Genomic DNA, 283,978 nt, shown 5'->3' on the forward strand with positions numbered 1-283,978 from the left:
TAGCAAATACCCATCTCCCGCCTTCCCTTCTTCCCTCCCCCCTCTCATAACCACAAAAGAATGTTTTCTTCTTAGTTTAAACTATTTCTCAAGTTCTTATAATAGGGGTCTTATACAATATTTGTCCTTTTGCAACTGACTAATTTCACTCAGCATAATGCTTTCTAGGTTCCTCCATGTTATGAAATGTTTCACAGATTCCTCACTGTTCTTTATCGATGTGTAGTATTCCATTGTCTGAATATACCATAATTTTTTTATCCATTCATCTGTTGATGGGCACCACGATTGCTTCTATGTTTTTGCTATTGTAAACAGTGCTGCAATGAACACAGGTGTGCATATATCTATTCGTGTAAAGACTCTTATTTCTCTAAGATATATTCCGAGGAGTGGGATTGCTGGATCCTATGGTAGTTCTATTTCTAGCTTTTTAAGGAAGCGCCAAATCAATTTCCAAAGTGGTTGTACCATTTGACATTCCCACCAGCAGTGTATAAGTGTTCCTATCTCTCCACAGCCTCTCCAACATTTACTATTTTGTGTTTTTTGGATTAATGCCAGCCTTGTTGGAGTGAGATGAAATTTCATTGTAGTTTTGATCTGCATTCCTCTAATGGCTAATGGTCATGAACATTTCCTCGTGTATCTGTTAGCTACCTGAATGTCTTCTTTAGTGAAGTGTCTATTCATATCTTTTGCCCATTTTTTAATAGGGTTGTTTGTCTTTTTGTTGTTGAGTTTTTGCAGTATCATGTAGACTTTAGAGATCAGACCCTGATCGGAAATGTCATAGCTAAAAACTTTTTCCTAGTCTGTAGGTAGTCTTTTTACTCTTTTGGTGAAATCTTTGGATGAGCATAGGTGTTTGATTTTTAGGAGCTCCCAGTTATCTGATTTTTCTTCTGCATTCTTAATAATGTTTTGTATACTGTTTATGCCATGTATTAGGGCTCCTAGCATTGTCCCTATTTTTTCTTCCATGATCTTTATTGTCTTAGATTTTATATTTAGGTCTGTGATCCATTTTGAGCTCGTTTTTGTGCATGGAGTGAGGTATGGGTCTTGTTTCATTTTTTTTGCAGATGGATATCCAGTTATTGAAGACTGTCTTTTCCCCATTTAACTGTTTTGGGGCCTTTTTCAAATATCAGCTGCTCCTATATGGATGGATTTATGTCAGGATTCTCAATTCTGTTCCATTGGTCTATGTATGTGTTGCTGTACCACTACCAGGCTGTTTTGACTGATGTGGCAGTATAATAGTTTCTAAGATCAGGTAGAGTAAGGCCTCCCACTTTGTTCTTCTTTTACAGTAATGCCTTATTTATCCAGGGCCTCGTTCCCTTCCATATGAAATTGGTGATTTGTTTCTCCATCTCACTAAAGAATGTCCTTGAGATTTGAATCAGAATTCCATTAAATGTATAGACTGCTTTTGGTAGAATAGACGTTTTTATAATGTTAAGTCTTCCTATCCATGAGCAAGTATGTTTTTCCAGTTATGTAAGTTTCCTTTGGTTTCTTGCAGAAGTGTACTGTAGTTTTCTTTCTATAAGTCTTTTACATCTCTGGTAAGATTTATTCCTAAGTATTTTATCTTCTTGGGGGCTACTGTAAATGGAATTGATTTGGTGATTGCCTCTTTGATGTTCTTTTTCTTGGTGTAGAGGAATCCAACTGATTTTTGTATGTTTATCTTGTATCCCCATACCCTGCTGAACTCTTCTATTAGTTTCAGTAGTTTTCTGGAGGATTCCTTAGGGTTTTCTGTGTATAAGATCATGTCGTCTGCAAATAGAGATACTTTGACTTCTTCCTTGCCAGTCTGGATACCCTTTATTTCTTTATCTAACCTAATTGCTCTGACTAGGACTTCCAGCACAATGTTGAATAAGAGTGGTGACAAAGGGCATCCTTGTCTGGTTCCTGATCTCAGTGGGAATGCTTTCACGCTCCCTCCGTTAAGGGTAATGTTGGCTGTTGGCTTTGTATAAATGCCCTTTATTATGTTGAGGAATTTTCCTTCTATTCCTATTTTGCTGAAAGTTTTTATCATGAATGGGTGTTGAACTTTGTCAAATGCCTTTTCTGCATCAATTGATAAAATCATGTGATTCTTGTCTTTTGTTTTATTTACGTGGTGGATTATATTAATTGTTTTTCTAATGTTGAACCATCCCTGCATACCTGGTATGAATCCCGCTTGGTCATGGTGAATTATTTTTTTGATATGTTGTTGAATTCTATTGGCTAGAATTTTGTTGAGGTTTTTGCATCTGCTTTCATGACAGATATAGGTGTATAATTTTCTTTTTTTGTGATGTCTTTACCTAGTTTTGGTATCAGGGATATGGTGGCTTCATATGCTCCGTAAATACCTTTAGTAGTAGTGGCGTTAACTCTTCTCTGAAAGTTTGGTAGAACTCCGCAGTGAAGCCCTCCGCACCAGGGCTTTTTTCATTGGGCGTTTTTGGATTACCGTTTCAATCTCTTCTTTTGTTATGGGTCTATTTAGTTGTTCTTACTCTGTTTGTGTTAGTTTAGGTAGGTAGTGTGTTTCTAGGAATTCATCCATTTCTTCTAGGTTTTCAAATTGGTTTGAGTATAGTTTTTCATAGTAATCTGATAGGATTCTTTTAATTTCAGTTGAGTCTGTTGTAATATCACCCATCTCATTTCTTATTTGGGTTATTTGCTTCCTCTCCTGGTTTTCTTTTGTCAGTTTGGCCAGTGTTTTATTAATTTTGTTGAGTTTTTGAAAAAAACAGCTTTTGGTCTTGGTAATTCTTTCAATTGTTTTTCTGTTTTCTATTTCATTTAGTTCAGCTCTAATTTTTATTATTTGTTTTCTTCTGGTGCCTGTGGGTTTCTTTTGTCGCTCTCTTTCTATTTGTTCAAGTTGTAGGGATAATTCTTTGATTTTGAGCCCTTTCTTCTTTTTGGATATGTGCATTTATTGATATAAATTGGCCTCTGAGCACCGCTTTTGCTGTGTCCCAAAGGTTCTGATAGGAAGTGTTTTCATTCTCTTTGGATTCTATGAATTTCTTTATTCCATCCTTAATGTCTTCTTATAATCCAGTCTTTTTTGAGCAGGGTGTTGGTCAGTTTCCAAGTGTTTGATTTCTTTCCCCTGCTTTTCCTGTTATTGATTTCTACTTTTATGGCCCTATGGTCAGAAAAGATGCTTTGTAATATTTCAGTGTTTCAGATTCTGCTAAGGCTTGCTTTATGACCTAATATGTGGTCTATTCTAGAAAATGTTCCATGTGCACTAGAAAAAAAAGTACACTTGGTTGTTGTTGGGTAGAGTGTTTTGTATATGTCTACGAGGTCAAGTTGGTTGATTGTGGCATTTAGATCTTCCGTGTCTTTATTGAACTTCTTTCTGGGTGTCATGTCCTTCACCGAAAGTGGTGTGTTGAAGTCTCCTACTATTATTGTTGAACTGTCTATCTCACTTTTCAATGCTGATATAGTCTGTTTTATGTATCCTGCAGCCCTGTCATTGGGTACATAAATATTTAGTATGGTTATATCTTCTTGGTGTATTGTCCCTTTAATCATTATATAGTGTCCTTCCTCCTTATCTTTTATGATGGATTTAACTTTAAAGTCTATTTTGTCAGAAATTAATATTGCCACTCCTGCTCTTTTTTGATTGTTGTTTGCTTGATACATTTTTTTCCCCGTCCTTTGAGTTTTAGTTTGTGTTTCTAAGCCTAAGGTGTGTCTCTTGTAGGCAGCATATAGACGGATCTTGTTTTTTAATCCATTCTGCCACTCTCTGTCTCTTTACTGGTGCATTTAGTCCATTTACATTCAGGGTAATTATGGATAGGTATGAATTTAGTGCTATCGTTTTGATTTTTTTTAGTTTGTGTGTGTTGTTGACAGTTTCTTTTTCCCACTTAATTTTATGTACTTAGTATATTATCTTTATATATTGTCCTTTCCTCCTATTTGTTGTTGTTGATTTTGTTTCTGCTGAGTCTCTTTTTTTTTTCTTGTATTTTATTTTGGTGAGTAGGATAGTTTGTCTCCTTTGTGGTTACTTTATTTATCCCTATTTTTCTAAATTTAAACCTAACTTTTATTTTTTTGGATCGCCATATCTTCCTCTCCATATGAAAGGTATATGATTAAATTTCTTAGTCCTTCTGTATTATTTTAATGTTGTCTTCTTTTATATAAATAACATCCCTGTTACCCTGTTTTAAGCTTTTTTTGTTTGTTTGTTTTATAGTCTTGCTTTGTTTTTTTGGATTTCCCTGTCTGGGTTGACTTCTGTTTGCTCTGCCCAGTGTTTTAGTCTTGGGGTGATACCTGATGTTATTGATTTTCTGACCAAAGAACTCCCTTTAGTATTTCTCATAGTTTTGGTTTGGTTTTTACAAATTCCCTCAACTTGTGTTTATCTGGAAATGTCTTAATTTCACCTTCATATTTAAGAGACAGTTTTGATGGATATGTGATTCTTGGCAGCCAACTTTTTTCCTTCAGTTTTTTAAATATGTCATCCCATTGCCTTCTTGCCTGCATGGTTTCTGCCAAGGAGTCCGAGCTTATTCTTATTGGCTCTCCTTTGTAGGTGATTTTTTATTTATCCCTCACTGCTCTTATAATTCTCTCTTTATGTTTGGTTTTGGCTAGTTTGATTATAATATGTCTTGGTGACTTTCTTTTAAGATCTACCTTATGTGGAGTTCATGAATATCTTGGATAGATATCTTCTCATCTTTTACAATATCAGGGAAGTTTTCTGCCAACAAATCTTCAACAATTTTCTCTGTATTTTTTGTCATCCCTCCCTGTTCTGGTAGTCCAATCACTCATAGGTTATTTCTCTTGATAGAGTCCCGTATGATTCTTAAGGTTTCTTCCTTTTTTAAAATTCTTTTATCTGATTTTTCTTCAAATATATCAGTGCCAAGTGATTTATCTTCGGGTTCAGAAATTCTAGCTTCTACTTGCTCAATTCTGCTCCTCTGACTTTCTATTGAGCTGTCTAATTCTGTAATTTTATTGTTAATCTTCTGAATTTCTGATTGCTATCTGTCTATGGATTTTTCTAGCTTATTAAACTTTTCATTATGTTCCTAAATAATCTTTCTAATTTCTTCAATTCCTTTATCTGTGTGTTCCTTGGCTTGTTCTGTGTATTGCCTCATTTCCTTCCTGATGTCTTGAAGGGTTCTGTATGTTAAACTTTTGTATTCTGCATCTGGTAATTCCAGGAATGCACTTTCGTCTAGAAGATCCCTGGATTCTTTGTTTTGAGAGCCTGTTGAGGTGATCATGGTCTGTTTCTTTATGTGACTTGATATTGACTATTGTCTCTGAGCCATCTATAAGTTATTGTATTACTGTGCTTGCGTACTGTGTTATAGGTTCTTGTTTTTTTGTTTGTTTGTTTTGGTATACCCCTATGGGTTGCTTGAGTGAGCTAGCTTGATTATTTTCGCCTTTGGAGCTGTGACATCCTGTCCCCAGATGGCTAGAGCTGTTATCAGGTATATCAGTCTAGGAGTCCATTCAGTTTTCTTGTATGAATTCAGCTCAGGTTTCCAGGTAGCTGATCATCAAGAGTGTTGTACAGGCTCTGTCCTACAGGGGTGTTTGGCATATATGCCAGTATTTGATTGCAGCAGGGGGTCACACTCTGGACAAGGCAGGGGGCTGAGTACTGACCCCCAAGTGTCTTGAGGAAAATACATCTCTGTGCCCTAAAGCGTGCAGGTGGGTGAGTTCTGCAGGTGGACGGTGGGCACTCAGTGTTTTTGGTTGTAAGGACTGGGAGGTATCCATTATCTTCGGACCCCTGTTGTAGGTGGCTGGGTGACCTGAGTGGAGCTACCAGTCCTTAGGTCCCTGATGTGGGTAGGTGAGGACCTTGTTTAATAGGCAAAGCAATGTCAAACATCAAACGCCCACCCCTCCACCACAGAACTGAAATGGTTGGAGTGTGCCAATAAGGGCCTATTCTCCCGCAATAGGCCCACACAGGTCCATGCAGAAGGGAAAGGTGCTCAAAGTCCATGGACAGTTTATGCCTGGACAGGAGCCACTTCTGTCCTGAGCTCCCCTGGTTAGTGGAGCTAGCGAATCATCTTTTCCCCCAATTGCAAATTTTTTCCTTCCCCAAGGCCGGGAGGATGGCTCTAGGTGCTCAACAGGGCCTATCTCAGACTCAGGGATTCCGCTGCTGAAGCCGGCTTGGGGTTGGGGGGGCGCGGTAAAATATATGCAAGTACTTAGCTTTTGCTGAGAGCACCATTCTCCTCAGGTTCCGGAGGTGTGAGTAGGCTGTGCAGCTTGCTGTTTCTCCCTGAGGAAACTGTGACCTAACGTTAGTACCAGCCTGCCTCCGCCGCCGCTCCAGGAATGGTGCCTGAGGGCTCCCTGCGATTCAGGTCTGGTAACTCCTCTCCGATTCTGAATGGTCTCTTCCTCCCCCACCTCTCAGTTTGTTTTCTAAGCTTGCCTTTGAAGCTCAGGGCTCCCAGCTTATCACAAATATACTCATTTCACTTATTTTTCCAGGTCTTTTTTGTAAAGAGGGCTCTCCAGAAGCATCTGTATATTCTGCCATCTTGGCTCCGCCTCTGGCCTCTTTTTTTAATAGCATTATTTTTATTGAGACATGCTTCACATCACATAAAATTCAACATTTTAGAATGTACACTTTGGTGAGTTTTGGTATAGTAACTATGCTGTGCAACCATCACCACCACCCAGTTCCAGAACACTTTCATCGCTCCAAAAAGAAACTCCATGCCGAATGGCAGTTAGTTCAAACTCCTTTATCCCCGCGCATTCCATGGCACACACTAATCTACTTCTTGTCTTCATGGATTTGCCTATTCTGGATATTGCATGTAAATGGAATCATACAATATGCTGTCTTTGGTGTTTAGTGTCTTTCACTTGGCATAACATTTTCATGTATTATCTAACAGTACTTCATTCCTTTTTATGGCTGAATAATATTCCAATACATGGATATGCCACATTTTGTTTATCCATTTATCAGCTGATAGACAGTTATGTTATTTCTACTTTTTCGTTGCTGTGAATAATGCTGCTGTAAAACACTGCTCTTTAAAAGCTTTTGTGTGAACATTTATTTTCAGTTCTCTCAGGTATATATGTAGGAGTGGAATCAATGGGCCATATGGTAATTTTTGTTTCCCTGTTTTCCATAGCTGCTGCACCATTTTACCTTTCCACCAGCAATGTATGAAGGTTCCAATTTCTCCACTTCCTCGCAAATGCCTGTTATTGCCCGTTTTTTAAATTATAGCATTTGTAGTAGGTGTGAATGAGGCATTGGTGGTTCAGCAATAGAATTCTTGCCTTCTGTGTGGTAGGCCCAGGTTTGATTCCTGGCCAAGGTACCTCATGTGCGGCTACCACACAATTGTCAGTGGAGGCTTGCGTATTGCTGTGATTTAAACCAGTTGCAGCAAAGCTTCCAGACTAAGAGAAGTAGTAAGAAAGGCCTGGTGATTTAATTCCAAAAGTCAGCCAATGAAAACTCTAGATCACAGTGGTCCTTTTGGTTCCATTGTTCATGGTGTCTCCATGAGTGGAAGGCTGACTTGATGGCAGCTAACAACAGTGGATGTGAAGTGGCATCTCATTGTGGTTTTGATTTACATGTCCCTAATGGAGTGGTTGTGCAGCAGTTAAGAACTTAGGCTCGTAACCAAAAGGTCAGCGGTTCGAATCCACGAGTCATTCCTGGAAACACTATGGGACAGTTCTACTCTGTCCTATAAGGTCACTATGAGTTGGAATCAACTTGTCTGCAGCGAGTTTTTAGTGACTAATGATGCTGAGCATCTTTGCATGTGCTTGTTGGCCATTTGTATATCTTCTTTGGAGAAATGTCCATTCAAGTCCTTTGCCCATTTTTTAATTGGGTTGTTTGTCTTTTTATTTTTGAGTTGTAAGAGTTGTTTATATATTCCATATATATTAGTCTTATCAGATAAATGATTTGCAAATATTTTCTCCAATTCTATGGGTTTTCTTTTCACTTCCTGCATAGTGTAATTTGACATACAAAAGTTTTTAATTTTTATGAATTCCAATTTATCTTTTTTTTAATTGCTCCTGCTTTCAGTGTCATATTTTTAAAAAAATGCCTAATATGACATCATGCAGATTTCCACTTATGTTTCTTCTAAGAGTTTTATAGTTTTAGCTCCTACATTTAGGTCTTTCATCCACGTTAATTTTTATGTGATAGGAGTCCAAATTCATTCTTTTGCATATGGATATCCAGTTGTCCTGGCAAAATTTGTTGAAAAGACTATTCTTTTCCCCATTGAATTGTCTTGGCACTCCTTGTTGAAAATCAATTAACCCTAAAACTATAGATTTATTTCTGTACTCTCAATTCTATTCCATTTATCTATATGTCTGTCCTTATGCCAGTACCACCGTAGCTTTGTAGTAAGTTTCAAAATTAGAAAGTGTGAGTCCTACAACTTTGTTCATCTTTTTCAAGATTATTTTGGCTATTCTGTGTCCCTTACAGTTGAGACTGCATTAAATCTATAGATCAATTTGAATAGTATTGCCATCTTAACAATATTAAGTCTTCCAATCCATGAACACTGGATGTCTTTCCATTTATTTACATCTTCTTTAATTTCTTTCAACAATGTTTTGTAGATTTCAGTGTACAAGTCTTGCACTTCTTTGGTTATACTTATTCCTGTTTTATTATTTTTGATGCTATTGTAAATAGAATTGTTTTCTTAATTTCATTCTCAGATTGAGCATCTTGTCACATGTTAAACTTTCCCTTATCCTTGCCTTCCCCAAGGGAGAACAGATAACTCTCTACTTGGTGTCCTCTCTCTACCTGACATATAACTGTTTTATAATCCAAACTACTTGCTGTGGAGTTGATTCCAACTCATGATGACCTATGTATGTCACAGTAGAACTCTGCTCTGTATGGTTTTCAACAGCTAACTTTTTTGGAAGTAGATCTCCAGGACTTTCTTCTGACACAATGCTAGGTGGACTCAAACCTCCAAACTTTTGGGTAGCAGCCAAACACGTTAACTGTTTGCACCACCCCAGGGCTCCATACTATGATACCTACCATGATATATCAAAAAGCCCAAATCTGTGTAAAGTCAATTTCCCTTACTTGGGTGGATAGAGCTCATGGTATGTTTGCCTTTTTGACCCCAGGATGTATCACACAGCCTGTCACACAGTAGGATTCCAGTAAGTTTATTGAACAAATAAAGGAGGGAATATTTGCCACCGTTGAAGGTTTTTAATAAGACTGAGAAGACCAGTTAGGAATGTTAAGGAGAGGAAGGAGTAGGGAATGAGATTGAAGTGGACGTGGGGCCCAAAACTAGAGCTGGCACTTTATTCTTCATAAAAAGGGGAGTGTTAGCATAAGAGTGATTTTGCCATAACAGCATTGTAAGAAGATTGTTATGACAATGCTGGGAGATTTGGATTGTGGGGATGAAGGCCTAGACAATTTCCTTCAAGAACTTGCTGAAATACAATTGTGAAGACATGAGTCTGATGTACCAACCCAGTTTCATCGAGTTGATAATGAGTCATAGCAACCCTATAGGACAGAGTAGAACTGTCCCGTAGAGTTTCCAAGGATGTAGGTCACTATATAAGATGGGAAAGAAGGGAAGGATTTGAGATATATATATATATAAAAAAATTGCAGTTGAGTCAGTTCCAACTCATGGCAACCTTATGTGTGTCAGAGTAGAAAAGTGCTCCTTAGGATTTTCAATCATTGATTTTTTGGAATTGGATTAACAGGCATTTCTTCTGAGGTGCCTGTAGGTGGATTCAAGCTGCCAGACTTTCAATTAGCAGCCAAGAGCTTTAACCATTTGCACGACCCAGACACTCCCTTGAGAGCTGTTAAGAATTCAGAATTCTTGGGATTTCATGCCTGATTTAATCCAAGGATAAGGAAGAAATCGATAGTGATAATATTTCAATTTTGAGAGGCCAAGGACATGGGCAAAACATGCAAAGTCTAGAGGGGAAGCTGGTTTGAGTGGAAAGACAGGTTTCATATCTTCTTGATGATAGTTGCCTTTCCAGAAGAAGGCAGAGCTGAAGCCTGGGGCCAACAGGCCTCTGCTCAGAATCCAGGAAGTGTGTCTAACACCCAGAGTCTGGAGTGCAGAGCCATTGCCTAAATGATCTCAGAGAACAAAGGATTGTTTTCAAACCCTGAGAGCTAATGTAATGTGTTCTGCTGACTTGCTTGGTGCCTGTTATCCCTTCTTTACCTCTAATTTCTTCCGTTTGTAATGGCAATGTCTACCTTGTGCCTGTTTCACCACTGTACTTTGGAAGCAGATAATTTGTATTCTAGATTTCACAGTAGAAGAGGAAATTTGCTCCAGGGTGGAATTTGGACTTGCAGTTGATTTAAGACTTTTGGGATGATATGATGGGGTGAATGTGTTTTACATGTGGCAAGAACATGAATTTTGGGGGAGGGCAAAGGGTAGAATGTTATTGATTGAATTATATTCCCAAAAAATGTGTATCAACTTGGCTAGGCTGTGATTCCCAGTATTGTCCACCATTTTGTGATCTGATGTGATTATCCTATGTGTTGTAAACCCTAACCTCTATGATGTTAATGAGGCAAGATTAGAGGCAGTTATGTTGATGACGCAGGACTCAATCTACAGGATTAGTTTGTGCCTTGAGTCAGTCTCTTTTGAGATGTAAAAGAGAGAAGCAAGCAGAGAGGAGGAGGACTTCCTACCACCAAGAAAAAAGAGCCAGGAGCAGAGCCCATCCTTTGGAACTGGGGTCCCTGTGCCCAGAAGCTCCTAGATCAAAAAAAGACCAATGACTAGGACCTTCCCCAAGAGTCAACAGAGATAGAAAATGTCCTAGAGTTGGACCCCTGAATTCAGACTTCTAGCCTACTAAACAGTGAGATGATAAATTTCGGTTGTTAATGCACCCACTTGTGGTATTTCTATTATGGCAGCACTAGATAACTAATATGGTGATATTAGTGAGAGGTTCAACTTCACGAAAGGTACACCGTACAGTGGTCATTCTGGGAGGTAGCACCTCAGGCCTTAACGCTTTGTAAAACATATTTCTTTCCTTTTAATCATAGCCAGTGCATATGTCTTCCTTAATTTTCCAACTAATTAAAATAGTTCATGATTCAACATAACTTCCTCCAGTTTTGCAAATGGAGAGAAATAATTTCTTTATTACCCTAATATGTCTGTGAGTTCTGTCTAGCCTAATTGTATCAATTTCTTGAGCAAATCAAATTTTATTCTGTGTATACCATGGTTGTGTTGACTGGCTACATAATACACTTACTAATCTGCTGTAAGGATCCAAACCCATGCATTCATTTCAGAAGAGCGTGTAATTTCTTCAGCATAGGGCGCACATTTCATTTTATTCTTTACTCTGTCTTTGAATGAGCTTAATTTTTATCATAGCAAATGGAAAAAGTAGAAGAAGTTTGTCTCAGTTATCCAGTGCTGCCATAACAGAAATACCACAAGTGGATGGCTTTAACAAAGAGAAATTTATTTTCTCACGGTCTAGTAGGTTATAAGTCCAAATTCAGGGCATCGGCTCCAGGAGAAGGCTTTCTCTGTTGGCTCTGGGGGAAGGTCCTTGTCCTCAATCTTCCCCTGGTAGAGGACCTTCTCAGGAGCAGGGACCCCATGTCCAAAGGACGCTCTCTGCTCCTGGCGCTGCTTTTTTGGTGGTATGAGGTCTCCATCTCTCTGCTCACTTTCCTTTTGTCTCTTGAGAGACAAAAGGTGGTGCAGACCACATCCCAGGGAAACTCCCTTTATATTGGATCAGGGAGGGACCTGAGGAAGGGTGGTGTTACAATCCCACCCTAATCCTCTTAACATAAAATTACAATCACAAAATGGAGAACAACCACACAATACTGGCAATCATGGCCTAACCAAGTTGATACACACATTTTTGACGGAACATAATTCAATCCATGACAGGGTTCAAATCCTTATTTTTCTATCCAATAACCTGGGAATGTTATCTAACTTTTATAAAATTCTGTTTCTACAATACAAGGTTTTAGTAGGGATTATGTTAAATTATGTATATAAAGTCCCCGGCAAATACCATATTTTATGAAAATAACGTGTACCTTCTATGTTTGTTTGCCAATCTCTCCCTCCCCCTGCAAGATATTTTCATAAGCACCACTGTGTCAATTTTTTTACAAGTTGCTGTAAAAAAAAATTAGAATAATGCACTTACAAAAATACCTGGTGGGGGGGGAAGGGGAAGGGTGTGGTTGGCAAATAAATGTAAAAGATGTCTGTTATTTGCTTAAAAATACAATAGATACTCAATATATGTTAGTTTTTCTTTCCTTCCTTTGTTTTCAATATATGACGTGCTTTCCACACTTTTTTTTTTTTTTTTTTCCCACACTTAAATGTCAGACAAACTGGGTCAGGCAGAATGGCCTCTTATCTTGAAAGAGGGGATGGGAGAACAGGGTGGGGGCACAGGAACAGCCTCATTCCCCTGAATCTTCCCTGGCTCTCCTCCATGAAAAAGTCAGGGACATCTCCATTCTGAATTCCATCGGTAAAAGCATTTGGTAGTACTCCCACTGAAGAGAGATATGTTGTGTCCAACATAGCTTGCATTTTTTACTAATCTCTAATATATTCTACCTGCACTAAAAAAAAAAAATTTTTTTTTGAGCTTTTTAAACTCATTAAACCTCAAATCTAAAAATAAGTCCACAAAACTACTTTGTGACTAAAAACAAATATTTGCATTCTGGCTGTATGTTCAGCAATGTGGGGGGATTCAAAAAAGCACCGGATAAGATTTCTTTCCTTTAAAACACTCACAATCTGATAGGAAAGACAAATATTGTATAATACTGAAGAATTACAAAACTAATTCAATATTAAAATGTGATACAAACTTTAAAATGTCAGAGGTTTTATGACCAGACTGAAACCTTGAATGCTGAGGAGAATTAATGTGTCAGATTCGGTGGATGGATTTCTTAAGGGAAAATGCATCCCAGGCAAAGAAAGCAATGTGAGCAAATACATAGTACCTAGAAACAGGACTCTACATTCAACAGGATGAGGAGACTTAAAACTTCCTGACCTGAGGGAGGCATTTGTGTTTGGGGAAATAATAGGTGGGCGGAACCAAATTACCTTGATATTCCCATTCTTTTCTTTTCCAAACCCGAGATGTCTTTTTTTTTTTTGAAAGAGAAAGATGAGAATGCCTGGAAGAATAACTGTTGCTATGCACACATCGAAGGAAAGCCTACATACAATCAATGTCCAAGTTAATGGAAATTGGGGGCTCTTTATAGAATCAAGAGTTGTTTTGTTACCAGAATAAGGTTCTTGCCTCTCACTGGTCAAGAATGAGCAAGTAAGGCACGTAGCTTTCCACACAAGCAAAGCTTTATTGAAGGGGCTTGTAAACAGAGACAAGCAGGGCCTAGAGCAACGCATACTCTCATCTCACAGAACAAAAGACAGGCCCAAGTTTTTAAAAGTTCTTGGGCAGGAAAAGATTTATGTTTATTCATAGACACAGGCGGGGATATGTTAACTAAGGTGCTCCCGCAGCAGCTTTCCAAGATGGCTCCTGTCCTGGAGGCCTCTGGGATTCGTAGCAGGACTTATTATGGGGTGTTGCGCCTGCGCAGTCTCCAGCTCCCCAGGTTAGATTCCCTGGCTGGGGCTGTAACCCCTCACTGCCCTTGGTGGAAGGTCACACAGCGGTCACAGGCGGATGTTTTGTGCGTGTCCCTGGGCCTGGTCTTCTCCAACTGCTTGGGAAAGGCAACTTTTGTTTGCAGATTTGGGGTCCCCTCTGTTCCTTGTCTTCCTAAGTCTCAGGTTCCACACTCAACCCCCTATTACCTCCGTGATAGCATAGCATATACCTCTTTTACTTGTTTCTCCTCTAACCGCAGCAGTCTCCTTGCTATTTCTTGAACAGGCACCCTCTGATCTCAGGGCCTTTGCTCCCTGTCTTAGTTCGGGCTCTTAAAGTCACTCCATCTCTCTGGGCTGAGACAGGATAAGCTGTATTCCATCCTAGGCTATTTTAAAACCCTATTTTAATGTGTCTGGAGACAGAGTCTATAATCTCCTTGGTAACCTTCCAGTTCAAATGCAGCCTTCACATCAGAAAATCTTTTCTATAGCCTTTCAAGTATCCTTCATTGCAACCTGAGCTCATGTACATGTTTCTGTCCTAAGAGAGATCAGGAAGAGATGTTCATCATCAATTCCACTACCTACTCAAGACTGGGCTGCTGGCATTCAGTTGCCTCTTTAATATTTTTTTTTACCTTGACTAATATTACACCATCTAAAACTAGATCTACTGAAGGACTTCAGCAAGAAATATGAAATGATTCTTTCTGTGCTTAGTTAGAAAGCCATTTCTACTTTTGGTTATTTTAAAATACCCAAGTTTGTCAACTTGGCTCATAATAGACAAATTTAGATGGCTGAATTTCCTCTACTTTTCCCTGTAATCAATTCCTGCTCTCTCTGCCTCTTAGAACTCTGGTTTCTCTCCGTAACTTACGTTTAACCTAATGTCAGCATTCATATGGTCCAGGTAGCCATGTAGAGGGAGTTTTAGAGTAAAACAGTCTTAGACTCGAAATATGTACTTAAGTTTCCTTATCTATAAAAAACTTGTTGAACCTGTTGCAGTTATGTCGATTCTGACTCATAGTAACCCTATAAGGAAGATAATAATAGCACCTACCTCATAAATTTGCTGTGTGGAAATTATAAAAAGTATTCCCCACAGAGCCTGAGCCACAGTAAGTGCATAGCTATTATTAGCGACTTAAAGCTTCACCCCAACATGTATTAGCTGTGTCACTTTGTTTAGTCCCTGTTCGAACCCCTGCTGAGAATTTGCGTTTCTAACAAGTTCCCAGGAAGTTATACTTAAGAATCACCTGGGGATCTTGTTAAAATGTAGATTTTGATTCAGTGTACCTGGGATCAAAATGCAAATTATCAGCAATGAAGTCGTGTGACCTGTGTGACTTAAGCTTTCTGAGTCCGTTTCTTCACCTGATAATGAGAAACAAACTTTGTAATTTTCCTGAAATATAGATTTCTGGGGTCCATGGAGTTGGGGTGACCCACCCAGGCCATTGCCCTAAGATCTTCTTTCAAACCTGAGCCTTGAGAAAACTGGTTTCCTAAAAGTCACCTTTAAGACAAACAATAGCCTAGCTTAATTTGTAAAGAATCTTTGCCTTAGGCACTGTGCTCTTTTTAAGAGTTGTCTACCGTGCAATCAGTCTCAAGAAATGAAAACTCAAGAGTGGGACAAGAAGCTGTGTTTTAAGGTAGACTGTTACTATATAAACACTGCCTTTTCAGTGGAAACACTGGTTATGTAGTGGTTAAGAGCTACGGCTGCTAACCACAAAGATTTGCAGTTCGAATCCACCAGGCACTCTACTCTGCCCTATAGGGTCACTATGAGTCAGAATTGACTCCACGGCAAGGGGTTTGGTTTGTTTGGCCCTTTCAATAGCAACGTTGAGAATATGGGATATAAGACTCTTTGGAAGTTCTTTTCCCTTGGCAGCACTTTGACTCTCTAATAGGAAGTGTTGCCCAATTTGCAAATCATATATTAAACTTCAAATCAATCGATATTATTGGCTTAATATTATTTATTTTAACATGGGTATTATGACCTGTCTCACAGGTTAGTGCAGAAATTTAATAAAATAAACCATGTTAAACACCTGGCAGCTCAAAAACTAAGTACACGCGTCTTAGTTATCTCGTGCTGCTATAACAGAAATACTATTAGCGGATGGCTTTAACAAACAGAGTTTTATTCTCTCACACTCTAGGAGGCTAGAAGTCTGTATCCAGGGTACCAGCTCCAGGGAAAGCTCTCTCTCTCTGTTGGCTCTGGAGGAAGGTCCTTATCATCAATCTTTCCCTGATTTAGGAGCTTCTCAGCACAGGAACCTCAAGTCCAAAAGACGTACTTTGCTTCAGTGCTGCTTTCTTGGTGGTATGAGGACCCGCATCTCTCTGCTCCCTTCTTTCTTTTATATCTCAAAAGAGATTGACTTAAGACACAACCTAATCTTGTAGACTGAGTCCTGCCTCATCAACATAACTGCCTCTAATCCTGCCTCATTAACATCATAGAGGTTAGGGTTTACAACACATAGGAAAACCACTTCAGATGACAAAATGGTGGACAATCACATAATACCGAGAATCATGGCCTAGTTAATTGACACACATTTTGGGGGGACACAACTCAATCCATAACAATAGGCATTTGCATGTCTGTACAAAAAAAATTTTTTTCTTTTTTACAATTAGTTGAATTCTTTAACATGCCTGGAAGAGTTTCTGTAACTGTTGTTAATGGCACTGATGGTTTAGTGTCAATGACTAACACTTTTGTTTGGAAAAAAAAATCAAAAATAAAATTTTTCAGATATCTACAGATTATTGCTGCTGACCCTCTAATATTAAAATATTTCGTTGAGGTTGGCAAGAAGGAAATGAAAACAGAAAAGCAAGAGAAAAGAAAAATGTTGAAAAAATATTAAAGGAATGAAGGTTAAACAGCATCTTGACATACTTTCAAATACAAATTTATAAGGAAAAGATTTATGTACAACTAAAAAAAAAAAAAAAATTTTTTTTTTTTTTTTTATGAGCAAGTGGTGATTGTGGCCAGGGGAGGAAAGGGCTCAGGTGTGACTGCTGGGATTCCCCATAAGACATTTGCACGAGTGTGGGAGGGTCAAACTGCTCCACCCTGGAGCTGATGGACCCAAGCAGCCAGGCCCAACAACACCTCACACCTGAAGGGCTCGCCTTCAGCTAGATCCTGCGCAAGGTCAGAGCTGGACAGATCAGAGACTCCCTCTCTGGGATTTCCTATCACTCTGCCTCCCCAGTGTGCAGGGTTGTTAACTGTAAATGTGAAAGTTGCAGGCACAGGAGTAGAGGTAGCCCCAGAACAGAATATACTGATTCTGAGACAATTAGCACATTCTCCCTCCTGAGCCCCCAAGGGACTCCTGATTCGTGACAGTTGGATGAATTTGGAATTACTGACATTAATTCCACTAACAATTTTCATTAATTCCTAAAATCTGTAAGCATGATGTATATAAACTCTTTTTTTTTTCTTTTCAGTGTTGAAGATCTGCTCAAATTCAAATGAAGATAATCCTGAGGAATCTATAAAATAGTAAAAAAAAAATTAGTCGTGTGTCATAGTGGTTAAGATCTTGTCTGCTAACCAAAAATTATGCAGGTCAAATCCACCAACTGCTCCTTGGAAACCCTGTGGGACAGTTCTACTCAGTCCTATAGGGTCACTAGGAGTCGGAATCGACTCGATGGCAAGAGGTTTTTTTTTTTTTTTTTTTTAATAATATGTTGGAAAAAAAGCTCAGTGTGAAAGTATTTTTCCCTAAAATATTATGCTTCACAAAATTGAGGTCATTCATTATTCCACCAAAGCCTATGTTCAAAACTACCACCAAAATTGAGGCTGGGTAAGGGTCATCTCTTGACTGGTGAGGTGCTTTAAATTATTTATTTTTAAAAATATGTAATGCGTTTACATAAGATTCAAAATGTTTAAAAAGATATACAGTAAAAACTCTTCCCCCGTTCCTGTCCTATAGCCACCTTGTTGCTCTTCGCATAGCTGACTAAGGTGAATGGATTCTTGAGCATCCCCCATAGATAGTTCATGCATATTCAAGCAAATTCATATCTTTTTCTTTTTACTCCTTTTTTACCCAAATAGCAGCTGTTTTTCATATTGCTCTGCACTTCCTCTTTACTAGGTATATTTTGGAGAGCATTCCATAGTAATACAGGAAAAGCTTCCCTACTTTTTTTTTTTTTAAGAGCCCTGGTGGTACAGTGGTTAAGAGCTCAGCTGCTAACCAAAAAGGTCGGCAGTTCAAATTTACCAGCTGCTTCTTGGAAACCCTATGGGGCAGTCCTGTGTCTTTTAGGGTCGCTGTGAGTTGGAATCGACTCGAGAGCAACAGGTTGTTCTTTTTCATGACTGTATGCACCATAATTTATTTAACGAATCCCCCTTTTTTTTTATGCACCATAATTTATTTAATGAATCCCCATTGATAGAATTTAGGTTGTCCCCAATATTTCCTTATTAAAAACGATGGCATTATTCAGAGATGATTTTGTATATAGGTAAATATATCTGTTATGTAAATTCCTAGAAGTTAGTGCTGGGCCATAAAGTAGTTGCATTTGTAATTTTGATGAATATTAACAGGTATGGGATTCCTTATTTCTCCACATACTCACCAACATAACGCATTATCAAGCTTGTTGAACTTTGCCAAAGCTGAGAGGTAAAAAATGGTAATGCAGTGTCTTAGGCTGGGTCCTCTAGAGAAGCAAGACTAGTAAAGCACATAAATATAGAGAGAGAGAGAGAGGTTTATATCAAGGAAATGGCTCACACGGTTTTTAGGGGCTGTAACCTCCCAAGTCCGCTAGACTTGGGAGGTGAAAAAAAAAACAAAAATTTTTTTTGTTTTTTTTAACCTCTCAAGTCTGTGGGGCAGAAAAGAGGCTTCTCCTGATTCACTTAGCCACAGGGCCTGATAAACCCAAGATTGGCAGGCCAGAGAGCAGGGCTCTTGCTCACAGGCTGTGAAGATAGACAAATCTCAAGATCAGAAGGCAAGACCACAGGTAAGCGGCTAGGTCAAGTCCCAAGAACTGGAGGTCAGATGAACCAGAGCCAGCTGCAGGATCCAGAACAAGCAAAAGCCCTGGCAAGAAGAGCAGGAAGGACTAGGCGGCGGAAGGCAGATAGATGAAGGCTGAGGGGGCAATGAGCCACCACAGGCCCTGTCCCCGCTGGTACCACTCACAGCAGATCCCATCACGGGGACGATCACGTATCAGATCTCAACAGGGAAGTGGTTACAACATTATACAACTGCGAAAATACTGAGAATCATGGCCCAGCCAAGATGACACATAATCTTAACCATCACATGAGGAGTAATTTTAATTTGCATTTCACCTATTATGAATAAAGATAAGCATCTTTTCATATGTTTAAGAGCTGCTTATATTGTGTTTTTTACAAATGGCAAGTTATTAAGATTCAAACATAAAACCAAAAAAAAACCAGGATTATACCCAGACACAGTGCTGTAGAACAGTTTAAATGAAATTAATAAATGCCCTTTCTCCCCGGTATAAAGATGAGAATCTTTCTCTATATAAATGACACAGGTTCACTAGAATTAACAAAGAGTAATCTTAAAAAGAAGCTTGGTCAATCACATCTCAGGCCAGGCCAACATCAATTGTACTAAGACCAATGTGGTAGTTTTATTACATGTTTACCACGTACCAGGTGCAAGGCTGAACCCTTTATACATACTTTCTCAGGTAATTTTCTTAATAACCACTTAAGGTTAGTTCCATTCACAAATGAGATGCTAAAGTACAAGTAGGCCAGGTAGCTTGCCCAGGATCACACAGCTAATACCTTCACACACTTACTCTGTGAGTTTTAACTCCAGAGTCTCCTACTTAACCACAAACTAGTATTACTTTCTGGATGTAACTTTTCAGCATTCCAGTGTTCCATTTTAAATAATTCCAGTCCATGAGTAAATGAATTCAGCTTCTTGGGGCATATTTTGCAAATAATGCCCCCAAGTGAGCTGTTACAGATTCTAGGAAAATATAGGAACTTTAGGACCCTAAAGTAATACAAACAGGTGAAGACTGGCATGGCTTAATGAAACTTTAGTAATTTTATTGATGTCATGTTATCAATCCTTGAGAGTTAGGGTAAAAATATCTCCCCAAAGGAATGGCATAGAAATAAACAAAATAAAAGCAACACCAAGGAAATGTTCTCCTTCCATGGGCTCTTATTTTATATCAGCTCCATCTAATTCCAAGGGTTTCTTTTTAAATAAAGCATCTATAAATTATACAGACCTTTTAGCACTGCAGCGTTTCTCTCTCTCTTCTCATTACAGCACCTGGGAAGATTATTACCAGAGAAGAGCCACTGAGGACTTCACCCCTCCTCTAATACACTGGTCCTGGAGGTGGCTTCCTATCTTCATCTCGTGAGCTTTTCATCTGTTGATATTCAGTTTGTGTCTTGCCCCTTGGTCTTGTTCCATGTCTGGCAAAAATAGATCATGTGCCAACGTAACTCCTATTTCTAGACCTATTCATTCTATTAATTTAGAAAAGATGAAAATCTCTCCAAGTCAATAGCAGCGTGCAAGCATGGAGTGATTTACTGTGAAGCTCATAAAGCTACAGGGCCTTACATTTGTGATCAAAGTGGCTGAGCACTAAGACCTATCCCTAAAATTATTTGAGGCATTGGGGGTTGGGACCCTCTGCTGTATTATATGGAATAGAAATGTAAATTCTCAACCAGGTACTCACTCAAGTTTTTAAGCACACAGAGAAATACAACTGAGGGGAAAAAAAAAAAGACAGCTTAGAGTCCATCTCTTTGGGGGCAGTAAATTGCCTCACTTGAGGGGAAATGTGTACTATCTGTAACCAAAGTTTTTATATTTTCCAAGTAGTCAACAAGAAAAATATATTGGCTATTTTCTTCTCATAATTAGAAAATAATTTTTAAAAAATCAAGTGACTTTGGAAAGTAGTGTTTTGACTGGAAATTCTAAGACTAAAGACAAAAGGAACTTCATGTATGTATTGTACTCTAATTGATAAAGTTGTTTCTCATAGGGGTACAGATTGACAATTCTAAAACAACTGTAATAAGTATGGTGAGATTGAAGAAATAAGTAATGGGTGCCAGGTGATGGCATCCAGGTTTCTTACTTTTGGAGTGGGAATTACAGACAAGCAAGGGGGAAGCTAGAATGAGCCCTGTATTGCGGATTAGAATTGGAGACATCAGTATGAACTTATGTTAAGCCTGATGTAGATACAGTTGGATATAGTAATAATTATAAATACGTGGATAAACGCAAGTTACTATACATACATTTATTTCCTGGCTCTATCCACTGAGATCTGGACACAATGGCATCCCAGTAACAAGGATCACACTTACCTCCCAGATCATGGTTTCTAATACCTTTCTCCAATAAAAGGAATAAGGACTCCTTGGAGAAATGGCCAATTCTTAGGCTATTGTAGGGAATACACAAGGTGACTCTGCAGCATCTTATAGTACCAGAATGTAAGAAAGTGCTCAAAAACAAAATCATAGGGTATGCCAAAGGGAAGCAGGAGTCTACCTGCAATCGCTCTCAACAGCCAAATCTGGAAAAATCTGAACAACAAAATAAATAATGTAGTATTAGATTAAAACCCAAAGCATAAATAAACATCCACAAGCCCCTACTCATAAATGATTGAATAAATAAATAAATAGGTGAGAAGAGAAAATATTTTGAAAAATATAACTTGATTTCCAGAGATACACTTTTCAGCCAGAATATTTAATTGTATGACTTAGTTTCCTGTGTTGCCGACAGGTTTGAGAGGCAGTAATGAAAATATAACTATCCTGGGACAAGAACACATCCCTGAATACCCCATACAGAAGAATTCCAAATATTACATAGGCACTCCCTCCTCAAAGAAAATAGAATTTAAATTCCCACACCCTGAGTGTGGGCTGTGTCTAATGATTTGCTTCCAAAGGGTATGGAAAAGTTGAAAAAAAGTAACTTTACAGTGGAGGAATCCGATAAACACTACATTGCATTTATTACAGTTGTTGTTTTAGGTGCCTTTAAGTCGGTTCTGACTCAGCAACCCTATGCACAACAGAATGAAACACTGCTCGGTCCTGCACCAACTTCATGATCATTGTTATGCTTGAGCCCATTGTTGCAGCCGCTGTGTCACTTCATCTCATTGAGGGTATTCCTCTTTTTCGCTGATCCTATACTATACTAAGCATGATGTCCTTCTCCCATCCTGATAACATGTCCAAAGTATATGAGATGAAGTCTCATCATCCTTGCTTCTAATGAGCATTCTGACCGTACTTCTTCCAAGAAAGACTTGCTCATTCTTCTGGCGTCCATGGTATATTCAATATTCTTCGTCAACACCATAATACAAAGGCATCAATTTTCTTTGGTCTTCCTTATTCAGTGTCCAGCTGTCACATGCATGTGAGGCCATTGAAAATACCATGGCTTGGGTCAGATGTCCTCAAAGTGACATCTTTGCTTTTTAACACTTTTAAGAGGTCTTTTGCAGCAGATTTGCCCAATGCAATGCACCTTTTGATTTCTCGACTCCTGCTTCCATGAGTGTTGACTGTAGATTCAAGTAAAATGAAATCCTTGACAACTTCAATCTTCTCTCCGCTTATAATGATGTCATTTATTTGTCCAGTTGTGAGGATTTTTGATTTATGCTGAGGTGTAATCCATACTGAAGGCTGTGGTCTTTGATCTTCATCAGTAAGTGCTTCAAGTCCTCTTCAGTTTCAGCAAGCAAAGTTGTGTCATCTGTATAACACAGGTTGTTCATGAGTCTTCCTCCAATCCTGATACCGCCTTCTTCGTATAGTGCAGCTTCTTGGATTATTTACTCAGCATACAGACTGAGTAAGTATGGTGAAAGGATGCAACCCTGATGCACACCTTTCTTGACTTTAAAGCACGCAGTATCCCTTTATTCTGTTCAAACAACTTCCTCTTGGTCTATGTACAGGTTCCTCCTGAGCACGATTAAGTGTTCTGGAATTCTCATTCTTTGCAATATTACCCATAGTTTGTTATGATCCACACAGTCAAATGCCTTTGTGTAGTGAATAAAACACAGGTAAACATCTTTCAGGTGTTTCAGCCAGGATCCATCTGACATTACCAATGATATCCCTTGTTCTACGTCCTCCTCTGAATCCAGCTTGAATTTCTGGCAGTTCCCTGTTGATGCACTGCTGCAACCATTTTTCAATGATCTTCAGCAAAATTTTGCTTGTGTGTGCTATTAATGATATTGTTGGATAATTCCACCCTCTGTTGAATCACCTTTCTTTGGAATGGGCACAAATATGGATCTCTTTCAGTCAGTTGCCCAGGTAACATCTTCTAAGTTTCTTGGCATAGACAAGTGAGCACCTCCAGCGCTGCATCAATTTATTGAAACATCTCAAATTGGTATTCTGTCAATTTCTGGAGCCTTGTTTTTCGCCTATGCCTCCAGTGCAACTTGGACTTCTTCTCTCAGTACTATTGGTTCTTCATCATATACTACCTCCTGAAATGGCTGAATGTTGTCCAATTCTTTTTGGTACAGTGACTCTGTGTATTTCTTCCATCTTCTTTTGATGCTTCCTGTGTCATTTAATATTTTCTTCATGGAATCCCTCAATATTGCAACTTGAGGCTTGACTTTTTCTTCAGTTCTTCCAGCTTGAGAAATGCGGAGCATGTTCTTCCCTTTTGGTTTTCTATCTCCATGTCTTTTTGCACATTCATTGTAACACTTTACGTCTTCTAGAGCAGCCCTTTGAAATCTTCTGTTCAGCTTTTTTACTTCATCATTTCTTCCTTTTGCTTTAGCTACTCTACATTCAAGAGCAACTTTCAGAGTCTCTTCTGATTTTCATTTTGGTCTTTTCTTTCTTCCCTGTCTTTTTAATGACATTTTGCTTTCTTCATGTATGATGTCCTTGATGACATTCCATAACTCATCTGGTCTTAGGTCATTGGTGTTCAATGCATCAAATCTATTCTTGAGATAGTCTCTAAATTCAAGTGGGATATACTCAAGGTTGTACTTTGGCTCTCGTGGGCTTGTTCTAATTTTCGTCAACTTCAGCTTGCATATGAGCCTTGTTCTGACTGATGATACTGAGTTTTTCCATCATCTCTTTCCACAGATGTAGTCGATTTGAATTCTGTGCATTCCATCTGGTGAGGTCTATGTGTATAGTCACCGTTCATGTTGTTGAAAAAAGGTATTTGCAATGAAGAAGTCGTTTGTCTTGCAAAATTCTATCATGCAATCTCTGGTGTCATTTCTATTGCCAAGGACATATTTTCCAACTACGAATCCTTTTTTCCAACTTTTGCATGCCAATTGCCGGTAGTTATCAATGCATCTTGATTGCATGTTTGATCAATTTCAGACTGCAGAAGTTGGTAAAAATCTTCAATTTCTAGGGTAGCTATGAGTCAGAATCAACCCAATGGCAGTAGGTTTTTTTTTTTTTTTTTGGTTTCTTCTGCCTTAGTGGTTGGTGTGTAAATTTGAATAATAGTTGTATTAACTGGTCTTCCTTGTAAGCATAAGATATTATCCTATCACTGAGAGAGTTGTACTTCAGGATACATCTTGAAATGTTCTTTTTGATGATGAACACGACTCCATTCCTCTTCAATTTGTCATTCCCTTCATAGTAGACCTTATGATTGTCTGATTCAAAATGGCCAATACCAGTCCATTTCAGCTCACTAATGCCTAGGATACCGATCTTTTGCATTCCGTTTTATTTTTGACTACTTCCAATTTTCCTAGATTCATACTTTGTACATTCCACATTCTGATTATTAATGGCTATTTGCAGCTGTTTCTTCTCATTTTGAGTTATGCCACATCAACAAATGAAGGTCCCAAAAGCTTGACTCCATCCATATCATAAAGGTCAACTCTACTTTGAGGAGGCAGCACTTCCCCAGTTGTATTTAGTTGCCTTCCAACCTGAGGGGCTCATCTTCCAGCACTATATGGGACAATGTTCCACTGCTATTCATAGGGTTTTCACTAGCCAATTTTTTCAGAAGTAGACCGCCAAGTCCTTCTTCCTGGTGTCTCAGTCTGGAAGCTTTGCTGAAACCTGTGTAACAAAGGTGACTTTCCTGGTATTTGAAATACCAGTGGCAAAGATTCCAGTATCACAGCCCCATGCAAGCCACCACAGTACAACAAACTGATAGACATGTGGGGGTTATTACAATAGTAATAGTAATTAAATTCTTTGCCCCTTTCAGAGGGGTTTTAAATCATTTACTATCACTATATACTACTATTATTATACAGCAATAGTAAAAAGGAAACCCTGCTGGAGTAGTGGTTAAGAGCTAAGCCTGCTAATCAAAAGGTTGGCAGTTCAACTCCACCAGGCACTCCGTGGAAACCCTATGGGGCAGTTCTACCCTGTTTTACAGGGTCGCTGTTAGTCGGAATCAACTTGACAGCAATGGGTTTTTATTTATTTATTTATTGTAAAAAATCCCCCTGAACAAGGGCAAAACATTTTGGGCTAGATCCCAAGTCAGAAGCAACCTCCTACCTAGTTGATAAAACATTCTAGGTTTAATCTCTTTCAGCCAGCATTCCAAACATGCTGCAGGCCACAGGATGATTCATAGCTGAGTCAGGAAAGCCCTAATCCAGGCCCACATGCTTAACTGAGCTGGCAAGCTGAATTTACCCTGATGTGCTCATCTCCAAGAACAGGTACTTTTTCACTTCCTTGAGAAATATGAGCTTGACTGAGATATTTGGGTTTTTTTGGTGTGTCTGTACTGATAAAATGCTGGTTATTTGAAACAATTGCAGGATTTACTACGCAACAAAGAAAACAGGTTTGAAATGATATGTACATGGTAATGACTACACCAAGCACAAAGTCCTGTAGACTTCCTGTCCCAGGATGGTTATATATTCATTACTGTCCCTCAGACCTGGAGGCAATAAGGAAATTGAGTCACAAAATTAAATGTTCTGACCGGTAAGTGTAAGTCTGGAAATCAAGTTATGTTCTTGGAATTTGGGCTGCTTTTCTCTAACCCTTGTTCTTCTCCCACTCACAAACACCATTTTATCGAGTTAGTTTTCTGTATAGAAATTTTAGCAGCCCAATTCTCACCACAGGAAATAATCAAAAAAACCAAATCCAGTGCCATCAAGTCGATTCTGACTCATAGCAACCCTCTAGGACAGAGTAGGACTGCCCCGTAGAGTTTCCAAGGAGCACCTGGCGGATTCGAACTGCTGATGTTTTGGTTAGCAGCCATAGCACTTAACCACTACATCACCAGGGTTTCTACCACAGGAAATAGCTTGCTTCAAATGCTGAAGAAGGCTAGAATAATTTTTTATGTTTTATTTCTGTCTGGAATTTACCAAGACAAAGTGACTCATAGGAAGAAAGTTTTGTTACAGGTATTAGCTTCTTTTGAAACAGAAGTTTTCAAGCTAATTATTGTATTTTTCTATATATCCTAATCCACCTCTATATATCTTAATATGTACCCCTCCTACCCAAGAAATAGTCATCACAATTTTCCTTAGGCCAACAGGTGCTCAGGCCTCATCCTTATTTCCTTCCTCAGCATGTCTTTCACCCAATAATAGCAATCTTTTGTAGCATATCCAGAAATTATTTCGACTGCTGATATGCTGAGTAAACCACATTTCTTAACTATAGTGAAAAAGAAACCACAATTGGTCATCAATGTGACTCATCCCAGGCTTCTCCAACCACACCCAAACCACACCGTATTGGGTTAGATTTAACCTGGAAAGTCAAGCTGTCATGCAGAGCAAGATTTTATGTCCCAAAGTATGTCTAACACTCAAAGTAACAGTCTTTTGAGTGTTAACAATAACTTTGATCCTTCCTGCTACAGACACTTCACATTACGTATTCACTGAAGTTGGGTTTGTTTTTCCTGTATTTCTGTAGTTTTTCAGGCTCAGAATGTCATCATAGGAAGACAGCATGCCATTCCTAAGAGGCTCTCCAATTGCCTGTTGGTCTATTTTATGTCCTGCATTCCTTTTGTCAAGATAAAGTGTCTCTTGGGTTATCATACTCAAAGTCATTTGGGGCACTTACATAATCCTTATATCTTAAAAGCCAGTATACATGAGATCCAATAATTTCTGAAGAGGACAGAGTTAAGAGCAGGCACCAGGGATCATTTGGGGTATCTGCTCAGCCCATGTCCTTTCCTCCTTCTCTGGCAAATGCTCCTGATCCACAGGGGCAGGTCCCTTTTCGTGTTTTATCACTTTACTGCCTTCCTGCCAACCCACGATTGACTGGACTAAGGGTAGACCTGACTTGAACTGACCCAAACAGGCAGAGACATGTCCTAAGTGGCAAGAACTGCGACATATCAGCATAAAGTCCCTCTGAATGGCCTTGCTTCAGTGTGGGAACTGCTAGCCCACCAAGCCAGCCCATGGACAGACACCAAAGCTGGCTTGGCAGAGAGCAGAGACAAGAGACAGAGATAAGGCTGTCAAGTTTCTGCAGCCTCTCAGTTATGAGCTCCAGTCACTAGGCATTGCATTCAGGCTCTCTAATTCTGGGAGGTACCCAGAATCTAATTTCCCCTCCTTTTTGTTTTAACTAACACAAGTTGGTTTCTTATGTTACTTACAGCCCCCCAAATGTTTCAACAAATACAGAGCATAACCACAAAAATACATCAGGTATGCAGATGTTTTTTAAGTGCAATTTTCAGTCACTTATTGGGCTAGAACAGTGTTTTTCAATTTTTTTTTTAACCATCGCCAGTAAGAAATGTATTTTATATTGCAACCTAACCCAGTATGTAAAAATACATATAAATAATTAAGATATAATTTCATGAAACAACTCCAACCCTTGTTACCGATATTCAGGTAAAAACATAATAAATAAGTATGTAATATGTTTTATTAATATGTCAATACAAAATAGAAACAAATCCAAAACAAACATTAAAAAAATAAAAATTAGGAAAGATTGTATTTAATGCCATAGCGCTGGGTTAAACACAGAACACACGAAGATAGTGCTACTTGCCTAGCTGGTGCGCTGTTGAGCTTGTCTTTTTTTTTGGGTGGGGGGACTTTTTTCCTTTATTTTTAATTGGCTCAAGATTGAAAATCCTGGTTCACACAAATAGGTTCTTGGGAATGCCAACAATAGCAATACGTTCTGATATTTTCTTTTTGATTCTGTTCTATTTTATTCTACTCTGTTTTTTAATTGCTGTTGATGACTCACAACTTAATTTCAGAACTCACTAATTGGCTGTGACCCACAGTTTGAAAAACAGTGCACCAGAATATATTAAATTGCCTACTACTAATGAGAATTAGGAGCCCTGGTGGCACAGTGGTTAAGAGCTCAGCTGCTAACAGAAACTTGGCAGTTTGAATCCACCAGCTACTCCTTGAAAACCCTATGGGACAAGTCAGAATTGACTTGATAGCAATGGGTTTGGTATTTAATGAGAATTAAGAGAAAGTAAGTACATTGTAAATAACCAGAGCATCATCCCTGCTTGAGCTCAGGTACCACTCCTTTTTCAAGCTTTTAGAGGAGATTCCATTCCTCTCAATACTGCATATACTTTTAACAATTCATTTTTGAGAAAAGCATCCCCATTCGTCTGTGGGATACCATTCAAATTTGTTTCCTATTTAATTTTCAGAGAAGATAAAAAACAGTTGTCTTAAACCATCCCTTTACCTGGATCCCTCATTCTCCCAGACTTTCCTACTCTTCTCCAGAGGAAGCTGGCTCTTTAGTCAGGCCAGTCTCTGCACTGGGCCATGTGAAAGTCATGTTCCCTCCGCTTCCCTGAAGTTTTCCACTTTGCTATTCTTCCTGGACGGTGCAAACAGTTAATGTACTTGGCTGCTAAACAAAACTTTGGAGATTCAAATCTACCCAGAGTGCGTCAGAAGAAAGGTCTGCTGATCTACTTCTGAAAAATCCTCCACTAAAAACCCCACAGTTCTACTCTGACACACATAGGGGTGCCAGGAGTTGGAGTCAACTTGATGGCAAGTGATCTGGTTCTTCCTGGATGACTAACCTGCTTTCTGTTTATTTAACTAAATCCTGCACATTCTTCAAGGCCCACATGAGCCCACCCACCACACACACACAAAAAAAGCTGTTGCCGTCAAGTAGATTACAACTCATAGCGACCCTATAGGACAGAGTAGACTGCCCCAAGGAGTGGATGGTGGACTTGAACTGCCAACCTTCTGGTTAGCAGCCGTAGCTCGATGTAGCTCTTTACCAATGTGCCACCCGGGCTCACGTCCACCATATGGCCTTGCGAATCACTCTGCTGTACATTTATCACTTCCTTTTCTGAACTCTAAGACACTTTTAAACATTTCTAGTACATATTTACTGACATGGGAAAATGTTCAGGATCCTATGTTAGATGAAGAATACATTTACAAAATAGCATGTGCATTATAGAGCTACAGATAAAAATAAAGCTGTAGATACAGCTTAAAAGTGAATAACTGTATCTTGGAATCTGGGGTAATTCTATTTCCATCTTATTTTCACAGTCTATGTTTTCTTAATTATTTCTACAATAAGCACATAGCATGCAATAAAAATAATAGAATGAAAAGTCTAAACTCCTTGATTTGACTTTCAAAGATTTCCATAATTTGGGCCCTTCCAAAATACAGCACAAGCCGTATGGATTTGGTGTTGAATTGTCTTCCTCTCATTTACTTAGGTTAGCATCCCCTTCCAAATATATTGCAATATCTTTGAAAATTTAGAGCATAGTTTCTTATTTATGGAAATCCTGGTGGCATAGTTGTTAAGTTCTAAGACTGCCAACCAAAAGGTCAGCAGTTCAAATCCACCAGGCGCTCCCTGGAAACTCTATGGGGCAGTTCTACTCTGTCCTATAGGGTCACTATGAGTCGGAACCAACTCGATGGCAACAGGCTTTTGTTTGTTTGTTTTTCTTGCTTGTTTCTAATCTTCATCTTTCTGTTTCCCCAACTCTGATATAACAGCTGGTTATTAATTTATTAACTTATTTTTGATAGCATCTGAGTAAAGTCAAGTAAAAGCTTATGTGCTATGTGCATTTAGATAGGATTTGTGAAATATTTTACTCATTCAAACTCCTGAAAATGCTGTAGAGGTGTGCAAAATACTGCTTCTCGTATTAAAACATGATATCAGAGGAAAGATCACGATTTAAAAATTTTTTATTTTGATGGAAATATATACAGCAAAAGAAGATTTGTTTTTGAAACTGATAACAATATGGTAACTTCACAAACTATAAATATGAGTTTCTTTGCTTACATAGATGAGATCATCCTCTCTACAATTCAATTTTCTTAAGGAAAAGTTAGAGGAAGGCAAATGTAGGAGGTACAGAAAAGTGAAGGAAATCAAAAATGAAAATTTAAACAAGAAAACAATTTTAAAAAAAGAGAAATACCAAAGACGGGACAAAGAAAACAGGAAGAATAAAGATTAGACCAAAGCCACCCCTAGAAAATGCAGAATAAAACTAATGCATTTATTTGTTTGTTTGTTTAGGTTTGCCAGTCCTTCAAAGATAGCCATTTTGGTCCCCAAATCTTTTTTTTTATTCTTCTTGCCTAAATAAACCAAAATAAATTATTCCTTAGTTGTTGGGTCAAAAAATAAATAAATAAAAATATACAGGAAGAGATGGAAAAGCAAACAGTTTTAACATAATGAATCTATATTTTATTTCTTCCACTCAACCTTGATGCCATCCCACAATTTGTCTAGTCTTTGGTCATCAGTGTTCAATGTGTCAGATCTGTCCTTGAGATGGTCTCCAAATGCAAGTGGGATATACTCAAGGTCTTATTTTGGCTCTGGTAGACTTGTTTTAATTTTCTTCAGCTTCAACTTGAACTTGTATATGAACAATTGATGGTCTATTCCTCAGGTCTATTCCCTGGCCTTGTTCTGACTGATGATATTGAGCTTTTCCATCTTCTCTTTCCACAGATTGTAGTTGATTTGATTCCCATGTTTTCCATCCGGTGAGGCCCACATGAATTGTTGACATTTATGTTGTTGAAAAAAGGTGTTTGCAATGAATAAGTCATTGGTCTTGCACAATTCTATCCTGCAATCTCCTGCTTCACTTTTATCACCAAGGCTGTATTTTCCAACTACTAATCCTTCTTCATTTCCAACTTTTGCATTCCAATTGACAGTAATTATCCGTGCAAATGGATTGCATGTTTGATCAATTTCAGACTGCAGAAGTTGGTAAAAATCTTCAATTTCCTAATCTTTGGCATTAGTGGTTGGTGAGAAATTTGAATAATAGTTGCATTATCTAATCTACCTTGTAGACGTATGGATATTATCCTATCACTGACAGACTTGTACTTCAGGATACATCTCGAAATGTTCTTTTTGACCATAAACACTCCTCTTCAATTTGTCATTCCCAGCATAGTAGACTACATGATTATCTGATTCAAAAAGGCCAATACCAGTCCATTTCAGCTAACTAATGTCTAGCATATCCATCTTTATGAGTTCCACTTCATTTTTGATGACTTTCAACTCTCCTAGATTCACACTTCATACATTCCACGTTCTGATTATTAATGGATGTTTGCAGCTGTTTCTTTTCATTTTGAGTCATGCCATATCAGCAAGTGAAGGTCCCAAAAACTTTATTACATCGACATCATTTAGGTCGACTCTACTTTGAGGAGGCAGCTCTTCTCTAGTCGTATTTTGAATGTCTTCTAACCTGAGGGAGAGGCTCATCTTCTGGCACTATGTCAGACAATGTTTTGCTGCTATTCGTAAGGTTTTCACTGGCCAACTTTTTTCAGAAGTATATCACCAGATTCTTCTGGACATGTTATCAGGAAGGACCAGTCCATGGCAAAGGACATCATGCTGGGTAAGGTCAGTGAAAAAGAGTAAGACCCTCATCAAGATGGATTGACACAGTGGCTGGAACAATGGGCTCAAGCATAACAACGGTTATGAGGATGGCACAGGACTATTGCAAGTAGGATAGCTATGAGTCAGAGCTGACTCGACGGCACCTAACAAAACAACAACATATTTCATCTAAATTTATTTCTGCTCATTATAATCTAGGTTTTTACATGCATTTTATGAATCCTCACAGCAACTTTATGAGGTTTTATTAGTATCCCTATTTTTTACACAAGGAGTTATCTGTTTCAGAAGGTAGGTATCTGACCCACAGCCGGGAAGTGGCAGAACCAGGTTCCAAAGCTAGGTGTACTAAATACCCTTCATCTTCAAGTTATTGTTCTCCCAGAGAAACAAAAATTCCATTCTTCCCCTTTAACGAGCACTTTTTCTGGGTCCCCCAGAACTCTCTAAGTGGAAGAATATTTATTCCGGCCCCTATTTTTCCCTGCAGCCCACTGACACACCCATACCTACAGCCACTACCCATCCCCGAACCTTTCGTCATGACAACTGTTTGAGCACGGGGAACAGAGGCAGGCAGTTAACCACTGGAAAGAATTCTGTGTCGATAAACTTCTGTGTGGCCAAACCTCAATACCAGGTTGGGTTGACTCTGCCCTAAGTGGGTGGATCTCGACTGGTTGGCCTGGGAGCTACTCAGATCCGAAACATCCCTAGGAAGTCTGACCCTATCTGGAGATATAGGATGACTGTGGCACAGAGTACAGATCTCCCTGGAGCCTGCTAGGATATATCGCTGAACCAGGGATATTGATTTCATTGATTTCGGAGATAATGGCTGAAGTAAGGGCTAGCCTGAGAGGGATCCTTCTGGGTCATGGGTACTGGGACACAATGCTCCAGTGCTGGGCTGGAACCCAGTCGGCCTCTTAAATGGAGTAAGAAGGTGTGGCCTTGGCTGTTGCCTGGTTACCTCCTCCATACCTGTCGTCCTACAGGAAGGCAGGGTGGTTCCCATGTGGTGTATGTGTTCCTTCTCAAGTACGCATTAGTCAGTCTTTCACCTGTGACCACTATTTCTATCGCCAGCTTTTTTCGTGGAATATCTCAAGCATCACGTCTTATATTTTGTTTTTGTGTCATTTTAATATAGACAAGATGATTACATGCCCAAATAATGCAGGTCAAGTGTGAATCTTATAATGGACAAATGATGTATAATCCATTCCTTGAATGGGTTAGGCCAAATGCTAGGTGTCAGGAGGATCTACTACACAGGGTGTTTAAGTGGAGGCTTCACAAAGGAGTCACCCAAACACAGGTTTTCCTCACGTAGGTGTGCCAAGAGCTGATTATATCTGCAGCTAAATTTATAATTAGGTAATGCAGATTACTCAGTCAGCCTTTCTATTGTAAATCCCTCCTCCAGGATTTTAATTGAGTACTTTTGGTACTTAGGCTAAAATGATATTAAATCAATTATCTTTGCTTAAAAATATTCCTGCAACCCATTGATTCTACATTTTCCCCTGAAATATGTTGTTCTTATACCATAAATATTCTAGTTATAGACTCCATGTATCAAAGCATTTGTAATTGTCAAATAAAGTAAAGACAAGTATTAGAACCAGGGTTGGAAGAGACCTTAGGGGTGGTCTATGAGTCAGAAGACCTTAGCTGACCTAATGTGTAATTCTTGGGACCGTGCCTGACAGTGGTAGTCTGACCTCTGCCCCAGGTGGCAACTACAGGTAATTCTGTACTGGTGAAGGGCATGGGCTTTGGACGCAGTTAAATAGAGGACTGAATCACAGCTCTGATACTTAGCTGTAAGACATTAAGCAATTTGCTAAATCTCTCCAAGACTCTGTATCTTTATCTGTAAAATGAGCCTATTAATATCTACCTTGCAGGGCTATTATTTTTAAAATGTGTCGCTGGAAACTTCTGATTTAACATGCAGATTAGACACATGGTCTTTGTCTCCTCTCTCTCCTGAAACTCCACTAAAAGATGATGTCTTAAATGAATTTAAAACAGATTTGTTTTTGTTGCTGTTACCTGCTCTTCAGTCAACTATGACTCCTGGCAACTTAATGAACAAAATATTACCTGGTTCTGTGCCACTTCGTGATCATTGGTTGTGTGAGTTTGAAGTCCATTGTTGCCGCTCTTAGTGTCAATCCAGCTTATTGAGGCTTTCCCTCATTTCCATGGCCCTCTACTTTAGCAAACAGGATGTCCTTTTCTAGCAATTGGTCTTTCCTGATGTCTTGTCCAAAGTAAGCAAGCTGAAATCTGACCATCATTTCTTTTAAGAAGCATTCTGGTTGTATTTTTATATGACTGATTTGTTCATTCTTCTGACAGTCCACAGTGTTTTCAGTGTTCTTCACCAACACCATAATTTGAATGCATTGATTCTTCCTCTGTAATAAACTCACACAGATAAAGAAAATAGAACAGGAGACAATCACAGATGTCAGATATCAACACAGTTTTTAGAAAAGTGCGAATGGAACAGCAGAAATGGGCTTTAAAAGAATGGAAAAAGTGCCTACTGTCCTGAGTGCCCACAGAGAAGATACCGACAGAAGCAGACCAGTCTGAATGCCAGTTCAAAGGCTCAGGATTTGGAGGTGGGCATGGGCTGGAAAGGGAGATGGGTTAAAAATCTATATAAATAGCAGTTAGTTCTCCACACTCATTCCGCACAACAAGGTGATTGACCTCTTCCCAACCTCAAATGAGACAGGAGGTTTAAGAAGAAAAGGACAGGGGAGTGGAGATAAGAAAATTAGAGGATCAACCCGGAAGTTCCAGTAGAATTTCTAAAAGAGAGAACAGAGAAAGGAGAGGGGAGGAAAAAAAAAAAATAGTCAAGTAATAATACTTGAAACATCAGAAATGACTGATAGTTTCCACATACATTCCTGTAGGCATGTCCCTGCTGCTCTACCCTGACTCAGAATGTCTAAGAGGCCTGAGGGACATCCCCTACAGAGTGTTGCAGAGAATCCTGCCTTCTCATCCCACTCCATGAACTCCACGGGCTACTCTTACCAATCCTGACCAGGTAGTGCTTTGTTGTTGAGACACCCAAGGCCCAATGGATCTGTGTCTGATTTAGACAGTTGAAGTGAAGAGGCTTAAATCGAAAACACCATTTTCCTAAAACCATATTTACTTTTTTTAGTCCTATTTGGGTCTGTGTTTATTCATTAAAATTTTTTCAGAGTATTCTTAAAAAGAGATTACCTACCTGGGTGGTCATACAAGCTCAATTCTGAGAGTATAACAGAAGGAATAATTATGATATATTAGTAAATAAATACTTCTAGGTCAAGACCAGAAAATAAATTTCTGAACACAGTTCCAAACATCTACTTTGCTCTAGTTTCTTGAAAAAAAATTTTCTTTTTGTCCTGAGCCTTCTCTAGGTCCACCTTGAAAAGTATGGTGCACATCTGGGAAGCAGTAAGGATTGTTTTGAGTAATCTTTTCTTCTTCTCCCACTCACCCTCCAATATGTACACATACACACAAAAGACGATTAGGCAGAGAGGAGATAGGTAGACAGATTACATACGTATATTTTAGGCTGATGGGCAGAGAAAGTGGAGGGGAGAACTGTGCAAGTTGTCACGAAGTAACTCTGCAAAGAAGCTTTTGAGGAGAAAGCATGTCAGAGGAGAATTGTCTGGTTATTAACGTAGAATATCAAATTCTAAGTTACAATTTATGATTTTTAGATGCAAAGAAAAAATATTAATATATTCATTTCAAGAAGTAGTGTATTGGTCAGGATAGGATGGGCTATACTCTAAAAACCAACAATCCTGGAACCTTAGTGGCCCACCACATAAAAGAATATTTCTTTCTTGCACATAGTCCATGGAGATGCATGAGAGGCTTAAGGTCTGTCCAAGACAGCTGCTTCCTAGTGAGCCACACTCTTCATCATCTCGACTTGAGGCCTACAGTAGGGGAAGAGAGAGTATGTGGAAAACTCATAACTGCTCTTTTGTGCTTCGAGCTGGAAGTGACGCATATCACTTCCACTTCCAGACTACAGGGCCCCAGTGTAATTACAAAGGAGTCTGGGAAATGAGGGGGAGCACATGGATATTTGGTGAGCATTAAATGTCTCTACCACAGGCTGAAAGCATGGATTTGAGGCCTGGCTCCGCCACTTACTCATCATGCAAGTTTTTAAAACTCTCCATGACTCAGTTTCTTCAATTTTATAATAGGGCTAGTTTTTTTTTAGTGATAGCATCTAACTTAGGAGGTTGTTACAAGGATTATATGAGAATATATAAGTAAAATGCCTACAGCAGTGCCTGACACAAAGAAAGTCCTCAATAGCTGCTAGCTAATTGTCGAACAGTATCATTAATATTACACACTAGCAAATTTCTTTGGTGAGAATATACAAAGCAAAACATACACCAATTCAACAATTTCCACATGTACAATTTAGTGCAGGCTAGCAAAATTTTGCTGAAAAAAATTAAAAAATGGCTGCAGCATATATCCACAGGGAACTGCCAGAAGTTCAAGCCAGATTCAGAAGAGGACATGGAACAAGGGGTATCACTGCTGATGTCAGGTGGATCCTGGCCAAAAGCAGAGAATGCCAGAAAGATGCTTACCTGTGTTTTATTGACTACGCAAAGGCATTTGACTATGTGGAACATAACAAATTATGGATAACATTGTGAGTGGGAATTCCAGAACACTTAATTGTGCTCATGCAGAACCTGTTCATGGATCAAGAGGCAGTCTTCTGAACCGAAAAAGAGGTACTGTGTGGTTTAAAATTCGAAAAGATGTGTGGCAGGGTTTTATCTTTTCACTTTACTTATTCAATCTGTATGCTGAACAAATAATCTGAAAAACTGGATTATATGAACAAGAACATGGCATCAGGATTGGAGTAAGACTGCAGTACAATTAATTACTTTTGTGTGTGGCCTTTCTAACCATGGTCTTGTGACTCCCACCCAGGTGACTGGGTGAAGTTGTGCAAATAAGATAATTGTGGCCCATCAAGGGGATTGGTCAGTTTTGCCTTAAAAGAGAGTCAATTCCAGAGCAGAAAGGGGAGCCCTCCACCACCAAAAAAGGAGAGTCTCACAGCAGAGACCCACAGTAGAGACTCTCAGGAGTGAGAAAGCTGAGTGCCTTTGGTCAGAGACTGAGGGCCAGGGAGAAGCCTATAGCCTGACCCACGAATTTGGGACTTGCCAGCCTCCACAACTGTGTGAGCTATTTCCTTTATATGGTTTGTGAGTTCTGTGAGACATTACAGAGAATTAGGAAACCCAAAGACAGGACGGAGAGAAGTGAGGTAAGAGGGAGTAGTTGATGTTAGAGATGACAGAGTGGTACAGCAGCTTGGAAAAGTTAGCTATTGGGGATATCTTTAACCTCTGCTTCATAGGAACCGGCATTGTGCTGATCTTTATCAAAGAAATTATTCATTTAAAGACTCATTAACAACCTGTGATATGCAGATAACACAATTTTGCTTGCTGAAAATGAAAACAATTTGAAGCACTTACTGTTGAGGGTAAAAGACTACAGCCTTCAGTATGGATTACACCTCAACATAAAGAAAACGAAAATCCTTACAAGTGGACCAATAAACAACATCATGATAAATGGTGAGCAAATTGAAGTTGTCAAGGATTTAACTCTATTTGTATCAACAATCAATGCCCAGGGAAGTCGCAGTCAAGAAATCAAATAACCTATTAGAAAATAAAAAATATTCTTTTATTGCATTAGGCTGCAAAAGACCTCTTTAAAGTGTTAAACAAAACTGTCTCTTTGATGACTAAGGTGCACCTTTCCCAAGCCATGGTCTTTTCAATTGCCTTATATGCATCTGAAAGCTGGGCAATGAAAAAAGAAGACAGAAGAAGAATTGATGCATTGGATTTTTGGTGTTGGTGAAGAATATTGAGTATCCATGGACTGTGAGAAGAACGAACAAATCAGTCTTAGAAGAAATACAACCAGAATGCTCTTTAAAAGTGAGGATGGTGTGACTTTGTGTTGCTTACTTTGGACACATCAGGAAAGACCAACTGCTAGAAAAGGACATCATGTTTCATAAAGTAGAAAAAAAAAAAAAACCCTGTTGAGGGTCAGTGAAAATGAGGGAAACCTTCAATAAGACTGATTGACACAGTAGCCACAACAATGGGCTCAAACTTATCAAAGGTCACGGAGATGGCATAGGACTAGACAAAGTTTCATTCTGTTATATATAAGACCACCATGAATATATATATCCTCCCAGGTTCATGTTGCAAAAGTTCAGAGTAAGTGCTCTATAAATTATTACATTTATTACCAATTGCTGAGGGAACCCTCCCTTCAAAGATTTTCCCCTCTAAAGAAAAACAATATATGGATATACCAATTCAGGTGCTGAAACGTAAATACACAGAGAGGCAATTACTACGTAAATAGATTTGTGAGCACACCAGTGTAAACTTGACTCTATACAGCATTCGCGGGTGTTGCTGAGTGACCCCATACTTAACAGGTTAATCTGGAAAGACCAACGAGGAAGTGAGTCTTCAGACAAGTTCTAAAAGTGAATTTTGAAAGAGGAGGAGGCACACGGTTTAGCAAAGAGAGGAGGGAAAGTCATTCTACATAGAAGAAACAACTTGAATAAAAAGATTCAAAAGACCCAAAGCCTCCCGGGGCATAGATTAGGCTTCTCAGAGAGAAGCCAGATTCTAGCCTTCCTATGAATGTTTGAGACATACAACCTAAATTGAAAAGGTAGTTAATCTATCAAGGCTGAATGCCAAAATAAAAATTGAAATTCACAGGAATCTCTTCCTAGTATACCTAACCCAGTGCCCTCGAGTCCTAGTATACCTACTCCTCACTTACCGATTGTCTCGTTATCTGACATTTTGGATTTATGACAATAGCAAAAAAATCTACTGTCCAACTATTTTGTGCATTAACAATGTACTAACACTGAGGTGTAAGGTGAAAGAAACGCTGCCTATGATGGTGAAGGTTATGTGTCAACTCGGCTGGGCCATGATTCTCAGTGGTTTGGCAGTTACATAATGATGTAATTTGGTTATTATGTAATGGTGTAATCATACTTCATTTTGTGCTCTGATGTGGTCATTCTCCATTTTCCCATAACACTGATTTTCACATAATGACCTGGTCTTTGGAACCTAACCATATCAATAAACGAGGAATGGGTGTGTCGTGGATTGAATTGTGTCCCCCGAAAATATGTCAACTTGGTTAGGCCATGATTTCCAGTATTGTGTGGTTGTTCCCTGTTTTATAATTGCAATTCTATGTTAAAGAGGATTAGGGTGGGATTGTAACACCCTTACTAAGGTCACATCCCTGATCCAATGTAGAGAGTTTCCCTGGGATGTGGCCTGCACCACCTTTTGTCTTGTAAGAGGAAAGTGAAGCATGCAGAGAGACATGGGGACCTCATACCACCAAGAAAGCAGTGCCGGGAGCAGCGCACGTCCTTTGGATTCAGGGTTCCTGCACAGAGAAGCTCTTTGACCAGAGGAAGAGTGATGACAACAAACTTCTACCAGAGCCGACAGAGAAGAAAAAGCCTTCCCCTGGAGGTTGCACCCTGAATTTGGACTTCTAGCCCACTTGACTGTGAGAAAATAAATTTCCCTTTGTTAAAGCCAGCCACTTGTGGTATTTCTGTTATAGCAGCACTAGATGACTAAGACAGGGTGTATAGGTAAAGAGATTGGAGAAGGTCTGTGCTCAATTTGAAATGCAGTGTTTTATACTTTACATTCTCTCTGCTCATGTCCAAGTATTCCCATCCTAAGAAAAAGGAAACTGATTTAAATGTAAGAAGTAATAATGGACAGAACATCACAAAGCAATGCATGTTGGGAAATAACTCAAGGTTCATGGAAGTTTGTAAAGTAAAATAGTTTTGCAAAGAAGCTGCTTTGTAAGAAGGCTATGACAGAAAGCAAAACAAAACAGAGCCATCATAAACGTGGTTAATCAATGTGAGTAACTAGTTACCTCAATGGATAATCTTGCACAACAAATGTCTTTGAATTCTGGACTGGACCTAATTAACAAACATTTTCTAATATAACCAAAAGGGTACTGTTGACACTGCAGTTATGAAGAACTGAGCTGTAACTGAGGGTTCTTTTTTTATCTCCTTCACAATTCTGTGTATGTCACTAAGCTGCAAAAAACCATCCAGCAATTCCCTCCGCCTATTTTTTTTTTTTTTATTGACTACTAACCTAAAGCTTCAAACTCACCCAACTGTGCCTTGGTAGGAAAACTTGTCAATCTGCTTCTGTAAAGATCACAGCCAAAAACAACCCTACAGAGCAGTTCTACTCTGTAACACATGAGATCGCCGTGAGTCGGAATCAGCTAGATGGCAACAGGTTTGTTTTTTTTTTTTTTTAATTATTCTTCCCGTTACAAACATGCCAGTTGTCCCCAGGATAAAAGCCAAACCACTCATAAAAACAAATTAATATAAATCTCAAAATTACTGAAGAAGAAGATAGAGGGACAAGGGGGTAGTATGTTCATTACAGCTTTTCATTTGCTAGTTCACAACAGAGAAGTTGGGCATCCATTAATTTTCACCTTTATCTCCTATAATTTTGATAAGTAATTTCTAGAAATATAATTTGTTTCAATAAAATGAAGTTGGAAATTCAGAAAATTCTAAATGATAAAGTTTAGCCTATAAGTCACATATGCATCTGATATAAAATATTTATTTGTTTTTCTAGAATTACAGTTGATAAAGAAATACTGTGTATGGTTTTCAAAAACAATTTGAATAATACAAAAGGAGAAACAATGAAAGGCAAGTCTTCCTACTGCAGATGCCCAGTTCCCCAAGTTCCTCCCCAGAGTCAACCACTATTTAAATTTTTATATATCATTACAGAAATAGCAATACAAACATACATATGTGGTTATATAGAAAATTTATAAAATATATATTCCTTTTTATTTTTACATAATACTAAACCAAAACCCAAACCTGTTGCCACTGAGTCAATTTTGACTCATAGTGACCCTATAGGACAGAGTAGAACTGCCCCACAGGGTTTCCAAGGAGCGGCTGGTGGATTTGAACTGTCAACCTTTTGGTTAGCTGTTGAGCTTTTAACCACTGCACCACCAAGGCTGGAGTCCTATATATGCTGTTCTTCACCTTGCCTTGTGTAGTGAACAACCCATCTTCCAGAATAGTCCAATCAGCTCATGGAAGTCTACCTTTTAAACGGCTGCATAATATACCAAAACGTAGTTGTTTCATAGTATGTTTAGCTACTTCTCACTGGTGGCCACTAAGCTTGTTTTCAGTTTTTCACTATTACAAACAATGCTGTAATGGACAGTTTTGTACATGCCTTTTTTTTATTATTATTAACTTTTATTGAGCTTCAAGTGAACGTTTACAAATCAAGTCAGTCTATCACATATAAGTTTATATACATCTTACTCCATACTCCCACTTGCTCTCCCCCTAATGAGTCAGCCCTTCCAGTCTCTCCTTTTGTGACAATTTTGCCAGCTTCCAACTCTCTCTATCCTCCCATCCCCCCTCCAGACAGGAGATGCCAACACAGTCTCAAGTGTCCACCTGATATAATTAGCTCATTCTTCATCAGCATCTCTCTCCTACCCACTGTCCAGTCCCTTTCATGTCTGATGAGTTGTCTTCGGGGATGGTTCCTGTCCTGTGACAACAGAAGGTTTGGGGACCATGACTGCCGGGATTCCTCTAGTCACAGACAGACCATTAAGTACGGTCTTTTTATGAGAATTTGGGGTCTGCATCCCACTGATCTCCTGCTCCCTCAGGGGTTCTCTATTGTGCTCCCTGTCAGGGCAGTCATCGATTGTGGCCGGGCACCAACTAGTTCTTCTGGTCTCAGGATGATGTAGGTCTCTGGTTCATGTGGCCCTTTCTGTCTCTTGGGCTCTTAGTTGTCGTGTGATCTTGGTGTTCTTCATTCTCCTTTGCTCCAGGTGGGTTGAAACCAACTGATGCATCTTAGATGGCCGCTTGTTAGCATTTAAGACTCCAAACGCCGCATTTCAAAGTGGGATGCAGGATGTTTTCATAATAGAATAATTTTTCCAATTGACTTAGAAGTCCCCTTAAACCTGTACATGCCTTTTTGAATGTGCATACACAAATATATTTTGTTAGAGAAATCCCTAGAAATGGAATTACTTGCCAAAAGATACATACATTTACAACATTTCCAACACATATTTACAAATTGCCAATCAAAATTTTTGCACCAATTTATATTCACATCAGAAATGTGGGATAGTGCTCTACAATATTGTTAGTGAAGTGTACTATTAATCTTTTTTTTTTTATCGATTTGATAGAAAAAAATAGTATCTCATTGTGATTTAATTTGTATTTGTCTTATTTTTAATCACGTTAGAGCATCTTTTAATATGTTTTTAAGCCATTTATATTCCTTTTTGTGAAGGTGAACGCTCTGTGTGTGTCCTTTGCTATTGAGTTGTTGGTTTAGCATTGGTTTATAGTCATTTCTATTTTGTCTTTCAAACAGAACAAGTGGATACTGTGTGGTTTGAAGTCGGGAAAGGTGTGCGTCAGGGTTGCATTCTTTTACCATACTTTTTCAATCTGTATGCTGAGCAAATAATTCGAGAAGCTGGACTATATGAAGAAGAACGGGGCATCAGGACTGGAGGAAGACTCATTATCAACCTGCGTTATGCAGATGACACAACCTTTCTTGCTGAAAGTGAAGAGGACTTGAAGCACTTAGTGATGAAGATCAAAGATCTTCAGCATGGATTATACCTCAACATAAAGAAAACAAAAATCCTCACAACTGGACCAATAAGCAACACCATGGTAAAAGTAGAAAAGGTTGAAGTTGTCAAAGTTTTCATTTTACTTGGATCCACAATCAACACCCATAAAAGCAGCAGTCAAGAAATCAAAAGACGCATTGCGTTGGGCAAATCTGCTGCGAAAGACCTCTTTAAAGTGTTAAAAAAGCAAGGATGTCACCTTGAAGACTGAGGTACGCCTGACCCAAGCCGTGGTGTTTTCGATCACCTCACATGCATGTGAAAGCTGGACAATAAATAAGGGAGACTGAAGGGGATTTGATGCCTTTCAAATGGTGTTGGCAAAGAATATTGAATATACCATGGACTGCCAAAAGAAGGAACAAACCTGCTAGGACGAAGTACAGCCAGAATGCTCCTTAGAAGAAAGGATGGTGAGACTTTGTCTCACATACTTTGGAGATGATATTAGGAGGGATCAGTCCCTGGAGAAGGACATCATGCTTGGTAAAGCAGAGGGTCAGCTAAAAAGATGAAGACCCTCAACGAGATGGATTGGCACAGTGGCTACAACAATGAGCTCAAGCATAACAAGGATTGTGAGGGTGGTGCAAGACCGGGCAGCGTTTCGTTTTGTAGTACATAGTGTCGGTATGAGTTGGAACTGACTCAACAGCTCCTAACAACAACGACAACCATTTTGTCTTTATACCTTTTTTCTATGAGAAACTTTAAAATTTTAATATGGTCATATTTATTAGTCTTTTCCCTTAAGGCTTCTAAGTTTTGTGTCATATTTTAGAGAGACCTCTTCAATCAAAGATTGTAAAAAATATTTTCCTCTGGTATTAGTAAAGTTTGATATAATTTTATTATTTTCATTTGCTGACATTTCAAAATAAAAGGTAATTGTTTAAAAATAATTATACAAAACATATTTCATGTCATGAAAATCAGATGTCACATTGTCCTATACATATAATTTAGAATATATATCTTTCCAAAGTATTAAAATCCAAAAAATTTAAAGTTCAATATTACACGTTAAAGGAAAAGAAGATCCCGGTCAGTTGCAATAATCTTTGAAAATCTTACAAGTGGATATTACTTTTGAAGCAAATAACATAAGAGAAACGTTCATATTTAAAAATAATTTGTAGGCTGGACTTAGGGATTCTCTTACAAGGCACAGAATGTGGGAATGGATAAATAATAACTTTACAAAAGAGAAACCTGGCGAACACTGCCATTTAACGTGTACAATTCAATAGTTTTTAGTATATCCACAGATCTGTGAATCACCCTGTCCCCTTTGATTATCCTCTCCCTACCCTACCCTCCCTCCAGCCCCAAATAATCACTAATCTACTTTTCATCTTTCTGTTTGTTGTTGTTATTAGCTGCTGTCCAGTCAGCCTCCAACTCTGGGTGACCCTACACTCAACGGAACCAAATGCAGCCAGGTCCTGAGCAATCGTCATGATTGACTGTGGATTGGACATTGTGATCCACTTGGTTTTCAATGGCTGGTTTTTGGAAGAAGATCACCAGGCCTTTCTTCCTAATCCAGCTTAGTCTGGAAGCTCTGCTGAAGCCTCTCAGCATCATAGCAACATGCAAGATACCAGTGACAGCTGGGTGGTGACTGAGCGTGAGGTTCATTGGCGAGAAATTGAACCCAGGTTTCCAGAATAGAAGGAGAGAAACGGACTTGCTTATTTTGGATAGTTCATATACATGGAATCATATAACGTGATCTTTTGTGACTGTCTAGACTTATTATTTTTATGTTATCCAGGTATACACTGAAGAACACACAGCTAAAGTACCGTAGAAAAATTCACTTTTCAAGTTATCAATGCAGATATATTTTTTTAATGCTTAATTTTATTTTTTGGTGAAGATATACACAGCAAAACCCATTCCCACTCCACAGTTTCTAGACAATGATCAGTGACATTGGTTATATTCTTCACATTCTGTTAACATTCTTGTTATTTCTGTTCCAGTTCTTTCACTTCCATTTACTTAAACTCCCTGCCCCAACCTTCTCATCAATGCTTTAAAATAGCGGTTGACCTGTTTTATAGATAATTTTTTTTTAAACCCAATATTCAAGGGTGACAATCTTTACTCCTTAGGTTGAATTGTTAATTAGTTTAAAGGTAATTTCAGGGAGTAGTTTCAATTCAAGGTCTGAAGAGCAAGGAGACTCCTCCAGCCTCAATAGGTCCAGTATATCCGAATTTGTTAAAAATGTGAAGTTCTCTTCCATATTTTTCTCGCTTTTTATCAGGATTCATCTATCGTGTGCCTGATCAGAACGTTCAGTAGGGGCAGCTGAACACCATCTAGTTTTTCTGGTCTTAAGGTGGAGGAGGCAGTAGTTCATGGAGATAATTAGCCCTATAGTCCAATTCCTTCTCTGATTCTTGGGTTTCCTTCTTTCTGTTTTGTTCCAGATGAATAAAGATCAATGGTTGTATCTTAGATGGCTGCTTATAAGCTCTTAAGACTCCAGACACTACTCACCATACTAGGAGATAGAACATAAGCTTTAATAACTATATTATGCCAATTGACTGGCCTATTCCACGAGACCACAGCCCTTAATCACCCAAACCAAGAGAACTAATCCCATGAGGTCACTGTTTATGTCTAATTAGTATCAGCATCTGTAGCCTTCCCCCCTTCTTCGGATGTTGTTATTGTTGCAAAACCATACACAACCTAGCATTTGCCCATTTATCCCTTTCCCCTTTGTACAGCTTATTGACATCAATTACACCAGTTATGCTCTGCAAACTTCACCCACATTCAGTGCGGCCTTCCCCATTACTGTAAACGAAGTGACTACCACCTAGGGAGTACTTTTCCCTCTTCTCCCCCCTCCCCCTACACAATCACCCCTGGTAACCATTAATGAACATCAGTTTTTTTTTTTTTTATTAACTTTTATTGAGTTTCAAGTGAACATTTACAAATCAAGTCAGACTGTCACATATAAGTTTACATACACCTTACTCTGTTCTCCCAGTTGCTCTCCCCCTAATGAGTCAGCCCTTCCAGTCTCTCCTTTCGTGACAATTTTGCCAGCTTCCAACTCTCTCTATCCTCCCATCCCCCCTCCAGACAGGAGATGCCAACACAGTCTCAAGTGTCCACCTGATATAATTAGCTCACTCTTCATCAGCATCTCTCTCTTACCCACTGTCCAGTCCCTTTCATGTCTGCTGAGTTGTCTTCAGGAATGGTTCCTGTCCTGGGCCAACAGAAGGTTTGGGGACCATGACTGCTGGGATTCCTCTAGTCTCAGTCAGACCATTAAGTCTGGTCTTTTTGTGAGAATTTGGGGTCTGCATCCCACTGATCTCCTGCTCCCTCAGGGGTTCTCTGTTGTGCTCCCTGCCAGAGCAGTCATCGGTTGTAGCCGGGCACCAACTAGTTCTTCTGGTCTCAGGATGATGTAAGTCTCTGGTTCATGTGGCCCTTTCTGTCTCTTGGGCTCTTAGTTGTCGTGTGACCTTGGTGTTCTTCATTCTCCTTTGCTCCAGGTGGGTTGAGACCAATTGATGCATCTTAGATGGCCGCTTGTTAGCATTTAAGACCCCAGACGCCACATTTCAAAGTGGGATGCAGAATGTTTTCATAATAGAATTATTTTGCCAATTGACTTAGAAGTCCCCTTAAGCCATAGTCCCCAAACCTCTGCCCTTGCTCCGCTGACCTTCAAAGCATTCAGTTTATCCCGGAAACTTCTTTGCTTTTGGTCCAGTCCAGTTGAGCTGACCTTCCATGTATTGAGTATTGTCCTTCCCTTCACCTAAAGCAGTTCTTAGCTACTAATTAATCAGTAAAAAACCCTCTCCCACCCTCCTTCCCTCCCCCCCCCCGTAATCACAAAAGTATGTGTTTTTCTCAGTTTATACTATTTCTCAAGATCTTGTAACAGTGGTCTTATACAATATTTGTCCTTTTGCCTCTAATTTCGCTCAGCATAATGCCTTCCAGGTTCCTCCATGTTATGAAATGTTTCACAGATTTGTCACTGTTCTTTATCGATGCGTAGTATTCCATTGTGTGAATATACCACAATTTATTTACCCATTCATCCGTTGATGGACACCTTGGTTGCTTCCAGCTTTTTGCTATTGTAAACAGAGCTGCAATAAACATGGGTGTGCATATATCTGTTTGTGTGAAGGCTCTTGTTTCTCTAGGGTATATTCCGAGGAGTGGGATTTCTGGGTTGTATGGTAGTTCTATTTCTAACTGTTTAAGATAACGCCAGATAGATTTCCAAAGTGGTTGTACCATTTTACATTCCCACCAGCAGTGTATAAGAGTTCCAATCTCTCTGCAGGCTCTCCAACATTTATTATTTTGTGTTTTTTGGACTAATGCCAGCCTTTTTGTTGGAGTGAGATGGAATCTCATCGTAGTTTTAATTTGCATTTCTTTAATGACTAATGATCGAGAGCATTTTCTCACGTATCTGTTAGCTGCCTGAATATCTTCTTTAGTGAAGTGTGTGTTCATATCCTTTGCCCACTTCTTGATTGGGTTGTTTGTCTTTTTGTGGTTCAGTTTTGACAGAATCATATAGATTTTAGAGATCAGGCGCTGGTCGGAGATGTCATAGCTGAAAATTCTTTCCCAGTTTGTAGGTGGTCTTTTTACTCTTTTGGTGAAGTCTTTAGATGAGCATAGGTGTTTGATTTTTAGGAGCTCCCAGTTATCTGGTTTCTCTTCGTCATTTTTGGTAATGTTTTGTATTCTGTTTATGACTTGTATTAGGGCTCCTAAGGTTGTTGCTATTTTTTCTTCCATGATCTTTATCGCTTTAGTCTTTATGTTTAGGTGTTTGATCCACTTGGAGTTAGTTTTTGTGCATGGTGTGAGGTATGGGTCCTGTTTCATTTTTTTGCAAATGGATATCCAGTTATGCCAGCACCATTTGCTAAAAAGACTATCTTTTCCCCAATCAACTGACACTGGGCCTTTGTCAAATATCAGCTGCTCATATGTAGATGGATTTACATCTGGGTTCTCAATTCTGATCCACTGGTCTATGTGTCTGTTGTTGTACCAGTACCAGGCTGTTTTGACTACTGTGGCTGCATAATAGGTTCTGAAATCAGGTAGAGTGAGGCCTCCCACTTTCTCCTTCTTTTTCAGTAATGCTTTGCTTATCTGAGGCTTCTTTCCCTTCCATATGAAGTTGGTGATTTGTTTCTCTATCACATTAAAAAATGACATTGGAATTTGGATCGGAAGTGCATTGTATGTATAGATGGCTTTTGGTAGAATAGACATTTTTACTATGTTAAGTCTTCCTATCCATGAGCAAGGTATGTTTTTCCACTTAAGTATGTCCTTTTAAATTTCTTGTAGTAGTTTTCTTTGTATAGGTCTTTTACATCTTTGGTAAGATTTATTCCTAAGTATTTTATCTTCTTGGGGGCTACTGTGAATGGTATTGATTTGGTTATTTCCTCTTCGATGAACATCAGTTTTTGTATATTTACCTACTCATGTCATGTCATAAATAATGTGGTAGTTATTGGGTTTTTTTTTTTTTGCTGAGTAGATTCTGATCACAGTGACCCCAATGGACAGAGAACTAACTGTCCCATAAGGTTTTCTTGGATGCAATCTTCAAGAAAGCATATTGCCAGGTCTTTCTCCTATGGAGTCGCTGTGTGGGTTTGAACCACTAATCTTTTGGTGGGCAGCCAGGTGCTCAACCTTTGCACCAACAGGGCTCCTTGAATACATATATTAAGTCACTTGTTTTTAACTATAATCTCAACCCATCCTGAAGTGTCATGCATCCCACTGATATGCAAAGATTCCACTCTGTTGTCTATTATAAATGTGGCTTTGTATGTAGCAGAGAAAACATAAGAGTCTTGGTTAAAAAAAAACCCAGTGCCATCAGAGAAGAAATAAGAGTCTTGGTTAGGAGCACCAAATAGGGAACCAGGGCATCTCATTCAAATACTAATGCTGCCACTTACTTATCTGTGTGACCTTGGCCAAATTACTCTACCTCTCTGGATCTGAATTTCCTCACCTGGAACACAGGAACAATAGCAGCTTCTACCTCACAGAGATGTTATAAAGATATGCAAAGTTCTTAAAACAGAGCCTAGCACACAGGAAGTTCTATATGTGTTTATTTACTATCGCTATCAACTATGACAGGCATTCAATACAAATAGTGCCACAAAGCGTTTAAGCAGTTCTCCTTATGACCTTCTGATCTCATATGATCTGAGACCATTTCAACTAGAAGTGCCTTTCTAAATTTTATCATAACCCCATGCCTCCAAGAATGAAAAGTTGCAAACTTCAGGGAAATTAGCAAGGAAGGCAGAAGACAGCTGGATGGCTATTATAGCTTCCTGGCAAGCAGGGTGTTTTAGTTTGCTAGCGCTGCCATAACACAACTACCACAAGTGGGTGGCTTTAAAGAACAGAAATTTATTTTCTCACAGTTCAGGAGTCCAAATTCAGGACATTGGTTTCAGGAGAAGATCCTTGTCTGTTTTAGCTTCTGTAGCCCAAGTGTTCCTTGGCAATCCTCTTGTGGTGTCTGTCTTCCCCATTTGTGCCTGCATCTTTGTCTAACCTGCTGTTTTTGAAACTCAGAAGTGATTAGATTTCGGATACACCCTACACTGATATGGTCTCCTTAATATAATAAAGAAGACCTATTTCCAAACATGATTCTATCCACAGGTATTATGGTTAGGATTCTGTTATGGATTGAATTGCATCTCCCAAAAATTCTTGTCAACTTGGCTAGGCCGTGATTCCCAGTATTGTGTGGTTGTCCTCCATTTTGTGATCTGATGTAATTATGTACTGTAAATTCTAGCCTCTATGCCTGTGGTTATGGCCCCATTTGGGAGTGAGTTGTCTGTTATATTAATGAGGATTAGGATGGGATGCACCAACCTTGCTTGGGTCATACCTTTTATCTTACAAGAGATAAAAGGAGAGAGAAGAGGGATCTTCTACCACCAAGAAAGAAGAGCCTGGGACAGAGTATGTCCTTTGGACCTGGGGTTCCTGCGCTAAGAACTTCCTAGACTCGGGGGAAAATTGATGCCAACACATACGGAGATCTCCAAGGAATGCCAGGCCCACAGATGTTGAAAGGAGACGAGGACCTTCCCCCAGAGCCAACAAAGACAGAAGGCCTTCCCCTGGAGCTGGCACCCTGAATTTGGACTTCTAGCCTCCTAAACTGTGAGAGAATAAATTTCTGTTTGTTAAAGCCATCCACTTGTTGTATTTCTGTTATAGCAGCACTAGATAATTAACACAGGTTCCAATACATATATTAGAGGGGACACAATTCAATCCATAGCACAGGGGATATCTGATACCCTTTTGCCTGTTGACATATGTGGCAATATTTTTCTCAGTTTTAATATCACTAGAAAAAAACTAGAAAATGAAATTTTTATTTTCCCTTTATTTCTAACCACTCTTAGCAATCCACAGTTGTGAAGTTGTTGTTTCTATGTATCCAGATAGTAGTATTAACAGCATGGCTGCTCTGTGTGTGAAACAAATTATTCTTCAGTGACTCCTCTTGGAGGTAAACATTTGTAAAAGGGAGCGAAATCTAATTAAATGAGTAATATTTGCAAACGTAATGTTCTGTTATATAACAATTTGAGAGCATACTTTCACAATATTTATTCTCTCTTCAATTCTATTTGCAAAGTTTTATGGTGTTATATTGAGCCCTTGTGGTGCAGTGGTTAACAGCTTGGCTGCTAACCAAAAGGTTGGCACTTTGGATCCACCAGTTGCTCCTTGGAAGCCCTATGGGGCAGTTCTATTCTGTCCTATAGGATCTCTGTGAGTCAGAAACAACTCGATGGCAATGGGTTTGATTTTTTTGGTATGGTGTTACATAGTGTTGAGGAATTTAGTGGATGTGATAAGATACTCAGTCCCTCCCCCCAGCTCCTGGGAGTGGGCCAGCAGACTGCTCTCATCTGTCGGTCCCCTTTGCCGATTGCCACTGCTTAAGAGAACCACCTCCTCTAGAGTCACCCCCCACCCTGACTAACCACATCTAATGACTGGTTAAAGCAGATGTATAAGAATTCAGTTCTCCTCAACCAGTACAAATCTGAAGGTTTATCCTATTTCATAACTCCCCTCAAGGTTGTCTGAGGCTTCTATTGGGTCTGCATCCCAGGTCAAAATTCTCCCTTTGCCTAATTCCTTCCCTTTCAACAGGCTTGATCCCAAAGGCACTCACTAGTAAACATCTGACAAGGAGCTATGAACTCAGTCCTTGTTGGTCCACAGAGACAAGAAGCAGGAAATTTTGTCATTCTAAAGAACAAAGCCTGAAGGTATTTTGCAGGTGATCTACTATCAGCAGGAAAATGGGACATAAAAAAAGGGATGCAAAATAAAACCTCAGGGCCTAACTGTAGCTATATGTGTGACTAAAGTTCTTGTTTGGTAGCAGTGGTAACACATCTGGTTGCCATGAGTAGGAATCTACTCGACAGCAGCTAACAACAACAGCAGTGGTAGTGAAGAACTACTTCTTGGGCTATTCATTCTCTCTTCTCCTCTTCCTCTGTGCCTCCATCCTTCATTCTTTCCCATGCTCCCCACCCCCATCCACCATCAATACACAAACTTGGTATGATCTGAGAAGCACAGCAAAGCTCCTGTGGTCTACATAGTCTTCCACTGGCTAACATGTCTTTCTCTGCTCTAAGCACAGAATACTACCACGAAAGCCCTTCTTTTGGATAATTCAACAGTCAAGAATGAAACAAACTCCTATTAAGATATACGCATGCTACCTGGGAAGGAAGAGGCGCTCAGAGTTCTAGCTTTGCCTATTTACAAAGACTCTTTTTTTTTTTATTATCTCTGTCTCTATTTCTTTCTTTTACTCAGGAAAACATCACTGGAAAATGGAAAACATGGCTGAGAGAAGATGGTGGACAGGTCTGGTAATTTTCAGTGCATTTGCTCAGCAGATGATAGGTTGACGGATAGATTGATCACTCTAGAACATGGATCCTCAGCTCCAGCCAGGTGAGTGGGGTCCTCTTATCTCCTGAATTGCCCATACCACTTCTCCTTCTGTTTGCATCCCACCATTCTCCAGCCCACTCAAGCCCTCCTTTCCCTTCCTATAGTAAGCAAAATTCATGGAACCCCAATCTCCCTAAGCACATTTATACTTATTCACACACACTGTTTCTTTAAACATCACCCAAATCATCATGCCTTACAAATACTGTGTCACTCAGCTAAACTTTAAGTCCCTGAAAAACCAAGAAAACCAAACCCATTGCCAGCCAGTCAATTCCAGCTCATAGCGACCCTACAGAACAGAGTAGAACTACCACCTAAGGTTTCCAAGGAGGGGCTGGTAGATTCAAACTGTAGGTAGACCTTTTGGTTAGCAGAGGAGCTCTTAACCACTATGCCACCAGGGCCCCAAGTGCCTGTAAGGAGTGTGTATTTTTAATCTTTGCATCTTCCCTTTATGATTCCTTTCAAAGTGCTTTAGATTGAAGGCTCTCAAGAAATATATAACTACTTGGGAACTGTTCTTCCAGAATTTGAATAATGTATGTCAAGGATCTAAAACCTGGATCTAAGAGATCTAAACTCCCTCTCAAGGAAATGATTTCAATTTCAGGAGAAGATCCCTGCCTATCACCTCACCCTTATAGTTTATAAGTTTGTTTAAATGACTGTAGTGATTTTGGTCACAATCATAAAAGCATTTTTTTCACACTTGTTAAATTTTTCCCCATTTGGAGTGTAACTGGTACCATCAATCAATTTTTCCTGAAAGAATATCCATAGTCCCCATTTTTAAGTTTCACTTTCATGAATAAATTCCTGCACTGCAGCCCATTTATTGGAAATAGGAGATAAACACATAGTAAGTAGAACCTTTAAAAGGAAATGCATTTATACTACCCCTCCCTCCCTCATTAAGAATGCTGCTGGCCTGTCCCTACTTGAGGAAAGGGAAGTCAGGATCCCTAAAAAAGAGAGGGTAAGGGGGGGGGGGGAATGCAAGAATTCAGTTCTGCCAAGCTCCATAGCACAACAAATATTTCCTTATATTCTGGCCTCTCTCTCGTCAACTGTCAACTACACAGAGGGGTGACCCCGCGCCCCAAGTGGCAATGCCATTGCTGTAGAACAGGTTTCTCTGTCAGGTCCGATGAACCGGCAGCAACCGTACGGTGGGGATCTCTCCAGAGAAGTGTTTTCTAGTCGAACTTTCTAGCTAAATTTCACCTCCAACCCCAAACCAGGAAGTGCTGTTTAAGATGAGCCAAAGGCAAAAGCAGTCCACTCTCAGAAACAAAACTAACCAGACTACAGAAAGACTAGGAATTTCAGTTTGGGGTTGTGTTCTGGTTTGGATTGTAACCTACGATATTCTTCTCATAAAACAATAGTAAGCTTTTCTAGATTGCCAAAAAAAGGGAAAATGACAAAACATACACAGGCGCTCTCTCAGGCGCGCGCGCACACACACACACACACACACACACACACCACACACACTCGCAAACCTATTTGTTTTTGTTATCCACTTCTTTATCTAGACAGTCCAGGCTTGGGCCAGATTTGAGTTGGTAGATTCTTCTCTCAGATAACGTAAAGCAGAGCCGATTGCAGAAAAGGTGTCTAATTCTCGACGTTCTTATGGAGGAAGAGGGGCTAGGCGTAGAAGAGCCACGCCCGGGTCCCGCTCTCCCATTGCACAACAAGTCCAAGAAAGCGCCGGTCGATCTCCAGCCCCTCCTCTCTCTCCGACCCACGAGCAACCGAGCAGCCCGGGGGGCGGGGAGGGTCACTGGGTGAAGAGAAGGGGTGGAGGGTATTAAATTTCAGGCCACCAGTCCGGGACAGCTACAGCAGCCCGCAGCCACGAGCGGGCAGGAAGGGGAGGGCCCTGGGTGCTGAGAGTGAACCCCCGCCCGGGAGCGGGGCTGGGTCGGAAAAGCTGCCTCACGGGTGTGCGCTCCGGCCCCTCCGCTTCACTCCCTCCCTCCCGGGCCTCCCTTCCAGTCTGCGCTGCGCCCTGTCCGAGGCAGCGCCCGCTGCCGCCTCACCATGTCCCAGCCCGGCCAGAAGCCCACCGCCTCCCCGCGGCCCCGGCGCGCCGCGGCGGCCCACCACACCAAGGAGGTGAGTGGCGCTCCTCCCAGAGCCGCAGGGCTGGGTGCTAGGGAGACCCCGGCCCCAGAGTAACGGGCCGCCTCCCAGGGGCAGGGCCGGGCCTGCCGCACCTTGTGCTCTTTGCCCTCCCTCCCGGGAATGGAAGAGCTCAGGGCTCAGTGCCCACCGTGGGGCAGGTGGACGGAGGTGGCCTGGGATTCTCCGGCTTGGGCCAAGTGTCATGGGCGTGGCGCGGACCGGCTAGGGGGCCCGCTGTGAGAAAAGTTGGCTGGTGAGATTTGGGTGGAATGAGGATGTGAATGAAGGAGGAATAAACCTCTTTTGGGACCCCCAGAGTGGGTAGGGTGGTCTAATTGGACACCGGGATCTCGTCTTCCGTGTACAGTTCGGACTGCAAGGCGTGGCTGCCTGGAGAAATAACACAGCTTCCCGGACCAGCCCTGAGCCAAACCGGGCGGGGCGGGGGCGGGCTGGTGGGGGCGGGGCCCGAAGTAGGCTCCACCCCCGTGGCCGCCTACCTGGCAACTGCCGGAAAACCCGAGCTCAATGCCAGCCAAGACCCGGGCTGGTAGAGTGTGGTCCTCGCGCCGGCCGCAGTGCATCCAGCGCTCTTACCTGGTCCTTCCTCGCGCTGCTCGGAAGCGAACCGGTTCTCGCCATGGCATTCGCAAGCTGGTGGTACAAAAAGATGGTAAATAGCAGCGGTCGTGTCTGGGGCAAGACTGGGAACCGAGTGTGTTTGCTTTGCTTTAAGCTTTTGGATGTGTGGACGAGGTATTTTCCCGGGCTTGGCTGAGAAAGGGTGGGAGCCGGGTGCGACCTCCCTCGCAGACCTTTAGTTCAGGCTCCGGGAGTGGCAGGAGGCGCACCCTCCTGTGGTATGTGAGTGGGAGCGTGCCCCGGCGTGTGAGTTGGTGCACAACGAGGCAACACGTTCGTCGCGCGCTCACAAGTTGAATGGAACAGGAATTGGAGTTGCAGGAATTCCGTCACTGGACACGGACCCTTGCTGAGACAGAGAGAGAGGGAGATCCTCCGTACTTTATTACTTTGGATAAGGACAAAGATGTTCCATTTGTATAGTGCATTGAGTGGGTGTACTACTAAGTAGTAGTGATATCTAGTCAAGCTGGTACTTGTAATCTTTTGGAACCAGGAAGCATGATTTAACGTTAGATTGCTTTCCAAAATAATAATGATAATAACTGTGCTGACAGAGTCAAAAGATTTATGCCCTATTGATTTGTGGTGAGAATTAAAATTAATTGTGTACACCTCTCTCTCAGCGTGTGGTTTTGGAAAAAGCAAGGATGGTATGATCAGACACTCTTTGGACCTAGAAAACCTTCTGGAATCAGGAAACTGCCACTTATCAGTCAATGACCATTAATTGAGTATCTACCATGTGTCAGGCAGTGTTCAAGCATCCTAGTACACCTCAGAGAGCAAGACAGAGCCCCGTTCCCAAAGGGCAACGTTTTTGAACCTTTCTGCGTATCTGTAAAGTGGCGGTGAAAATACACAGCGTAAGGATGGGTGAGAACTAATTAGATTGTGTGAAAATGCCAGACACATACACTTTTAAAAACCCCTGATACTTCTTCCTAAATGTTTTCGGTGACTTTCCTCTGCATTGTTAGTCTAGCATCTTACTGATGTGCTGAGAGAAATGTTTCCTCTTGAGTTACTTATTATTGTCCTACGAGTCCTATCAAAATACACCATGTGAGTATCTACAAATATGGATGGTTAGTGACTCTGAGTTGACTTCAGACTTCTTCCAAACTCATGATTCTCTAAAGAAAATTATGCTGGGCTATTTGGATGAAAATAATTTAAATCTGTTGCTTTTAACCCTGTTAAATTTAAGCGTAGTTTGACGTTTTTGCTATAACCTCTCTTAGAATGCAGTTTTGGAACTATTATGAAAACTTTTTGCTTGTAGGACCCTTCTAGAATTAACAGCATGCCTCTGATCAAGTTTTGGCTTTTTCCAGACCAGCCATATCCAGCAGGAATATAGTGTGAAGCACATACGGGATTTTAAATTTCCTAGTAGCCACATTAACAAAAGGAAAAAGAAACAGGTGAAATTAATGCTAATATAGTTTATGTACCCCTTCACTTCCTAAGGAAACCCTGGTGGCGTAGTGGTTAAGTGCTATGGCTGCTAACCAAAGGGTTGGCGGTTCAAATCCACCAGGCGCTCCTTGGAAACTATGGGGCAGTTCTACTCTGTCCTATAGGGTCGCGATGAGTTGGAATCGACTTGACGGAACTGGGTTTGGTTTTTTTTGTTTTCACTTCCCAAATATTATTTCAACATGCAATCAAAGTACAAATTATTGCTAGTAGTTTAATTCTTTTTTTCTTATTAATACTTTAAAATCCAATGTGTACCTTACACATAGGGCGCATCTGAATTTGTACTTGCCTATTTGAAGTGCTCTAAAGCCGCAAATGGTTAATGGCTACAGTATTAGTACAGTTCTAGATCATCAGTTCTTAACTTTTTTATTTTTATTTTTTTTAAGGTGAGGGAGGTTTGTGATCACAGACCATTTTTAGAATCAAATGAAGATTTACGGACCATTTTCCCACATACACACAATTTCCCACATTCCCATATAGCTTTAGAGAATTCAGAGATTCCCTAGAAGTTTACCCAGAAATCTACAAGTCCCTGGGGATATATCTATATTTATATCTATATATATTAGCTTAAAGGTAGTTGTAAAGCTTTTCAAATAAGTTTTCATTAAAAGAAAATGATACACCTTGAAGAGTAGAACTTTAAAATCGTGCTAATAGGATTTCCATCCTAAAACCACCTTCAGGAAAAAAAATAATAAAGATGGCCTGCTTAGAATACATATATATATAAGATTTACCAGATATAGATAAATAGGATTTATCATATATATATCTGTAAATCCTATAATTAAAATACCTTTAGTAGAATCTTTTAAATACTGAAAAAGATTGTGAATGACCTACTTTAAAAATTCAGGCAGAATCAAATAATAAAATGATTTAAAGATGTACCTAAGATGTTTGTTTAAGGGAGTGCCATCTATAAAGCTAATAAGTGAAACATTTCAATGTATATTTCCACACTGGGTATCATTGATACTGCTGATCTTATTTTTTGAAGAATTATGTTGTCAGAGTTAAAAAACAGAACCTTTGAAATGCTAGATTTGAAGTACATCCGATAAACATCATAATGATGAAGCATGAATGAGTGTAAATTTGATTTAAGCCCATAATCACATTTCCAAGTCATAAGTTGATTCAATTAAGCCATGTTAATTAAAGGTGTTTCTTAGTCTAATTAGACCCATGGCCCCAGTGGCAGCATGATCAAGGCACCCAGTCATTTGGGAGGCCTGGTCATTGCAGCCAGCCTGGGAGGAGTGCTGCAAGCCTTCCCTGGCAGGACAGACCACTTGGCTACCATGAATTTTAGGAGTAAGGAATGCAAAATTAGAGGGTCTTCAGAAAAGGCACAGGCTTTTGGATGGTAGGGAGGGTCAAGGTTAGAATATAGCTTTCCTCTTTTAGTTGGCAACCCCTGAGTTTGTTTGCTCCCCGTTGCAGATGAGCTTTTTAAACAAAGAATAACATCTGATGATATTTTTACTCAGTTTTGACACTTCCCAGAAAGTTAATTTTATTCTACAAGTGATTTTTAAAGAATGATGCAGGTATTTGGGGGGGGAAACAGTGGGTGGTCATTTGAGATTCGTAGGTGATTGGTTGGGTAATTAGTTCTGCGTAAATTGTCTGGGTGGAACACAGGACTGTTCTAAACAGACCATCTATCTTTATCATTTTTTTCCCCTTGAGGTGTTTTTAAGATGGAAATCCTATTAATGTGATTCTAAAATTCTGCTGTCCAAGTTGTGCCATTTTCTTTTAATGAAAACTTATCTAAAAAGCTTTACAGCTACCATTAAAGAAAAAATATATATATATACGATGGAGGTGTCTTCCAGTTAATAAAAATGCAAAAATGTCTCTATCCAATGAATACTGTTTATATTCAAGTTGCCTGCTGGGATGGGCAAGTCAGTTAACCCAGGAGAAAAAAAGACCTATGGTTAGTTTCCGGAAAATGCATGGGATTCATTTTGACTCTAGATGATTCTGCGGGCTCATTAGTAAGAGTGAATTGGAAAAGGCCAAAGATATTCACATTTCTTTATTGTCCACCTACTACGTGTCAGTTTCCATGCAGAGTTTTTTAGACACAAAAGTTGTTCAGATGGTCCTTACCTGGTCTTCTCTTGCATTTTTCGTAGATAAAACCGAACTATATCCTTACAGCACTGTAATAGCAATGAAGCAGCTATGTGAATTCACAAATCTCCCTTGACTTAACAGAAGAACTCAAAAAACCTTGCTGCAGGTGGATCCCAGAAGCTACACTGTGGTGGTTACACAGTAAATGCTACCTCTGAAGACAGGACAAAGGCGTGTACTCTTACAGTGCACCTTGGCATGTTCTCAGAATCTTAAAGTGTTAGTAAAAAGCATACTTGGGGTTCAGTGAAGCATAGGAGTTTAAGAATTATAGTTCTGCCCCACCCTTAATATGTATCTTCTATTATATGAGAAGGAAACCCTGGTGGCGTAGTGGTTAAGTGCTACGGCCGCTAACCAAAGGGTTGGCAGTTCGAATCCACCAGGCGCTCCTTGGAAACTCTGTGGGGCAGTTTTACTCTGTCCTGTAGGGTCGCTATGAGTTGGAATCAACTCGACAGCATTGGGTTTGGTTTTTGGTTATTATAGGAGAATGCCAAAGATAGTTATTCATATACTTTTACATTTTGGTAATAATATTTGTAGAAGGGCAGAAAGGTATCATGTAGTGAAAGCCAGGCCTTCTATTTTCTTACATTTCTATAATCATCATTCTCCCTGTAGCATCTAGCACATAGTGGGTACTCACTGAGGATTTTTTTTTCCTTTGAATAAATAAACCTGCCTCTTGTATTAGCCTTCCTAATGAGTTTGAGGTTTTCAGTATTGAAACTGAGTAAATTGGTTAGAATATTGCCTTTGGGTGATACAGGGGAGACACATACTCTTGAAATAAGGGGATTATAAAATTTTTAAAACTTATTAGGAAAATTTTTACATGTACACAGAAGAAGAGAGAATAATATAATGAGCTCCCCATGTACCCGACACCAATAATGATCAACATTTTGCCTGTCTTGTTTAATTTTTCCAACCCCCACCCCCACCAACACATACGCACACACAAAGTATTTTAAAGCATGGGAATTATAAATTTTACTGTCATCCCTGTGACCAACTTGCTGTAGATTGTTTGGAAAATGAATAATCTATCCCCTTGTACTTTATTTCCTAGGCTGTAATATGGAGATGGAGCCCTGGTGGTGTAGTGGTTAAGAACTATGTCTGCTAACGGAAAGGTCAGCAGTGTGAATCCACCAGCCGCTCCTTGGAAACTCTATGGGGCAGTTCTGCTCTGTTCTTTAGGGTCACTATGAGTTGGAATTGACTCAATGGCAATGGGTTTGGTTTTCTGGAATATGGAAATGCAAGACTAATATAATGAAGTCATGAGATAAAGTACTGAACAAAAACTTATCAGATGGACCTGGTTCCTTTGTATTAAGGAAGGCGAAAAAAAGAATTCTTCTACCGTGATGTTTACAGCCTTGGAAAATGAAACCTTCAAACCTTCGTTTAATTCTCATATTCATTTTACTGTCTCATAATGTGCCAAAATCAGATCGATGTCAGAGAAGAAGGGAGTGAGATAACTTTGTGTTCTTAAGATGAATTAGGCAATGGGCCAGATTCTTCATTAACATTAGCTGGTTTCATAAATATGCTAATCTTTGAGGCAGGTACCATTGACCCAATTTTACTAGGAGAAAACTGAAAGGTTAAATTATTTACCAAGGTGTTATGGATTGAATTGTGTCCCCCCAAAAATACGTGATTCCCAGTATTGTGTGGTTGTCCTCCATTTTGTGATTGTAATTATATGTTGAGAGGATTCGGGTGGGATTGTAACACCACCCTTACTCAGGTCACCTCCCTGATCCAGTGTAAAGGGAGTTTCCCTGGGATATGGCCTGCACCACCTTTTATCTCTCAAGAGATAAAAGGAAAGTGAAGCAAGCAGAGAGTTGGGGACCTCATACCACCAAGAAAGAAGCACCGGGAGCAGAGCACATCTTTTAGACCTGGGATTCCTGCGCAGAAAAGCTCCTGGTCCAGGGGAAGACTGACAAGAAAGACCTTCCTCCACAGCCCACAAAGAAAGAAAGCCTTCCCCTGGAGCTGACGCCCAGAATTTGGACTTGTAACCTACTAGACTGTAAGAAAATAAATTTCTCTTTGTTAAAGCCATCCTCTTGTGGTATTTCTGTTATAGCATTACTGGATAACTTAGACACAAGGTCACAGAGCTTTACAGACCATTCTTTTTCTGCCTTATCAGGGTATATCAGTCAGAGTCAACCATAGGACTGAAACCATTTTGAGTATTTAAAACAAATGGACTGTAATGCAGGGAGTTGGTTACACAGGTAACTGAAGAGTCTGGGAAACCAGCAGGGGAGGTGAGGTAACCCAGAGATTGGAAATTGCAAGCAGGAGCCTTGGTGGGGCAGTGGTTAAGCGCTTGGTGGCTAACAGAAGGGTTGGTAGTTCCAACCCAGCAGCCACTCCTTGGGAGAAAGATATGGCAGTCTGCTTCCATAAAGATTTACAACCTTGGAAACCCTATGGGATAGTTCTACTCTGACCTATGTGGTGGCTATGAGTCAGAATCAGCTCAATGGCAATGGGTTTTTGAGGCTACCAACCCTAGGCTGGAGGGAAGGAGGGCGGAGCAGTGCTACCAGGGTCACCTGTGGAGGGAGGAACCACAGCTGGCCTATAGGAGACCCTACTGAAGAGCCCCGAGAGACAGAGAGTAGGGGGGAAATACTGCTCTTTCCTCTCCTCTACCCCCTCAATTCCAGCCTCCTGCCAGAACCTCCCATTGGCCAAACCCAGCCTGAGCCCATTCATCAAGGGATCCTGGGAAATCAAGCCAGTAAGACACCCCCTGCCCCTTCACCCACCAAATAGGGAAAGGGCAAGGAATCCTGAGAGCAGGCAGGGCCAGGGCCTGGACTCAGGGAGAGTGTTTTGAAACTGAACTAGCTTTACATCTTGGTCCTTCTGCTTATTCACTGAATACTTTTGAAATAAGTGTCCTGTTTTAGCAAGTACAATACATACAAGGATAGATTTTTGGGATTTCATAGGAAATATCAGTTTGGACATTAATCTTGTCTCTTAATCTTTCAAGCTGTTTTCTCAGTTTCTTTCTCTCCCAACTAGCTTACTGACCTGAAAGAGTAAAATAACTCAGGAAACATTTAGAGGTTTGTATAAATGAAATCATCCAATCAAGAATTATTTGTCACGCCCCCACCACAGGACTAGAAAAAAAAGACTAATTTACCATCTGGTTGGGAAAGCAAGATATACATTTATGAAGCAATTAGTTAGTTTTAGTAAACCAGAGAATATATAATAAAATGCTAATTTGTTTGCTTTGCTAAAAACAGAGAGACTTGTGCAGATATGAAGATATGCTGTGCCATTAATAGGCAAGGCTGAGAATTAGTCAGGAAATGCTGGTATGAACACAGGGCACTGTGCTCCTTCACTGAGCAATCAGTTTACCCAGGAGGTAAACTGATTGCTCAGAGCCGCCCCAGCCTGCCTGACCCGGGAGACTCCCATGGGGCCGACTCAGTGAGGTGGTTTCAAGAGCACAAATTTCCACTTGCTGTCATGGTGCCCACAGATTCTCCTCCAAAACCAGTGGTTCCCAATCCTGGCTGCATATTAGAATCAATAGGGATAAAAAAAAAGATCATGCCTAGGCCCCACCCCAGACAAACTAAATCTAAATTCCTGGGTGGGGTTCTGGCGTGTGCGTGTGTGCTTCCAAAAGCACCCCAGAGATTGCGGAGCTTCATGAAGGAGGGAACCCACTGCTAACCTGAGGGCTTTCTGACGTGCGTGAGCCCCTGGGACAAGGCTTTCTCAGCATCTGTGCTGGTGGAATGATAGAAGTGAGCTGCGTGCACTAGAAGAGTCCAGAGGGCACCAAGATAACCTTTTATTGCTTTATGATTTTACTACAGCTGTTTTTTTATCCCTGGATGTACAAATGTTGATCCCTCTGGCCTTGTCCCTGAGCTGGAAAAGGAAAATTTTTTGAATTGCTTTCAAATAACCTTTACTAGTTTTAAAAAATCAGCTTTATTGAGATAGAATTCACATACCATACAGTACACTCATTTCTCATTTAAAGTATACAATTCAATATTTCTTTAGTGTATTCACTGCACGTCACAACCATCACCGCAATCTAGTTTTAGAACATTTTCACCACTCCCCCTCCTCCCGAAACCTCCCACTTTTTCTGTTTTTTTAATAAAGCGAAAGGCATTTCAGAAGCACGCTAGCATTTGGAACTTTTTCACAGTTGGATTTGGACTTGCAAAAACCCAGTTTATCTGCCTTCTCTCTTGTACGTGTAGAAGTTTGTTTGATTTTATCTTATTTTGTGTGGCATATACCTTTGTGTGTGTATCTGGGTAACTGTAGGCAAGGTGCCCAAATGCTCCAAAGCCAAAGCCTAGCCCTAGCCTTAGGCCTTAGCTGGCTGAGACTGCAGGCTCCAAGCCTTCTTGCTCTAGCTTTGTTGATTTCCTGACAGCTTTATGGGTTTGCTGTGACAGAAGAATTTAGGTATATAGATGCTATCACCTAGAACTGGGACAAAGGAAAGCTATACTTGCCAAATATACAGTGATGCCAGGGGAAGTGGAGGGCAGTCTGGAAAATTATGACTTTCTGAGGGAAAACAGGAAAGCTTCTTGTTTTTTCTTTGCCCCTGAGCTCCTATAGTACTTACCTCCTCATGCCTAATCTTAGCTCCTATGTTATTTCCTGTCTTCTGTGGCCTTGTCTTCCCAGTGAAAATCTTTATTACCTGAGGGCTGGGATCCTGCCCTTCCTGTCTTTAGCCTCCTCCCCAGCTACTTGTGCAGGATGGATTTTATAAGTATTGTGCGTTTGATTAATTTTATAAAACAAGTCAAGTTTAGATTTTAAAAAAAAGCCCAAACCTATTGAGGTTGAGTCGACTCTGACTCATAGTGGCCCTATAGGACAGAGGAGAACTGCCCCACAGAGTTTCCAAGAAGGGCCTGGTGGATTTGAACTGCCAACCTTTTGGTTAGCAGATATAGCGCTTAACCACTACACCACCTGGGTTTCCAAGTTTAGATTAGGAAGTTTTTTTTCTGTGTGTGTGTTGTGTTTTCACTGGGTTGAGACTTTCTTGTTAAAAATCACAAGATCCCAGCTAGCTTTTCACTAGATCTAGAGTAGCCCAGTCTCTGGCCCACAGGTAATAATTCTAATTCTCACCTTTTGGGTTCTCAGTTTCTTTATCCATAAAACAAGATGACACTGTGTATTGCATTGAGTTACTGTGGGGATTAAGTGAGGTCACTTAGATGAAATGCATAGCACGGGGCCTAGCACAGAGTTCCTGGGTGGCACAAGGGTTAAGGGCTCAACTACTAATTGAAAGATTAGGGGTTCAAATCCACCCAGAGACACCTTGAAAGAAAGATGTGGCAATCAACTTCCAAAAGATCACGGCCATTGAAAACCCTGTGGAGCACAGTTTTGCTCTGACATATATGAGGTTTCCATGAATTGGAGTTGACTCAATGGCAACTGGTTTGGTTTTGTTGGTTTTGGGGCCTAGCACAGAACGGGTGCTTAAGAAGTGTTCATTTCTTTTCCCTCATACAGGAAAACCACCCCACTGGTTTATCAGTTAGTTTTGTGGTTCAGTTCTCTTCCCTTTTCCATGCTCCTCTCACCTCTCCCCACCTTACAAGTTCCCCACAAAGTAGTGGTAAACAAAGTTTTCTCTCCTCAGTTTTAGAAAGACTGCTTCAAGTTCCTAAATTGGACCAAATTTGACATGTATCATTCCCAAATATTTCATTCCACCAGCTCAGTTATGTGGAAAGTGCTCAATTATACCTGTAAATTTCAGTATCAGGCCCTTTGAATCTCCCTCAGTGAACGAATATAAATAATTTTACATCATTAATAGACAGCTGAATATTAGATAATATTCAATGGTTCATTTATAAAGTTGCTATTTACTGGATATTGAATGACGTTAGAGAATTCTTGTTAACCCTCTTAGGGTGATAATGGTGTTGGAATTATATGGGAAAATGTCCTTAATTTAAGGAGATGCATGGTAACATTCTAGAGGTGAAGATTCATGCAATTACTTTCAAATACAAGTTGTATAGACATAGAATTAGATAGATAGGTAACACAAATATGGCAAAATATGGTAACAAATGTTAATAGTTGTTGAATCTAAGTGGTAGGAATATGGACATTATATCCTTTCAGCTTTTTGGTGTTTGAATATTTTCATTAAAAAATCTGGGTTAAAAATAAAGTGGAAAAATATAACTCATGGAATTCTCAAAAAATATTGCCATTTGACTCTAAGTAATTTTTATGTCACTGTACTTTTGTATATTGTAAAAATTCCTATTGAGAGCAAATATTTCTTTTAAAGATTCACAAAATACTCGCTTCTAACAATACACAATTTTTAAATTGTCGTTATAACTTAACATTTTTAAAACATTCATTACATATACCCCTCCCACACAATTATATGGAGCCTACATAATATGACCCCCTGTACATATATGGGATGCTGGTATGGCACAGTGGTTAAGAGTTTGGCTGCTAACCAAAAGGTTGGAAGTTCGAATCCACCAGCCGATCCTGGAAAATCCTAGGGGGCAGTTCTCTGTTGTATGAGTCAGAATCGACTATACATCAGTAGATTTTTTTTTATCTATAGCAGCCCTGGTGGCACAGTAGTTAAGATAAGAGCATGTCTGCTAACCACAAAGTGTCAGCAGTTCAAATCCACCAGCTGCTCGTTGGAAGCTCTACGGAGCAGTTCTACTCTGTCTGTAGGGTCACCATGAGTCAGAAGTAACTCAATGGAAACAGGTTTATACATTCAGATACGTACATACATATATATATATATATATACACACACTTTAAAGTGGCTCCTTTTCTTTTAAAAGATTCATTAATTACTACTGATTGTCATCAACTATGTACAAACCCTTGACTAGAACATCTAGGTAAAATAATATCTTAAATCAAGCCTGTAGGGGGTTTCATTCACTAAGTTATTACAGCTTGGCTGCTTTTCTCTACATTCCACTCACTAATCCACGATTAAGGAGCCCCAGTCGCACAGTGGTTAAGCGCTTGGCTGCTAATCAAAAGGTCTGTGGTCCGAACCCACCAGCTGCTCCGTGGGAGAAAGATGTGGCAGCCTGCTTCCGTAAATATTACAGCCTTGGAAACCCTATGGGGCAGTTCTTCTCTGTCCTATAGGGTTTTTATGAGTTGGAATTGACTTGATGGCAATGGGTTTAGTTTTTTTTTTTTTTTTTTTAGCTTAATCCATGATAGTGTTTCTTTTTGGAATTATCCATTTGTGAAAGTGATTTCTTGCTAGTTTTTCATAAAAAGAACTATTAAGACCATTTTTTAACTAGCATGTCTGTTGATATGAGTGGCAGATAATAGATTTTAAGTCAGAAAACTTGGTTTCGACCTTTTTCCCATTTACTAGTTTTGTGCCTTTGTGTAAAACACAAAATGACTCTTATTCTTAGTTTTCTCATATATAAAATCACTTGAGCCTCTTTTTTGGGTATAAATAAGAATATGTATGAAAGCGCTTATAAATAGATATAAATTATTATAATTATTGTCACTTTTCTTAATTAAAAAATTTAACTGATCTACATATTCAGGTTGTGATTCTGCTCCAGGGAACAAAATGGTATTTTATATTTTGGTTTAACTGAGGGTGGTCAAGCTTGAACCCAGTGTCAAGTTCCTTTTTCTCACTTTCTTATACATCCCACAATGTACAAGAAATGAAATAATTGTTATTTTTTAATTAATTTTTAAAATAATTTATTTTGTGTTTTGTTGTTATTGAGAATATACACAGCAGGACATACACCAATTCAGCAGTTTCTACATGTACAACTCAGTGACATTGATTACATTTTTCGAATTGTGCAACCTTTCTCAGCCTCCTTTTCTGAGTTGTTCAACTTTTCTCAGCCTCTTTTTCTGAGTTGTGCTTCCGCCAGTAACATAAACTCACTGCTTCCTAAATTTCCCATCTAATCTTTCAAATTGCTGCTGTCTGTTTGATCCCATAGAGATAGATCTTAAAAGAACACAATGCTCAAGGCAGACATTCTTTACTAGTTAAGCTAAATCATTTGGTTTTAAGAGGACTTCAGGGAACATTTTTGGCTTAAAGTTTAAGGTTTAAAGATCATCTCAGAACAGTAATTTCAGGGGTGCATCTAGCCTCCATGGCTCCAGAAAGTCTGTATTCTATGAGAATTTTAAATTCTGTTCTGCATTTTCTCCCTTTCGATCAGGATTCATCTATAGACTCTTTGATCAAAATGTTCAGTAATGGTAGCCAGGCACCTTCCAGTTCTTCTGGTCTCATGGCAAATCAAATAATTATTTGTATCATCTTTTGAGGAACATGTAATTTTTTTTTTTTATTTCTAAAGAAAAATGCAGTAAACTTTATGGTGTATTTTGTTTTATTAGCATCAAAGGAAATGAGCATGTAAACCTCTTAAAGATTTTATGTACCATGTGAAAAGACTTCTGTTCATTTCCAGTGTTACAGTATGAAAAATAATTCTGTTTCTGGACACAATGAAATCCTAAAGCCAAATCCATAGAAGTTGCAGGTATGGCCTTTCCACTCCAGGTTGCATCTTTCCAAATTGGTGAATTCTCAGATGGAAGAATTCTAGGAGATTCCCAAGAGCCATTGGAAGTGATGGGTGACTTGGAAAGCTGATGGCAATTTGGGCTTTAAAATTCCATGAGGCATTTTGTAGGAGACAAGATGCCGCTTTGGCATTACCAGGAAGTCTGCACGTGGTTAATTACAGACTGACTTGCTAGATCCTAAATGAATGTCTGTAGCTTCCCTTGATTTTTGAAAGCCACCTGCGTTGATGTGGAATTACCAACATCCTCAGGAGGTAGATTAGAGGAGTCCATGTCTTTAAGTCTATGTATTTAGCCTTTTGCAGTTCAAGTGGCTGTTATATTATCTTGTATCATCTTCCTCTCGTAAACATGATCTTTTTTTTTTTTTTTTCTAATAGCGTGTCAGTGAAAAAACCAGTGGATCACCTTCTAAACCAGAAGAAAAGAAAGGAGCAGTTGAGGTAATATTAACAATGCTTGGTTTTCATTTTTTCTTGCTTTTAAATTGTGAATTCTATATTTAAACATTAAATTATGAGATGACAAAGAGCTCCTACTAGAGTATTGGCAAATTTGGTTTTAACTAAGATCTGATTAAAGAATATAAGTGGAAATCATCAAAAATAAATAAAAATGAAGAGCTCCTGGGAAAGGAACCTTTAGGAATAGTTTCTATCTAGAAACAGAACTCAGTTTTTTTGAGTGTTTTCCCTGTACAAAACGAAAAAACCCGTTTCCGTCAAGTTAATTCTGACTCGTAGCCACCCTATAGGACAGAGTAGAGTTGCCCCATAGAGTTTCTAAGGAGTGCCTGGTGGATTTGAACTTCTGAACTTTTGTTTAGCAGCTGTAGCACTTAACCACTACGCCATCAGGGTTTCCATTTTCCCTATAGGAGTCGGCGAATCTCAGTTGTTTCGTTGTTGAACATGGCGGATTTAGAAGGGGAAGTCGGATGCTTTAGTGGAAAAGAAAATCTTTTTTCAAGAAAGTGCACCGTGAATGGAGGGCAAAGATGGCTTAGTTTAACTAGTCATTCAGGTTCATCAACAAAAGCAAGAGAGAAGGAACTTTTTTTTTTTTTTTTTTTGATTGATTGAATGGAAATCCCAGTCAGAGCAAATCTCCTCACTTTGAGATAGGTTTTCTTTGAGCCTGTGCATTTTTCCTTTCACTGAATGGTGCACCATTGTGGGCACCGTCAACACAGGCCTATTCTCTAGGGAAGGGTCATGGAAGGTACTGTCCTTCGTAGGGGTACTGGACCTATTTCCCTTTGCTACTTTTTACATTTGAAGTCTCAATAGATATACTCATCTTTATTCAACAGAAATTCAGTTCAATAGAAAGTGTGTCTTTTCCAACATTTTAAGCTCATAGAGCTAGGTCCTAAAAGGTATGTGGAAATTTAAGAAAACTAAAGTGATCATTGTATTCTTCTCTGTATCTTCAACATTCAATAAGCGTCTTTGGATATTTAGTTCATCCACTTGCTGATTTTCCGCGTTTTCAAAATATTCAAAATATAAGGAGGCAGTTATGGCTAGAGCATGTGACATGTTCTGCACTAAGGTTCGCTTAACTTCTATCACAGTTTCTGTTACTAATCCCCATGAAAATATAATTTAGATTATTTCTTATCAGGGAAATTTATAGTGAATTTTTTCTACCCACAGAAGGCAAATGTTTTTTAAAAAAATTAAAAGTAAAAATAAATATATTAATATTTCATCCTGTTTCTTGGTTAAATTATTTAAAAAATGAATTTCCATGTGGAAAACCACCTTTTTCTTCCCTTTACTAGTATGACAGTATATATTGTATAATCAGTTCTTTTATCAGCCCAAACCTTTTAAATATAGTCATAGGTAAGTTATCTATAAAATTAATTACCTAGGCAAATGATGAACACTTCCTATTTGAACACTGTCCAAAAAAAACCCCAAACCCGTTGCCATTGAGTCGATTCTGACTCTTTGCAACCCATATAGGACAGAGTAGAACTGCCCCAGAGGGTTTCCAAGGAGCAGCTGGTAGATATGAACTGCCAGCCTTTTCGTTAGCAGCCAAACGCTTAACCACTGCCCACTAGGGCTCCTTGAACACTGAACACTGTAGTGTTCCTTTATTCTCCAGACCAGGAAATATTTTTCTTGGATGTTATCCTCTATTAGTATTAATCGAGATTAAACTACTTACACAGAAAGGAAAATTTATTTTCAAAGGAAAGATGTATGTTCTTTTCCAATACAGTCACATCAACAGTAGGCCAGCTCTTATAAAATCATTCTCGCTAATTATGTTATAACTTCAAAGCTTAACTATTACACCTTGATTGGACAGGCATTGGTTAGCCAGTAGCTACTAGCACAGACTTAGTTCTTCTTAAAATATCTAGACTACCGAGCACCTTATCTCCACAATTATAAACAGCTTGGAAAACACTGATAAGGAACCCTATTATAAATGCAGCCAGGGAAGAAGTCTGGACTTCTGTGTCAGTAAAGGCAGACTCTCAGTTTAAAGCTAAAAGGCTAAAGAAATCTTTCATCTCTTTATCAGCAATTCTGACATTGTTTCATAACATTGCTGGGAAGTTCAGATTTACAACTCCTGCCCTTGTGCCAGAGCCTACACGTTCGTATCTGTCCTAACCAGAGAAGCAAAGAGGGAGGGGTTGGACCTTTGTCTTGTTCCCAAGGCTTAAGTCAGCACAGAGATTTTACGTAGTCTGAGATTGAAGACAGATTGTATCTCATCAAGTCTGCCCGTATCTATTTGCTAGGATGGACAGACAGGAGAGTGGGGTGACTCAGTGGTCAAGATACATTTCCAAATGGTCTGTCCCCAAAAGGTCTCTAGTTCTTTACTGCACGTAAACCCTGAAATGTTGTATGCAAATAGGTTGTTGAAGAGATATTGTGAACCTGGAGACAAGTCAGGGAAACCATCCTATGTTAAGTATTATCTGAGCCTTCATGTTCACAGTTATAAAGTTATGTGCAACCAGGAGTTGTTGTCTGCCCTGCCTACCATCCATGGTCATTTGCCATCCCCTTGTCTTCCCCAGATTACCAGAGAAATACTTACCAAAGTTGATAGTTTTTCCCAAACATGTTCTTATGCGCTGCTTTGTTGAACAAGAAATAAGATTAAGAAGCTTCGTTTGGATTTTAGTAATCCATTTGCAAACCAACATTTAGCTCCAAAGGTTAAATACCTATGGCCCACAAGAATATGCAAATATACTTGTTAGGCTCTTAAGGACAAACCAAGGTCTTTGGGACAGAAGTCAGTTTAGAAATTTGCTTTCTATGCTTAGGGATACCGCTTGGTGTTTTTCCTTCTCCCTGTATTACTCTACTGTATTTTATTTGGAGGTACAAGAAAAAAGGCACAGAGAAGGAGGACTTTAGGAGGGTATAAACAAAAAAAAAACAGTAGGGTTAAGTAAGAACTGCCTTTGTACTGTCATATATAAAAATATTGGAGGACGAATGCAGCTGTGTGAATGTCAGAGCTCTTTCTCCCTGGCTGTCATGAATAGTTCTTACTTTTTTGGATCATGACCCCCTGTACAGCCACTATAGGATCGCTATGAGTCAGAATCGACTCGACGGCACTGCATTATACTAGGAGCTCTGGTGGCACAGTGATTAAGAGCTATGGCTGCTAACCAAAAGCTTGGCAGTTCGAATCCACCAGCCACTCCTTGGAAACCCTGTGGGGCAGTTCTACTCTGTCTTATAGGGTTGCTATGATTCAGAATCGACTCGACAGCAACAGGTTTCGTTTGATTTTTTTTTTTTTTAACACAGCCACTAAGTGACCCCAAGATATCTGCAGCAATTTTAATTGACTCTTGAAACTAAAATATCATTTGTCATGTTGCATTTGCTGTACGAATGCTTTAGGATGGAGTAGGGTCAGTGCCTATGAGAATTTGTTCGTTTTTTTGTTAGATCCATTGTTATGAATTTTTTAGTCCTTCTCAGATGTGGAGGAATTATAGAACCAAAAGTTGTTGCATGGACTAACAGGCCAAAGATAAAATGACAAGAGAGCAGTAGAAAGAAAAATGAAAACATTTACCATCAGCATCTTTAAATGCAGTGGTACAAAGAAGCCCTTCCAAACCTGCAATCAAATCTATTTCGAGTATTTGACTGGCACATCGGGCCACACTGGGGGAGTGTAAGCATTTTAGCAACATAGTTCAGTGAAGTCCTGAGGGATGGAATTTAAAGGACAAGACAGGCATGATCTCACAGGGCCGGTTTTGAAAACTTAAAATTAGAAAATGGATATATTTCTGTGGGTTAAGAAAGGGAATTCTAAATAGAAAAGAATAGAAATAGTACCTTAAACAAAAAAAAAAATGTTTAATACATTTTCCTTATCATAATAGCATTGGTAACATTCTTTCTCTTGGTGTTTACCTTTCCTCCTTCTAGAATGTATGAATTAAGTATTGAATCACACAACCGTTTATTAGTTCCTTCTTAAATTTTTTTTCTTTTAATGAAGTTAACCTTTTTTAATCAGAAAGGTAATACATTTTGTGAAAAGAAACAATATTACCTAGAGTCCCACCACTTAATTGAAATTGTTGTTAAGTGCTTTCAGGTTGGTTCGGACTCATAGCGACACTACATATGACAGAAGGAAACACTGCCCAGTCCTGCACCATCCTCACAATTGTTGCTGTCTTTGAGCCCATTGGTGCAGCCATGGTGTCAGTCCATCTTGTCAATGGTCTTCCTCTTTTTCACTTACCCTCTACCTGACTAAGTGTGATGTCCTTCTCCAGGCACTGGTCCCTCCTGATAACATGTCCAAAGTACATGAGACGACGTCTCGCCATCCTAGCTTCTAAGGAGCATTCTGGCTGTACTTCTTCCAAGACAGAATTGTTTCTTTTTCTGACAGCCCATGGTATACTCAGTATTCTTCACCAACACCGTAATTCAAAGGCACTAATTCTTCTTCAGTCTTCCTTTTCCATGCATATGAGGCGATTGAAAATACGGCTTGGGTCAGGAACACTTTAGTCCTTAAAATGACATCTTTGCTTTTCAACACTTTAAAGAAGTCTTTTGCAGCATATTTGCCTACTGCAGTACATCATTTTACTTCTTGACTGCTGCTTCCATTGGTGTTGACTGTAGATCTAAGCAAAATTACATCTTTGACAACTCCAATATTTTCTGTTTTCATGATGTTGCTTATTGGTCCAGTGGAGAGAATTTTTGTTTTCTTTATGATGAGACATAATCCATATTAAAGGGTGTAGTCGTTGATCTTCATCAGTTTAAGTGCTTCAAATCTTCTTCATTTTCAGCAAGCAAGGTTGTATCCTCTGCATATCACAAGTTGTTAATGAGTCTTCTACTCATTAACTTTCTCATTTTCCCAGTGCCGTCTACTGCTATAAAATTTTGTGTGCATTCTTAAATTACTGTGGTAATATCATGTATTCATAATGATCATACATACTGATTTTAGAAACTTTTTCATGATCACAGAGCTAATACATAGTCATTGAAGAAAATTTGAAAGTTACAGAAGACTTTTAAAGAAAAAAGCCATCATCAAGAACTAATTTAGGTGAAGGGATGGACAACACACAATACAGGAGAGGTCAGCACAACTGGACTATACCAAAAACAAAGAAGTTTCCTGAATAAACCAAATGCTTCAAAGGCCAGAGTAGCAGGGGTGGGGGTTTGCGGACCATGGTTTCAGGGAACATCTAGGTCAATTGGCAGAATAAAAACTATTAAGAAAACATTCTGCATCCCATTTTGGAGAGTGGTGTCTGGGGTCTTAAACGCTAGCAAGCGGCCATCTAGGATGCAACAATTGGTCTCAGCCCACCTGGACCAAAGGAGAATGAAGAACAGCAAGGACACAAGGTAATTATGAGCCCAAGAATCAGAATTAGCCACATAAATCAAAGACTATATCAGCCTGAGACCAGAAGAACTAGATGGTGCCCAGCTACAACCAATGACTGCCATGACAGGGAGCACAACAGAGAATCCCTGAAGGAGCAGGAGAACAGTGGGATGCAGAACCCAAATTCTCATAAAAAGACCAGACTTAATGGCCTAACTCAGAGGGACTCTGGAGGTCATGGCCCACAGACCTTTTGTTCGCCCAAGAAAGGAACCATTCTTGAAGCCAACTCTTCAGAAAGGGATTGGACTGGACTACAAGACAGAAAATGATACTGGTGAGGAGTGAGCTTCTTGGGTCAAGTAGACAAATGAGACTATCTGGGCAGCTCATGTCTGGAGGGGAGATGTGAAGGCCAAGGGGGACAGAAGCTGGCTGAAGGGACACGGAAACATAGGGTGAAGAGAAGGAATGTGCTGTCTCATTAAGGGGAGAGCAACTAGGAGTATATGTTGTTGTTGTTGGGTGCCGTCGAGTCGGTTCCAACTCATAGCGACCCTATGCACAACAGAACGAAACACTGCCCGGTCCTGCGCCATCCTTACAATCGTTGTTATGCTTGAGCTCATTGTTGCAGCCACTGTGTCAATCCACCTCGTTGAGAGTTTTCCTCTTTTCCACTGACCCTGTACCCTGCCAAGCATGATGTCCTTCTCCAGGGACTGATCCCTCCTGACAACATGTCCAAAGTATGTAAGAAGCAGTCTCGCCATCCTTGCCTCTAAGGAGCCTCCTGGCCGCACTTCTTCCAAGACAGATTTGTTTGTTCTTTTGGCAGTCCGTGGTATGTTCAATATTCTTTGCCAACACCAGAATTCAAAGGCATCAACTCTTCTTTGGTCTTCCTTATTCATTATCCAGCTTTCACATGCATATGATGTGATTGAAAATACCATGGCTTGGGTCAGGCGCACCTTAGTCTTCAGGGTGACATCTTTGCTCTTCAACACTTTGAAGAGGTCCTTTGCAGCAGATTTGCCCAATGCAGTGCATCTTTTGATTTCTTGACTGCTGCTTCCATGGCTTTTGATTGTGAATCCAAGTAAAATGAAATCCTTGACAACTTCAGTCTTTTCTCCGTTTATCATGGTGTTGCTCATTGGTCCAGTTGTGAGGATTTTTGTTTTCTTTATGTTGAGGTGTCATCCATACTGAAGGCTGTGGTCTTTGATCTTCATTAGTAAGTGCTTCAAGTCCTCTTCACTTTGAGCAAGGAAGGTTGTGTCATCTGCATAACGCAGGTTGTTAATGAGTCTTCCTCCAATCTTGATGCCCCGTTCTTCTTCATATAGTCCAGCTTCTCGTATTATTTGTTCAGCATACAGATGAAATAGGTATGGTGAAAGAATACAACCCTGATGCACACCTTTCCTGACTTTAAACCAATCAGTATCCCCTTGTTCTGTCCGAACAACTGCCCCTTGATCCATGTAAAGGTTCCTCATGAGCACAATTAAGTGTTCTGGAATTCCCATTCTTCGCAGTGTTATCCATAGTTTGTTATGATCCACACAGTCGAATGCCTTTGCATAGTCAATAAAACACAGGTAAACATCCTTCTGGTATTCTCTGCTTTCAGCCAGGATCCATCTGACATCAGCAATGATATCCCTGGTTCCACGTCCTCTTCTGAAACCGGCCTGAATTTCTGGCAGTTCTCTGTCGATATACTGCTGCAGCCGTTTTTGAATGATCTTCAGCAAAATTTTGCTTGCGTGTGATATTAACGATATCGTTCTATAATTTTGACATTTGGTTGGATCACCTTTCTTGGGAATAGGCGTAAATATGGATCTCTTCCAGTCAGTCGGCCAGGAAGCTGTCTTCCAAATTTCTTGGCATAGACGAGTGAGCATCTCCAGCGCTGCATCTGTTTGTTGAAACATCTCAATTGATATTCCATCAATTCCTGGAGCCTTGTTTTTCGCCAATGCCTTCAGAGCAGCTTGGACTTCTTCCTTCAGTACCATCGGTTCCTGATCATATGCCACCTCTTGGAATGGTTGAATATTGAGTAATTCTTTTTGGTATAATGACTCTGTGTATTCCTTCCATCTTCTTTTGCTGCTTCCTGCGTCGTTTAATATTTTCCCCATGGAATCCTTCAGTATTGCAACTCTAGGCTTGAGTTTTTTCTTCAGTTCTTTAAGCTTGAGAAATGCCGAGCATGTTCCTCCCTTTCGGTTTTCCATCTCCAGCTCTTTGCATATGTCATTATAATACTTTGTCTTCTCCAGAGGCCCTTTGAAATCGTCTGTTCAGTTCTTTTACTTCATCAATTCTTCCTTCTGCTTTAGCTGCTCAATGCTCAAGAGCAAGTTTCAGAGTCTCCTCTGACATCCATCTTGGTCTTTTCTTTCTTTCCTATCTTTTCAGTGACCTCTTGCTTTCTTCATGGATGATGTCCTTGATGTCATTCCACAGCTCGTCTGGTCTTCAGTCACTAGTGTTCAATGCATCAAATCTATTCTTGAGATGATCTCTAAATTCAGGTGGGATATACTTAAGGTCATATTTTGGCTCTCGTGGACTTGCTCTGATTTTCTTCCATTTCAGCTTGAACTTGCATATGAGCAGTTGATGGTCTGTTCCACAGTCGGCCCCTGGCTGATGATACTGAGCTTTTCCATCATCTCTTTCCACAGATGTAGTCAATTTGAGTTCTGTGTGTTCCATGTGCCGAGGTCCATGTGTATAGTCGCCGTTTATGTTGGTGAAAGAAGGTGTTGGCAATGAAGAAGTCATTGGTCTTGCAAAATTCTATCATTCAATCTCCGGCATTGTTTCTATCACCAAGGCCATATTTTCCAACTATCGATCCTTCTTAATTTCCAACTTTTGCATTCCATTCGCTAGTAATTATCAATGCATCTTGATTGCATGTTCGATCAATTTCAGACTGTAGCAGCTGATAAAAATCTTCTATTTCTTCATCTTTAGCCCTAGTGGTTGGTGCATAAATTAGAATAATAGTCGTATTAACTGGTCTTCCTTGTAGGCGTATGGATATTATCCTATCACTGACAGCGTTGTACTTCAGGATAGATCTTGAAACGTTCTCTTTGACCATGAATGCAACACCATTCTTCTTCAAGTTGTCATTCCCAGCGTAGTAGACTATATGATTGTCCCATTCAAATGACCAATACCAGTCCATTTCAGCTCACTAATGCCTAGGATATCGATGTTTATGCATTCCATTTCATTTTTGACAATTTCCAATTTTCCTAGATTCATACTTTCTACATTCCAGGTTTCGATTATTAATGGATGGTTGCAGCTGTTTCTTCTCATTTTGAGTCATGCCACATCAGAAATGAAGGTCCTGAAAGGTTTACTCCATCCACGTCATTAAGGTCGACTCTACTTTGAGGTGGCAGCTCTTCCCCAGTCATCTTTTGAGTGCCTTCCAACCTTGGGGGCTCATCTTCCAGCACTATTATCAGACAATGTTCCGCTGCTATTCCTAAGGTTTTCACTGGCTAATGCTTTTCAGAAGTAGACTGCCGGGTCCTTTTTCCTATTGTGTCTTAGTCTGGAAGCTCAGCTGAAACCTGTCCTCCATGGGCGACCCTGCTGGTATCTGAATACCGGTGGCATAGCTTCCAGCATCACAGCAACACACAGCCCCCCACAGTATGACAAACTGACAAATACGTGGGGGAGGAGTATATAGAAAGGTGTATATAAGGTTTTGTATGAGAAACTGACTTGATTTGTAAACTTTTCACTAAACCAAACCAAAAAAAAAAAAAAACCAAACCACTTTCACTAAAGCACAAGAAAAATTAAAAAAAAAAAAAATCCTTATGTAAAGAACAACAACAAAAGCCATCATGTAGAATCCTAGAATCCATAGAGATGAGTACTATTTATGTCTCAGTGTATTTCTCTATATCTTTTTTCTATGTATATATATTTTAATATATTTAGCGACTATTTCATATCCTGATTTTTAAGCATTACTGACAAAAGAATATCATTAACAGGGCCTAGACTGAAAATGATAAATAATGTGCTTTGTGATATATAAATCTTTTTCAATTAAAAATAAAAGTCATCAGTCATTGTTGCTTTTAAATACACAGGAAACCATTATTCATATAGTTTGGCATTTAATATAGCAATTAATCTGGTCATTATTTTGGTTTTTGTTTCTGAGGGAGAAATACATACTTCTTGTTTTAGTAGTCTTCTGGGATAGTGTTCCAACAAGCACGTGATTTAGCTGTTGTTAGCAAATGCTGGAAGAGTACAGTAGCAAATATTGTTTTAGAGGATTTGGACCGTGACAAGGGAATTGACTATGGCTCAACAAGTTCATGCCCTAGTGCCAAGAAAGAAGCAAAGCCGAAGAGGCACACCAAGGGCAGTCCTGGCTGGCTTACCTGGAGATCCTGATTCTGGTAGCCAACACAGAATCCAACTTGATGTCTGATTTGCAAAGTTAAACTGTCTAAGGGAAGTCCCAGAATTCTCTTGGACTGCAGTTTCTTCATTTTCGTAGTTCTCAATTTGGATTTATTTCTTCACTGACTGGAATATTTTTCTAAGATAATTTTTTTCATAGGGAGAATGTGAATGGTTATTTTCTGAGTCTGTGTATCTAAGCATGTTTTTCTGTTGACTTCACTCAAGGAAGCCAATTTGTACAAAATTCTATAGTTTTGAGTAACAGTTCTGTTCCTTCAAATCTCTGTACCTGTTGTTCCATGGTTTTCTGACTTTTTGTGCTGTAGAGAAGATATCCGGGACAGCCAAATTTTGACTTATTTTTAGGAGGCTTATCTTTCCTGCCTTGATACTTATTAAGATTTTTTGTTTGTTTGTTTTTCCAATAAAAATATTGCCCAGATATGCCTATTATGGAATTCCTGGAATTCCTGTTATGGAGTTAATTTTTTACTTATTATTCTTATTTCAGTTTTCTTATATTTTCCTTAAACATACATTTAATTGTGAGATTAAACATCCATTAATCTTCTGCCTTGCAGTTTTCTCTCTGACCTTTACCTTTGCATTCTGGGACAGATTCTGAAGTTTGTCCTCCATATTTTTATTTCTACCATCCAAGTTCTGCTCTTTGAAACGTTCAATACAGGTTTAATTTTTATTTGCTATTGAGGATCCAAACTTAAATTTTTTTTTCTTCTTATAGTGTATCATTTTATGAGATCTACTGCCTCTTTCACCTTTAAAATAATGATGCTATCTTCCTTTCTTTGCCTATTTTCTAGACCCCCCAGGTTTCTTTCTGTTTGCCCAAGCTCTGTTCACATCCAGAGCTTTTCAACAGTCATGAGCACATCGCCCTTAGCCCCACTCTGTCCACTTCTGTGCTGGCTGAATCTCCTCAGGTCTACAGCGGTTTGACAGGTGGATGTGTGCGTGGCTGGAAAAACCCCCCAGTGCCTAGTGGGCTTTCATTCAGTACAGAACACTATCTCTATGAGATGAAATGCATGGGGAAAATTCACTCCTCAGCATGTACTACTGACGGGCTTTTCTTATCTCTGCACCCGAGTCCACCTTCCTAGGATAACTACTGCGAGGATGCAGTGTGCTGCTGCCATGCTTTGCTCACAGACCATGCTCCCACACCTTGCCCCACTCCACTGAACCCACACCACCTCCTGCTTAATTTATTTGCCTTTATTTAGAAAGAGAGGCACTGATGGGGAGATAAAGATGGGCTGCCTCAAAAGGAAGACTTCCACCAAAGAGGTGTGACTGCCTGGTTTTCTAGATGGTTGCATTTCTGAATGAGGGATCTGAGCACTCAGGAGGGACAAAGGATCTTTCTACTGGATTTCAGGGGAGTTGGCTTACTCTGTTTCAGACCTTATGAAACAAGTGATTCAGCAATTGTGCTTTTCCATACAGTTTCTGAGTTTTGAGTACAGTGGAGTTTCTGCCTAGGTTCTGACAATTGATTGACTTTCTTTGTGGTTTAGTACAGTTCTACACTCTTCTGTGAAAAGATGAGAGACTAGGAACTGCTAGTGAGAATATTTTATACCTGGAATTCTTGGAATTGCCTCATAACGACAGTGTTTAGCTTCTTGAATCAAGTGCCCACTTTTCTAGTTCTCTTTGGCTAGAGCCAATGAAATGGTGTTTCATTTTAGGCTCTGTTCCATTTATTAATTGTGCAAAACGCCTTATGAGTTTCAGTAGAGAGGCTTGAGGTGTATGAGTTTGGAGGTAATTAACAATTATGTGGCAGTCTATGTCGCCTCTTTTCTAGGATTTTTCTGTGTGGTTTTTGATACATTTGCCTTCTTCTACATGTATCTCATCACGACATAATATAGGTTACTCCTTGCCTTCCTATGAGTGAAACTTGTTTCCATAGATGTTATAAAATTATTTTCTTATGTAGAACCTATCAGATAAACTCTCATGAGTGGTACATGAATTTAAGTGCAAAACTTACAATTAAAACACCAAATATCATGTAGACATCCAAACAGCCCATCTATTCTAAGACATATTAAGGTTGAATTATGAGAGAAATTCAGAAGTTTATAACATTCAGGACAAAAATTATCTGTCATTCTGATACCATATGGAGAGCATCTTCTTTCTCATCTGTTGTGGGTGCTTTGCAGAGCCACACCCATAACCCAGTTAATACATCACCAGTCTGTAGTCTCAATGGAGGCAGCATATTGTAGTTGCTGAATGAAGGCTTGAGTCAGGCTGCCTAGATTTGGGAAGAACTGCCGCTTCCTAGCTGTGTGTCATTAGGCAAGTTACTTAGCCTAATTAAGGGCAGTTTTCTCTTCTGTAAAATGGGCACAATAATGGTTCTTAAGTAAGAGTTGATGTGAAGATCAATGAAACCATCCATACGAAGTGTCTAGAAGAATGCTTGGAACATACAGAGTGCTCCATGTATAAATGTTAGCTATCGTTATTATTACTTCATTATTACCATGCTTAATATTAGTCTAATAAAGAAAGCTTGGTGGCAATAAAGGTGGAACCTCTTACCGATTTCTAACCATGGATGAGACAGGGCTCAAATTTTTAACTGTTTTAAATATTTCTTTTGAAACAGCTCGAAATCCCATTCTATTTTTCTTCTAACCCTCCCTGCCGAAATTCTTGGTTAATATTACTGAGGAAAAGAGTGTAGAAACAGAAGAGAGAAATTAAAAGCAGATATTAATAAAGCAGAAGAGAAATCGGTTAACAAGACAAAGAAGCAGTCAAAGGGGTATGGGACCTAGGATACTGCAGCATCATCAGTGGGAAGGCTGGAAGAGGCAACAGAGAGTCAGCGGGGTCTAAGCTGTTAATATTTCCAGACGGATGGGAACTGAGGTAAGGGGATTGACTGGGGATTAGAGTATCTTATGTCCCCTTTGGCGCTGTTTCTGTGGAGTGATAGGAGAGGGCATCCATTGTACCATGCTGATGGTTGAGGGGTGGTAAGTAAGTAGAGATTCTGCACAGATGGCTCTTCCAGTGTACATGGATTTGTGCAATGGCTAGCAAATAAAAGGAAAAAAAAAAGTCAAAATAAGCCTTTATACAGAAAAGATAAGTGAGGCCAAGACACATCATGGGTTACAGATTTCTTGGCTTGTTTGGTGCTATACTATGGCAGTTGTTTATAGTAAATGAAGTCGTTTATTACTTGAACAATATCAAATAGGAAAGGCATTATTTGGAGAGAACTCACAAGTGAATTCTAAAAATATGTTTATTTAAATCTTTAGGACTCCAGACTTCCTGGTTGGTTATTCATATTAATATCGGCATCACTAGGTTCTTTCTCTTGCAAACCAAGCCTCTGTCCCTAAGTGGTCTTAGAAGCAGAAAATTTGGACTTAGAAACAGCACTCTTAAATCTGAAATCTGCAAATAAAGTTTTAAAGGAAAAACATTTCTTTTAAAGGAAACTGAGAGCTAAAATCATCTCATTCACGTTGCAATTTTGGTTTCACTGAGTGCTTGGCATGAAAATTGCTTCTCTGAGTATAATTGTGTTGCTTTGTTTTCTGTTTGCTTTCTTAAAACAGGAAATAGACTCAGTAAAGTCTGAAATCATACATCGATTTCACCGAATAATGAGAGAGAAGGCTGAATGACTAATGAAGCCCTGAATGTATATAATGATGATTCTTAACTACTAGGTACAAAGAACAGAGGTGGCTGAAGTTTTTGTTAGATAAGATAGAGTGGTATCTGCTTCAATGCTAAATGTATAGTTCAGGGGACACCCAGTGGCTAAAAAGGGGTAATTCCTTGCTGGGTTATAAAAAAAATAGTATTCAAAAATTTATGGAATAAAATATTTCCAGCCTCAGCAAAGCTAACACACTGTTGTTTTGTCTTTTTGAAGCTGCATATGTTAGTTTTTTTGTTTTTAAGCAGAAAGAGAGTTGAGTTTGACTTCATATATTTGAAACTTTTATAAAAGATTGGAAAAGTTACAAATATGATTAAACCTTTTCTTTAATAAAAACATAAAGGACATTCAGAAATATGAATTAAGTGACTGAGATTCATGAATAAGAAAAACGATTCAGCCTTTTAACCCAGAAATTCCAGTTCTTTCTCCCAAATATTTAATCAGAGGTGTTCTCAGTGACCTGTGTTTAAGGATGTTCATCATAGCTTTGTTTTTAATAATAACAACTAGGGGGAAGACAAACGCACAGCCGTAAGGAATTGGATAAGTAAGTTGTGGCACAGACATAGCGCCTAAGGTTGTCATGCTTGAAGAACATTTAGCTGCAGGGGAAAATGTTTATGTTAGGTAAAAAAAGACAAGAAAGACCTAACAATTCTATTTATGTAACATACTTATACGTATTTTTGTATTTGGATAAAAATAGAAAAAATAATAAGGTTGTTGTCTTGAGTGTGAGGATTCTGAGTAATTTACATATTTTTCTTTCTACTTTTCTCTCTATTCTAAAAGTTTTTTTTTCTTGTTTTTTAAGCAAGGAGAAAAAAATAAACCACATAGATAAAATAAGGGAAGAGAGTGTTTGACAATGATCAGAACTGAATCTAGGTGTTTGTCTGCCTAGACTTTAAAAAGAGAAATGTTTTATACTTGAATCTTTTAGCTTTGGACTTCAGAGCCCCTATGAGGTACTTTCAGAGCAAGGATGTTGCTGCTTCTGTGTGTGTGTGTATGTGTGTCTGTGTTGTGTGTGCTTGTGTGTGTATGGACATACACACATTTAAGCAGAAGAGCATCTCTTAAATATGGACAGAAAATAAAGACTTTAGCACAAAGGCAGTTTGAAGGGCAAGGATTCTTAAAAGTTTTTGGTCCATGTCCCTTTGGAATCGGATAAAAACTGTGATATTTTCCTTGGAAAGTTGCTTACATATATGAATATAAAAAAAAAAAAGTGTTATGTAATTTAAAGAGGTGAGAGCCCTAGTGGCACAGTGGTTAAGAGCTCAGCTGTTAACCAAAAGGTCGGCAGTTTGAATCCACCAGCCATGCCCGGGAAACCCTATGGGGCAGTCATGTTCTGACCTATAGTGTCACTATAAGTCAGAATCAACTCAGTGGCAGTGAGAGCCTTGGTGGCACAGTGGTTAAGAGCTCAGCTGCTAACCACGAAGCCAGCAGTTCTAATCCACCAGCTGCTCCTTGGAATCTCTATGGGGCAGTTCTTACTGTATCCTACAGGGTCACTAAGAGTTGGAATCAACTCAGTGGCAATGGGTTTGGTTTTTGGTTTTTTAGAAATACACACCATCTCTAACCTTGAAGGGACTGGACCATCTTATCAAATACATGTATTTAGGAGGCACCATCTAATAATATTTTTCCCGGTAGTTTTGTTTTTAATGCCTGAAATTCTACCATTAGCAACTTCCTTAATTTTTAAGATGAGAATTGCCTTCCCCTGAGTCGTTTTCTAAGTTGCAGGTATTGCTAGGAGGGATAACATATTAATTATTAACATATTAGTGGAAGTAATTTGACAGGAGAGGAAGAGAATTATGTAAGCACTATTCTCCTGTAGATTTGTTAAAGGTAGTAGAGAACTAGTTATTATTTGCTAATAATAACTACTTATTATATAGGCATTACACACATGCATACATGCATGCAATGCATACACACACTTATAGTCACTCATTTAGTCCTTACAGCAACCCCATTCTCCCGGTGAGAAAATTAAGGCACAGCTTGGTTGAATCCAAAACCCAACCCAGTGCCATCGAGTTGATTCCAACTCACAACGACCCTGTAGGACAGAGTAGAACTGCCCCGTAGAGTTTCCAAGGAGCGCCTGGTGGATTTGAACTGCTGACCCTTGGGTTAGCAGCTGTAGCACTTAACCACTACGCCACCAGGGTTTCCACTTGGTTGAATAACCTGCCCCAAATCACACTTATTTGGTACTGGAGCCAGGAATTGAACTCACTCTCTGGAGTGTATGCTTTTAACTAATATCCTGTAATGATAATACCAGAAAATCAAACCATTTGCCATTGAGTCGATTCTGACTCATAGCGATGCTAGAGGACAGAGTAGAACTGCCCCATAGGGTTTCCAAGGAGTAGCTGGTGAATTAGAACTGCTGACTTCTTGATTAGCAGCTAAGCTCTTAAGCTCTCTACCTCCAGGGCTCCATAATGATAATAAAATAACCTATTTTAAGAATTCTACCTAAGACCAAGGAGACTCTTGGTGATGCAAACAGTTAATGCGCTTGGCTGCTAACTGAAAGGTTGGAGGTTTTAGCTCACCTGGAAGCATCGCAGAAGAAAGACCTGGTAGTCTCCTTCTGAAAAATCAACTATTGAAAACCCTGTGGAGGACAATTCTACTCTGAAAGACATGGGGTCACCATGAGTCAGAGTTGACTCAAGAGCAACTGTGTGTGTGTGTGTGTGTGTGTGTGTGTGTGTGTGTGTGTGTGTTTTAACCTAAGGCCAATTCCATAGACTTTCTTAGTACTCTTATCAAATTTTGTAACTCACTTCTCTACCTCTTCATTTCCCTCTTTCTTCCTTTTACTATACCTCTTTTTATTCAAGAAAACCATAAAGCAAGATTAAATCATTCTGATTTCCACAAATCTAAAACGGTCCCTCCTGATACAAGTTATCCCTGGAGAAAGACATGATGCTTTGTATAATAGAGCGTCAATGAAAAAGAGGAAGACACTCAATGAGATGAATTGACACAGTGGCTGCAACAATGGGCTCAAGGATAACAATGAGTGTGAGGATGGCAAAGGACTGGGCAGTGTTTCTTTTGTACATGGGGTCGCTGTGAGTGAGAATCGACACAACAGCACCTAACAACAACAATGAAATGTAGGAAATTGTTGGTATAACTAGTCCCTCTTTATAGATGGAAAATGAGACACAGAGGGAAGCTGAATCAAAGCAAAGTTTATGCCTGAGCAGGATAGAGTACACAAGTTCTCTGTAAATGGACTGGACTTAGTGTCCTCAGTTTGGGTCCAATAGAAGCAGAGACAGAGTGGAGGATTATACTTCTGTCCCTGTCAATCGTTAGGCCTGGGGCCCTGTGACATGCTCAACTGCAAGAAGGAAATGACTCAGCCAGACCTGAGAACAGACATATAAGATGAGGGACAGGTTGTTCCTGACAGTCGCTTTACTTTCTGCAGGACTTGAGTTAAATGAGAAGGTGCTCATAAATATTAGCAGGAATGTGATTGATTGGCATGGAAAACTCTGCTCAATGTGGATTTATGAAAATGAAGAAAAAGAATTTAACTCAAAATATGAACTTATCATGGCATCAGCACCCTCATTTAACCTCTTAATCTTTTATTCTGGAGACAAGAGTTTATCTGTATGTTATGTAGAATAATACATAAATGAACTTGTTTTGAGAGTTTCCACTTACTGTGGGTAGATGAATTCTGTTCTGTGTAAGAGTAGATTCAGCCTTCTCAACTAGCTGGTGAGTATGGAGATCTAGCCAGGTGGGAGATGTGTCCAGGACCAGGATAGGATGTCAAAGGACTGGTAAAGTGATAAAGAAGACACCTGCAAAAGAACATGCAGGTGACATGAAGTCAGAGAACTTTGAGAACTTTTCTTCTGAAGGCAAGAGAGGACTCATGGGAGCCAGACAGTGCCCAGAGAAGACAAGCAAGCAGGCCAGGGCCTAGAAGAAATGGACAGTCCCAAATATACCTGACTGTAGGGCCAGCCTGAACCCACATCAGTCCTCAGACTAATACCTAGATCTGATAGCCTGTTTCATTTCATACTGCATATGCCTATGTCATGATCAGGAACCGATGGTACTGAAGAAAGAAGTCCAAGCTGCTCTGAAGGCACTGGCGAAAAACAAGGCTCCAGGAATTGATGGAGTATCAATTGAGATGTTTCAACAAACAGATGTAAGCGCTGGAGGTGCTCACTCCCAAGAAATATGAAAGACAGCTTCCTGGCCAACTGACTGGAAGAGATCCATATTTATGCCTATTCCCAAGAAAGGTGATCCAACTGAATGTGGAAATTATAGAACAATATCGTTAATATCACACGCAAGCAAAATTTTGCTGAAGATCATTCAAAAACGGCTACAGTAGTATATTGACAGGGAACTGCCAGAAATTCAGGCCGGTTTCAGAAGAGGATGTGGAACCAGGGATATCATTGCTGATGTCAGATGGATCCTGGCTGAAAGCAGAGAATACCAGAAGGATGTTTACCTGTGTTTTATTGACTATGCAAAGGCATTCGACTGTGTGGATCATAACAAACTATGGATAACACTGCGAAGAATGGGAATTCCAGAACACTTAATTGTGCTCATGAGGAACCTTTACATGGATCAAGAGGCAGTTGTTCGGACAGAACAAGGGGATACTGATTGGTTTAAAGTCAGGAAAGGTGTGCGTCAGGGTTGTATTCTTTCACCATACCTATTTCATCTGTATGCTAAACAAATAATACGAGAAGCTGGACTATATGAAGAAGAACGGGGCATCAGGATTGGAGGAAGACTCATTAACAACCTGCGTTATGCAGATGACACAACCTTCCTTGCTCAAAGTGAAGAGGACTTGACGCACTTACTAATGAAGATCAAAGGCCACAGCCTTCAGTATGGATGACACCTCAACATAAAGAAAACAAAAATCCTCACAACTGGACCAATGAGCAACATCATGATAAACAGAGAAAAGATTGAAATCGTCAAGGATTTCATTTTACTTGGATTCACAATCAACAGCCATGGAAGCAGCAGTCAAGAAATCAAAAGACACATTGCATTGGGCAAATCTGCTGCAAAGGACCTCTTCAAAGTGTTGAAGAGCAAAGATGTCACCCTGAGGACTAAGGTGCATCTGACCCAAGCCACGGTATTTTCAGTCACATCATATGCATGTGAAAGCTGGACAATGAATAAGGAAGACCAAAGAAGAGTTGACGCCTTTGAATTCTGGTGTTGGCAAAGAATATTGAATATACCATGGACTGCCAAAAGAACAAACAAATCTGTCTTGGAAGAAGTGCGGCCAGGAGGCTCCTTAGAGGCAAGGATGGCAAGACTGCGTCTTACATACCTTGAACATGTTGTCAGGAGGGATGAATCCCTGGAGAAGGACGTCATGCTTGGCAGAGTACAGGGTCAGCAGAAAAGAGGAAGACCCTCAACGAGGTGGATTGACACAGTGGCTGCAACAATGAGCTCAAGCATAACAACGATTGTGAGGATGGTGCAGGACCGGATAGTGTTTCGTTCTGTTGTGCGTAGGGATGCTATGAGTCGGAACGACTCGACGGCACCCAACAACTAACAACATGCCTATGTCTACCATGATTAGGTACATTGGCTTCTTTCTATTCCTATAACTTGCCAAGCCCATTCCCAACTCAGAGCCTTTGCACGTGCTGCTTTATCTGCCTAGAATACACATACTCTCCTCTCACTCTCCCACCCCTATACCAATCCCATATTGTTACCTAGCTGGGGCCTGTGCCCTGGAGCAGTCAAGCCAATGAAACATACTCCAAGTTAGAAAGAGAGAGAAAGTTTATTAGGAAGTGACACCAACGGGAAGTCTGGCGGCAGTGCAGGCTGTCTTTATGGAGTCCTGAAAAGCAATTTCTGCATCAGAGCTTATATGTCATTTTTGCAAGCATGTAGCCCACAGATGGTTGGATGACTATACATCATAAAACAACTACAAGAAACGCTTTATTAAACTAAAGATATGCATGCTGGACATCTGGACTCTGATTTGTACGTCTGTAACAGGCAAAAAAAAACTTACGTAAAAATCTCTCTGCTAGTGGAAGTGGCCTGCTAAGTTTACTTTGACCAAGATAAGGAGCCAGAAAGAAAGTTGCAGACCAAAAGCACCATGTAACCTTCCTAGCTGCCGCCTTGCAGGCTGAAGGCCATCTCCCAAGAGAACAAAGAAAAGGAGGGAGGCCAAGGCTGTAAGAGCTGAGAAGTCCCTGTACCCCTCTGGAAGGAGACCAGTGCAGCTGGTGTAGTAAAAAGAAGACATTGAAAATATCTTTTTTTTTTTTTTTGCTTGGTACAAAATACCAAGCCAAAAAAAAAACAAAAAACTTACAAGTTACTTAGAGTATCATGGCATTAGTTATGTCAAGCTCTCAATTGCCCATTTCGAAAGGAAGAAAACATGTTACGAGGTGTTAGGGTCACAATATTGACATGATTGGGTCCCTCTCAACATTTGGGTTTCAGTCTTCAGATAGGCCTGCTTTGTCCAACCTATCTAAGCAGTCCTCAGCCAGTCACTCTGTTACATTACCCTGTTTTATTGTCTTATAGCACTCTTCACTTTCTGAAATCTTGTTTTTTGTTTGTTTTTGTTGTTGTTGTTGACTTACTTAGAGTCTAAGTACTCCTAGAATGTAAGATAACAGGAGCTTTATCTGATTGGTCATTATATCCCCACTACCTAGAAGAGGGACACCCTGGTGGTGTAGTGGTTAAGTGCTACGGCTGCTACTCAAAAGGTCAGCAGTTCGTATCTGCCAGGCACTCCTTGGAAACTCTATCGAGCAGTTCTACTCCGTCCTATAGGGTCACTATGAGTTGGAATCAACTCGATGGCAGTGGGTTTTTGGTTTACCTAGAATAGAGGAGTCTGTGGGTGGTGCAAACAGTTAATGTGCTTGGCTGCTTATGGAAAGTTTGGAGGCTCAAGTCCACTCGGGTGCCTTGGAAGAAAGGCCTGGAGATCTACTTCTGAAAAATCAGCCACTGAAAACCCTATGGAGCACAGTTCTACGCTGACACACATGGAGTCTCCATGGAGTTGTTGAGTTCCTGGCATCTGGTTTTATGTACTATAGGACCTGGTTCATAGGCAGGGTTCAATAAGTGCTTATCCATTGAATGAATGAGCAAATGAATACACGAAGTCAAACACATTTGAAAAATGGGAGCCAGGTCTTAGACACCAGCCAAAACAATCTATAATTAAGCTTTGGTTACTAACCTGAGGATAAGACGTCTGGGCTCTGTATATTTGTGCTTTCGTATTTTGTTTTCTGTGCCTGACATTGACTAGGGGCCTAATAAATATTTGTTGTATGAATACCTAATGAAGGATTTTTATAAATTCCACCTAATTTCATCTGAACTAAACTGATCCTGTCTAGGGTAGGCAAATGGACCCCTGGTGGCACAGTGGTTAAGAGCTCAGCTATTAGCCAAAAGGTCAGCAGTTCAAATCCACCAGCTGCTCCTTGGAAGCCCTATGGGTCAGTTCTGTTCTGTCCTGTGGGTCGCTCAGTCGGAACAGACTTGATGGCAGCTGGTTTGGTTTTTTCTTTGGCTTAGAGTAGGCAATCCAGGCAGCTTAGAGGGGCAAGCCAAGCTTTGGAGTGACAGGTCACTCCAAAGTGACAGGAAAGCTGAAGGATCCTTAGGTGAGTTAAAAGACACTGAATTTATTCCTAAGTCATTTTTTTAAGAGTAAACTTTGAGTTGGTGTAGCAGTAAAAATGAAAATAAGCAGACATATTAAGTTTAAAGTTATTATTTGTAACTTAATAGTTTTGTAACTCAGCCAAAAAGCAAGTTGTTGGGTTTTATTTGTTTTTAATTCTCATGGGCAAATTCTAGCTGACATGTTATAAGCAGTAGGATTCATTTGCAGATAAACCAGGGTTGGGGACGTGGGCTTTGACGTAGTGAATGGAAAGTGTAGTTAGCCCAGGATTGGAATGTGGCCTGCCTCACTTGTAGCTGAGACCAAACACTAGCAGCTGGAGTATAGGGAGCTGTGTCATTCTAGACAAATGACCTAACCTCTCTGAGCTTCAGTCTTCTCATTCAGAAATGAGTTGGTTGAAATGGGTAAGTTCTTTTTCTTCTATGTCCAGTCCCTAACTTTGAACTGGATTACACAGTAGGGTATCAGAAACTATTTGTTAATACATTTTATATTTTAGAAAATAATTGTGATCTGGATAAAGTTTGGCCATCCTCTTTTCACAATCTTACCTATCCTACCTACATTACTACCTCTTTCGTTTATCATATTTATTTAGTTTAGTTTTTTTCTTCTCTTGGTGGATGGTAGTGTATGTATGCTTGGGAGAGAGTATTTAAATAATTTGGTCTACAGATGATGCCTGGGAACCTGAGGCCCCTGCAAAAATACCTATGAAGCCCCCTAGATGACCATTTTATAAAAATATTTCCACCCTGGTTTTTGGCAATGTTCCTGCAGTACTCTGTGAGTCATCACCAGTGGACAAGAAGAAATTATACTTTGAGGACAGAAAGTTAAGTTTCGGGGTTTTTGCTTGCTATGGCGATATAGCTGAAGGAAAAGAAGGCTTCAGCTCAGTCTTCAATGGCAGACATTTTCAAAAAATTAAACAATATCAATCTTGCTACAAATTTCTTCTAAATGTTAAAGGATTAAACCAAATTTTCTCAATTAAATATTTAAAGTTGTAGTCAACATTGTTAGGTTACGGTTAAATTTTTTTGTAATCATGTACAGCTCTTGAGTGTTTTATATATCAGCTAATTAGTACATCTCCATCCTTTATGTGCCCAGTGTTTAGAGTACATGATTCATATTTGATATGATACCTTGAAGCATAATCCCACCATTTGAAAGTATAAAGCTTTACGTGCTTGCTTCTTTGAAATATAACTATTCATAAGTAAAAGATACAATATCATACCAAGGCCTTACGTAGAAAGCAACTACTTCGTTTTTCTTTTTCTTTTATTTTTTTATCATATAGTGTTCTTTTCTGTTACAAAAGTTATATATATAATTAAATACAAAAAGCACCAGAAGAATATTTTTTTTTAAATCATTTTTACCTCATCATCAGAAAATAACCCCATGTGTACCTCAGGGATCAAACTATACACAGTTTTATGATGTGACTTTGTATAAAATATAAACAATGTGTCTTCCTTTAATTAAATATTCTTCTAAAGTGTGGTTTTTAATAACTGCTTGATATTTCATCTTATTGCTGTGCTTTAACTTAATGCCCTATCGCCTAGGCTGGTAAGAAAATTGGGTTTAAAGCAGACAACTGCTTTTTATTAGCAGTGACCACGGCCAAGTTATTTATTCCTTCTATTTTTTTTATTCCTTAGTCTACTCACCCATAAAGTGGGGATAACAATACTACCAGCTTTATATTAGTTAATGTGAAGATTAAATAAGTTATTACACGTGGTACATAAAATACTTGGAACACTTAGAATAATGTATGGGTCGTGCTAAGTACTTTCAGTGTTTGATATTATAATACAGTGATGAATATCTTTGCAAAAAATATTTTCTGAAGATTTTTAAAATTTTTCAGATCATTGAATATTGAGCAGCTGGGATTTATTCAACTTACTCTTCCTTTTCAATATTTATATAGCCCTTAGGCAAAGTTATTAAAAATTAAAAAACATATATTCAGATTGGGTACGTTTAGTATGTTAGTCTGATTTTTGTTTGAGAAGATATTTGTATTGGTATGAAGATTTGCACTTGGCAACATTGTTGAGCTGTTTCCTCCCATTAAAACTAATATTTTCTATTTTAAGAAAAATGCAGCAAGCCCTGGGAGCAGTCAGCCCTCCAGAACACATGCTAGTGGAACAACGTCTACCAGCAAGGTCAGTCCTTTTCTATGCGGGAAAAGACCCGTACTCTACAAGTATATCATCAGAGGATGGGGACTGTGGGGAAGACAATATCATTGTATCACTGACAGTTCTTGAACAAAGTATTATTTCTCTGCTGGAGCGGGGGTTGAGGGAGATGTAATTTTTTAAATAATTATTTGAATGACTTAAAATCTAGTAAAAACCATTTATGGAGTCCGTAGGCAGTGCAAGTAGTTAACACACTCAATGGCTAACTGAGAGGTTGGAGGTTCAAGTCTACCCCAAGGCACCTTGGAAGAAAGGCCTGGCAATCTAATTCCAAAAAAAATCAGCCATTGAAAACCCTGTGGAGTACAGTTCTACTCTGACACACATGGCATCTCATGAGTTGGTTGATTCCATGGCAACTGGTTTTTAAAACCATTTATATACTGTGTAAGTGTTCAGGTAAATATTAGTTATTATCATAAATATCTGTAGATAGCATTAGACTTCTGTGCATTTTATCAGTAGAAGTACAGCCATCTCACTTCTTGAGAAAAGCTTTCAAATTGTCTTCATGAGTATCAGTTACACCGGGCTGTCTGCTAAGTGCTCTAATTAATTTATATACCCCCTCCCCAACAACCTTATGGAGAACACACTGTTAATATTCCTTTATAGATGAGGAAACCAGGGCTCAGAGAGGTTATGTGACCTTGACAAGATCACAAAACTAGTAAGATAGAGGTAGGATTCAAACCCAGGCTTCCTTTTTATGCAAGGTCTTCAATTCTGGGTCTCAAAAGCTCTAACTGAGCATTCTTGAGTAATATAACACTTCAGAGTTTTGCAGTTTATAAAAACCACTGAAACATTACCTTTCAAGACAAGAAACTACAGGTGGGAGTGGAGCCAAGATAACAGACTAGTCAGAGGTACTAAGCCATCCTGCTGCAACAAAGGAAAACATATACAGACGTCAGTCCTAGAACCTGAATCTTAAATGAAGGGATACATTATTAGTTTGGAAATCACTGAGGAGAAGAAAACAGGGAAGGAAGAGAGATAGGAAGTGGAGATTCCTGACCAAACAACATGACTCAGCGTTGCCATCTTGGAATAAAGCCAACAGCTCCACATGCAGAAAGGCACCACCACGCAATTCCCAATAGGAGACAGAGATGCCACATAGACGCACCCAGGCTAAGTAAGACTGTATTTGCTGGCTGCAGCTCAAGGAGAAGCCCAGACCCTCTCACCCATTAATATTAACCACAGGAGCACTCTCCTACAACCCCCTCCCCTCTGGGGAACAGCAGTTATAACCACCCCAGTCTGGCGACCTTGACTTCTGGGAACCAGAGTACTAACCCACCCAATTGCCCTTCTCCATCTAACCCCATCTGCCCCTTCCCTTGCACCCCCTCCTTCCACTCACCTCCGTCCTACTTCCCACAGCCCTGAGGGCACCCAGCCGGGACCCGAGGCCCTTTCCCGCTGACTCCTGGCTACCCGTTGCCCATTGCCCGCCGTGGCAAACTGGGGACCTAGTCTGAACCCCAGGCCATCCCCCACTGGCTCCGGACCCCTTCTGCCACCCACTGCAGCACCCAGGGGACCTGGCCTGAACCCCAGGCCCATTCCCACAAGCTTTGGACCCCTTCCACCCGCCATAGTCCATGGTGGCCTTGCTCCAACCCCTGGCCTGGTTCACGCTGCAAACAAACAACCCATCTCTACCCCTTCCCCTCCTGCTGGACCTGCCCTGCATACCAGGACAAGGTGAGAACTATGGAGCCCAGCAACAAAGCAGGCCTAGCACACCCACCCAGACATAACCAAAAAAGTAGAACGAAACAAACAATCCTACAGTTAATAAATAAAGAAAACAATACCTGAATGTCTCAGAGACAGCAGACAATATCAAAACATATTAACAAAAAAAAAGACAAGATGACTCCAGTAAGCCAGCAGAATAAAGCACCAGTTGACTTTCCAGCAGAAGAAAAGGCACTGGAAATGCCTGATGAAACCAAAAAACCAAACCCATTGCCATCAAGTCGATTCCAACTCATAGCGATCCTATAGGGAATTCAAAAGTCTAATATTCAGGGCTCTCCAAGAGATTAGGAAAGAGATCTAAGAAAATGCAGATAAAAATCATGGGAAACACAGACTGGAAACTACAATTTTGAAAGAAAAAAAAAATTTTTTTTTTTTAGCTAGTAGTTTTTAATATGTAAAATAGGTTCAGCCCATTTAAACCTTGCAGTCTTCCATTATCCCCAACATTATCTAAAAACTTAATCCACTTCAGTACTATATATATAGCTATTTAAAATAAGCATTTTCCCTTTAAAATTGGCGATTATCATATGGAGGTCTGTGAACCTCATACATGTCACTTGCTAGGTAAAAGTATAATATTTTGGTGCCTCCTGGTGCCCTGGCTCCTCTCCAAGTTCCCAAAGGTGCCAAACTAGGAATCAGCTGAGATCTTAGGGGAAGCTGGGCCCTCTAAAGCCAACCCAAGCCCAAAGTTTACCACCATCCCAGTGGAAGACCCATGAGTGTTTTATTACATCTTTTCAAATCTTCTCTTCTGCCAGCCAGTAAAAAGGATCATCACTGAAGAGAATCTAAAACCAAAACCAAACCCATTGCCATCGAGTTGATTCCGACCCGTAGTGACCCTACAGGACAGAAGAGAACTGAGCCATAGGGTTTCCAAGGAGCATGTGGGGGATTTGAACTGCCAACCTTTTGGTTAGCAGTGGTAGCTCTTAACCACTACGTCACCAGGTTTCCAAAATACAGAGAGAATGAACTAATATTTGGGATTAACATAAATTCAGAACCGATTCTACTCTCTTTTAGCCGTTCTGTTATTGTGTTGGGGACACTACAGCATCGAGGCTCACAGTGGTTAAGAGACTGCTTGGTGAGCCAGACAAACCTGAGTCTGAATTTCTTCTTTGCTGCTTATTACTAGTAGGTTTATTTAGCACCACTTAAGCCTCAGTTCCTTGTCAGTAAATTAGGAATAAGATTTCTTTTGTCAGAGCCATTGACAGGTTTAAATGAAATAAAATATATAAAACACTTAGACCAGGGCCTGGCAATTAGTAGGTACTGGAAAACATAGCTTTGCTGCTGTGGTTACTGTAATTAGTCTCATACTCAAGGAAGTCTCAGACTAAAAAAGATGTTCCAGGCATGTCCTATCTTTGATAGTATTAGGATCTTTATTTAACTTATACGTAAATTATAACTTTAAAACTGAGAAGCCTCATTAGCAAAATTTCAACCCAATGAGATTTAGTGAATCCTTGGTAGTTTCTTTACTTGCTATTATTGAAATTTTTGGAGAATCAGTGCATTCTGGAAAAGCACACCCAGTTTTTTCTTGAATTTAGTCATAAGAATCGGGGTCTATTCTATCCTTTTTCACACAGGAAGTTATAATCCAAACGTTCAGCATGAAATGGTTATAAAGAATTTGGGTACATCCCCCAAACCCTGTTCTGTCTCAGGAAACTGGGGGAGGGGAGACAGAGCAACCAGGTAGATGTTTATTGTGTTATTATTTATTGTTTATAATTTATTCAAGTAAATTATAATGTAGTTATAAATTTATAATTACTTACAATGATAATTATAATTTACTTAAATAATTTGTTACTGAATGGAAATGTGAATTTCTTTCCTTGGCTTCTAAAACACTGCTGTCTCCCACATTCAATCCTATCTCTCCTCTTGCACTTTCTTACTATGTTTTTCTGACTGGTTTTCCTTCACCAGTTTCCTAAATATTTGTTTTTGCAGAAAAAAAATGTGTATACTTGCTTATTTCTTGTTTTTGATGCCAGATCGGAAGGGCCATGACTCAGTACATCATCTCTTAAAAAATTACCACTCCTGTGCATCATTTAGAAAAGCTAGAGGTAATAGTATGTGTTATAACTTGAAGCCTTTTATTGAACAGTTAATTATTATAGGTCCCTAGATGGTGCAGACGGTTTGCACCCGACTGCTAACCTAAAGATTAGCAGTTCTAACCCACCCAGCAGTGTCATGGAAGAAAGACCTGTGATTTGCTTCCATAAAGATTACAGCCAAGAAAACCCTGTGGAGCAGTTCTACTCTGTAAAACATGTGGTCACCATGACTTGAAACCAACTCAATAGCAACAGGTTGTTTTGATTGTTTGTTTAGAGGCAATAGTATTTGTTATCACTTGAAATCTTTTATTAAGCAGTTATTATAACACACAGTAGACAAAATACTATCCTCCAAATACATTCAGAAAAGACATGAAAAAATAGTAGATACAATTGGCAGTGAGAATTAGTCACGGCCCTCTGATGAAAAGCCTTGTAATAAAAGGGATAAAATGGGGGTTTTCTTTTTTTCCCAAGACTGTAATCTTTTTTTTTTTAATTTTTATTGTGCTTTAAGTGAAAGTTTACAAATCAAGTCAGACTCTCATACGAAAATTTATAAACACCTTGCTATATACTCCTAATTGCTCTCCCCGTAATGAGACAGCACACTCCTTCCCTCCGCTCTCTCTTTTCATGTCCATTTGGCCAGCTTCTGACGCCCTCTACCCTCTTATCTCCCTTCAGACAGGAGATGCCAACATAGTCTCATGTGTCTACTTGATCCAAGAAGCTCATTCTTCACCAGTATCATTGTCTATCCCATAGTCCAGTCCAATCTGTGTCTGAAGAGTTGGTTAGGAATGGTTCCTGTTTTGGGCTAACAGAAAGTCTGGGGACCATGACCTCTGGGGTCATTCTAGTCTCAGACCATTAAGTCTGGTCTTTTTATGAGAATTTGGGGTCTGCATCCCACTGCTCTCCTGATCCCTCAAGGGTTCTTTGTTGTTGCCTGTCAGGACAGTCATCAGTTATAGCTGGGCACCATCTAGTTCTTCTGGTCTCAGGCTAATGGAGTCTCTGCTTTATGTGGCCCTTTCTGCCTCTTGGGCTCATAATTACCTTGTGTCTTTGATGTTCTTCATTCTCCTTTGCTCCAGGTGGGTTGAGACCAATCGATGCATCTTAGATGGCCGCTTGCTAGCGTTTAAGACCCCAGACGCTGCTCTCCAAAGTGGGATGCAGAATGTTTTCTTAATAGATTTTATTATGCCAATTGACTTAGATGTCAAAAGGGGGTTTTCTTGATTCTGGACACATGCAACTTGAAAGTTTAAAAAAAAAAAAAAAAGAATCATACTCTAAAAATTATTGAGAAAACCTTAAAGTTTGTTTTAAAAAATTAACTATTGAATTTCCAGCTTATGAGTAAGCTGTGTATTGTAGCATTGTTACCATGTATTGCAGAACTGTCTGATGAGAATTCTTACAAAAATGAGTAATCATGAGCACAAATAACATCATTTCTGCCATGTAACTCTGGGCTTAGAAGAGCCAAAGCTCATAAGTGACAGAGATGTTTCTAACTCAAACTAATTACTGTAAAATATTTAGTATTTAAAATTCAATTTTTGGCAAATTAATAATGCGTACTATTGAAGCAGCAGAAATTATCACCGACTCTTTTCATTAAAGCCAATATGAAAATAGTTGTGGTCCATAATAAGGCATGTCATTTTATTGCTGTAAGAGTTCTCAGACAACTTTGATTTCAGCCTCCTCATTGTTCAGGTGAAGAAACTGAGGTTCGGATTGCATTAGGAATTTCTCAACACAAGACTGAAGTTAAAGTTGTTAGTTCCAAACAACAGAATCCACTCTGGCTAGTTCAAGCAAAAAAGGAATTTCTCAAGGTACGGTGGGTAGCTCATAGGGAGAGACAAGAGGGTCCAGCAGTCAGAATCTAAAGCTTCACAGTCGGGGACAGTGCCCAACCATATGGTGGCGGCTTCTGCTAAAATCCAACTTGCCACCATAGCTCAGTCCTATCGCATTAAGAAATAACTTCTCTTCTAGCCTGGAGGGGAGAAGCTCTGCAAAGGAATAAGCACCCAACAGAGAAAGAAATAGCTTTGTGATGTTGGTCCTGGCTCTGCCATAAATATCTGTGTTAACTTTGTCAACACACTTCTAGCACACGGAGTTAAGGTGCTTACTTTTTCCATCTGTAATACAAGTGAGGGAGCTGGATAAATTCTTTGTGTATTGTGGAAAGTATTGCAGCATTCAGCGTGAGCGTCACCCTACAAACCTTGTATCACAGGTGGTTTATGAGATGAGTGTTAAACAGGCAAAATTTTTTATTTTAATAATTATACATGTATTTTAATGTGCTATAAAAAATAAACTAGCACATCAAACTCATGATCTTGTAGATATTTTTGCTTAAGACAAGGCTAAATTAAAAGTTTAAAAGTGAATCTACATGAAGAAAATATTAAAACCCCATGTGTGTCAGAGTAGAACTGTGCTCTGTAGGGTTTCCAATGGCTCTGACCTTTCAGAAGTAGATCACCAGGCCTTTCTTCCTAGGTACATTCGAGTGGACACGAACTGCCAGCCTTTTGGTTAGTAGTTGAGCACTTAACCATTAGCCCCACCCAGGGACTCCTTTAAAGAAAATATTAAGTAAATGTAATATAGATAGGGCAGATTTAAAAATATATATATCTTGTAGGTAATGTACAAATGACCAAAATTTGGGAAACAAGATCTAGAGCAGTGATTCTCATATTTTAATGAGCATACTGAATCAGTGGTGTTTTTATTAAAATGAAGATTCTGATTCAGGTCTGGGTTAGAAACAATTCTGTGTTCCCAATAAGCTTCCAGTTGATGCTGACGATGCTGGTCTGGCAACCACACTTTAACAAAGATGCTGAATGTGGGTAGTTTATACTTACCTTAGTTTACCTAATGTGGTTATAAATGCAGATTCCTAGGTTCCAAGCCTGGTTGGGGCAAAGCCCAGGAATTTCTATATTTAATAACCACACCAGGTGTTTCAGATGCAGATGATCAGAGGGCCCGACTTGGAGGGAGGATGAAACTTGGGGAATGTGACAGGCACAGCTCGTTAGGGGAACAATAATGTCCCTCGTCATCTCTAAGGGAAGGAGCCCCCCATCTCCTGGCCTGCAGCGTAAGAGTCTGTGGAAAATTTATATCATAACAATGCGATTACTCATCTGTATTACTCAGGTGCATAAACATATTCACCGTCATTGAGAGAGTCTGACGGCTGCATAACCCTGGGGGCTGTGAGGCCCAGGCCCGTCCCTGTCGGGGTATGGCCTGAGTGATCATCCTGTGCTGTTTTTGCCACAGAAGAAATGAATGCCAGTGAAACGTAGATAAGCTGAGATTTAGTTTAAAATTTTTTTAAATATATATTTTTTTAATTAAAGAAAATACTAAGGAACAAAAAATAGGAAATATTTAAGCTATAGTTTCATGAAGAAGTGTTATGAGGATAGGGGCTTCAACTCAGGGAATTATAACATATTAGACTTGGAAGCCCTGGTGGCGCCGTGGTTAAAAGTGCTTAGCTGCTAACTGAAAGGTCTGCAGTTCAAACCCACTAGCCTACTCTGAGGGAAAAAGATATGGCGATCTGATTATGTAAAGATTTATAGCCTTGGAAACCCTATAAGGCAGTTCTACTCTGTCCTATAAGGTCACTGTGAGTTGGAATCAACTCAATACCAGTGGGTTTGGTTTTGGTTTTTAGAGTTGGAGGACCTCTTACTTTCAACAAATTTATTTAACAGAAGCGAAAGAAAAGGAAATAAGGTGCCTGTGAAGGGGAAGCCAGAGGGACCCCATACTTTTGACTGTGTGGTGGGGTTTGGGGTAGGAAGTGGTACAGATGAGCTTCCCCTCTTTTTTTTAAAGCAGTCCCCTCCATCTGTCTGGCCTGGAGGTCACTCCATCGAGGCACTGAGTCACTGCTCAGTTGCCACTAGCTGAGCCTGAGGTCGTTGTTCCTGAAATACTGCCCTCTCCTCACACAGCAAAGCTCAGGGTCCAAAGTCTTTATCGTGGCTGGGTTCGGCTTTAGGAAAAGTTGGGTTCCACATTTCTTTTAAAATTTTATGACTTTATCTCTCTTACTCCAGCAAACCAAAAACCCAAACCTGTTGCTGTGAATTCCAGCTTACAGCAACCCTAGAGGACAGAGTAGAACTGCCTCATAGAGTTCTCAAGGTTGTAATCTTCAAGGGGAGCCCTGGTGGTGCAGTGGTTAAGACCTCAGGCTGCTAAGCAGAACTGCTAAGCAGTTCATAATCCACCAGTCCTCCTTGGAAACCCTATGGGGCAGTTCTGCTCTGCCCTATAGGGTCACTATGAGTCAGAACATGACTCGACATTTTTTTTTTTAATCTTTAAGGAGGTCGACTGCTACATCTTTCTCCCGTGCGCACTCCATCATTCCTTCTGTATTTTTCAGTTGGCCTTCTATAAGAAAGAGCATTACCTTTCTCCCTATGTATTCATTCATTCATTTATAGCAGTGTGGACTCATGAATTCTTATTTTATTCAATGGCTTAAAATCCATTACTATTATTATTTATTTCGAAGTTTTTAATTGTAATAATATATTACAATTAAAGTAGAATTACTCCTTCGAACTGCTCTTCTAAAAACTGCATTATACAATTAGAAATGTATTTGAGAATGCTGGGCTTTATTATATTATATTATTATAGTTTAAAAAGAGCTCTTTGGGGAGACTGTATTTGCAGAGAGCCCTCACCGCTGCTCCCCCACTCCAGCAGCGTCAGTGTGACAGCCTAGGAGCGACAGACGTGCTGAGCACCCTGCACGTGGCCTGTGTTATTAAGTCAGGCAGGCCGGGGAGTCCAGCCTCCTGACCAGTCAGGGGAGTCGGGGTGGGGATGGGGGCGGCTCCCTCCCTGAACCGTCCGGAGCTCCCGGGGCGGGGCAGCTCCAGGAAGAGGGCCAGGAGGATCCTGCGTCGTCACCTCGGGACCCGCCCGGGCCCATCACGCTCTGCGGGGGCTCAGAGCTGAAACCAAGGGGCCGAGCCCAAGCAGGAATGACAACATTCTGAGAGCAGCCCCGCGCGCGCGGCCGCGAACGGAAGGCGCCCGGGGCCGGAGTCAGACGCAGAGTGAGTACTGATTTCTGGCCGCTTTTCTCCAAGGCTGTATCTGCTTCCGATCCGGGCAGCCTGGGCCGCCGCCTTCAGCCCGGGCCCTGCGTTTCCACAGCTTGCACCCTGGCAACTGACTCACCAGGCTGCGGACGTGTGTTCTTACTGTTATCTTGACCCAGAAGATAGATTTCTTTCCAGATGGTGTCTAAGTTACCTTGTGTTTCTCGTGGACGCCTCCTCCCTGTCGATCGCACTGTTGCTGACTCTTCAGTTGGGAATGGGTCTGGTGACCAGGACATGGTAGGGTTACAAAACAGGGGATTTGTGTGACCAGGCAAAATACCGAGAGAAGAAAAGCAGCAGCCGTGTCGATTTGGTTTGGCACTTTTGAGTCTAGAGTTGGACCCCCTCCTCCTCCCCGCACCCCGCCCCCGCCGCGGTGTTGACCTCGGTTTTAGACAGTGAGCTCACTCTGTGTGACCTTTCCATGTACCTGATCCATGCTGGGTGTATTGCCTGCGTGTTCTAACATGTTTCCGTTCTGTTTCCTTGAAGACACCTTGAGACTGTTGTAGGATGGCATCACGGAGAGTTACCTTGTACTTATCTTTCAAGAGTCCAAAGTGTTTTTACAGAGGTTTAACAATCTCGTGTGTACTGATGAGGCGCCAGTATTCTCCACCCATAAAATGGGCAAGAGGGCAAGTTCTTTATTCCCATGTTATAGCTTGAAAAAATGAGGCAGAGTTCAGTCAGCTTTCCTAAAGGGTGGGACCCTGGGTCCTCCTTACTCTTGTTCTACGAGGCCACCAATGCACCAGAGGAACAGGACTGCTTACTCAGTAGCTCTGTGAAGTTCCTGCTGTTCGAGATGCTTTTTAGAGAAAAACCTCTGCTTTGCAGGGAAACTCAAACAAGGAGAGGCATTTAAAGGGAATCCGTTTGTTTTCTAATGAAGTAGAGAGTACCCCTCCTGATGTGTTGCTTGTGAACACCGAATTCAGCTTTTCCACACTGATTTTTCAGTACCTTAAAGGAATATTGAGTTGCTGGGAATGTAGTGGGAAGGGAGGAAGTAGAGGATTAAAAGAAGGTAGTGAAATTTACAAAATCCTGGGGAACTAGGAAAGGCCACTTCTGCAGAATGGTGGAGAAGGGATAGGTGGCCAGCAGCCACAAGGCTGGATTGCACATCGGTGAGCGCAGCGAGGACTGCGCAACAGTGTTTATAAAGCAGCACATTCCAGTGTAAATGTTGGTTGTGGTTCAGTTCACATGCTTTGTGAGAGGATTCCCAGTGCATGAGAGCAGTTGATTATATAGAATTAGTAGTGAGTTTCAGTTCCTTGATTGTTCTCTGGTAGAATTGGCTGAGTGTAATTTCTCCTCCACAGTGAAAATTTAAAGGTATCTCATAAAATAACGGCTTGAAAGAATGAAACCAGAAAGAAAAGAAAGCCATTAGGAGAACACGAAGAATTAATTTGAACTAACTTCTTGGAATCAGCCAGGTGTTTATGTTCCTAGTCGTTGTAATAATAGTTATATCTTTAAGGTAGAACTATTTACTTTTCCCCAAAATATGAATTATCTAATTAGCCAAAAAACAAAAACTCAAAACCAAACCATGGAGTCAATTCCGAGTTATGGCAGCCCCATGTATTGCTCAACAACACTGTGCTCCGTAGGGTTTTCAAGGCATAGCTCCAGGTCTTTCTTCTGAGGCACGTCTGTGTGGGTTCAAACCACCAGACTTTCAGTTAGTATTCGAGTGCTTAACCTTTTATTCCTCTAAATGGTCAGTCTGTTTAAGTCAATACTGCACAGCCCACGTTCTCTTGCGTACACATATATCTTTGAATCTTTTCGTTCATTATACCTATCATTCTTTTATTTTGGAAGCCATATGAGTTTGGAATACATGTTTTAGCATCTCAGTGTGTCTGACCTCATAAGGAACATATTTTATCCTATAGTTTTTCTGAATTAATAATCTATACGTTGGAAAACTACAATGGGTCTTCAAAAGCAATCGAATTTTATTTTTTCCCTGTGATTAGCTCTTGACTAAAAATGTCAGCTACCAGTATTTCTCAGTAAGGGAGCTATTGGCATTTTGGATGATAATTGTTAATTGGGCAGGGATGTCTTGCTCCCACTGAATGCCAGAGAATGACCAAAAGCACCCTCACACATTTTTAAATACCCCCAATTTGATGCCACCTCCCCTTGTTAAGAACTACTGAGCTCCATTATTTTTGTTGAAAGCCATAAAAATAATTACTCAGTATTATTCCCATTTTTTAAAGGCACTTTACATCTCCTAAGACTTGTCACGGTAGTCTTCTGAGCGAGTCTGTATACTTGGACATTGGTCTGCACTGGAGATTTGGGTGGAGACTGCTGGCAAGATGACTTTGTCATTTAGCCCATTATAGTACTGTCCTGTCTATGGTAGGCTATAATAATAAACTATTAGAAAGTGCCTAATAGGTTCCAGTAAAAGAATAGGTCAGTGTAATCAATTAGAACAGAGTACTAATAGTTATAGGTGGTGGTTGTTGTTACATGCCAACAAGTCAGTTATGACTCATAGCGACTCCATGTACAACAGAACAAAATGCAGCCCAGTCCTGTGCCATCTTCACAATCATTGCTATGTTTGAGCCCATTGTCGCAGCCACTGTGTCAGTGCATCTCCTTGAGGGTCTTCCTCTTTTTCACTGACCCTCTACTTCACTAAGCATGATGTCTCTCTCCAGGGACTGGTCCCTTCTGATAACATGTCCAAAGTGAGACAAAGTCTTGCCATCCACACTTCCAAAGAGCATTCTGGCTGTACTTCTTCCACAACAGATGTGTTCTTTCTTCTGGCAGTCCATGTATTGAAAATTACTATATTCTAGTCATATGCTGAGTCATTTACATGCTGTGATGATAATTCAGCTATGAGGTAGATACTCTTATTTTGCTCATTTTACAATTTAGAAAATAAGAGCCTGATCTCTTAGCTGCCACACTATATTGTTTCTTGGGACATATTTAACAGCTTTTCAAAAAATGAGGCTCAGTGCATGAAAAGTTATCATCATAGTCTTATTCAGCTTACTTAGAATGCAAACTTTTTACTGTACTCTGAGCCCTTTTGAAGACAAGGCCCAAGTCTTTGGACTATATAGCACCTACCATGGTAAAAAAAAAAAAAAAAGTACTTCCCACATAATAATTTCTCAATAAATAGTTATTGAATGGAAAAAATATTGATTTATTTATTTTTATAATATGAATAGATCCCTAAGATGCCATTGCATTAATAGAGAGATTTATCCTGGGCAGGTAGAGATGATTAAAAAAAAAAAAAGTTAATTTTGTTCTCTAGGTTTTTTTTTTTTTTTTTTTTAGGTTTTACAAGTAAAGTTTTTAAAACTTAACATCTGTTTTTTGGCTAAAGATTAAAGAGTAGATAATCAGAAAAGAAGGAGCCCTGGTGGTGCAATGGTAAAGCACGTAGCTGATTACCAAAAAGTCAGCGGTTTGAACCCACCAGCCGCTCCAAGGGAGAAAGATGTGTCAGTCTGCTTCCACAGAGATGACAGCCTAGAAGACCCTATGGGCAATTCTACTCTCATATGGGTCACTATGAGTCAGAATCCACCTGATGGCCCCTAACAACAACAGTCAGAACAGATCAATCAAGAAAGCTTCCAGGGTCAGATGTGGTGCTCCGGATACAGAGTGAGGCATGATTCATGTAAACAGATATAAAGAGACAATGTGAAAAGTACTAGAATAACATTGCTATGAAGGTCTGTAAAGGCTCAGTGGAAGATTGAGGAAAGGAGGGTGGGGTTTAGTTTAGGGGCCTGTTTTTCTGCAGGCGGACATTAGGAATGTGAATCCTTAAAGGAGATCTGCAACCAGGATGCTGGTCTAAAGCAGGAAATAGCAACAGCCAAGATAGACACAGATCTCGAGGACGGAGGTGTTCTCTAAGTGAAGGACAGTCAATCAGAGGCAGGGTACACTTCCAAGGTCCCAAGCACTGGCTCATCATTCATTATTTTCTTAATCACTTTCTCTGATACTTTTCCCAGACTTCCAGTCCAGAGACCATAGTTTTTCCCTGTACACTTTTACCTGTGCCGTTTTGTGGGTTTGAGAGTTCTGGTTAATCCTAGGAGTCCCTGATGAGATGTTTCGCACTGGGCAAATCTGCTGCAAAAGGCCTCTTTAAAGTGTTAAAAAGCCAAAATGTCACCTTGAGGACTAAGGTGCGCCTGACCCAAGCCATGGTATTTTCATTCGCCTTATATGCATGCGAAAGCTGGACAATAAATAAGGAAGACAGAAGAAGAATTAATGTCTTCAAATTATGATGTCAGTGAAGAATATTGAATAAACCATAGTCTGCCAGAAGAACGAACACATCTGTCTTGGAAGAAGTACAGCCAGAATGCTCCTTGGAAGCAAGGACGGTGAGACTTTGTCTCACTTACTTTGGACTTGTTATCAGGAGGGACCAGTCCCTGGAGAAGGACATCATGCTTGGTGAAGAAGAGGGTCCTTGAAAAAGAGGAAGACCCTCAAGGAGATTGATTGACACAGTGGCTGCAACAATGGGCTTAAACATAACAACACTTGTGAGAGTAGCTCAGGGCCACGAAGTGTTTCATTCTGTTGTACATAGGGTCACTATGAGTCAGAACCGACTCAGTAGCACCTAACAACACCACAACTGATCATTCATTCTTGACAACCTTCTCTTGTAGACACACTGAACTTTCTTTACATGTCAACTTCAAATGGAAATTCGTAGATTTCTGCTTTGTCCTGGGGCTCTACACATTTTACTAGAGGCCCCCAGCAGACTGGGTCTATGTTGTCAGCCCTCTAATTAGACTTTGAGAGGTTGCAGGTTCCTGCTGCTCATCTTCCTGTTTGTTTCTTCATCAACCAGCGCAAGGTGATAAAGAGGACAGACAACCTCATCAACAGTCAGGATAACCAGCTCCTGAATCCCATGGATTTCTTATCTTTAATGACACACTTGTCTTAAATCTAGTTATGTATCTAATGTCGGGCTGCTACCACATGGTGGATATATACCCTGAACTAGATTAGGAGAACCTCAAATCTCATTTTACTCACCTTTTATCATTTTTACTGATTCCGGTCACAGGAAAGGATGGCACGCCTTAGTTACAAAATTGTTGCTTGGTCTGTTTTGTTGTTAGTGTGTGTTTGTTTCCTAGAGGTCCCTTTCCTACTCTTCTTTAAAAAAACAAAAACATTGTTTTATTTGGGGAGGATTTCTTTTATGTAAGTAAGGGGGTTTGGATCTTTTTTTTTATAGAATTTACCTTGATAAACTTTTTTTTTTTTGCCAACTCAGTTATCATTTTCATAGCTCTATATGGCTGGTACATATTGATCATAAGGCAAATAGGTGAGAAGTAGGTGGGTGGTGAGGATAACCCTGACTAGAATCTCACCAATAAGTCTTGCTGATGGGTTACTAAGGAATGATAAAGGGAACTCGAATGTAAACAAATCAAAAACCGAACCATACCTACTACCATCGAGTTGATCCTGACTCATAGCGACCCTAGAGGACAGAGTAGAACTGCCCCATAGAGTTTCCAAGGCTATAAATCTTTTATGGGAGCAGAATGCAACATCTTTCTCCTCAGAGCATCTCATGGGCTTGAACCTCTGATGTTTTGGTTAGCAGCTGAATGCTTAACCGCCGTGCCACCAGTGTTCCTTATAAGCAGTGCCTCCTAATTAGCAGAAGGGTGTGCTTTAACGGCTGAGGTCCCCTTAGAAAAAGGAAGAGAAGGTTCTCAGTCCTTAAACAAGATGAGTAGGGTAATTCCACAGACTTCCCCGAGGCCCTGGGGCAGCCCCATCCCTTGTCCTGGGAATGCTTTGCACCTTCTTGAAATTCTCTAAGACAGTGTTTTATGAAGTGTGGTCTGGAGACCGTCTGCATCGTATTCACCTGAGTTACCATTCAAGGAATCCTTGGGTGGTGCAAACAGTTAGTGTGCTGGGCTGCTAACCAAAAGGTTGGAGGTTCAAGTCTGCACAGCAGTGCCTCAGAAGAAAGGACTGGCAATCTACTCCCCAAAAAACCAACCATTGAAGAGCCTATGGAGCAAAGTTCTACTGTGACAGACATGAGTCCGCCATGAGTCAGAGTCAACTGGAACTTGTTAAAAATGGTGATTTTGCAAGCCCCATCTTGACCTACCCAATCAGATTCGCTGGGGGTGGTGTTGGCGAATCTGTGGCTTAATAAGCTCTCTCGGTGCATCCTCACACCTTTTAAAGCTTGATAACTGCCGTTTTAAGGGGTGAGTTGGACTACAGAGCCCACCTGTAAGTAATCTTTTGACATTAGCAGTGCAGTGAAATCTTGATGAGAATTCTAGCTATCCACAGGGGTTCAGGCTTTCTGAACCATACTTAGGGGCTCTATGGAGCTCTGGACCGATTGATGTTCATGGCCCACTTTTGCGGTCTGAGCAAGGGCCTGGACTAGCACCATTTCACTCAGTGTTTTCATAGGACTTTGAGACCCTGTTAGTACGTGGGCATATCTCTCTGAACTCTGTAATGTCTTGAGGCCCCCCACACAAGTGACTTAAGCATTAAAGACTAAGAGCCAACCCTAGAGCCTCCAGAATTGCCCAGAATAGAGTGAGAGGCAGAGATGTGGAGGAGCGAGAGAACACCGTTCCTACAGAGAAAATAGGGGCTAAGCCTCCTATGCATATTGTTTCTTTTTATTAGCTATAGGATGAGGGTGGCCAGGGAAAGTAGCAGGAAATTGGAAACATTTGTATATTTTTAAGTTATATGTTTTTTTTCCTCTTTCCTGTTCATCATGAAAATAGGAAATTGTGTTTATATTCAACCAGGTGATTAAAATCCTTTTATATAACTCTATTACTATGAGTAGTAATTGTCAGAGCCCCTGAATACAGATGTTCTCTTGCAGACATGTTCTCGTGTCTAAAACAGTGCCTCACATGATTCTAGACAAGCCTTGTCTCATCATATTTATGTACAAAGATGTGTCAGATTCAGAGGGCTTAGTCTACAGCAGGGATCTGAAACTGGTACCCAGAGTTTATATCTTCCAGGTTTCTTAACTTCTCTTTCATATTTACCACCTCTTTATTTTTCTGTGCTGTATTCTGAATAATGTCCTCACGTCTGTCTTTCAGTTGCCTAAATCTCTCTTCAACTACATACAGTTTATACTTTAAACCTTTTTCAGCTTTATGGTTTTTATTCTTTTCTTTGTCTCTGAATTTTAAAACATTTATTTTAAAGACTCTTTCAGATTGTTCTATTATCTTTATTGAGCTCTTAAGGAGCTATTATAGACTCCCATTTTTGTAACTGCTGACTCTCCCTTATGGGGCTTTACTTCCTGATGGAATTTGAAAAATGTGACTTGGAGCTCATCTCCAGAGAAGATTGTTTTTTACAAGAGCTGTTTTCCTCATGTTGTAGACATGTCTCTACCAGATAGTTTTTAATGTGCCTCTGCTTGGAACTATTCAACGTTCAACAGAGTTAATATCTTGGCTCAAGGCCTCCACTCCACGTGGATAGAGTGCATTTGGGCCCTGAATGCCCAAGTGGCACAGATTTGGAATTCCTGTTTCTCATGGGTGTCTATTTTTAGACCCGTGGCACCAACCAGAAAGAAAGATTCCTTGCCATTGCTTTGGGCAGGTGGGCAGTTTCAAGGCCTGGTTTTGTGCTTAATCAGTTGTTAGTAGCTCCTGGCTTCATGCCAGTAGCTCAGCATGAAGCCTGTAGTCAGGCAGGATTCCTTTCTCATTAGGGAATTAAATTCCCAGCGTCCAGCTGTGAAGAGTGTTTCTGATGTCCTCATGAACCATTCAGCTTCATACCTGCGCACTGGAGAACTTTGAGTTCCCTCGCCATTTTGTTACTTGGAGATTTCCCTTCTTTCAACCTTCAGGAGCCCTGGTAGCACAGTGCTTAAGCACTTGGCTGCTAACTGAAAGGCAGGCAGTTTGAATCCACCAGCTGCTCTGCAAAAGAGAGATGTGGCAGTCAACTTTCATAAAGATTACAGCCTTGGAAGCCATGTGGGGTGGTTCTACTTTGTCCTATAGGGTTGCTATGAGTTGGAATCAACTTGATGACAATGGATTTTTTCAAGCTTAGCTATGTATTTGCATTTTTTTCTTAAATTTTATCCAGTATTCCTAGGTGTCTGGAACAGAAGGGGTGCTTGCATCAGAATATAACTTTCTTGGGTTTACATAATGTGTTTAAAATGCTTGAAAGCCTTTAGGTGGGGAAAGCATGCTCTGGTTTCTCATAAGGTCCACCCAACCCCACCCCCTCTTATCTTTATACTGGCCTGATTCACTCATTCATGTCACCCGAACCGTATTTTCATTTGAACTTTAGATCTCTGATGTACAGAGATAGATAAATATTATTATTAAAAATTTCAGTTAAGGCATTTGAAAACTGCATCCTGTTTTTGTTTTTTAACATTGTTGTAGCTAAGCTGTGTATTGGATGTGTGTGGCACCAGGGATTTCTCTAACGTTCCATAATACCTGCCCATAAATTATAGCAACATTAGGATTGGCGATACCTACAGCATACTAGTTCTTCATAGTGCAAGAGGGGTGTGGGCTACAGGCATAGTCACAGGTGTCGCCTGTGGAAATTGAGTGGCGGTTTCCACTAACCTTTAGTCCCTCAAATATTCTTGAGGTACTGTGGGATCAGCAGATGTGCCTTTGTCCCCCTCTTATCTTTTTAGGGAACATCTAGCCTTTTCAGTAACGTGGACTGTCATTATTAGCACCAAAAATCTTCCTTTTAAAACTGGCTGGAAGGTACTTTTGAAAACTCATTTTGTGAGTCTCTCCTGATATTTTATGTGTTCAGGTTCCTTTCTTTTGACCAAATGAAAGTGTGAATAGAGACAGAATTATCAGGAGGGAAGCACTAATGGATAACATGGTAGAAAACAAGCTATTCAGTTACCATTTGACTGACCCACTCTAAAGCTATTTTGTTGTAAAATACTGAAAGCAGTGATTCTTAACTTAGGGATTTTCAGAATCACCTGCCGGGCTTACAGTTTTTTCCACTACAGAGTTCCCTCCCTCTTCCTTGTAGGTTTCTAAGCTTCCTTTACCCTCTCTCTCACCCTCTGCCTCTCCTTGTGATGATTCTGTTACTGGACCACCTCTACGCCTTGTGTGAAGAACCACAGAGCTAAGGTGTTCCTGCTTGGCCAGTTACGTTGTCCAGTGTCTTAGCATGACACTCACTGACAGCAATCATTATATGTATTTTGCATCTAAAATATTTATTAATGCATGCATGTTGTACATATAGTTTCGGTTATTGTAATTAGTGACCATTTTTCCCCTAGCAGTGTTTTAAAATGTACCCCAAACTAAATATATTCTACATGATATCTTACCCTAACCTTCGAAGTTCAGAACTTTAGCCCTCAGGAGTCCACATCATTAAGAAGCAAAGTACTCCCTTACTGAATATTCAGATTTCAGGTAGGAAAGGTAACCTCTTTTGCCTATTGAGTTTGATCCTTCCATTAGCTTCAAGAATGTTTTAATTATTACAGTATTAGGTGCTGAAGTATTTTTAAACAACATCCTTGTGGTAAGCCAGGATTCCTAGTCTAGCAAATTGGAATTGTTTCCTTCTCCAGCTTTTCTGACAATCATTCTTATACCTATTGACATGTCTCCAAAGATTGACTATGATGAATACCCATCTAAAAAAAAAAAAACAAACTAAACCTGTTGCCATCTAGTGGATTCCTACTCATAGCGACCCTATAGAACAGAGTAGAACTGCTGCGTAGGGTTTCCAAGGAGTGCCTGGTGGATTCGAACTACCAACCTTTTGGTTAGTAGCTATAGCTCTTAACCACTACGCCACCAGGGTTTCTGAACACTCATCTACACACTTGCAAATAAAATCTTGGCTAACATGCCTCAATTCCATTCCAATTGAAGTAGTGGTAAGCCACATCTGTGTGTGTATGTGCACCTTTTCCACATCCGCTAAAGGGCAATGAGCTGAAGATTGGGCCAGGATTTAAAATAGAAAGACAAGGAATAGAAATCAAAGAAAAACTTAAGAGAGGACATTCTAGCTGAGACTAATGTTCGAGAAAATTCTGGCGTGCCCTGGGGAACGGGTTGGGCCCAGCAGCATGTATGTAGTTTGGAAAACTCTCCAGAATCCAGATATTTGAAAATAAATGGAAAAAAGAAAGCTAAAATTTATTTATTGGACAACTACTGTGATAAGCAGTTTACATAGGTTTCCATTTAATCCTCTCATCAGCTCTAATAGGTTACTGGGTAAGGGGTTATCATGACAATTTTATAAATAGGAAGACTGCAGCCCAGAAAGATTAAATGACTTAACCTGGGTCACATAGATAGCAAGATTCTATTTGATTCTAAAGTCTTTCTCAATAGACTATACAGTTTGTATCTAGGCAGTTTAAATTATTGAGAGAGGAGTTTGTATCTAGGATCAAGTATGCACTAGAAATCAATATCGTGCTCTTTATTGTTAAGCTCAGTATCTTAATACTGTTCAAATTCTGAGGGATGAGGTTTCCTGCTTGTGTGAGAGTATTGTACACTGATTGCAATTAGTGGATAATAGTGTAGTTGACAGAATTTCTCTGAACGTTTTATTTAGGCAGTAGTTGTTAGCTGCCATTGAGTCAGCCCCTGACTCATGGTGACCCCTTGCATAATAGAACAAAATGCTGCCAGGTACTGCACCACCCCCGTGATGGGTTGTGGATCAGACCCGTGTGATCCATAGAATTTTCATTGGCTGATTTTTGGGAGTAGATCACCAGGCCTTTCTTCCTGGTCTGTCTTAGTCTGGAAGCTCCATTGAAACCTGTTCAGCATCATAGAAGCACGCACACTTCCACTGATAGACGGGTAGTGGCTGCACATGAGTTACATTGCCTAGGAATTGAACCCGGGTCTCCATCATGGGAGGCAAGAATTCTACCACTGAACAACCAATACCTCGTAGGCAGTGGATAAGAAATAAATTAGCCATCTTTGGATATAGTGAAATCTTTAAATAGCAGAATTAAATAGCGCATAGCTAAAAACTCCTTTAGTGTTTAAGAAATGCGCAACTTTTTTTAGGTCGAAGCGTAAGTAGCAATGCTCATATTTTTATGTCAGTGTAAATGAAACCTAATTAAAAATCTATGTTTCCATTCCATTGAATTTTTTATCTAAGGGGAAAGTGGGATGAAATGCAATGGAAGGTACTATTATTATTCTCGTTTTACATATGAGGAAACTGATGCACAGAGTTTTTAATGAACTTGCTCAAGGTCACGCAATTCATGCATACCTGGAATTCAGGTGGCCTGGCTACAGAGCCATTCTTGTAACCACTGAGCAATTCTTTCTCTTAAATGTTTACAAAAATTAAACTTTCTATCACTATACATTTGTGAATTTGTTTTTCTTAGATGCTTTCAGGAATGATATTTTATTTAATTCCCTATTTTCATTTTGATTATGTGAAAGTCAGTTTGGGTAAGAGAACCTTGTTATAAGTTCCATAATTTAAACCTTTGTATTAAAACCCTGGTGGCATAGTGGTTAAGTGTTACAGCTGCCAACCAAGAAGTCAGCAGTTCGAATCTACCAGGCACTCCTTGGAAACTCTATGGGGCAGTTCTACTTTGTCCTGTAGGGTTGCTATGAGTTGGAATTGACTCGACAGCAGCGGGTTCAGTTTTGGTTTTCAGTGAGAAGCGGGCTGCTAGAATGGTTACATGCCAAGCCCTGTTCTCAGCCCCCATAGGATGGGCTTTTTATGAAGATTTTCTCAGAAGTTCCTCTTCACTTTCTGTTAGAGACATTTTGAGTCTATGGTCCCTGTGGAGATTGAGGCTGGTATTTGGCTTTATAGCACAAGGGCCCATAAAAGGTCACCATGTTTCTCTTACCCTGCTCTAGGTCTATACATAAGGAATGAATGCACTGTGGAAGCCAAGATAGAAGGCTTCCGAGATGATTGTTCAACAGAGCTCAGACTTTTTCATTTTTATAAAATATCATCAATAACTATTGTTATGGATTGAATTGTATCTCCCCAAAATATGTCTTAAAATCCTAACCCTTGTACCTGTAAATATGACCCTGTTTGGGAATAGAGGTTTTCTTCTGTTATGTTAATGAGGCCATACCAGAGTAGCATGGGTCCTAAACCTAATCACTTCTGAGTTAAAAAATGAGCAGACTAGACATAGAGATACACACAGGTGGAAGACAGGTGCCAAGGAACATTAAGAAACACCAAGGATTGCCAGCAGACACCAGAAATAGAAGAGAGGCTCACAGAAGGAATCAACATGGCCCAGACCCTGATTTGGACTTTTAGGCTCCAGACAGAACTGTGAGAAAATAAATTCCTATTCTTCAAAGCCACCCACTTGTGGTATTTCTGTTACAGCAGCACTAAGTAACTAAAACAATTATATATGCTTTAGATGAGCTCATAATATTTTAGGATTTATACAAATCTGTGCTCTTGTTACCAAGATTCCTCTTTCTTATTTGACTGGAACGTAGACCTAAACAAACTATACATTTGAATCGAAAGAAAATGTCACAATGTAAAATATTTTTGTACTTTTTTTCTTTGAGAAAAATAAGATTAGTATATATCTTCTCAAAACAATGGTCTCCACAGAACTGCTCTGCCATTCTGAGGCTGAGGGAAGAGAAACTTTTGAGGCTGTTGGTTTTCGTATGATAAAAATCACTGCTGATTATTGACTTACCATGTACCAGGCTCTGAACAACACACCCTCATTAACCCTCACAACCACCTTATGACTTAGGAAGGATAAGGAGCTTGGCTAAAGTTGCACAGCTGAAATTAGAACCCAGGTCTGTGGACCCAGAACCCATTCTCTTAACCCCAATGTTCCCAATTGAAAATCTGTCTTTGGCTACATTGTTTAATAAGCTCCACATAAGTATAGCATATACTATTAGAGTTGTAGAACCAAAGATTTCTCAGCCCTGACAGTTTACGGATGAGGAAACTGAGTTCCAAAAAGTTAACAGCTCATTTTCACACATCTTGCCAAGGGCAGTCTTCCTTGTTGTTCTTTCTTTGTGTAGCTTCTATTAGCTCAATTCGTTTGACTCATAGCCTAAATGCTTGCCTAACAGACCTTCTGTAGGGAAGGGGCCGGAACAGAAATGTGGCTGTCCTTTCTGGGTCTGAATTCTCTGCTTTGCTTTGTCTTGGGCAGCCAAAGGTCAGACATTTTTGAAATTATTTCATGCATCAAGTGAGGCAACCAGGATCTCTACAGGCATGAACACAACCAAGAAGAGATGCTTTTTTACTCTTGATGACTAATCTATGCTGCGAAGCTTGTGCTTATCCTTGCTCCCAAAATAATTACTATCATCCCAGAAAAAATACTGGAAAACTGGAGTTTACAAAGCAGTGAAGCAGTTGCCTTAGGACCGGAAGCTCGACTTCATGCCTTACATGGATTTTTCATAGCATTTCAGGTGGTCCGATGTCAGAGCTCATAATCAGACAGTCTCAGGGTGTGGCCAAACGTTCTGCAGTCTCTTTGGCTTGGATTTAGATCACAGATCAGCTGTGGCTATTGTCCCAGTTGCGAGGCAACAGTTGGATGTTTATTTTGAGGTTTGCCCACATATTGCATCAGAGCCCGGAGCTTCAAGTATACTCCACTTCCCAGAGCAAGTAATACTTGGAAACACTAATTTTGTCCTAAATCAGTATATCCATTTTATATGTTTTATGAATTTAATATACATAGATATATATCCTAGATATGATCATCTTCCGTGCCCCCCCATAGTGTTCATATTACCCACTTTCACCCTGTTCTCCTCCATCTAGCCCATTGCACGGTCACTCTGACTTCTAACTTGTGCTCAAGCGCTTGTGCTCACCTGAAATGCCTACCCCCATGCCAGCCTCCATCTCCATTTGTTGCGAATTCCAAACATTTTGTTTAATTTTTGAAATTAGGGGAGTCAACATTTTATAGCAAAAATCCATGGTCATCATACTCAGATCTAGGTTCAAATCTCAGCTCTATAACTTCTTAACTATGTGATCTTAGATAAAGTTACTTGACCTCCGAGTCTCAGAGATGATAGTGGAGATAATAATGTTCACCTTCCGGGATTTTATATGCGTTGGAATCCACTAGTTTAGTTTTTTGTTTTTAAATATTGAAATCGGATAGGAAAAGCACCTTGTCACCGTTCCTGGCACATGGAAGATTCTATAGTCCCTACCTCCCTGTTGATTGTGCCACAATAAATATTCAATAAATAACCCCTACCTCCTTTATGAAGCCTTTTTTACCTGTCTTCCAAACCTGTGCTTCAGAAATAAGTCTCCTTCTTTTGGCTCTTAGAACGTCATATTGTACTTAAGGTCTTTTCACAATCAGCCTTGTCTTACAGCACATTCTGAGATGCAAGCCGTCACTGTAACTGGGTCTGCTAACACAAAGCCATATTCTCTCTGGAAGGGACAGACCCACTGCACTCATAATGATCCACAGTTTATCTTTCATTGGAATCATGATCTCTAGCATGACTAAACACTATATTATACAACCCTGCGGAAGCCGGAACCTGTGTAAGGTGGAAGCCTGTCAGAGAAGGAAAACTCAAATATTTTCCACCAAAGCGAGTGATAGAAAAGTGGTAAGACTGCACCCTCTCAAAGGTGGAACTCACGAGACCCAGAAAATGAGGCAGTCCTGTTGAGTTTCAGCTCTCACAAATTTTCACTGTCTTTTGTTGGGTGACTGTATTGCAGTTCTCAAAAATACCGTTATTATGCTTAATAATTAAAGGTTTTGCAAGAAATCTGTCAGGATGTGACAGCTTGGCCAACAGTGGACTAACTTCAAACTTAAATAGCTGAATATTCATTTCCTGAAGTGGATCATTATATCGATATCATTATAGCGAATCACCACTATAGAAGGAAAGGTATAAGCCTGTACTTAGTGGGTCTATAAATGGTGTTTGTGAAGAATGTGAGTACTTTCCTTAGAAAAGCCCCTCATCAGCCACCTATTGTATGTCCCAGGTGTCTTACAGGAAACAGCTCAGGGATTTTTTTTGTGCATGTGTATTTTTTCTTAAGTTGCACAACTCCTGGGTTGATGACAGGTATGATGTAAATGATGCTATCCTGATTAGTTTTCTAACCTGCACTTTGAACAGAATTTTTTTTTCCTTGTGAATTTTTAAAAAAATAATTTATTCTACTTGTTTGCTGTTGTTGCTGAGAGTACACACAGCAAAAACACACACCAACTCAAGTTTCCATATGCACAACTCGGTGACATTGACTACACCCCCCAAGCTGTGCAGCTATTCCTACCCTTCCCCTCCGAGGCCCCCCGCCCACACCAAAAAAGCCCTCTGCCCCTTAGGTTCCCATCCAGTCCCTCAAGTTGCTGCTGTCAACCTGATCCCATGATAGATCCCAAAAGAGCACAGGGCTCAAGACAGACATTCTCCATCAGTCAAGCCAAATCACTGTCTGGCCCTAAGAAGACTTCAAGGGATATTCTTGGTCCAAGGTCCAAAGATCACCTCAAGGTGACAACTTCAGGGGCTCATCCAGCCTCCATGGCTTAAGAAAGTCTGGATTCCACGAGAACCCCAAATTCTGTTCTGTACTCCCCTCCTGCCCTCTCCCCACTCCCCCGATCAGGACTTTTCTATAGAATCCCTGATCAAAATGTTGAGGAATAAACCTCATATAATGTTACTTTTGAGCCATCAGATAATATTCCTGTGTTCGTTCATATGCAAATTCCTATATTGATTTAACAAATACTGAAGTACCTACTATGTGCCAGGCTCTGGGGATACAGTAGTGACTGAGACAGGTATGGACCCTGCCATCATGGAGCTTACATTCTGGTTTGTTTATAGGTCTTTTGAGGAAAGAACTTTTTTTTTTTTTTTAACACCTGTGATTTCCTTTCATGTATTTGAGATGTGTTATCACATAAGAACCTGGTCATGGTTCAGAAACAAATTGTTTTTCCCTTGTGTGTTTGGCAGAACTAATCTTAAAAGTTAAAAATCAGTTATTGATTTTTCATATTTTATGAATTCAGAATAGTTTTAATATTTGGTTTGTGTTTTTCCCAAATTGCCCTAACATTTGGCATCTAGTTTGATTCTCACAATAACCCTGTGGGGCGCGTGGCATTCCCGCCGTGAGAAGGTAGATGCTCAGCAGGTTCGATTGACTTGTCTGTGGACTTTTGGCCACTACGGCATCCGTGAGCCTGAAACTTAAGTCTTCTGATGTATTAATTGTGTTCTTGATTCTGGCTTTATTGTTAAACTTGAGAGTATAAAACTATATCTTCATTTTTTTCTTTGAAAGAAAAATCAATTGGCGATTAGAAAATGGGAGCAAATATTAGATTCAGTAGTGAGTTTTGAGCGCCCCTCTGCTACTGCATACTCAGCGCTGTGGGGACACTGAGCGAGCAGAAGGGCCCTGCCTCTTGACAAATTAATTGTGTCCTCGTTGATGAGATGTGACATAAGCTTTAAAACGAGCTCAGTAACCCTCCAACGCAATATATGACGACTAAGTGAGAATTACAGACATACATAAGGGATGAGAAAATGATTTGAGCTAAAGTAGACGTAGGAGTTGTTTCTTCAGCTAAATCTTCAAGGGTAGGGGTAGGTGGTCTGGGCAGTGAGAACGGCAAGAGGAAAGGCTTCGAGGTGGGCATAAGCATGACAGTGATAATAATACCTAGCACTTGCCCAACAGCTATCACATGCCAAACACTGTTCTAATTGCCTCATGCATTACTTAGTTTTAAATCAACCCTATAAGGTAAGTAGTATTGCTATTCCCATTTTACAGATGAGGAAACTGAGTCACAGAGAGTTTATATAACTTGCTCGAGGTTGCACATTCTTTAAATGTCAGCTGGAATTCCACCAAGTAGTTCAGGAGTCCTGGTGGTACAGTGGTTAAAGCGATCGATTGTCATCCGAGAGATCGGTGCTTGGGAACCAACAGCAGCCCTGTGGGTGAAAGATATAACAATCTGCTTCTGGCCACGGAAACCCTTTGGGGTCTTTATGAGTCAGAATTGACTTGACAGTAGTGGATTTGGTTTGGTTTGGTTTGGTTAATCTTCAGTTCAGAGCCCTCTCTCAAACTCTTAACCAGTGTGTTACACTGCTTGGTGAGGTGTTCATGAGTCTATAAGAACACTATCCTGACTGGAGGGGAGATTTAGGTTGGAGCCCTAGTGAGATACTTAGTTACATAAGCAGGCTAGGTCAAATAATGAGTCCAAAAATCAGGCAGAAGATGTCGGGCTTTATCCAGGACACAGTGGGAAACCATTGAGAGTATGATGTTTTATCAGAGTGGAAACATGGTACAAATTTGATTTAGGTAGATTAGTCAGGCAGCCGTAGACAGAAGGAATTAAGAGATAGGGATGAGGATAGAGGTGGGGGTGGGAGAGAGTAAAGCAGGGAAACTATTAGAAGGCGCTTGCCTTAACCCAGGTGTAGGTGATAACGTGATTAGGCCAGGAATGTGGATGGCAATAGAAACCAAAAGCATAGACTGGTGATGCAGGCTGAAACTAGCACTGTGTTTGAATCCAGGTGATTCAGGGCCTGGTATTTTCCCTACATTACCTCATTTGGCCCTTAGATCAACTCCAGAGGCAGGTGGTATTGTCCCCGTTTTACAGATGAGCAAATGGAGGCAAAGGGTTTTGATTTGATTTGGTCCTCCCTGCCTGCTGATGAGGTAGGGAGAGTTGCTCACACAGTAAATACTTAAAGTCATGGGATAGATCAACTTTCTGAGGGAACAATACTATAAGAGAGACAGCAGAGGGCTTGTGACAGAGTATTAAAGAACACAGAGAAAGAATGGAGCAAGTGAAAGGGGCTTCCAGAAGGAAACAAGTGAGAGGCATGGGGAAAGAGCATGAGGCTCCCAGCGTCTCTGCGCCCAAGTAGAGACGGCGATTCAGTGAAACTGCTAATGGTTCATCTAGTGGAAAAGGAGAGTGGCTGTGTGGCCTGATGTGCTTAAAAAAAACCTGTTGCTGTCGAGTCAGTTCTGATTCATAGCGACCCTATAGGACAGGGTAGAACTGCCCCACAGGGTTTCTAAGGAGCAGCTAGTGGATTCAAACTGGCAACCTTTTGGTTAGCAGCCGTGCTGTTAACCACTGTGCCAGCAGGGCTGCCATGTGCTTAGTAGCCCGCAACAAAGGCAGATCCAGGTGTATGGGAAGTGATTAGTGTTGCAGGTGGGAGGATATGGGAAGGCTGCCAGCAATAGGGTGGGGAGAGGAAGCAAGGTCTGACAGGAGAAGAGAAAACTGAACTCATCAGATGCCCCACTCCTTCTGTGTGATTCCTGAACCAAGCTAGCAAGGAACAAGGGGAGGAAAGTCATGGAGAGACTGAATGACTGAAGGGAAGGGAGTGAGGATTCAGGCAAACCAGCTGGAAGGCCCGGAAGAGACTGAAAGTCTGCTGGGAGCCAAGCAAGAGGAGAAGGGACTGTCATGTGGTAGAAGAGAGATAAAAGGATTGAAGGGAACGACTTTTTCATCAGTCAGATTTAATAGCTTCAGGATAGACTAGCAAACCCTCTAGGACCCCATCCCTCTTACAGAAGCTCTTCCCCTCCCCACCTGGCCCAATCACTGAAACCTGTGAGAGAGCTCACAACCTCCCCACTCCCATCAGCATCTCAAGACTTCGAGGTTATTCTTGGGCCTCGCTTCTCCCCTCTCACAGCCTCACTAGACACACTGCAGAACCAAGGTGAAGCCCTGGATAGAGACCTGCAGTAGGTAAGAATGGGGTCAGCAGATTGCTGCACCCAACAAACAGCTCTTTTAAAAGGACCCCATCTGGTGGAGGAGACCATTCATGGCACAGTTGTATAATTACATGCCGTGCCTGAATATAGTGCTATCAGTAAGTGGACAGGGATTGGAGAAGGAGGGTACCCACTCAGACTGATTGCAGTGGTTCTGAAGTCATGATGCCAGGACTGGGAGCTACCTAGATGACTTGAAAGGAAAGGTGCGTAGGATTTGGGTATTTTGAGGGGGAAGAAGGACTCCACCTAGTGGCATCCGTGTGAGAAAAATATAAACCGGGAGATGAGTGAGATACGCTCTGAGACGGGGGTGTCTGGTGGCCTGAAGGGGAGGTTCTACATTGGAGGTGAGGTGGAACTGGACAGTGGGGATCTCTAAAGCCAAGTGAAAGGATTTCTTTGTGCTGGAGTGGGCAGCAGGAGGCATTGCTGGTTCTACTTCAGGGGGTGACATGTGCGTGAGAGTGGCGTGCAGGAAGGCTAACCTCACCAGCATAGGTGGGGCAGCTGGCAGGCTGGCGCCTGGAAGAACTTGGCAAAATGTGTATGAAAATGCAAAGCAGTTTCCACTTTCTAAGGATCTTACAGCATGTTATCTTCCCTGTATATCACCAATTATTTACTGTGGTAAACTTCCAAAATTATTACAGTAGCAAGTCAAATTTAAAGAGAATTGTTGAGTACAGGTAGTTCCTGGGTTACAAAGATCAGCTCTGAAGTGTGTTAAGTCGAATTTGTAGGTTACGTAGGTAAATCAGAACAGGTGCACATGGTCCTTTTTAGCCTTATTTAGTGCAAGAAAAGGCTCCAAACCTTGTCAGTGACTTAAAAGCTGCACCTGCAGCAAGTGAAGGTGATTGTGATGAAGAATTTGTTGCAAGTAGGGGTTGGTTCAGTTGTTTCAAAATGAAGGCAAATTTATGTACATTAAAAGGCAAGTAGTAGTTGTTAGTAAGTTTGATGTTCATAACCCAGGGACTTACTGTAATGTCAAAAAGTAACATACCCATTTTAGTTAAGTACAGGGTTAAGTACTTAATCCATTGTTCGGTGCTGCAGCTGATCTTTTTTTTTAATCAATATCGGTTTGTTTTAATGCAACCTAACGATGTTGTTGTTGTGGACCATGGAAGTGATTCTGAATCATAGTGACCCTATAGGACAGAGTAGAACTGCCTCATAGGGTTTCCTAGGCTATAACCTCTACAGGAGCGTGTCGTCAGGCCTTTTCTCCCACTGAGCCACTGGGTGGATTCGAATCACTGACCTCTCAGTTACCCCTCAGCAGCTAGGAACATTAAACATTGTGCCACCAGAGCTCCTTAACCTAACGATACCCAAGATTGTTTGAGATGGGCTTAGAAGTCAGACATCTGTTTGATCATATAGGACTCTCTTCACACCTCAGTTGGAGCACCTATTGTAACATAAACTTAGTGTCTGATTGTTTCAGGAGACTCTGAGCTCTTCCAGGGTCATGATGATCTCGTATTCATCGTGTATCCTTAGCCTCTGCCTCGTTGCTTTTAAATATACCAAAAACACCAAACTCAGTGCCGTGGAGTCAGTTCCAACTCATAGCAACCTATAGGACAGAGTAGAACTGCCCCATAGAGTTTCCAAGGAGTGCCTGGAGGATTCGAGCTGCCGACCCTTTGGTTGGCAGCCGTAGCACTTAACCACTACGCGACCAGGGTTTCCAGCTTTTAAATAGCAATTGTTAAATGGCTAGGGAGGTACAGGATGAGCTATATTAAGGCAATTTCTCTGTTCTTTGTTACCCTGATTTATGCTTTACCTCAAGATTATAAATAATTATAAATTAATTCTCTGGATATTAATATATTTTATTGGATCATTTGGGAGGGAAAATGTAGCTGCACGTCAGGCTGATTTATAGCACTAGTCCCATATAGATATGTTGGTGTATATGGGCTCCGATGCGTGTGCCCTGATACTGGCTGCCTCCTGGTGTTAGCAGGACTGGCTGAGTAGTAGAGGCTGCAGTGGAGGGCCCTGGTTTAGAAATCAGGTGGCCTGGGTCCCAGTCCTGGCACACATGGCTGTTGGGGGGTGGGGGGTGGTCCTCAAACATGGAATGCTTCTCCCCAGCCTTTTGTCTGCTTATCCTTCAGTCACCACATTAACTGTCGCTTCCTCAGGATCACTGCCCCTTGGACCAGCTCTGATTCCCTAGTCTATGCTCTCTTGGGACCCTGTAACTTCTGCAAGGGCAGGGATATGTTAAGAGGATTCACCACCGTGTCCCTAGCACCTAGCGCAGTACCTAGCACAAACTGCGTCCCCAGTACCTAGCACAGGTTCTGGATAAGTATTTGCAGAGCCGGTGAACTGTGGTAAATTTTGGACAGGTCACTTAACCTCTATGAGTTTCAGTTTCCCTCATCTACTTAAAAGAGATAAATTAAATTAAAACCCATTGCCATCGAGTTGGTTCTGACTCATAGCGACCCTATAGGACAGAGTAGAACTGCTTCATAGGGTTTTCAAGGAGCAGCTGGTGGATTTGAATTGCCAAACCTTTTTGCTTAGCAGCTTAGTAGCCAAGCTCTTAACCACTGTGCCACCAGTGCTCCAAAGTTTCTTTATAACACGGTGATAAATGGATTAACTCTTCAAAATGTTTAAATTATAAAAGTTATTTATACACACGCTTAGAAATTCAAACAGTACAAAAGGATTTAAAATAAAAGTATGTTCTTTCCCACACCAGAAGTAACAAGTATTAAAGGTTCCTTATTTTTTCAGATATACTAAAACTAAGTAAGCCAGAGTCAAATTGATTAATAACAGGGAAGGGAAGGAGGTATTTCCCTTACTTCCAGCCCTGTAAAGTAGCTTTCATGTTTTAGTTTCAAAATGCCTAGCACCTCAGTCATGAGGTAAAACTTTCAGGAAAGAACCAGTGCTGATGGCAGGTGGGGCCAAGGCCTTCAGCTAAATTCCCATTATAATATGTTTCATGCTCATTTATGGTTATTCTGTATAGAGATTTTACTATTCTTGGTTTTTTGAAAGTTGTTTTCTTTCTAGGATTTAAGCATTACATCCAGATATTGCTTAATAAAGTAGTAAGGCAGGTTGTAAAATTCAGAGCTATGTAATTTTATGAATGTGTTAATAAATTTGAACATTCAAAAAATAAGTGTTCATCAAGAGACTTACATCTGAAAGGGCACTTTTGTGTAGATATTTGGTTTCTTTGGTTTTGTGTGGTCAAGGGAAACCTTTGAAGGAGTGGGATACAGCAAAGTAGAGGTTCTTGAGTTTAAGTGGAAATTTGTACAACCAATCCTAATGTGGAAAGACAATTATATAAATATGGGGACATTAATCCCCACAGATTGTGTTAAAATGTTCTCAACAAAAAATGGACATTCATATATTTATCCATTAATTTGATGGGAGAGAACCTAGGTAGGTATTCGGTTCTTCAACCCAAAGAAAATGTGAGTGAGGCCACTACTCCATATCCTGGTCCAGTGGCCAAGGGCTGCATGTGTGTGTGTGTGTACACTGGGGTGCGGGGGGTGGCCAGTTGATGATTAATAGTGCTTGAGAATAATTAAGTTCATATGATTATATTTGGAAATCAGTGTACTAAAGCTTTGGCCTTTTATCTGTAAATTATGATAATTTCACTTTAATTACGGGCATCAACATGTTCTACGTTAACTGAGGCCTGTGAGGAAGGTGATTTTGCTCATGGGCCATAGGTTATAGTGGGTTTCATCCAGCCCGCTCCCTTGAGCTGTGGGGGTGGGGTGCTGGGAGAAGCAGGCTGATGCTGCTCTGTGACTCAGCCTCTGAAGTGACTCAGGGCCAGCCATTGGAGCAGAGCGAAGTTCGTATTATAGGCTTCTCCGGGTATTGTTGGCAGGGCAGCAGCTGTTTACTAACACTCGGTTACTTAAGAAGGCAACCGGTGCCAGGTGGAATCCCTGGGCTCTAAAACCTAACAGACTCAAATATGAAGGAGGTTTAAATGAGCCTGGATTGGAATCTGTAAGGACAATAATTGTCTATTTAATATTTTTTTTAATATTAACCAGTGTAATACAAGTCAAGTACTAGAACAGTACTCAGCACCGTCAAGTATCCGCATACACACCCCACTACTTAGGTGGGTGGATTGCAGGGGTTGATTCTGCCACCCCCGTGCATCCCTAGGAAACGTGTTTCTTGAGTACTTCAGGAGCTCTGGTGGAGCAGTGGTTAAGAGTTCGGCTGGTAAACCAGTCAAAAGGTCAGCAGTTTGAATCTATCAGCCACTCCTTGCAAACCCTATGGGGCAGTTCTGTAGGGTCACTATGAGTCAGAATCGACTCCAGGGCAACGGGTTTGGTTTTGTTTTTTTCAGTTCCCGTTCATCTGTTGCCCTCCAGGGAGGAGTCCAGATGAGATAGATAATAGCAAAGTTCATAATAGCAGAGTTCCCTCTGCAACCCCGTCTTCTCCCACCTTCTCTTCCTTATGTGCCACTGAAAGGACAATTCTAATCCATCCAAGTCTACTTCCCAGAGTTTATGTCCTTGCTTTTTCTATTTTGTGTAAGATCTGAGGAATGATAATACTAGTTAAATTTAATGCACACCGACTATGGGACAGACATTTTATACACATTACCTCAAATACAACCCTGCAAACTAGCTGCAGTTGTCCCATTTTATATGCCAGGAAAACTGAGGCTCAAAGTCATACAGCTAATAAGTGGCAGAGCTGGAATTTGAGCCCAAATCTATTGAGTTTCAAAGTGCATGTTGTTTCTGAAAACAACGCAAATAGTAATTATATTTAGTGAGCACTTGTGTGCCAGGCAGTATTCATAACAATAAACTTACAAGATAGTTTTTTTCTACTGAAGAAAAATTGAGGATGGGGAAACCGAAGCTCAGAAAATTTCAATAATTTGCCCAAGATTATTTTGTAAGTAGCAAAGCTAAAATTTGAACCCGTGTTACCCACTGAGTAACACCAACTACTGGACTTTTGTAGAGGCTGGTGCTCTAAACTAGGTAAGACTGAGGTAAAGAGTTATGGGCAAGTATGTCTTAAGATTGAGACAGTAGTAGTTCAGCGGTAGAATTAGAATTCTCACCTTCACGCGGGAGGTGTGGGTTCGATTCTTGGCCAGGGCACCTTATGCACAGCTACCACTTACGTGTCAGTGGTAGATTGTATGTTGCTGTGATGCTGAACAGGTTTCACCAGAGCACATGGCCGCTGACAATAACAATATGGCTTAAGTAGGAGCTGAAGGACAATGTAGCTTGTAGGTTAAATACAGTCATATTTTCTGTTTCCTTTTTAGGTGTCAGCTTCCTCTGCTGCAACCAGCAAATCTTCCAGTATGAATCCCACAGAAACAAAGGTATGAATAGCCTTCAGTAGTTTACTTGGGTGAATACTACTTTAATTGATTATATTGTAAAACAAAACAAATGTAGAGTAATTGCTGACAGAAGAGTTTTGTGTTCCAGGACACTCAAGTTACGAAAGTAAACATTTTCTTCCTAATATATGGGGATCTTTGGAAGATCTGCTTCCTCTCACCTGGATATATGTACCTCAAACATCATCTGTACACACCTCTACATTATTTTAGAATGCCTAGAAAATAGTGGTCACCTTGAGTGGTTTTGGTCTTAGACTTAATGGAGTTTCTTCATTGTCAGAGAATCTAAGTACACTTCTGTGGATCAAAAAAGAATAAACATTATTAACTTCTTGGTAAAATGGTTTTATTATTCTGGCCATTTAAAGTACATATACATAAGATTGAGAAAAGTTACACTAAATGAATATAGAAAGAAGTAAGCCATAAAGATACTGTCTTATTGATAAGCCTTTGTTGAGCTTTATATTGGGATGTATTGTAATAGTCATTTCTTGGTATTCCAGAAGAAAAAAAACAAAAGAATGTCCTCTTAATGAGATTGTCATATAGGGTAAACCTAGTTCTGAAGAGTTAGTTGGAAGCTGTTTGAAATCCTATCCCTTAGTTACAATATCTCAAGCTCTGTTTTGGGAGGAATATTCCAAGATGATGGGGATTAAAGAGGGAAGGTTTTCAAAGTACTCTTAACTAATTGTTGCAAGCCAATATTTTTTAGAGCCTTTGGGAGCCACCCCAGCTCCGTTATTGTTAAATTCCTATTTAAAATCACCTACCTGTTTTTGCTTTCCGCCTTTCACTTATATTATTTTGCCATCCTATTAAGATCCTATCTCAGGTAACATGGCACCATAATTTAGTACTGTTGAGGGATTCTGTGGCCTCATTTTGAACTATTTTTTAAAGAACATTGCAAATACCTTGAACCACACTATCTAAAACTAAACTCTTATGTCATTTGGGATTCATTTTTATTTTTAAATTTGTTTTTTAATAAAAAATTGTTTTTATACTTAATTTCTTAATTGTTTTAAAAATACACATTATCTCATCAGCAATTTCCCTATTAGCCATCACTACTTGTTTTTATGAAGTCTAACCTTTAAAAGACTGTAAGAGAAGCATCTACTGAAAACAAAAACAAAAACAAAAAAACATTGAATTTAAAGTTCAAGAAAACTAAAGAAAGGAGATAGAAAGGAAAGCCAGAAAGGTAAGGTTTTTTTTTTTTTTCTTTTGGTTCACATTTGACCCATTGCCTGATTTTACTCCACCAAAGCCCCCAACTCTTTCAACTCCTATATCAAGGTTTATTTCAAGTGTGCTTTGTTATCAGGAACAGGTGTCAGCAAACTCTTCAGCCTCACTATTCATTAATCATGAGAATTCCTGGCAGACCTATGAAGCCAGGGGGAAGGGAAGATAGAGAGCAAAAGTTAGCAGAGGGAGTGAGAAGACGGGGGGAGACAAAAATATATCACCAGTTGCTGGCTGGGGACCAATTTTGGCCTGGATTCTCCTTCCATGATGAGATTAAATCATACTATTCTTATTCTTATTAATCATTTTATTTTCATGTCTTCTGATGTTTGACTGATAATATCAATACTAGCCTTCTCTTGTGGATTTTCACAAGCTCCAAATATTTTGAACTCTTAGAAAAAAGATACTTTTCAGGATCACACCTAGGCCAAATCCTGCCATGGTTTTATACCGTTAAATGAAAGTCAGTCTAGCTCTGGAGGAAGTGATATAGTTAGATCTGAGTCCTACCTCCCTTGTTTCCGGCAGATTAGAATAAATGGTAGTCATATAGCTGGCAGTAAGATGGAAGTCAAGTCATTTCTGATCAGGATGAGAATACTGAGGAGCTGTGTAGCTGAGGCAGTGGAGCCAGACAGCTAGGCCAGCTTTAAATCCTGTATGCACACCAGCTGTGAATTGGGCAACCTTTCTTTGCTTTGGTTTCCTTATCTGTCCGTGGAGGAGGGTGATAACAGTACCCATCTCAAAGGCTGGGTGAAGAAACACACACGTAAGCATATTGCACAGTGCCTGTCCCACAGCAAGTGTAGAGACACTGCAGAGCAGTGATTGAGAACGCACAACCCCAGCTCCACCATGGATTTCCTTGGGGAAGTTATTTAACTTCTGTGTACCTCAATTTCTCATCTGTGAAATGGAGATAGTAATAATACCTATCTTATAGGGTTATTATGAGTCGGAATCGACTCGACGGCACTGGGTGGGTCGGGGATGGGGTTATTGTGGGGATTAAATGAGTTGGCACATGTAAAGCTTAGAACAGTGCCTGGTACCTCAGAAGTTATCATTAGTCAATAATTATTGGAGTATTTAGTCCATTTACATTCACTGCAATTACTGATAAAAAGTGACTTATGCCATTTTGTTGTTTTTGTGTGTATGTCTTAAGCCTTTGTCCTTTGCTACTTCTTGCTTTTGTTTTTGTTGGTTTATGGTAGTGAGCCATTTTGGTTCCATTCTCTTTTCCTTTTGTGTATGTTTTTAAAAAATATTTTCTTACTAGTTGCCATAAATATTACATGTAACACTTGTATTTATAACATCCTAGGTTAAGTTGGTACAATGTAACTTCAGTAACATACAAGGAATTCTACATCTATACCATTCCTCCCCACCTTTGTTGTTGTGATCACTAATTACATTGTGATCCCTGTGATTCAGTTTTCCCTGTGACATAATTTTATCCTTGTTTTTAATGTATTTGTTATGAAAAAGCATGAAGGACAAAACAACTATAATTATCAAGCATGAATACCTTATTACTAGCCCATATTGTTTTTTTTTTTATTGGTTTATACTTTTCCATGCAATTCCCTTTATTAGGGATCTTTCTTTTTATGTGTAGCTTTGAATTACTTTCTAGTGTCTTTTTCCTTGTATCTGCAGAACTTCCATTAGTATTTTTTGTAGGGCCAGACTAATGGATATGAACTCTCTCAGCTTCTGTTTGTCTGGTAATGTTTTAATTTCACCCTCATTTTCAAAGCACGGTTTCACTGGGTATCGTATTCTTGGTTGACCGTTTTTTTCTTTTGTTTCTTTTTCTTTCATCACTTTATATCATTCCATTGCCTTCTGGCCTCAATGTTTCTCAATCTAATTGGGGATCCTTTGTATGTGATTGTTTGCTTCTTTCTCACTTCTTTCAGAATTGTCTTTTTGTCTTTACTTTTTGAGAGCCTAACTATGATGTGTCTTGGTGTAGATCTCTTTGGCTTATCCTGCCTAAGGTTCTTTGAGCTGCTTTTGGATTTTAGATTTATGTCCTTCATTCAGTTGAAGAAATATTCTGGAATTACATCTTCAAATATTCTTTCTGTCCCTTTCTCTCCCTCATCTCCTTCTGGAATTCCCATGATGTGTATATTAGGTCTCTTATTGTCCCATAATTCCATTAAACTGTTGCTCAACCTTCTTGAACTTCCATTCTCGTTGCTCTTCAGCCTCTGTAATTTTGAGTCTTATCCTCTAATTTCCTGCTTATTTCTTCTGCCTGATGAAATCTGTTGGTAAGTTTTTCTGTTGTGTTTCTCATTTCAGTTATTGTGTCCCTTTCAGTTGCAGTATCACTGTGATCATTATTATTTTTAGCACCACCAAAAATAAATTTAGGAATTGTGTTAGTGATTAATGATTAAAGTGTACATTTCATTATAAGCTGCTTATGTCTGTGAGCATATATTCTTAATTGTATTTTATCATTCTCCATGCAAAGTCTTGATTGCCAAATTACAAATTGGAAGCTATTTAATAGATTCAAACCACTGCAATACCAATGGCTTCTTTTCCTTGTTAATCATCTGGTGAACTACATTTGCATTAACTCAAGAAAGGTTAATAGCGTAAAAAATTTCATTGCTAAGGATACAGTTTGAAAGGATCCAAAATTTTAAATTTCCTTCGTTAAAACATTTCTTTGATCATGAACTTTTTTGCACTCCCGAAACAGTAAGTGTGTTGACATAACAAGGGTCCATTATATGAGGAAACCATGTATCTTTATTACTGAAGCACCAACCAACCAACCATTTGCCATCAAGTCAATACCAACTCATGGCAACCCCATGTGCACTAGTGTGGAATTGTGTTTCGTAGGGTTTTGGGCTTTAACCTCTTCAAGTAATAGAAAAAAAGAAGTGCTGATTGATACTATCAAACAGATAAAAGGGAAAGAAAGAGCAGAACGTGTTAGGGCTACTTTTTATCGTAGGGTTGCTATGAGTCAGAATCGACTCGATGGCAATGGGTTTTTTTGGTTTGGCCTTTGACATTTTCACACAAAGTTTAACCAAGTTTTCATGTCTTGTGTTTTTGAGAATGCATGTGTGTACTTAAGGAATTGTCTTTCTTTGCACAGATAACCTTTGGTTGGGTAAAGATTAAACTCTGTAAGATGCCACACGAAAGGTCCTAAATTATAACCAGCTCTGCATAAGCATTCCTAAAACTTTAGAGTAGATCGCAGCATTCAGGGCTGTGATGTGTCCAGTAAAAATCCATGCACTGAATATTTACAAAATTGTTCTGTGGCTACGTTGACAGAGCTTTAGAAAACTTTTAAAGATGACCTGTGCATACTTATTTGATCATAAGCAAACAAGCAACATTGGACATCTAGGTAGAGAATAATATTGCTCAGGCAGCTTTTCTCAGAGAAGGACAGGAAAGGAAGGGGAACAGCAATTAATTTTATTAATGGAAACCTTAACTGATTTTGTTTCACTGGCAGAAACTAAACCCCAACTGAAATAACTTGCTTGAGACCTCAGCATTTATGCCCCTATATATAGCTTTTTGAGTAATATGCATGTGCATTGTGTTAAACTGGAAAGGACCTTGCTATAAACATTTTATGTAGTAAAGTGTATTTATTATTTCATTTATTTGACTGTCAGATAAACTCTTCTGACAACTCTGGTGAACCTTGTTGGGTCTGTGCTCTAATATTAGGCCATTCTAATCAACAAACAGATAGAAGGACCACTTTCTCCTATCAAGAAAAGACACAAAAAGCAGGTGACGTGGTTCATTGTATTGGGCATCTCTGTTGACTAATTGTCACTTCAGCCGCTGAACACATGCTAATCATGGGGGTTCACAATCTTTTGTCACACTCTGACCCTGTCATGGCCTTTCTGATAGGCTTAGTTACCCACTGCTCACATCCTGGCACTAAAAATAAACTTCATGGCTCTCTGTGCCCTCGATTCTGTCACCATCCCATTGTCTCAAACTGTCAGCTGAAACCTGTGGTAAGTATTTCACTGATAAAGGGATCATGTTAGTGGCTTTGAAACACAATACCTTGGCTTCAAAGGATGATGGTTTTTATTTTATTTTCTTATGTATTAGCTGCAGTGTCCATCATAATAAATCTTTATATCTCCTTGATGCATACAGCAAAAAGTAAAGTGCAAATTGCCCTCCGAATAGTAAGAGAAGACTATTACCCGTTGCCATCAAGTCAGTTCTGACTCACAGCGACCCTATAGGAGAGAGCAGAACTGTCCATTAGGGTTTCCAAGGCTATAAATCTTTATGGAAGCAGACTGTCACATCTTTTTCCCACAGAGTGGCTGATGGGCTCAAACTACAGACCTTTTGGTTAGCAGCCGAGTGCTTAACCATTGTACCACCAGTGAGAAAAGAATATTGTACAGCCTGTCCCTGGACTTATGGACAAGCCATACTTGCCCTTTAATGTTAGTGTAAATTTGTCCTCACTGAAACAATTGAACCAACCCCTAAAACCAAAACCAAACCCAGTGCCGTCGAGTCGATTCCGACTCATAGTGACCCTATAGGACAGAGTAGAACTGCCCCATAGAGTTTCCAAGGAGTGCCTGGCGGATTCAAACTGCCAGCCCTTTAGATTAGCAGCTGTAGCACTTAACCACTGCGCCACCGGGGTCTCCGAACCAACCCCTACCGGCAACAGATTCCTCGTCACTATCACCTTCGCTTGCACATGCAGCTTTTAAATCACTGAAAAGCCTTCGAGCCTTTTCTTGCACTAAAAAACCAAACCAAACCCTGTTGCTATTCGTGACCATAGTGACCCTATAGGATAGTGTAGAACTGCCCCATACGGTTTCCAAGGAGCGCCTGGTAGATTCGAATTGCTGACGTTTTAGTTAGCAGGTGTAGCTCTTAACCATTACAGCACCAGGGTTTCCATTTCTTCCACTGAAGTAAGGCTAAATAAGAACCTTCTGCACCTGTTCTGACTTACAAATTCAACTGCAAGTCTTGAAGATACAGTTAGGAACTGTTCTAACCCAGGGACTGCCTGTATTCTTAAATGTTTATTTAGAATTCCAATTCAACACAAAATGAAATAAACTTAATTCATAAACTTTATATTAGATCAAAATCATCTCGTTTGAACTTGCTTAGTTGAAGCAAATCCACGATAATCTTTACACACTATCTCCATTTTTTTCCTCCTAAATGTAGGCTGCAAAAACAGAACCTGAAAAGAAGTCACAATCAACTAAGGTAATTGATTGAATTCTCTATTGTGTTATTTGGGATTTTTTTTTTTTTTTTTGTAAGAATGAGCAATTAATAACCAATTTCCTACACTGATGCTACTGAATGATAAGGGATTTCTGCCACACACAATATAATTATTTTTGAACTACTCTTTTTAATATAATTATGTATATAGTATATATAGTTTTTTCTGGGCTTTTTATAGTATATATAAAATAGCTATAACATAAAATCTATATTTGGTTAAAATGAATGTATAATATTTTACTGACAAAACAGTGTATTTCAGGAGGCATTTTGTTCCAGTCTAGATTTTTGTTATAGGTGAAGTAATTGTTTAAAAAACAAAGGCAGGAGGAACAAAGAAGAAAGGGTAGTGAGAAGCATGCCCAATTACTTTAAAGATGACACATCAATAATAATCTGTCTGTTGAATACAGCACTTACATAACTTTAAGATGAGAACATTTCCCAGGATTCTGGCTGGCTTTGTCTTAACTGTTTATCTCAGTTGGTGGAGCTAGTTATCAGTTACTCAGGAGATGGCACTGAATTTCCCTTGGGAAGGGCTTCCCTTGGTTTCCTGACTCAGGGCTGTCCAGAGTCCATTCCAGAAGTCATTCTGCTTCCACATGGAGGTGGACCCCAGGGTATCTGCAGGCAGGGTGCTTGTTTCCCCTCATAAGGTGCTTGCTCTACTTTATTTTTTCAAGCGCTTAAGGGAATACTCAGAGAACACCGCAAGGTTTTCTGTGTTGGAAAGCACGGAGATGCTTTTGATCAAAGTACTTTAAGCTTAGGTGAGGGTAAGGTCATTTGGATGAAAAGTGAGGCTTATCTAATTGCCTGAAAGGCATCCTAACATCCCCTCTCCCCGGCAAGGTGGTAATTGCAGGAGGGAAGAATTCAGCAGCTATGTGGAGGTTGTCTTAGACTCCACTTTTAACGGCTTTGGGTTATCTACAAATCCTAAAGGAATTGAGAAAAGGTTATGTAAATCATTAAAGAAAATGCTGTGTGAAGACAATGTTCATCTCCTGTGAAAGGAGACTTTTGAAAATTTAATTTCTAGAGTAGATTTCCTATCCATAAACCCAGTGGTTAGACTGATCATTTGTCTTCTCTGTACATGGACGTGCAGTTACCACATTATCTGCGTGAATTGTGAAAAATAGGTGGTAATTTAGAGATATATCCCTATGTGTAAACATAATTCTAGATAAAGTGCTTCATTTTTCATTATTCTTCTGGTAATTGTCATTATCAGACACTGCTGGTATGATTATTATTGACCAGACAGTACATTTCAACTTCTGTGATCCCAAAGAACTGGGCCTAAATGGGTTTTCTAAGAGATGCAGAATGATTTAACGGGGATTTTTGTTCTTGAGCCTATTTTGGAAATATGAAAACAGTGAACTTGAAAGTAAGATTTTATCTTTTAAAATTGACAGCCATCTGTGGTTCATGAGAAAAAAACGCAAGTAGAAAAGCCAAAGGAACACAAAGAGGTAAGTGGTTATTGTTAGCACTTGCTATTTTAAGACTTTTTCCTTGTAAGAGATAATTCAAAACTTTTATCATTCCAGACTTAGCCCTACAGAGGATGGCTAGCATGTTTTTTGGGTACAATGGCACCCTCATGTGGCAATATCGGGGTTTACAACTTATTCAGTACTCAAACTTTAAAATTATGTGTTTCTTGCTGAATTTTGGAGGAAGAATTTGCATTTCAAATTTTATACCTAAACTGAAACTATATCAACACATTTTTATATCACACAAATTAAAATTCATACAATTTGAAACCACGTAAAACACAACTGCTATGAGCTGTTTCTACTCCATAGAGAAAAGCATCACTATTACATTTAAAACTATCATCTTGTTAACAGTGTTGTGTGTGTATGTGTGTGCTTTCAGCCAAAAAGCTTGCCCAAGCATGCGTCAGACACGGGAAGCAAGCAGGCTCATAGTAAAAAAGTTCCTAAATCAAGTGAGCAGCTGACAACAGAGAAATCAACAGAACCAAAGGTAAGCAAAGCAGATGGGTAGAAAGGAAAGCTATCAGCTGGGAGTCCCTGGCTGCAGATGGTTAACGCACTTGGCTGTTCACCAAAGGGTGGAGGTTCAAGTTCACCCAGAGACACCTTAGAAGAAAGGCCTGCTGATCTACTTCTAAAAAGTCAGCCATTGAAATCACTGTGGAGCACAGTTCTACTCTGACACACGTGATGTCGCCCTGAGTCGTAGTCAATTCCATGGCAACCTTTTTTTTTTTTTTTAACAACATCTAGGTAATAAAATACACGTCCCCTATTCACATTGACATGTGTGTTTGAATCAGGGCTTCAAACTGGTTCAGTCAAGACTGAGAAAGCGAAACCGGAACAGACTCAAATTTTTAAAATTTGAGTGATCCAGAATGCTAAGTGGAGCAGGAAAAATTTCCATTGAAGCCCTGGAACGGGAGACTCGGAAGAGGTTTAGTGAGCCTTTCCAGGAACCTGATGGATGACATTGGATTATTGCCAGGACTGTGGAGAGTGACAGAAACCCTGGTGGTATAGTGGTTAAGAGTCTGGCTTACCAAAAGGTCAGCAATTCAAATCCACCAGGCTCTCCTTGGAAACCCTATGAGGCAGTTCTACTCTGTCCCGTAGGGTCGCTGAGTTGGAATTGATTTGACAGCAGTGGGTTTGGTTTTGTTTTTGGTGGAGAGTGGCACAGTCGGGTGCCATCTTTGAGCCAGGCACCACAGCTTTCGACCAGTAAGGAGATTTGGTTGCTGTGCCACACGCATGCGTGGTTTTCTAAGAGGGAGATTAGGTTCCTAGCAGAGCTTCGACCTTTAATGTTTCCCATTCCAGTTCACTCACATTTTAAAAATTTGGGTCCATTCTGGTGTCGTTTTGTCAGCCATGACTGAACCAGGCTGAACTGGTTTGAAGCCCCTATTTTAATCTGTGGGGCTATACTGAATATGTCATATATTGTAATGATTTAGTGCTATTATTTTATCAGTATTGGAAATACCCTTGTAGAAACTCATGGTGTACAGAAGGCCTGAGAAGGCAGCAGTGGTTAAGGGGATGCATGGTCCAGCCTTCTCTCCCTGTGCAGCGACAGCCAGCCGTGACCACAAAGCAGTAGGCTCTGGTTCCTCACAGGCAGGAGGCTTTGACTTGAAGCTGCCTTCTAGACCCCTCTACACATGGGCTATGACAACACAGTTGCCCTGCGTCAGCTGCTTCTTTACCTGGAAAAGTGGATAGAACCTTGTTGTAGAAGAGATGAACTTATAAAACCAAAAATCAGAAAAAGATAATTCTAGAGCTAATGGTGGTCAACTTTTAGAAGAATAAAATTTATGAGAACTTATTCATTGAGAGCTCTTAGAAGACAAGAACTAGGTCTGCTAAACAATATACTTTTTTTATCAGGTCACAAATCTGTGGCCCACCAGTTAAATGCAGCCTCGTATGTATTCTGTTTGGCTTACAGTATTAAACTCATTTTTAATTCGTTGCCAACAATTTAAGTCAGGCTATTTCAAATAAAATGGAAATTTCTCACATTTCTTGAAAAGTCAGAATGTCTGGCAACAATTGACTTGAGCCTTTACACCTGGTATATGTTCTCCAGTTTACCATAGTCCCTGCCTGACCTGCTTCACCTGTTTGTGTTACTAGCATGGACTCTGTAGGTGCCTGAGTCCTACTGTATATGGTGCTCAGCATTGAACCATTCACAGCAGAAGCTGGTAAACATTTCTCTATAATGTCCACAAGGCTAAACTAGCAGCTGACATTTGAAACTTATGATCTTGCAAATAGTCATCCAGAGATTCTTAGTCCTGCCATTCTTTTGTCCCTACCCTTAGACGAAATCACAGGACACGATTTCTGCTGGTGGAAAGAGTGCTGTTGCTGGTGTAGCCGCAGCATCTGGCAAACCAGATGACAAGGTGAGCGCGCGCGCGCACACACACACACACACACACACGTAGGGTGGGTGGGCCTCCATGCTTATAATGCCTCTTTTGTCAGAACCCTGTGCTCAGTGAAAGGAGCCCCAGTGGCGCAGTGGTTAAAGCACTTGACTGGTAACTGAAAGGTCGGCAGTTCAAAACTGCCAGCTGCTCTGTGGGAGAAAGATACGGCAGTCTGCTTCTGTAGGGATTTACAGCCTTGGAAACCCTGTGGGATCACTATGAGGAGGAATCGACTGGAGGTAGTGGGTTTGGGTTTAGTGCTCACTGGAGACCCTTTCCACCCACCTGTGCTTTAGTCCGGCTTTCATTAACCGTTTAGGGTTCCAGTGGTACCACACTCAAATAACTTCTCATTTGGTAATACTGAACATGGTTAATATGTAACATTTTGTGAAGAAGAAAAAAAGAAAACCCAAACCTGCTCCCCTCGAGTCGATTCTGACTCATAGCAACCCTATAGGACAAAGTAGAACTGCCCCATAGAGTTTCCAAAGAGGGCTTGGTAAATTTGAACTGACGACCTTTTGGTTAGCAGCCGTAGCTCTTAGCCACTATGCCACCAGGGTTTCCATTTTGTGAAGAGGAGCATGTGTTTAAGGAATAAAAAGTGAACAAGATATCAAAAAATGATTTTTGAAAAATATGTTCAGTAAATATTAATTGAGCACTTGGCTTATATAAGCCCTGGTGTAAGTACCAAGAAAAAAAAAAAAAAAACCCATTGCCATCGAGTCAATTTCAACTCATAATGACCCTGTAGGACAGAGTAGAACTGCTTCATAGTTTCCAAGGATGTAAATCTTCACAGAAGCAGACAGCCATATCTTTCTCCTGCAAGCAGCTGGTGGGTTCAAACCACCGGTCCTTTGGTTAACAGCCAAATGCTTAGCTGCTCTGCCACCAAGGGTACCTGTACATACCAAGGAGATTAAAATGTGAACTGATACAGATCCTGCCCTCAAGATTTGTAAGTTTGAACTAAAGCAAATAAAATTGCCATGAGCATTTGAATAAGCATTATTCTGAGCTTTCAGTATCAACACCAGATGATCTTGATACAAATAAATCACAGAGTCACGACATCTACATGAGTTTATAAGGGAGGTTTTCAGTGAAGACATAGCAAGCCCTCTTAGGAGAAGAGTATATATGCCCTGCTGGCAAATTATGAGGTGCTCTGGTGGCGCACTGGTTAAGAGCTAAAGCTGCTCACCAGAAGGTCGGCTGTTAGCCAAAAAGGTCAGCAGTTGGGATCCACCAGTCGCTCTTTGAAATCCCTGTGGTGCAGTTCTCCTCTGTCCTGTAGGGTTGCTATGAGTCGGAATTGACTTGAGGGCAGCAGGTTTGGGTTTTTTTGAGGGGGGTTGGCTAATTATGGGCAAGTCCTTTTTAGATTCTTTGATGAGCTACTTCTGGTACTAGCCCAAGAATATAAATGAGAAGTAGTCCAGCTTTTCTACCCGTAGAAATGCAGAGTTACTGATCAGTTTGAAGATCATGTCTCCCTCAAAATGCTAGTATTTATTTCTCCTGATGCCGTAAGTAAGCAATTAAAGCAACAGGTAGTTGAATATATATGTATGTATATAAAAAATATTTTCCTGGTTTTCAAAATGGAGAAGGTAGTTCTCTGCAGGCGAGGTGGTAAGGAAAGTTATAGGAGAAACATGTGGCACATCTCCCTAAAACATCAATTTTTCTCAGATTTTGTGAGAAAAGGCCCATTATTTTTATCCAAGCTAATAGAGACAGCTTTTGGAGTAAAGGCAAAATTGACGTAAACCTATAAGTGAGATGGAAACCCTGGTGGTATAGTGGTTAAGAGCTACATCTGCTAACCAAAAGGTTGCCGGTTTGAATCCACCAGGCGCTCCTTGGAAACTCTGTGGGGCAGTTCTACCCTGTCCCATAAGGTCACTATGAGTTGGAATCAACTCCAAGGCAATGGGTTTGGTTTGGCTTAAGTGAGATACCCAACTTAAATTTTTTTCCTGTGGCAGACCCCTTGTACTACCTGGAGACCCTCCCCCACCCCGGGGGGGTACTCCTTCCTCTCTTTTGCCAATGAGGAGTACTTTGATGAAACGGTTTGAAAAATGGACCTACTTGAGGCAGAGGACTAGATCTGTTAGGACAGATGTAAAACTTTAATCACAATTTGAAATTTTTTGCTAGCTATAAATGAGCTGGTGACCAGTGAAAGCTAAACAGTAACATTTTAAAAGAAAAAAACTTCTTTATGTTTTTATTTTTATAGGGTCCTATATTGGCCCTATAGGACAGAGTAAACTGACCCATAGAGTTTCCCAGGAGCGCCTGGTGGAATCAAACTGCCAACTTATTGGTTCGCAGCCGTAGCTCTCGACCACTACGCCATCAGGGTTTCCAAACAGCAACATTAGAAAAAAAGGAGAGGCTTATTTATGAAATTCTGTTGTGTGTTGATTTGTGCTGAAACTTGTAGCACAAGTACCTCTGATTCTTCTTCTATAAAATGGGGTTCATCAGATCCACCTTCCCTCCCTCCCTTATTCATTCATTCATTTTTAGTACCCAGCACGTATAAGCATTGCCGTAGTTTCTGCAGGTCACATTAGCTGCAAACTTGGCCCATCTAGAGGTGGGGGAGAAGACAGAATACCTGGGACTGTCATTCAAAGCAGATTAACAGAGACCCCACGGGAAGCTGCTTGGTGAGGAACCCAGGAATTCTGTCTGACTTGGGAAATCGGCAAGGGCTTTGATAGAGTAGATGCAATTTGAGCTAGGTGCTGAAAGATAGCTAGGATTGCAGGCATGCAGGTGCATCAAGGTGGGGAAGAGTGAGGTGTATTTGGGTACAGAGGGCATTCCAGTGTGGGTGAAGCACAGAGAGGTGAGCGGGGATGCTGTAAGACCAGAAAGACAGGTTGAAGCAGTGCTGCACAGGATACTAAGGTAAGTTTATGTGTGATTCAGCCTGCCATGGGTAGTCATCGAAGGTTAGAGAACAGATGGAGGTATGCGATTAAAACCGAGCTGCAGAAGGACTAAGGGTAGGATGACATGGAAGAGATCGAGAGGTGGAAGGTTGGTCAGAGGCTGTTTCTGTAGTCCTAGTAACTGATAGTTTTTTTTTTTTTTTTTTAGTAACTGATACCAAAAACCCAAACCCACTGCCGTCGAGTCGATTTCAACTCATAGTGCCCCTACAGGACAGAGTAGAACTGCCCCATAGAGTTTCCAAGGAGCACCTGGCGGATTTAAACTGCCGACCTTTTGGTTAGCAGCCGTAGCATTTAACCACTAGGCCACCAGGGTTTCCTAGTAACTGATAAGTTAGCATAAATTGGAGCTGGGATAGAATAAACAAGAAGGGAGTGATGCAAAAGGCATTGCAGAGGTAAAATCTTCAGGTTTTAGGAAATTTTTTGGCTGAAGCGTGCAAAAGCAGAGTTAAATCTAAAATAACCTGGGGCTTCTGAGTCTGGTTGACTAGGTTGGTAACCTTAAGGTGAAGAAGGCAGGTGCCCAGGCGCAGGATTTAAGGAGACACTCACTGTAAGGCCCCTGCCAGTGTGGGAGTGCCTTGGCCGCTTCTTTCTCTGTGCCCTCCTCACCATTGACAGAAGGACAGAAGTTAGAGGAGGAATTGATGGGGAGAAAAGGGGGTGAGTCTGATTTTGGAAAGGCCGAATTTAAGTGTTTGAGGTATCCAAAGAAAGATGTATAACAAGGCAATTAGAATATTGTTTTAGAGTGCCGGAGAAGGGTGGTGGAGGGGAGGCAGAATATGAATGACTCAATTGCCCAGACCCAGGATCACACCCTAGTGGCTTACACAGTATTTTTAAAATAACAATTGCAGTCATCACTTATTCAGCACTTACTTACGTAGCAGGGGAGTCCTGGAGGCAAAGTGGTTAAGCCCTCGGCTGCTAACCAGAAGGTCAGCTGTTCAAGTCCACTATCTGCTCAGCAGGAGAAACATGTGGCAGTCTGCTTCTGTAAAGATTACAGCCTTATAAACCCTATGGGGGCAGTTCTACTCTGTCGTATAGGGTCTCTGAGTAGGAATTGACTTGATGGCAATGGTTTATATAGCAAGTACTTTACGTGGTGCTTAGCATATGCCAAACACTGATTTTCACACTTTACATACATTAACTTATTTAGTCCTCACAAGTTCCTGAGGTAGGTTTGGTCATTGTCCCCATTTTATGTCCTAGGACCTAGACAGAGCCCATACCCTTCACCTCTGTGCTCTGCTGCCCAGAATTCGGATTCCTTCATTTGGGACAAGGTTCCCTATTGTCTTAACTCTGACAGCTGCACCCTTTTAGTTCCTACCTGCCCCTGACAGCAGTTTACCTAGGGCCTAGATAATGATTTCAGATAGGATGCCAGTGCAGGACAGAAACTTGAAGACTCTGTGTGGTTGGGGACAGAGTAGAAGAAATTCCAGAACTAGCAGGGAAGAGAAGTCATAGTAGAACCGGGACGGAGCTGGGTCGTGATTACTGCCAGAGATGAGTGTCGGGAGAGGGACGTCCCCCTGGGTTGAGAAGGTCAGATCTGGGTAAAGCCATGGTAATTGCAGCTTGGGAAATTATTGACCATCTTTGATGGAGCAACTCAAGCAATGCTGAAGGGAAACTCATTTTAGGGAAATGACTGATGACATGCCAAAGCAAGGAAGGAGTGTGGAGATCTTGCTCAGTATGGGCAGAGAGCCAGAAAGCCACAGCTAAAAGAAGTGACCGAGACTGTTGCACAGAATTTATGGGTGTTGCAAAGAGTGGACCCTGGGAGAGGCAACCAGGAATAGTGAGGAGAGAGACAGGCAGTTCTGAGGGCAAATCTTGTTTCTGTTCCTTACTGTGTAACCTGGAGAAAGTTGCTTAACTTTTCTGAGCCTTGCTTTTCACATTACTAAATGGGATAATATTACTTTGGCTGTTCTGAAAATGTATATGGGAAACCCTGGTGGCGTAGTGGTTAAGAGTTGCAGCTGCTAACCAAAAGGTCGGCGGTTGAATCCACCAGGCCCTCCTTGGAAACTCTATGGGGCTGTTCTACTCTGTTGTATAGGGTCACAATGAGTCAGAAACAACTTGACAGCAATGAGTTTGGTTTTGTTTTTTTTTTTTTTTGGGAAAATGTATATAAAACATACAGCACCATATCTGGCATAGGGCAGGTATTCCGTATATGATCAATGCTATTATTATAATGAATTCCTTTTTAAATATGTAATATTATCGAATTTTATAAAGGTATTTCTTTCTAAACTCCCAACCAGAAAAAAGAAAAGAAACCATTAGCAACAGCTGCACCAGTTGACTCCAAACCGACTAAGCCACCTGGAAAGGTATGAAGATAGCAGTGCATTTCCTAAGAAGTGTTTATCAATGTTTATCATAATCTGATATCTTGTGGGCAAAGAGTATGAGGAGGTAACTTAAAGAACTCTTTTCAATGAACTATTGTTTCAAGTTAATGTGACTGGATTCAAAGTGTCCACGCATTATAAATAAGTAGTTTTCTGACATGAAAGATAAAACTTCTATATTATAAACTTCTGCTTCAGAAACTCAAGTTATATGCCATGGAGTTTACCTTCCAGCTTCTCTTCTGAAAATACGCCGTCTTTAACCAGAGGTATCACTAAAGAATAGCAGGCAGCTTTTTTATCTCTGAAATTCAGAAAATAATCAGTCCTTAGCTAAAAACCAAAAAAAAAAAAAAACAACCCACTGCCATCGAGTCAATTCTGACTCATAGTGACCCTGCAGGACAGAGTAGAACTGCCCCACAGGGTTTCCAAGGAGCGCCTGGCGGATTTGAACTGCTGACCTTTTGGTTAGCAGCTATAGCATTTAACCACTAAGCCACCAGGCTTTCCAGCTAATAGATCCCAAGTTCCATTACACATATCCACAACTAGGTGAGTCCTAAAATTGAAGTGAGAATATAACAAATACCAAAATTGTTCAATACAAAATGTTGCAGTAAACATCTTAAACCATCATTTTAATCTAACTAAGGTAAATGATAAAAGCTCTTTCCCCAGGTTGATGTTTTCCTTTTAGATGCAGCTTATTGTCCACAGTGATTCATTCTTAACTTCAAAAATAGGATGAAGACACTTTTCCATTCATTATACTGATTTAAATCCAGATTGACAGAGTAGATTGTCACTTCTTGTAAGTTTTAACATCCCTTTCAGGTAACTTTTGTTTTGTTAACATCTTCAGGCAAGGGACCCAAAGAACGCAAGTGAATGAAAGGACACAGGGCAAACCACTTTTGAAATAGATTCTATTCAAAGGAGGTGCTGCATAGACATTTTGTTGGGGCTCTTTGTATGTAACTCTGGAAAATTATTGATAAGCAGTAACTACGAAGCATTTTTCCTGTGCTTATAACAACATGGCTCTAATTCTTTTGTATCTTGTTTTGCTTTTTCTTTTTTACTGTGAGGATGTTGGACAGGTGGCTTCAGTGAACGCATATCTTTATTCGTGTAGTTAATACCTTTAAACTTACTGAAACTGTAGTTTTTACCTGAATGTTGGTTTTTAATCTTTCCAACCAAGAATCTGTACTCTGGGACTTTAAATCGGAAGGCCTATTAGAAACCAGATTTTAACTATTTTGGTATTGAAGAACTTTTGTTGTTTGGTATTTTCTATGTGGAATGGTTTATTTTGTAAAAACCCAAAGTGAAATATGTATAACATACACATCTGCTTTCTTTTCCAGTCAGACATGGAAGCTGCTTTGGATGACTTAATAGACACTTTGGGAGGACCTGAAGAAACCGAAGAGGCTAATACAGCATACACTGGACCGGAAGTTTCGGTATGTGATCTTGAGATTTGTAAAGGTTCACGCATAATGGGTAGGAGAGTAAAGAAGGTCATTAAGTGTAAGAATACCTAGTGTTTTTATCACTTGGATAGAAAGGAGATGGTATCAGCATCAGTAATAGCAACTAAAAATTAGAGTTGGTGGTAGAAATTGTTTGTCCTGTGGTAGCTACTGTTATTGCATTGATTCAGCAAATGGTTATCGATTATCTGCACAGGGCATGATACAGTCTTTTGTTTCACAAAGACTTATTTTCTGTCTCAAGGTTTAAGCCCAATGACTTGAACTGATTTTGATTTCCAGATATTTCCTACTCTCACCTCATTTCTTTTCCTAGCAAGAAAGTTACACATTCCTTGAATTACAAAAAAAAAAAAAAAAAAAAAAGGCAAGACAAGCTGTAGACTCGAAGGAAATATTTGAAACAGACAAAACAACGAAAGGATTTGTTTCCAGACTCTATAAAGAAGAAAATAGCAGTGAGAAAAAGATAATAGATAAATGGCATAAAACTTGATTGGCTTAATAAACAAGTAAAATGAGAGTCTCCCAAGTAGTTAGGAAAATAATAAAACATGGAGATATACTACTTCACACTTATCAGATTGACAAAAGTGTGGAATCTGCCAACCTACCCACAGCTGGTGAGCGCTGAAAATATACATATACTTCAAACAGCAATTCCATGTTGGGAGAGATTCGTTAAGGGAGCCTTGTCCACATGTACAAGGAGTTAGAATGAGAACTAGTGAAACAATTTCGTTTATCAACAGACAGGATGGTGCTATTATGGAACACTTTACGGTGGTATGTTGATACACAAGTAATTCATTTTTTTTTTAAATGAATTACTTGTGTATCAACATAGATGTATCACAAAAACATAATTTGCATAAAAATGGCATATTACAGAATGGTACATAGATTATAATGCCGTTTATATAACATTTGAAAATGGGTGAAGTAATGCTATGTATTGTATATGGATGCCTACATGTGTAATAACGGCTTTAAAATATCTTCTGCTTTAAGTGGATGGATGTGATAATCTTAAAATTCAGGATGGCAGCTACTTCTGGGAAACAAGGAGGGAAACAGAATTGGAGGAGGACCAAATAGGAGCCATCCATTCCATCTGTGATTTTTTTTTTTTCTTAGAAATTATGTAATAAATAACTATAGATCTGATAGAGTTGGGTATTGGCTTTTACAGAAATTCATTATGTTTTTAACTGTACTTCTGTATGTATTGGAATATTAGATAATAAAAATATTTTTGAATAAGTTGTACTGTTAATATAGGAATCAACTTCAGTGTAGTATTTTGAATATTTTCTAACATGACACATGGGTTAAGCCAATTAAATATGGGAAAGTATTTGTATAAACTTAGAATTTCAGAGTTGTTTCAAGTATTGGCCTCTTTTTTTTTCCCCCTCCTTCCATCTCATTAAAGGATGCTATTGGTATCTGGATCAGGATTGCATTGTGTTTGTAGATCGCTTTGGGTAGAATTGGCATTTTCACAATGTTGAATCTACCTATCCATAAGCATGGTATGTTTTTCCATTTATATAGATATCTTTTGGTTTCTTGCAATAGTGTTCTGTAATTTTCTTTGTATGTCCCTGGTTAGATTTATTCCTAAGTTTTTTATTTTTTTGGAGACTATTATAAATGATATTGCTTTCCTAATTTCTTTTTCCCAGCTCTCTTTATTGGTGTATAAGAATCCAACTGATTTTTTTATCTTTTTTTTTTTTTTATTGTACTTTAGATGAAAGTTTACAGAACAAACTAGGTTCTCATTAAACTGTCAGTACACAGATTGTTTTGTGACATTGGTTGTCCTCAAGTATTGGCTTCTTAATGATTTTATATTTCATCACATTAGTTTCATAAATTAATAATGGTATCGAATTTGGTTTCAGAATATGCACATAACCTTCTCAACTAATTAATTACATAATACCCCTATGTGTGTGATTTTGTTCTAGGATCCAATGAGTTCTACCTACATAGAGGAACCGGGTAAAAGAGACGTTACAATTCCTCTAGAATACAGGGAACTTTTGGCTGTAAGTTAAATAATCATTTACTTTTATTTCACTGTATACTTTTTTGGAATGTAATTTTTTATCAAATCAATGTCTTCAAAATATTTTAAATTTAGAAAATATAATGGGACACATGAAACTATCATCATGTCCCTATGAAGCTCACTTGAGCAATACAGTTCGACAATCCTAAGGAATAATTTTGAAAAATAGGTGCCTTCTTAACTCTATCAAATTAATATTTGTTTCAGAAAAATGAAGGAATCGCACAGCCCCCTGCAGACTCTGTGGTGAGCTTACATATCTGGCTTCTAAGATCTAGATCAATGCATTTTATATCTTTGGACTGTCGATTTTATATTTAGATAACTCTAAATTCTGTATTCTAACCTCTAAATCAGATGATATTTCCATCTGTTCAGAGAAAAGGTGTGGACGTGGGGGGAGGATCTCAGTGTTCATTGGTTTCATACATAGTTTTTTTTGAAGAGGGAAAGAAGAATGGAGCAAAGAAAACATTAGGATAAAACAAACGTTAATAAAATTAGAATGGAATATCCTAACACATAATACCTTTAGAAGAGGGGAAGCAGAAAATAATATTTACTGAACACTCACCCGCTTCCAAACATAGGCTTTTATCTGAGTTATTTCATTGGCATATCTGGTTTGGTAATAAAGGAGTTGCAATAGTACATTCTTCCCTTGGCTGGGTTTATAATCTGTTCTTCCATTTGAATGATTCCCAAGTCTTACCAGTCCTTGTGCCTGTTTCTTTAGAAACCCATGGGGCCTGATGATGCTATAGATGCCTTGTCATCCGACTTCACTTGCAGTTCTCCTACTGCTGCTGGAAAGGACACTGAGAAAGAGGTATTGTTTCCAGTATATGAGGGGAAACTTGTTAGAAACCACTTCTAATTTTAAAACAGCATTTTAGCTACAGTTATTACAATTACATTTTCTTCATCTACGAGTTTGATCTTTTATATTTTATTTTTCAGAAATCTACAGAAGAGGTTTTAAAAGCTCAATCAGCTGGGGTAATCAGAAGTGCTGCTCCACCCCGTGAGAAGAGGAGAAAGGTGGAGGAGGTATAAATAACTGCTCCTTTAAAATATCCACAGTCCACTGGGCAGTGGTTGCTTTCCTGAGCCTCATCTAGCTTATTCAGGGTATTCGAGCAGCACACTACACGCAGTGAGGTGCATCTTTTCCCTGTGTGGAGTAGTGAAACCAATGAGGGGTATATTGATCATCTCCAGGCAGGCCTTATGTGTTTGTGTAAACGCTTAAGAATGACTTTAGCACAGTCTTCTTGGAGGTGAAACAGGACTACCTCACTATTACAATACACAGAACGGTAGGAAACCAAAGAAATTGCAATCTTGGGACATTCAATCTTCACCCTTGAGTTTCTAAAGGGGCCTGACAGCATTTGAACCCTGTGGTTCACTGAAGGGATACTGTTACCTGCTTCTGGCCCCTCTCTTAACCACAATAAAAACCAGTTGCTGCGGAGTCAACTCTGACTCTTGGTGACCCCATGTTTTCAGAGTAGAACTGTGCTCCATAGGGTTTTCAGTGGCAGATTTTTCAGAAATAGGTCACCAGAACTTTATTCCAAGGTGCCGTTGGGTAGACTCGAAGCCCCAGCCTTTCAGTCAGCAGCCAAGAGTGTTAACTGTTTGCACCACCTGGGGTCTCAATGTAAACTATGACTTAATTCTCACAAATCCCACACGGTTACCCGACAGCTCTGGGAAGCAAGAGAAACCACATCCCACCTAGAAACACTCAGGATTAGTTAACATTCGTTAACTTATCATTAGTTAAGGAGCAGTGTCTGTCAGAGCATCTGCCTCTCCCCTCCTCGTGTGGAGTCGTTTTTTATCAGGCTGCCTGGGAGAGCAGTTGGGAGCACCACACCCATGAGAGGGGGTGTTCCTACAGCGACTGGCCTCTGTGCCCTCAGAGAAGAGGAGTGCCGGGCACTTTCAGTTTTCCTGCTTCTCGAGCTTGGATGTTTTGCTAAAGGACAGGACTATCAGAAGCCATTTTTTAGAGAAACATCTTTAGAAAAGAACAGGATAGTGAAAGTTTACTGCTTGGAACTTTTATTTTGTTAAAAATATTTTATAATCATGTGTAACTATTATATAGTTATAATTCCAGCTTGCTAAGTAAGGAGTGAAGTTTGCCCCTGAGAGTACTATTATTGTAAAAACGTGTCTTAGCCCTGTTTTCACCCACTGGTAAGTTCTTTTTTCTTTCTCTCATTTGCTAGGTTTCAGATAAATCTCCTTCCTGAAGTACTTCCCCATACCACAATTCATGTCATATATTTAAAATTTGTATTTCACCACCAAGTAAACAGATTATCGAGTCTGAGGAAATTTTTTTTTTTAATGTAAGCAATTTTTAATTTTTTACAGGATATAATGAGCGATCAAGCACTCGATGCCCTTTCTGCTTCTCTGGGCACCCGGGAGCCAGAGCCAGAGCTAGACCTAAGCTCTATCAAGGAGGTCGATGAGGTACTATGCAGAGTTACTGTACAGAGGGGGATGGTCTGCAGGTTACAAAGCTAAATGCATTACGCTTGTATAGAACTCCCTGAACAACGGTTATTTTATTGAGATTCGAAATGAACTGCTCTGCAATTCTGCCTTACTCTTAGAGTGTAATTACTATAGATATTTATTGCTGGGTAGTTAGCAACCAAGAAGGATCCTTGAGTCTTTGTCTTGTAAAACATCTAGAATTTTAATGTGTAAAATGAACACTAATCTCCTTTGCCAAGGCATAAATGACACTTGACTAAACAAGATAACGTGGTGTCGGTGGCCTGGTGAGAAATAGTGAGGTGTGCCTGCTGTCATGGAAATTGGATATTGGCATTTTCAGAAAGTTTCTGGGTGCTTCTGTTTATCAGGAGAAGAGAGGGAGATAGTGGTAGGTGGAATGGGAGCTTCCTCTGTTATAACTATGAGGAAAAATGTTAAGATATTTGTCTCAAATCATAATGAAATGAAGTACAGTTATTCTTTAACTGGAGGTCCTGAATATTTAGGGCATGATGTTAATGAGTGTTATCTCTCCATACTCCAAGGTCTTAACATGCCTTCTGAGCCAAAGCAAGCTTATATTTGGTGTAGGAGGTTTTAGTGTTAAATTACATTTTTTTGTAGAATTCTTTAGACTCAGTCTTCTGGGGGATGTGATGGGGACCTGGAGAAGGGAAGGAGACAGTTGCCCTGGGGGTAATCCTGACAAGACAAGTTAGTAGCAGGAGGTAGAAGTCCAGGCTGGGGGTCCTCATGAGCCCCACCCGATCATCCTGGAGGAAGGGTGCTCATAGGTGGCACTGTCATAATGCCACTGTCTCTGCTGTCACTTCCTGGTTCTGAGTCATCAGGGACGGTGAGTCTTGCAGACTTCAGCAACTCTCTGAGTCTGGGACTGCCCCAGTCCAAAATGGGCCAGTTTCTATCTTCAACTTTCCTTGAGGGCTCACCGGGCACAGTGTGGCATGATAGGCTTCGGGAAGATGAACACAAGGGAGCAGGAGAAGCCGCAGTCCTTGTCCTCCAGGACCAAGTAATGTATTGGGAAGAAAGGAAACTTCTGAAAACAGAATGTGAAATGTAACTGCCTGGAGTAGCCAAATAGAAGCAGTGCCATCTCAAGGAAAGGGTGATCTCGGCAAAATCTTGAGGGAAATCCAGAGACCAAGTTGTAGTTCCAACATCAGAGGGCTGCATGGCCTTGAGTGAATTGGACTCAGGCTCCTTACAGAGAATTAAGGAGACTGAATAAGACAATAAATATGGGGGGAAAAGATATGAACATAAGTCCTAGGGCCAAAAGAATCTCAGAGGAACTAAATTCAGTTCAGTAAGTGTAAAAAAAGTGACACAAAAAACTTAGAAAGCAGTTTAATGACTAGTTTGGGAATGCATGGAAACCCTGGTTGCATAGTGGTTAAGTGCTACGGCTGCTAACCAGAAGGTCGGCAGTTCAAATCTATCAGGCGCTCCTTGGAAACTCTATGGGGCAGTTCTACTCTGTCCTCTAGGGTCGCTATGAGTCGGAATTGACTCGATGGCAGTGGGTTTGGGTTTTTTTTTGTTGTTTTGGGAATGCATATAAATATATTAAATTCCCTCTGGAAAACCTCAGAGCACCAGTAAACCCCTAAAATTCCAGCAAAAGGAACTCCTCTTTTCCACTCCTATGACTTACTAGTTTTCCTTTTTAATTGTGTTGAGAGTATCAATATTTGTTAAGGAGAGTCATCAGTTCCCTGGATTCTTAGGCTGAATTCTTAGTACCTTATTGGTGAATTCGTTACGTCTTGGAGAGCCTAATGTTGTGATCAGGCTCACAAAGGTTGATACCATCCTATAGGAGTCACCACTCCAGCCCATTTCCATTCTAGAAAGCTATCTGTGGAAAAACTGTTAAATGCGCCGGAGGCCAGTCACATAAATGTTTATTCTATCAATGATACCTCATTATATATTTCTCCCATTTGGGGTTTGGCTACCTGGTTGAGTGGTGCTTCAATTCAGAATTAACATTTTTTTCAGTGCCTACTGTATACAAACCACAGTGCTGCAGTGCATTTAAAGTACCCCAAAACAACAAAAGGATCTAGCTGTGCATTAACAGCCACTGTCTATGACCTGAGAGAGCACAGTCTTATACAGGTGACTTGTGACTTCCATGAAGGTTGCGTTATGGCTAGAAACCCAACAGATCCCTGGATTGGGGAATACTACTAGCTAATAGGACTTCCCAGTGTGGTGAAATAGGACACAATTGGAAGTGTTAAAAACCTTTTCATTTCTTGCTGAGAGTCAGAGGAATAGAACTGTAATTCCAAAGCCTAGAACAGTGGCTGGCTTATTAAAGGTGCTTGATAATTTTTCAATTAATTAATCAATTAACTAATCAATCAGTGTTATGGGATGTCATTGTTGTGTGCTGTTGAGTTTCAACTCATAGTGACCCTATAGGACAGGGTAGAACTGCCCTATAGGGTTTCCTAGGCTGTAATCCTGCGGGAGAAGCCCTGGTGGCGTTAGTGGTTAAGAGTTCGGCTGCTAACCAAAGGGTTGGCAGTTCAAATCCAGCAGGTGCTCCTTGGAAACCCTATGGGGTGGTTCTACTCTGTCTTATAGGGTCAGAACCAATTTGATGGCAACAAGTTTGGGTTTTTTTTGGCTCCCTTTATGGGAGCAGATCAAGAGGTCTTTTCTCCTGCAGAGCAGCTGATGGGTTCGAACTGCTGACCTTTCAGCTAGCAGCTGAGCTCTTAAACATTGCACCACCAGGGCTCCTTCAATCAATCACTGGAGAACTACTACCTTAGGCTGCGATATAGGTTGGAGCAGTGGTGCATTGGGCTCAATTTGCTAAGTGACTTCCTTTCCTTAGACACATAAGTCCCTCAGCTTATGATTTAAATCCATGCCTTGATATAGGTATGAAGTATTCCATGTCAGGGAACTTTATGGTTACTCACCAGATGTTTAAAATGCAAGTGTTACATCCTAGGAGTTCAGTGATTGACTATACACCCGTTGCCGTTGAGGCGATTCTGACTCATAGCAACCCTGTAGGACAAAACAGAGCTGCCCCATAGGGTTTCCAAGGAGTGCCTGGTGGATTCAAATTGCTGACCTTTTGGTTAGCAGCAGTAGCTCTTAACCGCTGTGCCACCAGGGTTTCCAGTGATTGACTATAGAGCTTCAATTTTATTTCTAATGCAGCTAGTTGTTCACGGTCTAGTAACCCCGTGAAGTCCTGGTGCTATTGAAAGGAGTCCTTTCAAAAGAGGTAAACTCATTATCTGTGGATCAGCCAGGATTTGTGATGGGATGTTTTTCCCATTTCGGAACTGAGTTTAACATTCATGAGAATTGGTTGAATTTCTCCCCTCCCACCTCTTAGTTAATGACCTCATTGATTAAGGCAGGTGAAGGCTATTAAAATTATTGCAACTGACTTCTGTACCGAGCTTACCATCTTCAAAGGATCTTTAGTTTTTTCTGGAAATCCTTACAAGTCATTGAGCTACATAAGGATTATTGTTGTGTGCTAAGGAGTTGATTCCAACTCATAGCGACCCCACGTGACAGAGAAGAACTGCCTCGTAGGGCTTCCTAGGCTGTAATCTTTATGGAAGCAGATTGCCAGGTCTTTCTCCTGCGGCGCGGCTGGTGGATTCAAACCACCAACCTTCCAGTTAGCAGCCAAGTGCTTAACCACTTTGCCCCTAGGGCTCCTAAGGAGATTATTAATAGCCCCATTTTACAGCTAAAGAAACCAAGCTGGAGAAAGGCTAAGTGTTTTCCCAAGGTCATAGACTCATGGCTCCGCCTTGTCTTTTCCTCAGTCACCACATACTGCCTTCCACATAGCCGCTTACCGTGGTCTTGTGCTTTGTATTTTATGGAGCACTTCCAGACACTTCTACCTGATTTGGTCTTCTCTACAAACCTATGAAGTGTATAAAAGAAGTAATTTCATTTCACATGTATTCTTCAGATGCTTTTTTTTTTTCTCCCTCACTTTCATCAGGCAAAAGCCAAAGAAGAAAAGCTGAAGAAGTGTGGTGAAGATGATGAAACAATCCCACCTGAGTTCAGACTAAAACCAGCCACGGTAAGTTTTTAGCCACAGTGCGTAACAGCAGCACACTCATCTTGCCTCTGTGTCATGTGTGGTCGTGGCCATACACTTGATGCTAAGGACATGTCTGTCCCAGTTCAGATGTTAACTCTGAAAACCCTGAACCCTTTCTTCTCTGCCCACTACAGTGAGGCCCACTGAGGGGTAGCTTGTTCCAGCCCGAGTTCCTAAGTAGTTATTAAAATGCCCACAAATTCAAGTGTTTCAGTTATTAATAATGATTGACATAGATTCTTAACTTTAAAGCAGAAGGAACAATCTGGGACTAAGTTTTTCTTTAACTGCCATATGGATCAAAGTACCATAGATCTTTTTCGTGGCAGATGTAAATATACAACTATTTATGCCAAAACCAAACCAAACCCATTGCCATCGAGTTGATTCCAACTCATAGTGACCCTATAAAACAGAGCAGAACTGCCCCATAGGGTTTCAAAAAAAAAAAAATTTTTTTTTTTTTTTTAGGTTGTAATTTTTACAGAAGCAGATCACTAGGTCTTTTCTCCCGTAGAACAGCCAGTAGGTTTGAACCGCTGACCTTTAGGTTAGCAGCCAGGCATTTAACCACTGCGCCACCAGGGCTCCTTACAGTTATTAATAGGTATCCACAATTAAGGTGATTTTGTTAGTGATTTTGGTTTGAGGTGAGGATGGTGGACTAACTCTTGTAATTATATTTGTAAGTTTGAAATAATTAATACACATTAAATACATGATGGAAAGTTGTTGTGACTCTTATGTATGCTTATATATGAAACGTTTTTCATTTTTATAAATATTCTAAATTGTGAAACTCATATCTGAAAAACAAAAACTGTTTTAGAAATGGTATCTACTCCTTTGGCTCTTGCATAGTCTTTTTTATCTTTTTTTTAATCTTTCATTAATGTCAACTGCATCTTTTTTGCCAAAGTTTTTTCTCTGCTGCTTTGTCCAATGGATGGAAAAAAATTTTTTCAGTAACTTTTAAGAAAAGTAAATGCACCTCATATTTAGTAAAATTTTATCAACAGTATCTACTTAAGTGTCTCTGTATGTGTCTATATCAGCAAAAACATCTTCGAGATAGGCAGTCAAGTTGATTATCAGTTGATATTGCATATCAATTCCTTATTCTCATACTTTATAAAAGGTAATTATGAAACACAAATTTACTCAAATAGAACAATAAAACAAGCTCTCCTCTCAATATCCTGGAATTCCCAAAGCCAGACTTTACGGGATAAGTAAACAAAATGTTATGTTTTATTTTCAATACATCTCCATTTTCATTTGTAGGATAAAGATGGAAAACCACTATTGCCAGAGCCTGCAGAAAAACCAAAGGTTAGGAAATGTTTTGTGTGATACTTGAAAAATACAGAAATGTAAAGTATAAATTGAGATCTTTTTGACCGGCCAGAGTTCACTATGGAGACATGCCTGTCACGCTGGTATTAAGGAGAGGGGACTTCTGTGACACTGATGCTGGGCTGATGTCTCTGACGACGTTTCACGTATTGGAATGATTGTTTCCTTATTAAAAAAAAAAAAAAAAAATCACTACAGGGGTGAATTTTCTTTGAACATTAGCTGCTGGTGTCAGGGTGGCTCTAAAACTAGATTGTGTTAGCACTGACTGAGCTTGATCCTAATCATGGGATCAAACACGCTAATGATTCTGTAGTGCCTTAAGTTGGTAGTTACCTGTCATGATAATAATTAGCAACATTTATTAGATGGCACTGTGCTAAGTGCTTTTTAGTCCTCACTAAACAAGGAAGGCACTGTTATTATTCCTATTCTACAGATGAGGAAACTAAGACTCACAGAGACTAAGTGAATCGCCTAAGGTCATTTAGCTAGAAAATAGCAAGAGTCAGGCCTCAAAACTCAAGCTGCCAGCTTTGGGGCCTGGATTCCGAATCGCTGTGCCATTCTGTCATTAGTTACCTACTGTCGTTATTCCAAATCTCTGTACGCATCGCTGAAATAACTAAGATAGCAGAACTTGCCTGCCAAAAACACATATATAGTTATAGGAAAGGAGTATATGACCTATGTTTCCTCTAATTTATTCAGAAAGGAAGTCATTAGGAAGTAGGGGAAAAAAAAAAAACACCAGAAAAAAACTACACAGCTCTTTATTGGAAAGGACAAGCAATTTTATATGAACAAAATTCTTCTGAAATTTGAGTGTCAGGAAAAGTTTTGACTAAGTAAACCGTTAGAAATTTGTGGTACTGAGATATTTAGTATTCTTCAGTTGTTTCATGACATTTTTATCCTACATTGATGAATGAAAGATATGGCACATTTTAAAGTATCTACTAATAAAATTTGTTGGTATAAGTGGTGACACTTTCAGAAGTGTATAAATTAGCTTTCAGTTTTAGATCCTAAAATATGTTTTAAAAAAAAAAAATGAAATCTCTTCCTATGAAAACTTTTTTTTTTTACACAGTAAAATTAGTCAATTCATAATATGTAATCTTTCTTGCATTACAGCCCCTGAGTGAATCAGAACTCATTGATGAACTTTTGGAAGATTTTGACCAGCCTAAAAGTAAAGAAAAACCACCTAAGCCAACTAAAAAAGTAGAAGTACGTTTCTAAATACGAATCTCTAGTTTTTTTTGATAATCTTAAAAGTATGAGACTAAAACTCTTGAAGCATGAAGTGATTGACAGAAAGCCTCTTAGGCCATCCTTTTTCACATGAAGCTTTTGTCTTGCCTTTTTCTGAATGTCCTTTCTTTTCCCAAGCTGACCCTGGCATTCCTGCAATTTAAATCCTCCTTTAATCTGTTCATCCTCAAATCAGAGGCCATGTCCTGTAATTATTCCTCTAGAAAATCTCTTAAATCCTGTCTTTTCTAGTCCTGCTTCTGTAACCTAAGTTGTCATCGTCTCTCACCTCAAGATTGCAGTGGGCTCTGTCTTCATCTTCCCCCACTCCATCCTCTGTCCCCCAGAATTACCCTCTTTCAAGCATGGTTGTGGCTCTGTCAATCCCCAGCTCTCAGGAACTTCCCATTCCCTGTGAAATAAAAAGTCACTACTAATGTTTTCTGGCCCCAGCTTCTCTTTTCAGCTTCCTTTTCCTACCATGTTTTGCCCTCTCATCACTAAACTTGCAGTAAGTCCTTGTCTGTCTCCCTGCCTTTTCTCATGGTCCCCCTTCTGTCTGGAATTCCCTTTCCTTCTACATGTAGATCAACTAAAGTCCCGCTCATCCTTTAAGGTTCTGCTAAAACCTGGACTCCATGCTCTCCTGCTTTTCCCTCTCCAGGCCATACCCCTACCTTTCTACCTTATTAACCAGAATGCAGCACAGCGGGGGTCTGTAGTTCTTGCTTTATATGTCCCTCTTAGAGCATTTTTTACAAGTGCTGGTCCATCTTCACTTCTAATAGTCACACGTAGTAAATAGGTCGTGAACTCCTTGAAAGCAAAGATCATACCCTATTAATGATTATCTGCTGAGCACCTTGTATATAGGATAAAAGGCTTCCTTAAATCTCTGGATTAAAAACCAGTTTGTTTGAAATTTATTCATGTGATTAAAATGAGATAGTACAGTGGCTCTCAAACTTTAACGTGAGTCAGAATCATCTGGAGGGCTCATTAAACCAGATTTCTGGGCTCCACTCCTGGAATTTCTGATTTAGTACTTCAGGGTCCCACCCCAGCCCACTGTTGTCGAGTTGATTCCGACCCATAGCAACCCTATAGGACAGAGTAGAACTGCCCCATGTAGGACCCAAGAATTTGCATTTCTAGCAAGTTCTCTAGTAATGCTGAGACTGGGATAATATGACTACCTGGCATTTATATATAGATACTTACAAAGTGCTGTTGGACAGATACATAAAAATATATGACATTATATTACACTATATAATTGGAATATTAGCTTATTGTTATATATTATTCTATATGATGAAAAATAAAGTAATAACAACAATTGTTAACATTTATTGAGCTTACTATGTTCCCAGGTACTATGCAAAGCATAGCTCCATATTAACCTTGAGATATAGGTACTATCACTGTTCTCATTTTACAGAACAGTGATAGTACCTATATCACTGTTCTCATTTTACAGTGGAAACTGAGTCTCAGGGAGGTTAAGTAACCTACCTAAGGTAAAAGATGAAACTAGGTTGGAATAATGATAGCTGGAGAATTTCAATGTACCTGGACTTCTTTGCTACTCAACAAATCCCTAGACATTCGAGAGAATCATGTTCGCAGCATATAATACAGCAGAGTGTATTGTTGGTACGGCATCGTTCACTGCTACTAACTAGTTATTTCTAAAGTTATTCAAAGTACCTACTTCTTTCCTCAGGAATCTGAGACCCCAGCCCCAACTCCTGTGGGAGAGACTGTGTCTCGGACCTCGATGTGTAGTATTCAGTCCGCACCGCCCCAGCCAGCCACCTCGGTGAGTAACCCCTTGGGCATTGAGAAATGCTTTGAGAAAGTTTTGTTCTTCTCTCATACACATTCTGCTGTTTTTTACCATTTTATTCTGACATAATGAATAAGAAAATATGATGTAGCTATTGTATCTTCCGTTCTTTGGACTTTAGCCCTTACACCCATATATACCCACTGCCGTCGAGTCAGCGACCCTGTTAGGACAGAGTAGAACTGCCCCCATAGAGTTTCCAAGGTGCGTCTAGTGGCTTCGAACTGACAATCTTTCAGTTAGCAGCCGTAGCACTTAACCACTACACCACCAGGGTTTCCTTGGACTTCAGCAGTGTACGAGGAATTCAGGCTAGATTTAAATTTTTTAATTAAATTGCAGCAAACTGTGTTTTCTTTCCCCTGCTGAAATTCTTTCTAGTTCCTGTTATTTGTCGATAGTCATGCTTTCTCAGTTTTGTGTGTCTTTGAGCCTATTTGAGGTTCCACAAATAGCCCAGTGTTACTTTTTACTGGCTTTCTTGGTAGAGGAAATCCTGGTGGCGTAGTGGGTAAGTGCTACGGGTGCTAACCAAGAGGTCGGCAGTTCAAATCTGCCAGCCGCTCCTTGGAAACTCTATGGGGCAGTTCTACTGTGTCCTGTAGGGTCGCTATGCGTCGGAATCGACTCGACGGCAGTGGGTTTGGTTTGGTTTTGGCTTTTCTTGGTAGAACAACTTGCACCAAAGTCATCATGCCTCTTCTCCACCCTCCCAACCAAAGCAGGGCAAATTGACTCCATCCCCTTCTCTTCATTTCTTGACTTCATCTCTCTTTCTAATTTGTGTATGAAATATGAGATTTAGCTAGTTGAATCTTCGTTTTCCTTTGAATTCAGTGAGTCTTGTTTCAGTTAGCTATGATATAACCTGGCTCATGGAATAACATCTGGTAGAAGTATGTTTCAGTACTACAGATTAGTTAATCTGCACTTTGAACTGCTAACTTTTCATCACCTACTATGGTGGTGTTAAAGATGTTTTACAGTGTCTTCTGATTAAATTTCACAAGGACAGTACATTAGTCTGCTGTGATCATCTTCCTGTTAGAGACGAGGGAAAGGTGGCCTTGGGCTGACCTAGAACAGTCACTTAGCCTTTCAGAGCCTCAGCTGAGATAGGACATACAGCCCCTGCCATCAGCTGCCTTCCAGCTAGTGTGGGTATCAACCAGATCTCAGGGTTACAGGACTACTTGATTATTCCCATATGGAAGGGGGACAGAGGGAGCACAGGAGAAGGACCCCCTCTCCAGGAAGAATTAGGAAAGGCTTGCAGGTAGAAGGCAGGATCTCACTGAGGAGCAGGAATGGCACCATTTTCCTGGGTACAAAGTGAGCTGAGGACAAGCCAGCACTTGGAGTGCTTGGGATATGTGCATTCAATAGTTTGAGAAAGAGTGGCTTTGAAGAAGGTGGAGGGTAATGGTCTTAGGTGCTCTGAAGTGGCTGCTTCCCACCAGGGCTATCTGGGTGCCAACTGCAAACACGCCAGAGTCCAGGGTCTCCCTCCTGCCTCCGACAGGACTTGACTCTGTTTGTGTTTTGTTTCGGTTTCAAGGCACTCTCCAGAGACTTTTTCACTGCAGGTTCCAGGCCACAGGCCATAGTGGTAAAGAACAGGAGAAGATGAGGGTATGTGGGAAGAGACTGGTGAAAGAAACCGAATTAGAGGCAGTGATGAGAATCAAAAAGATAATAACCAATATTCTAGGGCAGAACTCTTGTGACCAAAACATGTTTCATCTATGACTGCCAGGGCCTAGAGGGCTCAGTTAGTTCCTTTCCGACTTGACCCTGACTGCGGAGAGTCAAATATTGTAATTTTAGTGGATATAAAGAGAGCTCTAATTTTCTCATTTCCCGACTCCCTTTTCTGGGCCTCTGCCCCACCAATTCCAGCTATGATCACTGAAGCAACTGGCATTTCTGGGATTGTGAAACCCGTGGAAGCTGAGGAGTGTGATAAAGGTCAAGGGACTCCAGAAAGGCTGAAGGATTAGTGAGCAAAGGGCCACAGAGAGAAAGATCAAAGAAAGATGAGATTATTCCCTCTGTGGTTCTATTTGTATAAAAAGAAAATTTATTGAGGAAGTCCAGTGACAACATGAAATACTACAGAAATGGAAGTTTTAGTCCTTAGTCCTGTTTCCAGATTTCTTAGTTCTTAAGACTACTTCTTCTAGCTTTTCTGTAACTGTTTTGCTAATTTCTTAAACCAGAGGTTGACAAAGGACATAGATTTGGGAAGCAGTGGTTTCCAAAGATTCTACAGAAGAGGCTAGAGGAAAAAAGAAGAAAAGTATGGAGGAAGGTGTCTGGGATCAGGTAGCAATTCAGATTGGCTGGGTAAGATTTGGGCACAGGGAGAACTCTTGCACTTTAGATATAACCCCAAACAGGTTAGATATATCTGGGATTTTTGTTGCTCCTGGGAAGAGGATTGGTGCAGTATCCAGCCACCAGATGGCAATAAATTACTTTCCACTCAGTCTGCCTTTCCATGTTCGCAAGCTTTACTTTTGCAGTACAGCTTAGCAGGAACACAATTTTTCTAACTTGGAATGATGGCTAAGATATATAAACAGAAAAGACATTTTTACTCTATAATTCTGGCAGATACTCAATGTGAGGTTACAGATTATTGTCATAAGAATAAACTTTGAAACCATTTAATCCAGGGACATTCATACTTTTGTTTGATCAGGACCAAGAGTAGGAAACTCTTGTATACTGCAACGCAGTACCCACACAATGGAAACAGCAGTTTAATTGAATGATACTTATCCATGTTATGTGTGATGTACTTTATTTTCTAGACCATTATTTTTATTAAAAAAAAAAAAAGTCCTAATCACAAATCATTAAATTGATCTTATGAGTCACCAGCGAATGAATGAAGGAGCCCTGGTGGCACAATGGTTAAGCACTCAGCTGCCAACCCAAGGGCTGTGGTTTGAACTCACCAGCCACTCCACTGAAGAAAAGACCTAGAGATTTGCTCCTGTAAAGATTTCAGCCTATGAAACGCTATGGGGTGGTTCTGTTCTGCCATATAGGGTCACTGTGAGTTGGAATCGATCCAACAGCACACAAGAACAACAATGAATGGATCCTGACCCAGAGTTTGGATCTAGTCCTATCTTTTAGCCCAAACATAATTTCTCCTTTATTTTCTCTTTATAACATTGTCTGTATTCATCCAGTTTTCATTTTAAATACCAGAGTGGCTGAAGCCCACTACATCATGAAGGGACACATTTCATTTTGAACAGTGGAGCACAGGTAGACTTTGTCTCCATACACCATTCAGGTTAGCCTGGTCACAGGCAGAGTCATCTGAATCGGCCATGGATCCGCTTTGACCAGTAGTAGGCCCACAGGGAGAATGTAGAGACTCAGCTTAGCCTCCTCCCTTGTGACAAGCCAGGTGATTTCACAGAGATTTGGGAAGAATGTCCTGTTGTGGGCTTTACTGAAAATCTTTCCTGTGCCATCTATAAAATGGTCTACATGAAAGGAACTTCTTCTTTTCTGACCGTCAGCTTCTCCATGGTACCTCATTCCATTTCCTTCCTTATTTGTAAACCAAAATATGCTGGTTTAGATCTCCTAAATTTCTTAATGCTATTATATAAGTTGTATACACTTAACATTTAGTGTAGGACACTTTAATTTTTAACATTTTATGTATTAAAAAAAAATAGGTTCCAATTCAGTTGATACTCAAATTATTAGGTGATGTGTGCTTCTCATCTAGGCCTGGAATAGGTACACCTTTCTGAATTGTCTGATATAGTCTGTTTTAAAAGGAGTGATTAACCGCCTACTTAGGATATCCACTAATGTACTTCTAGAAGGGCGCTGTGCCAGGTGATGCTGTAGAAGCCTTGGCTGGTAGCCTGGGGAAAAAGGAAGCAGATCCAGAAGATGGAAAACCTGCGGTGGATAAAGTCAAGGTAACGGCAGCTCAGAAACTTCTAGAAAATAACCATCATTGATGTGCCCCCATAAGGCGTTTTTCTGTTTGTTTGTTTTTTTAGTATTTCCCATGAAACATGACCTGGTAGCTTTCTCCATTACTGTTCATATTCTCCTTAATAAGTTAAGCCTGAGTAAGTGTCAGTGTTTAACTGCAGCAGTTAGTGGATAGAACTTGTATATCAGAATTTTCCGAATCTTCCTTTGCCTGCCTGCATTCACATTGCTGAGTACTCCTGAGAGAAATTAACAGCTGTCTACTGCTCCTCACAGCCTGCCTTTCAGCCCAGCTTGCTGTACGGTGGTGTCTTAACTACAGTGTGAAAGAATAAGTTGCTATATTGCTATATGAACTTGAATATAAGGCCATATGTATGTTCTAACCTGATGATGGATTTATTTACCTCAAATTCAGTCATTCATTTATCCGTTTTATAGGGAAAAGATATATTAGCAATGAAAATGGTATAATTTTTATTCAGGAGAAAGCCAAAGAAGAGGACCGTGAAAAACTTGGGGAAAAGGAAGAAACAATTCCTCCTGACTACAGATTAGAAGAGGCCAAGGTAAGCAGGCTGGGATTTTTTCCGATTTTCTTTTACTCCATACTGAATTTCATACCCCTAAAATGGGGACATGGAAACGGGTCTGTGATACGAAGATCTTGTTAATAGTTCAAACACCAAATAGTATTGATCCATTAATGTGCTATTAGAACCCAGATAAGTAGCTTTTCACTCCTTCCTGAAGTGAAAGAAAGCTAATGTCTGAGCTACCTGATGTTTTCCATTGTTCCAATATGTGGTTTGTTATAATAGCAGAAATAAAGAAAAGTTAGAAAACTTTATGTAGAGAGAAAAACCAAAATGAAAAGCAGTTATTCCCTATGAGGGCAAAAAAGCAAGTCTTAAATATAGACTGAAATAAATAAGGGGAAAGAGTCCGTTTAACGTTGAGTAAAGTGGGGAGCGGGCCCGTTTTCTTTATATTGAATGTGCAGATTCTAAAGAACAAGTGACACGGGCAGACCCCGCTTGAGTCTTGTAGTTTAAGTACAGCCACTTAGACAGCGGCAGATGCATGGACAATAAAATGAATGTCAGTTATTTTCAGAATGAGCCACTGCTAAAAGAATATTCAGCTCACACTTCACTAATAGCTCAGGAAGCTCAAATTGATGCTCCACGTTCATCAGTCCATTTATTTGGCAAACAGAGGACCTACACTGAGTTCTCCCTGATTAACAGTGTATTGTTCTGGATACCTTTATTCTACTTCCTTTCCTCATTTCACAGTTCACTTGGGACCATGGTGTTTCTATTACTTTGGGCTTGTTTGTGGGTTTCTTTACAAGTGCTCTCAGAGTCTGTTAAGGGCTGCATGTGTGTCTCTTCTGACTCCCTGTTTGGTAGAAGCTGGTCAAGTCCAGGGTAGTGCTCTCACAGTAGGAGGTGGGTTACTTTCTCTCTTCCTTCCTTTAATTTCAGTTGCAGTTTTTAAGTAATCGGATGATTAGCTGTCCCTGACTACTTTATTCTGCCGGTGTTTCACCCTTCTCTGAACTTACCTCACACTTTACATATTAATACTGCTTTATAACATTTTCAGATGTTGGTGTGACCTCTTGTTTAAAAGCCATATTGTTATCCATCAGCCATGTTCACATCAGGTCTGTTCAGTGAGATTTAGCCCCCTGAGGGCAGACCTCAGTTTCCCCCTTCCAGAGATGACTGTGAAGTGATAGGAACACGATTTCCATTTGAGTGTGGAACAGAAGTGCTTCCGTGACCCTGTGCATCACTTGGGTATTTGCTGCCTCTGCAGCTCAAGGGTGGAGAACAAGCCCAGGTCCTGCTTTCCCTGCTAGCTGGGGAATGATCAGAAGGTACAAGTGAACCTGCAGAAGAGATGAGAAAGGGGATAAAGCACTTGTCAGTTAAGAGGGAAGTGTGTGATGCCTCTAAACCACAGCACCTTCTCATATTTAAAATAAAGCAAAAGAAAACAAAACAAAAAAACAGCTTGGCTAGTTTCTCTGTAGAAATCTCCATGTAGATAGCCCTATCCTTGTTTATTTTTATATATGTGGAGAAGTGGAATTTGCCATAAATTTATAGGCCTTTTACTAAAAAGCCTCAAATGCTTTATGGATTCTTGCCCTTTAACACCAAATGTGGCCCTTAGAGTCTTTTTAAAGCTTGACATAATCTTAGTTACAGAACATTCCACCTACAAGGTAAGCTCCATGAGGGCGAGGAAACGTTGTTCTATGTACTGTTGTATTTCCTGTGCTTAGTACACAGCTTGGCACATCATCAGTGCGTATTAGTTGGATGCGTGGCTTCTAAAGTTACTCAGCTTTCTCCAGGCAACCTTTGCAAGCTCACCCTCCAGGCGGTCAGGGACTCCTCCCCCTGCTCCTCGGCTCCATAAACACTGTCACAGCACGTATCCATTCTATTGACTGTTCACCTGTTTCTCTCATGCACCAGTTTGTAGACTTCTGAGGTCACAAACCAGGCCTAATCTGTTTGCATCCCCCACACCTAGCAAATAATGCCTGATGTACTGTGAGTTTACTGTTTATTAACATGAACTAATTAGAGTTTATTCTCTGGTGAGAGAATGTTTCCTGAAATGTTGATTCAAGTTTATATACATCAGTTGTAACCTACTGACCCCATGTACTTTTATAAAGAATTCTTGGGATAAGCTGTGGAATGATTAAATGCCATGTTTTTTTTTCCCCCCTCTGTCTCGATAGGATAAAGATGGAAAACCACTCCTTCCAAAAGAGCCCAAGGAACAACTTCCAGTAAGCAAATCAGTTTTCTGAGTATATCTTTCTCATTTGGCCCCTAGTTGTTAATTCAAGAAGGACATAGGCTTTCCCTTAGTGAGTTTATCAGCATATAAATAGCAACCTCCTTTTGAAGAGGAGATGAATGACTGGTGTGTTTATTGATGCATCTCCTGGTTTTTGCAGCCCATGAGTGAAGACCTCCTTCTCGAGGCTTTGTCTGAGGACTTCTCCGGCCCCGAAAACACTTCATCTCTTGTAAGTTTCAAACTCCTGGTTCTACTTCCTTACTGTTAGGATGGCAGAAGTAAAGTGACTTAGAATCTGACCTGGGGGCCAAGGAAACAATCACAAAGTTAATGGCCCTCAACCCACCAAATATAATTTCCGGCCAGTGACCATTTTCAGTAGTCTGAATAATTGAACCAGTGAGCATGTACTATATCAAGCACATCTTTGGAAAGAAATTGCAAATTTTAGTTTCTCCAAAATTACCTTTCAGACAATAACTCTACCCATTGATATTTATACAACTTAACATTTTCCAAACTCCCTCCCAAGGAAACTTAGCTCCAGATAGAAGAAATAGATGGTCTCTCAAAGAAGATTCTGTTACTAAGAGGTCTGGTAAATGCTGGGTAATGTTTCTGTACTGTAGGATTATCAAAACTTTTTATATGCAGACATACGTTTTATGTCTCCTAGTGTTCCCAAACTTATATGACTGTACAGCCCTTTTTTTTTTTTTTTTTTTTGTGAGGTCTGGGTTATCTATTTATAGGGAACTGAGTTTGTCAGCTACTGAATTTATTGTTGGAAGTCAGTTGGAAAACAAACTTACAGATACCTGTGTGAACAACGACACGGAAAATATTTACTATCCCCCTGTTAGAGCACAACCCCCCACCAGCATTCAGTCTCCTCATTCCATGGCCTTCCTCTCATCCACCTCCATACAAACAGACGACATCACACAGAGGCGTTCTAGCCCTGATTCAGACACTGTAAGGTACTAAGATACAGGGATAGATATAGGGGGGAATGTAAAGTAAGCAGTGCCCCAACAATATGCAGTCATACCATTACCATGATGCAGAACATATGACCAGATTGTGGAGGACAGTACCTTAATTACCTTCGTCATCATCACTGTCATTATTATTACAGTAGTTAGGTTTTTTTTCTTTTAAAGATTCAAAGATTTTGAAATATAACCTTGAAGCTATATGTGCTCCCCGAACACACCAAGAAGGAGTAGTGCAGTGAATGACTGGAGATAGAACAACTTTTTAAAAAACCCTACTCTTAGAAAAATCAATACTCTTAGAAAAATCAATAATCTAGAAAAGGAAAATGTTTGTTAGTGTAAAAGATACAGTTAATAAGGTTGAAGTAACTGATTATGGTAAACTTTAAGTGGTCAAAGTAAAAGATTATTTGAGGGAAAGTCCCAAGAACTTTGGAGAAAAAATATCATAAAGAATGTGTCAAATACAGGAGTAGCTACTGTACCTACCATTTACTTTGATCACAGTAAAATAGAACAAATTCTGTTTAAATAGAGAAATGTATAAATATCTTCCTAATAATACTGAAATCAAGAAATAAATCCAGAAAACCGAAAAATCCCATTGCCATCAAGTCGATTCTGACTCATAGCAACCCTATAGGACAGAGTAGAACTGCCCCATAAGGTTTCCAGGGAACAGCTGGTGGATTCAAATTGCCGACCTTTTGGTTGACAGCCAAATGCTTAACCACAGAGCCACCAGAGCTCCAATAAATTCAAAACTGACTTTAAAAGTCGGTGATAAGATGTTACAGATTAAAATCTTTGAGAAGCAGACAAAGCAACAGTCATAAGCTACATTTATTATCATAAGTGCCTTCATCAATAATGAAGAAAAAGAAAAGCTTGATAAATCAACGGTTCATTGAATTTTAAATTTAAATTTCTAAAAGATGTAATAAAGTAACCGCCAAACAAAAGTAGTTATAAGCGTACTGGAAGATAAAAGTAACATTTTTAGTTAAATGTCAACAGTTGTTTCTTTTGAAATAACTAACACTTTACAAAATACTAGCAAATGTGAAAAAAAAATCTTAGAAATTAAATACAATTAAATTTTTAAATGAGAATATAACAATCAGGGTTAAGAGTTCAACTAAATTATTAATAATGCAAAGCCAACAGTTGAATTTTATAAATGCCTTACATTTGTGAAACACTGGCAAATAGAGAAAATACTACAAATAAAATAAATTTCAATTAAAATAAAATACAGTAGTCAGTATAAGAGAGCAACTAAATTATTAAAAAATACTATGTATGATAATTTTCCAAGAAATCTTTTAACAAAAACATAAAGCACTAGAATTCACAGAACCTAAACAAAAGTAACTATTCTCAAACTTTCCTTCCATCACAGGTTTAAAGATAACTCTTTTATGAGTTTAATTCTCAGGTACTTCCCATGTGACATAAAAATTTCCAAAAACATGGCCTTCTAGTTAGTTTCTTCTATAAATAATTAGTCCTAATCTTAAAACTTGACAGATAGAACAGCATCAGCTAAAGTCACTTATATCTGTAAATGTAAAAATTACTAACAGAATATAGCGGATTATTAAAGTATTTATCATTGTCAGAAAGTAAACATTCATTCAGCAGCCAGAAAATAATCACTATAACACAGTAGTATATAAAATAAAAACAAATAATTTTTTCCATATAAAAATATTTAAATTTATTATTCAACATTGAGAAGAAAAAAAAATAAAACTGAAACCTCACACCATATACTAGAGTTTAAACAACAGTACTATATCATTTTGCATCTATTGTATTATCAAAATAAAAATATGTGATAAAAATCTAATGTTGGCAATCAAGGCCAGGGGGAAACAGGTATGCTCATTCATTGCTTCTGGCAGTATCATTCCTACAAACCTTTGAGAGAATAGTCTGGCAGAATATAGCCAGCACCATAAAAAGATCCTTCTAGAAATTATGTCAGAGCAATTAGTTAAAAAGAAGAAAACTGAAAGACTGCAAACAACTTAAATGTACAGCAGCGAATGTGTAAACAAACCATGAAACTCTACATTATTAGATGATCAGCATTTAGAATAATAACGAGTATGAAGTAGATATAGGAAATTGTGTTAAATAATATTCTGTGAAGGAAAGTAGCATAAAATTGCTTTTAAGATTATGAGTGACTGTGTCTCTATTTGGATCAAGAGAATAAACAGCTATAAAGCTATCTTAAGAGTTATATTTAAGTGATGACAATTGTGGACATAATTTTGTATACAACATATATTACTGATAAAAATAAACTTAATTTTTTACAAAAGAAATTTGAAGATGCCAAACTTTCTGCTGCCGTTTCTGAAGTGGTTTCCCAAACCCCAGCTTCAACCACCCACTCTGCAGCCCCACCCCCTAAGGCTTCGGTAAGCAACATCTTTATTTATTGTTTTATTTATTTTTTTATTGTGGTAAAATATACACAACAAAACATACACCAATTCAACAAGTACTACGTGTATAATTCGGTGACATCAACCACACTCTTTAAGTTGTGTAACCATTCACCCTATTCTTTTCCAAATTATTCCACCACAGTTAACATAAACTGGGAGATATTTAGCAGCCCTGGCCGCACAATGGTTAAAGTGCTCAGCTGCTAACCAAAAGGTTGACAGTTCGAACCCACCAGCCACTTCACAGGAGAAAGATGTAACAGTATTCTCCCATAAAGACGGAAACCCTATGGGGCAGTTATACTCTGTACTATAGAGTAATAATCAGAACCTGGAATGTACAAAGTATGAATCTAGGAAAATTGGAAATCATCAAAAATGAAATGGAATGCATAAACGTTCATATCCTAGGCATTAGTGAGCTGAAATGGACTGGTATTGGCCATTTTCAATCGGACAAACTTATAGTCTACTATGCTGGGAATGACAACTAAAAGAGGAATGGTGTTGCATTCATTATACAAAAGAACGCTTCAAGATCTATCCTGAAGTACAGCGCTGTCAGTGATAGGATAATATCCATATGCCTACAAGGAAAACCAGTTAATATGACTATTATTCAAATCTACGCACCAACCACTATGGCCAAAGATGAAGAAATAGAAGATTTTTATCAGCTGCTGCAGTCTGAAATTGATCGAACATGCAATCAAGATGCATTGATAATTACTAGTAATTGGAACGCGAAAGTTGGAAACAAAGAAGAAGGATCAGTAGTTGGAAAATATGGCCTTGGTGATAGAAACAATGCCGGAGATCAAATGACAGAATTTTGCAAGACCAACGACTTCTACATTGCAAATACCTTCTTTCACCAACATAAACGGCGACCATGCACATGGACCTCTCCAGATGGAACACACAGAACTCAAATTGACTACATCTGTGGAAAGAGATGATGGAAAAGCTCAATATCATCAGTCAGAACAAGGCCAGGGGCCGACTGTGGAACCAGTCATCAATTGCTCATATGCAAGTTCAAGCTGGAACTGAAGAAAATCAGACCAAGTCCACGAGAGCGGAAATATGACCTTGAGTGTATCCCACCTGAATTTAGAGACCATCTCAAGAATAGATTTGATGCATTGAACACTAGTGACCAAAGACCAGATGAGTTGTGGAATGACATCAAGGACATCATCCATGAAGAAAGCAAGACGTCACTGAAAAGATAGAAAAGAAAGAAAAGACCAGGATGGATGTCAGAGGAGACTCTGAAACTTGCTCTTGATCGTTGAGCAGCTAAAGCAAAAGGAACAATTGATGAAGTAAAAGAACTGAACAGAAGATTTCAAAGGGCCTCTTGAGAAGACAGAGTAAAGTATTATAATGACATGTGCAAGGAGCTAGAGATGGAAAACTAAAAGGGAAGAACAGGCTCGGTGTTTCTCAAGCTGAACGAACTGAAGAAAAAATTCAAGCCTCAAGTTCCAAGAGTGAAGGATTCCATGGGGAAAATATTAAACGATGCAGGAAGCATCAAAAGAAGATGGAAGGAATACACAGAGTCATTATACCAAAAAGAATGAGTCGTTATTCAGCCATTTCAAGAGATGGCATATGATGAGGAATCGATGGTACTGAAAGAAGAAGCCCAAGCTTCTCTGAAGGCACTGGCGAAAAACAAGGCTCCAGGAATTGATGAAATATCAATTGAGATGTTTCAACAAACAGATGGAGCGCTGGAGGTGCTCACTCGTCTATGCCAAGAAATATGGAAGACAGCTTCCTGGCCAACTGACTGTAAGAGATCCATATTTATGCCCATTCCCAAGAAAGGTGGTCCAACCGAATGTGGAAATTATAGAACAATATCATTAATATCACACGCAAGCAAAATTCTGCTGAAGATCATTCAAAACCGGCTGCAGCAGTATATCGACCGAGAACTGCCAGAAATTCAGGCCGGTTTCAGAAGAGGACGTGGAACCAGGGATATTATCGCTGATGTCAGATGGATCCTGGCTGAAAGCAGAGAATACCAGAAGGATGTTTACCTGTGTTTTATTGATTATGCAAAGGCATTCAACTGTGTGGATCATAACAAACTATGGATAACACTGCAAAGAATGGGAATTCCAGAATACTTAATTGTGCTCATGAGGAACCTTTACATGGATCAAGAGGCAGTTGTTCGGACAGAACAAGGGGATACTGATTGGTTTAAAGTCAGGAAAGGTGTGCGTCAGGGTTGTATTCTTTCACCATACCTATTTCATCTGTATGCTTAACAAATAATCCGAGAAGCTGGACTATATGAAGAAGAACAGGGCATCAGGATTGGAGGAAGACTCATTAACAACCTGCGTTATGCAGATGACACAACCTTGCTTGCTGAAAGTGAAGAGGACTTGAAGCACTTACTGATGAAGATCACAGACCACAGCCTTCAGTATGGATGACACCACAACATTAAGAAAACAAAAGTCCTCACAACTGGACCAGTGACCAACATGATAAACGGAGAAAAGATAGAAATTGTCAAGGATTTCATTTTACTTGGATCCACAATCAACAGCCATGGAAGCAGGAGTTAAGAAATCAAAAGATGCATTGCATTGGGCAAATCTGCTGCAAAGGACCTCTTTAAAGTGTTGAAGAGCAAAGATGTCACCCTGAAGACTAAGGTGCGCCTGACCCAAGCCATGGTATTTTCAATCACATCATATGCATGTGAAAGCTGGACGATGAATAAGGAAGACCAAAGAAGAGTTGACGCCTTTGAATTGTGGTGTTGGCAAAGAATATTGAATGTACCATGGACTGCCAAAAGAACGAACAAATCTGTCTTGGAAGAAGTGCAGCCAGAATGCTCCTTAGAAGCAAGGATGGCGAGACTGCTTCTTACATACTTTGGACATGTTGTCAGGAGGGATCAGTCCCTGGAGAAAGACATCATGCTTGGCAGAGTACAGGGTCAGCGGAAAAGAAGAAGACCCTCAACACGGTGGATTGACACAGTGGCTGCAACAATGAGGTCAAGCATAACGATTGTGAGGATGGCGTAGGACCGGGCAATGTTTCGTTCTGTTGTGCATAGGGTCGCTATGAGTCGGAACCGACTTGACGGCACCTAACAACAACAACATAGAGTTACTATGAGTTGGAATTGACTCAATGGCAGCAGGTTTGGTTTGGGAGATAATTTATTTTTACAGCAACATTAAGAAGGAATACCCAAGGAAGAACACAGGGGGTCTGTTTAGAGCAAATGAAAACAAACAAAGGCACCTTTTCTTTCAGAATAACTAAGACCAGCAACTGGGGATGTGACAGAGAACCAAAACCCGTGGCCTTCAAATCTGTTCCAGCTCACAGCAACCCCACAGGGCTTCCAAGGCTGTGAATCTTTATGGAACCAGACTGCCACGTCTTTCTCCCATTTAGCCACTGGTGGTTTCAAACCACCAGCCTTTCTGTTAGCAGTGGATTGCTTAACCACTGTGCCAGCAGGGCTCCTCAGGCAGATGACAGAGTACCTATGAATTGTTTAAATGAAACACCTTATGTTTAAAGTATTTGACACTCATCTGAGAAGTTTAATATTGTTGCTTTATTAAAATTGAAAGTACAACAGTGTATACTCAGATGTTTAGATTTTGAAAATATTTTAGCCTTCCTAATAATTCATTTTCTCCTCCTCTCTGTTTTTCCTGGCACGTGCTGCAATTTACAACCCATTATTTAAACTTCGGGTTTATTTTATGTAATTGCTGTGTTTGAGCTTCTCCCCACCCCACCCCCCCAAAAAATTCACAAACATCATGGAATAGCATTGTATTCCTCCCACTCACACCGGTAAAAATTTGTTATTTTCATGCTGGTAATAGAAAAACCTCAGCATCAATATTGTTTTAATTATTTACATGTTCCGAGGCAAGGCTGTGGGAGCAAAGCTTTTCCAGATTTTCCTTGATTAATTATCTGTGCAGTACCAAATTATACATTAGAGAGTGGTCCACTCCACATCAAAAGATGAGAGGATTGCCCCAAACCACAGCCACCGCCTTCGGTTGAGCACAGTGCCTGGTCTGCTAGATGGAGATGAAGTAGCTTTAGGGAAGCCAGCTATGTTTCTTTTCCTTTTGATGTAGCATCAAAGCTTGCTTACTGCTGGAGTCTGAGCTTCTGGATAGATTTCCCTGCTGTTGTGTCAGCCTCAGGATCATCTGAAATTGTCCAGAGGCTCAGACGACCCAGCCCGCACAGGGCCCATGGGTAGATCCACCATCAGCAGCTATGACCCTGGTCTCCAGTGATACACTTAAAGCCAATAAAACGCTGTGTGTGCATGTGTGTTTGTGTGTGTGCACATGTATGTATGAGAGACAGAGAAAACACACCCAGGATGATCAAAGTCCTCCTGCAACAGAAAGAAGAACATGGGTAACCTGGATGGCCATTTACACTGCTTAATAGTCATTAGAACTTCCACCCTGACTGAGACTATTAGTAAGCTAAGCATTAGCAAACAAAAGCCTTTGATTGTGTTTAGAGCCCCACTTTTCCCATCAGAGTTCAGTTTCAATTTAGTAATTATTAGTAATATTTATTAGTAACATGCATATATGATGTTAATAATAAATATTAGTAATTAGTTATTTGAAGATATCACTGAAACTAAGCATAAGGTCTCATTTAAATGAATATACTTGGGAATCAAAGAGTAAATTATTATTACTGTCATAATTCATGTGAGTTTTCTTTGCTGGGAACATTACCAAACCAAACCTGTTGCCGTCGAGTTGCTATGCCACCAGGGTTTCCCTGGGGACGTTAGACAAGATTTAGTCACCAGCAATATATTTTTTTTAATATTCCAGAAGCCCAAACCAAGCACATTGCTGTCAGGTCAACTCTGACTCCTAGTGACCCTATAGGACAAAGTATAACTGCCCCATAGGGTTTCCAAAGCAATAATCTTTACCGAAGCAGACTGCCACATCTTCCTCCCATGCAGCTGCTGGTGGGTTTGAATCCCTGACCTTTCAGTTAGCAGCTGAGTGCTTAATCACTGCACTACCAGGGCTTCTCCACCAGTGTTACATATATCAAAAGCATATTTTCTAAGAGCCAGATAGTAAAAGTACCCCAACAGGAAAAGCTTCAGAAGGAAATGGAAGATCATGGCTATGACTGGGCATGATAGGGAAAAGGACCCATGTGTTCAGTCTCCTGACCAGGGTCCCTTTCACAGCTTAACATCGTGGTTTGAGGCAAATTACACAGCCTTTTTGAGCTTGCTTTCTTCTTCCTCCAAAAAAGCTTAGTTTACTCTGAGAGTCATTGAGAGTACCAAATAAACCTGGATAATGTATCAGAAAGCATTTGGAAATTAACTGGAAGTTCTGTGCAGTGTAAGACAGAGCCCAGCATGGTGTCTTGTACAATGCAGATGTTATACACATTTTTTAAATTGAATTCGTTTACAGATGGAAGTCAATATTTAGAATGTATCATATTGAAAATGTTTTTAAAAAAACAAATCATCTTAGGATTTCACTATAATAATATATAATGTCATGCACTAACACGGGACAAGTATTCTTTTAAATACCTTTTCAATCATTTAATCCTCTCTGCACTTTATGAGTATAGGTCTTATTGTTAAATAACTTGCCTGAATCATACAGTAAATAAATGGTAGTGGAAATCAGCTTTCGTTAACCTTGATCGTAATTGTTGTGGTGGCCCCGAATTTTTTTCTTTCCCCTAGAATACCAGCTCCCATTCCCATCTCCATCCCATCTACAATTGAGCTTCCTGAGGGTGAAGAGAGAGACCCCCACCTGTTCAGAAAGTCTTTTAAGTCCTTTGAGCCCTCTCCCTCTCATGACACCAGATTGTCTCTGGGATTTTGTGGTCCAGGAAGTATTGGGAGGGCAGTGCTGAGCTCCCTGGCTTCCTACAGCCTGCCTGGGCCACATTTTGTACTTTGTGAAATGTACCCTTCAGTATCTGCTCTTAGGGTACAGCTGCAAAACCAAAGAAAACTCACTGTCTGTTGCAAAATCCTGATTTCTAACCATTTCACATCAGCCTCTGTGAACTTTAGATTCAGTTTTACAATCATGTTTAATTTCTAAATGAAAGCAACATGATTGGTCCATTTGCCTTCAGAATCCCTCTCAGTCTAACCTGTTGGAGTGTGGCCCCTGACCCTGCCACTTAGCCTTCCAGAAAGCTCGCAGAGATTTTCACTAGGAGATGGGCAGGCATGGATGGAAGCAGGAGCACTATTCGGTTAGATGCTGCTGCTCATTCTCCCTCATCTTTTACTCTCAGCATTTCTTTCTCTGACCCTATCTACCCTTACCCTAGCCCCTGATGTCTTTATTTTATAAGAAAACAAGTCTCCTTCTGAGAAGAAGGGGCTCCTGCGCTGATTGCCTTTGATCTGCTGTGGCTAATCAGTGACTAATTCAGAATCATTTACTTTTTAGGAAAGTGACCACAAAAAACTCGACGATGCCCTGGATAAACTTTCTGACAGCCTAGGACAAAGACAGCCTGACCCAGATGAGAACAAACCAATGGAGGATAAAGTTAAGGTAAAATAGAAAAATCCAGAAATAAATGAAAATATAAGGCTTTTATACCATATGACACCCTAAACTCCACACTAAAGGAAAATGACCGCTTCTGACATTGTCACAAGTTAGGGAACAGCTGAATAACTTAACTCTGATTTCTCCTTCTCTTTGCTCAGCGTTGCATTTTTTAAATTTTCTCACTGAGGGTAATTATGGTTTGGAATCCAAAGGCAGTACTATTTGTACGACCAGACTTTGTCGGAAAAGCACAGCCGTGCCTGTTAATTTTATTCTCTTCCCACATTAACTTTTCTTGGTTTTACCTGGTAGAAGGGACATCATATATATACTGTACACACATGTGCATTTTTTAAGTTTACATGTTCTGTGCGTATTAGTGGCAGATGTCACTATTTGGTGGATGTTTTCCTAGCAGCTTCTTCTCTATAGGCATAACTAAATCTGAGTACAAACTCCTACGTAAAGAGAGCGCTGGCTCAGGAGTTCAGCACTGTATAGAGATGTGTCTGGAAGAAAAAGCCCTGGTGGTGCAGTGGTTGAAGCGATTGATTGCTAACGGAAAGGTTGGCGGTTCAAAACCACCAGTGGTTCCTCGGGAGAAGGATGTGGCAGTCTGCTTGGAAACCCTATGAAGCTGTTATGAGTCGGAATCAACTCGATGGCAGTGGGTTTTTTGTATGTGTTTGTGTGTGTGTCAGAAGGACACAGGCTGCTAACGCTACATATTTTATACTTAGCAATTCATATCAGCGGTCTGTATCATAGGTTGGAACCAGGAACTAACTTGTCTGACCAGCCAGACTCATGTCCCCAAAACAGAGCATTTCAGAGAATTCTCAGGTCTTGATTGTATCATTGTCACAGGAGAACTGATAAGAACTTATAGTTGAAAAATGAACTTAGAATGATGCAGAAAAATAAAATCCTTACTCACTTTAGGGGCATCACTGAGTCTGTGATGGAGACCAACCAGCCAAGCCCCAATGAAATGGAGATGCTGGGAGGCAGGTGTGACTTACTCAACAGCTGTTGCTTCTTCACCTGCAGCACAAGGAGCCTAATATGTCCAGTTCAAACTTGTTCCTCATCCTGTGAAATGTACCCCTCTGATATATAAGTAGTCAAAATTATAAATATTACCTCTGTGTATGCCAAGGTATAACCCATTGCAGTGGAGTCAATTCTGACTCATAGTGACCCTATAGGACAGAGTAGAACTGCCCCATAGGGTTTCCAAGGAGCAATTGGTGGACTCGAACTGCCGACCTCTTAGTAGCCTAATGTTCAACCACTGCACCACCAGGGCATGTTGCTGTGTGTGCCATGGAGTCGGTTCCAACTCATAGCGACCCTGTGTCCCACAGAACCAAACACTGCCTGGTCATGCACCACCTTCACAATCATTATTCTTGAGCCCATTGTTGCAGCCACTGTGTCGATCGATCTCGTTGAGGGTCTTCCTGTTTTTCGCTGACCCTCTACTTTACCAAGCTGATGTCCTTCTCCAGGGATTGGTCCCTCCTTATAACATGTCCAGAGTATGCGAGACGTGGTCTCACTATCCTTGCTTCTTAGGGAGCATTCTTGCTGTACTTCTTCCAAGGCAGATCTGTTTGTTCTTTTGGTAGTCCATGGTATGCTTAGTATTGTTCACCAACACAATTCAAAGGTGTCAATTCTTCTTTGGTCTTCCTTATTCATTGTCCAGCTTTTGTACGCGTATAAGGCGATTGAAAACGCCGTTTGTTTGTTGTTGTTTATAAAACATAAAAACAGACCAAATGTTTCGCCTCATAAAGTACAGTAAGTGCTGAACATGTCGTTTTAGAATGTATTCTCTAAGAGAAAGTGGAAATGCATATTAATTATACCTGTTCAATGTTTATAGGAAAAAGCTAAGGCTGAACATAGAGACAAGCTAGGAGAGAGAGATGACACTATCCCACCTGAATATAGACATCTCCTGGATGCTGACAACTGGGTAAATGAACGCAAATGGCTATGAGGGGCTACAGGAATTTTGTACCCTAGACTGGGTTTCTACTACAACACTTTTTTTTCTTAAACCTCACTTGAAATGAATAGGAGGTGCACTTTAACAGTAGCACAAAAATGTAACATGACAGTACTTTTAATGGGTCCCCAAAGCTGAAGAGCAGACTGCCTGGGATTCTGTTTAATATTTATTTGATCCAGTACTGATTTCTGTTCACTGTGCTGGGCATTGTTGTATAAAGAGAGCTGAGTAATATTCAGTCACTGAGAGATTCTAAGACAGGTAGGCAGAAGACTTCCTTTGCAGGAAAAGTTATAAAGATGACCGATGCTCTGGGATTCCAAAGGAAGCAAAGAGTCTCTCTCTTTAGGGAGAGCAGAAAAGAAGCAATTGTTGGAGTAATTAATTCAACAAGTAAGACACCTCCGAGACCTGGAGTCTCCCTTTCTCCCTTCTCTGCTACCACCAGCGCTGTTGATTGTGAGTGAAGACAGTCAAGCAAAATGGTCGTCCCAATAAGAAGTCCTGTTCCTCTGTCTAAATGTACTTTGTCAAGAAGTAGATGGTCTTTTGTCTCTGACTTGGAAGCCGGTTTTTCTTGGGTCTAGGTCAGCCTGGCCTGCTCTCTTTTTTTACTCAGCTCTTACTTCTAAGTCAATTAGAGGATAAATAACCCTTCCCAGGCCTCTTCATCAAATAAGAATAAGGAATTCCAAATTACACCCTTCTGTACTCTCTCTGTACTGATTATTTGGTGGGTAAAATGATCCCCTGGCTTAAGTAGTGCTATCGATGTAGTACTCTACTTACTTAGAAAACTAAGCAAAACGTAGAAAAGCAGTGTCTCCATTGTCAGAATCAATTATCCTTGCTTATGTTCAGTATTCCTCAGAATGGCAATTGTGCACCTTGTACAGAGTACTGGAATCCTCCCTGCTTTGATAGCACCCCCTGGCCCTTACCTTTGAAGACGGGAAAATCTCTGATGTGTTGTATTTGTAATCCTGTCTGAAAATAATCTAATTATCTGTATAGCCTTATGGTGCCTCAAGTCTTTCCGAAGTGTAACAAGCCATAGTAAATAAAAACACAAGTTACTTTCTTTGGTAACATTTTAAGTAGAATTATAACATAGTAGCATTTTTTTTTTTTAGCAGAAACTTCCTAAATAGTGCCTCTTTCTTTCAAGACCAGACTGTCTTTCTTGCATTTTCCATAAGGCTATCAAAATGCTTATAAGAGCAGTAATTAAGCAGGGACTCAGGTGTATCAGTTATTGCAAACTATACCCCATTTTACTCAAGTCAAGTCATTGGGTAATAATTCTATAAATAATGACTACACCCAGGCAAACTTTACAAAGATCTATTTTTAACCGATAGTCTGCCTTGTTTTTAAGGGCAAACCAGGGGAGCCATCTACAAAGAAACCCAAGGAATCAAAGGTAAATACCATACTAGCGTGTTTTGATTTAAAAAAAAAAAAAAATTATTCTAGATACAGCTTTATTTTTTATTAAACAAAAGAAAATTTACTGAATGCATACCCTATGCTTGGTACTGTGTCAAGGTATGTACGTTAGAGAGACAGAGTGTGTATAATTTATCTAATTTAGTCCTCACCAGAAAGGCAGGACAATATTAAGAAATAAGAAAGGCAGGACAATAGTCCAGATTAGGAAACTGAGGCTCAGAGAAAACTAAGTAACCTGTATAAAAGCAGAAGAAAATAAAACTATCAAGATTTTTCTTTACTGTGTGTGCATTATAGTTAGGAAAAGAATGTCATCGTTTTTTTTTTTTTTTAATAAACATCCTTTATTCTTAAATGATGTCAGGAAATGTCCTACATAGCACTTTGGCCTTATGCTTCTTCACTGGTAACTCTTTCTGTTTAAGAAACCTGGGGATGACCGAGACCCCATTGATGCCCTATCAGGGGATTTTGACAGCAGCCCCTCAACTACAGACACCTCACCGAACACAGCAAAGGTACTTTTTCATACTGACTTTGTTTAAACGTGCGTGTGTGTACATATATCTAATATTTATACTATAAACTGAATAGAGAACTTGAAAATAGAGAAAAGGAAAACCATAATTCCACTACTCCCACAAACACTACTATTGTTTGGTATTTTCCCTTTATCTTTTTCCATATGTATATATTTTACATAGTTGTATTTATTTACAGTCCATATATAAGTACATTAAGGAGCCCGATGGCACAGTCTCAGTTAAGTGCTTGGTTGCCAACTGAAAGTTCAGCAGTTTAAACCCATCAGCCACTCCATGGGAGAAAGATATGGCAGTCTGCTTCCCTAAGGATTAAAAAAAAACCAAACCTGTTACCATCAAGTGGATTCTGACACATAACGACCTTATAGGACAGAGTAGAGCTGCCCCACAGGGTTTACAGGGAGCAGCTTGTAGATTCGAAATGCCACGTAGATTCAAACTGCTGACCTTTTGGTTAGCAGCCAAGCTCTTAGCCAAGCAGCCAAGCTCTTAAACCCGATGGGGGCAGTTCTACTCTGTCCTATAGGGTCACTATGAATAGGAATAGACTTGACAGCACACAACAACATATAACTTCATTGCTTAATGTTATTTCATAAATGTTTTTCACGTTGCTGTATAATCTTCCTAATGGTCAGTTTTGATTGCCACACTATATTGTTGTGTGACAATAATGCTATGCCTTTAATGTCATCCTGTGTTCATTTAAAATGAGACAGTCCCTAACTACACCACACCTCGTTGTTTCCATGTGCCATCTGGGGCTTCTCTGCTTCGCCCAGCCAGCTGACTCTCCTGCTCATTCCTCAGGACCCCCCTTCAAGTATCAGCTCCCTCAAGAAGATTTCTCTTACTGCTGCTCCCTTCCAGGCGTCTCCTCCATGGTCTCCTCATACTCTGGGTTACCTGTCTTTACATGTGTATTCCACCACTAGGCTGCGTACTTTATACAGTAATTATGTCTTCCACCTCTGTGTGCTCAGCATTAGCAAAATGCCTGGTACAGACTTGGTGCTCAAAACGTGATTAAAAGTGAATGTAATGAAAAAACAAATGTGTATTTCAACAAGTGTGGGACAGTTTACCTGTATACCACCCTCACAAATAGAAAATGAGTACCCTTCATTTTCAGAAGAATTAATACCTTAGATCACAGTTCGTGCTGTTTTGGCTATCTTTAAGCCTAACTCTCAATCATTGAATTGTCAGTCCTTCCTGTGTAGGATGATTTAATTCCTCGACCACCTCTACATCCTGCTTCTCACTCCTGTTGTTGTTGTTAGGTGCCATCTAGTCAGTTTCAACTCATAGTGACCCTATATACAACAAAACAAAACACTATTTAGGAGTTTCTCACTCCTAGAAACTTCTAAATGATGTCTTGTTGGTGAATGGACTTCATATGTGACCTGTCCCAGGTCTCTGATATTTCCATTGTTATATTTCTTCTCCATAACACTGAAGAAGTGTCCTGTTTTTGCTCTATTTGTACATAAAAACCAGTCCCAAAAGAGTCAAGCTCCATTTTGATGAGCAAAATAAGGTCCGAATGAATCGTGCATCACAGAAATTGGCAGAGAACATCAGTGTGACCCACATAACAACATTATTTCCCTCCTTGTTTTTATTCTCCTTTCTTTCTACCTGAAAAACTTCTGTGTACATTCACCATTGTTCAAAAAATCGTGACTGAAACACCCAAAGTTTTCCATGATTCACTTAAATTGGAGATCGCCAGGCTACTAAAAGGAATAATTTGGATTAATTTGAATGCAAGCCAGTAGTTAATTGCTGGCTGGATTGATGATAGCAATAGCCTCAATACATTTCCTTTGCTTTAGGACAAAGACAAGAAGACTGATTCCAGCACCAAAGCACCCAAGAATGAGGATGAATCAAAGGAGTCAGCAAAGGTAAGTAAGTATACAGTAAGTCAGTTGAGCACTTACGTCGAGTGGGATTTATTGTTTTAGTGATTTAGCTTCTTATTGGAATCTATTTAAACTAAAAGATTATTTATGCACTGTCTGCTACCATGGAAGCCCTGGTGGCGTAGTGATTAAGAGCTCCAGCTGCTAACCAAAAGGTTGGCAGTTCAGATCCACCAGGGACTCCCTGGAAACTCTATGGGGCAGTTCTACTGTGTCCTATAGGGTCACAATGAGTTGTAATCGACTGGATGGCGATGGGTATCTCCTAGCATGTCTTGCAAAAGAAATTGAATTTTTAAAGACAACTGTTGCTTAAGTAACTGATGCTTGAGAAATTTAAATGAATGTTCTTAACCCAGTTCAAGTTACCTACCTTCCTCACCATTGTTATTTCACACCATAAAATGAAAACCAAACCCCTTGCTTTCAAGTCAATTCTGACTCATAGAGACCCTATATGCAACAGAACAAAACACTGTTTAGGAGTTTCTCACTCCTAGAAACTTCTAAATGATGTCTTGTTGGTGAATGGACTTCATATGTGACCTGTCCCAGGTCTCTGATTATTTCCATTGTTATATTTCTTCTTCATAACACTGAAGAAGTGTCCTGTTTTTGCTCTATTTGTACATAAAAACCAGTCCCAAAAGAGTCAAGCTCCATTTTGATGAGCAAAATAAGGTCCGAACGAATCGTGCATCACAGAAATTGGCAGAGAACATCAGCGTGACCCACATAACAACATTATTTCCCTCCTCGTTTTTATTCTCCTTTCTATCTGAAACACTTCTGTGTACATTCACCATTGTTCAAAAAATCATGACTAAAACACCCAAAGTTTTCCGTGATTCACTTAAATTGAAGATCACCAGGCTACTAAAAAGAATAATTTAGATTAATTTGAATGCAAGCCAGTAGTTAATTGCTGGCTGGATTGATGAAAGCAATAGCCTCAATGCATTTCCTTTGCTTTAGGACAAAGACAAGAAGACTGATTCCAGCACCAAAGCACCTAAGAATGAGGATGAATCAAAGGAGTCAGCAAAGGTAAGTATACAGTAAGTCAGTTTAGCACTTACGTCAAGTGGCATTTATTGTTTTAGTGATTTAGCTTCTTATTGGAATCTATTTAAACTAAAAGATTATTTATGCACTGTCTGCTACCATGGAAGCCCTGGTGGTGTAGTGATTAAGAGCTCCAGCTGCTAACCAAAAGGTTGGCAGTTCAGATCCACCAGGGACTCCCTGGAAACTCTATGGGGCAGTTCTACTGTGTCCTATAGGGTCGCAATGAGTTGTAATCGACTGGATGGCAATGGGTATCTCCTAGCATGTCTTGCAAAAGAAATTGAATTTTTAAAGACAACTGTTGCTTAAGTAACTGATGCTTGAGAAATTTAAATGAATGTTCTTAACCCAGTTCAAGTTACCTACCTTCCTCACCATTGTTATTTCACACCATAAAATGAAAACCAAACCCCTTGCCTTCAAGTCAATTCTGACTCATAGCGACCCTATATACAACAGAACAAAACACTATTTAGGAGTTTCTCACTCCTAGAAACTTCTAAATGATGTCTTGTTGGTGAATGGACTTCATATGTGACCTGTCCCAGGTCTCTGATTATTTCCATTGTTATATTTCTTCTCCATAACACTGAAGAAGTGTCCTGTTTTTGCTCTATTTGTACATAAAAACCAGTCCCAAAAGAGTCAAGCTCCATTTTGATGAGCAAAATAAGGTCCGAATGAATCGTGCATCACAGAAATTGGCAGAGAACATCAGTGTGACCCACATAACAACATTATTTCCCTCCTTGTTTTTATTCTCCTTTCTTTCTACCTGAAAAACTTCTGTGTACATTCACCATTGTTCAAAAAATCGTGACTGAAACACCCAAAGTTTTCCATGATTCACTTAAATTGGAGATCGCCAGGCTACTAAAAAGAATAATTTGGATTAATTTGAATGCAAGCCAGTAGTTAATTGCTGGCTGGATTGATGATAGCAATAGCCTCAATACATTTCCTTTGCTTTAGGACAAAGACAAGAAGACTGATTCCAGCACCAAAGCACCCAAGAATGAGGATGAATCAAAGGAGTCAGCAAAGGTAAGTAAGTATACAATAAGTCAGTTGAGCACTTACGTCGAGTGGGATTTATTGTTTTAGTGATTTAGCTTCTTATTGGAATCTATTTAAACTAAAAGATTATTTATGCACTGTCTGCTACCATGGAAGCCCTGGTGGCGTAGTGATTAAGAGCTCCAGCTGCTAACCAAAAGGTTGGCAGTTCAGATCCACCAGGGACTCCCTGGAAACTCTATGGGGCAGTTCTACTGTGTCCTATAGGGTCACAATGAGTTGTAATCGACTGGATGGCGATGGGTATCTCCTAGCATGTCTTGCAAAAGAAATTGAATTTTTAAAGACAACTGTTGCTTAAGTAACTGATGCTTGAGAAATTTAAATGAATGTTCTTAACCCAGTTCAAGTTACCTACCTTCCTCACCATTGTTAAATCACACCATAAAATGAAAACCAAACCCCTTGCCTTCAAGTCAATTCTGACTCATAGCGACCCTATGGGACAGGGTAGAACTTCCCCCATAGAGTTTCCAAGGAGCACCTGGTAGATTGGAACTGCTGACCTTTTGGTTAGTACCTGTAGCTCTTAACCACTATGCCACCAGCGTTTCCGAAACACACCATAGTATGTAGTTTATATATATATTTTAGAATATAGAAGTAGCATATAGGATTAGGGGGCAAACTTAGAGTTTCCGTGATTTGGTATATTTATTGGACAACATGTGAGAGGGAGATGGACTATTGGTACGTAAGTTTTCACATTGCTCTAGAAAGTAGGACTGAGGCTGATAAGGGAAGTTATAGGTTCCAGTTTTTGATAGTTGGCTATTAAAAGCACAACATTTGGGAGCTTCCTTCTACTAAAATTACTCAAGCTATGGTCAGGAATAGATGCTGGATTATACAACGTCTAGGTCCCGTCCAATTCCAAGAACAGATGTTTCACATCACTGTGATTATGGATCCCCCACTGTAATGAGAAATTAAAGGTGCAGCTTTAAAGTCCAGTTGCATCAAAATGCTTAAAAGCAAGACAGTTAAATCATCCTATAGTAGGATGCAAGAAACAGGATAGTTGACAGTTACTCATCTCATTGTATCCCAAATAAATATCTGCTTATTAATTTCACTTACACAAAGTATATGATCAACCCTTATACAAAAATAGGAAGCATAATAACCCTGTATGATGGATGGGTTAGCAGGTCAGCTACCAGTACCCTGAGTACCAGAAAAAGATGGATCGCTGTTGAGTGATCAAACACTGCCAGGTGAGAACACCTGTGCATGTTTTTCCTTACCTACAACTAAAAAAAAAAAAAAAATTTTTTTTTTTTTTTTTTTTTACCACTAGCATCAAAAAAAAAAGAGAGAGAGAGAGAAAATTAGGATCCCTTAAGGTTACTTTTAGCTTATAAACTTAAAAACAAAGAACTCAGTGTTTTGGCCAAATGAGGAGGAGGAACTTTTATTCTGAGAAGTTCATCTCCTCCTGAACCTCTTCTAATTGGTAAGTTTTTTATACTTAATTCAGAAAAAAGCGAGCTCATTGATGGTTCTGCTTTCCCTTTTAGGCAAAGGAGGAAGCTTCCAAGCCAAAAGCAGATAAAAAAGGTGAAAGTTAAAGTTTACAGTATTTGGTAAGTTGGGTATTTGTTCTAAACGCAAACAGTTGTGCCTTCCACTAACCTATGTGTTCTAGCTGAGAGAGGACCTATGCCTACCTGTTGAGTATTTCATACTGTGTATTGTTGGCATAAAATGTACATTTCAAAATCTTAACTGGTCAGTCTCTGAAAAGCACTAAATGGGATTGTGCTGCAGAAATGCTTGAAAACATTAATCTTTTAGTTAAGATGATTTTAAAATATTAGGCCAGGCTATTAAAGAAAATAGCCATTTAAGGCTAATTGAATCTTTGAGATCCAAGTACTCATGACTGCAGGTTATTGGTGGCAAAGCAAAGCAAAGGTAGCTTATTACAACTTGTAATGAAATGTCCTCCTTAATCTACTGATTTTGCTCATCATACCAAGACATGGTGGTGTGCAAAGAAGTACCCTTTAGGGTCTGGTGGAAACTACAGGGTTTTTAGAACCAAGGGCAAAGGAAAAGATTGACCACTTTTATTCTTCTTGGTTTGGAAAGTAAAGTACTGTATATGGTTCTACTTTATGGCAATTGAAGAGATCTGAGGGATGAGGGAATCTCAGCTCTAGCTTGACAGCTGGGCCCTTGTCTTAAATCTCCTTAGAGAGGAGAGGTCTTACTCTAAGCCGTGAAAGCATACAACAACCAATTGATCACTTTACTGAAACCTAAAAGAAATCAAAACATAGGTTAAATGGGGTTAGGCTCTCTCACCATAATCCATTTCTATTTCATATAAAGAAGGCGGTATGCTTGTTAGAGCTGCTTCAAAGATTTTTCCCAGTACTTTTTTAAAACTTTCTGTTAATAATCCACATCTGCTTATGGGAAATCCCTTCTTATCACCTGTTATATAATGCTTTTGATACACAGTATGTTTATAATGAAAATTACGTATATCAAATGGCTCACTGGATTGTTCTGTTTTAAGGTATCTGCATATAAAGTCTTCAGCTGGTGGATGGTGACTTTTGAAAAACAAACGGCTTTGACAACAAACAACTTTTTCTGGGTGGCTTCTAGACTGGTATTTGTTGAGTCTTTGAATATCCCAAACATTGGTTTGTTATTCTTTTCCAGGAAAGAAATTGAATTTCTCTGGTTTTCCTGTGTTATTGTCCTGTGTATTGATAATCTTTGAACTTTTTAAAAATTGCCTTCAGTTGGGAGAGAAAGGAAGCTTTATATTTGTAAGAAATATATTTGATGATTTGATAAAAGTTTCTTAAAGCAACACACACTCAAAAACAAAAAAAAACTTTGCAAACTTTTGCACATCCTGTACACGGCGCCTGTAAATCTCATTCATATTTTCTGTTTGCACTTAATTTTTTACTTTTTTTTTTTTAGCATTTGGAAAACAATGCGTTAAACATCTTTCAATGTTCTGATTTCTCATTATCCCCTTTCCCCCTGGGCTTTTGAATTGTATTTGATGTTTCTTTGGGTTAATGTTTATATGGTAAGTCAAACATAAGATATTGTACATTGGGCACATATCTCCTCTTGGGCTGCCAATAACAAATTAATGATAGATAACCAGACACACCAGTAAGCACCGAGCCCTTTTTAGCTTGTACTCTTCCTTGCCAGGGGTCAGGACTTCCACACACCTTATAGTCAGCACAAAACACACTGAGACTTGAATCAAGTCATCAGAAGAGCAAAATGCAGACTATATAAGCCACTGTATAGCAAGTTCCAAGAATAAGAAATAAAATCTAATTCTTAGGATATTCATATGGCTTGAACTCTGTTGTTTATCGTGTCATTCAGCTGTGCTTTCTGTTCTCTACACATAAAATCTGAGCAGCAATTGTTTGCTTAGAGCCATTGCCACATTAGGGTTTGCAGGTATAGCATCTGGCTTTATGAGAATTAAGCTCAGCAAGTGTAAAAACAAACTTCTACTTTAAAAAAAAAAGTGATATATATCTAAAATTCTGCTTTTCCCTCACAGCAGTTTAAGAACTAGACTCTGATATCCTACAACTGTGGTTTCTTAGCTCTTTCAGTAATGAAGTTTATGAATGTAGCGCTGATATCACTGATGGAATTTTGATGAATATTTAACTTCATTTTCCTGGTAGTGACTGCAGGAAGAGGTCAGGTACATACTATAGAACAAATTTGGAATTCCTTGTGTCCAGAGAGCTGCACTTTCCTTAGCATCTGTTTAAAGCTTTTTTATTAGGATTTAGCTGATATCACTGGAAATAACTAATATCACCAATACTGTCCATGGGGAAGTGGGGCAGGGAAAAATAATTTTGCTTGGGGGGGTGGTCAAATTTTGCTAATACTCTAAAATTAACTCTCAAAATCATGCACAAGCCCATGGGATTTCAAGCTCTACCATTTAAGAATGCTATGTCTCTTTTCCATCAGAGATACAGTCATTATTCTATTACTGAGTCTGAGAAATTTGAGACAGTGTTATGGTAGCTAAACGGACTTTTCAAGCACTAACAAGAAAGTAAAAAACTCTTCCCGAGGGGTTGGTGCAGTTGGTTAAGTGATGCGGCTGCTAACCAAAGGGTCAGCAGTTCAGATCTGCCAGCCACTCCTTGGAAACCCTATGGGGCAGTTCTGCTCTGTCCTGTAGGCTTGTTGTGGGTCAAAATCAACTAGACCGCAAGGGTTTTGTGTTTTGTTTTATGGGAGGGCTTTTTTTTTTTTTTTTTTACTAAGTATCTAATTTCCCCACTTGGGCAGTAAGATTTTTTTTTTTTTTCTCAAGTGTTTAAAAAAAGATTTTGAAATCTTTGACCTTGACTGATGTATTTGCAAGGGTATGGATGCAGTATTTCTAATTTCCATGCATATATAGAAGTATTTTTAAATGACATACTAAAATCCAAAGATTCAAGAAACATCTGAGGCACTCCGAATCAGGACATCAAACTGGTTTGTTCTGGTTCAAACCTTTGCTGACAGATTTGCATTTCTAACAAGTTACACGTAAGAATCACCTACGAATCTTATTAGAAATGTAGATTCTGATTCAGTATATCTGGGGTGGAAATGCAAATTCTCAAAGGGGAACTTGTTAGAAATTCATGTTTTAAGCAGGGGTTTGAACCAGACCAAACTAGGTGGTGGAGTGGTTAAGTGCTACAGCTGCTAACCAAGAGGTTGGCAGTTTGACTCCACCAGGCGGTCCTTGGAAACTCTATCCGGCAGTTCTGCTCTGTCCTATGGGGTCACTATGAGTCAGAATCGACTTGACAGCAGTGCGTTTTTTTGGTTTTAAACTGGGTGGAAGCCCTACTCCCAATATGCCTTCTTGTTAATTAGAAATGTCTTGAGGATTTGGGTGTTTGCTGGTGATTATGACTTCAGTAAATTTTATAGGATCTAAATCAGTCCTTTTTTACCCATCTAATTAGAAGGAAATAATTGCAAATATATGCTTGGAGGTAAAACAGACAACTTTTTATTACTAAAAAAGTTTCTGCACATGGTCGTGACAATGTTGTATCTTTAGAAAATGGACTTTACCAAAGCAAATAAAGATAGGTTTCTCAGATGACCAAAACTGAAAAAGCAGTATTTTCATGTTTCAGTAATCAAGATATAAAATACAATTAAAGCTAACTATTTTACATTAAAATTTTGGCTCTGTTTGTTTTCAGAAGGAAAATGCTGGGGATTAAAATTATCAGTAATATCAGTTTTATTTCTCAAACCATTAACCACAAAAGATATAATGGCATTGTGAACAAATTTATATCCAGAAAAGTCACTCTATCCCATAGTCTATTAGAGCAACACATTTTGACATTTTTTCATATAATTTTCCTTTATCTTGAACATTTTGCCATATATTCAAAAATTCCATGTACGTCTTCAGACACAAGGAATACATTGTTCTCAGGGGCTGACGTAAGTAAATATTTTCAGTTTCACGATATTTATTGGTTTTTCTACAATGACTTATCTAAGGTGGCAGTCAGTGCCAATGACATGTTATTTAAGAGTTGTAAACTAGGCCAAATAAGGATCGGGAAGAGAAGGGCATCACCTTCTTGCCTAAGGGTCGACACTTCTCAGGTACAACTTCAAAGGAAAGGTGTTTCTTTCCTGTAGACCAGAATGTACTCTGCTTTTTCAGAAGGGACAGTGAGGAACTAAATCACGCACTCAATTTAGGATTATCTGAAGGGGATCCTGTAAAAGGATTTTTTACAAGGGTGTGGGCAGGGTGTGTGGAAACCACAAGTATAGCTGGGACTCTAAAAAGCCAGGCTCCCATTGTGGCACCTAGTCCTGAAGGGATGAGGAGGAAGCACTTACAGAACCCTGAGAAGGAGAAGTCTGTGAGGAGAAGAGGCCCCTTCTCAGGAGCTGAGACCTTCGGTGGGGGCCAGCCTGAGGCACCCCACGCGGGAACCAGGGGAATAAATAATCCATCATCTACACTCTCTACCCCTACCCCCAGCTCCAGTCTCCTTCTGGAACTCCCCATTTGGCCAGAAGCCAAAAGGCAAGGATGCCTAATGGCTTGGTGCATAAGTCGGTCATCAACATGGTGCAGGGAACAGGAGGGAGGAAAGTGGGTCTGGAGGGGCCAACAGGAGAGTTCTAGCACAGGCACATTCTGTCTTAGTCATTGATCCAGGTGTTCACTGCTCAGTATTACTCATTATTCAAAGCCTCAAGGAGATTAATGAAACTGCTTATGGAAAAACACTTTGATTGAGGGCGTATTTGGAGACTGCTGGGCTTAAGTATAAAATACACTGTGAAGTAGATAAGGTACCTTCACCTCCATGGGAGGGAATCCACCACTTGGGTGTACGAACATGTCAAGGCAACACCTGTAGACAAACACATGGTAGCAATAATCCATTGATGAAAAAACTGAACAGCCGATCTTTTCACAGGAATAGTCAAGTGAATACAGAGTTGAAGGAAAACGAAGTATCTCCAGCTGGAGCCAAAACCATATTTAGTTTGAAAATGTTCACATTCAACAAAATTTGGATGATTATAGATCACAGGAACCTGGCAGGGAATGTACTGTTACAGCCCAAGGTTTTCATTTTGTAACCACACTCTGATCTTATCGAAATTCTTATCCATCCAACGTATGTTTTCCTCAATAGTTTCAATTGTTTGTTGGACACAACGGAGCTGAGAACCATTTTCTTTCAAAGAGCTGAAGAATCCTTTTACCTTGTAAGGGGAAAAAAAAAAATTTGCCTTATTACAGTAAGCAAATAAAAGTAACTTCAGGCTAGTTAAAAGAAAACTGAAGACAAAATTCCAGCATTTGTCAAAATTCCATACGGAAGGCAGCCCCAGGTGTCTGGATACAATTATGTACACATAAACTTAAGCTAAATGAGCTCATGCCTCATGATGTCAGGTTTTGTGTTTTTTTTTTTTTTTTCCTGCAGCTCCTATTTATTCACAGTTGCCAGACTCTCAAAAACGTCACTGTTTACCATCTTTATAATTAAGGCTTAATTGTGTCTAATTAATGCATATTCTGTTATATACACACAGATGCGAACTTAATTTTTTTAAGCACGGTATCTAAAAAGCAAAACGTGGACAGTATCTTCTTTGCCAAGCAAAACAGCTCCAACCACCTAAGTGCAGCCTTTCCCCATGGGCCTGGCCTTGTCTGTTATTATACAAACACTGTGGGGAGTGGGGTTCTTAGCGAGTTATGGTCGTAAGACCCCAAACCTTGCCAAATTTTTATCCTAATCCACAATCCATGTATTGTTCCCTCAAGACAGACTCCACAAAGTTGTGCATGATTTTAAAGAGAGAAGAGGTCACTGGCTATCTCCAAAAATCTCTCTGCACTTGCTTCGTCCTTGGGCACCTTAATCCCTTATGCTCACATGAGGAATAGCCTGGCTTTGGAGTAGCACTGGCCATTGTGTGACTCTGTTTCCATTAAAATCTTCTCAACCTCTTCCCATAAATTCCCACAGCATTTACCCACCAATTTTTTATTTTGTAGACAGGAAGTGACTCTAGGCCAAGATGTATTATTTATTCAGCATGGATTCCAAACAGCTAACTCTTTAAAGGTCCATGTCATGATACCGTGTTGAACCTTTTGAAATAAAAGGGGTTAAGAGTAGCCTTTGAGGGATCAAATTCCAATCTTAAATGATGCAGGGCTGTTTTAAAATGTTATCTTGGTACAAGTTTTCAATGGGATGAAGGTATGCCCTTCTTCTTCTATAGCAGCTGGAAAGTGCCTTCCCTCCTTCACTGCCCGGCCTCATGCTGCAGCTGCACCTGCTCTTTCATACTTTCAGAACTCAAGATTGAGTCACATGGAATTAAAAATCCCTTTCAGCACTCTTCAGCAGTCAAATCATATCAACAACTATTAAATTGGTCAAGTTGATTAATCATCATCACGATAGTAAAAATCAGACCTTCTGCAAGAGCTGTAACAAAGCCAGCTGTTGGGCCCGGCCCTCACACTTTTTCTGCCCCAAAGTTGTCTCTTCCATCTTCTGCCCTGAAAATGTAGCATCTCAACTCAATATTTGATTCAAACCTGCCTCCTGGAGGACATTTTCTGGGCAGTGAGCAGCATGATACAGTGATAGAAAAGCAGGTTTATCCTACTAACTTATTTGACCCTGAGCAAATGATTTAACTTCTCTGGGCCTCAGTTTCCTCGCTTGTAAAATGCAGATCATCCCTACACTGCAGAGTGTGGTATGAGGATGAAATTAGGTAATGTGGGCAAAGTGTAGAACCCAAACCCTGGGCCTGGATCACAGACTCAGCCGCCTCCATTTATCCACAGATATTTGGCACTTATTCATCCCTCTGCCTTATTTACTGTCCTAGATACTGATGATAAAGCAGCGAGTCAGGAACACTCCCTGCCCTCGTGTAGCTGACAGTCTACCTGGGGACATTAGCAATAAATTGATTATATGTACTCCTGGGAAGACAATAAATGTGGGGTATGGTCATAACAGGAGTCCCTGCGTGGTGCAAACAGTGAAAACGCTCAGCTACTAATCAGAAGGTTGGCACTCTGAACCCACCCAGAGGCACCTCAGAAGAAAGGCTTGGCAATCTACTTCCAAACTATCACGGCCACTGAAAACCCTCTGGAACACAGTTCTACACTGAGAGACATGGGGTTGCTATGAGTTGAATCGACTTGATTGCAACTGGTTTTTTTTTCCTGGTATGATAGTAATTGGGTGGGGCGGGGGAGGAAAGGGGTCGGTTTGAGCTGGGACCTCAGAAGAATAAAATGAGCTTTCCTAGTAAAAAGCTGGGAGAAAAGCAAGCCAGGAAGAGGGAAGAAAAAATGCAGAGGAGAGACAAGAAAGGTGCTCGGTGGTCCAGGATCAGAAGGAGGTCAGAGTGGCTAAAGTGTTGTGAGAGAGTGAATGTAGGACAGCTTGTGAGAAGTGGCTGAGAGCTGGGCAGGAGCCAGGTCATGGCAGTTTTGCACATGGGAGAAGGGAGGGGTTTGGAATTTAGTCTAAGAGCAATATAGTTTCAAAAAGGTGTCAGTCATAGACTGTTCTGCATTTTTAAATTGGAGATTGGTTTGGTATAAGCAAAGTGGCAGGAGGGTGGCCAGTTAGGAGGCTATCGCAGCAGGCCAGTTAAGAGAAGGGAAAGGCCTTGACTAGGGTAAGAGCAGAACAGAGAAGTGGATGGATAAGGTGTGTATAATGGAGGCAGAGCCAAAAGGATACAATGATGAGCTGGATGTGAGGCGAAGGACTCAGGGTGACTCCCACATTTTCAGTGTCAGCAGATGCCCTCCATTATGACAATATCTCAGGCTGTTTGATTTCTACTCCCATCTCAGGCTCTCATTTCCTCTCCCAGAATATTCTTCCCCTAGACAGCTGCACTTCTTTGATCTCTGCTCACATATCTCTTGATCATTCTAGAGAGCAAAACTCAATCCCCTACCGCACACACTCTCCTGACTGTGTCTCACTCCAGAGCATGTAACTGCCTGACAACGTGATTGATTTATTTGTCTGTAATTAACTGCTTCCCCTGGTAAAATTTAAGCTCTACTAAAGTAGGGGCTTTGTTCTGTTCATCATTGTAGCCCTAAAACCTAAAACCATTCCTGGCATATAAGAAGAATATAGTAAATAAGTCCTGAACGAATTAACTAATGAGAAAATATACCAACAAACAAATGAAGGAATGAAATGTTTTGTTGCCGCAGATCTGGTCCCAAAGCCTACAGGCAGCTCTTCAGTCACCACACTGAACACCTTTGCTCAACACCTAACGAGTTTGAGCTTGAATTATTATGTGCAAGTTAATTTTACAAGCCTGGGGGAGGTTTCAGAAATCTGGAGACAAGCTAAGGAATGTGACAACCTTTCATTCCTTTGCATTTTCATAGCTCTTGCCCTACATCAAGTTAGGTCCACTGTGTAACCAGACTACCCAATGGAGCTAGTCCTAAAAATTTAATATTAGGCTCTCAGATTTTATTTAAACACATTTATTTAAACATTTAAAAACTATATAAAAATCTTCACACCACAAACCAAAAAAAACAACTTACCATAGAGTCAATTCTGACTCATAGCAACCACCATAGTACTATATAGTAAACATCATTATAGAAGAGACACCACAAAACAATGACCCACACACCAAATTCCTCAGTTTAGGGCTGGAAGAAATTCTGCCTTCTTGGACAACTTGTATGTTTCATGTTTTTTGTTGTGTTTTGTTGTTGTTGTTTTTTACCAGACAAGGAGGATAACTCATCCTATTTTCTCACTGATCCCTGATTGTTAGGGGAAAAAAAGCTCTGTAGTAAATTTGGGTTAATTCAAAAAAAAAAAAAAAAAAGTCTCTGGTACAGTTATATCCATTATGAAGCTCTTTGTTCTTTAGGTTAACCTTTCTTTTATATATGGGTCTTACAGGTTGCCTGGAGTTCTGTCTGAAACTAGCTGGGATTTATAGTAAATAACAGGAAATCCATGAACTTGGATAAAGGAGCTCTAGAGGCCAGACCTGCCTCTTTCACAATACCTGGGTGATCACTTCCATCGTTTATATCTCTAACTTTTGCTTTTAGCATCCTGAAATAGAGACTAAATCTCTAAAGTTGTTTTAAGTCCTGAAGTTTTACAATGACCGAGTTAAGACCTCTTGACATGCTCAGGAAAAGGCATGATTTTCACACATTTATCTGCGTTTTTTTTTTAATCTGCAACTGATTTTTGATTATGCATAGCATCTAAAAATAACTTCTAAATGACCAAATGCATTTCTAACTTATCCCTTAAAATATTTTGTCTATCCCATGTTTACTGGCCAGTTGTCACTTAACAAGTTGAAAAAGAAAGATGTTTTTACCTCTTCAAGCCAGGTTCTTGTGGAGAATTGATTTGTTGTTCCCATTACCATGTGAGTTATGGAAGGTGAGCCAAGGTCAAACCTAGAAATGGAAATTAACAGAATGCATTGTGAAATATTCATTTAACATGTATTTTCAAGGGCCTCATATGTGTTACAGCATCTAACAACTGGGTAGGCATGAGAGGGAAATAAGACATGATCACTACCCTCCGGTGGGTTAAGATCTAGTTGTAAAAAAGTAAAACACACACAAACAGCTGAATAAAAGATCGTCTCTGTAGTGGGTTGAACGGTGGACCCCCAATAGCTATGCTGAAGTCTAATCCCCAGGACCTGTGAATGTGATCTTATTTGGGAAAGGGGGCTTTTTGGATGTAATTAAGTAAAGGATCTTGAGGTGACATCATCCTGGATTTAGGGTTGGCCCTAAATCCAATGACAGGTGTCCTTATCAAGACAGAAGAAAAGACACAGGGAACAAGAAGAGACAGAAGCAGGGATTGGAGCTATGTAGCTGCAAACCAAGGAAGGCCTGGAGCCACCAGAAGCTGGAAAAGGCAAGGAAGGATTCTCCCCTGGAGCCTTCAGAGGAGTGTGGCCCTGCCAATACCTTGATTTCAGACTTCTGGCCTCCAGAACTGTGAAATACGAATGTATATTGTTATAAGCCACCAAGTTTATGGTCATTTGTTATGGCGGCCACAGGAAACTAATGAAGTATCCATGAGAAAACTGTAGAGATGTAAGTTAGAAATAGTGTTATAAGAGTTAGAAAAAAGCAGACGCGGACAAGCAGAAGTGGTAACGAAAGACGTGGGCTGAACTACGTGGAGGAAAGCTGCAAACACGCCGATGGGCACAGGAAGAGAAGATTCCAGATGGAAAATATTCCTATCCAGATTCATTACTTAGCACTGAATTAGAGTTTCTCATTTCCTCAAGGTATTTCAAGTACTTCTATTTCCTATCTTTAATCATAAAATTTTTTTAGACTGTTACTGTTGATTTACAAATAACAAAGCTAAAACATACCAAAGTTAAGAAACTTATCCAGTTACAGAATAATTTTGATGTGACTTACTTTTGTACAAGTTCATTCCAATTTTTCTTCAGAAACTGCCAGGCCAATGGATATCCCACTGGATTTCTGCCAATAAGTCTAAGAATACCCGGAAACTCCTGAGTTTTTATTATATCTCCCTCAAAACTTTGATCTAATAACCTAGAATGATTAAAAGAAGAAATGTTAGCAATGAATATGTGATGAAAAGTTAAGAATAACTACAATAACTTGTGTGGCAGGGGGGAAACAGTCTGCTAATAATAAAGACCAAAAAGTAAACAGGTAACGAGAGCCCTGATAAACCCTCTATAGCTACATAATAATAATTAACATTTACTTGGTGTTCACAACACCCACTTTCATTAGTCTCTCATTTGCTCCAAAGAATAGCTAAGACGGATATCTGTAGTAAATATGTCTAAGTATGTTACAGCTTTAAAGATTCTCAAATATATACTCATTTACTTATTTTCCCTGGCACTCAAAAAAAAAAACTAGTTGCCATCTAATCAGCTCTGACTCATGGGGATCCCATGTGTTTCAGAGTAGAACTGGGATCCATGGGGTTTTCAATGACTATGATCTTTTAGAAGTAGGTAGGCGGGCTTTTCTTCCAAGGTGCCTCTAGGTGGATTCAAACCACCAACATTTTGGTTAGTAGCCAAACGCTTAACCATTTACACCTCAGAAACCCTGGTGGCATAGTGGTTAAGTGCTACAGCTGCTAACCAAGAGGTCGGCAGTTCAAATCCACCAGGTGCTCCTTGGAAACTCTATAGGGCAGCTCTACTCTGTCCTATAGGGTTGCTATGAGTCAGAATTGACTCGATGGCAGTGGGTTATCCCTAACACACAATCCTCCCTAATTATTTGCTGTACCCTTTAGATATGTGCCTACTTGCATAAATGTCCCCAGCAGAATAGACGGTCCTGGCCAAGAGAATAAAAATAGATGCCAGAATGATCTGATCTAATTCAATCTCCCTTGGCCACATTGAACATAAATGAATTACTCACCACTGAAGCTTTTCCTTATCTTGGCTCGTACAGAGGGCAAATTCAATTTGGTTTTTCTCAGTACTGGACAAAGAAGACTGATATTTACTATAAAGAAATTCCCAGCCTTCAGTGTTCTGGGCCCCCACAGCAAACACCGCCAAGGTCACGTCATTGGGTAAGCTGTGAAAAATAACATTCCCAGTGAGTCTGAGATGTAGTAAGTGTGTTTAGATGCAAAACGGTGACAGTGGTGAACTAATGATCACAGAAGCATACCTGCACATACAGAAAAAATTACTTCTTTCCTTCAGTTACATTTTATGAAAAGCAAGAGAAAATCTCTAAAGGTTTTAAGTAGCTTTCTCAAAAATGTAATGTGAAATGCCACATACCTACATATGCAAAGGACTTTAATGATGCTGGGTACTCTGTAGGTGATCACTTTTCAAGCCAAAAGAAAGAAACTCAAACTAGATTCAAGATTTAGTCTAAGCACACAAGTAAGAAATTCAACAGCATAAGATATAACTGACTTTCCTGGTGAACCTGGGAGAAAAGACCAGGATCTATCCTTTGGAGAAATAAAGGATCCACTAAGTTCTTTGTCCTCAGAGTTCTATCAATGACCAATCCTTGTATTTCCAATTCTGTGTATAAAAGAGGGTTCCTCTGGGAAAATGGCTTCCTCTCCCAGGATGAGGTCACTGAGTTGGGTTTAAAAACTAGAAGAACACACTCCTGGTACGCATCTCTTTAAATGGAAGCACTTTGGTTGTTGGCATAAATGCTTCCTGGGTGGGATTTAAGCTCCAAATATAAAAGGGCTTAAGTGTAGCCAGAATAAGATTTCCAGATATGGTAATACCCTAGCTTGCTGGGACAGTGTCAGCAACTACTCTGCACCTCTGACAGGGATTTTGAGACCCACAAAAGCTACTTTTTTAAAAAAAGTCTGTAATATATATATTACAACATTCATCAATTCAGCATTTTTCTTGTGTACCATTTAGTGACACCAATTACATTATGTTGTGCAACCATCACCTATAAAATGCCAAATTTTTCATCACCTTAAAGAGAAACTCAATGCTTCCTAAACAATGGCCCACAGAAGCTACTCTAAGATGTATTACCTCCAGCCCATTAATGAAACTGCTGTCAGTAAGTTGTGCACCTGTAAAAAGTTGAATCAGCAAACACTGTGTGATACAATGGAATACTACGCATCGATAAAGAACAGTGATGAATCTGTGAAACATTTCATAACATGGAGGAACCTGGAAGGCATTATGCTGAGTGAAATTAGTCAGAGGCAAAAGGACAAATATTGTATAAGACCACTATTATAAGATCTTGAGAAATAGTATAAACTGAGAAGAACACATACTTTTGTGGTTACGAGGCGGGGAGGGAGGGAGGGTGGGAGAGGGTTATTTACTGATTAGTTATTAGATAAGAACTACTTTAGGTGAAGGGAAGGACAATACTCAATACACGGAAGGTCAGCTCAACTTGTCTGGACCAAAAGCAAAGAAGTTTCCGGGATAAACTGAATGCTTCAAAGGTCAGCAGAGCAAGGGTGGGGGTTTGAGGACTATGGCTTAAGGGGACTTCTAAGTCAATTGGCAAAATAATTCTATTATAAAAACGTTCTGCATCCCACTTTGAAATGTGGTGTCTGGGGTCTTAAATGCTAACGGGCGGCCATCTAAGATGCATCAATTGGTCTCAAGCCACCCGGATCAAAGGAGAATGAAGAACACCAAGGTCACACGATAACTATGAGCCCGAGACAGAAAGGGCCACATGAACCAGAGACTTACATCATCCTGAGACCAGAAGAACTAGATGGTGCCCGGCCACAAACGATGACTGCCCCGACAGAGAGCACAACAGAGAACCCCTGAGGGAGCAGGAGAATAGTGGGATGCAGACCCCAAATTCTCACAAAAAGACCAGACTTAATGGTCTGACTGAGACTAGAGGAATCCTGGCGGTCATGGTCCCCAAACCTTCTGTTGGCCCAGGACAGGAACCATTCCCGAAGACAACTCATCAGACATGGAAGGGACTGGACAATGGGTTGGAGGGAGATGCTGATGAAGAGTGAGCTACTTGTATCAGGTGGACACTTGAGACTGTGTTGGCATCGCCTGTCTGGAGGGGAGATAGGAGGGTAGAGAGGGTTAGAAACTGGCAAAATAGTCACGAAAGGAGAGACTGGATGGAGGGAGCGGGCTGACTCATTAGGGGGAGAGTAAGTGGGAGTATGGAGTAAGGTGTATATAAGCTTATATGTGACAGACTGACTTGATTTGTAAACATTCACTTAAAGCACAATAAAAATTATTTAAAAGAAAGTTGTGTGATAGGTATATGCACAATGACAAAAAACAAAAAGAGTAGCTGCTGAGGCTGCTTATATACAACCAAACACCTTACGGGATTTGGTTCCTTGGTTTGGAGGTTTAGGGTCATGGTTTCACGGGACATTCTATCTAACTGGCCTAATAACATGTTCAGTACTTCTGTTATACCTAATTCACTGCATAGTGCCTAGGGTCTTAAGAGCTCGCAAGTGGCCATCTGAGGTAAAACAGTTGGTCTCTATTTGCTTGGAGTAACAGAGGAAGAAGGAGAGTCAGGAACAGGAGAAGGATATGGAATGTGTGACTAATCATCTCCATGAACAACTGCCTCCTTTGCCATAAGACCAGAAGAACTGGATGATGCCCGACTACCATTACTGAACATTCTGATCGAAGATTCTATAGAAGAATCCTGATCAAAAGGGGGAAAATGCAGAACAGAATTTCAAATTCTCATGGAATCTAGGCTTTCTGGTGCCATGGAGGGAGGATAAACCCTTGAACCTATTGCTCTGAGGTAATCTTTAAACCTTAAAGCAAAAATATCCTCTGAAGTCTCCTTAAAAACCAAACAGTAATTTAGCTTAACTAGTAAATAATGTCTGCCTTGAGCATTGTGCTGTTTTAAGATCTATCTATATGAGATCAAATTGACAACCACAACTCAAAAGACAAGAAACTTAAGGGGCAGTGAGTTTATGTTAATGAGGGAGGAACAATTCAGAAAAGGAGGGTGAGAATGGTTGCAAAACTTGAAGAATGTAATCAATGTCACTGAATGGTACATGTAGAAACTGTTGAATTGGTGTATGCCCTGCTGTGTATTTCTCAACCACAACAACAAAAAAGAAAAAAGATGCATTGCCTCTGTTCCTGTCTGGTATGGCCATCTTCATTCTGAGAAGGCTGTATATCTTTGCTATATATAATGGAAATTATTCTAATCCTCTTCTAGTCCCTGATATTTTAATGCAATTTATTTTCCAAAAAAGGGAAGCAGGGGAGATGTGTCTATATTTGTTTTCTCCTAACATTTAAGCACTGATGATGGGACGGAACAGAAAAGATATCTTTCACATTAACACGTTGGTAATTCAGTAAGGACAGACCTCAAATTCCCACTGGATTCCTTCCACTCTCTAAAATAGCCTTCTGCCCTCTCCACACATGGCTGGTACTTGCGCACACAAGCGAGGAGGAGGAGCTGACTCCGCAGCATTCGTTCAGAGACAGAGCCCTCGTCTGTCCACGTCTGCTTATCAATGAGGTCCCTCAGCAGCCTGATGAGGAAGGCCTGCGGGTGTTTGTTGTATGGGGAAAGAAACACGTGTCACTATTACTGTCCCAGGTAATCTCATGTTTATATAACTCATTGTGCCCTCAGGTGATGGTGGCTATTTTTTAAAGCTTAACCTCTCTTATTTTGAAAACAGTTCTGTTTATATTAAATTATAAAATGGGTCAAAAATAAGAAATAATGATGAATGACTTTAATATTTACATAACAAATCTTTTCTAAAGATTTCCTTATCTACTTAAAATCAAGATGAACTTCTACTTTTAAAACAAACTAAAAGAGACAGTTTCTATAACTAAATTTTGAAAGCAGATTATGCAACAGGGCTTCAAGACATTTTGCCAAAAAAACAATTTTGTAGCTCTTTCTCAAAGTACCTGAGTACTAGAAAAATCTTGCTGTTAACCATCTTAAGACAGCAGTAGAATGAAATAAAGATTTTGAACAAGGAGGATCATAATGAATCCAAGAAAATTAAGTATAGAATCTAACAGTGCTGTGCCTATTTTTAATGCCAAAATACACCCAAAATTTTTGCTAATCAATTCAAATACTGAATTTTCATTTGATTTTCTTTAATATAAAGAAATATGTATATAATTGGTGTATGTTCTGCTTTTTTTCACACACACACAAAAACAAACCACAGTTATATAACCATTCGATTAATTTCAGGCTCTTACCTTGAACTGAGTTTCTACTTCATTCATATCTCTTTTCTCCATTAACTTATACATAGGAATTAGCTCATTCAAACCTTGGAACACGGGCATAATTTCTGTTTCATGTTTCAAGTACAGGGTTAAATCCAAGGCTTTTTCAATGGGTAGCTTTCCAATGCTGACCAAGAGACACCATGATGAGCAATTTAAAAGAAAATCCAGAAAATCAACTTTTTGTTTCAAAAGATATTTTAACAATCATCCAGCAAAATATTCAATCAGCTATCAATGCCCCTCATAAGTAATGATTTTTATATTGGTAGTTTTTCTGTTACATATAACACAACACCGAACATGTTTACACTGTGGAGGAAGTTTTCCAAGTATTAATAGAACCAAAGCTAACTTGTGGTTAAAGCCAAACGCAAGTATGTCACCGCCTGTCCCTCCGTAAAACATTGGATCACGTGTGCAACTTCCAGAGTACGAAGGGAATTTCGATTGACGATCCTTCAGGAAGCCTGGCTAGGGAGACTGCCATTCCGTGAAATGGATGAGTCCCCAGTGTAGACACATCCTCTTCTCGCATTTCCAGAAGAAACTGAATATAGATATGAACCCTTCACTATAGAGAGTTGGTGTGAAAGCCTCCGTGGTATGGTAGGCTTACATAAGTAAACACAAAACCCTGTAAGAGTTAAGCAGAAATATGCTATGGAGGGAAGCATTTTTAGGCAGGAAGAAGCAGCTAGATAAGCAACCCTTTTGCATTTTGTCACCCTGGGAGGCCCAATATGGTGGTAAGATACAAGGCCAGAAGAAAGAACTCAACATTCGCGCATAGGGATATTGGGTGTGAGAAGAACATCGTAGAGCTACCCTTTCCACCTGGCTGGCTCCCTCTTAGGACTTCAGTGTTGCCTAAATATTGAAGAAGTCTAAGTTTTAGACTTGGGGACCATTTCTTTAAGAACCATTGTCATGGGGCAAAAAAAAAAACAACTGAATAATGTTTCTTTAACCTCAAGTACTCGAAGGTCATTTGAGTCAAAATTTATAAGCTGCTGTCCATAATGGTGCTATAAAGTTCAGGTATACAGGTCAGGGGAAAAAAAAATGTATATATGTGTATATATATATATATATATATATATATATCTCCTTTAATCCAAAAGATATAATGCAAACATCTTGGGCCTGGACCACTCACTCCCTGAAGTCTTCAAGACTGTTAAAGGTCCAGGCAGGGGAAAAACCTGATCTATGCTAACAGCGCCAGAAAAAGCATGCAGGACTAGGGTCAGCAGACAAGAAGGAGCCAAGGGGCTTCACAAGATGTTGGTGCAGTGGATTAATTACTTCTGTGTGTGGCCTTTCTAGCCATGGTCTTGTAACTCCCACCCAGGTGATTGCGTGATAGGGTAATGATTGTGGCCTACCAAAGGGATTGGTCAGTTTTATCTTAAAAGAGAGCCAATTCCAGAGCAAGGAGAGGAGACCACCACCACCACCAAGGAAGGCGAGACCCAGCAGCAGGAGATGACATGGTAGGCTTCCCGGCCCACTGAGAGACAAAGCTCAGTGCCTTTGGGCAGACACTGAGAGCCAGGGAGAGGCATACCTGTGAGCACACCTGGGGAGACACTATCCTGATGGAAGAATTAATATCCTGAGTGTTCTTGAGCCTGAACTGTAACTGTTACTTCCCTAAGAAACCCCATAATTGTTAGTATGGTCTGTGAGTTGTGTGGCCATTGCAATGAATTATCGAACCCAGTAGAGGGTGTTGTGGGAGGGACGGATGGTGTCAGAGTTGGTAAAGATGGCAGAGATAGGAGGCTTGTCTGGCCTCCACCTCATGGGAATCAGCCTTGGGGTGTTGGGTGTTGATCCTGGTTCTCCTTCCCCCTTGTCGGGTTGAAGGAGGTCAGACACTGCCCCCAAGCTGTTTTTGCTGTTGGTCTCCTGGTTTTCTACACTTTTGCCTCAGTCCAATCTAAGTTGTTTAATGATAAAGATTAAAATACACATTCTTTCCTTCAAGTTACTTACCAGTCACAGACACAAGGTTTATCATTTGGCTAAAAGCTAACGGGTTATTAGAAGCACTTGGTGGCTAACACCCTTCAACTTCTTATTAGCAATCAATCATTTTCATCTATGGATATCAAAAATGTGAATAATAACAGCTGCTTTTAGAAATATACCAAGACTCTGTGCAGCTTGTGTTACCTGACAAGCTGAAATGCGTTGTTAATGAGACTGGCCCGATCATTACTGCTGATGGTTGTGTGTCTTCGTTTTAAGAGGCCAGTCAAAGAATCCCATCCATCATCCTCATAATGCACAATGTAATAGCCATTCATTCCCACGTTAAATTTGATCCATTCCACCTCTTCTGGGAGGATGAGCACATCTATAGCAAATAAAATAAATCATAGCTCCATTTTCTCTCTTGGCTGATAAAAGCTTTTCCGGTGCAGGGCCTGAACAAGGAAACTACAGAAGAGTTTAACATTGAACAATTTGAAATTATCCATTATTTCTTCCAGAAACCAGGAAACAGCAACCCAATACACAAAAGCCAGCACAGGCTTCAGACACCAATTTTGTGAGATTTATAGATCTATGAAAAGAATGCAGCCATGTCTCAGGCCATACATAGAACAGAAGCCAGCTATTTGAAGAAGTCATGGGGAATTTCACTAGAAATCCCTCCTTTTCACCATTACTTAACTTGACTGTTTAATTTTTATCTGGCAAGATACTGACCTTTTTTCACAGGCAGACAGTATTTTAAACCCCACTTTTTTCACTAGAAATTTAAAGCCAAAGATTACCTTGAGATAAAGATTAGCCTTATCCCTGTTGATTTGACCACGATAAATAGTAAAAGAAACAAAGTATTTAAATCCTACCCATTTCCCCAGTTCCTTCTTGAATTAGACTACTTATTTCCACAATAAATTACCTGTTTTTGTCTTGAGCAAAAATCTGTGAACCGAGTCTGATTTGCTGGTAATGAAGGTCAGTGGAACATGCCACAGGTATCTAAAAAAAAAAGGAGGGATGGACTGTTCATTTGTTGATTCAGTTCAGGAAGTGGTAATTAAATCACCTATTATGTGACAGGTGTGGGCTAATTTAGGACCAGATGGTACCAAAACTGCTATAGCCAAGAGCTCAAAATACTACCAGTCTGTTTTGCAGCTTTTTAGGGGGTGCCAGCTCAGGCACTGTTCATCCTCTTGAACTCCTTGAGTAACTGCAGGAACCTGGGCTCAAGTGAGCCCTAAAAACCTATTCAGTGATTGGCCAGTTGGGGTTCAGAGGGCCTAAATTAAAAACTGTGATGGCCAGCTATTGTACAAATGGATATCATGTACCTCCTGAAACCATATACTGAGGAGGACACCACATCGCTTCTGTGGCATTGTTGCCAATGATGCATAACCTGAATCTGATCAGGAAGAAACATCTGAAAACCCAAGAAGGAGATTCTATAAAATAACTTTACCCTTAAAAATGTCAAGGTCAAGAAACGCAAAGACTGAGAAACTGTTTCAGAAAAAAGGGAGACATGATAGCTAAATACAGTATGTGATTCTATATTGAGTCCTGGATCCGATTTTGTTTCTTTTACTATAAAGACACTATTAGGAGAATTGGAAAAAACTGAATAATGGTTACAGATTAGATAATAGTATCACATAAAGTTAATTTCCTAATTTTTGATATAATTGTACTGTGGTTATATATATGAATGTTGATTTTTAGGAAATATCATACTGAAAAATTTAGGGATATAAAGGGGTATCATGTCTCCAATTTACTCGGAAACAGTCCAGAAAAAAAAAAAAAAAGCACTATATATCTATACAGAGAGAAAAAGAATGATAAAACAGATGTGGTGAACAGTTAACATATATCCACGTAAGGAATATATGGGAATTGTTTATACTATTCTTGCTACTTCTCCATAAGCCTGAAATTGGTTCCAGATAAAAAGTTTAAAAATATATATATATATATTGTCCATTCAGGGTCAATCAAATTGCAACATCTTGTATCCTTCTGCATGCAATGTTAAGCTGACGAAAGCCAAAGAAGAGAACTGGTCTCTTGTAATTCCTAGATCATCTAAACTTTTATGTCCTTAGCTCCAAATGAAATGCCAATCACTATGGCAATTTAGTGACAAATTCTCAGATTGAAGCCAATTTCAAGCCAGTAACCTAGAAATGGAGCCCTGGTGGTGCAGCGGTTAAGAGCTTGGCTGTTAACCAAAAAGCCATCTGAATCTACCCTATGGGTCAGTTCTACTCTGTCCTATAGTGTCACTTTGAGTCAGAATTGACTCGACAGCAACGGGATCAGTTTTGGGTTTTAATCTAGAAAGTACCACCTTATCAAACTACAAAACATGAGAATGTTTAAATAATTATACATCATTTTTACCGAAATTAACCAAGGTTTAAATCCACCTTAAATCTTTTGGGAAGGTGGTGGGGCATAAGTCAACTTTAGGGGAAAGGTAGATTCAACTGAAATATAGTAGTGATCAAGGTAAGGACATTATTTCAAAAATAATGTTTCATCCTACAACACAGATGTTACTGAGGCAACAAAATGAGTTTTACTGTCAACATTACCCAGTTTCTGGGGCATCGTCAGGTCGCTTCATATAGTGCTCTTGCTTCATGTGTACGTTCCTTCCTCGCACTGTGATGGTTATCAGGGGAAAGCCCTTCTGCAGCGTCCAGGTGTTCATCATGGTTTTCACATCAAGGCCTTCCTGACGCCAGTGCTGGTTTGTACACAAAAAGGCAGATGCATCACCTGCTTAGACCCAACGTGAGAAAAGAGAGAACTCCAGCTTGTGCCCAAGGGCCTCTACCAGATGACAGCCTCCTCTGTGAGGTTCTTCCTGATCCCTTCCTCTGTTAAACTGCTGCCCCTTTCCTGGCCCTGCTCCCTTCCCACTGCCCCAGGCACAGCACCTCCATGGAGCACTGACTGTCCTCTTTACTTTTCATTTTCCTCTACAAAACATGTATGTCTGAAGAGCAGGTAATGTATCACGTTCTGCTGGGCACGACCTGGGCTAGCATAGCATCAGGAACAAGGCAGTCACATGAGTGAGTGAATGAATGAATGAATGAATGAATGGAGAGAAAATGGCCAAAGTTTCAACACCTACGTAACTACGTTTTCTCTCAACAAGCAAGGTGGAAAAAAAATTTGGTTAAGAATCTGTGCTTCCAGAGTGCTAAGACCGAGATGGCTAACACTCAGCAAACAGTTGTCTACTCAAAGGGAGTTAAGTCCTTTGATAGTAAAAACCTTTTAAGAAAATATTTAAGATCTAGTAAAAGCGTAAAGTAGGCTACATAAAAATCTAGAAACCACTGAATAAAACAATGTCTAAAAAAATAAAAATAAGGTAGACAATATTCTGTTGAACCTCTAGAATTACTGTCAGCTGTCTATTCCATAAGATTTGGACTGTTTCGTAAGACTCAGATGTTATGAATACTTTATAGATTAGCAGTTAAAATTATGGGCTTCTTTTTTTTGAGTTAGATCTAAGTTCAAGTCCCTACTCTGCAATTTAGTAACTTTTTGTCTTAGGATTTAATATTCCCATCTGTAAAAATGGGGAAAATAATAGCAACCCACTCACACCACTCACAGATCTATTGTAAAGAGTATGAGTAAACACTTAACACGTAAGTGTTCAGCATGTGCCTGACTCAAAGTAAGAGCTCCAGATTGTTCACTACCCTTGTTTGTTTTTGTTCACAAATGCAGAGCTGTGGAAATGCCTGACACATCTGCTGATTGACAGAACGCAGCCCCAACCTACAAACATGTCATAAATTAACTGCTTTACAGAGAATGAAACTGAAATTAGTATTGCTGAGAAGAGTTACTAAGGAAGGTTGCACAACCCCCTCTTGTGGATAATTTTCAAGAAAAATGCAAAAGGCTGTCACCCCGGTATAGTTAAATGCAGTCTTATTAAGAGGGTAATATAATCAAGGACCCGAGAGAGATAGACATAGAGATCTCCTTCACAGAATACGGAGTAAAAGGAAGTACTCAGGAGTAACATGTACAAATACAGAGACTTACTGAGGACGAAGATGAATGCTGACCTCTAGAACAAAAGCTATCCATCCCTTTTGTGCCACCTGTAGGACAAATCTAAAAACAGAAAATAGGCACATTATTCTCATTTCCATAGAAAACACTCACAATTCTTTTTGGAGGAATAAACATGATGAAAAAAATATATGAAAAAAAAACCCCACTTGTAGCAATACACAAAAGCATACTCACACTTGCGATACTATTCCACAGGTCCTCATTTTTTGTGTTTTTATAGCTATACTTCTGGAGATACTGTACAATGCCACTTTTAAATGTGTCGGCACCAAGATAATCTCTTAACATATTCAGAATACAAGATCCCTGAAAAGATCATATGAATAACTGTTATCTATACTTTGGTTGCAATTTAATCTATCTTCACATTTTATTTTGGAGTAATTATTTTATAATGCAACTACAGTAACATGTAACAAATTTTGAAGCAGTCAGAGGTGGATTTGTCTAGGCAAAGGATCTAACCATGATTGTTTATGCTTTTAGTTCACTGGGGCCATTATTTTCTATCTGTAATCTATGGGGCAAATTAACATCATCTGCCAGTTGCCATTATTCACGTGTGAATGGGCAATGGTGCAAATTAAATATTGGACCTTGGACCACCACCTGTCTCTCCCACTGCCACTCCTGGGATACAGGAGTACAATGCAATGTGAAGCACTAGAGATGGAAGCAGAAGTAGATACCAGGTAAGAAATGGTGGGGAGGTACAGGGGGCCCAGGAAGTCTTGAGAACCGAAGGCTGAGAGGGCAAGAGTATCAATGAGAATACTGGCAAGAGAGTTCTGTGTTCCTGTGTTAAGAGCTCCTCCCCTCCCATTACTGTAGACCACGGGCCACAAACTCAAGTGCCTACAGAAGCCAGACAGGTGATGTAAATGAGGGACTTAGCTCAAGGGTAAGAAAAATACTCTTTCCCACTCCTTTTCCTGGTACACTTTTGATGGAGATATGAGAGCAAGAAATGTTTCACTTTGCTACAAGAAAAACAATAGCTAAGCAGAATGATCAGTGAGGAGAGGACAACCGAAATGGTCAAGAATGGTAGGGATAATGGAAAAGTAGAACACTGATCTTATAAAGAAGGACCCACAACTTAGCGCTAGTCAACGTTACCAAGGAAAATTCAGGCCCAGTGTAGCCAAACTTCTAATTTTTTTGTTTTGCTTTGTTTTCAAAAACTGGAAATGTGGGTTTTGTATAAAACTTTCCAATTATTAAACGTCGGCAACAATTTCCAACTCTGTTATTAAACACACTCTGCAGGATGATACTGTGCAGTTCAAGAAAATAAACCAGCCTGAAGCACTGAAAGGTAAACCAAACAGGGCAGGGATTTTTACCTGGTACATAGCTGATGCTCAGTATCTGCATGCTGACTGATGAATAAAAGGAACAATTTTTATAGGCCATGATTTTTCAATTTAGGGCAGAGTAAATGAATAACTTACCATAATATAACCTTTAGAATTATAAGCCAAGCAGAAAATTAGCCCCCAAATAATGAAATCTAGCCAGCAAAAGTCAGAACAGAAGGCATTCAATCTTGGTTGTTCCTCTGAGGGAAAAGCTACCCACAATCACACCTATAACCTTCCCCACCCCGTATTTATAACTTTAGTGTCCAAACTGTACTCATAATCTCTTTATACCTTTTCATAAGAAACATCATCAAATATTTCCCGAATCTCAGCAGGATTCTCCACAGGAGTGGACACAGGGTGTGAGGAATTCAATGCATCTACTTCCATTGCATTAAAACACTTGCCAAGGAAATAATCTTCCTATTGAGATGTAAAAAAAAAAAAAGAGCATCACTTACAACTTATATTTAGAGAAAAAATATGAAAGAAGGAAAGTCTGATTTGTGATAATAAGTTTATACTTCCAATTTCTGGGCCAACCAATTCCATATTTCTAGAGTTGATGAAATAAAATAGATCTACAGTTTTCTAAAGAGCATCCAAGAAAGTGATTTTAGAAAAATATTTTAGATTTGGTTCACCATAAATAGTTATCACTTATAATAGAAAAAAAAAAAAGGATTAACTTAAAAACAAACCCATGACATCTACAGCCAAATAGTGCAAACAGAAACAAAACAATTCAGTTATTTCAACATTTTCAATCTTCATCTATAATATTCTAAAGCAAAGAATTGTAGCTTTAAAACCATGTAGTGAAAGAAGAAAAAAAGAACAAATTTCAGCCACAGACTGATTTATTTGAGCACATTAACCCAACAGAATAATATGCATCCTTGATTATTTTCACTATTGAAGATTATGGGAAAATACAGGAAAATATTTATGATCCATTGCAGTGTAATGAAGGAGCCCTGGTGGCACAGTGGTTAAGTGCTCGGCTGCTAACTGGAAGTTTGGTGGTTTGACCCATCGGTCACTCCTTGGGCAAAAGATGTGGCAGTCCACTTCCCTAAAAATTTATAGTCTTGGAAACCCTATGGGGCAGTTCTACCCTTTCCTATAGGGTCTCTATGTGTCAGAATTGACTCGATCACATTGGGTTTGGTTTTTTGGGGTAGTGTAATGATAATGTGAACATTATACTTAGAGCTCTATATAATTAAGTTATGTGTACACAAAGATGAAAACGAGAAATAAATACATGGAAATGAAAGTAAGTGTTGTAACAGGGTAAAGGATCATTTTTTACACAAATTAAGTTTCCTTCTCATTTTTCGGCATGGGATTTTCACAAGTTAAGCATGTAACTTTTAAAATAAACACAGATTCCAAAGCATTAAATTTGTGACCCATGAGTCTAGGTTCATATGCAATCAAATTTGCAGTTACCTTAATTATAATTCATTTGATTTGACAAGTAAGGTCCTATTAAGAGCGATCTATACCTAATATTTATGCAGTGAACAATATGAAGGCTGAGGAAATGATAGAAAGCAAACAGGCTATTCTTTCTATTTAATATTAAGAGAAGACAAAACTTAACACTTAATTTTATAGCAATCATAGATTCACAACCTAGTCTGGAAATAAGTGTGATATATCTCAAAAGTTAATTAGTATTTTAAAAGCTACAAGGAAGTTATTAATTAAATCGTTCTGTGAACTCCATAATCAAAGATTAGTAAATACTTTCCGGCAACATCGAACAAAACAAAAGACTAACTTAAAATGTAAATAAAGACTTCTTACAACTTTCAGCTCTGGATGGGTCACCCTGACAGACACATATTCCATAAACTTGGCAAATCCCTCATTTAGCCAAAGATCATTCCACCATTCCATGGTGACCAGGTTCCCAAACCACTGAAAGGAAAACAACACTATGATTATTCACATACGTCAATGGAGACTGGATTATCTACACAGCCATAAACATACGGTATGTCAGTTTATGAATGTTACCATATATTTATAGTATTTGTGTTTTATTAAAGTACAAAAAAAACCTTCGATATGCATTATAAAACATGAAACCTAAACTTATTAAAGGAAGAATGTTCCCTATGAGAAAAAAGACAAAGTGAAATGATCTACACAATATATGAAGAGCCTCACATGTTCCATAAAAGCAATATATGTAGTTTCAATACCCCTTTTAAAAGTGTGATTGAGCATCCATACCTGGTGGGCAAGTTCATGGGACACAATCATTGTGATGCCAAGCTTACTTGATGCAGAAGACTTTTCCGCATCAAACAATAAAGACGACTCTCTATACGTTGTGAGTCCCCAGTTTTCCATTGCACCGGATTGAAAGTCAGGAATAGCAGCAAGATCTTGGGAAAGAAGAAGAAAAATACATTACCAATCTCTAAGCTTGCCCAAGTATGGCTGGAGTAACCCTGAGAATGGGTGGAGTTCAGGGCCAAAAGTTAAGCTGGCAGTGCAGAATTATGGAATTCTAGACTGAAGGACCGAAGATTCCCTTTCACGATGGAGGAAAGGGACTCAGTGACCTGCTCGGAATCACTCTGCTCTGTGAGATGAATCCACACTTGGGTCACAGGCCTCCTCACTCCATTTCTAACTTTCTGCCGAGGAGCTTGAGGACTGAATAACCTTAACAAATGCCTCGACAATCTATATTCAATGCCACAGGCCCACATATAGCTAAAAACCAAAATACAATATTTTTAAGGGCTCATGTAAGAAAGAAAATACAGATTCTCTTACACTGTGCAAATGTATTCACACACAAAAAAAAGTATTGGGCACCCTCTATATTTCTACCAAGCCTGTGCCAACAATGAAAAGATGTATCTTGCCCACTAATATAATTGAGTTTATCTTTCAAGTCAGAGAGCAAAACTGTCCCCTTGCCATGTGCCCCAAGAGTTGCTTTTACTATCTACTTTAACTGTCCACAGAAGCTCATTGCATAGATCGGGGTGAGGGGACACTCAGGAGGAGCAACCTGATGTCTAGTGTTTGCTAGGGTTTTTACAGCCTGAGGGGCTATTGCAATTAACCACAGGGGAGCCAATTCTGAGTATATAATCTATGATCAGAGTCATCAAATGCCACAATTTCTAGTATCTGGGCAAAATCTCTACCTTGTTTGGGTAAGGGATATGGAATGCTGAAATAATCCTCATAAAATTCCAGAAGAGTCACTGCGGCGTCCAGTGCGTAATCAGCTTGATTTATCTTGTCTGGAACTGCATATACAGAAACCTGAAGAGAGGACCAAGAAAGCCATTTGAACACCATGGCAGCTTCCCTCCACAATAATGAGAAGACTGACATTCAGTCTGAAGCCTCAGAGAGATATGAATGCCAGTATTAAAGGATACACTTGGAGCTCCATTTTCTGTAGAAATCCTCACTGTATCTGATCAACCATTCTTCTGAAAACAATTACAGATGCTGGATAACATATACAGAAAATATCTTTTAAAATGTTTTCATGAGGTGGCAAAGAAAAAAAAAGGAAGACTTAGAGGTCAAAAGAAAATGACAGCTGGTTACTCTTACTCTTACTCTCTTACTCTTACTTCGTTCCCACACTCAGATAGTGACATTCACTTACAAAGTGTAGAACATTATAGCTATAAATAACCTTAGAAACCATTACAGGATTTATTCTAATTTCTAAATTTTAAAGAAAAGTAAGCCAAGTTCAGAGGAAGTAGGCCCAAGGTCAGAGAACAGGTTAGTGGTAGAGCAAGGACCACGACCCAGGCCAGGCTAAGTTATTGTTATGAGAACAGCACTGTGAGAAAGAGCCTCTGTGACAATAAGGCGACCACCCAATCCAGTTTGCCTGAGGCTAAGCGGGGGGTTCCCAAGTTGTGAGATTTTTCGGTTTTAAAATCAAGATAGTCCCAGGCAAACCAGGCCAAGGTGGTCAACTGATCTGACAATCACTGGTTCACCTTGACTCCGCTCTTGGTCATCTTGCTGACAGACTTAAAATCTGAAATAATGAAGGCCACCAGGTACGTGCTCATCTTCACCGTGACGTCAAAATGGTCTTCTATGAGTCCTTTGGCAATAGTCACAGATTTCACCTAAAATTAGAGTAACTCATATTATCGAATAATCGAGTCATCCAATACATTAAAAACACTTTATATAGAGAAATTGCCAGATTACCATACATAATATTGAAAATATGCGGTATATTTATACGATTATTCTATATTTTCTCTTTCCAATATCTATAATTGATATTAAGGTCAAATTATTTACTTAATTTTTTTATTAAGATATAATTCACACTGTAAAATTCACGGTTTTAAAGTGTACAATTCAGTGGTTTTTAGTATAATTCACTGAGTTGTACAACCATCACCACTCAATTCTTTTAAATATTCCAGACAATAATAAAATGATGCATATTTGATATATGTGGATCGAAAATAAAGCAAAACTGAGCTTCCTGGTTTTGCAAAGATATGGTCTACTTGTCCAGGAAGCAGGTCTGAGAATTATCTGTAAATGCAAACCAAGTCTGTATTCTAAACTAGGTTATTCTGTTTTCCTGTAAAACTAAGAGCAACGCATGCTTGTGCCTGACCCTGCAAAGCCTCTTCCAAACTCTGATTTGCTTCATGGCAATCAGCTTTTAAGTGCAATCAGGGAGCAGCCTTGCAGGATGAGGTGTGGGGAATAGGGTACAGTCTAGGAGGTCTGCTCCCAGAGGAGAAAATCCAGTGCCTCAGCAGACACAAAGCACTAAGGAGGGACCATGGAATGAAGACCAGCCAGAACTAGCCTGGGGAACACCTGGCTAATAGGCTTTTTTCCTCTAATCTCATTCCCACCTCTATTCCTATGCCTCCTCCCTCTTCTTAATACTCACCAGCTACGGTAACTGCTTGTCACCCAGCTGCTGATAACCAACCTAGGTTCGCTCCTGTAGGACCCCAAATTACCTCTTCTTTTTAAATTACCTCTTCTATCCACCTGCAGGAATCCCTGGGTGGTGAAAATGGTGAAATGCTTATTAGCAGTAATGATCTGGAATGCCACTCTTAATGGTGCCCTGAATCTGGTCTGTTTTCCTCGGAGTCTTGTCCTCTTTTGGGGAGGCAGGGGGGATTTTTTTCATTGACTTAAGATAAATTGTGGATTAAAACAAAAGTATAAAAAAGGAAAAAAAAAAGCATAGGTTGGAAACAAAAAGGTTAGCAACTATCTGTCAGGCAGTAAATCAATTAGAACAGGTGGCCCCAGTGTGACCTGTCACTGGGGTAATGCAAGTCACAGCAAACCAGTAGATATTTCATACGAGTGGAAATACAGAACTTCAGGCTTACCAAAGGCATATTGGAGATGGCCAGGTGTCTTGGCTCCCTTCTGATCTTGACTGAGAAACTCGCTTTCAGGGCAGGTTCATCAAAGCAGGGAAAGGCCATTCGAGCTGCCGTAGGTTCAAACTGTGTTGATGCAAGTACCCTAAAATTGTGGCCGGTGAAATAAAAATACAGCATGAAGCACCAGGGACTCTAGAACAGCTTTTCTGTTTTTTTAATTCCTAAAGTTACCATAGATTGATGGATTTCACTACTAAAAAAATAATAATCTTTTATATGGCAAATGCAATTATAAGCCAAGTAAAAAAGCAAATAAGAAACTCAAAAAAAAAAAAAGCATACTTGACAAAGGGGTCTGTAGCCTTCACAAAAATTGGTAAGGAAAAAACCAAACAAGTGGAATAGGAAGAAAGATCATAGGCAGGCAATTCACAAAAGAAGAATCTACAAACAGCCAATAAAGATCTCAAAAGCTGCACAACTGCCTTAATAGCCAAAGTTATACAAATTAAGGGGATGTATCACTTGTTGGCTTTTTGGCTCTCTTTAATTACCCAGTGTTTGTTAAGTGAGGAAATTTGGCAAATGTGATTAGATGCTGTTATTAGCTTTTTAGGAGCCCTGGTGGCACAGTGGTTAAGAGTTTGGCTGCTAACCAAAAGGTCGGCAGTTTGGATCTACCAGCTGCTCCCTGGAGACCCTATGGGGCACTTCTGTTCAGTCCTATAGGGTGGCTACAAGTAGGAATTGACTCGACGGCAACGGGTTTTTTTAATTTTGGTAGACACTTTGACTTAACAATTTTATTTCTAAGGATTTATTCTAAAAAATGATTTAATTATACAAAGGTACAAACACAAAGATGTTCATCAAAGTGTTGTCACTGATACTGAGAAGTTGGAAACAACCTAATTCTATCAATGAGAGATTAGTTAAATCAATGCACAAACACGTAACAGACTACAATAAAGTCATCAAAATGTGGATGTGTACTGATAGTCATCAACAAAATATCTTCCCAATATATTATGTAAAAAACTCCCCTGTAAATCAGAACATCTAAGGTAATTCCATTTACATAAAATAGCGGGTATGCATATTCAGAGAGAAGTCTGGAAGGTTGTTCCCCGTAAAACAGAAATAGTGATTATTTCTGGGGTTACAGTTGGGGTAAATTTTACTTTTTTTTTTTTTTTTTTCATTCTTTTTGGTAGCATTTGACTTTTTTAACCTCTAGAAAATAATGCAGAATCAGAAAAATAAGTTAGTATAATCCACAAATAAAATTTGATTTTAAAATTCACAATGAAATCTCTCAAAATGAGTCACCTCCTTAAGAACAGAACCAAAACAAGGTAGGTAGGGATCCTTAAAAAAGTTTTAACTGAGAGGAAAAAAAAAAATTGTTCTAACAGGCCAAAAAGAATTAAAACAATTTATTATATCTCAGAAATATAGCTAAATAAACAAAAAGGTATTATTCTGATACTGGGAACAAAACTGGTTGAAAGAAGATAACAAATGAGAACAGGAAAGGATGGGGAAAAGTATGGGCCATTTTTAACTCTATAGAAGATGCAAATACAAAGAAAGGGTTCAGTGATAAAGGGAGTTTTAAAGGGCTGTCCACCTGAAAAATTAAATTTAGTGTGGGTAGCACTTGAAGCCTTAAAAAAAAAAAAAAAAGAATAGAATAGAAAAGAATTACCTCACTTCCCCTTCCTTGGTTCTATAGGTGCTTTTATAAAAGCCATGGAAACTCTCAGAAAGATTGCCAGCATACTCAATGACAATCGTGTACAGAACTCCAACAAGGAGGGGCTCAGGAGCCAGAAGAGCGATTTGCTCATGAGGCGTGTATTCCAGGACCCTCAGGGGATCTTCAGACTGTCTCTCTCCAGCCCCTTTCCTGAGGGTCGCCTTAGATATTTGCAGGCGGTGACTATGCAGGATAATGGTACTGGTGGGCTGGCTGGCTGTGATTTCTATCTCTGTAGTTCCCCAGAAAGTCAGAGTGGTAAGGTTTGCATGGATCATGAGATCATAATGAACTGGGATGACATGCTCTGGGAGTCGCACTTTATTCCAAGGAAATGGTGCCCCATTACTAGCTTCTGGAGCTGTAGTATCACTACTCCGGCACCATGAAGGAGCTGACACAATGAAGAGAGTCACCAGTGAGAAAAGCAGAAATGACACAGTTGCAAGTGGCCACTGGAGGAACAGAGATGTCATCTTCTTCTTGCTCAAGATACCTAGTGGAACAAATATTTAAAAACAAAACAAACAAAAAAAATAAGTTATTAAAATGTTACCAAAACAGCTTAAGTTCAAAATTTACCTACCCAGAATTAATATAAATACAAATCCCATAAATACTAGGTCTTTTCCTGAAAGTAAAATTACCTTCCCTGTGTTACTGATTCACAGAATAAAAAAGTTTATGGTTAACAGCAATCATTCGTTTTTGTTGTTATTGCTAGCTATTGTTTTGTTTTTACTGTTTTTATTGAGTAGGCTCCTGACTCATAGTGATTCCACGCACAACAGAACGAAAGGCTGCCCAGTCTTATGTCATCCCCATGATTGATCACAAATCAAATTGTTGTGATCTATAGGGTTTTCATTGGCTGATTTTTGGAAGCAGATTGCCAGGCCTTTCTTCCTAGTCCATCTTAGTCTAGAAATTTCACTTAAACTTGTTCAGCCTCATAGCAATATGTAAACCACACCGCTGACAGACAGGTGGTGGCTGCATAAAAGTAGCATTGGTCCAGAATGAAACCCATGTGAGCTCAGGTAATGGGTTCTAATTCCTTCAAGCTCTGACCAGGTAAGAAAAGTAGCAAGGCTACAATGTGGATCCCTCAAACTAATATGGCCACTGAGATTCTCCCTCTGTGAGGTAAGTCACAGTTCTCAACTCTGGTTGCATACTGACATCACCTAGAAAGCTTTTTTTTGAGCCCTGGTGGCACCGTGGTTAAGAGCTCAGCTGCCTACCAAAAGGCCTGCAGTTCAAATCCACCAGCTGCTCCTTGGAAACCCTATGAGGCAGTTCTACTGTCCTATAGGGTCGCTGTGTGTTGGAATCAACTCGATGGCAACAGGTTTAGAAAGCTTTTTAAAACTATTGATGCCCGGACCCCTAATGAGAACGATTAAGTTGGTGAAGAGGTCAGCACATCAGATTTTTTTTAAAAAATCCCAAATATTTCATTATGGAGTCAGCACTGACAACTACGCACATAATCCTTGTCTCCATGAGTTGGAACCGACACAGTGGCAACCAGTTTGGTTTTGGTCCAACCCTGGTCTTATCCTTTGAGCCTCACGTGGTGAGCCACTATTTCAAGGTAGTAACTGATGTGTTCTCCCCAACCCCTCACTCTCCATCCTGCCCCCTTCCCAAACACACAGTATAGCTACCTATCTCCCCTACCAAGTGGATCTGGATGCTAAACAGAAAGGGTATTAATCCAGTAGAGACAGTCAGCCACTGAGACACCACAATCCTAACTCAAAAGGCATGATGCAGATGAGGCAGAAAGGAGATCTGAGCAGGGAGAACAGGTTTTGTTCTGTTCGTTTTGTTTTGTCTAGGAGCCAATACAAGAACACGTCCAGCTACAGAGGAGCAGAGCGATTGGGAGAAGAATAAAGCTTAAACAGCAGCGTGGGCAGAAGCTCCTGCCCTGCCTCCTCAAGCAGAATCCCAGGGCAGGGGGCAAAGTAACAGCTTCTCCCTGCAGTTCAGAGCCAGAGAGTAAACGGACCCTGTGTCCTGCTTCCAGCAGCTTACTGGGTGTGGCCTGTGTCCCAGATAGTAGAGAAGGCAGTGGAGATGGCAGGTTCAGGCATGAGAGGACTCTGGAAGTCCCTGAGTTTTATCCAACGGCCCAGGAAAAGATCTCAAAATTCCAACTGGTTCTGAGCTGACAGCAAGGCCTGTGGGTTGCTGTGGGGTTTGTGGTGAGAGCGCGCATTAAACACTTTGTAGAACTGAGTCCACAAGGGGCCAAAGAGAACATGGCTATATCTCAAGGACAACGCAGTGCCAGGCAACCAAAACGGGACATGTAATATTGACAGCATAAATGTCAGAATTTATTCACCCACAGTTAATAGATAAAAGATATAAACTTTACTGAAAAGAAAAATTACCTAAACTTTGTACTGTTGATTTAACTAGCAGAAAAAAGTTTACAATTAGCAACAGTAATTTTGTGCTCCACTAAGTTTTCTTCTCCATTGAATCCTTCATAGAATTCTATTTTAGAACTTGTAATACCTTATTGAACTTATTTTGTTTACATATCTGTTTCTCTTTACTAAATTTTTAAGCAGCCCAAGGCAGGGACTGTGCCTTATTGGACTGGTACATGGTAAATGCTCACTGAATGTTTGAGATCAGATTGAAATGAAGTACCCCTCCCTTAAGCCACCAGACTAAGTAATTTCCCAAAAACAGTTCTTCAAAGATTCCCTCCGAACCAGATAAGGATGTCCTTTACCACTGCTCTTATTTAACATTGTGTTGGAGGTCCTAGCCAGAGCAATTCGGCTAGGTAAAGAAATAAATGGCACCCAGACTGGCAAGGAAGAAGTAAAAGTATCTCTATGAGCAGATGACATGATCTTATACACAGAAAACCCTAAGGAATCCTCCAGAAAACTACTGAAACTAATAGAAGAGTTCAGCAGAGTATCGGGATAGAAGATAAACATACAAAAATCAGTTGGATTCCTCTACACCAACAAAAAGAGCATCGAAGAGGAAATCACCAAATCAATGCCATTTACAGTAGCCCCCAAGAAGATAAAATACTTAGGAATAAATCTTACCAGAGATGTAAAAGACTTATACAAAGAAAACTACAGTACACTTCTGGAAAAAACCAAAAGAGACTTACATAAGTGGAAAAACGTACCTTGCTCGTGGATAGGAAGACTAAATGTTATAAAAATGTCTATTCTACCAAAAGTGATCTATACATTTAATGCAATTCCGATCCAAATCCCAACGACATTCTTTAATGAGATGGAGAAACAAATCACCAACGTCATATGGAAGGGAAAGAGGTTCCGGATAAATAAGGCTTTACTGAAAAAGAAGAACAAAGTGGGAGGCCTTACTTTACCTGATTTTAGAACCTATTATACCACCACAGTAGTCAAAACAGCCTGGTACTGGTACAACAGACACATGGACCAATGGAACAGAATTGAGAATCCAAACATAAATCCATTCACATATGAGCAGTTGATATTTGACAAAGGCCCCAAAACAGTTAAATGGGGGAAAGACAGTCTTTTTAACAAACGATGCTGGCATAACTGGATATCCATCTGCAAAAAAATGAAACAAGACCCATACCTCACTCCATGCACAAAAACTAACTCCAAGTGGATCGAAGACCTAAACATAAAGACTAAAACGATAAAGATCATGGAAGAAAAAATAGGGACAACATTAGGAGCCCTAATACATGGCATAAACAGTATATAAAACATTATTAAGAATGCAGAAGAAAAACTAGATAACTGGGAGCTCCTAAAAATCAAACACCTATGCTCATCCAAAGACTTCACCAAAAGAGTAAAAAGACTACCTACAGACTGGGAAAAAGTTTTTAGCTATGACATTTCCAATCAGCGTCTGATCTCTAAAATCTACATGATACTGCAAAAACTCAACTACAAAAAGACGAATAACCCTATTAAAAAATGGGCAAAAGATATGAATAGACACTTCACTAAAGAAGACATTCAGGTAGCTAACAGATACATTAGGAAATGGTCATGATCACTAGCCATTAGAGAAACACAGGTCAAAACTACCATGAGATTTCATCTCACTCCAACAAGGCTGGCATTAATCCAAAAAACACAAAATAATAAATGTTGGAGAGGCTGTGGAGAGATTGGAACACTTACACACTGCTGGTGGGAATGCCAAATGGTACAACCACTTTGGAAATAAATTTGGCACTTCCTTAAAAAGCTAGAAATGGAACTACCATACGATCCAGCAATCCCATTCCTCGGAATATATCCTAGAGAAATAAGAGCCTTTCCCTGAACAGATATATTCACACCCATGTTTATTGCAGCACTGTTTACAATAGCAAAAAGATGGAAGCAACCAAGGTGCCCATCAACGGATGAATGGATAAATTATGGTATATTCACACAATGGAATACTATGCATCGATAAAGAACAGTGAGGAATCTGAAACATTTCATAACATGGAGGAACCTGGAAGGCATTGTGCTGAGTGAAATTAGTTGCAAAAGGACAAATATTGTATAAGACCACTATTAGAAGAACTTGAGAAATAGTTTAAACTGAGCAACATTCTTTTGTGGTTACGAGAGGAGGGAGGGTGGGAGGGTACGAGAGGGGTATTCACTAATTAGTTGGTAGATAAGAACTACTTTAGGTGAAGGGAAAGACAACACACAATACAGGGGAGGTCAGCACAACTGGACTAAACCAAAAGCAAATAAGTTTCCTGAATAAACTGAACGCTTAGAAGGCTAGTGTAGCAAGGGCCGGGGTTTGGGACCATGATTTCAGAGGACATCTAAGTCAACCGGCATAACAAAATCTATTAAGAAAACATTCTGCATCCCACTTTGAAGAGTGGCGTCTGGGGTCTTAAATGCTAGCGAGCAGCCATCTAAGATGCATCAATTGGTCTCAACCCACCTGGATCAAAGGAGAATGAAGAACACCAAGGACACAAGGTAATTACAAGCCCAAGAGACAGAAAGCGCCACAGGAACCAGAGACTACATCATCCTGAGACCAGTAGAACTAGTTGGTGCTCAACTACAACCGATGACTGCCCTGATGGGGAACACAACAGAGAACCCCTGAGGGAGCAGGAGAGCAGTGGGATGCAGACCCCAAACTGTCATAAAAAGACCAGACTTAATGGTCTGACTGAGACTAGAAGGACCCCGGTGGTGATGGCCCCCAGACCTTCTGTTGGCCCAGGATAGGAACCATTCCCGAAGCCAACTCTTCAGACATGGATTGGACTGGACAATGGGTTGGAGAGGGATGCTGGTAAGGAGTGAGCTTCTTGGATCAGGTGGACACTTGAGACTATGTTGGCATCTCCTGCCTGGAGGGGAGATGAGAGGGCAGAGGGGGTTAGAAGCTGGCGAAATGAACAGGAAAAGAAAAGGGTGGAGGAAGAGAGCAGGCTGTTTCATTAGGGGGAGAGTAGTTGGGAGTATGTAGCAAGGTGTGTATAAGTTTTTAGGTGAGAGACTGACTTGATTTGTAAACTCTCACTTAAAGCATAAAAAAAAAAAAAAAAGATTCCCTCCACCTCAGACTTCTTGGCCAAGTAACCAAGGCCTTCTGTGTCTGGCAGTGTGGGAAACCAAGGCTGGGCTCCAGCCTTATCTCCCACAAACCCCTGTATGTGTCCTAGAATCAAACTATGGGTTTTGGTTGTTTGCAGAACATGTCCAGTACTTTCCTCCCTCTGCATCTCTACTCAAGGTTGCCCTCCACCTCAACAGCTTTCACCCATCTTTCAAGGCCCAACTTCAGTGAGACATCCCAGGGAACCCTTCCCTGTACATCCCAGGTACAAGTGACTTCTCCCTTTGAAATGCACAGCACTTCCTTAGTTCCTCTCATGGTATTTTACCACACCCTGCCTTATAATACTGTTGCTGACGCACCTATAACATCTTTCCCGCAACATTCTAAGCTCCCTGAAGATAAGAACAACATATTTATCCCTGTATTTCCCATGGCACCTAGAAATACATCATGCACATGAGGGGCTTGATATAAACTCCTGAAGTGAATTAAGGATTTCGCCAATGACTGTTCTCTCGTTAAGCCCCAGCAATAGGCTACAGCCAAGATTCTGTGATCATGTTCCAGTGTGTTTGGCTCTTCCCCTGAAAAACTAGCTCTTTTTGGCTGGCTTCACTTCTAATATTAAGTGTTCAATTTTTGAAACACAGCATTTCATGGTTCTGGCAGGTCTTACAGAGTTAGTTTTTATTAACAATTCTCTAAAAGTGATGCGGCTCAAATGAAGGCTCCCAAAACAGTAGTCTAATTAATATAAGCAGCCCCTTCCCAAAAGCAGTGCAATTCTTTTTTAGTTTAAACTCCATGAGCGCACTTAAAGGGACAGAAGCCAAGAACAGAAAAGAATGAATACATATGAAGCTCCTACTAAGTTTTAAGCATTGTGTCAGGTACTTTACACACATTATTTCTCTCCTATAACCTATTAGTCCCACTTTGACATAAGGAAACTGAAGCAATAAAACTCATGTAACTTAGTCAAGTTCACAACTAGTTGGAATGGAATCCAGGTCTCTTTGCTTTTTCCACTTCCACAAATTCTCTTCCTAAGCCTTTAAGTTTTTACTTTCTCATTTCCTATGTGACCCTCTACTTATTTTTCCTTTGCACGTTATGAAGTCTCACAATGCACATTGTTTTAAGAACCCAAGGTAGCCTATGTATGGTTCAAAAAATATAGACAGTGATATAAATATATGTGTTCACATGCATGTATATACGTGTGTGTTTGTGCATGTATATACAAAAAGATATATATATAAATAAATATATATAAAATCATTTCATCAATTCCAAATCATGGCAACCCCAGGTGTTTCAGAGAAGAACTGCTCCATAGGACTTTCTTGGCTGTAATCTTTACAGAAACAGATCATCTAAGCCTTTCTCCCGCAGCACCGCGGAGTGAGTTTGAACCACCAACCTTCTGGTTAACGGTCAAGCGCAAACCATTTGCACTCCCCAGGGAAAGTTGTATGTGTATATATATACATACATATGTGCATACATATATATACACGCATATACATACAAAAAATATATATGCATATTTAAAACCAGTAACTAGTTGCCATCAAGTTGATTTCAACTCATGGTGACCCCACTGTGTCAGAGTAGAACTCTGTACCATAGGGTTTTCAATGACTGACTTTTCAGTAGATTGCCAGGCCTTTCTTCTGAAGTGCCTCTGGTTAGTCACGAACTACCAACATTTTGGTTAGCAGCCAAGGACCTTAACCATTTGCACCACCCAGAGACCATATATATATATATATATATACGTTCAGAAAACTGGCTGAGTTCTTGTTCTTGTCACCTACTGTGTGACCTTGAGGAAGTTATTTAATGTCAGCTTCATTTTCTTCACGTGTAAAGTGAGATAAAACAATAATAATACCTTTCTCATAGGGTTGTTGTGAGGATTAAATGAGTTAGAATAGTTTCAGTCAATCGTTCCTCAAACATTTATTGAAAGCCTATTATGTGCCCTGGTGGCACAGTGGTTAAGAGCTATGGTGTGCTGCGGCTGCTAACCAGAAAGGTCGGCAGTTCAGATCCACCAGCTGCTCCTTGGAAATCCTATGGAGCAGTTCTACTCTGTGCTATAGGGTCGCTCAATCGGAACCAATGGGTTTGGTTTTGGCTTTTATTATGTGCCTGGTGTTTCGCCGGGCACTAGGATTACAAAACAACATAAAGTCTTTGATCTCAAAAAGCTTACAGAATTGGAAGAAAGACAGGAAAACAGGTTTTTAATAAGTTTACAAATATATATATATATATTACAAACTGAGGTAAGGGCTATAAAAGGAAAAAAATACACACATACTAAGACAGAGTAGCAGGGCAGAAAGATTTACATTCGGTGCTCTCTGAGGATATCTTAGTTAAACCTAAACTATAAGTCTCAATTATAGCTAAGTTTAAGAAAGGCACGAGAAGGAAGAGTGGTCCAGACAGAGGGAGCAGCAAGCATGTGTGGAGGCTCAGAGGTATGAAGGCCAGTGAGCCTAAAGCACTGCACACAGTGGGGGACAAGGTGAGTCAGGAGAGATGTGCATTGGCAGGACAACCACACAGCCTTGGAGGCATGTTAAGGATTCTGGATCTCATCCTAAGCGCCGTCAGAAGCCACTGGAAGGGTTTTGAGCTAGGAGGTCTTGTGATCCAGCTTAAGTTTTAGGAGATCATCCTGGTTACTGTATGCAATGTGGAGGACAGGAAGAGAGCAAGATGGAAGGCCAGGAGACCAATTAGGAAGTTCCTGAAGTAGTCTAGACAAGGTAGGCTAGTGCCTTGTTTTTCATGGTGTCAACAGAGACAGAAATTGATGGATTCACATTTGTATTTAGAGTGGACTGGAAATAGGGAGTAAGAAGAAGATGGTATCAAGGAGAGCTCCCAGGTTTCTAAAATGAATGTCTGGGTAGTCAGAGCTGCCCTTTACAGAGCTGGACAAGGCCAGAGGGGTGACAGGTTTAAAAGGACGAGGAGAAATCTAGAGTTCATTTTTTAATATGTTTGAGATGTCTATGAGACATCCAAGGGGAAATAATCACACAGGCAATCCAATACACAGGATTAGAGCAGAGATGAAGTTGTAAAAGGACTTTCTTGTACCTGACTATACTGCTTTAAATATTTAAAAAGTATTTTCTTCTGGCATCTGATCATACAAAAACATCTCTCACAGTCAATTTTGTCAATAAAAGTGCAGCAAGCTATTACCTAACTTTACTTCCAAGACAGAAATAGTTAAAAATATTTTTTTAGAAGCCTTATTTAGCATGCCTTTGGTGAGTCTGAATTTTCCCACTCATTCAGGAAGTCAGGGGCAACTGGTCAGGCTATTTTACTCTTTATTTGGTCATGAAGGAAAGCGAGGAGTTCCTGGGTGGTACAAACAGTTAATGCACCTTCTGCTGCTACCCAAAAGGTTGGAGGTTCTAGTCCATACACAGGTACTTTGGAAGAAAGGCCTGGTGATCTACCGCTAAAAGATCACCCACTGAAAACCCTATGGAGCAGTTTTACTGACACACATGGAGTCACCATAAGTCGGAATCAACTTAAGGGCCATTGGTTTTGTTGCTGTTGTTTGTTTGTTTGAAATTTTTCTGTCCAGGTTAAGGTCCACCTAAAAACATGCACAATTCCAGATCTCTGGGTAAGTGATAACTCTGGCCAATTTTTTTTTTAACTTTTTTTTATTTTTCAGTTATTGACCAGATCCTGAATTGAAAGCAAATACTCTGGACATTTAATAGAAAACAGCATTTCTTTATGACCCAGCCTACACAAAAAGAAGTTCCATGAAAAGGATAAGGGTCAGCTCTTCCCCTTCCGCTAATGAAGTTAAGTTGGAGGCCCACCTGGCAAGTGAGGTGCCCATATAGAAAACTTTGTTCCAACACTAGCTTGACCTGAATAAAACCAGGTGTGAAGTGGGGAGAGACAGTCTATTGGTGGCAAGCAATGCAGAAGCAGAGAGAGTACTGATCTACTGGACACACGGGCATGCATTCCATCACAGGACCCTAATCCCCACCCCAGTCAGTAGTTAAACCAAAGCCTCCTTCGTTTCTCTGACAACTATCCGGTAGGTGCCCACCCTGGTGGACAAAGGTCTAACCCCGTCGTCCGCCCCGTCCCCCTCCATTTGGCCCTACTCCGGAGTCGGGGTGGACAGGCAGCCGGCAGGAATTCCACCAAGAGGGGGGGTGCGGAGTAGGCTCCCGCCCGCCAGGAATTGGCGACGCCCGGAGAGCGCACGGAGCAGGAGCACCCGCCATGGGTCCCCTGCCTTCTCCCAAGGACGGGTGGAGGGCCGGGCCATCGCTGAACGCGCCACCCTGTCCGCGGACTTGGGGCCTAGGTCGCCCTTTTCCCCCCCACATCCCCCGCCATCCCTGGCGGGCGCAGGGACAATGCCAAAGCGGTGCGCGCCTCCAGCCGAAATGGGAAGGGGTGCGCTGTACCTGGGGGTGTGGGGCCGGAGCCGGCTCAGCCTCGCGCCGCCTTCGCCTGCCTTGCCCACCCGGAGACCGAAAGTGAAAGTGGAACCGGGGAGCCTGAGGCGGGCCCGGGAGGAGCGCGGCGTCCAGAGCCTTCGCGGGTGGCCCGTGGACCCTGGGTTGAGGCAGGAGCATTGGGACGGGAAACCTGGCAGTAGGCAGAGCGAGGGAGGCCGCCTTTCCCAAGACGGGGATTCTTAAATGAGTGTTGCACGCAGGGAAAGCCCTGTAGCAGGTGGATGAGGCTGGAAAAGCACCCCTTTCTGAATGCGGATCAGTTTATATGTGTGTTGTCTCTTCAGGTACTTTTTTTTTGGTTAGTCCTTTGCAGCGTAAGAGCCTGGGGCAAGAAGGCAAGGTCGGACCCTCTCCGAGACTACTCCGGCAGGATGGGAGCACTGGTCCACCAAGCCTAGATGGGCTCGACGCTCATTGGACTCAATGGGTGTCCATCATCTCTTAGGCTGAGCGTTATTGGCCCACCTCAGAAAGAACCAGGAACCCGGAAGAACTGTTAAAACCGCGGAGCGGGAGAGCTCATTATAGAGGTTCTTTTTTTTTTTTTTCCCCAAGAGTTATCCTCCACTAGCAGGGGGCACTGGAACTCACGGATTTGTTGTTCCCCACGTTAAAACGTTCCCCCTGTTATATCAAAACACATGACCTTTTTTTCATTCCCCTTAGAACATTTAGACTGTATGAAATGTCCAAAAAGCCACGCTTGAGGGTAAACGAGGTAACAGCCAAGAAAGCACGAATGTTCGAATTTACCCAGTGCTACAAGTTGGTGCGTGAAGCGTGGCCCTTCTGAGAGTATGACTCTTTTGTGCTGTACTCAGACTCTCCTGTCACTTCTTTACCTTCTGTTTGAGAACTGGGGGTTCCAACTCACTGAGACAGGATTGTTCAACCTTTTTATTTTTTAAATTATGTCCCCTTTTGAAAAATGTAAATATTTTGTTCTGCATATTCTCTCCAGTCAAGGAAAGTTTGTAATACAAGAATTACAACAACAATGACCCATTATGGTGGAGTCAATGCCGACTTACAGCGACTCTATGGGACAGAGTAGAACTGCTCCATAGGGTTTACGAGGAGCAGCTGGCGGATTTGAACAGCTGACCATTTTGTTAGCAGCTGAGCTCTTAACCACTGCACCACCAGGGCTCCAATGTAAAAATTAACACCCTGCTCCCCCCACCCATCCAACCAGGATGGGTTCAAGGGTAATTTTTTTTACTAAAATTCAACAAGGAATGGTAAATCAGGTACATTCGATAATCTCTGCATGTTAGGAATTGTGGCAGGAGGTGTCAATTGATGGCTATAGCTTCCAAGGCCCCCAGGCTTCTGTGAGTAATCCCAGTTTACTCAAGGTAAGTTCTTGTCCAGTAAACTCATGCATTTCTTCGCTTTTATATTTGTATTTTTGGATGTAAGGTTTCCCTTTAGTGTCTAATAAGTTTTCTTTAAAAGCAAATTCCTTGAAGGTCACAATGGGAAAAGCACAGAGCCTAAAACAGACTGGAGGTTGGTGTATCAGACAACTGAGAAGGTTGGAGAACAGAGGCAGGAAGGGAGCTGAAATGTCAGTCAGGAGAGAGTTTGGACAGTTGCCACCTGTGCCACCTCTGGACTATTCCCTCACAAGCTCTTCCTTGTTCAATCCTTAAACTCAGTTACACTGGCCACAATTTCTTCCTGAAAGTACAGATGCACTATGAACAGAGCAATCGAATGGAATTTGGCAGCATTCCCTTCTTAGTTCTGAGCCTTTTGCAGTTCAGCACTCTGATGGTGATGTGGGGGATACAGACCTTGGACTGAGTACCTCAAACTTTAAGGAGTCCCGATTATAAAGTCTGTGAGATGAAAACTTAGCAAACTACCGTATATAGAAATGGTGTTACAGGGAAGGGGAGAGAGAGAAAGGGCACTTAGGTTTATTGATTAACTACCGGCTGTTAGATACGGTGCTAAATGCTAGCTGTATGTGCATGTACATATGTGTGTGTATAATTTAATCCTCTTAGTAACGCCGTTATAGAGGCATTATGGTTTTAGATAAGAAAAATTGAGCTTTAGACAGGTTGGCAACTTGCCAAAAGTCAGAGAGAAAATAGTGAAGCCTAAATTTGAACCATAGGTAGTATCTTTAACTCTAAAGGCCTTTTTTTCCCCTACAAAATCATCCAGCTTCCCCAGCTAGCTGTTATTCACTCCTTCCCCCTTTTTACCTCACCCCTTTTTCACTCAGTACTTCCAGCTTTGCTTTTCTTCAGCCAGCCCCTGTGAATATCCCATCCTGAAAACCTTCCGGGAGTCTCCAAGTGCCCTCCCAGTGTTATGTTTCTGTAACAAAGTAACCCTAAAGTATCAGTATCTTAAAACAAAGATGTATTTCTCACTCATGGTGGTGGTGGTGTTGCTAGGTGCCCTGGAGTTGATTCCAACTCATAGTGACCCTATGTACTACATAATGAAATGCAGCCCGGTCCATGCCATCCTCAAAACTGTTGCTATGTTTGAGCCCGTTGTTGCAGCCACTGTGTCATTCCATCTCCTTGAGGGTCTTCCTCTTTTTTGCTGACCCTCTACCAAGCATGATGTCCTTTCCAGGGACTGGTCACTCATGGTACGTAGCCCTTATACTTAGAGTACTCTTCCCTGCACAGCCACTCGGGACTTAGGGGGACAGAGGCCCATCATCTTGTAGGTGCACCATCTGAAGCTTTTGGCCTTTTAGATCACCATGGCAGGAGAGAAAAAGTCCACAGAGTCATGCATAGCGTTTCATGCCTCATCACTGAATGATACACATCACATCCACTCACATGTCATTGGTCAGAACCAATTACAGGTTCTCCTGCAAATGCAAGGAGGGATTGGTGAACATTAATAATATCTTCTACAGTGGCAGAGGGCCAGTTGAGCCCATCCATTTCAAAGGCTTCTTAGTATCCTTAGTCCCAGATGTGAGCTAGAGAAAGGAGTGAGGTCCACCTCAGCTGCAGCTATTTACACATGGACAACTTTCAGCTCTTGCAGACCAAAATTTTTTTTAATTGAATTCCAGATTTTGATCCATTGTGTTCAACTCTGTTCCCAGTGATTTAATCAGTTCTGCCTTCATTCATTTTTAGTCCATTAATGACAGAATCTAGCTCATTTCTTCCCTTTTGCTGACAATGTTGCTGCCATTTTGATCATATTACTATTCTCCTTTTTGATGTAGAATCTTACCTAGAATCATGATGTAAAAGACGTACAAAGGCAGGCCTGCTTTGATTAAACTGGGCACTTACCCATTCAGCCCTTGCCTATCTCCCAAGCCCTATGGCCCCTGAGATACCGCCACAGAGTCTTAAGATACCACAGAATTCAATTTTTAAAAACCTTATTTAAAAAAGGAATAGCAATGTTCCTTATTCTTGATAGAGAGGAAGATGTGTTTGTTCTGTTTTTTTCTATGTGCCAAATTGCAAGGCAGCCCTACTCAACAAAATCTCTGCCATTTTATTAATAATCAGAAACAGAGAAGAAGGTACAGATGCCAAGTTAAAAGATGGCTCCAAAGTGGCCACTGAGGGAGATATATGCTGAAAAAGCTAATAAATACCTTTGAAACCTGATGGTCGTTTACATATACTCTATCTCATGGCATCCTCACAGTATCCGTGTGTAGGTTGCTGATAGCTCCATTTTCAAGATGAGGAAACTGAGGGTTCTAGATGATAAATGAATATTCCAGAGGGAAGCCAATTAAAAGGAAAGCAGAGCTGAGAGAGGCCTAAGAACCACATTCAAGCCCTTAGATCCAGCTGTTCTGAGGCAAGCCCTACCCTTGGACTTTTCAGTCAGGTGAGCCAATGAATTTCTTTTTTGATGCAGCCAATTTGAGTCAGGCTTCAGAAAGAGTCCTGAGTTGCCATTATGACAGCACTAGAGAAGGGAGCAATGAATACCAGCTTCTGAAGGAACAAGTAGAGATCTTATTCAATGACAATACTGCTGTCAGGCTACTAGAACCGTTAAGTCCTGAAGAACATTCCAGGTGCCACAAGGACTGACTGTTTCCATGTTTCCTCAGGCATGTGTTCCATAAACCCCTGCCGCCTGAGGTAACCTGAGCATGTCTCTAATTCTTGCAACCTGACAGAACCTAGGGAGCCCATCCACCTTTCGTCCTCCTCAGTTTATAAAAGGGCCTATCTCACTGCTCTCTAGCCAGTTCCGTATTCCTATTGCTTTTTACCTTTGCTCATTTCAGTAAGGGGGTAAACCACCATAAGACATGTTTGTTTAAATTTGCATTTCTTTCTATTTCCTCTTTTGAGAATTATGTGTTTATGTTTGTTGCCCATTTATCTACTGGAGAATCATTATTGAGTTATATAAAAATTATGATACACAAAAGAAAGCCATGAATTCTATTAAAAATGGAAAATATCCCAAGAAAGAAATCCCATGAATACATTTAGATGTCTGTGGGCTAAAGAATGTAACTTTTCCCAAAGAAATTGCTCTTTGTCCTTGGTTCTTGAGGGATAACCTTGGAATTTCCCCAGTAACTAAGTGTCTTTATTATCTAAGAGGGCTCCAGACCTAACAGGATATGCTAATGAGGTGGCTCAGGTGGGGGTTGGCTGTGCCAGAAAGACCTATGACTGATATTGGCAGACATCTGAGAAGGCGGGCATGAGTTAACCAATCATGACTACATAATGATTGGGTCCCCAGTAAAGGCTCTGCACATGGAAGCTTCATGAGTGTCCTAGTTGTTGATAGACATTGATGCTCATGGGAGGGTAGCATGTCCCTTTTTTGACATGAAATCTCCAAGTTGGGAAACTTCTCAGATCTTACCCAATGCGTCTATTTGTATCCTGTTTGCTGTAATAAAACTGTAATTGTAAGTATAGCAGCTTCCTGGATTCTGTGAGTCTTTCTACTGAATTATCCAACCCAGGGGAGTAGTGCGAGCTAGCAGGTCAGAAGTAAGGGGGGCCTGGGGACCCTGAACTATGGCTATATCCTGAAGAGGGAGTGAGAAAACTTTAACTTTGTAGCCTGTATGTAGATCAGAAGTGAGGAGGTCATGCAGACTCCTAAGCTTATGGCTGGCACCCAAAGTCTTGGGCAGATTTAGTAGTCTGGAGGACTGTGTCTTTTAATTTGTGAGGTCTGACCTAGCTCCAGGTGGTTAGGGTAAGAGGAAGAAGTGCTACATGTGCAGTTGAATTGGAATTGAATTCCTTCGGTATAGTTGGTATCAGAGGAATGGAGTAGGCTGCGTGACTTGAAATTGATTTGGCTGACACCTGAATGACTCATATCAACTTCTTAAAATCCAGATCTATGCCTGCTGTGATAAGTCCTTTGGAATGTTGGAGTTTACAAGATGCTGTTAATCTGAACATTAAAGCAAATTAGGATTCACAAAAGCCGGTACCCAGGCTTCATCTTGTTTATGGCTCCCACTGCCACAGCAATTGAACAAAGAATGCATTATCTCTTCACTAGAAAAAGTAGGAAAACTAGTAAATTGTGTCCCTCCCAAATTATGTTGGAGACCTAGCCCCCGTGCCTGTGAATGTGACACTGTTTTGGAATAAGAGTTTTGTGTTAACAAGGTCATACCAGAGTAGGGTGGGTCCTGAACCTAATCACTTCTGAGTGGTGTCCTATAAAAAGAGCAGAATAGACACAGACACACATAAAGGTGGAAGACAGGTGCCAAAGAACAACAAGGAACTCCTGGGGCTCCTGATAAAGAAAGACCTTCCCCTAGAGCTGATGACCTGATTTGACATCTAGCCTCTAAAACTGTGAGACAATAAATCTCTGTTCCTTAAAGCCACCCACATGTGGTATTTTTTGTTTATGGCCATGCTAGCAAACTAAGGTAGCCCCTAAGGACCAGGCCGCAAAAATGGGCAGGATCAGTTGTTGGAGTTCCAGAGCTTGGAAGGAACTACTGGGGATGATACAGAGGAGGGAGGAGAGGTGGGCAGAGTCTGGAGTCAATGTGGCATTGACACCTGTCTAGATCACTCCCCTTCTTAACCAATTAAGAGCTTGAAAATTGCAAACTTGGCCATTAAAATATAGGTACTTAGCTCAGAAAAAGCCAGAGAAATTCTGTATGTGGCTTTTGATTTCTAAATCTTCATAGAGAGGTTGCACGTAAAGAATTAATAAATGTCTACTGTTTAAAGAGGACAAACTCTGAGAAGCAAGGTGGCCCACAGACAGGAGGACTCTGACTATAGGACACTTTTGAAAGAGAAAATGAATGGTAATCTGGCAGAATGGAGGAGGGGGGAGCAATCAGTATAAACTGGGACTGTCTGTCTGATCTCTTCCCAGCCTAAAGCCAAAGGGCAAGGGAGCTGGTCATGGCTAGTCAGTCCCCAGGGCAAGCAGCAGGGTGGAAAAGGGGTCAGTGTGGATCTTGAGGAGCAAATGGAAGCTCTCCAGAACAGGCGTGTTGAAGAATAGCAGGTGTTCCCAATGAACCTAGCTAACCACCTATCAGAGGCTGTGATCGGCTCCTAATTCACCAGCTCATTGAAAGCAACAAATAATGCCAACCTCACTGCATGTTTTTATCTACACAATTCCAAATCAGGAAGAGAAAAACAATCAAAACGGTCAGAGACATTTAAAAAACTAATTTCCATGTTGTATCAGTCAGGGTTCAGTGGCAGAAAACAGAATCCACAATCGAACTATTTAATCAGAAAGGTTGACTAAATTCCAATGAAACCTAAACCTGAACTACATTTCAAGTCAGCAGACTAAGTGATTTTGAGAATGTCACTCAATTTTGGATAAGCAGTCTCTAAGAACTCCCTTTTTTTAAGACTCACTGACAACCGCTACAGCAGAATCACCATGTTTTCAATCTACAATCTCCAGCTGTGTAGTCTGGAGAGAGCCAGTTATTTCACCAGCAAAAGGGAAGAGACAAAAGAGAAATCACTGTGAGACCAGGAAGGGAGGTGTGCCATAGGAGAGCAAGAGAGAGAATCCTAAAACTTTTCCTCCCAGTAACGCTCAGTCATGTTTCTTTTACTTGTCTGTAAGCTTCCTCAAAGCTCAGTTATACTGTAAGTTTTCTGGAATCTTGTTTGAAAAGACAAACCCCTCCTGGCACCAGGTCAGATCAGCAGTTAAAAATATTATGGATTGAATTGTTGTGGAATGAATTGTGTCCTCCAAAAATCTGTGTTGTCAATCCTAACCCATATACTTGTGGAAAGGGGTCCTGGTGGCAGAGTGGTTAAGTGCTCTGCTGCTAACGGAAAGGTTGGCTGTTGAAACCCACCAGCTGCTCCATGGGAGAAAGATGTGGCAGTCTGCTCCCGTAAAGATTACAGCCTTGGAGACCCTATGGGGCAGTTCTGCTGTGCCCTAAAGGGTCACTATGAGTTGGAATCGACTCGAAGGCAATGGGTTTAGTTTGGTTTTATACTTGTGGATGTAATCCCATTTTGCAACACGATTTTCTTTATGTGGATGAAGCCGCTTTAGTGTACGGTGTGTTTTAAACCAATCACTTTTGAAATATAAGAACAGCAGGTTAGGCACAGAAACAAGTAAGCACAAATGGAGGGGAAGATATATGGCACATGAAAATCACCAAGTAATGCCAAAGCTGAGACAGGGATTTTCCTCCAAAGTGGACAGAGAAAGCCTTCCTCTAGGGCCGATGCCCTGAATTCTGATGTCTAGCCTCATAAACTGTGAGAAAATAAATTTGCTAAAACCATCCACTTGTGGTATTTCTTTTATAGCAGCACTAAGAAACTAAGACACATACAAAATAATCACTCTCAACAAGGGTTTAAATCAGGGACGAGTTCTCAGAATCGACATCCACCTCTTCAAGCACTGTGTACACTCGGCACAGTATTATAACATTTCGTGAGGGATACAATTGCCTTCCAAGATGTCATCAAAAGTCTGAGCATATAATAGGCTTTGAGCAGCCATGGATTTAATATTCATGGTTTAGATTATTTGGGAGCAACCGTAATGTCTAGAACCTTAGTAGCTTGTAATTTTATTAGAATTACGGGAACTGATGTATGAGTAAGGAGCCACTTCATCAGTCAGTGGACCTGCCTGGCCATCCACCCGAACCCAATTCCATTGTTCTCTATTCATCATCACAGGCACAGTCACTTTATTTTTTTTTCTTTTTAAATATTTTATTGTGTTTTCGGCGAAAGTTTACACAGCAAATTGATTCCCATTCAACAATTCATACATGAATTTTTCTGTGAAATCCCCATAATGTGTCAGTACCCTCACCATTTCCACCCCGACTGCCCATTACTATCCATCCAGTTTCCCTAACCCCTCTTCACCTTCTCATCTTTGCTTTTGTGTAGATGTTGACTGTTTGGTCCCCTATAGTTGATTGTTTAAAGGAGCACATTCCTTCCAGGTGTTATTGTTCATTTTATAGGCCAATCCATTATTTGGCTGGAAGGTGACCTCCAGGAGTAGCTTCAGTTTCAGGTTAAGATAATATTTTAGGGTGATAGTCTCAGGGGTTCCTCTAGTCTCCATCAGTTCAGTAGACACAGTCACTTTCTAAAGTAGTTTTGTTGTTGTGTGCTGTGAAGTCAATTCCAACTCCTAGTGGCTCCATAGGACAGAGTAGAACTGCCCCATAGGGTTTCCTAGGCTGTAATCTTTATGGGAGCAGATCATCAGGTCTTTTCTTCCGAAGAGCCAGTGGTAGATTCGAACTGCTGACCTTTCCATAACCAGTCAAGCACTTAACCATTGAGCCACCAGGGCTCCTTTTTCTAAAGTGATAAAACCTCAAAAAATATTCAAGGTGCATTTCTAGAATTTCATTAAAAATCTTGATGACTTAAAGTTTTAAAGTTCATTTTCATACATTTTATCAGAGAAAATATAATACTGAAGTGATATTTGAGATTTGAGTCTTGGGACACAGTCTTGTAAAAGTTTGCTGTGATCTAAACATTACTAGTTTTCCTTAAGCTGTTGAAGATAGTATAACCCATAAGTAAGACTCATGTAATCTTTTGTATTAAGTCCTATAAAATTGCTACTAATTCTGAAAATGAAATTTTCTTTTGTCTTATAAAAAATAAACAAGCCATGCCCTTTGCTCAATTGCAAATAAGCAAATCCTGATTAGTTGCCAAGTCAAATAGTGTTTTCTCATTTTATCCTGTTGAATTTTTTGCAGTATTTTATGTTGTTTATAAGTGCTCTTTAAGAAGACACCTTTTAGGAGACCTAATACATGGCATAAACAGTATATAAAACATTGCTAACAATGCACAAACACCAGAAGACAAACTAGATAACAGAGAGCTCCTAAAAATCAAACACTTATGCTCATCCAAAGACTTCACCAAAAGGGTAAAAAGATAACCTACAGACTGGGAAAAAGCTTTTGGCTATGACAAATCCAATTGGCATCTGATTTCTAAAATCTACATGATACTGGAAAAACTCAACCACAAAAAGACAAATAACCCAATTAAAAAATGGGCAAAGGATATGAACAGGCACTTCACCAAAGAAGACATGGACGTAGCTAACAGATACATGAGGAAATGCTCATGATTGTTAGCCATTAGAGAAATGCAAATCAAAACTACAATGAGATACTATCTCACTCCAACAAAAAAAAAAAAAAAATTTTTTTTTTTTTTTTAAGGCTGGTATTAATCAAAAAAACAAAATATAAATGTTGGAGAGGCTGTGGAGAAACTGAAACACACACACTGCTGGTGAGAATGTAAAATGGTTCAACCACTTTGGAAATTGATTTGGCACTTCCTTAAAAAGCTAGAAATAGAACTACCATAAGATCTAACAATCCCACTCCTTGGGATATATCCTAGAGAAATAAGAGCCTTCACGCAAACAGATATATGCACACCCATGTTCATTGCAACACTGTTTACAATAGCAAAAAGATGGAAACAACCAAGGTGCCCATCAATGGATGAGTGGATAAATAAATTATGGTATATTCACATAATGGAATACTACACGATGATTAAGAACAGTGATGAATTCTTGAAACATAACATGGAAGAATCGGGAAGGTATTACACTGAGTGAAATTAGTTGCAAAAGGACAAATATCTATAGACCACTATTTTAAGAATTCAAGAAATACATTAAACACAGAAGAAAGTGTTCTTTGATGGTTACAAGGTTGGGGAGGGAAGGAGAGGGGTATTCACTAATTAGATAGTAGACAAGAACTATTGTAGGTGAAGGGAAAGACAACACACAATACAGGAGAGGTCAGCACAACTGGACTAAACCAAAAGCTAAGAAGAAGTTTCCTGAGTACAACCGAACAGTTCAAAGACCAGAGTAGCAGGGATGGGGGTCTGGGGACCATGGTTTCAGGGGACATCTAGGTCAATTGGCATAACCATGCTGCCCCTTTGAGCATTGGTGTAAGCTGCTAGTCCCTTCCTCTGCTTCTTTGTCTCTCCTGCAAGACAAGACCTTGTGTGGCCGGTTACACCATCCTCCACCCATACTTAAAGGTTTTGTTCTTGCCCTACTGTCTGTACTCTAGCCTCACTACCTTTTAATTCTTTAATGGCACCATGCTTCTTCCAGCTGTACAACTTTACTACATGCTATTCTAGCTGCCTAGATTATCTCCAGGAGCCCTGGTTTAGTGATTAGATGCTATGACTGCTAACCAAAAGGTCAACAGTTCGAATCCACCAACTGCTCCTTGGAAACCCTATGGGGCAGTTCTACTCTGCCTTATAGGGCCGCCATGAGTCAGAACTGACTTGACAGCAATGGGTTTTAGATTATCCCCAGTCCCAACTTCTCTTAACTTCTGCTCATCCTTCAATTTTCCACTCAGAAGTCCCTGCTTTATCTCTCTGAGGGCAACTGAGCCTTGCCTTTGGAAGAATCAGTGGCTCTGCTGTCTGATCCTTCTCCGATTTCCTGAGATCACCCCTTAACCTAAGCATACATTAACCATGTCATTGCTGAGAGTGAATTTCCACTTTTTAAAGAAAAAAAATTATGAAATATTTGAGAGGTATATGGCATACGTTTCACTCAGCACCCGGCTTAAGATATAAAACATGGTGAATATAGCTAAATCATTGAGAGCTCTTTAAGTGTAATCTACAATGAAATGTTCCTCCTTCTCAGAATTCCTTGTCACTTCCCTTATTGACTGTCAAGCATATCCTACAATTCCTTGGCTCTTTCCTTATTGGCTGCCTTGGATCTCCCACAATTCCTTGGCGCTTCCATTACTGACTGTCTTGGATTTCTTTTGCCTCCAGCTGTGAACAATGTCATGTCTAGTGTTCCTCTGGCTCTGGTGTTCTCTCCATGTTAGTTTCTCCCCATATGCTCCAATAGTTTAATAGATTTGTTTTGGTGGGTCCGGAGAGACCCCATCTTGGAAACCAGCTCTCTAGGAACCCACAAAAGGATACTCCCAACCTGCAGTTCAAAAGCCAGTGTAGAAGCAGTCAGTGCTATTTTAGTAGCCTCTTTCAGCTTCAAGAAACAGGGCCAGGGATTAAGTTATTAAAATTGACCCATCTGACCCTTGCTTGAGGTGGTGAACAGACACCTTTTCTTTCCCTACTTTGACCCCCTTTAGCAATTGAAGAAGAGATTCAGAGTATTGATTTACATTAGGCTGAGCTAAGAGCAGAGTGGTACCAAATTTTGCTCCTGCTCATACCTGTTAGCAGTTGTAAATAAGAAAGATCGATGAACCAGTGTCATCTGTACCAAAGCCAATCATTGCTAAGTAATTGTGGACACAGTGTTACCAGCCGTCTGGGTGGTATTTAAGAATTATCATGCTCATCCAAAGCATGACATTTAAATATTTAGCCAAATATTTGAGAACACAGATTACCTCAGAAACCACATCCCTTAGACACTCCACTGACAGCCTGGTTTTTGGCCTCAGCCACCTGCAGCTGCTGTAGGTCTTGGTCATGCCTTAACCAGAACCAAGATATCTTTTCTCTTGGCACGGGAGTTTTGTCTCCACACATAATAGAATCATATCTTCCTTCTTAAAACTCCTCAGTGGTTTCTCTTGATGCTTCCCAAGGTCTATAAGGCCCTGTGGGATCTAGCCCGTGCCTACCCCTCCAATTCATCTTATATCCTTCTCTTTGCTCTCTAACTTTCTACTATACTGACTTCTTCCATTTCCACAAACATGCTGAGCATTTTTCCTCCTCACACGTTATTCTCTCAGACTGGAAAACTCTTTCTCCCCTCTTGCCAAAAATTGGATTTCAATTTAAATACCACCTTCCCTGATCACCTTATCAAAAGAAGGGCCTCTACACATAGCCTTTATTCTTTAGCATAGCTCTACCACAACTTTTTATTCCTTTAAAAAAATTCCCTGCTTACTTGGTCTTTGGTCGATCTTCTCAGCTAGTCTGTAAGTTATAACTGTGTCTTTCCTTTTCACCATTAAATTCCCAGGCTCTAACAGACAACTTGGAGCCCCGGTGGTGCAGTGATTAAGAGCTTGGTTGCTAACCAAAAGGTCAGCAGTTCAAATCCACCAACCACTCCTTGCAAACCCCATGGGGCAGTCCTACTCTTTTCTGTAGGATCGCTATGAGTTGGAATCAACTAAAGGGCAATGGGTTTGTTTTTGAGCAGACAATTTGGCCTATAGAATGTGTTCCATAAATATTTTTTGACTAAAGGGAGGGAGAGCGAGCAAGAGGAAGGGAAGAAGAATGGATACAGAGATCTCACATATTACTCTCTGGATTAAAGGCTTTCAGTTGTTCGCTATTGTCTACACAATACATTTTAACAGTTGTTCCCCCACTAGAAAGTAATATGTCACAACCTATTTACTGTATTTCTTTTCTGTTGTAACATGTAGTTATGTGGCACTGTAGAAGGGGAGAGATTCTGTCAATAAAATTGTGAAACACCAGGGTAATGGTTGTACAACATGATTAATGTAATGATATCACTAAGTTGTAGACCGGAAAAATGTTGAATTGACAAATGTTGTGTTACATATATTTTTATAATAAAAAAAATTGTGAGATTCCATCAGTTCCAAACGTTATTTTTCTCATCATCTTGCTGCATACTGTTAGCCACCTTACAGTTAAGTATCTGCTGGACTCACATGTCATTCCCTAAACATTTTACTACAGCAGATTAATATATTCCTATTACCTTCTGGGCCCTTGAAAGTGTCTGAATTTTTGACCTCTGCCTTAAATGTATGATTTTTCTTCTCCAAGAAGACTTCTAGCTCACCATGTCTCAAGTTTGCTATCCTCATTTTGAGATTAATTGGCCATTAAAGATGGATCATTTTCTCTAACTGTAGGGAAAACTACCCCGAAGTTGAAATAAACTGTCTGTAGAAATGTCTGTTAGATATTTTATTAGTGCGGGGCACAGCTATAAAAATGGTCTGCCTCTATTCCCACAAGGCTCCAATACCCACAGTATTTATGAGATGGTATTGGGGAGAGAAAGAGAACAGATAGAATTAAAAACTATTGTTACATTATTAACATTTAAAATTGCATCAAGAATTTTGATATCTGAGATTATCCCAATCCTACCTTTTATGCACACCCTCCAAATAGATCTTTTCTGTGTCTTTGCTTAATTTAAATAAAGCAAAGGCAGGGGAAGTCAGTGGACCACTGGAGTCCCTCTATTACTACTGTTAGTTGCCATTGAGTCGATTCTGATTCACGGCGACCCGTGTATGCAGGCTGCAACTGCTCCATAGGGTTTTCAAGGCTGTTACCTTTCAGAAAGAGATTACCAGGCTTGTCTTCTGAGGTGCCTCTGGGTGGGTTCAAACTGACAACCTTTAGCTAGTAGTCAAGTGCTTAATTATTTGCACTACAGAGGGACTCCATGGAGTTGCTCTAGTGAACCCTTTGTAGCTACACAGAGTAGGTATTCTTTTGTCTCCTTTTAAAAGTCAGTTTAGTGGTAGAAGACAAGTGATAAGGAGTTTAAAATAAACCTAAAATGCTTCTCACTGTTTAAGGACTAAAAATATAAAAGTGTTTTTAGGAGTTTGCTGCTTCTAACCTTTTAACAACAGTTTCTATTTTGTTTTCCCCTCCATCTCACCTTCTTCCCTGTCTCCTATGTCCTGCATGTTCCTCCCCTTCCTCCACTGTCCCCAAAAGCTTATCTGAAGAACACTGATACTGCTTGCTTGGCTGACACCCCATAGGAGTAATAAGAAGATAAATGGGTCCTGAAACAATTGACTATTACTTTTTTCTATTGGGCCAACTTAAAATCAGATTTATTAGGTTTCATTATTATTTCAGTACATAGACTTACCTATCTAAAGCTACTGTGATAAATTAGGAATGAACCACAGTCATCTTATAAACTATTTTAAATTTTAGCCTGGATATCTCCTGCCATTTATTCAGTAAACATTTTCTAGTATGTGCACAAAGAACAGAACCATTGAGAACACAGACACCATCTCAGCTGCCTGTTATGGTGTCTATTCCAAGCACCTTCTTGTAATAAAGGTCAAGCCTTTATTTATAGGTCTTTTATGAGTCATTACATTTTATTCATGACTGCAAAGTAGAGATTGATACATTCCAGAAAGTTTATAATCAACTATTGTAGCAAATGGACTACTAAGAATACAAAGGGCGCACTGGGTTTGGGTATTGTCGTTATAAGTATGGGTTAGTAATAATAACATTTATTGGGCACATATTAGGTGCTAGTCTTTAAATATTATTGATTATAAATACTACTTATTTAAATATGTGAAAATGAAAAATAAAACAAATATTTAAGTTAGAATTGATGACATGGGAAGTTTTTTTTGTTTGTTTTTTTTTTTTAGTTGTTTGCTTAGTATCAAATAAGCAGTTTAGCCACAAAATCAGTACAACGATGCACTCATCATTTTGGGGGGCCATTTGGATCATAATTACAAAATGACAAGGGTAAAGGGGAGTGGGGAGAGGCCTTCAAATCCATCCTGTGTGAGAGGAGAGCCATGCTGATGACTTCCAGGATGAACAGGACTCTGTATCAGTTTTAACATCCTACATTTTAGCAGTTAGGGGCAGTGAGGCCAATAGGCTTCAGAAAAATCGAGATTTTAAGAAATGACTCACTGACTGGCAATCAAAATGAACTTCGCAGTGTTCTCCTCCATGACATTTTCATTCTGTCCTTTCCTAACTTTAAACCAATTCTGCAGACCTCTGGAGGCCCATTCCAAATAACTTACGCATGTGTACAGACAGTTGTGTTAAGAGGCAATTCCTTGTTTTTTCATGTGCTGAATAAAATACACAGATTTCCAAAATTCAATATGAGGTTATTTACAAGATTGCGTACTACAACATTTGTACTACTAGCATGCTGATGTGTTTTGAATTTTACTAAATCCAAGAATGCCTTTAATGTGGAAAGAATTAAAAACATCATTTCCCCCATAGCAACAAATGACTAGTCACTTCTCTGATACACATTAAGACTTCTTGATTGAATTCTTCCCGTCCCTTGTGAACTTTTGATCCATTCTAATTCAATTACATTAACTATTTTAGATTCTGTTAATACGGACATTGTTGTTCACAAAAAAAGAAAAAATTCCTAGAATAATATAACAACCAGGTCTAGATTGAATTAAAGAAAATACAATTACAACATGTGATTTAGTTTCCATGAGGGTAAATTGCCTTCCAAATTAATGATTCACTCTTTTTATTTTTAATGATTTATATATATATATTTTTAATAGGTAATATATGCCCAGGGCACAAAAGGCAAAGAGTACAAAAGCATACACACAAGAAACTAAGTATCTCTCATGAATGGAGATGCTCTTCACTGTTAGTAGGTATATAAATTGACAAAAACCCACTCTGGTCGGCAAATTGGCATTAGCTAGCAAGGTTGAAAATGTGGAATTTCCACTGCTGGTAATGATAGACTAATTGGATCAATCCTCCCACCTAGAACGAGTAAAAAAACTTAAAAGTTTTTTAAAGAAAGTTTATCAAATAGGTAACAAAATGCTGAGGGATAACACTAGGACCACTCTGAAAGAAATTTTCACCCTAGTAAGCCCTGTCTCAGTTTTGGGGTAGGATCCTAGGGCTGCAATCCAGGAATAAAGACAAGCCTGGAAGAAATGTAGCCTTTGCACAGGCTGCAGAACAGCCCAGCATTCTCAGGGAGGCCCGGAAACCAGAAGATGATTCTGGACAGCTGCTGCTTCCAAGAGCTTGATAGAAGCAAATGAAAACCCTCTCTGGAGGAAAATAGCATCGTCCTAGGTCTCAAATTGTTTCTACAAAAGTTGGACATGTTCATAAACTATGATTGCCCCACTCCCACTCCTGGTACCTAACTTTGGAAAACTACAGCACTACGCACTAGGGGACATGCACAGGAATGTTCATTGCATCGTGATGACTGAAAATGGGCAACTACTGAAATGTTCATCAAGATGGGATATTCATCTAATGGAACACTACAGAGCAGTAAAATTAAATGAAACCTTCGTACATGCAATATGGATAAATCTCACAAATATTCAGAAAATATATATATAACAAGATTGTATACAGTGTGATAACAATAATATAAAGTTCTAAAACAAGTAAAGTTCATAATATATTGTTTAAGAATATATGCACATGTAGTCAACCTTAAAAGCAAAGGAGCAATAAACATAAAATTCAGGATAGAGGTTACCCCTGGAGAGGGGGAGTCTTAGTTATCTAGTGATGCTATTACAGAAATACCACAAGTGGTTGGCTTTAACAAACGAAAGTTTATTCTCTTACAGTCTAGTAGGCTAGAAGTCCGAATTCAAGGCACCAGCTCCAGGGAAAAACTTTCTTTCTCTGTCGGTTCTGGAGGAAGGTCCTTGTCATCAATCTTTCCTGGGCCTGGGAGCTTCTCAATGCAGAGACTCCAGGTGCAAGGGACATGCTCTGCTCCTGGTGATTCTTTCTTGGTGGTATGAGCTCTCCATGTCTCTGCTCGCTTCTCTCTTTTATATCTCAAAAGAGATTGGCTTTAGGCAAAACCTAATCTTGTAGATTGAGTCCTGCATCATTAACACCTAATCCCACCTCATTAACATCATAGATGTAGGATTTACAGCTCTTAGGAAAATCACGTCAGATGACGAACTGGTGGACAATCACACAATACTAGGAATCATGGATTAGCCAAGATGATGCACGTTTTGGGGAGACACTGTTCAATCCATGACGGGGGGAAGGGCGTACAGGGAGCTTCAGCAATATCAGTGATGTTCTCACCAGAGGAAACCATTCTTGAACCTCCAAATATATGCTAGAAATAATGATTCACTTTAGAAAGGCATACAGTATATTACTTTTATTGATTATAATACTGGTCTGCAATTTGTGCAAGGGCTGCTTTCCTTCCAGATCAATCAGTACTCCTGGAATGCAGTCTCCTGGGATCCCACCCCAAAGTGGGAACTTTTAGCACCTCTCAAATCTCCATCGACTAAATACAGTCTAGTGTGTCCTTCTTTTCTTGGAAGAAGCACAAGAAATGCTCCCTGGAAGCAAGGATGGTGAGACTGCGTCTTGCATACTTTGGCGACATGTTGTCAGGAGGGATCAGTCCCTGGAAAAAGACATTTGCTTGGCAGAGTACAGGGTCAGCGGGAAAGGGGAAGACTCTCAACAAGGTGGATTGCCACAGTGGCTGCGACAATGAGCTCAAGCATAACAATGATTGTAAGGATGGCTCAGGACCGGGCAGTGTTTCGTTCCGCGGTACACGGGGTCACTATAAGTCATAACCAACTCGTCGGCACCTAACAACAGCAACAACAACAGCATGCCCTTCTATGTAGAGGATAACATTGTGAAGAATGGGAATTCCAGAACACTTAACTGTGTTCAAGAGGAACCTGTACATAGATCAAGAAGCAATGTTTGAACAGAACAAGGGGATACTGTGTGGTTTAAAATCAGAAAGGGTATGCAGCAGGGTTGTAATACATTATTCACCATACTTATTCAATCTATATGCTGAGCAAATAATCCAAGAAGCTGGACTATATGGAGAAGAACACAGCATCAGGATTGGAAGAGGATTCATTAACAACCTGTGATATGCCTTGTATGTCGAAAGTGAAAAAGACTTGAAGCACTTACTAATGAAGATCGAAGACCACAACTTTCAGTATAGATTACACCTAAACATAAAGAAAACAAAAATCATTACAATTAGATCAATAAAAAACATCATGATTAATGGTGAAGAAATGGAAGTTGTCAAGGATTTCGTTCTTTTTGAATCAACAATCAACGCTCATGGAAGCAGCGATAAAGAAATCAAAGGATGTACTGCATTGGGTAAATCTGCTACAAAACACCTCTTTCAAGTGCTAACAAGCAAAGACATCACATTGATGACTAAAATATGCCTAATCCAAGCCAAGGTATTTTCTTTTTTAAAATATTTTTTAAATTTTATTACTGTTGATAATAAAACCCGAAACCAAACCCGTTGCCATCGAATCCATTCCGACTCATAGCCACACTCTAGGACAGAGTAGAACTTCCCCATAGAGTTTCCAAGGAGCACCTGGTGGGTTCAAACTGCTGACCTTTTGGTTAGCAGCTGTAGCACTTAATCACTAGGCCACCAGGATTTCCGTTGATAATATACACAGCAAAAATTCAACAATTCAAGTTTATGCATGTACAATTCAATGACATTGATTACATTTTTCAAGTTGTGCAATCATTCTCACCCTCCTTTTGAGTTGTTCCTCCCCTATTAACGTAAACTCACTGCCCTCTAAGGTTCCTATCTAATCTTTCAAGTTGATGTTGTCAATTTGATCCCATGTAGATAGATATTAAAAGAGAATAATGCTCAGAGTAGATATTTTTCACAGGTTAAGCTATTGTTTGGTTTTAAGAAGGTTCCAGAGAATTTTTTTCTCACTTCCTACAGCCTCTATTATTATTAATTTTTTTATTAAAAAAATTTTTTAATTGTGTTTTAAGTGAAAGTTTACAGTTCAAGTTAGCTTCTCATACAAAACTTTATACACACATTCTTATGTGACCCTAGTTGCTCTCCCTATAAAATGACAGCACATTCCTCCTTTCCACTCCGGATTTCCTATGTCCATTCAACCAGCTCCTGTCCCTTTTTGCCTTCTCATCTTGCCTCTGGACAGGAGCTGCTCATTTAGTCTCATATACTTACTTGAGCTAAGAAGCACATACCTCATAAGTATCATTTTATGTCTTATAGTCCAGTCTAATCTTCATCTGAAGAGTTGGCTTTGGGAATGGTTTTAATTTTGGGCTAACAGAGTCTTGGTTAGACCATTAAGTCTGATCTTTTTACTAGAATTTGTATTCTGTACCCCACTGTTCTCCTGCTCCATCAGGGACTCTGTTGTATTCCCGGTCAGGGCAGTCATTGGTGGTAGCCGGGCACCATCTACTTCTTCTGGTCTCAGGCTGATTGGAGTCTCTGGTATATGGCCCTTTCTGTCTCTTGAGCTCATGTTTTCCTTGTGTCTTCGGTGTTCTTCATTCTCCTTATCTCCAGGTGGGTTGGGACCAATTGATGCATTTAGATGGCTTCTTGCTAGCTTTTAAGACCCCAGGTGCCACTCACCAAAATGCAATGCAGAACATTTTCTTAATAAACTTTGTTATACCAATTGACCTAGATGTTCCCTGACTATGGTCCCTAGACCCCCGCCCCTGCTGCTCTGTCCGTCAAAGTGTTTGGTTGTATGCAGGAAACTTCTTAGCTTTTGGTTTAGTCTAGTTGTGCTGACTTTCCCTGTATTGTGTATTTTCCTTCCCTTCGGTTAAGATAATTCTTGTCTACTATCTAGTTAGTGAATACCTCTCCCTCCCTCCCCGTCCTCGTAACCATCAAAGAATGTATTCTTCTGTGTTTAAACCTTTTCTTGCATTCTTATAATAGTGGTCTCATATAATATTTGTCCTTTTGCAGCTGACTAATTTCACTCAGCATAAGGCCTTCCAGATTCATCCATGTTATGAGATGTTTCGCGGATTCATTGTTGTTTACAGATTCATGAGTACAAGATTTTATCACTACTGGGTGCTTGTATTACATAAATATTCCTCAACAGCTTTTATTGGAAATGTAGATTTGTTTACTGAAATCAAATGGGTTTGTGTATGTGGCTATTTTTGTTGTTGGTGGTAAGCTAAAAAGAGATATTTTGAAGAACATATGTAGTCTCCATTATAAAGTTAATCTAAAATGTTGGTTCACTGAAGGCCTACTATATACAGATCACTATTTTAGGGACAGGGAGGACATTAAAATAAACAGAATATGGTCATGTGGCTCCTGACCTCAACTTGCATAAGAAAATAACGTAGGAAGAATTCTTTTATAGGATTTTCTTTTCTCCAGATTATCCTCCATGTGTCTTCTGTTTTTCCTGCCCATGTATTGCTTATTTGCCTTTGTAGATAAATTAGGACACTCCCAACCTTAATGTAGTGGAAGTGATCCATTGTTGAATGTAGCAAAATTTATCCCACTTGGAATAAAGTTAGTAATGGGATAGCCCCCAAGTAACTGAACATGAAAAACTGAAACTTAAAATTTTAGATTTAACTTCACAGAATTAATAAAATGTTGCCTTAATATCATTAGATTTTTGGTCCCTCAGTAACTCAATTACATGAGGAATTAAAATAATCTTTCTTTAAAGAAAAAAAAAATGTTTTTGTTACCTCACTCTATTACAGGTCTGCTTTTATCCACTGAATTAATTTTTTTTCCTAAGGTATGCATGTACTTTGTCAACATTCTTAACTCAGGGGCTTTGCAGTCAACAGATTTGATTCTGATTCCAGCTCTGCCACTTTTCTAGCCATGAGAGTTTTTTAAGCTTTTTGGCCTCCGTTTTCTAATTAGTAAAAGGGAAATATTAACCTCAACCACAAAGAGTGCTGTGTATAGCTGGCATATCAATAATATTGATTCCTTCTTTTATTTTAGTACAGTTATCAGACCACGTTCAATTTGAGCAATTTAAAAAAAAAAAGTAGTTGCTAAATCATGGTACTAAGAGTGGGGTCCTAGGTTTGATGGATGTAAATTATACTGAGACAGACCTTATACTTTTGGCTGGAATCACAGTAAAGTGAAGTACTTGAAGAATAAAGAGAGACTTGGAAATGTAATCAAAATAAAATCAATCCCAACCAGTGGTACCTGCAATTTGCTGACATTCTTCACTAAATAACATAGAGAATAGACCTGGAAATGTGATAATTGCAAGTTCTTGATGCTGTACGGAGTAATTTTTTTCTATTTCACTGTTATTACTAAATCATTGCTGTATTGTGTTTAACTCAAATTACACAAAGCATATAATGAGGATTCATTATGTCTCATTTTTTGTTACAAGGTACAAATGTTTACAACCCAAAGGAACACAAAATAGTAGTTACCCAAGCAATAGGCAGTTTTTCAGACTTACTGTATCAATGTCTGATTCAGGGATTAAACATTTGTATTTTAAACGAGCACCCTAAATGATTCTTATGTACACAATCAATTTTGAACCACTAGGGTAAGGGCTTTCAGTAATTGCTGTATGTCAAACCCTTTCAGATCTCAAGGAGCACTGTGAGCAGTTAGAGGTATACTGGTGGTCTCTTGGCAGAGAAGCTTGCTTCCATACCAGTAAAACCGGTAAACAATTACATTGTCTGTTGTCTGTTGCTGAAAGAGGCGAAACCCTTCTGTTGATCATTTTAGAAGACTCAGGAATAATTGGAGTTGCCAAGTAGGTTATGACAAAAAACTGTTTAGAACTATTTCTATGGGCCAGCCGAGTGATTCCTGCCACGTGGTGGGGGCCTCAGGGACCCGTCAAGTTCCAGGCACCTCAGAACACCGGTTTATCACAGGGCACAAACTGCTCCAGAGATTTTGAAAAATACAAATAAAAGTCAGATACTCAAATGCTTTTCTCAAATTCCAATGCCGTGGTTGGAATTTCGTACCATAGGTCTTTTAACAACAACCAAATGGAATGCTTCTAATTACAAAGTTTATTTGTGTGAAAAAGGAAGCCCAACGCTTTAAAAAAAAAAGTTATTTAGTATCTCTGTGTATGCTGTTTTAAAGCCTAAGTTTATAGTGTGCTTTTCACCTGAAAAAAACTTGTTTTAAGCTGCGCTATCATTTTTTTTATCATAGCTAAATTCATAGTTGTAGAAACATGAATAAATCCTTCAAAAAGTCAGCAATACCAAGGCTTACCAGTCAGGAAGACCCATCCACCACCACCAGTCGAGCTGACTCCAACCCGTAGAGGTCCCAGGTGTGTCAGAGTAGAGCTGTGCTCCACAGGCTTTTGATAGCTGATTTTTTTGGAAATAGATCAGCAGGGCTGTCTTCTGAGGTGCCCCTGGATGAACTCAAACCTCTTTTCAGTTAGCAGCCAAGCGCACTAACCATTTGCACAACCCAAAGACTGCATACTACTTGTTAGTTACAATAAATCTCATTAGCTAGGTGGAGAGTCTTCCAAAGAGTAAGCAGGCCTCTGGGAGTGTACAAAGACTTTCCAAGGGACACCCAGGCCCACAGGTGGTTATCAAGGGGGCCAGTTCCCAGAACCTCAACTTCGAAGCCTGTTCTATCTAAATGTGATCTGAGAACACTCTTGTGGTTGAAAGGTCGTGCAGGATCCTCTTTCCACTCCTGCTTTCACTTCACAAAGAAAGGCCAACCTCTCCCCATGGCTAATCTTAGCGGAGTGAAATCCCTGGGGTGAGAAAACCTCCGTGATCCAAATAATGAGAAATGTGAAATTTGGTTTTGGTGTTGAGAAAGTGAATGCCTCTAATGACGGGGTAACACAGCTTTTTTATTTCAGGTGGTTTCCTAGTCTTTGCTTGCAACAAAATTATAGAATGAACTAAAAACACTTTTTAATGGCATGTCACTATGTGATTTTGGTATATAAGTGACAAGAGTTCAAAAAATTGAGTAATGTTGCTAGAAAAAAAACTAATTCCATTCTCAGTGATTAACTTATGTGAATAAGATTTCTCAGCACTTACATAAAAAATAATTTAAAAAAAGAATGTAATTGATGCTGAATCCTGACTCACTCTAGCAACAATAATAGTCACACAACAGTGCATCAGTTGAAAAAACCCACACTCATTCATCTGCTTCAGAGAGTTTAATTGTAAAAATTTGTAGTATATTTATGTTGTTTTGATCAGTTGTGTACCATTTATGATTATAATGACGGGGCAAACCAGAAGTTTTTTTTAAAAAAATACTTAGGCCTTAGGGTCACTGGCAATTAAACTTTCATTTACATTTCCATGTATATACATATTTTATTTCAGAAAAGTATGATAGGGTAAAAGCTTTCAGTCATAAAAAATACTACATTAGGCTAAAATTCTAGGGAGGAAGTGGAGTGGGGAGGAAGGAGAAATTTCCAACTGTTAAAAAAGAACTTGTTCATCTTTTTAGTATGAATATGATAGATATCAAATATCCAAGGTTTTCCCATTCTACAGGAAACATTTTGAAATGTAATTTAAGTTTTTTTTTAATTGTGCTTTAAGCAAAAGTTTACAGCTCAAGTTAGTTTCTCGTACAAAAATTTATGCATACATTGTTTTTTGACCCAGTGCTACAGTGAACATGGGTGTGCATGTATCTGTCCATGTAAACGCTCTTATTTCTCTAGGATATATTCCAAGGAGTAGGATTGCTGGCTCATATGGTAGTTCTATTTCTAGCTTTTTAAGGAAACACCAAATCAATTTCCAAAGTGGTTGTACCATTTTACATTCCTACCAGCAGTATATAAGTGTTCCAGTCTCTCCATAACCTTTCCAACATTGATTATTATTATTATTATTTTTGGATTAATGTTAGCCTTGTTGGGGTAAGATGGTATCTCATTGTAGTTTTGATTTGCATTTCTTTAATGGCTAATGATCCTGAGCATTTCCTCATGTATCTGTTAGCCATCTGAATGTCTTCTTTGGTGAAGTGCTAAAATGTAATATAAATTTTAATGTCAATATTTACGCCATGCCAGAAATTGCTTTATTTACAACAGTTAAACTATAGAAAATTTAGATGTCATTTAAGATTTATATGTAGATTTAAAATTTAAAAATACTGGGGACAGGATTTAGTTTTTCAAAATGATTTTATAAGGCACAACAACAAAATATTTAAAGACCACTGGTAAGCCAGTAGTCATCTAACATCCACAAATGTCCAGGTTGTTAAATGGATTGCTAAGACTGCAGATACCCAGATCCCACCCCAGCCAGAGGTTGGGGCTGAGCAGCTCTGAGGTAGATTAGATTCCTGAGGTGACCAAGTAGCCCTGAGGGGGATTTTGTTATTTGTGGTCCAAGGACTGTACTTTGAGAAGTGTACTTTGATCTAGGCTTCCTCCCCCTTCCTCCCCACCACCCCGCCCAATTTTGGGGAAGCATGGTGGTTTAGAGGCATATGCATGTATTAGTAATGTAATAGTACTTACCTTGCAATTTAAATTCTTAAATTTGTGGGACCAAGTTGCTCATTTTTGCTTCCTTACTGTTGTCCATGTATTTCTTCCCAAAGTTCATATATGACAACTTTTGAAGTCATGTGAGAAGTTATAAAAATGCTGAAGTTTTGTGATCAGGGCTTCACCTCTACTTCCCTCTACCCAAACAGCCACTCATTCATTCATTCAGGGACTGTGATGAGACTTGAGGATCCTAAGAAGAATGATACAAGGTTCCTGTCCTCAAGTAGCTCCCAGTGTAGCAGGGGATACAGCCACATGGACCAGTAATTTTAACACATTGTATAAATGTCAGAGCGGAGAAAAGAACAAAGGACTTTGGGAAACAAATAATGAGCCACAAACTCTGCCTGGGAGAGTTAGAGAGTTTTAAAAGACAAAGTGACAGAACTAAGTTTGAGCCCAAAACAGCAACATGAGAGAACTGAGTAAATCACTCACCGTAACACACGCACACACACACCCCAATTCTTAAAATCCTTCCATTGTTTCTTGTTACTTTTAAGATATAGACCAACGGTATCTACATGGCCCTGCATGACCATTTCCCTACCTTCCTCCCAGGTCTTAGTTTTCCCCTTACTCCCTGCCCAACAGATACACTGAATGTCTTTCAATTCCTCGAATGCATTCCCCTCCTTCCTGCTGAACAGTCTTCCCACATGGTATTCCATCTTCCTGAAACAACCTTCGCCCTCACCTTTTCTAACTAAATTCCACAAATATTCATATCTTAGCTCAAACGCCACTTCCAGAAGCCTCACCTGACTTCATCTAACCTACTCAGACTAAGTCTCAAGTCTTCCTGTTGTGCTGGCTTTTAAAATCTGTCCTTCTCCTTCAAAGCACTGTTCACATTTGTAATAAAATGATTAATTTATTAATGAGTTGCTTATTGCTGTCTCCTCTGATAGAATGGAAACTTGATATACTCAGGTACTGTGTTCCCAAGAAGGAGCCCTGGGGGTACAGTGGTTCAGCACTCAGCTGTGAACCAAAAGGTTGGTGGTTCAAACTCACCAGCCCCCAGCCGCTCTGCAAGAGAAAGATGTGGCAGTCTGCTTCCATAAAAAATTTACAGCCTTGGAAACCCTATGGGGCAGTTCTACCCTGTCCTGTAGGGTCACTATGACTCAGAATCGGCTGGAAGGCAACAGATTTTACATTACCCGGAGGAGCCCTGGTGGCACAATGATTTAGTGCTCAGCTGCTAACAAAAAGGTTGACAGTTGGAACCCTGGTGACCTGCTCCATAAAGATTACACCCTAGGAAGCCCTCTGGGGGCAGCTCTACTCTCCTGGGTCTCTGTGAGTCATAATTGACTGGGTGGCAAACAACAACAATGCATTGCTAGGACCTGCACAAAATATTTGCTCAATAAATAATTGTTAAATGAAGAAATTAGGTGACTAAATAAGTGCTGTTTTTAACATTCCTGAGAATTCCTAACTTTTCAATAATGAAATCTCCCTAGATCTGCACTATCTGTCTCATAACTTTTAAAGATTTATGTATGTTGTTGTTAAGTGCCATTGAGTCGGTTCCAACTACAGCATCCCTATAGCAGAGAACTGCCCCATAGTGTTTCCAAGGAGCATCTGGTGGATTTGAACTGCCAACCTTTTGGTTAACATCTGAGCTCTTAACCATTATGCTACCATATATAGGGACCATTTAAAGAAATGATCACAACAGTGCCTAATACATTTATTAACTAAGTTGATGTTGTTACCAGTGTATTAAAGCCATGACTTTTCAGTTCATCAGCCCCAAATTATACTCTTTTTCTGTCATTTGATACAGTTGTCCCTGACCTTGTAGGACACGTCGATTGTTATCATTTTCACTCTTTTCCCCCATTTTCCTAAATGAATCAGTGTCTACTTCAGAGTCCATAACATAATATAAAATTCAAGTCTGCCATATATGGCAGTGTAAAAGTCTGTAGGTAATAGCTCTGACTTAGCAGCAAGTGACAAATATGTAAAGATTTCACTTCTCTAAGGCCCTTAATGATGGCAACTCATAATACCAGTTGTTCTCAATCCTGGCTGCATATTAGAGCTACCCGGAGTGCTTGTAAAAAGCACCGATACTCAGTTAAAGCAGGATCTCTGGCCTAGGCGCTGGTCTGTTTTTAAAGGTCCCAGATATGCAGTCAGTTGTATAATGTGCAGTCAGTTGTGATCCACTGGTGTCCTCACAGTCATGGCTGGGTATGTAACTTCACCCCCACCAAGGGCATATGTTATATCTCCTAATTGCTTAAACTTGGCTAAGATGCAAATACATTACCAAAAAGGGATAGTGACTGTGCAGAAAGCCCTTGGCTGGCTGCCTTATTCACAAAAAATCTCCTTCCCTGAGGACACCGTTGATCTGCAAGGTGGCTATGCCTGTGTATTATAACTCTGTCCTACTGGCCATACGTGATTAGCACAGATGTGGACACCTAAGAGAAGTCAGTCCAATAATCTTTCCTCAGATGTTGTAAGTTTAGAACCAAGTTGGAGCTGAGCAGTAATGCGCTGGTAATGCTTTTTGTAGCATTTGCCAATTTCCTTGGTGTAAATACACTGTGACCAATTTCAGACTAGTAATGTAATATCATCTGGCTTACAGAATTCCTAAAAATTTAACAGCTGGCTCTCTCAAGACATTGTGAACCAGCTCCAGCACACCACTGAACTGAGTCACTTAAATGTCAGCCCCTTCAGGTGGGGTTCTGAGTCCTTGGGTGATGGAAACAGTTGATTTGCTCAGCTGCTAATCAAAAAATTTGAGGTTCAAGTCCACCCAGAGGCACCTCAGAAGAAAGGCCGTGCCTGACCATTTACTTGCGTTCTGAAAAATCAGCCATTGAAAACCCTGTGCAGCACAGTTCTACTCTGACTGATGCACATGGGGTCATCTTGAGTTGTAATCAACTCCACAGCAGTTCGTTTCAGGTGAGATTCAAGTATACTTCCTGCCCTGTTTCCTGCCTTTCTTGGGCTGAGTAGTGCAATTCTTTCTTAAATTCCGTGAAGACATGTCCTCCCACCCTTGCCATTATCTTCCCAATAAATTTTTCTTTTTTCCTTAAGCTAATTATGGCCAGTTTTGTTTTTTTTTTTTTTTTTTTTGACATGTGCAATAAAAAACAAACTAAACAGAAGAAATAGATGGTACCCAGCTACAACCGATGACTGCCCTGACAGGGAACACAACAGAGAACCCCTGAGAGAGCAGGAGTACAGTGGAATGCAGACCCCAAATTCTCATAAAAGGACCAGACTTAATGGTCTGACTGAGACTAGAAAGACCCTGGAGGTCATGGTCCCCAGACCTTCTGTTAGCCCAAGACAGGAACCATACCCAAAGCCAACTCTTCAAACAGATATTGGACTGGACTCTGGGATAGGAAATGATGCATGCTGGTGAAAGAATGAGCTTTTTGGATCGAGTAGACACATGAGACTTTGTTGGCGTCTCCTGTCTGAAGGGGAGTTGAGAGGGTAGAGGGGGTCAGAAGCTGGCCAAATGGACACAAAAAGAGAGAGTGGAGGGAAGGAGTGTGCTGTCTCATTAGGGTCAGAGCACTTAGGAGTATATAGCAAGGTGTTTATAAATTTTTGTATGAGAGTCCGACTTGATTTGTAAACTTTCATTTAGAACACAATAAAATTTTTTTTTAACTAAAATAATTGGTCACTGATTAATCTATTAACATTTCCGTTTGAATAAATGTATCGGCTGATCAAGCAAGTCAACTTTCAAGTCCCTGGGGGAAACAGAGGAAAGAAAAAATCCTGAAATTGAGGAAAGAGCATAGTCACAGGTGGGGTGAAGGACAGGAGAATGCTAAAAACAAACCTTATTTTCAGCATTTTGCCCAGCACGGTTTCTGGTACTCTCTATCTTCCTTGTAGAAAATTGCTCAAACTTGTAAAAGGTTATTGATCCAAACACTACGAAGCCAGGTTTGTTTGTTTGCAAGCACTCATCTCAGACCCTTTAAAGAGGCTGGGATACTGCAGCTTTGAGTATAGGCGAGAGAGCGGAGGAGTAGGGGAAAGCAAATTGGGTAAGAAAAATTACGTGTCTGAAAAAAAGGCAGAAAAAAATCAGGGGCACTAAGGCATTATGTTTCGTAAAGTAAACAGATTGTCCATGGAATGGTATGTATCTTCAATACGAAAAACTGTATGTGGTATTGGGGAGAAAACTGAGTTCATGTGCTCATTATTGATAAGAGAGATTTAAGCTGGGAGTAGAAAATTTGATTTTAAAAAAAGGATGTCAGTATAAAGACAAAACTAATTACAATCACTTATTCAAACTTTCCACCACTCAGGCTTAATTATATTAAACCGAAAAACTAAACCCATTGCTGTCAAGTCAATTCAGACTTATTAATTATATGTACATCAGTAAATATATTACATACAAATATGGTTCTTTTATTTTATTAATTTTTCCTCATAAAACTTAGCCTACATAATTTAGGCTGATGTAGCATGTTTGCCTACTTTGTAGTATGTTTGCCTAGTTTAAAAATTAGCAAAACTATGGCTCATATCTTGCCATTCTCTGTTGTGACCTAGTGCACTCAATTATTTCTTCTGGTTCTCCATTCCCTCAGCTGCAAATGATAATTAGATTAGACCATCTCTAAGACCCCTCTGTTGGCCCCGGGTAGTGAAAACGGTTTGCACTAGACTAATAACTGAAGGGCCTGAAGATCTGTTCCTATAAGGATTACAGCCATTGAAGACCCTCTGGATGGAAGTTTTACTCTGAAACACATGAAGTTGCCATGAGTCAGAATTGACTCTATGTCAGTGGGTTTGCCTTTTTTTTTTTTTTTTTAAGATCCCTCTGGCTGTAACAAACCCACCCAGCAGCTCTGTGAAAGAAAGACCTGGCAAACTTTTCTGTAAAGATTATAGCCAAGAAAACCCTATGGAGCAGTTCTACTGTGTCACATGTAGTTGCCATGAGTGGGAATCAACTGGATTGCGCCCAAAACAACAACAACAACTAGCTTTAATAGTTTAAGGGTCTAAATATAGTTGCATATGCACACTTTCATGTATTTTCTGAGAAAGAAGGGAGAAAAACTAAATGGATACATTGAAAATCTTTGGATTTTTTTCCTTTGAAGATCACACATGAAAAAAAGCAAGGTAAGCATGGGCTTACTTGTGCTTGCTTACTAATCCATAGTGAACAATTTCACACGTGGTGAAAATACATGAAATTGTTCACTACTGACTAGTGAGTAAGCACAAGTAAGCCTTTGCTTATCTTGGTCGCTGGGCCATCCACCCCGCCAGGCATTGTAAATTTGAGAAGAGGCTTTGATTCTGTAGGAAGGTGTTGTAGGTTTGGGAGAGAGACAGATGCCAGCCATACCTAGAAGCAGAATCTTTGATGTGGTGGAAAAATGTAAAATTGTTCGCTACAGATGGTCTGGTAAGCAAGGTAAGCACTGTGCTTACCTTGCCTGTGGAGTAATTCATCCCTGGTGATAGTATGAGGAACCCTGGTCGTACGGTGGTTAAGTACTCAGCTGCTAATCAAAAGGTCAGTTGTTCGAACCCGCCAGCTATGAGAGAAAGATGTGGCAGTCTGTTTCTGCAAAGATTTACAGCCTGGGATACCCTATGGGGCAGTTCTACTGTGCCCTACAGGGTCACTATGAGTTGGAATCAACTAGACGGCAAGGGATCTGGTGTTTGGTTTTTGGTAATAGTGCTAGTCTATCACACAATCTGGCATAATTTGCTTTAATTCCTGGAAGAATCAACTCTTGATACGTAATAGATGATAAAATAGGGAAGTAATAGAAGGATGACACACACACTTGTATCAGCATTCTAACTTAGTCATAAGAAAGAGAACTCAACAGACATCTCCAGGAATCTTGAATGGTCTTTAAAGCTGCCATTATACAATGTATTTTCCTAGTCCAGTGCCTCTTAAATTTGGGTGTTTATAGAAATCAGCTGGGGAACTAGGTAAATATAAAGACCCAAGATATATCTTAGGAGTCCCTGGATGGCATAAACAGTTCAACATTGGCTACTAACCTATGGGGGAAGACTCATTAACAACCTGTGTTATGCAGATGACACAACGTTGCTTGCTGAAAGTGAAGAGGACTTGAAGCACTTACTGATGAAGATCAAAGACCACAGCCTTCGGTATGGATTACACCTCAACATAAGACAAAAATCCTCACAACTGGACCAATATGCAACATCATGATAAACAGAGAAAAAATAGAAGTAGCCAAGAATTTCATTTTACTTGGATCTACAATCAACACCCATGAAAGCAGCAGTCAAGAAATCAAACAATACATTGCATTGGGCAAATATGTTTAAAAGACATCTTTAAAGTGTCAAAAAGCAAAGATGTCACCCTGAAGGCTAAGGTGCACCTGACCCAAGCCACGGTGTTTTCAATCACCTCATATGCACATGAAAGCTGGACAATGAATAAGAAGGCTGAAGAATTGACGCCTTTGAATTGTGGTGATGGTGAAGAATATTGAATATACCATGGACTGCCAAAAGAACAAACAAATCTGTCTCAGAAGAAGTACAGCCAGAATGCTCCTTAGAAGCAAGGATGACGAGACTTCATCTCAAATACTTTGGACATGTTATCAGGAGGGACTGGTCGCTGGAGAAGGACATCTTGCTTGGTAAAGTGGAGGGTCAGTGAAAAAGAGGAAGACCCTCAATGAGATGGATTGACACAGTGGCTGCAACAAGGGGCTTAAACATAACAAAGATTGTCAGGATGGCGCAGGATCGGGCAGTGTTTTGTTCTGTTGTACATAGGATGACTATGAGTCAGAACTGACTTGACGGCACCTAACAACAACAACCAACCAAAAAGCTGACAGTTAAAATCTATCCAGAGGCACCCCAGAGGAAAAGCCTGGCAATCTACTTCTGAAAGTTCACAGCCATTGAAAATCCTATGGAATGCAGTTCTACTCTGAAACACACAGGGTCGCTATGCATCAGAATCGACCTGACGGCAAGTGGTTTTGGTTTAGAATCTATCCTACTTCAACAGCCTAGCCCTCAGTGTTGATCTGTTGCGTTATTGAGTGGTAATATACAACAAATTTTGAGAATCACTGCTCTTGTCTACTTACATTTCCACTCTTCTTGAAAGTTTTCTACCCATTAGAATTGCCTGAGAAGCTTTTAAAAATCATGATGCCCAGGCTGTGCTCCATACCAATTGAGTCAGAATCTCTCTAGGTGAGTCAGGGATCAATACTTTTTTTTAAACTCCTGAGGTGATTGTAATGTGTAATCAAGTTGGACAACTGGAGTCTTTTACCAATGCTTCTTAAACTGTAATGTGCATACTAATTTCCTAGAAATCTTGTTGACATGCAGATTCTGACTCAGTAGGTCTGGGAGGGGGGCTGAGATTCTGCCCCCAAGAGATATCATTGCTGCTCAGAGAATCACACTTTGAGTAATAAAGTCCTGGAGGGCAATTTTATATCTTCTTTTTTCTGAACTCCCAGCCAGCCAGGAGATGACTTAAAGTTAAGAACTCAGAAATTGAGACACCATGATAAAAGAATAAGTTAATTTTGATTATGCTTCTGATGATATAAAGAAATTTTAAACTAGAACAAATGATAAACTGAAGGTTCTATTTGGATGCTATAATCAGAAGGATAGTGGAAACAGCATATTGGGTGTCCAGGAATAAAACATTAAGTCCACATGGGACAAACAGAACTTCAAAAAGATGACGAGACTTCATCTCAAATACTTTGGACATGTTATGAGGAGGGACCAGTCCCTGGAGAAGGACTAAACCAAAAGCAGTAAGTTTCCTAAATACAACCAAACACTTCAAGGGACAGAGTAGCAGGAGCGGGAGTCTGGGGACCATGGTTTCAGGGAACATCTAGGTCAATTGGCATAACAAAGTGTATTAAGAAAATGCTCTGCATCCCACTTTCATGAGTAGCATCTGGGGTCTTAAAAGCTAGCAAGCAGCCATCTAAGATGCATCAATTGGTCTGAATCCACCTGGAGCAAAGGAGCATGAATACCAAAGACACAAGGAAAGTATGAGCCCAAGAGACAGAAGGGGCCACACAAACCAGAGACTCCAATCAGCTTGAGACCAGAAGAACTAGATGGTGCCCAGCTACCACTAATGACTGCCCTGACAGGGAACACAACGGAGAATGCCTGAAAGAGAAGGAGAAAAGTGGGTTGCAGATCTCAAACTCTAGTGAAAAGACTAGACTTAATGGTTTGACTAAGACTGGAGGGGCCCCAGAAGACATGGCCCCCAGGCTCTCTCTTAGTCACAAACTAAAACCATTCCCGAAGCCAACTCTTCAGACAAAGATTAGACTGGACTATAAGACATAAAATGATACTGGTGGGGAGTATGCTTCTTAGTTCAAGTAGACACATGAAACAATGTAGGCAGCTCCGGAGGCAAAATGAGAAGGCAGAGGGGGACAGGAGCTGTTTGAATGGACATGAGAAATACAGGGTGGAGAGGAGGAATGTGCTGTCACATTATAGAGTGAGCAATTAGGGTCACATAACAATGTTTCTGTATGAGAAACTGACTTGAATTGTAAACTTTCACTTGAAGCACAATAAAAAAAAAAGGAAAAAAAAGATGTGCTAGACAAAAACAAACAAACAAACAAAACCCACTGCAGTTGAGTCAATTCTGACTCATAGTGATCCTATAGGAAAGAGTGGAACTGTCCCATAGGGTTTCCAAGGCTGTAAATCTTTATAGAAGTAGACTGCCACATCTTTCTCCTGCAGAGCGGCTGGTGGGTTCAAACCACCCACCTTTTGGCTAGCAGCCGAGCACTTTAACCACTGTGCCACCAGGACTCAGTGCTAGATAATTGTGTTTGTGCTAGACAAAGATACATTGAAAATCAATATTTTAAGTCAGAGGAGTTGAGAGAAATATATGGTTGATAAAATACTGCTTGTGAGAGCTTTTTTATTGTTGTTATTAAAGATGTTTAATTGTATCTGGAAGTGTTTCTTTAAACTTTTTTTTTTAATTTATACTTTAGATGAAGGTTTACAGAACAAACTAGTTTCTTATTAAACAGCACACATATTTACACATATCGTTTTATGCCATTGGTTAACAACCCCACAACATGTCAACCTTGGGTTTCCTATTACCAGCTTTCCTGACCCCTCCTGCCTTCTAGTCCTTGCCCCTGGGCTGGTGTGCACCTTTAGTCTCCTTCTGTTTTGTGGGCCTGTGCAATCTTTGGATGAAGGATAAACCTCAGGAGTTGCTTCATTGCTGAGCTAAAAGTGTGTCCGGGGGCCACACTCTTGGAGTTTTCTTCAGTCTCTGTCAGGCCAGCAAGTCTAGTCTTTTTTTCTCAGTTAGAATTTTGTTCTACATTTTTCTGCAACTCTTTCTGGGACCCTATATTGTGATCCCTGTCAGAACAGTCAGTGGTGGTAGCCGGGCACCATCTAGTTGTACTGGACTCAGTCTGGTGGAGGCCATGGTAGATGTGGTCCATTAGTCCTTTGGACTAATCTTCCCCTTGTGTCTTTAGGTTTCTTCATTCTCCCTTGCTCCCAAAGGGGTGAGACCAGTGGAATATCTTAGATGGCTGCTCATAGGCTTTTAAAACCCCAGAAACTACTCGCCAAAGTAGAATGTAGAGCATTTTCTTTATAAACTGTGTTATGCCAATTGAGCTAGATGTTCCCTGAGGAGAACTTTGTTTTGATGAAAAATTCCTATAGTGATAATGAACTCTAAATTTAGGGGAAGTGCCCTATGAACTCTTTACATTTAATTTCGTGGTTATGATATATTGTCCCTGGGCGGTGCAAATGGTTAGCACACTCGACTGCTAACCGAAAGGCTGGAGGTTTGAGTCCATCCAGAGGCACATTGGAAAGAAGGCCTGGTGACCTACTTTTGGAAAAACCAGCCATTGAAAACCCTATGAGCACAGTTCTACTTTGATACGCATGGGGTCACCATGATTTAGATTCAACTGGTTTTATATGGTAACATCAAAATAGAAAGTCCCTCAACGTATTTAAATACAATTTACTTTCCTGAACAATAATGAAAAAACTAAACAAGATTGATTTCCATTATAACTTGCTGATTTTTAAGTAACTCATCTCATTTTCTTAAATGTGTGCTTCAGCTTTGTGTATTTAGTTTAGCATCCTAAAAACACCAGCCAAACTGATACATGTGTATCACATTTTAGATAAATTGTACCAAGTATAATTATTTCAGTATAGCTCTTTATGCCCTTAAGTTGCTCTTTTCTCAATTTTTAACCCTTCTTTTAATATATTGAATAATATATTGAAATATGTTCTGAGAATTATTCTTAATAGCTATACAGGTTTCTCCTGCTATCTGAAAGTAGAGTGTTCATATGAAACCTTTCATAAGCCAAAATGGCATAAAGTGAAGAAGCGATTGCCAGTAATTAATATGGGAAAATTTTTTGAGCACTTCCAGACCCCAAAAAATAACCTACCAAATCATAGCAAACAACACATAGAACCTAAAATAACACTAACATACCGTAAGGGCAGGAATGATATGATAAACACACAGCCTATATAAAGCAGAAATAATGTATGTACAGTGTAGTTCCCAGGCAAGGAGCTTGGCAACACCACTCTCACTGCTTGGGGTGTGTGCTGCCTCCTTATTGCCTCCCTGAAAACAAACATTGAACACTAATTTCACTTTTGGCCTTGTTTTGTACAAGTGAAAATCCATTTCGGATTTCTTTCAGCTAGTAAAAACAGGTACTAACGTAGGTCTTTCATAAAAGTTAAGTGGCCTAAATGGAACTTTCGAAAACCAGGGGATACCTGTATAGTGTAGCGCTTCCCAAAGTGTGTTCCCCAGAACACCAAAGCAGCAAGGTCTTCCACCATTCTGCTGAAATAACTTTTGCTGCATGTATTTCTTTCTTTCGGAGGTTCATACTGCAAAGCAGGTTACTAAGGACTCTCTTACTAAAAGCCCTTGCAAAAAAAATAATACTGCTCAGTTCTGCCTACCAACAGCACCAGTTGTTGTCAGGTTGACTTCGACTCATGGTGACCCCATGTGTGTCAGAATAGAACTGTGCATCATAGGGTTTTCAATGGCTGGGTTTTCCAGAAGCAGATTGCCAGGCCTTTCTTCCAAGGTGCCTCTGGGTGAACTTGAACCTCCAACCTTTCAGTTAGCAGCTGAGTAGGTAAACAATTTGTACCACCCTGGGGCTCCAAGCCACCGCTTTCCCAAGCTATTTGGCTACAAAATTCCCTCCCCACCCAGGTCCTCCACACCCCAAACCCCAACACATGTTAATTTCCCATGGCACATATTTTATGAGATGCTGCTATATGAAGTCATATTCATAGAGGTTGGGGGAGTCAGAAAACATTTTGGTGTGCTCAATTTCTTTCTACCCCCTCAAAAATAGCTATTTCAATATATAAATAGCATCCACTAAAATTATTTCTGATAAGAAAGAGTTTAAGGTAATTAAAAGCCCAGGATAATGAAATTACAGTCTATATTTAATTAACTACTTCACAGTAATTAAGTGACTGTTTCTTCTAATCGAAGGCATGATTTTGAGAGTTGATTTTCTGAAAGCAATTTTCTAAGTAATAATTCCATTCATATTGAAACATCAGCTGGAGAAAGGGGTGAACATGGTTCTGTTAATCAGATTGCACCGTGCCTTATGTCCTGGGTCTCCTTTCAATAATGAAGAATGAGCAGGGATATAAGGACCTACAAATTAATTAGATCATCAACCAAACTCTGAGGGGAATGAAAACCTACAGCCCTGTGCAGATTTAGGAGACAGCTCAGTGCTTGGCATGATCTCCTACTGCAGTTAGGCTGAACTGCTTGGTTGATAGATTATATCAAACATTTTTTGGATGCTGCTTATTTTTTGGTCTCTTTCTTTTCCCAGCCTAGGTCTTGTAGGTTGGATTCAAACAACCAATAGGCATGGCACAGCAAACCTGCACACACACTGACTTTGCTTTATGTATTCAATTCGGGCATGAGGCAGTGGACCGCTTGCGTAGCCACCACCCATCTGACAGTGGAGGCTTGCTTGTTGTTATGATGCTGAAGAGGACTCAGCAGAGCTTCCAGACTAAGATGGACCAGGAAGCAAGGCCTGGTGATCTACTTGCAAAAATCAATCAGTGAAAACCTTATGGTTCACACTAGTTTTATCTGCAACCAGTCAGGGGGACGGCATAGAACAGGACAGTGTTTCATTCTGTTGTGCAGGGGGTTGCCATGAGTCAGAGGCCGACTTGTCAGCAACTAACAACAACAACAATTCACACCAGAACAGAGAGTACAATCTCTGTTTTCTGAAAATCCACCTTCTTGAGCACTAGAACCAGAGACATTACTACAACAGGTCACTCCTGTATTAAAGCAACAGATGCACAGTCAAGAGGAGCCAAAGAACTCCATTCTGTGCCTTATGTTGGGACCAGCAATATATGATTACTCTGATTACCTGCAAATAGCAATAAAATATTATTCCTTTTTCAGGGAAGCCGAGACACATATGAAAAGGACTGGCACCGGAGGGAATACAAAAGAAGAAAAAACAGGAGAACAAAGGAGACCGGTGGCAAGGGCAGCACAGATTAGAAACTGCGTGTGGAAAGCCGAGTCCTCTGGCAGCCACGGAAAAGAGACGTGACAAACTTAGAGCAGTTCAGTCATGTGGGGAGGGGGCAGATGGCCTCCTGGTCTCAAAAGGGTAGCAATGAAGGTATTCACTTATTTACTCTCTCACTCACTCCTTCAACAAAGACTTACTGAGTCTCTCTGTGAGAGAAATCTAAACTTGTTTGACTTCCAAGCTCCTACTTCTTCCATTACAATGAATCAAGGCAATTAATGATTCCTTAATCTGCTGCAATGAAAAGAATGGCACGAAATTCTCCTGGCATTATATACTCAGGAGCAGAGGTAACATAGATGTTGAATATTGTTTTATGAGATGGGAATGCCAGCGAGGACCAAGGCTGACGGAGGACCAGATACCTCTCTCCCATCTGTGTATAATGCAAAGCCCGTCCCCTTCTCCAGATAGTAGACAAACCATGAAGGTGAAAGATAGAATTCTGGAATTGACTAAGAAAACTTTGATATGACTAACTTTTTTCTAAATCTCTAAAAGCAAGTCTCTACAACTAGGTGGATTTGGGACTAAAGATAGAAGTAAGTTACAGAGAACGGAAAAATGATACAGTTATTGCATATTTAGGTTTGTAGCCTAGAAAAGTTATGTTCTTGTTGTTGTTAGGTGCCGTTGAGTTGGTTCTGACTTAAACACTGCCGGGTCCTGCACCACCCTCACAATCATTGTTATGCTTGAGCTCATTTTCGTAGCCACTGTGTCAATCCACCTCGTTGAGGGTCTTCCTCTTTGCCACTGACCCTGTACTTTGCCAAGCATGATGTCCATCTCCAGGTACTGATCCCTCCTAACAACATGTCCAAAGTACATGAAACGCAGTCTCGCCGTCCTTGCTTCCAAGGAACATTCTGGTTTACTTCTTGCAAGACAGGTTTGTTCATTCTTTTGGCAGTCCGTGGTATATTCAATATTCTTCGCCAATACCACAATTCAAAGCCGTCGATTCATCTTTGGGCTTCTTTATTCATTGTCCAGCTTTCAGACGCATATGATGCGACTGAAAATACCATGGCTTGAGTCAGGCGCACCTTAGTCTTCAAGGTAACATCTTTGCTTTTCAACACTTTAAAGAGGTCCTATGCAGCAGATTTGTCCAATGCAATGCATCATTTAATTTCTTGACTGCTGGTTCCATGGTTGTTGGTTGTGGATCCAAGTAAAATGAAATCCTTGACAACTTCAATCTTTTCTCCGTTTATCATGATGTTGCTCATTGGTCCAGTTGTGAGGATTTTTGTTTTATGTTGAGGTGCAGTCCATACTGAAGGCTGTGGTCTTTGATCTTCGTTAGTTAAGTGCTTCAAGTCCTTTTCACTTTCAGCAAGCAAGGTTGTGTCATCTGCATAACACAGGTTGTTAATGAGTCTTCCTCTAAACCTATATTCTTAGGTTTGGTTTAAAAGAAATATTGAAAAAAATTCCACTCCCAAAATTTTCTAGTAAAAATTTAAGAACAAGATATACTACCTCTATTTAACAACAAAAATGATATCACATTTCCATAAGTATGATTTAGCACTTCTCTACTTTTGAAAGAATAACTTATTCTAGCTGCAAACCCTTATATTCAAGATTGGCCATTAAAATAGACTTTTCAAAAAACCATGTTACAGTCCCATGGTTTTTAATTTAGTTTTACAACGTATAGATGGTGTTGTGAATAGAAACGATGACTCCACTTTTCAAATGAAGTACCTTGATGAATATATTCATTTTCTCCTGACAGGGTATTGTTATTGCCTTAAATTTAATCTTGGTTCTGCATACGCTGCAGGGCTTTTTATGGCTAAACTGTTTTAAATTATCTTAACTTATGATTCATCCACCTTGAAAAATGAATGCACTCTACCCACATTAAGGCCGAATGATCTGTAGTACACTGTAGATGACTTTAAATTTGATTTTCTAGAGATATTTTGTTAAAGCATTTATCTTAGCTGTCTAATAACCATGCTTCTCGATTCACTTCAAAGACAGGGTTGGCAGAATTGGCTGAGCTTGCAGAGTATGTACTCGCTCATTATTCAGCAAATGTGGTTGCTGTTAGTTGCTGTCAAGTTGATTCCAACTCATGATGACTCCATGTGTGCAGAGTAGAACTTCTCCACAGGGTTTTCAAGGCTGTGACCTTTCAGAAGCTGATCGCCAGGCCTGATAGGCAAGCAAATAAGGGTCAAGGCTAGAGGTTCTGTTAAAACAGAATGAAGCAAATTAGTCTTCAGGTCCACACAGAAGGAAGAGGCAGCCAGTGTTCCTAAGGATAGGATTGTAATGACGACTCCAGGGGAGAGGTTATTTTTTCCCTGCTCTGGTGTGAAACAACCTGTGGGCAGAAGATAGGGGAGAACGGGATCTAGACAACAGTAGAAATAGATCAGAAGTCTGCAGGTAAATCTGATTATATGTGGCCAAGACAGAGGGGCTAAACTTACTTTAGCTTCATGTATACTAAAAATATGAACACTATAGAGTCTAAAAAATTGTTCCAAAGGTCATTATCAATGCCTGGTATACTTCTCTGTAATTAGAAATATGTATAGATGGGCAAATGCATCTGTTATGTAAGAGGGACTGCTATGATCAACTTAAATTTGGCCCAATGAACCTATCTTCCCCCAGCAAGGGTTTGAATAATATGAGTTGTATTTTGTCCACGTTGTAAACTAGGGAAAAAACTTAGAAAGGCAAAGTTTCTTTCCCACACAAGCCAGTGGCAGACTTATATTTGGAACTCAGAGTGAAATGTGACTTTGGAAAAGTTATCATCTCTGTGTAGTATCTTAAAATATTTGTTGTGAGCAGAGTGCCTAAGGAAATAGGAGACAGTATTAGAAATCTGAAGACAATCAACCTCAAAGTACTTAAAAGTTCTAAGGACTAAAGTGTGATAACTTTCCTACACCATAGAAAGCTAAACAAAGTAGTGCAGGCTCTTAATAGGGGAAGCAATTGCATTTGTTCCCATAAGGAAGGAAACATTCACCTATAAAGGACAGGAAATAGATTGGTTTTTGAAGGACATCATCGCATTGGAGCAAATCCATAATCATGGCCATGTCTGACTCCTTCATCAGACAAATAATCTTACTTTAGCGCTTGTTCTCTTCCCCTGTCTCATGTACACACACGCGCGCGCGCGCGCGCACACACACACATACATGCTCAGCTCTGTTACCTGAGCTAATTATTAACCTTCTTAGACCTTACTTTTCTCATCTGTAACATAGGAGCAACAGCATCAACCTCCTAAGATTTTTGTGAGAATCAAATGAGATGATCCTACAAAGCCCTTAGCACAGTGTCTCTATGGCAGGTAAAAACAGTTAATAATAAGAGCTCAGCTGCTAGCCAAAAAGATTAACAGTCCGAATCCACCAGTTGCTCCTTGGAAACCCTATGGGGCAGGTCTACTCTGTCCTATAGGATCTCTATGAGTTGGAATTGACTCGGTGGCAGTGGGTTTGCTTTGGTTTAACAGGTAAAAAAAAAAGATTGTAATGATTGTCTTTACACATGGGATAGACATTAGTGCAAACTAGTAATATGATTTTGATTCAACAGACTTCCCAAGTATGTAAACAGATGTTGATAAAATGGTCTACAGTCCTCAATTTAACTTGGATTTATAAATGAATTACTTTAAGTGTTGTTTATTGTTAATTGCTGTTGAATCAGTTCCGACTCATGGTGGCACCATGTATAGATCTATACATTCAAACCATTGAAGGTCAGTGCTGTAAAAGAACTCCAAGCCTTTTTCATGGTGCACTAAACAATCATGAGCTAATTTGCGTTAAAGAAACACACATTGTATGGGAACAGACTGTATGTTTGTCTTATAATTACAATAATAAATGCAGTGACAATACTTACCACTGAGCCTCATTGCTTAGGGAAAACCTGCATTCAATAAATGATGAGGAACGTTTTTAGAGAATAGATTTTGCAACGTTGAATAACTACCCAATGGAATTCAGCTGTAAGATTGTAAATAACAATTCTGTCAAAACTACTTTATTGATTGACCTGTGCCCCCCAAAAAGATATGTTGAAGTCCTAAACCTGAGCCTATGAATGTGACCTTGTTTGGGGGAAATAAGATCTTTCTTTAAAGATATTGTCAGTTAAGTCATATTGCAGAAGGGTGGGTCCTGGTCGTAATTCCTTCTGAGTAGTATCTTATAAAAAGACAGAACACATAGACATGGAGAGAGGGTCACACACAGGGAGAAGATGACATGGTAAGATATATCTACAGGCAGCAAAGGAACACCAAAGATTGACGGCAGCCAGTCCCTCAGACAGAGTCAGCACGGCTGATACCCTGATTTGGACTTCTAGGCTTCAGAACTGTGAGACAATAAATATCTGTTCTTTAACAATACTCAATTTGTGGTATTTTGCTATGAAGGTGCTAGGAAACTAAGAAACAGGCTACATTTATGTCTCTCACCCTTGAGACAGTGGTGTATCAAGAGGCTTTGGAGGAAAGAAAATCAAACCAGAAGGGTGGGCAGAGGCACAAGGATGTGACCAGTTCAACACTCTCTGTGGGGCTTCCCTCATGAATTGCATAGCGACCTCTGATTTTAGGGGAAAGACTACCCATTCCTTTTCATGACTTAAGAAAGCAGGCACACCATGCCAAAGGACAGCATATTGACATTTTAAAAGCTTGGCCCACCACCAGAGGAGACTGCAGAAGAAAATTGGTGACCCTTGGATCACTTCTTCCTCTCTCCCACTTACTTGACAGCTTGAGCAACACTTAGATCTGCTTTCACAATCAAATGAACTTGAGTCCCAGATTCTTGGTTTTGTAGGTAAAAGGGATCGAGAGATTCAGGAGAAGGGAATTTTTGGTTCTCTGATCATTTGTGCAAATACACACACACACCCACATAGATACATACGAATGTGTATGTAGATATGTGTTATCTTCTTCAAGCTTCTCAAGCATTAGCCCAGCCTGTCACATGTGGACTGGCCTGTCTGCCTTTGTACACCTGCACACCTCACACCATCATTGGCCTCCAGAGCTGAATTAAGAAACAGGACAGCCAGGTAGATTCCCAGGGCATCAAACTTTAATGGCTGTCAAAACCAGAGCTGATATTTAACAAATATGCACAGTTGTTCTAGCGTAGTTGTTCTAGCTGTAAAACATTTAAATACTTCCATATTGGTCTCCCTAGTTTCTCCTCTGGGATTTTCAGAAGCCACCTACCCCACCATACCCTGAAATTCTCCATCAGGCAGACACAAAATGTTTAAAGCTTGACCCACCTAGGCATTTAGGTCATGCTCTATACTCAGGAGTAGCCATTCTAATTGGTCAGTGGTAGATGTGCTAATTGTCGTTGTTCTTAGCTTCTGTGAGGTCGGCCACTGACTCATGATGACCCCTTCCATGCACAACTGAATGAAATGCGCCATCCCCGTGATTGGTTGCAGATCAGATAATGTTCTGGTGTGATCCATAGGGCTCCCATTGACTCAGTTTTTGAAGTAGATTGCCAGACCTTTCTTCCTAGCCTGTCTTAGCCTGGAAGCTCTGCTGAAACCTGTCCAGCAACATAGCAACCTGCAAGCCTCCACTGACAGATGGGTGGTGGCTATGCATGAGGTGCCAGGAATTGAACTCAGGCCTCCTGTGTGGAAGGTGAGAATTCTTCCATTGAACCACCAATGCCTCCAATATGTGCTATACCGATTCTTAAATATTTTTAATATCACCCCTGACTAAAAACATCACAGGAAAATGTCACTTGATGGACAAAACTATACTTGCTGGAACTTTTGTCAAGGAGATCACAATATGGAATTGGAAGGGGTAGTGTTGAGATCGTTAAGGTAAAAAATGAGTCAAGACCCCAAAGCAGCATGTTCAAGGTATGGCTATCTAAGAAGAGTGGGTCTTGTTGATTGCAGTGTTGGGAAGGCTTGTGTGCCGCCACAGCTGAATTTCACAGGACAATAGAGGGAAGACTGTTCTCCCTCCCCGACTTGCAGCACTCAGCCTTCCCTATAAATATATTTTGAAAAGATATTTGAAAAATATTAGTTTGAAAAGGACCAAATTATTAGCCTTTCTGGGATGTTTTGATCTAATATTGTTTCAGCAATTTGACACCAAATTTCACCTTAACCCCCCAAAGTTCAAAGCCTACCCCATATCCTGGGACCCATCCTGTTCTCAGGGACATTTAAGGAGCTAGTTCACCAATCACAGTAACTTATATCAACATTGCTGCTGCTTCTGGCTCTTTCTGCTCTGGCCTTGGGCCCTCATTCTATTAATTAGCCTTAAAAGTGCCATAAATCTATGACTGGCTCCTTCGGGCATGCTTGGTCCATTTCCCTTCTCCTGTGTCTGGCCTAGCCTTTTTCATGTGAAGCCATGTCACATGGGCTCTGCTGCTTTCTTATCCAAATCTCCACATTTTGCCCATTTCACTCTTCTGCCGGACTCCTCACCTGTTACCTTTTGCTGGACCTTGTGGACACTGACCACCCAGCTTTCTCTTCTCCCCCTCTCTCTAGATGTCCTGGCCGCCTGCATCCTGAAGCCCTTGGCCGGGCTCCTTCCCTCAGAGTCTCAGCCTTACAGCCTTTCTATTTCAAGCCTCATTGCAATAGCTCCACTGAGCTACTTGCTGTTCTCCCAAATGTGACCTATTCTTTCTTCTCCCTCCATACCTCTGCACACATTTGTTTATAACAGTGTCTCCACTGTTTGCTTGGAAAGGTGGGTATCCTTCTCATCTTTCAGGACTCAGCATCATGCCACACTTTCTCAAAGAATCCTTCCCTGATCCCCCTAGGCTGGGATAAGTCTGCCCTCTATGTGCTCTCAAAGCATCTTGTCTTACCCCAGCCTGCACTTATCACACTGTTACTTGTCTTTTTATTTGACCATTTTCCCCAGTAGAGGTGAACACCTAGAGAGAAGAGCATCCTGTGATTGTTTCATCCTCAGCACCTAGGACACTGCCTGGTACATAAAATACTCTCAATAAATTTTTGTGTAATAAAGTACAATGATAAAAAATAATAAAAGCAGATAATACTTCTAAAGCAACTCTGGGAAATGGGTATATTTTCATCATTCTCATTTTACAGATGAAGAAACTGAGCACGGAGAAATTAAGTGACTTTCCCAAGGTTACATATTCAAGAAATACAGATGTGAGTTTCAGATCCAGGCAGTCCATTACCAGTTTGTGCGCTTAACTGGTACTCTATACTGCCTCTTGTTTTTTGAGGAATGGATAGAACCATAGCAATATTAATGCACCATTTGCCATTAGTTCAAAATAACCTTAAATCTAAAAGTCACCTATTGGGTGAGAAAACTTCATTTATATCCAGCCTATTTTAATTCTGAATAGAATAACATATTTTATGTTCAGGCCTAGATGGCAGGTCCCTAGGGGCTGGGGAAGAAAGTAGGGAAGAAAATAAGTGGGGTCAAAGGGAAAATACCAAAAATTGTGTCCACAGGAGAAAGCCAAGATCAAGTCCCCAAAGCCTGTTCAGAATCAGATACCAAGGGTGGGGTGAGAATCTGCAGAAAAGAGCAAGGAAGAGCATGTTGACCTGTAGTTTCTACCAACACAGGGGATACTTTTCATCTTATAAATTTGGTTACAGTGGACATTGAGCCACTGTTGGCCATTGCAACCCCCCTTTTTCATTGCACCTAAGAATCTTGAACTAATAACTTGACGGTCAATGACAGCCATTTACCTGGGGGATTTATGCCAAAGAATTCTGAGTGTTTCTCAGAGCTGTTTCTCCAAACCTTAGATTTGGGTGACAGTATTTGTGGTTAGTAATGAAGTTAACAAGTGTTATACTACCTGGCACCATTCCCCTGCCAGAATTTCATTGTTACATTTGATCACTTAATAGAGCCCAGAGAACCCCCTATGCTGGATTAATAGTGGTATGTTAATAAGTAATCACTCTAGCTAAATGTTTCATGCCCAGAACAAAAGACCAGCAAGGAAATAAATGTAAGAAAACAGAGACTTGTGGTGTGGAATGCCAACAAGACCTTCTCCTCATTTTAAAATTTCCTTGTGTTCTTGGTCCATAGAAACACATAAATAAAGCGGTTTCAGCCACAAGGAATTCCAAGAAGCTTGGCTCTCAAGATTTTTACCTACAAAACATGAGATTAGTTGTGAGGCTTCCAGAGTTTTGTACCGATGTTTTGAATAAACGGAAAAGGTGAAACTCATGTTAGAACAACTCCCCCCTTCCTCCCCCCTCCCCCCCATACGTGGGACAGCTGAGATCATGATTTATTCACCACTGTATCCCCTAGGGGAAACCCTGGTGGTGTAGTGGTTAAGTGCTACGGCTGCTAAGCAAGAGGTCAGCGGTTTGAATCCACCAGGTGCTCCTTGGAAACTCTATGGGGCTGTTCTACTCTGTTCTATAGATAGGGTCGCTATGAGTCGGAATCCACTCCCCGGCGATGGTTTTTTTTTTTTTTTTTTGGTAGCCTCCCAGTGGGGAAACCTTGGTGGCGTAGTGGCTAAGAGTTTGGCTGCTAACCAAAAGGCTGGCAGTTCGAATCCACCAGGTGCTCCCTGGAAACCCCATACCCATTGCCGTCAAGTCGATTCCAACTCATAGCGACCCTAGAGGACAGAGTAGAACTACCCCATTGAGTTTCCAAGGAGCGCCTGGCAGATTTGAACTGCCGACATTTTGGTTAGCAGGCGTAGCACTTAACCACTATGCCAAACCCCATAGGGCAGCTCTATTCTGTCCTAAGTGGCACTATGAGTCAGAATCAACTCGGTTGCAATGGGTCTGGGTTTTAGCGGAGCCCTGATGGTGCAGTGGTTAAGAACTCGGCTGCTAACCAAAAGATCAGCAGGTTGAATTTACTAGCTGATTCTTGGAAACCCTATGGGTCAGTTCTACTTTGTCCTAAGGGGCTCTATGAGTCGGAATCGACTCCACGGCAACAGGTTTGGTGTTTGGTTTTAGTGACTAGCACTGATGGTGTAGTGGTTAAGCATTCAGCTGCTAACCAAAAGGTCAGCAGTTTGAACCCACCAGCAGCTGTCTGGAAACCCTACAGGGCAGTTCTACTCTGTCCTACAGGGTCACTATGAGTGGACTGGATGGCAATGGGTTTGATTTTTTTGGTTAGTAACTAGCACAGGGCCTGGCTTATTCGGCACTTTATGGGGTTTGCTGAATGGTATCTTCAAGCCACAGAACAGCATTCTTCCTGTCCCTTATGAGCTGTACCTGGGGCATCTCTTCCACACAGGCAAAAAGCCTCTCAGGGAAACAGGCACAAGCCCAAGTGTGGACCATGTTGCAGCTTCACATTTCAAGCAAGCCACTGTTCTGTGAGTGTGTGCTGAGGCCAGGGAGCCCTCTGTTGGCCAGAGGTTCCAGGCTGCTGTTCTATGGTATGAGATTGGCTGAGCCAAAGAGAGACATAGTCCTCCATGGGTAAGGGGTTCACTGCTCATCTTTTTTCCAGAATGGGGACAATCTGTGCTTCAATGTCACTCTAACCACATGGTAAGGTGAAAAATGCCCCGACAGAACCTGGAAGGCTGGACTCCTGCCTTGACCTTTCCACTATTCACTGTTAAGTTTCCGGCAAGTCACTTAACCTCACTTAGCTTCAGTTCTCTCAGTAAAATGAGATAATACCTGCCCTGATTTCTGTACAATTGTTCTAGGATCAATGGCACAATATATATGAAAGTGTTTGTAAACTACAAAACAAAGCGAAACCCATTGCCTCAAGTTGATTCTGATTCATAGTGACCCTATAGGACAGCGTAGAACTGCCCCTTAGATTTCCAAGGCTGTAAACCTTTATGGAAGCAGACCGCTACATCTTTCTCCTGAGGAGCGGCTGGTGGATTCCAATGGCCAATCTTTTGGTCAGCAGCCAAGTGCTTTTAACCACGATGCCACCAGGGCTCCCGCTATAAAACAAGCCTGATAAATATGACTAGTATTGTTCGTAGTATTTGTGGCATTATCAATTATGACTGGTTTCTGTGACTCTGACCTATTGACCTCAGCCTCGTAAAATCAGTAAGGTTAAGAGGGCTGTGCTAATGTTTGAAGGGAATTTTCACACATGAAATTTGAAATATAGTCCAACTGTTATAAAATGCTGAACAACATATTGACTACTTGGAGCTGTTGGGCTGACCTGTAGTTTAGTTTGCTTGACTTAACATGATATTCATGTATGCAAATTAGCATCACATTAATATAAATTAAAGTCTAAAAATACATATTATCTACCAATATGATGGCATTCTACATAGCCTAATTATAAATTAGGCCTCCATGGGTGATAGTAATGGTATTAAGGCTGTATTTACAAAGAAGAAGAAATATATATCAACAGATACATATTGAGCAACTACTGTGTGCCAAGCACTGTTTTAGATACTAAGAATATAGCACTGAACATAACAGACATGGCCCCTACCCTCGTGATATTACAATCTGGTAACCCAATCTAGTCTGAGTGGGTCCAGGAAGGTTTCCTTGAATAAGTATCAATTTATGGACAACTTCCATGAAAGGTGTTGGCTAGAATCCAGGGGGAATGGAATAAAAGGAAGAAGTGGAAGAGTCTATTGGACATTTGTCATTTGGTGACTGTTTATCATCCTCAGAATGATTGTCTCACATTTTAAGTCCTATTGCCGCAAAGAAGACGTCAAAACTCAAATTCCCAGTCTTCCTTACAACTAAATTGCGGACATGTGAGCCAGCTCTGCCAATCCAATGCACTGATATGAGACTTCAACTTTGACTTTGAGCAACATAGGTAGACAGTATTCATGTAGCACTTTCTTTTACTTTTTATTTGCATGTGCAGAGGCATCCAGCTATTTCTGGAGAGAGCAATCATTGCAAGGTCAGATCCTGGCTTGGTTCTGTAGCTAAATTGGAGATGTTGTTCTCCTAGAAGTTTAAAAGTCTGTTTCTACAGTCTCCTAACAAGTCTATGAAGAGCCCAATATCCTTCAATACATTCCCACAGCAAAGGAGATGTGAGAAAGAGCCCATGACTATGGGATCTACTGGTCACGTCACCTGCTTCAGCTTCCAGAAGCAGCTGGCATCAGACAGTGAAGGTTGCAGCTGAAATGTCAGCTCTGAAGCCATGTTCTCTCTTAAGGGTCTAGGATAAGATCCTCTCTTGTCCCACGCAGCTTCTGGTGGCCCCAGACATTCCTTGCAGCTTGTAGCTTGCAGCTTGCAGCTTGCAGCTGCAGCATAGCTCCATCACCACATGGCTGTTTTCCCTCTGTGCCTCTGTCTCTGTACATTTTCTCTTTTTGTATAAGGACCCCAGTCATTTAGGATTCGGACCCACCCTACTCCAATATGAACTCATGTTAATTTAACTGATCTTGACATCTTTTAAAAAACCCTATTCCCAAACAAGGTCATATTCGCAGGCATAGGGATCAGGACTTCAACATATCTTTTGAAACTCAAGCATACCAATGATTTTGAGGACAACCCAGAACTGAGCAATATTTCTTTCGGTTATATATAAGGTTACCATGAGTCAGAACTGACTTGACAACAACAATGAATTGTTTGAGGCAATAATCATCAGTTACTGATAACATCACAAAAAGAGAAGCATTCTAACATTATATCGCTCCATACACAACCACCCTGGAGATAGTGTAGGACAGAGCAATATTTTGTTCTGTTATACATAAGGTCAGAGTCCCTAGGTAGTGCAAGACTTAATGCACTAGACAGCTAACCAAAAGGTTGGTGGTTCAAATCCATCTAGAGGCACCTTGGAAGAAAGGCCTGGAAATCTACTTCCAAAAAATCAGCCATTGAAAACCCTGTGGAGCACAGTTCTACTCTGATACACATAGAGTTACCATCAGTCAGAATCGATTCAATGGTAACAGTTTTTTTTTTTTTTTTTACACATAAGGTCTCCATGAATTGGAGTTGACTTGATGGCAACTAACAACAATGGTATCTCACCAAAAAAAATGGAATTGAATGGAATTGCCCTCTAGATCCAACTTCCTGCAGTTACAGGAAATACAGGAGACAGAAGAACAGGTTAAACTACACCACAGAGATGCAATCAGCCAAGCCCAGATTGTTGGAAACTCTATAGTACATATCCTAGTTTCTTCAACTAATAAATTGAAAGGAATAGAGGGATGAAGTGGGAACCTATAGTTTAAAAGAGATTTAATGGGGCAGACGCTACCTCGGATCCCTCTTACAACAAAGACACGGAAAAACAAGTGAATCAATCACATACATAACAATCTACGAACCCTGAACAACAAACACAGATTTAGAGACGGAGAACGAACTAATACGGGGAAGCAGCGATTGTTTCCAGAGCCTGGAGCCAGCGTAACAGTCAGGTACGGCACAAGCACAGAGAGCTGCTCCACCCGCCTGAACTAACCCCGGGAGGGAGACCAGCCGGTTCCGCGGGCGGCGTGGGACGCAGCCGGTAGGAGAAGTCCCCGGGAGGCAGTGACTGGTCTTGGAGCAGGAAGAGCAGCGTCCCAGCCGGGGAACCGTCTCGCCGGGATTTGGACTGGACGCAGGTACGGCATAAACACGGAGAGCTGCTCCACCCCCCTGAACTAACCCCGGGAAGGGGCCCAGCCGGGTCGCGCGGGCGGCGTGGGACTCAGCCAATAGGAGAAGTCCCCGGGAGGCAGCGACTGGTATTGGAGCGGGGAGAACAGCGTCCCAGCCGGGACACTCGGTCACGGTACAAGCACGGGGAGCTGCTCCACCCATCTGAACTAACCCCGGGAGGGGGCCCACCTGGTTCGCGGGGGCGGCACAGCCACGCAGCTGGAGGGACGAGAAGTCCCCGGGAGGCAGCGACTGATTTTGGAGTCGAGAGTGCACCGTCCCAGTAGGGGAGCCTTGACGCTGGGCGTGGGGCTGGAAGCGGAGGATCTGACCGTGACTCCAGAGGGCCAGACCCCCCGGGGGCAATCTGCACACAGCCAGCACACATAGGCTACGCGCCCGCGGGAATCTCAGATGTAATAGTCATTCCAAGCAAGACAAGCAACTCTGCCTATATTCTGAGGTGCTACTCTCCTATCTCTCTGTTCCCTCCCCCACCCTTCCCAGGCGGCTTCATTAACATCCGAATAGCCTCAGCCAGAGGGAGAACTCTGATAGGGGTCTGACTGCATTTTTTTTTTAGCGGATTTTCTGGAAAAACTAGTTTCCCAGTGATGGCTCGGAGACAACAATCCATATCAAACCACTTAAAGAAGCAGACCATGACAGCTTCTCCAACCCCCCAAAAAAAGAATCAAAATCTTTCCCAAATGAAGATACAATCCTGGAATTATCAGATACAGAATATAAAAAACTAATTTACAGAATGCTTAAAGATATCACAAATGAAATTAGGATAACTGCAGAAAAAGCCAAGGAACACACCGATAAAACTGTTGAAGAACTCAAAAAGATTATTCAACAACATAGTGGAAAAATTAATAAGTTGCAAGAATCCATAGAGAGACAGCATGTAGAAATCCAAAAGATTAACAATAAAATTACAGAATTAGACAACGCAATAGGAAGTCAGAGGAGCAGACTCGAGCAATTAGAATGCAGACTGGGACATCTGGAGGACCAGGGAATCAACACCAACATAGCTGAAAAAAAATCAGATAAAAGAATTTAAAAAATGAAGAAACCCTAAGAATTATGTGGGACTCTATCAAGAAGAATAACCTGAGGATGATTGGAGTCCCAGAACAGGTAGGGGGGACAGAAAACACAGAGAAAATAGTTGAAGAATTCCTGACACAAAACTTCCCTGACATCATGAAAGACGAAAGGATATCTATCCAAGATGCTCATCGAACCCCATTTAAGATTGATCCAAAAAGAAAAACTCCAAGACATATTATCATCAAACTCACCAAAACCAAAGATAAACAGAAAATTTTAAAAGCAGCCAGGGAGAAAAGAAAGGTTTCCTTTAAGGGAGAATCAATAAGAATAAGTTCAGACTACTCAGCAGAAACCATGCAGGCAAGAAGGGAATGGGACGACATATACAGAACACTGAAGGAGAAAAACTGCCAGCCAAGGATCATATATCCAGCAAAACTCTCTCTGAAATATGAAGGCAAAATTAAGATATTTACAGACAAACACAAGTTTAGAGAATTTGCAAAAACCAAACCAAAGCTACAAGAAATACTAAAGGATATTGTTTGGTCAGAGAACCAATAATATCAGATATCAGCACAACACAAGGTCACAAAACAGAACGTCCTGATATCAACTCAAATAGGGAAATCACAAAAACAAACAAATTAAGATTAATTAAAAAAAAATACACATAACAGGGAATCATGGAAGTCAACAGGTAAAAGATCACAATAATCAAAAAGAGGGACTAAATACAGGAGGCATTGAACTGCCATATGGAGAGTGATACAAGGCGATATAGAACAATACAAGTTAGGTTTTTACTTAGAAAAATAGGGGTAAATAATAAGGTAACCACAAAAAGGTATAACAACTCTATAACTCAAGATAAAAGCCAAGAAAAACGTAACGACTCAACTAACATAAAGTCAAACACTAGGAAAATGAGGATCTCACAATTTACTAAGAAAAACGCCTCAGCACAAAAAAGTATGTAGAAAAATGAAATTGTCAACAACACACATAAAAAGGCATCAAAATGACAGCACTAAAAACTTATTTATCTATAATTACGCTGAATGTAAATGGACTAAATGCACCAATAAAGAGACAGAGAGTCACAGACTGGATAAAGAAACACGATCCATCTATATGCTGCCTACAAGAGGCACACCTTAGACTTAGAGACACAAACAAACTAAAACTCAAAGGATGGAAAAAAATATATCAAGCAAACAATAAGCAAAAAAGAAGAGGAGTAGCAATATTAATTTCTGACAAAATAGACTTTAGACTTAAATCCACCACAAAGGATAAAGAAGGACACTATATAATGATAAAAGGGACAATTGATCAGGAAGACATAACCATATTAAATATTTATGCACCCAATGACAGGGCTGCAAGATACATAAATCAAATTTTAACAGAATTGAAAAGTGAGATAGATACCTCCACAATTATAGTAGGAGACTTCAACACACCACTTTCGGAGAAGGACAGGACATCCCGTAAGAAGCTCAATAGAGACACGGAAGACCTAATTACAACAATCAACCAACTTGACCTCATTGACTTATACAGAACTCTCCACCCAACTGCTGCAAAATATACTTTTTTTTCTAGCACACATGGAACATTCTCTAGAATAGACCACATATTAGGTCATAAAACAAACCTTTGCAGAGTCCAAAACATCGAAATATTACAAAGCATCTTCTCAGACCACAAGGCAATAAAACTAGAGATCAATAACAGAAAAACGAGGGAAAAGAAATCAAATACTTGGAAAATGAACAATACCCTCCTGAAAAAAGACTGGGTTATAGAAGACATCAAGGAGGGAATAAGGAAATTCATAGAAAGCAACGAGAATGAAAATACTTCCTATCAAAACCTATGGGACACAGCAAAAGCAGTGCTCAGAGGCCAATTTATATCGATAAATGCACACATACAAAAAGAAGAAAGAGCCAAAATCAGAGAACTGTCCCTACAACTTGAACAAATAGAAACTGAACAACAAAAGAATCCATTAGGCACCAGAAGAAAACAAATAATAAAAATTAGAGCTGAACTAAATGAATTAGAGAACAGAAAAACAATTGAAAGAATTAACAAAGCCAAAAGCTGGTTCTTTGAAAAAATTAACAAAATTGATAAACCATTGGCTAGACTGACTAAAGAAATACAGGAAAGGAAACAAATAACCCGAATAAGAAACGAGAAGGACCACATCACAACAGAACCAAATGAAATTAAAAGAATCATTTCAGATTATTATGAAAAATTGTACTCTAACAAATTTGAAAACCTAGAAGAAATGGATGAATTCCTGGAAAAACACTACCTACCTAAACTAACACATTCAGAAGTAGAACAACTAAATAGACCCATAACAAAAAAAGAGATTGAAACAGTAATCAAAAAACTTCCAACAAAAAAAAGCCCTGGCCCGGACGGCTTCACTGCAGAGTTCTACCAAACTTTCAGAGAAGAGTTAACACCACTACTTCTGAAGGTATTCCAAAGCATAGAAAATGACGGAATACTACCCAACTCATTCTATGAAGCCACCATCTCCCTGATACCAAAACCAGGTAAAGACATTACAAAAAAAGAAAATTATAGACCTATATCCCTCATGAACATAGATGCAAAAATCCTCAACAAAATTCTAGCCAATAGAATCCAACAACACATCAAAAAAATAATTCACCCTGATCAAGTGGGATTTATACCAGGTATGGAAGGCTGGTTTAATATCAGAAAAACCATTAATGTAATCCATCACATAAATAAAACAAAAGACAAAAACCACATGATCTTATCAATAGATGCAGAAAAGGCATTTGACAAAGTTCAACACCCATTTATGATAAAAACTCTTACCAAAATAGGAATTGAAGGAAAATTCCTCAACATAATAAAGGGCATCTACGCAAAGCCAACAGCCAATATCACTCTAAATGGAGAGAACCTGAAAGCATTTCCCTTGAGAACGGGAACCAGACAAGGATGCCCTTTATCACCGCTCTTATTCAACATCATGCTAGAAGTCCTAGCCAGGGCAATTAGGCTAGACAAAGAAATAAAAGGTATCCGGATTGGCAAGGAAGAAGTAAAGTTATCACTATTTGCAGATGACATGATTATATACACAGAAAACCCTAAGGAATCCTCCAGAAAACTACTGAAACTAATAGAAGAGTTTGGCAGAGTCTCAGGTTATAAAATAAACATACAAAAATCACGTGGATTCCTCTACATCAACAAAAAGAACACCGAAGAGGAAATAACCAAATCAATACCTTTCACAGTAGCCCCCAAGAAGATAAGATACTTAGGAATAAATCTTACCAAGGATGTAAAAGACCTATACAAAGAAAACTACAAAGCTCTAGTACAAGAAATTCAAAAGGACGTACTTAAGTGGAAAAACATACCTTGCTCATGGATAGGAAGACTTAACATAGTAAAAATGTCTATTCTACCAAAAGCCATCTATACATTTAACGCACTTCCGATCCAAATTCCAATGTCATATTTTAAGGGGATAGACAAACAAATCACCAATTTCATATGGAAGGGAAAGAAGCCCCGGATAAGCAAAGCACTACTGAAAAAGAAGAAGAAAGTGGGAGGCCTCACTCTACCTGATTTCAGAACCTATTACACAGCCACAGTAGTCAAAACAGCCTGGTACTGGTACAACAACAGGCACATAGACCAATGGAACAGAATTGAGAACCCAGACATAGATCCATCCACGTATGAGCAGCTGATATTTGACAAAGGACCAGTGTCAATTGATTGGGGAAAAGATAGCCTTTCTAACAAATGGTGCTGGCATAACTGGATATCCATTTGCAAAAAAATGAAACAGGACCCATACCTCACACCACGCACAAAAACTAACTCCAAGTGGATCAAAGACCTAAACATAAAGACTAAAACGATAAAGATCATGGAAGAAAAAATTGGGACAACCCTAGGAGCCCTAATACAAGGCATAAACAGAATACAAAACATTACCAAAAATGATGAAGAGAAACCCGATAACTGGGAGCTCCTAAAAATCAAACACCTATGCTCATCTAAAGACTTCTCCAAAAGAGTAAAAAGACCACCTACAGATTGGGAAAGAATTTTCAGCTATGACATCTCCAATCAGCGCCTGATCTCTAAAATCTACATGATTCTGTCAAAACTCAACCACAAAAAGACAAACAACCCAATCAAGAAGTGGGCAAAGGATATGAACACACATTTCACTAAAGAAGATATTCAGGCAGCCAACAGATACATGAGAAAATGCTCTCGATCATTAGCCATTAGAGAAATGCAAATTAAAACTACGATGAGATTCCATCTCACACCAGCAAGGCTGGCGTTAATCCAAAAAACACAAAATAATAAATGTTGGAGAGGCTGGGGAGAGATTGGAACTCTCATACACTGCTGGTGGGATTGTAAAATGGTACAACCACTTTGGAAATCTATCTGGCGTTATCTTAAACAGTTAGAAATAGAACTACCATACAACCCAGAAATCCCACTCCTGGGAATATACCCTAGAGATACAAGAGCCTTCACACAAACAGATATATGCACACCCATGTTTATTGCAGCTCTGTTTACAATAGCAAAAAGTTGGAAGCAACCAAGGTGTCCATCAACGGATGAATGGGTAAATAAATTGTGGTATATTCACACAATGGAATACTACGCATCGATAAAGAACAGTGACGAATCTGTGAAACATTTCATAACATGGAGGAACCTGGAAGGCATTATGCTGAGCGAAATGAGTCAGAGGCAAAAGGACAAATATTGTATAAGACCACTATTATAAGATCTTGAGAAATAGTAAACCTGAGAAGAACACATACTTTTGTGGTTACGAGGGGGGGAAGGAGGGAGGGTGGGAGAGGGTTTTTTTAATTGATTAATCAGTAGATAAGAACTGCTTTAGGTGAAGGGAAAGACAACACTCAATACTTGGAAGGTCAGCTCAATTGGACTGGACCAAAAGCAGAGAAGTTTCCGGGATAAAATGAATGCTTCAAAGGTCAGCGGAGCAAGCGCGGGGGTCTGGGGAACATGGTTTGCGGGGACTTCTAAGTCAATTGGCAAAATAATTCTATTATGAAAACATTCTGCATCCCACTTTGAAATGTGGCGTCTGGGGTCTTAAATGCTAACAAGCGGCCATCTAAGATGCATCAATTGGTCTCAACCCACCTGGAGCAAAGGAGGATTAAGAACACCAAGGCCACACGACAACTAAGAGCCCAAGAGACAGAAAGGGCCACATGAACCAGAGACCTACATCATCCTGAGACCAGAAGAACTAGTTGGTGCCCGGCCACAATAGATGACTGCCCTGACAGGGAGCACAGCAGAGGACCCCTGAGGGAGCAGGAGATCAGTGGGATACAGACCCCAAATTCTCATAAAAAGACCAAACTTAATGGTCTGACTGAGACTAGAGGAATCCCGGCGGCCATGTTCCCCAGACCTTCTGTTGGCACAGGACAGGAACCATCCCCGAAGACAACTCATCAGACATGAAAGGGACTGGTCAGTGGGTGGGAGAGAGACGCTGATGAAGAGTGAGCTAATTATATCAGGTGGACACTTGAGATTGTGTTGGCAACTCTTGTCTGGAGGGGGGATGGGAGGATAGAGAGAGAGGGAAGCCGGCAAAATTGTCACGAAAGGAGAGACTGAAAAGGCTGACTCAAGAGGGGGAGAGCAAGTGGGAGTAGGGAGTGAGATGTATGTAAACTTATATGTGACAGACTGATTGGATTTGTAAATGTTCACTTGAAGCTTAATAAAAGTTATTAAAAAAAAAAGAGATTTAATGGATATAATCATCAAACACAATGTATAAACTTTATTTAGATCCCAATTCAAGGAAATCAATAAAAATTATGACGTTTATAATATAACTGAAATTTTAACATTGCCTGGTTATTTGATGATAATAAGAACTTATATATAATTGTTTAAGTATGATAATGATATCATGCTTATTTTTGAAATGAAAGACTTCTTATATTTTAGAGCTATCTACAAAAAAAAGACCAAAAATAATGCCTTTCTTCAACATCTGACCCACCCGTCACCTCCCAAACCAATGTCCTATTTCTCTTCTACAGCAAACTTCTGGAAAGAATAGTTTCCACTCTCCATTAGCTGTTTCCCCCTTGGTTAACCTACATGTATGCCTATAGCTCTGAGCAGAATAGTTCCAGCCTCTATGTAATGCTCTCTTAAAGCTAAGTGGTGTCTCGTAGGTGTCATATGAGTTGCCGGATCCAGTTTGTCTCAACCTTCATCCTCATTATTTGCTTGACCGCTCTTTTATGAAACTTTCCTCTCTTGTCTTCTGTGTCACTGTTCTTGTGATCTTCTCCTCTCTGGCTCTTTTTTTCTTTTCTTATCCCCATAAATGTAAGCTTCTTTAGCTCCTTCCTCTTCTTGCTCCATGTTTTCTCTTAGCCAATTCATCCGCTATCACAACTTTATCACCTCTTGGTGCAATTTTCAACTCTGACTTTTTCATGAATCCTTGTTCATATTTCTAACTACCCACTGATCTTAAATATGGACATTCTTGTTAGTTCTTCAAGTCAAATATGATCAGTCTCCAATTGTACCTTCCGCTTATCTCAGTGCAAATCTCTGGTTCTAAACTAGAAACTTAGAAATCCATCTCTATCATTTTGCTCATTTAGTATCACTTGCCCATGTGCCCTCTCCCCTTTTCAAACTCTCATCATTCTTTAAGGCTCAGCTAATAGTTCATCTTCTTCTCAAAGCCTTCCCTGACCCCAAATGTACTGTAAATTCTATCCTATAAGTCTCTGAGGGCAGAGGCTGTCTTAGTTTCCTAGAGCTGCTGTAAAGAATAGAAATTCATTTTTTCACAGTTCAGGGTGTTGCCAGCGCCATGCTCTCTATAAAGGCTCTAGGGTAAGATTCTTGTCTCTCCCAGCTTCTGGTAGTCCCAGATGTTCGTTGGCTTATAGTTGAAACATAACTCCAGTTTCCTCCTCCATTGTCACATGGTACCTGTCTCCCCCAGTTTGGGTGAGTGTGTCTCTGTGTCTGTGCTGCCTTTTATGTAACTAAAAGGTGATTAGGTTTAGGACCCACCCTACACTGGTATGCCCTCAATTGAGTAATTGTTTATATTATTACAGAAGGTGATTACATTACATTTCATTGCATGTAATTACATTACCTTACATCCACAGATATGGGGGCTTAGGATTCCAGTACATATTTTTTGTTCTGTTGTACATATGGTCGCTATGAGTCAGAACCAACTGGATGGCACCTAACAACAACAACAAATTTTGAGGGGACACAATTCAATTTATAACAGAAGCCACAGATTAAACAACTTTGTACCTCTCATTCCAACTTAGTCAGCTTTCAAAAATGTCTCTTAAGCAAATGGAGAAAGCAATGAATGAAGAAAAAACTGTAATCATTTTGAGGGATAGAGAGGAAAATGTAATCAAGGCAAACTTCTTGGTACTGCCAGGAATAATATTTACATAGTCATGGTATTTAAACGTACTGTTTGATTTTCAACCTTTAAAATTGACCTACAGGAAAAATAAGACACAGAAGATTTAAATATGATTATATGACATATTATAAATGCTACCTATCTTATTTTTTTGTTTGTTTTTTTGACCTATCTTAAAGCTGTGAAAGTGAAAATCCTGTTGGCAGAAGATGGGGGCAGAAGTTGGGAGGAGAGATAAGGAGACATTTAGGGACATGAATATCTTCCTCTTGGAGGAGTGGAGCTTTGGGGGTCTGGATTCAGACTGCCTAGCCTTGAGTCCCTGCTCTGCCACCTTGCACATCTTGTGACCTTGGGCAAGTCACCCCTCTACCCCCACGCTGCAGTTTTCCTCATCTGATACCTTACAGGGTTATATAAGGACTAAATAAAATAGCTCACATAAAACGCCTAGACTCAGTGTCTGGCAATGGTTAATACCCAGGAAATGTTAGCCGTTGTTATCTTACATAATCAAGCATGTGGAGACACTGTCTAAAGTTGATAAAATCAGAAACCAAGGTTTATGTGTATTGTATAATGATACAAAGGTAACAGAGGAAGTAAAATAAAAGCAATCAAAAACTTACATCAGGAGAGGAAATTGAGGATAATAGAAGTGAACTAAGCCCTCATATTTCAAAGCAGGGAGTGTTAACAGATCCTATTTTAGGGTGTAGTGGTCCAAACATGTTATTTAGAATTAGGGAAGCTACCATTAGAAAACACAAAGCAGCAAAGCTTGCAAATGGTTGTCTCTGGGCAGTGAGAATGGAAGCAGAAAGGAACAGGGGGAAGTTGTATTGCTTTTTGTTGTAACTTTCCTATTTGATTTTTGACCATGTGCGTGCAGTATTTTCATTTGTAAAAAAGGTAACTATGTTCATACACGTATTTACATTTACATGCATGGACAATGCTTCAAGCAGGGGCAAGAGTTGTTTGACTCCTCAGGAGCAGCTAATGTGGCACTTTTGCCGATAATGTCTGCACAAGAAACATCTGTTAAATGAATAGTGTTGCCATCTTCCACTACATTTAAGTAAAGTTCGGTGGTGACTTAATACTGTTACCTTCCAGAGTAATAAGATTGCCTTATTATTAACACGGTAGCAGAGCTGAAAGTTATTTAATTTGTGCCAAATATGTCAAACCCATATGCCCTTGTGTTTTTCTTTAGATTGGCAAACAGGTGCTTCCTTATTATCTGAAAATGACAATGTTCTCAGCATTTCAAGGAGAATGAATGTACATTGAAAATCTCATGTTTTTTCCATCCTGAAAAGAGGCGAGCAGGAGAGTCTCAGATTTACTTTGCTCACTTGTGTAAATCAGGTTAGTACAAATTGCACAGAAATATTCCATCAAATAATAAACAGAAGTCATGTTTCTACTGTGGAAGAAGATTTTAAGATTCTTTTTCACAAAATAAAATTGTAAAACAAAGTGCTAAAAGAGCCAATTGATTACAGAAGGGACTTACTACATACACACTTGGAGGGATAACTAATTTGAAAATGAATCCTGATTTTCAGTCAACTGGATCACATCTAATAGTTTGATTTGGGGGCTCTTGATGATCCAAGTTCAAGAGTAATTTCCTTAGAATATTGGCAAGATTGATAGATTAAACAAGGGAATAATAACTTTTTTTCAAAGTCACTTATGTATAGGCTAAGGCTATCAAAATATTCTTGTCAGCTGTCCAATTCATAGACCTGTTGTGAGTTAGAATGGGCTCTTGATGTTGTTGTTAGGTGCTGTCGAGTCAGTTCCGATTCATAGTGATCTTATGTACCACAGAACGAAACACTGCCCCGTCCTGTGCCATGTTCACAATTGTTGTTATGCTTGAGCCCATTGTTGTAGTCACTGTGTCAATCCATCTCGTTGATGCTCTTCCTCTTTTCCACTGACCCTGTACTCTGCCAAGCATGATGTCCTTCTTCAGGGACTGATCCCTCCTGACAACATGTCCAAAGTATGTAACACGCTGTCTTGCCATCCTTGCTTCTAAAGAGCATTCTGATTGTACTTCTTCCAAGACAGATTTGTTCCTTCTTTTGGCAGTCCATGGTGTATTCAATATTCTTCGCCAACACCACAATTGAAAGGCATCAATTCTTCTGTGGTTTTCCTTATTCATTGACCAGCTTTCACATGCACATGATACAATTGAAAATACTCCGGCTTACAGAGTCAGGCGCACCTTAGTCTTCAAGGTGACATCCTTGCTTTTCAACACTTTGAAGAGGTCCTGTGCAGCAGATTTGCCCGATGCAATGAGTAGCTGATTTTTTGACTTGCATCCATGGCTGTTGATTGTTGATCCAAGTAAAATGAAATCCTTAACAACTTCAATCTTTTCTCCATTTATTGTGATATTGCTTATTGGTCCAGTTGTGAGAATTTTTGTTTTCTTTATGTTGAGGTATAAGCCATACTGAAGGCTGTGGTCTTTGATCTCCACCAGCAAGTGCTTCAGGTCCTCTTCACTTTCAGCAAGCTAAGATCTTGATAGATACGTGCTAATCTAAATTAATAATCTGAAAGACATTTCAGAATTGAGCACCAAGCTAAAAACATGAGAACAAATCCCGGGTCAAAGCTAATATTTTTAGTACCTCACCATGAGCTCACTCTTTCTGTAACTCTCTTTCTATGGTCTTTTAAAAAAAAAAAAAAAGGTCTTTTACTTGATAATTAATGGGTACAACTGGAGTGATGAGAGTCTGGCCTCTGACAGAATGCTTTGTTCTTTCTCCAACTGATATGTGACCTGCTGCATCCTCCTTATATCTTCTAAATCAGTGAAATTCTTAGCCATATGACGGGAAAGGTCTCTGAATATCCTCATAGACCCAGGAAAATCACTTAAAACCTGCATCTTGTAGAAAATTTTCTATTTAAAAAAGCTTTATTGACTTTAAAGCACCCAACAATGGACAAGAGTAGAAGGAAGTTTGTCTTCTCTGTTTCTAATGTCCCCGCTGACATAATAAAGCCTGTTAGGCTTATCTCCAGTTCCTTTGGTAAATGTGTATAAAAGCACTAATTCTTTCAAAAGTGAAAACTATCTCCAAAGGAATTAGGAAAAGGAAGATTTGCTTAGATGGAGCAAGCTACAGAAAAGGTGTCAAAATAACCAGATAGAAATACTTGATCAGTAATCACTTGCCCACTACAAGCAGTATATCTGAAGTTTTGTTTTCTAAATTGGAATCAGAATTGGGAAACTAATAAAATTTCAGGTAATCTTCAATTGTTTTTAA

General features: G+C 40.0%; 2 protein-coding genes across 5 annotated transcripts; one reads left to right on the forward strand and one right to left on the reverse strand.

The window, feature by feature from the left end:
* Positions 1 to 53,662: 53,662 nt before the first annotated feature.
* Positions 53,663 to 182,607, forward strand: CAST (calpastatin). Of its 3 annotated transcripts, none has more exons than XM_064274272.1 (34): positions 53,663 to 53,859; positions 67,197 to 67,259; positions 90,794 to 90,865; positions 124,255 to 124,314; positions 129,334 to 129,399; positions 130,840 to 130,881; positions 132,333 to 132,389; positions 132,802 to 132,912; positions 134,762 to 134,845; positions 140,154 to 140,222; positions 141,617 to 141,715; positions 143,722 to 143,802; positions 144,033 to 144,071; positions 144,562 to 144,654; positions 144,786 to 144,875; positions 146,217 to 146,318; positions 150,370 to 150,453; positions 151,759 to 151,806; positions 152,968 to 153,063; positions 154,814 to 154,909; positions 158,791 to 158,892; positions 159,397 to 159,480; positions 161,679 to 161,729; positions 161,901 to 161,972; positions 165,075 to 165,173; positions 171,707 to 171,814; positions 173,706 to 173,798; positions 175,213 to 175,257; positions 175,712 to 175,804; positions 177,673 to 177,744; positions 178,738 to 178,809; positions 179,803 to 179,874; positions 181,428 to 181,493; positions 182,435 to 182,607. In XM_064274272.1, the coding sequence occupies exons 1-33, from the start codon at positions 53,785 to 53,787 to the stop codon at positions 181,476 to 181,478; spliced, it is 2,541 nt and encodes an 846-aa protein (XP_064130342.1). In that variant the 5' UTR covers positions 53,663 to 53,784; the 3' UTR covers positions 181,479 to 181,493; positions 182,435 to 182,607. The 3 variants fall into 3 exon arrangements, with proteins under 3 accessions (XP_064130342.1, XP_064130345.1, XP_064130351.1); XM_064274275.1 differs by having other exon boundaries at positions 129,355 to 129,399; XM_064274281.1 differs by lacking the exon at positions 129,334 to 129,399.
* Positions 182,608 to 184,201: 1,594 nt separating this feature from the next.
* ERAP1 (endoplasmic reticulum aminopeptidase 1) lies at positions 184,202 to 222,100 on the reverse strand. 2 transcript variants are annotated; one of them, XM_064274267.1, is made up of 19 exons: positions 221,984 to 222,100; positions 211,869 to 212,415; positions 210,164 to 210,302; positions 208,778 to 208,912; positions 207,956 to 208,076; positions 207,024 to 207,178; positions 206,592 to 206,705; positions 205,068 to 205,199; positions 203,587 to 203,718; positions 203,380 to 203,451; positions 201,897 to 202,051; positions 200,216 to 200,295; positions 199,477 to 199,660; positions 197,266 to 197,422; positions 196,395 to 196,579; positions 192,935 to 193,096; positions 191,936 to 192,076; positions 190,852 to 190,933; positions 184,202 to 186,681 (listed from the first exon to the last, which is right to left on the reverse strand). In XM_064274267.1, the coding sequence occupies exons 2-19, from the start codon at positions 212,393 to 212,395 to the stop codon at positions 186,529 to 186,531; spliced, it is 2,826 nt and encodes a 941-aa protein (XP_064130337.1). In that variant the 5' UTR covers positions 212,396 to 212,415; positions 221,984 to 222,100; the 3' UTR covers positions 184,202 to 186,528. The 2 variants fall into 2 exon arrangements, with proteins under 2 accessions (XP_064130337.1, XP_064130338.1); XM_064274268.1 differs by lacking the exon at positions 184,202 to 186,681 and adding an exon at positions 187,390 to 187,579.
* Between the last annotated feature and the right edge of the window lie 61,878 nt (positions 222,101 to 283,978).

This window comes from Loxodonta africana, chromosome 2, assembly GCF_030014295.1.
Source record: "Loxodonta africana isolate mLoxAfr1 chromosome 2, mLoxAfr1.hap2, whole genome shotgun sequence".
Classification (NCBI taxonomy): domain Eukaryota; kingdom Metazoa; phylum Chordata; class Mammalia; order Proboscidea; family Elephantidae; genus Loxodonta; species Loxodonta africana.

Bases quoted from the DNA above. Each gene is read 5' to 3' on its own strand.
- CAST (XM_064274272.1), top strand. From the start codon at position 53,785: ATGTCCCAGCCCGGCCAGAAGCCCACCGCCTCCCCGCGGCCCCGGCGC. The intron at 134,846-140,153 runs GTGAGCGCGCGC...ACTCCCAACCAG, and splicing joins CTGGCAAACCAGATGACAAG to AAAAAAGAAAAGAAACCATT. The intron at 144,072-144,561 runs GTGAGCTTACAT...CTGTTTCTTTAG, and splicing joins AGCCCCCTGCAGACTCTGTG to AAACCCATGGGGCCTGATGA.
- ERAP1 (XM_064274267.1), bottom strand. From the start codon at position 212,395: ATGACATCTCTGTTCCTCCAGTGGCCACTTGCAACTGTGTCATTTCTG. The intron at 205,200-206,591 runs GTAAGAAGTCTT...ACATCTCAATAG, and splicing joins CCCATCCAGAGCTGAAAGTT to GAAGATTATTTCCTTGGCAA. The intron at 193,097-196,394 runs GTCTGTCCTTAC...TATTTTTCACAG, and splicing joins GAATCCAGTGGGAATTTGAG to CTTACCCAATGACGTGACCT.